Genomic DNA, 288,358 nt, shown 5'->3' with positions numbered 1-288,358 from the left:
CGTCAAATCGAGGGGACTTTCGCAGTAATCTGACAAATACAAAACGCATCTCGTAGGTTAGTTAATAATGTTTTTGATAGGACGGCACAGGAATAATGAAACATTGTAAAATTTCCAGTGTTAAACCATGCCTTTGACAAAGCAATGCAGTCTGACTTGTCCTTTGTTTTGCCAATGTTACTCATTTTATGTTGGTTTTTTTTTTTCAGAAGTAAACATACATGCAAAACAAAGAAAAGAACATGCAACTTAAAATAAAAATAATAATCTATATACAATAAAATCTATTGTTTGTGAAAAAGAACCCCATACAACTGAGCTGCTACAGAAGCTAGTGGCAGATCTATTCGAATGTCTGATAACGCACAGAAGAAAAGTATACTTTTTCCTTTCCGACATGGGTGACACAAAAATGATGACATCGACATCATAAAAGTGAAGGCCAGATATCAAAAGGACTGAAAAAAGATTTGGGATCATGGACAGAAAAATACTCAGCATACGATGTAGATTACTCTTGTGGCTGAATATGTCCTCTTGCATTTCTCACAAGCAGCATGAAATAAAGACTATATGAAACGCTAAGATTTAGGACATTTCGAATAAAATTGAATTACATAGCGGATGACGGAAGTGATCTTCGCAGGTTTTGTGGCCTCATTAAAAATCTTTGGAAACATCAAACACTTAATTTCTAATATTATCGTCTTGTGTGTACAAGCATAAAATGAATAAAGAGGCTTGATGATCACGTGCAGAGTTTGATGCAAAATGCGTTAACTCTATTGATTTGATTTGAGATATTCTTGATACATGAAGCTAAAATAACAAAGTAAATAATAAGAAAACAAAAATGTATACTGTACTTTTGATTGCTATGTAACAAGTGAGGGATCACTAAAACTTTTTTTTGTTGCTCTGATTGTGAAGTTTGTTGTAAAATATTTCAAAATGCGCTGGACCCCTTTTGCGATAAAACTCTTCACTTCCACTCTCTGCGTTGAGGTTCCTTATTATGAATAGCTTATAGTCAAACTAACCGAAATATGGCAGAACTTTTATGTAAATGGATTATAGTGTAAAAGTGCTGTTAGTCATGTCTGCATTTGAACGTCTCCCATTATAAAAGTTCCCTTGATGGAAACCCCAAACCCCAAACCTAGTGTCGATGCATTGAGTTCAGAAAAAAAAAATTATATAGCGGAACAAGTACGCCTACACTGTACTTAAGTTTGCTGGATCTCGGACAAGCCGTTCAAAAGATACGAAATTTGAAAGGTTATGAATGTTTATATATTTTCATCTACAGTGGCTGTATAGGTTCACCATTATTGTCAGTGGTCATTTTCCGTGTGAAATGGAGCGTTGAAAGTGTATCGGCCACGGGAACCTAATGCAGTAAATCGCCATATCGACATGCGAGATGGAAAGCGGAGGTATGGGGACAATGTATACATGTTTGGACAATTTGTATTGGAAGAAATCAGTAAGTGTCCATAATAATTATTGATCATTAAATCTCATCCACGTCTTGCGGAAGGCAAGGTTGTCTAACTCTTAGATTAGCTTAACTTTAAATTGAAAATTTATTATAAAGTGCTACCCCATTATGATTTCCGAAAGTTTTTCAAAAAGTCACACCAGAGGACAGTAACGTCATACATGGAGCGAGAATCTCACTGACTGAAATAATGGAGAAAATGCTATAATAATAAACTAATAATAAACTATAATAACAAACTAAAACAATTGCGTCTAAGTGGCATATTTATTCCAAGAGCTGTACGACCTTTTTCTGACGTCCTATAAAATTCGATATAACAGTCCGACTTCTTTACATGTGACGTTGTGTAAACTTACTCTAATTAACGTAATATTTCTCTTCTGCTGCTATCCTTTCCCTCACTTTTTCGTCCCCTCGCATCTTTCCAGCGTCTCAACGTTGGTACAATAATAACCGTGTCCGTCACAATAAGAAGGAATACTTCAAACAACTTCTAACGAAGCAAGTCTTTCCTTTGGTCCTCCTTCGTTCTGGTTTATGTCTAGGTTATCGTGTTGTTGTTGTGTTTTTGTCGAGGTAACAGATGCATAATATAGTATATTCAAAAGTAACAGGTACAACAAAGTAATATAGAAAAGTAAATGTCAATTCTGTGATATCAGTGACCATTGTCAGCATTGTCCACGATGAGCATGATGCCAAAACAGCATCATCACAAAAAAAAAAGAAGCGGAAATAGAAAGAAATGCACGAGATATGTCACCCATCACAGTTTGACTCAGACAATGTCGGATGAATGTGAGAATGATTATGTTCGATCGATGTTGGCTGAAAAATAAGTGTTAAAAAGAGGAAGATGTGAGCGATTGATTTTTGCATAGAGGATCTCCTTTAATTGATATCATTCTTGGATGCTTCAGGCTGCCCGACGTTAGTGATCATTAACATTAAGATGTAGGCGATTAGTATGACCAGTCATTCGTTTGTTATCACTGAATGTTATTTTTTTTTCTCCACAACTATACTATCTATTTCTCTCAAAACGCTTCTGCCGAAGATCGCCTCTCCGTAATTGTGCGTTATTGTTTGCTATCTTGTCTCTCTGGTTGACAGTCTTGTCCATTCTGTTCTTTCTCTTACAGTGTCTTACAGCCTTTCCATCAGTAGTTTTATTGTTGTCTATAGTCTCGTTCCATGTTTCAGTATTTTGGTCTTTTTAAGTGTATTTATCTGTTACCTTTTCTTTTTGCGGTGGCCTTCCAAGACTTTTTTTTTTTTTTTTGGTTAACGATATCTTTCCATTGATGTTCTCTACCAGAGTGGCCCACAACCTACAAGCTCTGCTTTTTTAGTGGGTCCCCCCACTTTTCGCACTTTGTATAATTTTATTCACTATTTCGATCACTTCTGTTTTTTTTTTTTTTTATAAATACAATGTATACCTACTTTAAGGTTCCTCTTTATTGTATAGTCTTTTCTTTCTACAATGTTCTGTTTGCCTTATTCTCTGTTATCAAAAGAAGTGAAGCGTTCATAGTCTGTCGAAAAATGAAATAAACTTTGAAATTAAAAATGGAAAAACTGAAATTGAAATAATGCACCGGTGTTTTGTACTCATGTCTCTTCTTGGAAAGCATCCACGCGCACGATACCCAATGAATAAACACTATAGTGGGGCGGTTTAGCTCGAAAATTTGAAGGAATTGTGCATTTTGTGATACAAGCACCAAATTTGGCACACATGCACATTAACATGTTGCAAACATTTTTAGATATTGGGCCACTCGGAATTCTGTCTTTATGTCCGCCATATTGGATTTCAAAATGGCCGCCATTTAAAATCTACATTTGCGACTATCTCTGGGTATAATGCTGCTATTGACTAGATTCTGGTGTCTAAATGTATGTTTGGGGGGGGGGGCAAGGAATCCAATGGTAACAATCTGCATTGTGTATTTTTACAAGTGGGCCGCCATATTGGATTTCAAAATGGCCGCCATTTGAAATCTACATTTGCGATTATCTCTGGGTCTAATGCTGCTATTGACTCGATTCTGGTGTCTAAATGTATGTTTTGGGGGGCAAGGAATCCAATGGTAACAATCTGCATTGTGTATTTTCACCATAGGGCCGCCATATTGGATTTCAAAATGGCCGCCATTTGAAATCTACGTTTGCGATTATCTCTGGGTCTAATGGTGCTATTGACTCGATTCTGGTGTCTAAATGTATGTTTTGGGGGGCAAGGAATCCAATGGTAACAATCTGCATTGCGTATTTTCACCAGTGGGCCGCCATATTGGATTTCAAAATGGCCGCCATTTGAAATGTACATTTGGGATTATCTCTGGGTCTAATGCTGCTATTGACTCGATTCTGCTGTCTAAATGTATGTTTTGGGGGGCAAGGAATCCAGTGGTAACAATTTACATTACGTATTTTCACAAAGTTGGCTGCCATATTAAATTTCAAAATGGCTGCTTTTATACATGGCTGTTTCTCGATCTACATTTGTTGTTATCTTTGGATCTAATGGCTTGATTCTGGTGGTGATGGTAGTAGTTGTAGTTGTAGTGGTAGCTGTAGTGGCATTGATGATGCCAGAAATGTTACATGGTGTCATTCCAGGTTCATCGTGATCCATGCATGCCTGTAGACTGACAGTGCTGGTTTTTGTTCAAGACAGTTCCACCATGCATGTCCAAGAGGGTCAGACTAGCTCATGCTGAGCGAACTTCACCATCAACATCACCGTACCTCACCACAACTGACTGCAGGTTGTGCCTGCAGTCGAGAAGACAAGATGGAAACATTGACCAAATCTGACCAATCAAAGAGGAAATACATTGGTAGTGGGTATAGTTCACTCGCAGAGAACTTGATCAAATTCAGTGAACTTTTGGAGCTTCGCAGGATCATTTCACTTGGAAAGACTCAATGATGGTCATGGCATTGAAGCTGCGATGGGTGCACACGATGTACAATATCACCAGACAAGCTGGCTCCAATACAACAACACAAAACTACAGAGGGCACAAAAGAGAGCACTCAAGAAAGAAGGGCAGAGCGATGAGGAACAATCGTTTTGGAAATGCACCAGGGCACATTCACGTTCATTGAGTACAGAGACGGTCCCAGAAACTTGTTGGTCTTGTGTGTCTGCTGTTTGCGGTCTACAGTATTGGTTCCCATCCTGGAATCCTTCGATCACCCCAGCAATAACCTCCATTCCCGAAATCATCCAGCGACGAAGGGCACTAGCTAGGGTTGTCAGTGAGCCCAACTGTGTGCCACTGTCTCCTTTGATGCAGGCATTATCCTGTTCATGTGCCTGTTCAATCAGGATTGAAGAGAACACGAGCTGCATTTTCTGAACTGTGAAGTTTATAGCCTTCACTGAATTTCCTGGCTACGTCTGGGTGTTTGGTAGTGAGTTCGGCCATGTCCTTTAGGTGCACTGGTATCCACCTAGCATAGGTGGGACCAGCTCTGTCAGAGCATCGAGGTACATCATCAATGTTCCCTGCCTGAGAGAACGCACATACACTAGAACCAACAGTTCTAGTTCTAGCACAGTTGCCCAGTAGCGAAACTTGGGGATGTTGTCTCGTCTCTGGCGACACCAGTCTTCAAACGTAGGAAGGTCCTCTGCGTCCCCAGTTTCTCCCAGACAGTAGTGGTTGTAGGGATGGTGTTGCAGGATGTACGGTGCTGTTGCAGTCACTTGATGTGCTCTTCTTGTGCGCAAAACATGAAATGTTCGCAGGAATGAGTCTGCTGTCCCTGCTGTCACGCTCGTAATCTCAGTTTGTACATGTGCTTGCACCCAATCACTCCCTTGCAGTCAGTCCCCCAGTGTTTTCAGTACCGCCATCTCAATGTGGAGACCACCAAACATCACCATTATGTGGTCTTCACCATAACTCTCTTGCCACTCCCACTGTATCTGCTTGACCAAAGCAAACAGTAACTGATCAAAGGTGACCACAGGTGTCTGTACAGGATTCAGGTGTCCTACAGCATTTTTCACAACATCCATTGGATGCCGGATCATGGCCACAATGTGGGCACTTTCCAGGAAGAGTGGAAGCAGCGACATGGGCCAGATGACTCAAGCATCTGGTGGCTATTGGCTGGCATGAAATGCAGCCCAAGATGACGAGAGAGAGAGATGCTCAGGCCAACGTGTGACAGTCTGTCGACCAATTCCTTCTTGCGTGTATGAGCATGCAGACACATCATCCCTATATATGTTTGAAGTGGGGTCTCCTGTGCAACACTGTGCTTGACACAGGTGGATGATGTGGTGCCACGTGTTCACCTGTGTTTGATGCTGTTGAACATCAGTATCTGGGCTGCGGTAAGTGCTGCAGGGTTAGTGTCTGCGGTATGGGCCTTGATGCTGGGTTCCTCTAGGATCATACTGACTAGAGCAAGCAGCAACGGTGGCACAGATTCTTCTTGACATCCTTCAGGGAATCCTGTGAAGGGCTTGGCATCTCCAAACATGTGATGGCGAACAATGTGTGCAGCACGGGCAAGATGGACTGCATCACTATCACTGTCCAGCTCGTAGGATTTGTCAAGAGCAGCACCAAGATCTTCTTTAAATGCCATCAGGATGTCTCTCCCCTTGGCGTGCGCCAGCATGTCAGGAAACTGAGATAGCAGTCTCTGTTTCAGTCGTGTGGAGTGGACTTTCGTGTCGAGCTACACTCCAAGCTGTTTCATTCTGGGCTGATAGAGGTGGATAAGATCGGCCAATCTGAATACTGGTGTCGTCTCCTCATCTTGTCTGATTTCTTCAATGTAGAGGACGAGTTAAGCAAACACAACTGCCGACATTGCAAGCTTTTAGTCTGAGTACTGTAGTCTTGTTGACTGGACCTTTCTGGTGCAGTTGTAAAGTCCAAGGCACTGTGGGTGATACTGGGCGTCCAACGCTACCATGTCCCCACCACTGAGACGGCTAACAGTTCTGTATCTCCAAGAAGGGTTGCACAGACACGTACCCGTCTGTCCATTTAGAATGTTGCAGCTTTCTAAAGACTGTTAGCCCCAGTAGGTTATCCACAGTAGAAACACATTTCTGGGACCTCTGTACTCGATGAACATGAATGTGCCCTGATGCGTTTGCATAAAGATTGTTCCTCATCGCTCTGCCCTTCTTTCTTGAGTACTCTCTTTTGTGCCCTCTGTAGTTTTCTGTTGTTGTATTGGAGCCTGCACGTCTGGTGATATTGTGCACCGTGTGCAACCATCGCAGCTTTAATGCCATGATAATCATTGAGACTTTCCAAGTGAAATGATCCTCGAAGCTCTCAAAGTTCACTGAATTTGCGCAAGTTCTATGCGAGTAAACTTTACCCACTACCAATGTCTTTCCTCTTTGATTGGTCAGGTTTGGTCAGTGTCGCCATCTTTTCTTCTTGACATATGAGGCATAATTTCCAGTCAGTTGTGGTGAGTTACGGTGATATTGATGGTGAAGTTCCCTCAGCATGAGCTATCCTGAACCTTTGACGAAAACAAAAAACCAGCACTGTCAGTCTACAGGCATGCATACATCACAATGAACCTGGAATGACACAGTGCACATTTCTGTTATCATTACCGCCACTACAGCTACCACTACAACAACTGCCAACACCACCACCAGAATCAAGTCATTAGATCCTAAGATAACGACAGATGTAGATCGAATAGCAGCCATTTTGAAATCCAATATGGCGGCCCATTGGGGAAAATACGCAATGCAGATTGTCACCATTGGATTCCTTGCCCCCCAAAACATACATTTAGACACCAGAATCGAGTCAATAGCAGCATTAGACCCAGAGATAATTGCAAATGTAGATTTTAAATGGCGGCCATTTTGAAATCCAATATGGCGGCCCATTGGGGAAAATACGCAATGCAGATTGTCACCATTGGATTCCTTGCCCCCCAAAACATACATTCAGACACCAGAATCAAGTCAATAGCAGCATTAGATCCAGAGATAATTGCAAATGTAGATTTTAAATGGCGGCCATTTTGAAATCCAATATGGCGGCCCATTGGTGAAAATACGCAATGCAGATTGTTACCATTGGATTCCTTCCCCCCCCCCCCCACATACATTCAGACACCAGAATCGAGTCAATAGCAGCATTAGACCCAGAGATAATTGCAAATGTAGATTTTAAACGGTGGCCATTTTGAAATCCAATATGGCGGCCCATTGGTGAAAATACGCAATGCAGATTGTTACCATTGGATTCCTTCCCCCCCCCCCCCCACATACATTCAGACACCAGAATCGAGTCAATAGCAGCATTAGACCCAGAGATAATTGCAAATGTAGATTTTAAACGGTGGCCATTTTGAAATCCAATATGGCGGCCCATTGGTGAAAATACGCAATGCAGATTGTTACCATTGGATTTCTTGCCCCCCAAAACATACATTTAGACACCAGAATCGAGTCAATAGCAGCATTAGACCCAGAGATAGTCGCAAATGTAGATTTCAAATGGCGGCCATTTTGAAATCCAATATGGCGGACATAAAGAGAGAATTCCTAGTGGCCCAATATCTGAAATTGTTTGCAATATGTTAATGTACATTTGTGCCAAATTTGGTGCTTGTATCACAAAATGCACAAAAAGTTTGCTAAGCTGCCCCACTACTACCTTGTTTAAGATCTTAAATCCTTTCAATGTCATCACCTCCTTGGTTACTTAATACCATCGTTGCATTTTCGTATGTACTGTGTATGATGACAAAATGCACAAAAGGCTACGGTCACAACCCCCAACATCAGCCCTATAGTAGGCTGCCGTGGGCGACTTTATACCCACTCGGTCGCCGCTCAAATTTTACAGTGAAGTTGAAATTCCTGTCCACTTTTCACTTGCCGCCGAAAATTTGCTCGATGTCCGGGCGCCGACTTAATCGAGCGGTCGCCGTCGAGAGATTTAGGAACGAAAAGAAATAGGATATAGAATGAAAACAAAACAACCCAGAAATAAACAACAAGGGACTAGACGGGGAAGAGGTTCTCAGCTTCTACCTGGTACTCTCAGATAAGCCACGTAGAAGAGGACTCGTTTAGAAGCGAGAGTAGCAGAAAAGACGTGAAAAACAACTTTGGGTCTGATGAGATGAAAAGTAAGTTTGACCTGGTGTATTATGTTGATTGGCTATATGGTTTCGTTATTTCTTCATTTATCTATAGAATAATAACTAATGAATAAATAACAAATACAGAAAATGAAAATGTTGACGAATTATTCAAAATACTATAGATATTCATCACAAAGTCCAATGCTTGTGAATCTCGCTGTCGTAGTTGTTGTGGTGGAATCAGCGTCATTTGCAGACCTCGTTACCCTCTCCAAGCGAGAGTTGTTTTTGAAGGCCAAGGGGAAGTCACATATATTAGTATATTAACTATATACTCAGGAAGCCCGTGAGAGCGTTCCGGCAGAAATCAGCGGTCCGCTGCCGTTACGCCTACGGGGCACCCGCAGACGTCTTGCCATCACCGGCCGGCTGCCGCCCGATTTCTTTACACGGAGGTTGTTCTGTTGCTGATGCGCCATCATTTGCCTACTGCCCTGATTGCCTGATTTTGTCCGTTTTTCCACTAGAATCGATCGCCGACCGATGGGAAATCGACAGGACATCACTCGAACATCGCTGGGGCTAACATCCCACTCGACTTCTCCCAAAATCGATGGGCGATGTCTAAATTCGAGCCGCGACCGAGCAGGCTTCAAATCGGCCTGTTGCCGCCCTGACTTGTGACCGTGCTCCGAGGGAAGTATTTCGCAAATCATGATATTTGTGCTGACACAATTCAATGGCATCCTGCTTTATAGTCGTTTTTGCTTATTTGTTCGTTTATTCATAGGCCTATAAACCTGACTTTATTGGTAAACTATTGGTTTTAATCACATAAAAGCTGTATTTGTCCTAACAGAACACAATTGATATTATTTCCGTGAATGCTCCCTATAATATCAAACACTGTTAACATTTTTTTTTTAATGACGTGGTTGCGCCTTAAGGCCCTATTTGCTTGATTCAATTGATTTTATTTGATTATTTCCACTTTGCGTTCACAAACAGAAAGAAACAAACATAACTGAGCTACTTTATTACTCATATAGACCTACTATACAATAACATTTAGCATCTTTGACGTTTAACTGTTTAAAAGAAATTGAAACGTATAATATTATGTTCTGATAACATAATATGCATTTGCAACACATGGCAGAAGTCGTAGTCACGCGAACCAAAGTGGGGAGCCTAAATCAACATCACAGCTTGTATTGATTGATTGATTGATTGATATATTTTCCGCAAAATACAATTATATACATTACTTCTTATTGAACAATACAAAGAAATTATCACAAGAGTACATGAAATTGAGGCTGGATGGCCCTACTTTCTCAGCTCCGTCCTCATGGTGGAGCTGTTCTACCGAGGGGTCCAGAAGAAAACACATTCGGTATATCGGATATTAACATACAAATTCATATTAACATCAAAATTCAACAAAATATATGGTATTATAACTTACGCTTCAAAGAAAACAAAACACATATATAAATACACCAAAGCAGAAAATTTAATACTCTCACATAAACACGATCCTCTATAACTAAAAGATTTGCGGCAATAAATATTGCGTTTTGGGTTTGGGGAGAACAAGAGTACCAACAGAACGAAAATTATATTGCGTATAAGAAAGTCAAAACATTTTTTTTTTTTTTTTAAATACGGTAGAGAAAAAAATGTTTATGTCTTTAAATGTCACGGAGTATAAGTAGCTTTGCGCCGGGTTTCTAATGTTTGAAGGCTCATCAAAGTACATGTATATGGATTTCTTGTTTTGAAACATATCAAGGGTTTATTCGAAGAATTTATTCTCAATGCCCTATTTTGGAATTTCCCTAATTTGTCTGTGTATGCTGCCGCCGATGAGCTTTAAACAATATTAGCGTAATCACATAATGGGAGTATAAAAATCGTATACAGTGTATATCTATTTCAAAATTGAACAATGCATAACTGCGTAAACGGCCCTGAAATTTCACCAGATTAACAATATTCTCACACATTTTATCTATAAAATTATGTATATCCAATATCAGTTGTTGATCAATCATAACTGCAAGGTATTTTACAACATCCTTCTGTTCTATTATATTTTCAGAAAAAAAATCTACAATTACGTTAATCTTAACGAGAACCCAATAACATACATATGTGACCATGCATCACAAAACAAACAAAAAGTCGCACCCCTTGATTTTATGTGAGGACTCAAAAAAGGTGAAATGGGTCAGCCAAGTCAATCTTAGGGTTTTCATATTTTCTGATAGAGCTATACTTCCTCTACATTATTTCTTTATTTTGGGATTATGACATGAATGGGAAAGCGTGTTTTCAGCAGTTTTTGTAAAACCCTTTTTGGGGGAAGATAGAATGATCAGGTATGTCTTAAGAGTCCCCTTTTCGTTTCTTGAAATCCTTTACACACTCTTCACTTTCAAGTCTAGTAACTTTTGATAGAATAACTCTACTGCTTTGTAAGTTAGCATTAATCATGGACAGAATGCGTTAATAGAACATGCTCAATTTCAACTTGATCTGATAATCCCTTCATTGTTGTTGCTCCGGTGGTTTACATCCTGTGTTTTGTCCCTTTCATTGCACAGCTAGCACGGCTTGGTAAAGATTAAGCGCTTGAGTAGACCCTGTACTTCAGAGCCTCTTTTCCAGAGTGTGTGCTTTCTTTCTAGTATTTAGATAGGTTAGAGGAGTCCATTTTAATTGAGTTGAGTTTCTCAGTTTACACTTTTCCAGAGTGTGTGCTTTCTTTCTAGTATTTAGATAGGTTAGGGGAGTCCATTTTAATTGAGTTATACATCATTTTTTAAGCTTAGAGTCTGCTCTTTAAGAATCTGCCCTTACCTAAAAATCTGTGTCCGGCGACTTTTTGTTGGTTTTATGATGCAGAGTCACATAAATCTTTTGTCTTTTCACAGTTAACACTTATCTTATTTAAACACATCCATTTATAAATATTCTGCAGGTCAAAATTTAATATACATTCTATTTCATTTACAGTTTTCCCGACTAATACCAACTGTGTCATCTGAATATAGATTAACTTTACATCGCTCAATATAGGTAACCAAAATCGTTAAAATGAATATTAAATAACAGATTATTAGGATTTGGAAAATTATATTGCATCACAGTGAGACAATTAAACCCCAAACAAAAATAAAATACATACCAGAATGGCACTAAGAACAACAATCTTAAACTGAAACTGAAACTACCTTTGCTGACGGAAACCTTTTCGTTGAAGTCCTGCTCTCGACTCAACTCTGTCCAGTGCTCGTGGTCTTCCGAAGCCGACAGCCCTAGCACTTGCTCTGCATCAGTTGGTGATGCCCTCCCACGGACCAGGAAAGCTCGAGGCATTGTAATGCCACTCCCGTTACCTTGCAGATGTTCTTACCGTCTGTTATGGTTATGTTTCTTCGAAAGGCATCCACACAAACACTTCACACCTACAGTCACTTAAATTGACCGCAGCTGCTGTATCACCAACAACACCAAGTAGGATGAAAAGCAGAATCATGCGGGCTATCGTTCTCTGCTGCCGCAAACCAACAACCATCATTATTGTGTTTCTTATGCCTAATCGCGTTAGATACAATCTAATTTCGGACCCCTCAAAAAGTATAGGGTCTATGGCGACCCAACGGTAACTGAATAGACCGAGAGTCATAACCGTGACCCGATTTGACCGTCATTATAAAAGCCCACTATCTGCTTACGAAAATTTGATAAAAATTGAGTACAATAAACAAAATATGCGTTTCATGAATTTCCGTTCCGCTTGACTTGGGTTTTCTGGAAAACGTTTCGCTGTTCAAAAGAAAATAAACTATGTGTGCGGTCAGGAAATGCAACGGAAATGCTTGGATTGGCTCGATGAAATGATTGAGGTAATGGTTGATAAGTTTTTTTAAGCATGTGTGTGTGTGTGTGTGTGTGTGTGTGCGAGCGCTCGCGCACGCGCGTTGTGTATCTATGTTTGTGTAGGCGTACGCGTCTGTGCGTGTCATATTGGGAGAATTCTTTACATGAAGGGAGGAGTTACACACTCCATAACAATTACCATGCTTGAGTTCTATTGGCAAAATACATGATTATTACCGTTATAAATCGGTTTTTCATCGAAAAAAAAATTAATAACATTTATTTGCGTGAGCATCACTAATTCAGCACTCAAATCACTTGACCATAGACGTTTCTAACAATAACAGATCAGAAGAAGTTATGCAGGAAGACAAATCTCACAGGGTTTCTCGCAATAATGTCATGCAGTCTTCATATTCAGTGATAATTTAGTTTTTGGATCTGATGGTGTTTCAGGTTTCCAACATTTTCTGAGATAATAACAAACCCTTTGTGACATAATAATTATGAAGAGCATACAATTTCAAGAGGGATTTTAAGATTATTTGATGGACACTGGTTTTGAAAAGGCAGTGATATCCAAAATCAAAAGGGGTCCCAATATAGGTGGGACCCATTTCTTATTAGGATCACTTTATGTTTTACGTTTCTGGATATCTCAGTCATGTCAACACCGATTTTCATCAAATAAATTTTTAATACCCCTTGACATTGTATGATCTTTGATATTCCATAAGAGCTTTTTTATTATTTTGCAAGAATTTGGACATAAATTCAAATTTAAACATAAATTGATCTCCCCTTTCTTCGAGAAATACCAGCGACATAACTTGTTAGCTTGTGAGGAATCGTACCGTGCTAAAATAATCCCATCTGACATCACAATGCATTGTAATCATTATATCTAATCTGGTTGATCCTGACATCACTGCCTGCTACAAAAAGAAAAAGAGACCCTTAACTCCTTAATTTCTTTTTAAAGTAAGATATTTGTTCTGATTTGGGCAAGTATTTATCCAACATACACCTGTGGGTATAATAAGATCGTTTCCCCATACGTTGCAGGGTCTACATCTATACTAGGACTTTATAGAGTATGGGGGCATCACTGATTAAGAATATTGGGAATAAGATCAGGCCAATGAATTGACGTGGCTAGAGACAAAGAGAGAGAGAGGGGGGGGTGGAGAGAGAGAGGTTTGCATTAAAAAGTAATAATGGGGTTTCATCTTAAGTGATTAGGTATAATCTGCTCTATTTGACAAGCATTGGCGTGAAGTGTTCGTATTTGCCTTGTTTGTATGCTTGTGCGTGTGTTTGTGTGTGTGTGTGTGTGTGTGTGTGTGTGTGTGTGTGGGTGTTCACTTTGTTTTGTCACTATAAGAATCCAGACTAAGCTTTAAACGTGCGATAATTTGAGCCAATGTATATTTTCTTACATTGTGGTCAGTGGTTTAATAATGTGTCCTGTTTTTCTCCCGCAGAGACAAGATTCAACAGATGGTAAATAGGAATCGATTTTGTATTTGTTGGTTGTAGTTTTGTAGCTTTGCAAGAAAAAAAAATGGCTGAATTTGAATAATCATGACAAACAACACTAGAGGATTTCAATTTACGTGCAAGGAAACACTTTGTTTTTGGACGCACATTATCAACAAGAAATCCGTATGAATAGTAAGCGACTTCGTTGCGTTTCTTCAGGATTAAGAGATATAATTATAACATGTTATCTGTTCTTGTATGCAAGTCCAGTTTTTGTCGGAAGACCTCAAAGTGTTTATTCGTAGCGAGTTAGGCCTAAGTATTTGCTCCTATGCGTTCTCTTCCTACTTTTACCTTAATCACAGAAATTAATTAGTAACGAGTCCCGGACAGACTTCAAACATAAATGAAAATTTACGCCATGGCATGCAGCGTCACATGTTAAAACATCTTGGTTCTCCATTTTTATTTAAGTTGGATCACAACAAATAAAACCTTTCTTCAAACAAGCACAGCGTGGATCTAATGGTAATACAGGTTTTAACGGGTGTTTGACTTTTTCTCTCTTTTTTTTTTTGGCCAATGTAGACCTTATTGTGATTCATCGCTCGCGATTTCTTGTCCAACGCTGTCATGGCTGTTCTTTTGCCATCAACGGATTCGACCGTATAGGACACTTTTGTCCATTTCTTTTTCACGGCTTTCATATAGCTCCCTGCCCGTGTATGAATTTTGATGAGCTCGTTGAACCATGACATCAATACGAAGGTTATTTTAGCGGGAATGGCTTGTACAGGTTCTGGGTTTTTTTTTTCCCCCAAACTTGTTAACTCTCTTGTTTGGTATGGGTTCAAAGGTTTCGAAAAGCCACCTCAACAGCGACCTAATTCATAAAAAAGGACTGATATGTATAATAATTATAATGCATACGTATTGCACTCAACCTTAGCACTGGCAGGTCGAAAACAAGAAAAAAAAAAGTCGGTGAAAATTATGATTTTTTTATCATGGCTACTACTAAAACACTGATCAATTCAGTGCTTATTTACGTCGATGTAGGGCAATTTGTCAATCAGTTGCAATGAAAACATCTCGACGGGAAAAAAAAAATTATATTGTTTATAAGTAATGATAGTCGTTTTCATAGTGATGATGATAAAACGATAATCATCCATATCTTGAACAATGCTTGGACACGCAAGTTTGATAAGAAAGGAAATGATATATGGTGGGGGAAAAGATTATCCAATCGGAAAAAAAGAAGAGATTATAAAATTTGGACCACATAGTGAATGTGTAGGTCTAATGTAACGTGTCATCCAGAAGCTGTTCATGTACGTCGAGAGTACACACTCTTAACCCGTTGAGGACGGTTTCATTATGCTACAACACGCATTTCCCATAGACACCTTCCCGAGTATAATCAGGACTCGTCCTCAACAGGTTAAATGAAATGCATATATATATTTATATATTTGTATATATAAAATATGTAAAGAGTTTTATTCCATAATGGGTTGACTCCATTATTTTTCATTTGAGATATTTGTGATTAAACATGTTCAAAACAAGGTAAATAGTTGGAAAATTAGGGAGCGGGTCTTGTCTAGGTCTAGTCTGACAATGAATTTGATACTTAGACATGTTTCTTAATGGAGCTTTAACGATTTTGCGATCAATGTAGAATTCATCAAAAGTATATATTACAGAGATGCTGCTAATTAAGAAGTATTTATTAATTCAATGCTGGCTTTGACCGTGCGTGTCAAGAAAATGCATTAACAAAATCAGCAATATACAACAAGCAGACATAGTTGATCGTACAGGAGATTGATCACAAAATATTGGCCAATCGCGATACATTATTCAACACAATGAAGAAAAGCCATCATTAAATCAGGAGACAGAACATTTCCGGTGATATGCCATTATTTTGTAACAAAATTATTAATTTATTATTTAAACAAAATTATTTTGTAACATAACAAAGAACATTATTCGACTTACGACTACTAACATGTTGTATTTTACTGTATCATTATATTTTCTTTTTTTAGCAGCTTTATCGCAAATATCTTAGCTTAAAAAAATTTTAACTCTTCATATGTATTAAAACATACACACAAAAACAGGAAACACGATAATGTACCTAGAAGAGAAAAGATTAGAACAATGCCAAAACAAATGAGAACAACAACGACAACAACAAAGAGAACAAGCTGTAGAGCACAGCAGAAAGAAGAGACATGCCCGGCAGAACCGCTCGCTTGCTGTCGGGCGAAAGCTCGGTGGTCTAGTGGAGATGACGCCTGTCCGGTGATCAGGAGGTCGTAGGTTCGAATCCTGCTCGAGTATGTACGCCCATGATTTTTTTATCATGGCTACTACTAAAACGCTGATCAATTCAGTGCTTATTTACGTCGATGTAGGGCAATTTGTCAATCAGTTGCAATATAAAATTTAATTGAAATGAAGTGAATTTTGATGTTGCAATTTAGTGTGCTCGGAAATATGTGCCCAAGATGATGAATCATAATTAATACATGTTATAGGCCTACTGTAGTACCAGTTGATTTGATTTCTGAATTTCTTTGTCAAACATAAATGAAATAAAAAGTCAATTGAACGAACTAATTGAGCACAATATAATTTGAATCTAACATTTAAATGAAATAAATGACTAATTCAAATATCCAGACATTTTTTTTTTTCTAACGCGATGCAAAATGAAAACACACAGGCATTACTTCTTTATATATATATGAAGAGTTTGTTTGCAAAAACCGATAAGTCCATATTTGCCAAATGGAGATATTTGCGATTAAAGTTCAAGAAAAATAAAGAGAATAATAAGAAAATTTTTGCTTCTTTTGACTATAACTTCAAAAATATCCCTTTATATGTAGTGACCAATATATCATTTAAAAGGTATTATTTTGTACTTTTTGACAGAGATCGTACTTCAAAATCTTCAAAAATGGACTTATCGGTTTTTGCAAACAAACCCTTCATATATATATATATATACATATATGTATATATATGTGTGTGTGTGCGTGTGTGTGTATGTGTGTGCATGCAAACATAGGATATTATATTATAACAACTGTATTAATAAATTCATGTCGGTGGAAATAATTAGACCATACTTAGTGTTTGTCTTGTGGAAAGCTAACTTTCACTCAGATTATGCTGCACAGATTGTGTCAAAACATGGAAAAAGTAGTATGTATATAGGTCTTATTTTTCTATGATAATCCACATGGAGTACCAGTTGATAAGAATTTGTAAGTTTGGCATCACATGCATGAACAGGAATATTTTGTTTTGCCATTCTCTCAATACGCAAGTTACGGAAGTTATATTTCATATAACATGAAAGCAGTTCATTTCAACTGATTTTATCAATGAGGGCATGTACAATGTATAAGATCATAAACTTATATCGATTCACTTCAGGGGTGGATTTCATCATTGAATGCAAGTTATCATTCCACGAATTATGTATGTATACTAGATTCAAAAAGCAGAAATCTTCATTTATCAAATACGTTATCATCGCAACGTATAGGTCCTACACATTGCAACATTATTGTGCAAGATATCAAAACATGTGAATGGAATTAGTTTTGTTATAAGAAATATTACTGAGTAAAGAACCTCTTTATGAGGTTAAAAATACATGTAGCGTAAAGTGGGACAAATTTGCGGCGGAAAATTACATTAAATGTGAATTTCCTTGCTGTATAGTCATGTAGTCCAATCTGTGCTTAGAAGCTACGATGTGGAGTACCAGTACAACGTGATCCATCCCCATGGAGTGACCCCAAGAGGGTTTGAATATCTTGTCTGCTTACTCCTTTTTGCAACTAATATCATACCTCCGGACAGTAGTAACAACGAACAACAAAACATTCTGTAACCTTTCTAGCCCACTGGAATACAGGGATCAACGGAGCAGACCATTATATATGCATAGCTTATAGTGATACAAATGAACGAAAATGCACCGGGTATTTGCGGTTGGATGGTCAGTGCACAAAGACTGCACGATAGGGAAACGAAACAAATAGAAAGGTATCGAGGTTTGAATAGAAAGCCTTTCAAAAGGCAATGAAATAGTCCTATGGGTAGATAATAGGAGGGCACACACAGTGAACCTGTGTTAAAATATTTGTTGCGAAATTCGAAGAAATAGCATCAAAGAAAACAAACAGGGAACAGATCGGATATCAAATACAGAAATCAAAAGGCAAGTTTGTTTGTACGTCCAATCTCAGTTTGGTATTACTAAAAATAGATGATGCCCATATAAACTCAAACCTCTGAAGTCACATGCCGTGGAAACATTGGTAAATAAAAGGAAAAAGAAGGACACTTATGCAGTTGCATACTGAAATATAATTATAGTTCAGTTACAGAAATGCACTTTACTTCACTTCTCGTCTACTGAAGATTTTGTCAGAAGCCACATGATGCAGATTAAAGGCATATAGCAAGGCCTACAACTGGGGCCGTGGAACGTTTCCTGACGTGTGTGTGTGTGTGTGGGGGGGGGGGGGGCACAGAGAGGTTTGGTCATTTGTCAATTTAGTGCCTCCCCCCCCCCCCTATACACATAAAAACACACACACACACACATACCTCGAAGCAAGAATCTGTGGGAGGAACCCTCAGAGTCTGACAATCATAGGATTTCTTGTAATTTTCCCCCAATTGTTTCCATCTCTTAGGCTTTTTTGTTTTGTTTTGAGTGGGTATGTCAGTCTGGTTCCGCGGGTCATTTTGCGCACTTGAATTCTTGCATAAATTTTCACTTCAAAGCTTACAGAAGAAATCTCTTGTTGCTTTTTTTTACGTCGATTAACAATCGATAAAGAGTTGAACAATCTGCTTTGAGGCCAATTTATTAATGACAAGGCTGGTGCCATAACGGAAAAATAAACCTTCGAAAATAGAATTCCATTCCTCTGTATGGCTCAATCCTCTCGTTACTTTTCTATACCATCTGAAATTTCAAATACATACATGTGCCATGATGTAGGTACCTACACCCCCTGTGTGCACGTTATTCTGACATGCCACGTAGTCATGCCTTGCGAAAACATTTTTAAAATCTATGTAACTTTTTTAGATTTTTGTCACCCTGGGCATGCAAGGAGCAAAGTTGTAGAGAAAATACTAAGCTTTACTTTGATGTAAATTGTATGACATACAAAGTGTGCACAATGTATCTATGATTGCTTTTCTTTCAAAATATCGTAGAGGCATACAATGTAACTATTGCACACAAAACAGTGACAAAAACTTCGAATTTACTCGCAAATCCAGTAGGGAACAGCCCTTGATAGTCAATCACCACATAAAATGCAAGCTACATGTAATCTAATTGTACCGAGGCATTTGGCGATTTATCGATCGGTGTGGGCGGATTTGTGGGTTTGAGCGGATTTGTGGGTTTGAGCGGAATATGCGAAGTTGGCACGCCATCGACTGAGTCAGACGTGCAAACGTGGCACGTAACAGTATAACTGTATAGATCACATTTCGAATTTACCTTTATACTCTGCCTCATCACATGTTTCATTTGTAAGGCTTGAGCCACATAGTACAGGTGTCGTGGGTGTTTAATCGTTGTTACATGTCTATTTTGCATGTACATTTAAGATGCTGTAAAAAATGCTGAACCACGAAACCACGGATATTGTTAGTTATCACGAAGGAACATCAGCTGATCATTAATCAGAAAAACACAAATTCGGCATACCTAAATAGTTGTTTTTCCTACAGTAACGCGTGGTTCGTTATCTCTTAAGGGGATAGTATAGTTTTGGTTAATATGAAGCTTCAGGTCTTTAGAATATCAACTATGTTGGAAGATAAGAAACCTCGCATGACATGTTAAATAGCATACAATTCTAAGAGGAGGAACTCGTAGTTTATACATGTATAATTATGATGAAAAATCAACTTTGATATGACAGAGATATCCAAAAACAAAGTGGTCTTGATAAAAGTCGGATCCAAAGTTTATTAGGGCCCATATCTTTAAAAAGGACTACTCTTTTCAAACTTCATTAAATTCTCTCTTATCTCAATCTGTTTTTTCAGCTAGTGGGTTTGGACGATCAAATGCAATAAAGTTGTATATCATATCAAACTTGGAGCTAACTTGCAATTACACGTATGTAGAAAGTGAAAAGTAATTCTGGTCTACTTTTATATATATTTCGTTTGAAAATATCAATCTCCTGCAAAACATTCTCTGCCCTCTGTATCTCTTCTTTCCTCTCCTTTCTCATCACATTTCAATTGTCTTATCTACATGTATTCCCATCACCTCTCTCTCTCTCTCTCTTCATGCTCTCTTTCATAAACAGAGCTTCAGCTTCAGCTTTTAAATTTAGACCGTCTTGGTATATGCTTTGTTGTGTCCAATTTTCGGGGTCATTGAAAAACAAGCCGTGCTTTTAATCCAAGCCACAACCCCCCAAATTTTGTTGTAACTCAGTGACTCCAAAGTATTTATATGTATGGATGCTAAACTTCTTAACGTCATTAAAAAAAAAACACTGTGTAATGATGATTGTAAGTCATTCAAGTTGGTTTCTGTGACTCTGGTAAGACTCTGGTAAACACCATTATTTTATATGCAAAACATTTTATTTTCCGTAACAAATGTCAAGACAAGACCTTAAGTTTTGATCAGTTTAAGAATGAGATAATTTATCTAGAAAAGGTTGAAAGAGCTATAGCTTATAGAAAAGGAAAATTAACATTTCATAGAACCAAATGGTGTTTGTTACTTGCAGTCTAAGCAATTGGGCTCAGTTACATTCCTAAATTCTAATTACAGTCAATTACACTTTTAACTCAGATTTTCAAACCTCTGCACTTGTCATGATCAGTATGATTATAGACTCTGTTTGGACTGGCTTGTTCGGCCTGTAGACAAGTGGGGATGGAAAGTTTTGCAGGGATGATTAAATCATCCCTGAAATATGACTGAGAATATGTTGGGGTTGTGGCTGAGCCCAATAAGCTGTGTGGACTCGGTTCTTTGTTTTTGGTATAAATGAGGGAGTTTTTAGCCTCCCCCTTGCATTGTATTACAATTTGTTTTTACCATTGCAAAAAAGAAAACATTATACTGTACTTATATGCAGCAATGTCAAAATTCTGTATCTGTTAATCTGTGAAGAAGCAAAATAAAGACGAAAAAAGAAAAAAAAAGTTGGTTTCTGTGAATTTACATTAGTGGAATCGAATTCAAAATAATCAACCTCTCAACAGGGGTCTCGTTATCATCTATTTCTATGTCAAATGCATGTGTCGGGAATAGGGCTTATACATAGTACTTGAAGCAAAGAAAACTTTCATAAACAAAACTGCGCACTAACATTTTCGTAAAAACATATCAAAACAATCCAACTAGAGGATGATCAAGATTATTATATTCATGCACACGTTGTTACATTACATCTTCACACGCATAAGCACGCACACACCACTACACACAGAGAGACACGTGCACCACACAAAAACTACAATGTACACTTGTAGTTCTGAAACGTCCATCGAAACCGACATACTGTAGTTCACGAACTTTTATTACGATAATACGGCAGATTATTGGTTGATGTTTGCCGAACAAAGCACGCACACCTTGTCATCACATAATTTGAAACTCTGAATCAGACCACATGGACACGCTACAGTAGGAAAATATATCTTGAAGTAACTGGCTTTTACATGTATGCAACAAAAACTGTAATATCTGGGCATGTATCTCACACCGCAATATGAAAATATGACAGTGTTAATATGGTATAAGGCTACTACGTATTGGAGCGGTGAATATACTTTCTTTTTTTTAAAGCGACAAAATATTGTATCAAAATTTTTAAGCATAACAATGTTTAATAAATCAAAAGAATGATTACTGCATCCGACTAACGGAGCAATCTCCTTAGTGCATGATCATCTTCGTATTTCAAGTAGAATTCCATGGAAAGTGGCAGGTGGTTATGACCAACACCATGAACTTCGATTTCTATATGACATACACTATAAAATGTCGACCTCGCCGGTACCACATGAATGTTTCTACCATGTAGTAGGTAAATCCTATGCAATGTACCAATTTCCCACAACAGATTTCAAATAAACGTGTTCGGCACACAATTTCGATGGCGTAAACACGAACACACATACACACACATACACATTCAAGCGTTAAAATGAGAACTATAACTTAGTAAAGCAATTTGGCCTTTGACTTAAACGCTGTGGAAGTCCTTTTAAATAGTGTACTTACACCTTGCACAAACATTATATACATAAAGAGACGAAGAGAACCATTAATAGAGACGCAAACCCGTTAAAATGACTAAATATAGCAGTAAAATACGTTTTCAGAGATCGGACATATAACCACATTGTAAAATTAGTTCTACGCAGTTGTACAATGTATCCCAATTTGAATGCATTGCAATGTGACATTATCTCAACGTACTGAGATCATGAGATTTTATACACAGAAATATCAATACATGTATAACCATTGTAAATCATTTCCATCGTTATCATAGCTTTCGTTATCATTACGACCAGTCATTTAATCGTCAAGAACACCACATGTTGTACAGTGCACTCCCGTTTTATAACGAACACGACTATAACAGAATTTCCGTTACACCCGAGCAGAAATTCAGGTCCCAAAATTGTTAATTATACATCTTTACAAATACGTGTACTTTATTCTTCTTATTTTGATAAAGTTCCGAGAAAAGAAAAAATGCCGGTCCCTAGAGTTTCGTTTTATTAAACGGGAGTCGACTATACCGGAATGCGTACTGATTAGGCACGTTCAAACTTCACTAAATCAAGGAAAGATCTAACACTCTGGATATGAGAGGAAGTGATTACAGTCCTCGAGAAATACATGTGAATTTAATCATCTGTCCATACCTCATGTCGGCGAATGATGGCAAGTGAATCATTTTTACATTTCACCATTTTAGGAAATCTTAGCTACCATTTCGCGCACATCACTGGCATAGATACAGTGCACTCCGTTATAACGAACACGGTTATAACGAAATACCGGATACAACGAAATAAAAATTCAGGCCGCAAAATTATCAGCTCTATATGTGTGTGTGTGTGTGTGTTTTAATCGTTTATTTTGTTCGGTTATAACGAAATTTCGATGTAACAAAAGAAAACTGCTGGTCCCGAGGACTTCGTTATAACGAGAGTCCAATGTATAGTACACCTACACTGTAGGTTTACGAGTTTACCATTCCAACATCAACTCCCCAATCGTAATTTTCATTGAGCTTACAAGGAATAAAATTCTGGTTGCAGTAGATCTAAGGGGTGGGGGGGGGGGTCAGGAGGTTTAACCTGGCCCCACCCCTCCCTCCTTTAGCCGTGAAGTGCTATTGTGCGGTTGACTCGACATGTGACTCGCTGGTTTACTTGGACCTCACCATGAGACTATAGGTGGGTCTCTGGGGAGTCGCATGTGAATTGAACAAGTCTGTAATCCGCCCCTCCCGCAATCCGATCAACTCTGCAATGAGACAAGTCCGTGGAATCCTTAACTCGGCTCCTACCCATCAAAGTCATTCATAAATCCTTATCCTCCTCGAATTCAATTTTGACACTCGGCTCTTCCTTCTTTCCTTCTCCTCCAACACTCTCCTCCAAATTCTCGTCATGCAATGTGCCCAACATTCATGAGTCAGGATCAGCTTTGAGTCTACAACCATGGGAGCCGGAGGCTCAATCCTCATTCTACTACACATCAGGATTTTCACAGGTGCGCCTCTTCTATTAATCAATAGCATCACATCTTTTCTCTTCAGATGAGTTTTGTATCATAAGTCTCATGAGTACAGCAGACGCAGACTTAGAATATTAGTGGTCGTTATGAAGAAGCCTCCTACATGGATAATTGGTCATGATAATAATTTTCCATTCCCACAAGATTGAGCTGCATATGAACACTAAATACTGCCTTCACTTTACATTTCTTGTCAAAAATACAAAATACAAATTATGTAGTGAAAATCCTGGCCCCTCGTTTCTGAGCAAATAAAAAACCGGATCAATTGCCATTGTGAGAGCTCCTGCGTGATGTTTACAAATATGGTGATTACCTCTGAACCTTTCGGTTGTTGACAAGAAGCAGCTTTGTGGAGACAATCATGTAGCACTTGTTTGTAGGTTAAACTCACGGTGATCAGTGGGGGGGGGGGGGAGGGGTCGTAAGAAAATCGACAAGGAAAAGAGACAGGACTTGGAGGGAACCCGTATCCACATATCTGAAAATATCTTTATTCCTACATCTGGAATGTAACTAAATGTATTTTGTGTATCACCTTGTAGCGCCTGTTCTTTCGCTACTTGCGAGCCAGTAGAATCTTGCCTCACTATTCAAAAGTTATACTAGAGCCAATACAGATGTATTTAGATTTTCTTTTCTTTTTCTCGGTGGGATTCGTTTGTCCGCCAAATTCTTCAGCATGGAAACTGAGGGACATTCCACAATGAGATTATAAGCTTGGCCCACATTTCCATCTATTTCTATCTCAGTCACTTTGGTTCTATCCTGTTTTTTTTACTGTTGCCTTGGCATCCATTGCTGTTATTGTGTGCCTTTTTAAAATGTTCATCTTTTGAAGTCAGCTTAAAAAATAATGTGCCACACCCCCCTTTTTTTTCTCTCTTTTTCCAGCGTGTGTTAGTTCATGTCGAACCAACTCCGCTAGCGTTAGAAGCATCAAAAAGGGGCTTGCTGCAAAATAAGCACCGGTGGATGCCCTCCTTAACACAAGCTCTCCGAAGGCGATGAATTTGCGTACAAGTTGCAAATGTAAAAGGAGCATATTCCACCGTAAGCTTGTAAGGTTTTTTACCCAAGAGATTTATTTTCCCAAAATCTCATCGTTACTTTCTTTGTCATGCACTGCACCAGACATTTATGTTAGAGGACCATCTTGCGCCGCTAGCTGACATTTAAGTCTCGCACATCTTATGACACATTTCCGCGGAAATCGGGCACACTTTTATTACGCTTCACAACCTTATACATCTTGTTAAACCGAAAATGGCTCAAAGACGTGATTTTGTGTACACAGTCAATGCAAATGGAGTTTCCTCACATTATTCAAAAAGAAATGATTACTTTCCCTTTCATTGGTTGAAATCAATTAATTTTAGCATAATTATCCTTGAAAATGTTGTTATGAACTTCGAAAACAAAAAGAAGGGTCGAAAAGCATAGAAATATGACAAAATATGATAAAATTTTACAACTAATTAATTTTGATATCAGATTTTTTATGCACATTGTTAGGAATTACTAAGAATATTTACACCATAAACTAGGATTCTATGAGATCCATTGTCCAACTTAGATCAAAACATAATATTCCACGCATGTAAATGTTGGGTTTTTTTTTTTCAGAATTCGAAGATTACGCCACAAGAAACGTATGTGCCAATGTCATGACGATTGCGTGATCAACGGCCGAGATATGGGGTACGGGGACTCTATCCACACGTAGCTCTTCCTCTCTCTTCCAACAGTTTCCATCTCATACTTCTCTCGACGCATTGCACGCGACATCTCCGTTTCAAGATTATTTATAAGATTGTGTCCATGGGAATCAGAACCTCTATCCCTACTGTTCTCTTCTTCAGGATGTTTTAGTCCGTCGATGGTAAGACCTAGATCATCTTTGCCTTCTCCTGGCTCCTTTGAATCATCACATGTGACTTCAACTTCGATCTCGTCAACAACATTTGTCTCAGGAACACAACATCAAAGTCATCATCGACGTTGTGTTAAAGGGGATGGCTAGTAAATGATCAGTGGGAATCAGTGGGAATGCTGGGGGATTGTTGCAATCCTTGTGGTATCCATTTAAGAGTACATTATACATCTATTGTGTGAAAATTATTTGCTTCAGAATGGTCTCATATTCAAAAGTAATGTGCAGTTTAATCGCCCCGTCACTGTACAGGCATGCTAACCTGGAAACATTAAACTGCACATTACTTGAATATGAGACCACTTGAATATGAGACCTGTGCACAATGATCGTTAACATGCAATTTCTCCTCTGATTGCCGCGTTTTGTACTTTCCAAGAAGCCATCTGGCCGAGAAGACCTCGTTACACTGTTTGCACTTCGATTTTTGTCCGATCCCTCATGCTCATACCTCAGGTGGGTTGTTGGGAAGGTGCCGGAGCAAAAGCGGCAAGATCCTCCCTGACCTTTGGGGAGTAACCATATCTCTTTCCTATAAATGTATCTACTCTTGACGTTCCTGCAGTAACAAAGCTAATACACTCCAGTTCGGATAACGCATTTGTTCCTGTATGGCGTTACTCATGCTCCTGCAGGCAGCGTTTATAAGAAAAATTGTGACCAGAAACAATGCACTGATAAGGCTTTTCTCCGGTGTGCGTTCGTTCATGGCGAACCAAGTCCGCTGGCGTCCTGAGTATTTTGGAACAAAATTTACATGGATGATGTTTCTGAATCAAACGCCTTTTGTGAAATACCAAGGAGCATATCCCACACTTCAAAAGGTATTTTCCACTGTGTGATTCATTTCACGCACCCCCTTCCCTTCTTGCTCATGATTGCCTTGGCATCCCTTGTTCTTAGCGTGCGCTATTTTGATGTGTTTGTCTCTTGAAGTCTCCCTGAAGAAACATTTTCCGCACTCCTTGCAGATAAATCGCTCTGGGTTTCGGTGCAACTCATCATGCTTTATGAGATTGGTTCTTGTACTAAACGACCTTGGACACTTGGAGCAAGAGTAAAGCTTTGTTCTTATGCGTTCTAAGTTATGCCGGTTCAGGTTGGACTTCGTGTTGAAGCTGCGACCACAAATACTGCACTGTAATAAGTTTTTCCCAATGTGCGTTGTTCGTCCATGATGCAACAAGTCCCGAAACCTCCGGAACGTTCTAGAACAAACTGTACATCGATGTTTGTGAGTCGAGCTCTTTTCCGTAAATCCTAGGGAGCATATTCCATACTTCCACAGTCTTTTACCCGTGTGATTTCTTTCAAGCGTCCCCTTCTTTTCCTTATGAACAGTCTCCTTCTCACTTTCTTTGTCATGCACTTCTTCAGATATCTCTAGTACAGGATAATCTTTAAGATGGGCACCATATGAATCAAACACTCCATACTCATCCTTTTCTAGATTTTCAAGTGGTATAAGTTTTCGTTTTGACCGACCTCATCGTCAGGTAGCTCATACATTTCCATTTTTTTTTCTTCTCCGACTGTCTTGCTCTTTTTCGGGCAAGGCATGCAGAGGTGTAGTTCATCGTTGGCATGGATGCAACGCTCCTTGCAAGTAAACCGCTCTCTGTTTTGGTGAATTTTCTCAAGGGATATTTTGTGAAGAATGACTTTGGGCTCTTTGCGTGTGTGCTGTAGATCATGCTGCTGACGGATGCATTTCTTGGAGAAACTGAGACCACAAGTACTGCACTGGAAAGGGTATCCTCTGGTGTTTGTTTTATCTTGGCACATCAACTCCCTTTGCGTTTGAAATATTTCGGGGTATACTTCACACCCATAGAATTTTATACGTAGGTGCCTTTTATTTTCGGCTTCGTAGTATCGATGTTCGAAGGTCTCATCACTTCTCCTCATTTCACCTTCCTGTAATGCATTTTGAAAGAAACAGACGCTCTTAAACTATTGTGAATTGTACTTTCAAAGACGATTCTTACAGGTAACATTTAATATAAATCATCTTGAAATCAGCACATGATTTATATTTTTCCCATCTACGGTACATCTATCTCTTTCTCGATAAAGAGACTTTCACTGTTAGCATTAAAGTCAAGATACAGAAAAAAAAAAAAGAGGAAGAAAATAGAAACATTGCTACAGTGACTGGTACGCCTCTAAAATATCGAATTATACTGTAATAGGTCAGAGAGCGTATTGTTAACGTGAAGCAACAATTTCACAATATTGGCAGATAATACATGTAATTTTCTGGTACTTGTGCATATACCTGCGTACCAACTGTCATCAATACTTCGGGCCTTTTTTTTAAAGAAAATTTGGAGATCGGTTGATATTTTTGCATTTTCACTTAACGTTAAACCCCAGGGACCACCCCCCCCCCCCCTTTCAAGATTACTGTGTGGTAAGGCATATGTGCAAAATTTTATCTTTTAAGTTCACTTGCACAGCTAACATTACACAATGAAATATTTCCAGGGAAGAGCGAGAAAACACAATTTCCCTAGACCTTTACCCTCAGTATTACCCTGACTTTAAACCGCTAATCTATGACCTCTGATCCAAAACTTCCAATGAGAATCAATATTAGTACTTCCAAATTTCATGAAGATACATTAATATTAAGCCTATCTCCGAGACGGCTATGAATGCGTCTTGATATAGATATCTCTTTACCATCGTTATATATATGTATATAATAACATGTGACCAATATTGGATATACAGTGTAATGCACTTACCTTCGCAGCAGTGTCGTCATCCTTTTGATAAACATCGGCAACTTGGAAGTCAGGAGTCTCTGAATGGGTGTCATTCATATCTTCATCTTCCTTATATTCAATTTTGACGCATGGCTCTCCCTTTCCATCTTCGCCATTAATATTCTCCTCACTCGTCTCATCATTCACTGTGGAAGACGTCTTAGTGTCACGATACTTTAAGAGATTGTCACAACCGGAGTCAGATGATCCACGCTCATTCTCCTCTATTAAAGAATCTTCAGTTGGTACGTTGGCATTTTCATCACCTCCTGTAAGAATCCAACAAGTCTCACCACACTCTTCGGAGGTGCAATCGCAGCCATCATTTGCAGAATTTTTCGGTGGAGTTCGTCTGTACACCAGATTCTGCCCAATGCATGCAGAAGAATGGTCCTCAACTAAATAATCGGCTTCAGCACAATCCCCATGGACTTCTCTATTAGTTTCTTTTATTCCGTCCTGTGCCTGATAGTTGTTTTGACATAGTACATCGCTCTTATCGTGTGCCTTTTAGGTGTGTTTGTCTCTTGAATTCTTCCTAAGGAACAATTTGCCACACTCCTTCCAGGTAAACCCCTTTCTGTTTTGGTGTATTTTCTCACTGGATATTTTGTGGAGATAGACTTTGGGTACTTTTCGTGTGTGATGCAACTAATGCTGCTGAAGGGTATATTTGTGAGAAAACTTTTCCCCACAAGCATGGCACTGGAAAGACTTTTCTCCGGTGTATGTTCGTCCATCGCATAGCATCTCCCCCTGCGTCCGGAACATTACTGGGTATGTTCCTAATGGATCAACACTCTTCTCTGTTTTCCCTTCCTGTAATGAATTTTGGAATTGGAAATATTAAATTCTTTAAAAATGTACTGTGAAATGTGCTTTCACGTCGCACTATGACAGGCAAAGACGTCAAATTCGCAATTGACGTATACATTATTCTGAAATTTGCACATGAACTACATTTTGGTTATGTCAATCTTCTTCTAGAACAGAAATCTTTTTATCTATTACTAATAAACACTGCAATAAACACAATGGAATGGATTTAAAGAACTCTCACACAAGTTAAATACATTTTGGAACGTAGGCCTATTACAAAGAACTGACAGATACCAAACATTAATAACTCCGGTCATTGATCCCACGTTGTCAATGTCAATTAGACTTACCGCATCAACATGGCCTTCTTCATTATAATGAACATTGACGAGTTGGAAGTCAGGAGTCCCTGAATTGGTGTAATTCGCATCTCCATTTCCTTCACATTCAGTTTTGACACATGGCTCCTCTTTTCCTTCTTCCCCCACAATATCCATCTCAGTCTTCTCATCATGAACTGTACCCGACATCTCTGTTTCAGCATCATCTATTCCATAGCAATCATGGGAGTCACATGATCTATCCTCATTCTCCTCCTTTACAGGATTTTCAGCAGGTACGTTGGTGTTTTGAGTGAGAGGATCGGTACTTGCCTCCTCCGCCTCCTCACCATCTCCTACAATTTCTATCTGGCCCTTCTTGTCATTACCCGACAGCTCTGTTTCAGGATCATCTATTCCAATGTAACCATGGGATTCACATGAGTTATCCTCATTCTTCTCCTTTACAGGATATTCAGCAGGCAAGTTGGTGTTTTCACTGAGAGCATCAACACTTGCCTCATTCGACTCCTTATCTTCTCCTCCAGCAAATCTGCTTCTCACACTTCTCATCATGCACTGTACCCGCCATCTCTGTTTCAGGATCATCTATTCTATTGTAACCATGGGAATCACATGATTTATCTTCATTCTCCTCCTGTACAGGATATTCAGCACGCACGTTGGTGTTTTCACTGAGAGAATCAACACTTGCCTCATTCGACTCCTTATCTTCTCCTCCTGCAATCTGTTTCTCGCTATTCTCATCATGTACTGGACCCGACATCTCCGTTCCAGGATAAGCTAGTCGATTGTCACCGTGTGGGTCACAGGTTCCATCTTCATGCTCCATCTTTACAGAATTTTTATCAAGTAGGTTTACGTTTGGACAGACCTCATCGACACTTGGCGTTTCCTCCATTTCATCTTCTTCCAAAATTTTCCTGCATTGTCTACGTAGCGACGTAAGAGCCACAGTCTCACCATACTCTTCGCAGGTGTTGTCAGAGTCCTCATTTGCAGTATTTTTTTGGTCTGGCTCATATGTGTTCCCAATTTTGGGAAGAACGGCCAACAATATGATCAGTTTCATATAAATCTTCATCTATTTCTCTATCAGATTGTATGGTTCCATTCTGCTCCTCGTTGTTGCTTGCACATGCAGTGTTGTCATCATGTATACATGTATTTTGAAAATGCATGTTTCTTACATTCTCACAGAAGAACAGCTTACCGCACTCCTCGCAGGGAAACAGTTTACCGTTTTGCTGAATGTTCTCATTGGATATTTTGTGAAGAATAACTTTAGGCAGTTTACCCGTGTGCTGTAACTCATGCTGCTGAAGCGTGTATTTATGAGAAAACTTGCGCCTACAAGCATTGCACTGAAATGACTTTTCTCCGCTGTGTATTTGTTTATGGAGCAGCAACGTCACTGTTGTTCGTAACATAACTGGGCATGTTCCCACTCGGTCAAGTCCCCTGAAATGCTTCTTCCCTTCCTGTAATGAATTTGGAATAAGAAAGGTCCTCGTCAAAGTTATGTTGTGAATAAACTATTGTGCTTTCACGTGCCACTGACAGGAAAAGACTTGAAACTCACAAGAATCGACAAAGATTATCCTGAAATTTGCACATGATCTACATTTTTTTTTTGTCTGTCAATCTTCTTCTTTTTCTTGAATACGAAACCTTCTATCCAAGAGCTAGTACTAAAAAAAAAAGGAACTAATTTAAAGAAATGTTACATCAATAATAAAAAAAAAAACAGCATCAACGTACTGAAACATGTGCAGGCCCTATTACGCGTATAAAAAAAAAAATGATACCAAACTTATTTTTGTTGCTTTCGTAGGAGTTGCATTTTGATTTTGCCGACCTATTACTAGTGTAACTTTAACAACAGTAACATGTAGTCAATGTCAGAAATACTCACAACGACATAGTCTTCATCATTCCAATGAACATCGACTGCTTGAAAACCAAGAGTGCCTGAATCCGAGTACTCGGTATCATTTTCCTCACAGTCAATTTTGACAGGTGGCTCTCCTACTTCATTTCCTTCTTTCCCCACAATCTCCTTCTCACTCTTCTCATCATGATCTGTACCCGACATCTCTGTTTCAGGATCATCTATTCCATTGTAACCATGATATTCACATGATTTATCCTCATTCTCCTCCTTTGCAGGATTTTCAGCAGGTACGTTGGTGTTTTCACTGAGAGGATCGGCACTTGCCTCCTCCGCCTCCTCACCATCTCTTACAATTTCTGTCTGGCCCTTCTTGTCATTACCCGACGTCTCTGTTTCAGGATCATCTATTCCAATGTAACCATGGGATTCACATGATTTATCCTCATTCTTCTCCTTTACAAGATTTTCAGCAGGTACGTTGGTGTTTTCACTGAGAGGATTGGCACTTGCCTCCTCCGCCTCCTTACCATCTCCTACAATTTCTGTCTGGCCCTTCTTGTCATGGACATTACCCGACATCCCCGTATCGCTTCACTTTCCTTGCTTCTCATAAGACTTACATCCCTCTGAAGGCATTTGTCCAAGGGATACACAAGACTCGGTCGTAATACACAAGTCCTCATCGATATTCTCATTTAAGTCAAGAGACTTATTATGGCGTTTGATAGGATTGTGTGTTCTTTTCTCATGTCGCGCTAGGTAGACTCGATCTTTAAACCTCTTATCACAATATGGACACTGATGATAGCGCCCCTCAGAATGAGTTAACCGGTGACGAATGACCGTGCTCCTCGTAGCAAAGGATTTCGAGCAGATCCCACACTTGAAAGGTTTTTCACCCGCGTGAGTTCTCTCTCATGAAAATGAAACTCACCACTGCGGAAAAACCTTCTGGGGCAAAACCTGCATTGGAAGGGTTTGATTTTAGTGTGGATGCGCTTGTGGATGCGAAGTGCATCGAATCTACTGTAGCCCTTCCCACACTCTTCGCACGAGAGGGGCGCCTCCCGAGTATGCGATCTAACATGAGTCTTAAACATTTGCCTCTTAGAAAATACTTTGGGACAGTGTGGACATTTCAAAGTCTCTTTCTCATGCAACTTAGAATGGAATCGCTGGCAGATGATGGTTGGAAATAAAAGCTCACAGTGGCAGCATTGGTAAGGCGCCTTGCCCAGGGTGTCTTTCAAGTGTCTTTTCAAATTCCCCGGATATGTGAAGATCTTGTTACAGTCTTGCCACCAGTAAGACGGCTTGTCACAAGTCTGCATTTTCCTTGGATTCTCCTCCTTCTCAGGTTTTTGTAATTCACTAGGCAGGACTGTATATGTTCCCACACGATCGACTATCCTCTTGTTTTTACCTCCCTGTAATGAATTAAGTGAGAGATCATCTGATAATAAACGTTGAATTGTTCTTTCAATACAGTGCCAGTCAAGTTCTAATATACATAGTCCCGAAATTTGTTCATGACGTACATTTCATTTTGTATCACACATTACATGTATCTCTAGGATATGTCTATTTTTTCCTCTTAATTCCAAAAGTGGCGGGTCTTTTGAACCTAACAGACATAGAAGTTATTTCGCCCCTTTGATTGCGGAATCCAGATGAAAAAACGAGACGATTTCTGCCATGCGAATCAAGAAACTCGAGTCAAAACATACACGGTATATCATACATATAATCATGCATTCATTGTTGTTTTTTCTTTTCATTTGCTTATACACGAGAATGAAAATACAGGCAATTCCATGAAAAATGTGCACTTTACGTGGGGGAAAATGAAGTTAATTTGAAGTTTCACTTTAACTCTCAAATACGTTGGACTCTCAAAAAGTAACATGATATTTTCATTTTGCAATACTGGGACATAATTTCATCCATGAGAAATACTGTATGTGTTTATTCTTCCTGCCTCTACACAACACCATGTATGTCCTATAGAGGTCTTATTCAGCTTCAGAATTGTAGTCCTATTTATATATCAGTGGAAATCATAACCAGCTTCTATACCATTCGTCAGTTTCTGACCCATTAATCCTTAAATTTGTTATATTTCTACAACTTTTAAAGTGTCATGTCCGTTTATATCTTTTTTATTGTAATTTTCATAGCCAATATAAAAATTTGATTGAAGTTGATGAAAATCTTTTTTTTTTTTCTATAATAGCGTTGAATCCCTTTGCATGTGTAGCAACAAGTTTTCTTATAGAACTCATAGTTTTCCGGTAAATGGCGTAACGGACATGACACCTCATAATAGACAAGTGGAAGAAATAATACTGGCCCAATGAAACAGGGTGGTGATCAGTTTCAATTGCTCAAGGATAATACATTTCTATACAGTAATGGAATAACTAAGTTTGCTCTTTTCAGCAAAGCAGAAACAAACATTTTCCCCCATTTTGCAGTGGAATTACTCTTGATTACCACCCTGTTGCACGCACCAGTTTGACCCATTCCCACCTCTTGTAATCCTAACTGATAAAAATACAGAAGATGTCCTTCTGCGGAGTATTTACCCATTGGACTCCTAAAGGCAAGACAATGGAGTTTCACTGATGGATTCCCTCTAATACTAAAAATTAGCACTTTCTACTGATACTAAAAGTGCACTGTCGACCACATTTAGCATGTATTCAGCATGGAGTCAACATAACAGCCAGGAACTCCTGCACAAAATGATCCTTGCGCATTCATGAGCATGATCGTTGATGTACAACAAAGTATCCAAATGTCTCCGAAACTATGTCTTCAATGATGATGTTGCTTCACGATTCAAAAACAAATTAATTTGTACTCTATCAATACAGGAACCTCTCTCAACTCTTCGACTATATAAATCCACACCTTCAATGAAATAACCACATGCCAAGAGGGCCGAGGACGAAATTACATATACTGTAGAAAGTGCTTTATAAGACGTGTTGTAAGTTGCGCTGTGGTTGCAATAGTCACAGTCTGAAAGGAGTTGTACACATTTGCGTACATGTATCTACACCGTATTTAAGCAATGTACCTCTACATCAAGGGATATGTACAGGTGCACATGACAGCATTCTGGCAGAAAGTACAATCTCAAGATGCCAAGAGAACATACTCAAAGGTACACTGCATGCACAATGTACCACACATCATTAATTGCAACCAGTTGGTACATAAGGATAGCATCCTGCATTACTCCTCCTCACAGGCTGGTGAGAATATGAAACCAGTACACCACTCTGGCAAGCCTCATGAAGTGCCTTTAAAGCAATCAGTATTAAGTTGGTTATAAGACAAGTTAACCAACAATAGTAGAAATTTTACACTATCCAAAATTGCAGAACAGAGAATGATTCTATTCTAAAGACTTTGCAAACATTTCTTTTCTTCATCACTTTTCTTTCAGATGATAACACTATGATAATGATACCAAACTTCCTTTTTTTTTTTCTTCTGTGTCATTGCATAAAAACAGACTTGTTATTGTATACACATTTGATTTGTTCAGTTTTCTTAGCATGTGGGACGGAGATGCGGTTTGTGTTGTATGCCATTATGGTATTCTTGGCATTGTATTCCATGTACTTGAGCTGTTAGATCACAGAAGCGTGCAAAAGGACTTTTTTATGTTTTCTCCAATAACAATATGTAGTACAGTGCACTCCCGTTATAACGAACACGGTTATAACGAAATTCCGGTTACAACGAAATAAAATTTAGGGCCGCAACATTACAGCTGTATCAACTCTATGTATTTTTATTGTTTATTCATTCGGTTATAACGAAATTTCGTTATAACGAAAGAAAATTGCCGGTCCCGAGGACTTCGTTATAACGGGAGTCCACTGTAGTATAAGTAGTAAAATGTAGTATTTAGTATAGTATAGTGTGCATTTATTTTCTTTTTTTTTTATGTGGAAACAATGTAGGAAATACACTACAAGGGTGTCATGACCGTTACGATTGTGTATAATTGCAGTTATGATGTGTGTGCTTATGTTCTAACCCCATTATGTCATCAATTAAATACACTGTATCTGCCATGCCTGTAATTCTACAAGCTTACAATAAGTGAACAAACCTGTCATGTCCATTACACTAAAAGTGTCATGTCCGTTAAGCAATACGTATCTTGAACTTAAAAAGAATCTTCAGTAGAGCTGTTGTAAAATTTGACTTTATGAATAAAATGTGGTTTAAAGGTTTAATGAAGACCAAAACCAGGTGCATTTTATCCAAAGATTTACAGGACTTTTCATATTCATCAGTAGGTACGCTCGGAAAAAGTGCATTTTCTTGACAACCACTTGATAGTTAGTGTGTGTGTGTGTGTATGTGTGTGTTAGTACACATTATACTACAGCTGACACTTAAATGCGTCTGATAAACTAAGAAATCTTTTGGAGACTGCCATTCCACAGTGATGGTTTGAATAACATAAGTATCGTACGGTATATACAATAATGTCGCATACATTATACTATATCCAACATACACTCAACCACAAAGGTAAGTTCCCCCTAGAGCATTTTTGGATATATCTCAAGAAGTATTATATCGATTTTCATAATTCAAACGGGAATGGATAGGGAAAATTATTACAGGTACTCATAACATGAATGGCATATCATTGCCACCAGATGTCATTATTGGTGTGAAAAAAAAAAATGCATTTTATGTCAAAATTTATGGGAAAAAAAGTTGCACTAAGATTATTATGAAGCATATTGTGTATATTTCTTATGCAAGTTAGCAAATGAAGTTTTCAAATTGGTAATTCTCAGGAATTTCTTCAGGTACAATGTGCTTCCCTATTAAAAAGTTGCTATGCATACTTTTTAAACAATAGGCCTTTTCAATATGAAAATGTTGGTCGAAGCCACGTGCTTTTAATTCCAATCTGGGTTGATCACATTAATGTGCTTAAGGCCATTTTGCATCATGCCTCGTCTGCAAATTTTTGAAAAAGGGAGAACTACAGTTTTCCCTGAAGCTATATAGTGTTCCGGTTAAGGCGGTGGCCAGGAAACTAGGGGTTTCGCCCAATGCCATAAGGAAACTTAAGCTGAAAACGAGCAAGAAGGTGAAAGATGGCACTTCACTCCAAGAATTTCAGCGCATCTTGCAGAGAGCATGGGTCAATATTGAGCAGCGCCAAGTACAAATTTTAGTTAACAGTAGGAGGAAGAGATGCCGGCTGGTCATTGGAGCGGATGGTGGACATATCAATTATTGAATACAGTACTTCACTGTATACTCATGAAAAGAAAGAAATAGAGAAATATGCAATAAACCATGCTTAAAAGTTCGAACTCATGAGTGATTGTTTGATTATTAATTGGGTAAAAGTCAATGCAAATCACTAAAGTGCAACTTTTTTTCATGTATTTTGACATAAAATGCATTTTTTCACACAATAATTATAATCATCTGGTGGCAATGATTTGCCATTCTTGTTACGAGTAATAAAATTTCCTATCCATTCCCGTTTGAATTATGAAAATCGGTAAAATACTTTTTGAGATATATCCAAAATGCTACGGGGGAATTATTTTGGTTGAGTGTATAATAGTACAAGTGTATATACACGTACACATTATACAAGTGTGTGTGTGTGTGTGTGTATATATGAGATATATATATATATATATATATATATATATATATATATTATATACATATATATTTTATATATATATATATATCATAAATGAATGTGATGTCCGTTACGCTGGAATTGACCATTTGTAAACTTTGTGATGTGCTGGTTTCGCACATGATTGCACATCTTTTTCATCCATTCAATTACATTACTTGTTTCCCGAACAAAAGCCCATAACAGTACATAGAATTCAGACAGTTCTCACACTGTACAAGCTTTTTTGTTCTTGATTCTCTGTTTGCTTAATTTCCATCTGAGAGATGGCTGTATAGCCCATGTTACAGCTGCATTAGCTGGTCTTCCCCGGGGTCCAGCTGTTAGGGGGACCACTACACCGGGTTAAACACCATGCTCTTTGCGATGAAAAATTGAAGCGGGATCGTGCACGAACTGTCACTCTCACACACAGAATCTCCATTGCATGTCCTATCCGAGGGACAGAGTGTTTTGTCTCTTACTATAGAGGGGACGCTATGATCACACTCAACATTGCTCGTTGGGACTCGGGAATGGAACCCGGGTCCTTTGGATCGTAAGGTAGACACGCTACCGACTGCAGAGTTAACTCACCGCCCAACGAAGCGACTGGACAATTGATCACATTAATTGTACATTGTATTCGTAAGCATAAGAACATTTTGGGGAAATGGGACGAGAATCTGCTGAACCAGGGGGGGGGGGGGGAGGAATCTTGCAATAGCAACAGAATCAAAGTCTTTTCAAGTCGCATTGAGCGACATTTTGTAACGACCTGAGGAACGGTTCGTCCGATTTATGTGTTTTTCATTGTTTCTTTTTTTTTTTTTTTTTTTTTTTTGGGGGGGGGGTTAAAATGGTCCAGGATTAACCGTCAGACACGAGAGAAAAAAAGCAAAATGAAATTAAAACATTTCACAGGAAAACAAGGAAGAAATCGATAGCTAAAAATAAGAGAAAGAATAACAAATATCCATGGCCGAACAGTCCCCCAAAATACAGAGGGAGACAGGGTCCATCAATGGCATTTCAGAATTGTATTGGGAACCTTTTAAGTACATGTATTAGTAAATTAAAGGACAATATAAATGAGTGGGGTTTGTATAACTATAAACTGTATAATAGAATATTTTTAGAAAAACACATTTGATGAATAACAAAAAAGCAATGATCTCAAACTTGAGTTTGTTCTAGTTGCATTATTCGCATTCTGAGGTTTTTGAGTCATCTGTACCTTTCAACAATCCCTTTCCCTTCGCTGTGCCGGTTGTACTTCTATAATACATTAAACGGGTCAACCCTAAGGGAAAACACATTTCTTTTGGATATTTAGGGTCCATCACCAGAAATCATTAGACATGAAACAGTTCCATTTTATTTATCAACTTCACGATTCACACTCACTGAAACAGGGTTATCTTCTGTAAACATCCTTCCATGGGCAAGTCCAAGCTATTTTTGCACCATCACAAACAAATTAAGTCCTATATTTCACAGTTAGTTATGAAATCTCAATTGTTTAGTTGGTGTTTTTTATTTACTTTGTTTCTTAAATAGTGTGGAAATACTTGTCACACTAAAAAAAAAAACAAAATCATTGAGAACATTTTGTTACAAATTTATTACTTCAGACAAAACAACATATTTCATTAATATTCATCAGTGTTTTCTCTCAAGGTCAATTTCAACTACAAATGTCACTATGGCAACTGGTTATGCCTCCGCTGTAATGCATGATTCTCCTCACAGGTCTAGTACATGTGGACAATGTGTGATGACAGTTTCACGTAACTGACAAAATATTAAAATGATAATATGTTGGTCACAAATGTGTTGAATGTTTACCTTCCTTGACTTAGGTTTAATTGGACGAATGGAAGAGCATGTATTTGGGGATTTGAGGAGTTTTACTTCATTTTGACCCTTTTATAAGTTTATGCATCTAATTTTCAAGGTATGGAAAAAAGTGCAATTTCTGTACTGAATACTAAATTGTTACCATTTTCACCTGGCCGTGGACCCTTGACCTTTGACCCTGTAACTCTAAAATGATAAGAGAATCACTGTCAGGCAGAACATGCATAAGTTTCAAGGTAACTTAATGAGCCACTTCCGAGATATGGAGGCAGAAGAAAAGTTCTACACTTTCACCTGATCTTTGACCTTTTGCCCTTTTACCTTATGGGGAAAAAAATAAAGAAATTCCCAGACAATCTCTATTGGGTAATACATTTATGCACCAAGTTTAAAAAAAAAAAAAATCATGCAGGCATTGCATAAATATGAGGGAATTAATAAAATTTTGAATGGTTGACCTTGACCTTTGACCCATGAACCCCAAATTCCAAGATAATCACTGCCAGTCAGTACATTTATATACATGTATATGTTCCATGCAAATAGCTTGAACCATTCCCAAGATATGGAAAAAAGTGAAATTTTAACATTTTTACTTGACCTTTTGACCTTTTAACTTAGGGCCTAAAACTCTCACCAAAGAATTTTAATTGGGTAGTTCATATATACGCTAAGTTTCAAGAAAATATCTTCAGGCATTGCACAGATATGGGGGAAATAGTGAAATTTTGAGCATTTGACCTTGACCTTTTGACCTTTGACCTTGAGCATGTGCACGCAATCGTTGATAGGCACAACTTCTCCCCCTCATACACATAATACTAATATGCAAAGTTCCATTAGGATACCTCAAAAGGTTTTTTCTTTTATATAGTTATGATGTCCACAATATTGATTACGGACGGACGGGAAGGACGGACAACCCGAAAACATAATGCCTCCGGCACCACTTCGTGACGGAGGCATAAAAAGGTTGGTATAGTAACGCATGGGACAAGTAACGAGTGGGACATTTTTGTCACTGTGGTAATATTCTGAAAATGGCACATCTGCTTGAGTAAACTTTAAATTTGGTATTTATTCTAAGCAGTAAGACAGAAGCAAAATATTTGACTCCATTTGCTTGAAGAAAGGCCTTATTTACCACTTCATAAATTATCATAAACAAAGCGATTCATTTTGTACATCATTTTCATAGAGGCTATGCAAATCGTCTGATGAAAATGGATACAAGTAGGCTGTTAACCATTAGTAATTCAACTGCTTGAGACTACCTGTCTTATTGCTCCCTAAAATGCCCGAAATCGCCTGTACGTTTGTTTGTTTTTTTATAGTTTTATGCTTTACCATTCTTATTGTTTTTATAAAGAATAATTATGTAATAATGTATTTTGGAAGAGGTAAATGGTCAACAAAAGTATGTCAGAATTATTTCTGTGACGCACCATTCTCTTCGTAAAGCCATAACAGGCTTTCAAATAATCATAATTTATAATAGACAAAAATAAACATGCAGTAAACTATTTTATATAATTTAGAAGGTTGTAGAAATTAGAGAAATATTGCTGTATCTTTCATGAAGTCATAGGCCATTATACACGGAATCTTCAGTTCTTAAAAAGGGTTAGGATTGTACTTACATTGAACAGAGCAATGTTATAGATTTACAAGTACAGCTGTACATGTAGGCCTATAGTCCTCCCCCTCCCCCTTGATGCAAAGTTGTTCATTTATTACTATGAGGAAAGTCTGTTGTATAACTTGTGTCATACCTATTACTGTTCAGTGACTGTGATATTTTGTTAACATTGTAAGACACAATTCTCAAAGTCGCCTTTATTAGATCAAACACAAACCCTGAACAACTTTTTATCAAGCAAGATATTGTGACAATAAATCTTGAAAGTTGAAATACAATATCAAAGTATTTGTCCCCACACAACACGTACAATACAGTCATTACATTTCGTGACTGGAAAAACAAAATTTGATTAATATCGCAAAATGAGAGGACACTTTTATTTGTTTAAAAAAATAAAAGAAAAAGACTAAGAATCTGTGGTTTTTATATTTTGAGGGAAAAATTAAGTCATCTCTTCAATGAACGTGGCAAAATATATCACAATTAAGCAAACTATATAATGCGTTCTTATAGACTATATGAAGACTTATGAAGTATACATACATAAATTTTGTCTCATTTTTTTTTTTTGCTTTGTACAAAACTTTTTAAAATTTACTTCCAGCTCAGTAAAAGAATGCCAGGAATGTACAAGGCCAAAATAACCAATACTCTGAGCCCTGTATAGAGAATTCATTGTTCTATAAGGTTTGTGGAAATTCTACTTCTCTATGGAAAAATTTCAATATAATCCTATTGTACCACACATGCTGTCCCACGTGTTACCTACAATGTCCCATGCATTACCAAATCTAACTAAAGAGTGTGCTAGTTATATTGATCAGACCAACTTTTCTTCTCCTGGATATGATGGAAACTAATGTAGATTTGGTCTTTTGAAAGTTTCAGGAAAATTCAATAACCAGCTTTTATGCAAATGAGAAATAATGACCGAAAAAAAAGTAATGCGTTGGACATGCCAATTTTGACACGTCCCTCATTTGCATATTCAATTAGCTGAGATACTGGAATTCATAGTCATGGTAGCTTCCCATTCAGATTCTGTTGTCCCACTAGTATTGGGCTACAAAGGTGGAAAACTTTTAAAATATCTTTAAAAATGCGACCATTTTTGATGTCCCAAGCGTCACCCTAATGCAAATGTATTCATTTATTACCGGTCACACACAAGCAATTGTTTGTTTTCTCATTAAAATTCATTGATGTATTTTAACATCTTGGTTTTACAATGACACCAAGTTTGTCTTATTTTAATCATTTTGAATTTTTAGCCATGAGTGATCAAATAGCTTGGACTTGCCCCATATCAAACACATCTATACCAATGCCTGATGATAACGATTGTTATGCACTGTAATCACAATAGTGAAAACAATGTCATGACTCAGTGTGACACTCTCCTAAACCATCATATGATTAGATATCGACACATGGTCTGGACATTTCAGAGAATACATTTCGTCTGGTTCCCAGGGTATGTGACTAGACTAATATGTGACTCTACCTAAATTGATACATGACGGTACAAAATTGCAACGTACTGGCTATAAACTACATGTACATATAACTGCACGTACATGACCAAAAATACAAGTCCTGCTCATAACTTAAGATAGTTTTGCCATTTGCAAAGTTGCGTAAAACTTCCCTTCCTCTTTTTCTGGTGCTTCCCACTTCACCTTTCCTTATTTTCAGGGGTAACATGTTACACACATAGATATCTATGTGAGTGGACTCCCGTTATAACAAATTCCTCGGGATAGGCAATTTTTTTTTTGTCCATTACATCAAAATTTTGGTATAACTAAACAAATAAGCAAGATACTAATACAGAGGATGATGCTGCAACCTAAATGTTTACTTCCTTTTAACTGGAATTTCGTTATAACCGTGTTCATTATAACGGGAGTGAACTGTACTTGTTCGTCATTTCAGACAAAAGTGGGAGTAACCAAACTACAATGTACCATGTATGTGGGTTTAGCAAAAATAATAATGATAATAATAAGAAATAAAACAAAAATTTAGATTTCAAATTAATGAATATATAGAAATAATGAATAAACAAAAAAGAATAAACAAAATAAATAAAAAAAAATGCACTCCACCTGTCCCTTCGTGTAAATCTGATAATGACTCTACAACTATCATACACTGTATAGAAGCTTACATGTTTATGCTGCAGCAATGTCAGCAACATGTATTAACTCCAGTCATACGTGTATAATAGTGGCAAGTAACAATAAATTAGAATGTTATTTCTTCGTTCATGAGATGATATTTCATAGATTCTGCAAAAATATGCTCGTTGATATTGTTTTCAGACTGATATCACAAGCAAATATACATTACACAAGCACAATAAATTACCTGATATTATCATAGAACTCTAATTTCAATCTTTGTGTTTTATGTTGTATCACATGTCATCGATGTCTGACATGCTTTCCTCAACAACATAGTCTTCATCATTTTTATCATCTCCTTGAAAGTCAAGAGTCCCTGAATCAGAGGTATTAATGTCTTCATCCTCCTCATATTCAGTATTAACACTTGGCTCCTTATTATCCTTTCCTTCTTCTTTCAAATTCTCCTCCTTGTGCACATCATCATCCACTGTACCCACGCCTGTCTCAGGATCATCTTTAAGAGTGTCACCATGTGAGTCAGAGGCTCCATCATTAATATTCTTCTCCTCTTCAGGACTTTGTCTGTTTCTGTTTCGACTGAGATCACCGTAGCCTTCTCCTTGCTCCTCCGCATCATCAAACGCCTCCAATTTAGATCCCGTGGACAGCATTTGTCTTAGGAATACACCTGATACAGACTTGGAATCAGCAGTCATGATGTCGAAGCCATCATCAGAGATTTCTTCGATATCAAGAAGCTCAGCGTACTCACCGTCTCCTCCACCGCTTGAGGGAGAGACAGTGCCTACTTTTGCTGGCTTTGCTCTCTCCTTGCGGTGATATTTACGTTTGTGCCTGGCAAGATATCTCTTGACATGAAACTCTGAATCACACTGGTCACACTTATAAATTTTTCCTTCTACGTTGTGGAGCTGCATGTGAACGCTGAGAGCTGTCTTGGCTTTGAATTTCTTGCCACAAATGGTGCAGGTGTAGGTGTAAGCTTCAGAGTGAACAATATTGATATGCCGGTTTAAATACCATTTGATTGTGAAAGCTCGTCCACACTGTTCACAAACATGCGGTTTCACCTCCGAATGAACCTTTTGGTGCTTAACAAGAAGCTGTCTTGTTGAGAAGACCTTGTTGCACTGTTCGCAGGTAAAACTTAAATTTGTGTGTGACGCCTCGTGTACGTGCCTCAGGTGGTCTGTTGGAAATGTGTCGGAGCAAATGCGGCAAGAAAAATGCTTCTTTACTTTTGGGGAATCCCCATCCCCATTTCTGGAAATGTATCTGTTGTGTATAGCTCTGTAATGTCTCAGTAGCGACCTTCGAGCCAGAAAAGTCTTGCCACAGTCTTCACAAGTGCTATCAGTGCCATCATTTACATTATTTTTTGATGGAGTCCGTTTGTCCACCACATTCTGAAGCATGGAACTGGAAGAACTTTCCTCGATGTCATTCTTCTCAGCATGACTATAACTTTGATCTATTTCTTTTTCAATTTCTTCAGTTCCATGTTGCTCCTCATTGGTACCTTCACATCCATTGCTCTTTCCATGAGCCTTTTTGACATGCTTGTCTCTGGAACTCTCCTTGAAGAACAATTTCCCACACTCCTTGCACAGAAACCGCTCTCGGTTTTGGTGAATCTTCTCATGCCACATAAGACTGGCTTTTCTGTAAAATGACTTTGGACATTTGGAGCAAGAAAAGGCCTTTATTCCTGTGTGCTGTAGCTCATGCTGCTTAAGGTTGGTCTTCTTGGAGAACCTGTGACCACAAACATTGCACTGGAATGGCTTTTCTCCAGTGTGCGTTCTTTCATGGTGTACCAACTCCCTTGGCGTTCGAAACATTTTGGGACAAAATTTACAATGATGAGGTTTGTGACCAAGGTGCATTTTCTCATGTGTGATTAAGTAGTCTGGATTCTTGAAAGTTTTATTGCAATATGAGCAATGGTGAGGGCGCTCCTCAGAATGAGTCCTCCGGTGGCGATTAACTTGGCTGCTAGTTGCAAATGAGCTCGGGCATATTCCACATTTGTAAGGTTTTTCTCCAGTGTGAGTTCTCTCATGCACCTGTACATCGCCAATACGGATAAACCTCTTGGGGCAAAACCGGCATTGGAGGGGTTTGTCGTTGGCATGGGTGCGCTTGTGGATGCGAAGTGCACTTCTAGTGCGGTAGACATTTCCACACTCTTGGCACATGAATGGCGCCTCCCCGGTGTGTGATCTCACATGATCCTCATACCTGCGCTTCTCATTGAATATTTTGGGACAGTATGGACATGGCATCGTCTTGTCCTCATGCAATTGAGAATGGAATCGCCGGCAGCCAATGGTTGGGAATGAGAGGTCACAGTAGCAGCATTGGTAGGGCGCCTTGCCCTGGGTGTCTTTCAAGTGTCTTTCCAACTTCCTTGGCTGTGTGTAGATAATGTTACAGTACTGGCACTGGTAATACTGCTTGTCACGAGTCTTGATGTTCCTGTGCTTTGCCTCCTTGAGGTTTTTCGGGTTAATGGGCAAGACTGGGCATGTTCCAACTCGATCAACACTCCTCTTCTTTTTACCTTCCTGTCATGAATTAAGGGAGAGAGATCGTCTAAAAGTACAGTGAATTGCTCTTCACATGCCATCATGACAGAAAAAGCGTTCAAACTCACAAGAAGCTCCATACATTATCCTGAAATTTAATGTACATTCTACAATGTGGTCTTTAGTTAGAATTTGGGTACACATAAAGCTGATAGGGAGCCCTCTCTTAACAAGATCAATTATATGGTTTATCCTGCTTGTAGTGTGGGATTTTTTTTTTTACACTTTACACATTCTTCTTCTTTTCTCCTTTCTTTTCAATAGTAAAGTTTACAGTCAACATCAATAGCTAGGATACAGAGTAAAGAGTAGAGGCACTTGATGCCATATGGGTCACTTGGGAAAGGTTCATGACATGCACAAACACATATTATGTAGTTAATGATATCAAACATCAATTTGTTCTCTCGGCGTCATAAGCATTTGGTGCTCCTTGCCTGGCCATTTGGTGCAAGAGCTTCTTTGAAATCTTCACTGATCCTGATGGGGTTTCAGCCTTCACAATTAAACAGCTGATCTATGTATTCTTGCAGTGTGTATCTGAACCCTGTTTTGTTGTTGTTGTTCTTGTCCTGGGTTAATTGAAATGTTACTGTTTACATTTTGAACTATGCACTGCTGCCTGATAGACAATTAATCACCATAATTTTATTTTACTATAAAAAAAAATGAATTTCACTAAAAGACAAGACAAAACAAGACAAAATAAAACAAAGATGAGTCATGGCTATTGTTAAGCTACACCATACACATAAGGTCCCATCCAAATATATATAGATATTATAAAAAAAAAAAGCAAAAGCCTGAGATACTTCAAACTAGTGAGAGACAAGTGAGTTGGTACTGAAGAAGTGACAACTGTTCACATGGCTCTTTTAAATATCCCAACTTTTATTCAACCTTGGTCAAATCGTACAGTATGGACAAGAGCACAAATTGTAGCATTTCACATTTCAAAAGGACAAAAAGCAGTCACTAGACCATCACACCCTAAGAGCAAATAGAATTGTTTATACATGCATGAAGGGGATGTCAAAATCAAAAGTACACAGTTAAAAAAAAATGGAAAACAACAACTAAAAACAACACCTTAAAACTGAGAGGAAAGTGCTGTCCTGTGCTTTAAAAAAAAAAAAAAAGTTAAATAGAATGGGAAGTGCCAAAATGAAAACAGTCTTTGAATTACTTCTCATTATTACAGCAAGGCAAGGTAGAGTGAATATATACACAAACCATAGAGACATAATTTGCAAGTGGAGATGTGGGCCTACGGGATTTTCTGACGTACCTGTGTCTCTAGCAGGTCCTCACTTTGCAGTTGACTGGAACCATGCTGCAGGGCCATCTTAAGCAATGAAGGTTGCGGAGGACTTTGGCGAATGCTGTCTTCACTGCTATTTCCTCTTGGCTCCTGCTACCAGGGTAAATGATGGTGTGAAAAGTTCAATAAATAACAAGCGTTAACACATGGGACAACAATTATAACAAAGTCCTTGAGACCGGCAGTTTTCTTTCATGAAATTGAAATTTCATTACAACCAAGCAGTGGAGCACACAAAGGTTAAATGTAGATAATAATTTGGGAACCTGAATATTTACTTTGATGCAACTTTTTTTTTTAATATGTTTGCTATTAAAGTAATGAGGGCACACTGCACCTGAAATGGTACCAACATGTACCTGTGTGAATTGTTTGTTTGTTTGTTTGTTTTTTTGTAGCATAAGAGAGCACATTTTTTTTAAATAGACCAATCAGGAACTATTCACTGCAGCACCATTTACTAGGTTCCAAGTTCATGTGAAGACACACCAAGCTAACTTCCTTTATTTGTTTTCCATGCCTCCATCCAAATTTTCACTGGTTAATACCATTTGGGAAGCAGGAAATAGATAATAAATTCTAAGATAACTGAAAAGAATGGAGCAAATTATGTAAAACTTACTTCAATGGTTACAAAATTTTAGCTGATAATGCCACTGACATTGCATCTTGTAAATTACAGTCATACATTTACTGTGGAGAATTGTTTAATATAGATTGGGAAATATTTCATAGTGAACAGACAGGGTTAATAGTTTATCAAAGAATGGTAAAGTTCAGCGAACTTAATCAACAGAGAATGAAGGATCATTTAAAGTGTATATGGCACACCTACAGTGTATCTTATTCTTTTTAATAATTGCATAAGGTACTGGAGGCATCTTGCTCACCTGTGCACTGCAAGAAAACTGCTCTACTACTTTGTTACTGGCAGAGTGGTTGACTTGTTTGTTTTGTTTTTTTTTTTTGGTTTGTTTTATCCATGTTTGGTACAAAGTTAAGGATATCACATGTTTTCACTCAGTGCTAGAGAAATTGTCTAAGTACCATTCGTAAGGACCATTTTTGTTGAGTAAATCTTTGCACTGCTATCAATGTCAAACTCCTTTCCATTCAGCAAACGTCTTGCAAGACATAAATTTTTGTTGACCAAGTTGAAAGCAAAGTACACATGGTTTTAGTAAACTTTGTTATACTTCACTCAGTATACAGTACTTAGCAACATTCCTTTTTTCTTTCTTGAATTCTAAGCACAAAGATTTTCATTCCGAACTTATAAGATTACTTGACAGTGGAAATGCTGAGCTACAAGCATCCAAATATGAGAAAAAAAAATCCCAAGTAAATACATGAGATATCATTTTCTGAGAACTATCATCTTGGTCATATTGGTGCCTGTAGACTTTGTATGATTGATGATGTATGTGAGAAAAACTTCAATTTGTTGTTTTTGTCAAATTTTCTCTTCTAAGATGAGAGACAGTCATGTTTCAGTTTGTGACAAGTATCAACGCACATTAAAGCATGATAGCAATGTCAGGAGGAGTAAGACTCATTTCTTTCAACTTCCTCTTCACTGACAAGATTCAGTGCACTGAAATGATCACTATATGTGGCAAGAAGGGGAAAACTTATCTGTTCATTTTCAGTTGACAACTTAAAGGGATGGTACAGTATTGGTGGAGATGAGAATTGGGCTTTTAACTTTTTGCAATTTGCAATTGCAAACTTTTTGCAATTTTTGCATTTTAAGAGGAATTCAAAGTTTATTTGATGAAAATCGGGTTTGGAATGACTGAAACATCCAAAAACAAAGTAAAACAAAGCGATTGTAATAAAGTTTGAGTCCCCCACTTTATTAGAATCACACTTTTTTTGGACATCTCAGCCATTTAAAAACCAATTTAAATCACATAAACATTGAATTCCTCATAGAATCACATGCTCTTTCATATTTCATAAGAGGTTTCTCATTATCTCACCAAAAAATGATAGAAACCTGAAATCAGGTCTCAACCCAAACTGTACGATCCCTTTAATGTAGTACAGTACATCTTATAGACTGGATGCCTGGGTCCAGCTGGCACAGACCCGTGCGCAAAGGGTACTAGCACCATCACGCTGATTTGGATCCCTACATACTCACCATATTACTTGAGTTTGATGTGCCATCATCTTTACTTGGCATTCTACTGCCATGGCTACAATTCTGGTATTGCACTGTCGAAGATCGTCCACCACTGCCACTGGCACTGCTACTACCCTTAAGTGCATATCCTCCCACACTCAGGCCTGAGGATTCTGAGGGGAGAGGCGGGTGGGAATAGTCCCATTCTCCACTGCGACTCTGCCGAAGTCTGATCTTGGGGATGGTGAGGATTGGAAGCGTTGTATTCAGTGGCCTCTGCTCTGATGGACTGGCCACACTAGGCTGATGATCCCTCTGGAAGAGGCCGTGGGATTTTTGCCACAGAGATGCGGGATTGGACGACCCTTCCTTCAGCACTGCAGAGTCACTGGATTCAGGAAAGCCGAGATCAGCCTCCAATTTTACAGGAATGGCCTCAGTTTTCTTCACCTGAATTGACTGATCATGCAAATAATCTTGAGCACTGACTTTCTCCTGAGCTCCGTCACGCTGAGAAGTCATCTCTCCTTCCAGAGGCAAATCTTTTGAATTTTCCATGGCAAAAGCCTCTTCCTTGTCTATTCTGGAGTCCACCGATCCTTGAGAATTCTGCTCAACCAACTGCTGCAAATTCCTTGGGGATGCAACTCCGGCTTCAGCCGGAGATTCCTCAGACTTGATGCCTGCGGGTTTGACGCTGAGATCCAGCACCAGCATGTCCATGGTGCTCTTTGTTGCTGATGGCACTCTCAGAGAATTAACTGCATTGCTGCAATGACGATTCATCGCCACTCAAATGGTGGCCATCAATGGCCATCAGTAGCAGATCGGACTGAGCTTGCAGGAACCAGGATCAATGAATGCCTGCTGCATGTCTGTTAATGTTGGGGAAAAGAGAAATAAAAACAAAAGTAGTAGCCATGATAAAAAATCATGGGCGTACATACTCAAAAACACTGATCAATTCAGTGCTTATTTACATCGATGCAGGGCAATTTGTCAATTAGTTGCAATGAAAGCATCTCGACGGAAGAATTTCATGAATTTGAAAAAACAAAAGTGTTCATGATTATTACATTAACGATCATGGCGACCTTTGAAGCATTTACAGTAAGGCACCATGTCACTGAACACGCTGCCACACAGAGGAAAATGACAAATAACCACAAAGTCATATCCAGGGGGTCCTTAGTCTGCCTGACTGTATCGATGCACATGACTGAAATAGATGGACTGTGGTTCAAGCATGATGAAAAAAGTAACACAGCCTTGCTCAGGTGACTCTATTGTGATCTACATTGTGTATGTCGCCAATTTAAGCCCTTGTGCGCCAAGTTACATATATCCAACTCCGTCAGTGGCATTCCAGCCTTGCAAATTTTGATCAAATGCAAAACCAGACACACACACACACACTAACACACACACACACAAATGAAACATCACACTGTGCCACAGTACATAGAAAGCATTATAACCACAGCCTTGTAATAGGTTTTCTTTACGGCCAAGCTTGCAATTTTCTGTACAACTTTGCTGTCCTGCATTTCCAGCATTTTCAATAAAAGTCACATGATCGCTTCCAAAAGCAGACTGTTTTCAAGAAGCAAAATGCATTGCTGTCTCATAATGATATGTAACTGATGGGATTTACATTGTGGCACAAAAAGAATTTTAACAATTTAGCCACTGAAGATTCTGTACATAATGGCCTATGGTTCCCTGAAGGGTAAAGCAATATTGCTCTCATCTAAATGATGTGAAATACAACAGTAGCTTGCTGCATGTTTCATTTCACAAATGTTTATTTGAAAGCCTATCATGACTTTACCATGGTAATGGCGTGTCACAGAAGTAATACCGGCATACTTTTGTCGACCTTTGACCTCTTTCCAATTACTCATTAGATATTCTGTATAAAAAATTTAAAAATAAAAAAATTCAATAAAAAAATTGTAAAGCATAAAAGCTATTAAAAACAACTGGAAGGCAGTTTCGGCTGTTCTAGGGAGGAATAGGACAGGCAGTTTCAGGTGTTTCAGTGGCTAATTAGGTAAAAAAACAAAATCATTAGTGATTCTAAAGACAAAGTATTGTAATCAAGATCATTCTCTCATCAGTACAACCACTGTTTTTATTCCATATGTTCTGTAAAGAATTAATTTTATCTTATCTGTGACACATGGAGAGTAAGTATCACTCAGCCAGTAAAGCCTAACCAACCCATTTTTATCAGGCCTTCATAGTGCAAAGGGTATTCATGCCATGGACACATTGCTCGTTTACTCACACACACACACACACACACACCACAATGAATCAGACTACAGCTGTAGTGTCTGTGGTAAATGTGTCACTCAGTACAGTACAGACAGGTACAACACGGAGCTCCGAGTCTAATCATGGACACCTTCAGGTGCCTTCTTAAAATACAAATTACAGACTTATATATTGAATACGGTCTACAAATTTGATTTCCTCGACGGAGCGTCAAGATTTATGATTCCTCCGCTTGCAAACTTCCTAGCCCTACGACTAGTTTCCTACCTGGTCGTGGAGAGTCAACTGGTTCCGATACAATAAAAATAAACCATCACAAATATCGATACATGGGACCGTACTAAACAGTTGGCGATAGACTCACTCTCCGTTCAACAAGATAAATACAGATAGAGTTCTAAATGGATGTAAAAACACATCAATATTTCATCCTGGCACTAATGCATACTTATCAGTTATTGCATGCAATTTGTTCTAGAGACATATTTTCCCGATCCTGGCGAATATGATTAATTTTTTTCTCACCATTGCCCTGTTCACAGCCTGCAGGGATTCCTTTTGTCCAAAATTTGACCTTTTCGGTTTCATCGTAGATGGCGCTATTAAAATGCACTGGTCACTGGCACTGGTAAAATGTAATCAGGTGCCCCACCCCTTAAAGCAATAAGCTAGAATAATAATTAGGATGCAATATCATTACATACAGTACCTTTGAAGTGGGCGTAACGTTATTTTTACTTGTTAGTGTTTATTCTAATCACATAATGTACGATGGACACACGTGCCAAGACTCAACTCACGCCATCACACGCATAGTATGCCTACTCATTTGTCAGACCCGTCGGGCCTTCATAGTAAATAATTATAATTACAAGCACCTAATGATTAGAGAAGAAATCCAGTCCAAATATAAATTAGTTTGAGAGAAAAAAAAGTAAAATCTTACGAGTTCAACGATAAAAATTTGACTGAAATCGGATGAAAAATAAGGAAGTTATGACATTTTAAATTTTGCTGATTTCTGCAAAACAGTTCTTGTACAGTGAATATGAATATGCAAATAAGTGACCTAACCATTGTCATACCCTCACAATTTTTCATTAATCGTGCAAAAAAAAAAAATATAATCAAAAATTATCAAAATTATACATTTGAACTCGTAATACTTTGCTCTTTCCGGGGCCGGCGGAGCGTTTTCAAAATGGAGGAGGGGGGCCACTTCCCGGTTTCATGAGCTAACAAGCAAAAAAACAAAACAAAACAAAACAAAACAAAACAAACAAACAAACAAACAAACACCCCCCCCCCCCCCAAAAAAAAAAAAAAAAAAAAAAAAAAAAAGGATGAGTCTTTTTATTGGACTGGGGCCTTTAACGATGTAAAGTAACTTTAGTAGAGCTTGTAGACTGTCTGTGAACTAGATTAATTCCTTTAAAATTCTCCCTTATTATTGCTGGAGGGCATAGCTCACATCTGGAACAATGCAGCTATACTACTCAGGTAGGCCATTTAAGCTGCCACACCCCAACAGGTCGCTGCTTTCTAGTCGAGGTATTGCAGCGCGCGGCAGCAGCTCTACCTGAAGAGGGTTGAATCTCTTTTAGGTCCAATCTATTTGACAATCCTGAGAGTTTATAGCAAATAATGCTATAATAATATTGACTGCACTATCACCTATAATGTCAAGGCACATCCCATCCCAGTTAGTTCAAGATAAATAATGCTGCTTCAGGAATTTTCCCCTTAAGGTTGAAATTCCGGGGGGGGGGGAGGAGGATTCAGAGAAGACAAATGTACAGAGAGTGGTAAGGGCAAAGAGAAGAGAGGATGATAGCTGGTGAAGAAAGGGGGAAACCTCGTACCGATGGTCAATATTGTTGATCATTGTTTCGTGCCTTGAAAGAGAGTGGTTGGTCACTGATATTGAATCACACAGCACGGCAAATAATCACATGTGTTGATTTCTTTGAATTCTTAGAAACAAAAAGCGGCCTATCACTCTACGAATAATCCTTTAAAAAAAATCAACTTGAGATGTCTAGCATTGATCTCTTGAATATTTTTCATCAATTTCGATCACGTATACTACTGTATAGAGGTCTCACCATGATTATTATTGTTAAATCAATTTGAAACTAATGGTCAGTTAATCATATCAAATTAACTTTCAGGGTCAAGCTTCGCAGTGTCAGAGGATGATATCTTTTTACTAGTTGTTTATACATCAATAAATCAGCGCATTTTTTCCATACTGATGATAAAGGCGAAATATAGAAAACGGTATAGGCACCTATACAAGAATACAATGATAATCAGATTGTCTTTAAAGTAATGATGAGCATAATCATACGAGAAAACTACGATAAGAATTAAACGAGCTCAGATCGATACTCTTTAACACTGCAGAAATGATTATTGAAAGAGCTCGAAAAATGAAATGAATTGGAAATAAAGAAATGAATTATGCAAATTGTGTTTCTGTTTGTCTTTTTACTTGCTTCCTGAAGAGTAAAGTCTACCTCTGTAAAAATGATGAATGTTCGCGTGCATTTTAATCTCGCGAATTTCGCGAGAGCCAAGATTCGCGAAATTAATGCACACGAAAATTCTTGTCTACACTATATGCATATAATGCCAGTGGCAATTCGCGAAAATTTCATGCCACGAAAAAGACCATCGGCTCCAATTCGCGAAAATTTCATGCCGAGAATATTATGTTTTACAGACTACATAACAATGCATAATGTCATGAATGGGCGTCACCAGGGGGGGGGGGGGGGTGCGTTGGGTGCGAACGCACCCCCCTTAAGCCCCTAAACAAAAAAAAAACAAAAAAAAAACAAAAAAAAAAACAGTCTGCTAGCGACCTCAACGCCGGACGCTAAATGATTAGACTTTTTTTTTTTTTTTTTTAATTTTGCACCAGGGACAACAAATTCGTGGGCAAAAACAATTCGCACCCCTGGCTCTGGCAGCACTGATTTTATCATATCTACTAGTATTCTATACAGTGTTTACTATTTATCAACCGTACTGTACATCCGTACGGTACGGAGCACGTACGAGTTTGCATTTGTACGTGTGCTACTTTCAAGTATGTCGGGTCTATGCACGTTACTTCTGACCAATCCATATTGCCAGGCCAAGTGCGAGCCTTAAAGAACAAAAAAAAAAAAAAAAAAAAAAAAATGGAGGGGTAAGTATATCATTTTGCCCACCCCCCTCCATAATTCCAGAGACGAGAAGAATTCCTTCTTACCTTATAAGAAGGTAATTATAATAATTGATAAATGAGAAGATTTTCTTGCTTTTGAAAGAAAAAAAAATGTTGCCCCCATAAAAATATTGGAAGGCAAGCGCACCATTTGCCCCACCCCACATAATCATAATTCCCGCGATGAAATGAAATTCTTGCTTTTGTGTTAGAAATCTGTCCAATTATTTCACCCAAAAGCAGTGGCGTAACTACGGAGGGGGGGGGGGATGCACGGGGGGTACCCCCCCCCCCCCCCATCCGCTGGTTTAAAAAAAAAAAAGACTTGCCAAAATGGTAAATCAAGGGTTAGTAAACTGCTTTTGAAATCGACATGAAAGGGTGATCAAGAAATAAGATATTTTTCTATGATTTCTTTTAACCATAATTCAAGAGGTATATAGTGTGAAAAATTGTTCAAAAGCCCGGAGCCGACAAAAGGTTGTGATTCAACGTGATTCCTGGTTGGCATTCTGCACATAAGCAGGGTGTGCGTAGTGTACTCAGAGCATCCGAACGGCAAAAAGAGTCGGTGCAATGTTGCGCAATGTGATGTAGAATGTACACCTTTGTACCTTACGCTTCGTTATATCAAAGCTAGATCATTGATTTTGCAGCGTTGCTTATACTAGTCTATATAAAAATGTCTTGCATTGCCAATAAAAAGACTTGACCTGGTCTAATTTCTAACTTTTCCTTGTACAACGGTGTACATAATACACACACACACAAACAAACACGCACAATAGGGGTTGCTCTAAAGTGCAGATTTTGGACATCCTTCCCCCTCTTGGGCACTTCGACGCCACCTCGCTGATCAAACCTCCCAAATCATGAACATAAACCGGGGCGCACCGGGCGTCCCCCCCCCCCCTTAATTTCCAAAGCGAAAAAATAAAGCTACAAACGGCAGTTTTTGGACTGTAAAATGTCAAAATTTCAAGCTCGCTCGCTCAGCTCGCTCGCATTTAGTCGTAATGCCATTCTCCTGAAGTTGCTGCCAGTAATTGCCAGCAGTTGCACCCGGTGCGCCCCACCCCTTAATTTCCAAAGCGAAAGAATATACTGAGCTACAAACAGCAATTTGGGGATTCTAAAATGTCAAAATTTTCAAGCTCGCTCGCTCCGCTCGCTCGCATTAAATTGTTATGCCATTCTCCTGATATTGCTGCCGGTAATTACCAGCAGTTGCGCCCGGTGCCCCCTCTTAATTTCGAAAGCAAAAAAATATAGCTACAAACGGCAGTTTTTAAACTGTAAAATGTCAAAATTTTCAAGCTCGCTCGCATTTAGTTTTATGCCATTCTCCTGATATTGCTGCCAGTAATTACCAGCAGTTGCGCCCGGTGCTACCCCCCCCCCCTTAATTTCGAAAGCAAAAAAAAAAAAAAAATATAGCTACAAACGGCAGTTTTTGGACTGTAAAATGTCAAAATTTTCAAGCTCGCTCGCTCGGCTCGCTCGCATTTAATTATGCCATTCTCCTGATATTGCTGCCAGTAATTGCCAGCATTTGCGTCCGGTGCGCCCTCTTCCTTTATTTCGAAAGGGAAATATATAGCTACAAACGGCAGTTTTTGGACTGTAATATGTCAAAATTTTCAAGCTCGCTCTCTTCGCTAGCTCGCATTTAGTCGTGATGCCATTCACCTGATGTTGCTGCCAGTAATTGCCGGCAGTTGTGACCGGTGCGCCCCACCCCTTAAATTCAAAAGCGAAAAAACATGGCTACAAACGGCAGTTTTTGGACTGTAAAATGTGTAATTTTTAAGCTCGCTCGCTCCGCTCGCACACATGTTATTGTTATGCCATTCTCCTGATATTGCTGCCAGTTATTGCAAACAGTTGTGCGCGGTGCCCCCCCCCCTTAAATTCCAAAGCGAAAAATATAGCTACAAACGGCATTTTTTTTTTTTTTTTTACTGTAAAATGTCAAAATTTTCAAGCTCGCTCGCTCCGCTCGCTTGCATTCAGTCGTGCAATTCTCCTGATGTTGCTGCCAGTAATTTTCACTTTCGTCGTTTCGGCATTCTATAATCCATTTATAGGGGAAAACTCTCTCCCACAACCTCCCCCCCCCCCCCCCTTGCTCGCTTCGCTTGCTCGGGCTCGGTCTCGTTCATGACATCAGTGTATAAGAATTAATACTAGAAGTATATCTAAATGATACCATTTATAGGCAAATTGTTAAATAACAATTTACTTCAAAATGTACTGATACCTTAAGCAAGTGGGACTTTTTCAAGTCCATGACAGAAGCAAAAAACCTGCATCAAATTACACCATTTACAACATCAAAATGCAAAAAGTGCTCACCGTGGGAGGGGGACACTCCCTCCCACATCCTCCCCCTCGCTCACTCCACTCGCTCTTGCCTGGCCGCGTTCATGATATTCAGTGTAAATATCAAAACAGGAAGTTTATTTGGATGATACTATTTTATAGGCAAACATTGTTCAATAATAATCTATACATCAAAATATATTTCTACCTTAAACAAGTGGGACTGTTTCAAGTCGATAAAACAAGCAAAAACATGCATCAAATTATTGCACCATTTACAACATCAAAATGCAATTTCAGTTCTAATCGTGCAGGGAGGTTGGCCCCCTCCCACACCCTCCCACACCCTCGCCCTCGCTCCGCTTGCTCGGGCGCGGTCGCGTTCATGACATCAGTGTAAGAATCAATATTAGAAATTTATTGAAATGATAGGCACATTGTTCAACAACAATATCCATCAAAATGTACTGCTACCTTAAACAAGTGGAACTGTTTCAAGTCGATAAAAACACACAAAAACCTGCATCAAATTGCACCATTTACAACATCAAAATGCAAAAAGTTTTCACCGTGGGAGGAGGGGGACAACAGGCACTTCCACACCCTCTCCCCCCCCCTTTGCTGGCTCCCTCGCATACTAACATTCCCCCCCCCCCCCCCAAGATGAAATCCTAGCTACGCCGGTGCCCTTTCCCCGCTTGGTTTCCCTCAAAAAACACTACATAGTCTGGGGATTGAGAGCTTCCTACAATGTCTGTACAAAAAATCTCGTTACATTTAGTGTCAAAACGCACCCCCTTGAAAAAAAGCTGGTGACGCCCCTGAATGTATTGCATTGGCCTGCCTCTTTGCTAGTCTTAATGGTTACGCTGCAAATCTGCTGGTAGTGAAGAAAAGTCCAACTCCTTCTTTCAGAGAAAAGGGCTTATCATAATATTTATAATATAAAGAGAAATCATGGAACAGAGGAGAAACTACAAGTAATAGACGGACGCGTTGCGGTTAACCCTTTGACCACGTGACATAGAGCAATCAATGTCGAAAGTCTGGAGGCTCTCTTATTAATAGATTTTAGGTAATGCAAATATAGTTATATTCAAAACTATGTGAGTGGTTTCCTGCTCCGATTGGCCCTTAAAGCACAAAGAGGGTTAGAATTAATGTCAGAGGTTAAAACCTTCCCTCTTGACGTCATACGAGGATGATGATAGAACAGAGTGACTAATTCAAGACTGTTATAAATGTGATTAAAAAAGAAAACAATCAGAGTTGTCATCTGGATCAAGATTTGCAGCGGGAAATAAATTCCAAATGTAAGTTAGTCATTTTGCTGGACTGTGAAGTAGCCTTCTGGTCGTGAATACAGCTGCCTGTCATAGGTTGCCCAATCAAAGTTCAATAATGAATTGACGAGGACGCCCTCTGTCTCTGATTTGAGCATGGAATCATGGAAACATTTTGTTAATACTTAACTTTTTTTTTCTTCAATCTACTTTCTGAAGTGACACCAAAGTAGTTTTCATACTACTAAATTTCCCCTCTTTCCCACGCATACGCACGCAGACAGACACACACGTTTATCTAAATTATAATTACATTCTTTCTTATCAAATCACTTCCAAAAGATTTTTTAAAACCCTATACGCTTACTCAAAAGGAGAGAGAGAGAGAGAGGGGGGGGGGTAGATCAAGAAAAGGAGGGAGGGGGAGGTTGAAGAGTCATTCCTGTAGAACATTCTTTAACGCTGTGGCTGGAATCCACAGTGACTTCACGCTAACAAAATAGCGGAGGCAGGTGTTCTTTCCACTTGGGGCCCACTGCTTGAAATGAAAAAGTCGTACGGACAGTGAACATTGAGGGCAGCAAACAGGATCTATGTTCAGTAAGTGAGACGGCCTTTTCAGATACGCCAAGGTTAAAGGACCTGCACGGCGGTTGGGAAATTGGGGGGGGGGGGGGGGGGGGGGGGTAACCAATGCAACCACTAGCACTAACAGCCCTCGACCTCTTCCCGACCCCCAACAAACAAAAACGGAACAACAACAGTAAATATTGTTCCGCGAGCATGAAGGTAAATGTTTTTATTGCATGTTATAATATATTAGAATAAGATGAGGGTATAAAAATATTGGTGACTTACCAGTTGATATCGGCGTGGTATCTTTTGTCCTGCACATTTGCAGTGATTACAAATAGCTGCACAGGACAAGATGATTGCTGATTAGATGAAACAGAATGTTGATGATGCTATTGTTTATAAGCAGAAGCGGTATTTCATACAACAATCGGGGGGAGGGGGCACCTGAGGCGAAATCATTCTAATTGTGATGTACCCGCAGGAAAAAAAAAAATCACCTTAATACACCAGGTGTTACAAAAAAAAAAAAAAAAATCCCACTTTTGATCCTTTATAGTTGAAAAACAAAACAAAACTATATATCAGATAACACTAACATTGATAATGAGCAATAGCTGAATAGTGTACAATTTTGTTGGCGGTGATTCGAAAATTAAAGCTTGTTTCAGTTCTATTAAATTCAACAGTAATTTTTCAGTAAGGTTTCGGATTTTGCTCTATTTTCAACCCTCTGTACAAAACTTTAACTTTGCACAGGGGTTATTGGTGTGTATAGAAGTGTGTGCTTGATACCCAGACAATGGTCCTGGACAATGGCCAGGATTGGAATGCTCTATTACATATTTATGAGGAATTCCACTATCACAGATAGTCTTTATTCATTCAGAAATGTGGTATATGCAAGCACATGGAAACATGACACGCGCTTACTTTTTCATGTGCATGCATTTCACCCTGTGTCATGAATTCAGACAAGCAGTGCTCAGGGTAATCCACATGTATAATTGATAAAGCATTCATGTGCCTTGCAGCAGAGCTCTGAACAGGTGGTAGTCATGTCATTGTTCAGGGTCATTGTAAGCACACACTCACATACACATCATTGGTTCCTGTGTAAAGTTCAAGTTTTGTACAGAGGGTTAAAATTTTATTTTGATCAAAATCTGGAACCTAACATTGAAATAAATCATGGATTTCATGAAACTGATATAGGCTTTCATATTTAAATCACCTCCAACTAAATTGTACAATATTCAGCTATTACTCATATGAATTACAGTTTTATCCAATAAATAGTTTTTGATCTATTAAGAATAAAAAGTAGGAAATGTTTTTTTTTAACACCTAGTACATATGCACTGTATACTGTACATGCAAAACCTCACAACCATAACTGAGGCAAGAATCGTGACTGTTTATCCCCTGCCAAACGAGTGAGGTTTTGTATTTTTAGATATGAAATACATCGACCTGGTGCACCCCTCTTGTAGAAAAATTTGGAATTATTCAAAAAACAACAACAGCAAACAAACAGAAAGAAATGGAGGTTGGGGACAATTTTAATGGCTGAAACATCTGTCACTTGCAGCTGCTATCAACGTGTGTGCTCTAACAATTACCATGTACTATTATCGAGGTAGACTGAAGGGAGGCGGGGGGGGGGGGGTGTCGGAAGGGGTATCCTCCTACCACACAAAGGAACTCTTGCATTATAAGAATTGAAATTCAACGATTTTCGGCACACTTTAGGCATATCGGGTATCTGGAATAATTTCAATCAAAGCTATGATTCATTTTCATCACATTAAGTAATTTTTAAACATGTTTACAGATACAAAAATCAATACTAGTAACTGCTGACACAAAATGGAAGATAAGAAAAATAAGATTTGAATGTAAAAAGAAGGATATACCCCTCCCCTTCTCTGGGATCTTCGCTTATTTTCATAGGCCTAACTATTAAATTAATAGTATATTTTCGGTTGAGATTGGGTTTCAGGTTTCCTTTTTTTTTTTTTTAGATAATGAGAAACCCCTTATGGAATACGAAAAAGTGTGTAATTCTGGGACGGATTCAAATATCATTGGGTGAAAATTGGTTTTGAAATGGGTGAGATATCCAAACCAAAGTGATCCTAATAAAATTTGGGAGTTTTACTTTGTTTTCGGATATGAATTATCAGCCCGTTCGAAACCAAATGTTGATCAAATAAATTTGGAATTCCTCCTAGGATGTATGCTGTTTAACGTTTCATGAAGTGGTTTTTTATAAAAATTAAAAGCTGAATCCTTATCTCAAACAGTGCTATACGGTCCCTTTAAGGAGTCCAATCTGGTGTAAGATTAATAGGGTAAATGCATTTTTTTTTTTAAAATCCCGCCACATACATGTTGATCCGTTTACCATAAACGAATATAAGATTTACATATTCGATAATTCATCATATTACACTTGAAAAAGTGCAAGGAACCTAAAAAAGAGATTATGCATATATTTCATGGATATTTCATGGATATGCATTCGTGTTTTCAATTACAAATTAATTAATGTACATGATGGAACTTATCATCATTATCATTATGGCAGATCTTATGCATCAATTGTAGGCCCTGTTGGTATTAAAAAAACAAACAAACACACCTTATATCTATGTCATGCTTCTCACTACATACCTGAACATTCTTTACATGATATACACCTTAGTTTGTGCAAAAATTAGGAAATGCAGAGAAAGAACACGTCAAACATTGAACACATCAGGGAGGTGAGAGGATTCCTCCCTGAACACATCAATGAGAATTGAGGAATTTTTGACAAGACCATTATAATACTCAAAGATTAAAAATTTCTACAATTCTACAACAAATTTAATTTCGCAATAGTGCAAAGACAAAACGAATTAATGAGGAGAATTCCTGAAACATTTTGATAATGAAATGTACACACCCCTTCTACTTTTTAAGAATTTTAAGGAAATAAATCATCATGATGCTGTCTAAAGAGAGCAAATCAAGTGAGTTTTGTTATGATAGAGAAATGAAAGAATAAGAAATTGTTTTAATTGTATTTTTCTTATAGTGTTCCACTATCATTCCATCTCAAGATTAATGTATGAATTATCATAGTCGTTTTGTCTGACATACTTCTATGAACGGATTTTCATAATTTTCTTCAAGTTTCACCAATCTGTTCTACTAAATCTGTTTTTCCTTATTTCTAAACTCACTCATATCGACATACACTGAGGTTAATTGGTCTTTCCATATCATAGATACACCCTAAGGTTTAGTTGTCTGTTTTTGTGGTTTTGCTTCTTTTACACCGAGTGAAGTGCGTATTGAACACTGACAATAATCTCATGCAAGCATAGACATTGTCTTAAATTTCAAATGAATGGATTTTGATAGGTCATATAGGAGTACTCGCTTATTGAGTGTTATTGACTGTAAGAGCGATCCGTGTATTTAGTGGTCAGTTGAAGCTTCTCATTATTATTATTATTATTATTATTATTATTATTTTTGCGCTCCAATTGTGTTTGGGCTTTTTCGCCATTAAATCTTTTTCTTTTGTTGTTTTGCTTTGCAGATCAGAAATTGCCTTAATGTAAGACTATATTTTCTTGCGTAATAAAGGAGTTGAAACCGTATGAAACTTTATGGCTGAGATATGTTTAAATGTTTAATATATCAAGAACTCAGAAGAATTTCCACACTTTCCGTACATTGTAGATGCGTTCAACGCACTTTTGGAAACTAATTCCAGTTAACGAAAAGGTTACACTGTTGCAGTTTATAGTAATGTTCCTAGTGCTAATTGAAATGTAGCTAAAATGTGTTTCATCTTTGCTAACATTCGTGTAAAAACAGTGTGTGATGCTTTCAGGGAAACAAGAGTCGCGGAGAGTCCCCGCGTATGAAGATGGGGAAATTTCCCTTAGAAAGGGAAGCGGGTTTTCCCCCCAACCCAACTGCGCGCTTCACCTACTTTTGTCATTCTGAGTCGCCACGTCAACCCGTGACCTCGACATGAACTGTAGGAACGCTTGGCTTTATCGAGCTAGTCTTAGCAAGAAGCCCTGTTGATGCGCCGTTACATTGTAAAATAAAACAATTTAGGTATCCTAAACATTGTGCGATCATGATTCTATTCTGATGTCACATAATACATTTTATTCTGTTGTTAGGATAAGGAACATCGTCCATTCATAATTTAGCTCAAATGAAGGAATATCTTTGATAGGACACGTGGTGGTATTGCCGAAATGTCAGACTAACGTGGTCGCTTGGTTTCGTGGTTGCTGTGCATTATGCAGAGTCACACACAAATGCACACATACTGTATACTAGTACTTAGGAACCAAGGACTGACACACACACAACACACACACACTCATGCACTGCCGCGTAGTTCAGTGCGCTTATGGTACTATCTCATACATGTATGCATGACACAGGTAAACCGGAGCAGCCTGCGGTAGCCGCTGCGCAGGAACGAACTGTGCAACGTGTTAGAGAGCGTGTGTGTATTTGTGTATCTACATCTTCGCACACTGTGTGTTGGGTGTGTGTGTCTGTGTGTTTGGTGTGTCTCCATTGGTCCCCGTTTGCGTAAAGGACACACTGTCGTTCAATAAAGGAACTCTACATGCAGTGCAGCTTTAACGAATGCATTACATCAATCAACTGGAAGAACGGGGGCTTGCGTATTCCAATATGTCGGCTCTACTCCCCGTTCAACGTTGTACATTGCGGGGGTTCCCCTAAGTTCCCGCGTACACGGCGAGTCGGCCATTCTTAACGCTGTATCCTGCGTTGCGCTCCCTGTTACTGTTACATGCGGATGTCCTCTTTTTACATCTCATTTTGCCTGATGTTACAAGGAAATCCAAGCGAAGATCTTCCTGCTGGATTAAGAAATACCAACCGTCAACTGGAGAAAAGGTATGTTGGAATTACATTGTCATTGATACGAACACGTTGATAACAAGCAAGCCCATACCGGCATCGCAAGTAAATGCCACAAGAAAAATTAGACCACGATGAAAGGTCTCGCAGACAGGTCTGTATCGCCTCCAACAAAAGTCTAACGTTGCGTTACGACGCAGGGGTGTTGATTTCGTCCTCCATGTATGCGCTGATAACCATTCACAAACCTGTCTGTTATTATCTAGATGTAATGGAAATACTCTGGAACTGTAGCCGATGGAGGCAAGTTTTAGGGGACTTTACATGTGTGCACATAATTGTCGAGACTGTCATTCTTCCCTACCCTCACTATACCGTACCCGCAGACATTTAGTAAGGTTGAATCTATACTCTTGCAGTCTAATACTAATTGCTTTAGACCTATATTCTACAACTCACACGAGTGTCTGATGATTACAAGATACCGCGTTGTGTAGTACTTTACGTACAGGAAACATGCATACTCGAATAATACAGCAACACTATAATATAGATTTCTTGGTTAGGGAGTTGTAACTGAAATGATTAAAACAAAATGCGCAAGATGTATCAGTCAATGTGTACAGAATTTCATGCAATGTCACTGAATGTGTTGCACGCACGCTGTTGCATTCCCATGCAGTTATGCAGCTGTCTGGTGCTTATTGCAGTTGTCGATTCGTTCTGATCCTTCCACCCCCCCCCCCCCCCTGACGATTATGGGAAGGTTTGATTTGATTAGATCGAGTTCGATCTACCTTGTACACATGTGTACCTTGCCACGCCACGCGTGCTGGACATGCTGTACAGCCGACAGTAGACCGATAGTACCTGTCTCTTCACGATCACGGTGGGGCTAACCATACATGTCCGAACGTCAGAAGAAGCCCACCGTGAAAAGACAGATGCCATCGGTCTAAGCCGACAATTGCTTAATGTATTTTTCTTGATTATAATTGACAGTCAAAGTTATGTACTTGTACAATATTTTTTTACATGTCAAAATTATACCTCATTAATATTCAACGTTAACCCGAGACTCTAAATTCACAAGGGCTTTGATCCCACCGGAGAACGGGGACGCGTTGTTAAACCCACTGGTAGTGATCATTTATATTATTCCTTTGACCATTAATTTTTTTTTTTCACGTACAATTTTACATGTCAAGTAAAATCCAAACCGCCACATTATGACAGTTTGAATACATACAAGTCTGTATATGTACAAAGCTATTGTAGGCCTATGCGCTGTAAAAGTAACGACTGAAGAAATTCAGACTTCCAAAACTTTTTCGATTACTCTGAAATGCATTCTAAATGCATTGTCCTATTTTCGTGACCTACGTACACATGTAAGTTGTCCGGGGGTGGGGTAGGAGTGAACTCGTACAGTATTTACACCCTCGCTTCCGATCACGGGAATAACTATTACGTTGTGCAACAATCTCATATAATACATGTACAGTACTTCATAATAATAGTTGGTGTGATGGTGTAGAATGCAGCAAGTAAAACCTCGTTTGACCACTCATTGATGTCTTTTTACACGTACTATTGTAGGCCCCTACACTTGTATAATGTTCTTGTCTATCTTTCTGTACACTGCCTTGTTTATCACTTTACCCTGTCACAACATGAAACCGAAGTTTTGACTTTAATGATGAATAGAGGCTTGATCAAAGACAATGTTAAGACGAATATTAATGAAAGTAATACAAATGTGTAATATGAATTGAACAACTTGCCCAATAACGCACATCGTTACAAGGTCATCTTTTGACCCGTTCCTGGGGGGCATTTCATGAAGAAACTTGTCGGATAAAATGTCCGACAAGTCAATTATATCTGACAAGTTCAGAGAAATCAGCCAATCAGACTAAAGAATTTCTCAAAACTTGTCGGATATAATTGACTTGTCAGATGTTTTATCCGACAAGTTCTTTCATGAAATGCCCCCTTGATCTCACTACTCAGGGTCAAGTCAAGAGTGTGTACAACGAGTAATAATATATGCGTATTAGAAGGGCAGTTGATCCATTGATTTATTGATGTTTTTGATATATTTGTACAGTTGGTACAAGGTGTACACAACGTTGTAGACCTAGCGATAAAAAGTTTTAAGTCTCTGTGGCACAGACCTTCCGACCATTACCATGACTTTGGAGCCAAACCATCCCCACTTGTATTTTTTTTTCCAGTCAGAAAGGTTGGGAGGACTGCACGTGCCATTAAAGTCGTTTGTGACCTGTAACACATTAATGCACAAGCTTTCCCTCTGGTAAATCAGTTTGATTTTGTTTGGTGTGTGTGTGTGTGTGTGTGTGTGTGTGTGTGTGTGTGTGTGTTTGTCGGCGGGGGGGGGGGGGGTTCGAGATATCTGTGCGATAAGCGTTTATATATTATAAAAAAAGAAAACGTATGGTAAAATACACCAGAGGCAACGGGAAATCATGAGAAATTAATTCCTGTTGATCGTTCTCTTTTTATTTAGAGACAACATGAAGATATAATCTTTGTTGCACTCCACCTTGTAATGATGCTGCATGTGTAACTTATCTCCAGTTGTTACAACAAGGTGACACACATGCAAGGGGTTGCAAGAGAGTGCTATAGATAACAATACCTACATATGTATGGTATGTCCTCTATATTTAGAAAATCTCTGTTTGAGAAAAGAGTGAAAAGACAAAAAAAAAAAATCACAAAACGATGCACTTGATATACTAATGGTTTTCGGTGAGTTCATTGGTACCAATCCCATCACGTACAAAACGTAGGTAAACCGATCATTTCCACGTAATTTAAACAGTATTCATCTTACATGTTTTTGTCCTTTTGTAAAATATACTCCAGAATTTTATGTGAACCTACAAGGTACCTTGAATTTCTGACTATTTTTGACGTACTTTTTTGTAATATTCCGGCACTCCCTAATTGGCAAAGTCCAAAGTCCCTCTTTAATGTGTGTGTGTGTGTGTGTGTGTGTTTTGTTCACATTGTTCTTTAGTCGAATTTAAATCATTGTTAGAATTTCCTGTTATTCACAATATGATGTTTGACACACTGAAATCCTTGCAAAATTGAACTATAGATAAGTATTATTATCATTATTACTATAAGTAGTAGATGATAACTTGATAGTCAAAGCTGAGCGCACACTGGAATGTCTTACCACTCCGTTCCCCCCCCCCCCCCCCCCCACACACACACACTATGCCGATATTTACATACGCACGCACATGACATTATTTTTATTTTGAATGTCATTGAAGTTCAAGTCTTTCTGTGTTTTTTTTTTTTTTCTCGCAAAACTCTTGCTTCCCATGAAGCCGGTGCAAGGCCTACAATGTACATTGTAAGTACATATTCGTTGCACGTGCAACTTCTGGTTCCATCACGCTATGAACGGCCGGTGGCGTTAGACGGGTCGCAATTCTTGCACCCATGACGAATAAAGACCCTTTCGCCCCCGCGCTCTGCTAGACTGTATTTCCAGACCTGTGTGTGGGTGAATTTACATACACGACGTACACATGTAGGCCTACTATTGTAGACCTGCATACCATAGAGCTACTAAACATGTATGCATAATACATGTCATACAATTGTACGTGTACCAACATACAAACTGTACATGCATAATTATATTATGCACATGCACACAATAGAAATATTGCAAATTCGTTCGCCAAATGTCATGGCTTCAATACACGCACGGCTTTCTGGGTCTGAAGCCTATTGAACATTTTTCCGTCCAGATACCTCAACACCGATTCGGATATTAGCTTGACGATATCAATAAGTCTAGGTAATAGTTTAAACTGTCCATGACCCAAGGAGATGATAGAAAACCGCGAGTAATGATGATGCTTGATATTGATAATAAGTCTGAAACGTCAGACTATACCTTTCCTTGTGTCATGCCTATCCAAAACGCGTGGTAAACGCGACAATTGTTATGCAAATACAGTCCGTATCTCTACCTACATGTATATAAAGAGTGGTTATATTTAACTGTGATGGGGAATGATGGTCAAGAGTACTATGTTTGTACAAAGCTCGTTTGATGTAAAGGGTTACAGTCATGAAACTGACGGGTTAAAGTAGATGGAAACGTACTGTTAGTTGATTTGTAGATCGATAGGCCGTATGAATTTTGTATGATCCACAAATAGCAACAAATTATAGAACTGTCAGGCAGAGGTACATGTATAACCCGTTGTCAACGAGGAACGTACGTGCCATGTATTTAATGTACAAAAGGAATTATCATATCTCGGAGGTTACTGCATGGTTTTCATTGAGTGCGAGAATGATATAGGGCCTACATTGTAATCATTCAGCGAGGCCTATACTATACAGCATTCTACTGTTTGCAGGAAATGCGGATCAATGAGAGTTATGCCCATTCCATTTACATCACGTGCTAATTTCTATTGCGACTGCAGGATAAAAGTTGGAAGTGGGGGAACTAAATAAAAACTGAAGTAGGTGCAACGTTTGGGGTGTACACACTAGACTACAATTTACAATGTTGCATTTGAACCCACTTGACTTTTGGCAAGTAAGAAAGTGAAAATGTGCATGTACCCTGAAAATTAGTTCGTGCGAATAGAAGCAGAAAAAATGAGAAAAACAGTCCATAGTATCAGTATCGGAGGCTGAACAAATTCTGATGAGAATTGAGATGGTTTTGGTTCTTTGTAGTTGTGAATAATGGAACAAAAAATGGCAATTCTACAATTATGATGTCATCACGCGCAAAACTCACCCTCGATTTGCTACGTACTGAAAGATATGAGACAATGTACATGTATACCCACCAAGTGAAGTTTCTAATCGTACACATAATGTCGATGTTCCAAAAATCATTGAAGACGTTCCTTTTCAATAACTGATTGATTAATTATATATTTTTCCTACCTCCTAAAATAAAGTTGGATATTATATTCAGTGAAGCGCTGTGATACGTGTTCACTCATTATAAGAGCGCTATGTACCCATATTGAATTGCATTGTACATGTATTGATTGTAATACTATTTCTGTACGATCTTTTGCGTAAGATTAAATAATGTTCCGTCATTAGTGATGAAAAACAAGAGAGAGAGAGAGAGAGAGAGAGGGAGATATCTTACCTTTCGTGCCCTTTGAACACTCGGACTGAGTGGTAAAGGGCATTAGACGTCTGTTATGATTAATATTATAGAATTACACGTATTTACTACTTCGATTGGAGTTGAGTTCACATCATCACGTTGCTCTCAGTTTATGCTTGATTGATTACAACTTCAAGAAGTAGAGTATACTCTCTTAGTTTTGATAAGAATTTGATAAAAATCTTCATTCGGCGTTTTTCTCAAATTGATTATCAGAGTGAACCTCCCCTTGAATTAGGTGTGTATCATACAAGGAATGAGAGGTTTGATTTACAACACCATACAGTGTGATGTATACACTGGTGTAGGTATCCCAAGTAGGAAGGCAATATACCATTCCAAGAGCTGTCATCCCCCCCCCCCCTACATGTATGTCTGGTCTACCAATTTGTCCGGTAATTTTGCTGCGAGAATAACCATCTTGTCCTTATTGAATTGACAGAGTGCTCTCTGAATTTTACTGCTCCCCCTAAAATAAATAAATAAATAAATAAATGGACGCAACTGGTGAAATCTCTTCAATCTTTAAATTCACGGACACAACACACAGATAAAAAAAAATATCAATTTGCTACAATGTGTACAAAACTCTTTTTTTTTTTTCCTGTCTCTCGATAGGATGGCTGGGCTGGGGGGGGGGGGGGTCAATATCTTATTCCGTCTTTTTTTATCTTGCCTCTCAAAATATTGACCTTTTTCATATACATGTACTAGTAAAATGTGTTACCGATTAATGGGTCAAACAGATCTAAAAGCTTTGAATAATTCTGCAACCAAAATAGGCAATACAATGTGCATGTATTAAAGCTATGTTGGTTAACATGACACCAAAAAAAAAAAAAAAAAAAAAAACATGACATGAAAAAAAGAGGAAATACATGTACTAACTTTGAACGATGAAAATGATACAGCACCACAGAAATTAAGGGCCTCAAAAAAGTGATCGGGATACAGTAGGTTGCATTTTGTTTTCTTCTTCAAACAATACACTGTATTATAGACGTCTGTTGGAAGGATCGCCCGTATTAACACGAGGTCACCAAGTTATAGACCTTGTCATTGAGCAGATAACCGGAGTTGCAGGTATATTTCAGCTTTAATCGTTGTTTTTCGTTGTTTTATTTGTATTGTTTTTTTTTGCAATTGAATTCAGCGTTAAATGCGGGTCTCTTAACATTCTTGGTGTCTGCGTTCTTTGCGCTTACCCTTTCACGTATACTTTCCTCCGTATGACTGTATAGAATTGAATCTACAGTCCGGAAAATGTTCAAGAAAGAGAGAGAGAGAGAGAAAAAAAAATGAGAACCATGGTTTGGTGTATAATGTGTAGGACTATTTCATTGTATTTGTATTTGTATAAAGTTGTTTTTATAATTTGTATTTGTTGAAAGTTATAATTTTTTGTACATGTATTTGTATTCGTATTCGTATTTATATTTTGTATAAATTATATTAGTAGAGGATATAAATATGGGATGTGTGAATTCACACAATTGTTATTAAAAAGGAGTAATGCTTAAGCACTTGTATCTCTTTATTTGCATATCGTATCAATATATTGAGTGACTCAATTAAGGAAACATCAGTGTTTGTTAAAGTTTCTACAAGAAACACCTACCAGAGAATAATGGCCGTATATAAGAAGTTGGTGTTTAGAGACAATGGATGCACAAATACAACGAGATGCATGATAATACAGATCAACCCAACAATTGATACACGATATACAATGTATGTAGGCCTACACAGGGCCGACAAGCTTTTTTTTTCAAAATCTTTTTGTTTTTATTAACGTATATACATTGTACAGTGTATAACATAGAGTGACACAAGAAGAGTAAGTAACATTTACAAAGATAGTGCACAGTTTCGAACAAAAGAATTGAAGCACAAGAGTAGTAACACATGAGAATTGTAAAATGAAACATGTGTAGTTTAGTGGCTATTATAGTGTTAACATGTGAGAACTAAACAAACTAAGGTTGAGGTCAGACTTGATTTTGTACATCGTGTATTGAGAAGGACCACTTCTTGAAGTGGGCATTTAACTTATTTCGTTTCTGTGCTATTTTGTACTCGATCTTCACTTTATATTTCATAAACACAATAAAAGCATGAAAATTTGGTTGCTTTTTCTGAAATCAACATCTACAAATGTAAAATTTCAAGTACAAAAACAAACAGTTTATCCCCTGATCATGGATCTCGTCGTCATGAATTCCAGACATCTTATTGGTCAAAGAGAGGTTGTAGTGAGAACCTGTTTTCTTTCTTATGAGGGATATCAGTTCTTGCCAGAGTGGCAGAATCTCTGGACATGTACCGAAAAAGTGAAGTAACGTCACCCGTAGAGCGCCAGGGTCATTATTAAAAGAGCGTAGAAATTCCAACTCTATTGCTTTCCAAAAACTGTTATGTTCTGGGTCAAGTATCAGCTTAACCCAAGTCATTTTTTGTGCACAGGCATAAGTCTCTGGGTGGGTCATACACAAACCACAATCCTCAAAACTGTTAAGCAGAAATTCCCGCTTAACCCTATCGTTACCGTTATTCCAGATAAATTTAAATAATATCGTATTGAGTTTCTTAAAAAAAGACTTAGGTATTGAGATACACAGGACTGAAAATAAATATATAACAGTTGAGGCAGAATCAGAGCCCTAATCACTGCTATTTTACCTAACAAAGACAAACTTCTATGACCCCAGCAGTGTAAAGTCTGTTCTAACTTTTGTAATTTCGGCACAAAATTAAGATCGTACAGGGATTTACTTTTCAAAGGGCCGACAAGCTTCACAACAAAACGTGAGCTCTATGGTTTGGAGTGTTCATCTATATACACAGTGGGTACAATCGGTCCGCTGTAGGGCAAGTCCAAGCTATTTGATCACACAAGACTGAAAATTCAAAATGGGTCAATCTACCTAAACTTGGTATCATTTGAAAGCTAAGAAGTTAAAATACATGAATTTTAAAAAGAAAAAGTCAAAATCCTTCCGCATAACCAGCAATAAATTAATGAATCTGCATAAATTAAAATTTAGAGTAACGCGTGGGACATTCAAAAATTCTGCACTTTAAAATGTATCTTTTAATTTTTACAAGTTTTTATGAAAATAAGTATGGTGACCTTAAGTCTGACTAACAAGTTATCATGACTGTGATTTTCAGTTTCTCAACTGATTAAATATGCAAATGAGGGATGGGCCAAAATTAGCATGTCCCACGCGTTACTTTTTTAGGTCATTATTTTTCATTTGCATAAAATTTAATGATTTGATTGACCTGAAACTTTCAAAAGACCAAAGTCACAATGGACCTAATCATATCCAAGAGATAAAAAGTTAGTCTGATAAATCTCATACTTGCAATTTTCAATTAAATTTAGTAACGCGTGGGACATTTTAGTAACGCGTGGGACGATTTGTGTACAAGTCAATGGAAGTGTACTAAATTTTAGTCTTCTATGGGAAATGTGTACATTATTGAGGGATTTTTTTGTAATTTTCTGAATTCTGACTTGAAATTTGGTAAAAAGTTCCACTTTGGATAAATAATTCACAAAAGATGATTACATGCTATTTTCAAGGTCACATTCAAAGTCAAATGTCAAAAAATAAAGGATAACACAAGCATTTCATATTTTTTATTATATCTATTGTTCTGGTGGGTCTAAATCATTTGAATATGCAAGAATTTATCAGAAATACATCTGTTTAGATAATAAGTACCCCATATTAAAGTTTCTCAGAGCAAATGTGCAATTCACATCACAATATTCATAGTGACAAAAATGTCCCACGCGTTACTTGTCCCACGCGTTACTATACCTATGTTTCTATAATTGACCTTGAGAGAAAACAGTTTCATGATTTTTTCTGAAATGTTTTGTTTCAGGTACAGTTATTGTTGTAGAAAAAGATGTTTGTAATGATTTTATAGTATATCAAGTATTTTCACAATAATTGAGATAAAAGTAAAAGAAGAAAAAAAAAAGACAATTTTTGTGGTCCCACGCGTTACTGGAGAATAAATTTGCATAAATTAAATACTGAACGCCTGATTCTCATTATTTCTATTGTTTTGAATGAAGATACCTACTAGCTATCAAAAGCAACCCAACATATGAAATTTCAATCTTAACAGTGCAATATAGGGCTAAATCTTCTTGTGATGTCCCACGCGTTACTGGTGCAAAATAGCTTGGACTTGCCCTATATCAGCCTGCTTATATAGCACGTAACGCCACGGAATCTAAAATCCGTACTACTACATATGTATATGAATTATACTGTACGTCAACTTGTGTGCAAGACCAATATTATTATTCCTTGGTATGTCGACGTCATGTATCCCGACGATGACGTCACAGGAAAAAAAAAATCCCCGATTTCTGAGTAGCAGCAACGAGAGTGTAGGGCTTCTATCGAGGAAATTTTCCTTCGACGAAATTCTACTCCATATCCGAGTCTTTTTTTTTCTGGTGCGATTGACTTTGGACAGTGTGTACATAAGGGCTACAGTACAAGGCCGTGCTTTATGCTGTGTCATTTCGCGCTCCAAACACACAAAGGGTTATTCTTAAATCAGATGTGACGTGCAAGATAACAGTGGAAAAAAAAAATGAGCAAAATTGCGCAACAGAAACTGTACTCTTTATACTGTTAAAGGACAAGTCCACCTTCATATTGGATTGAGTGAATGCAGCAATATTAGTAGAACACATCAGTGAAAGTTTGGGGGAAATCGGACAATCCGTTCAAAAGTTATGATAGTATCTGCACAGTTACTGCTGGATGAAAAGACTACCACAGTGTATGATGTCACATGCGGACAACGATAAAGGAACATATAAAGAGAATTTCACAAAATCTTACTTTTTGAAAAAAGTGCGCATTTCCTCGACTCGTCACTGACGTATAAGGGTAATATTATTCCCCTTGCCTCCTGAAAGAGGGAAGTCAAGTGTTCTTTTATCATGCGAGAAAAGTTAAAATATCTTGAATTTTCTTTATATTTTCTTTGTATCGTTGTACACATATGACATCACAAGCTGTAGTAGTCTTCTCATCCAGCAGTGACTAAGCAGAAACTTCAAAAATGCGTCCGATTTTCCTCAAACTCTCACTGATGTGTTCTACTAATATTGCTGCATTCACTCAATCCACATGTCCATGAAGGTGAACTTGTCACGTGGAAATATTCCTTTTCGGGCACGTGTGACGATGACATGTCATATATCCCTTGCTTTCGTATATATGCTGAGTCAACCTTTCATAGAAATTACTGTATAAGACCAGACAAGATGATTACTGCTGGAAGTAATGAATTTCTCCGATTTGTATAACAAAGTAGGAGTTCACTCAGTGCCTATAATAAGCAAGAAGACACTAATGATGTCATTAACTGGAAGATTTCGGCGGCGAAGTACAGGCGTTGTTATTGTTACTTGTCGCAAAACGTGGATTATTAAAACTTGTCTTTTTATTGAATTAAGCGTACTCGATATAATAATAACAAGGATTATAATATCGTTAGCAAGAGATCACACCAGATTGTGTATAACCCTAAATCTGAAAAAAAAAAAAATCTGGAAGCAGTATTATTATGTCTGAAAACTTATGATTCTGTTTTAGTGGTATGATTTGATAATAGAAAGGAAGGAATGGAAACGGTATGCGACAGCAGGTACTGATGCCTAATAAGAAAAAGAAAAAGTAGAAGAGCGAGGAGCTGAGAAAAGACAGTCAATGGCGATATTCATCATTTACGCAAAATATTTTCTTTTCTTTTGATTTCAGAGTATATTGCCGAGTCCCAATTATTGCTCAGGGTAGCACCTTTTATAGAGTTAGTGTCTGCATGTTCTTGCAAATCGTCCACTTCAGCTGCCATTTCAAACCCGGATGAGGCAGTTTTACATGTATGTATATTGAGGATCCTGTTTCTTGTGGTATTTTGATATAATGGGTAACGTACACATTGGAAGCATTTTCAAGCATATTTCACAAAGTTCAGTATGTTTGACACGACAATGAGACATGTATCACAACGGCCAGGCTTGATTGCGAGGTATATGTACATTGTAGGATTCTTTACAGGTTCTAAATAATGATGCGTCAGTTGATATGTATTTATTCGATGGTTTTTGTGATTGTCTTTTTTTTTCCCAAGAAAGATAGTTTCTGAGTTTGGAAACAAGACTATGGTGTTCAAATAAGTTGGAAATATACTCCTTTATATAACAGTAATATCTTACCTGAAATATTTCCCGACTCATTTCATCGTCCATTAATGAGAACCGCACATGCCCAAAGTACATTTCTTTATACCGGACCCAAATTTTTGAATAATCTAGATAATAGTTTAAAAGATTCCCCCAAATTCGTCACATTTAAATACAAATTCAGAAAACACCTATACTCTCTACTTATAATTCTACATAATTCAATTTTTTTTAAATTCATGCTTGAGCTTTCACCTGTCCTGATGTCGCAGCACTTGGCGTGTTCTGTATGCAGACCTCTCTTCTTTCTTCTCTCCTCTTCCTTTCTTGTCTTTTGTTCTTCGTATCTTGTATTGTTACCGTCTTCTCTCCTCTCGGTACTGTCTCGCGTCTTGTGTGTGGGTAATGTGTGTACGAGTGTGTTGTCCTTGTCATATTTTCCTGGTACACGTGGTTCAAACAGTGTCCGGGCATTAGCATTGATATTCTATTCTTACATTTTTTTTTCCCGACCTGCGTATCTCAATATAACTACATGTACTGTATATCTTTACAAATGACTTAGATAATCTATATCAAATATAATAGCTATCAAAAACTCTCGACCAATATATTATTTACTCATTATTTTTCTAGCGGTCCACGTCCCACAAGCTTTGCTTGTTAGTGGATCACTATTTTCCATAATCGAATCTATTTTCCGCACGCCCGTATATATGTATTGTTCCTCCAAATTATTGTGTTGTTATATAATTTATCTCCGGATACTACATGAATCTTTTGCAAATATTTGAACAATATTATTTCATGACATGTATACTTTGTACTATGTTTTGATTTTCGTTGATTGGAAATAAACTATGATTGAATTGAATTGAATTGAATTGAATTATCAGAGAAGTTTGAACTGTTAAAAAAACAGCAAACAAACACACACAGCACACACACAAACCTGACAGCAATCACGGCTCTTCATATGCACAATAGACAACGAGCATTGACGAGCAGAGAAGGATAATGGCAATATACGGTATGACTCCAGCGATGTCACCCGGATATACAAATGAATATTCTTTGTCTTATTTTGATCGCCCTTTGATATCAATATTAAGAAGGGATTTTTTTTTTTCTGTTAAAACGAAGGCTATAATTACTCAAACACTATAAACATTCATAATATGGCGCTGTCTTCGGTCGCATGGCACCTCTATACACCGTAGGTTCATTCTGTGAACTATGACTTTATAATCAATCAGTAAAAGGGATCACTCCGGATTTCCGACTCTAACTTTGCTTGACCATTCGTCTGGAATTTCCAGACTGTTGGTCAATCATTACAGTCAGCGAGATCCATGCCAGTGCATGATTATTTTATAAAGTCACTGAATAATACAAACATGCTAAAATGCCATCCGACTGATGGCAGTGTTTTAGTGATTATTTGTGTTTCCGTAATTGTTTGGCAATGTCAGTTATGACGTCGATGTTTTGTAGACATGCATGCTTCATGATATGTAATTGTACAATATGCCAATTTGATCTGCCACTGTGAGATTTCTTATCTTCACTGCATTGTATGTTTTCTTGCAGAAATCTTTGACTGAACAATGAGAACCAGGGTTCGGAAGGTGGTGATTATTCCCTTTCCAGTGGCGCGTAGCGACGTCAATGCGAGCCTTTGAGATCTGTGCTCAAGTGCGGCAGAGACAATATCCACACCTGCCTGAATACCAGCCTCATTCTTCCGTGACGTCTTTGGGTATTTCCCCAATATGAATGCTCGGTCGCCCTATTCATATCGCGCGATATGTGAGACATGTATGAAGAAACAAAGCGGCCGATACGTGGTCAGGATCTCTATGTGACTGAATATGACTGATACGGTAGTTTAGCTCGTTCATTTTTTTTTCTCTCCTGAGGGAGACAAGATTGACTTCGTGTCGAAGAGGAAATTGGCCCGTTGGTCTTATGTAAATATGGAGCAGGGTGAAGAGAACCGTTCAGGATCGCCTGCGCCGTTAGACCTTCGTGTCAAGAAGGAGGTGAAAAAGGAACCGCTTACCCCCGAAAATGCCCCGCTCAATTTGACAAAATCTCTACCGCAACTCGCACCGTCTCCAACAAAAGCGGTAAAGACGGAGACTGCTAAAACTGTGGACAGGTACACTGGTGGGAGTGACGAATCTGGAAAGGGGCATTTGAATGTGCCACCCAATACTAAAGCGGCCCTTATCAGCCACTCTGTCGTACCTATTGATCCCAGACATCATCTGCATGCGATGATACCACCACACATAGACATACCAAGTCGGTCTTCACCTGGTCCAACGTCTACCGGGTCCCCCAAACAGCGTGCGGGCCAGTCGCCAGACTCGCACGCTAGCCACCGTCAACTACTGGCTGGTCATACCGGGGAGGGAGGCAGTGGTACGCCCTCTCCTGCAAACTGCGATAGAACAATCTCCAGCCTGTTGCGAGGAACTGCCATGCCTGCGACGAGTGTGACGACCCTAACTTCAGTGCCATCGCAGACAGTGAACTCACCTTCCCCCTCGCCTGCGAAGAAGCACAAACAACACGTTGCACCGGTACAGCCCCCAGTTGCTGGTACGTTTTTACAGGTCAGACTACCCAGTCCTGGCACCAACACGAAGAAATCTGTGGGGCCCGTTGCAGACATCCGTGCCGTACCGTCGGACGCAAAGCCGCCAACAACCATGGTTTCGAAGATATCTCCAACGTCAAAGATACATGCAAAGAAGACCTCTAAAGGTTATCAAACAACGACTGCCATAGCTTCTCAGCCGGGGGTTCAACATGGTTCTGAACGTATTGCTACCCACGTGACGCAAGCAAGAAGCATGAGTGCCCCGCAGCACTCCGGACAGGCACACGCGTCACAAGTTACCTACCCTGTTCATGGACCCCTTTTACCACATGCTCTTATCCAGCAACGTCCTCCTGCTGGGTCTCACAGGGGAACAGGTACCTCCCAAGTACATGAACTCCTCGCCCTCGCCCCCAAGCCTCGCTCCGTTGTTCCACCCATAGCTCAACTTCACGCTGCGCACATCAGAGCGGCAGCGCAGTCGCACATCCCAACTCCTGCGACCGAGGCGCTACTGAAATTACGCCCACCAGCTGTAACGACATCTCCGCAGGAGACCCTTTCGCAACCAGCAAAGGCATCTTTCCCTCCTCCAGTTCTAGTCCCATCGCAGCATCCACCTCCAGTAGCTCCTCCTTCTTTGTCGCCTCAGCCAAAGCCCCAGCTGAAAATTGGACCTCCTCGCTCGTCACCCCCTCAGGTTGCACCTCCGCATCCCAGCCAGCCAAGTCAGCCTCCTGTAACGCACCCACAGCCGCCAACTCTTCCTCACCCACAGAACCTTCACGAGGTACCACCCGAAAGGGTATTGCACCAAGCAGCAGGGCAAGGCTACATCTCACCTACCAGGGAGTTCTATCCCCTGTCACCCGTAGTGAGAGGGGTGGCTCCAGCGGCTGTTCCAGCAGGACCCTTACCCACTTCAGCGCCGGAACCATCGATATCATCTGGAGCTCCTCCGATTGTGCAGACACCAGGACCTGCGCAGACTTCAGTTCCAAGTGAGTCGTCTCTTTTCGTGATTTGCTCAAAGTTCGTTCTTGTTATTATCATATTTTAAGTAATGTTATAATATCCTTTGTTGTTGTTGTTGTTGTTGTTGTTGTTGTTGACTTCACGATTATTCCGTCATTGCTGTGGCACGATTATTTATGTTTATTTCTTTTGGAAGACAATATACAGTTTTGTGCACCATTGTACAAACAGTTGTGCGGAGCAGGGCATATCTATGTCCCCATTTCACACCGAGAAAAGTCGAAAGCCGATGCAATCTAAATGCCTTATCAAACTTTGCTTTCCGCTCATACACCGCTATTTGATGGGGAAAGCTGATAAAGACTGGGAGTAAAGGAAATGTGCAAGGTGACGGGGTCGTCTCTCGTAGGTCACATTGTCAGCAATCAAATAACTTCCGATTGTGTTTGTGTCTATGATTCGCCTGACGTCACTCTAGTACCTTGCACTACGATCCACACCCCGATGCCCATAGTGATTGAAGCAGCAAAATACATATCATATCCCGATTCATCATTCATAATGTCTCCGTCGTTGTTATCAATGAGGAAACGGCGTAGCCCGAACAAACAGACCAAAGATCAACTCTGGGGGATTTAAACAGCTCCTGAAAATCTGTACAGTCGACAAACTCTCTCCCCCCCCCCCCCCCGTCTTATCTGCCTCTCGAGTAAGTGCTCACTTTGCAGTGACATGCAGTTAATGATGTCCAATAGGAGTAGTAAACTTTATGAAAAACTAAGAAAACACATATCGTTAAACGCGTGGTACACGTAGGTACATGTAGATGCGATCACGTTATTAACCATGAGGAAGATGCTACTCCTTAGTAGGTAATGTATATCAAAGTGGTGGCTACAGTTGTACAATGAAAATTATCGCGAAATTTCAAAATCATGTAGTGTCTTACGCCCTGCGTTATCCACACGTTAGCTCAAGTTTAAAATAAATGATAAATACTTGAAGATTTATCGCACGAAACCAGAATGTCATGCATGACTTTAGAGAACACGCTATACAACGCACGACAATCGGATTGCTGGGAAAATAAACATGACGGTCTCGTAGTGTTGCCAATGACGTTTCGGTGATTTATCGGTTATATGTTTTTGCCAAATTTTGAGATAGATATCGTGATTTAATGTACAGTTCTCCGAATCTTTCTTACTGAAAAAAAAAAAGAAAAGAAATGGGATGATTCGGTTCAGAAGTAGGAAAGGAGGAGCAGTCCCCATAAGGGTGTGTCGTAAAATTATCAAGAAAAATAGGAGAATCCTAAATTCAGATTCTTTCCTTCAAATTCAGAATATGTTGGGAGGTCTGTACTTTTTCATAAGGAATGAAGAAACAAATGAGGGTGACATATGTAGTGAAAAGACAGAGGTTTATGCCCTGTGATCATTTAAGCTTGTCATCCTTAACTCTCTGGGAAATTGATTATCTCTTCTCACAGTTTGCTAAAATAAATGGTTTTGTACAATAAGTTGCAGTGTGAAACAGGCTATTATTAAAGCAATGTATCAGTGTATCTAGAAGGTGACTACAAAATCATCAAACGTGACTCGAAAGGATACAAGCAAGGTATTTGTTACTATCTTAAAATTGTGTGTAAGAGATTGTATGTGCATGCACATGTGTGAGTGTATGTATGTATGATATGTGTGTGTGTGTGTGTGTGTGTGTGTGTGTGTGTGTGTGTGTGTGTTCGTTTGTGTGTGGCTGTCTTCCCCGCAAGTGTGTGTGTATCTGCTGTAATGCTGATCGCGACGTGTATAAGCGTGTGGAATCGTACAGTACGAATTGTACGCCATTTTCTTTGCGCAAGCCTCCAGAACCTGTGGGAATTCCCCGAGCTAGCACGCGTGCGCGAAAACTCTTATGACTGCATGTAATGTGTAATGACATTGTGTTCATGCCTGGAAGCTATGGACTGAGGCTAAATATTAAGTGCTTCGATCCCAATCCCTTCTCCACTGTTGTAATGTTGCATTTGTACAGATCTCTATGATTCTCGACCACCCGAGCGAAGTCTCTCACTCTCGGTTTTTGTTTTTGTTTTGTTCTTTTCCATGAGAGTTGTCACCAACTTGGTCACCCAAATTTGTCAGCTTTAAGTCAATGCCGTCAAGTATAGAAACTTTTAGTTTCTGATGCCACGTCTAAGACATTGACATTATTTTTCTTGTCTTTTCTTCACTTGTAGTAGGCCTATTTTCTTTACAAAAATAAATGAATTATAATATAAGACCACACCAAAGTGGGCAAAGTGGCATGCTTTAGTGGGAGTGGGAAAAATGCTATGGGAGTGGTCCGGATAAGCATGAATGCGTTACAGTTTCCAGTATTATTGAAAATCCACATGTGCCTTAGTCTAAGGAAAACGACGAAAATACCGGGTTGTCCCGGATGTCTCTAACGGTAGTTTACAAAGAAAGAACGTAGCTAGTGGTACCAGTGATTAATGAAGGAGCGTATTAAGTGTTTTTTCCCCTTTCTCTTTCTCTCTCTCTCTCTTTCTCTCTCTCTCTTTTGTCTATCTCCACAATATCATTTTCTTTTTTCGTAGTACGTGTGTACAGAGCTGTATATGCCTGGTTCAGGTTAGCCAAAAGAACCGCAGTGAAAATTCCATCATATAGGCGAGCCACAAAGATAGATCATCCCTAATCATTATTTACCATTCGTTTTATACATTATTGCCAAAGTGTTGATGAAATGATATGCAAATCTTACCTAATACTAAAATAAGGCCTACGCACGAGCGCAGTTAAAGTTGGATATATAGTTAATTGTTGATATTCTTGATACTGATATCAATACTGAGTCGATTACATAGTGGATCAATTTCATTTACGAAAACACGGAGACGTGTCATTAAAATACTTTTTCTTCATAGTTGATTTATTAAAAATGCTCTGCTTCTTGAATTCCACGATAAAAGCATGTACGATTCAAGGGAAGGCTTCAAACATAATTATGTTGTAATGCGAGCTGATGTACAGTACTGCCTTAACTAAAGCGATTGTTTTGTGCGACATAATTATGATGCCCATTCTTTCAGTTTCTATCAGTAACAGTGTCTGGTGGTGCGGCATGTTTGGATGGGGAATCCCCGGCCCAGTGCGCATGTGCTTTGCATAATATAATATGTATACACGAGATAGACCCTAATTGTGTTGAGCACCTTTATCGTGGTTGTTCGTATAAGTTTTCCCGGCAAGTTTCCTAAAATTGCCATTTATTTTCGGTAAATTAATGTGCATTCAAATCTGAGTGTGGAGTGGTGTGGTGTGCCATGGAGTAACGGTGCAACGGCGTGACTTTGGTCCAACGATTTCAGGTTTAATGCTTTCATATTCGTTTCTTGACACATTTATAGGCCTATATAGTTTTTTTTTCCACACACACACACACACACACACACACACAAAATCATTCACTTATCATCATTCTGGTACAAATAAGTGATATATCTAAAAGAATAATATTTGACAGGTATATAGCCGCAAACAGTCGAAATAATATAAATACGATTCCAGTTAATATTACATACAAACCTTTATTTTTTGTTCTGACATATATTCATCTACTCTTTTCGCTTGCTTGAAAAGTGACAAAATCGGCAAAAGTTTAATGATTTCTTTCTGTTTCTGGCAGAAGATACAATTGTGTAAGATAATTTGCTTACAAAAAAAAAGAAGAAAAACCCACACACACACATTTTAACTCTTGAGGTTTTCTACAGAACCAAAGTATAGAAATACTTATAGTTACAATGTAATTCAGTTTGATTGTGAGTTTGATTACTATGATTTCCTGTATTTGAGAATAAATCTTTGAGTACATGTAACATCGCATTCCCAAAACAATATAAATGTTTATTTGGAGCTCGAACAAAACGTACAGAGGTCTGTGTTAGAAATTCCCATTGCAAAAAGTAATTTATTAACGTCAATATTTCTGTGAAAAATTGTATGTTGAAAATAACCAAAATGAATTGTTGCAAGGTTCAAATTCAGATGTCAGCATTCAAGTTTCGTGTTTGGGCATGAATTTACAAAATGTCAGCATTCAAATTAGTTAGATTTTATAGGTGGGGTAAGCACTTCCAAACACTTTCACTTTCGTTTGTGAGCGATCAATTTTCACAAGTGAACATAAGTGAACATTAATTTTCGTGATATACACCTTTTTTTTTGGTAGTTATATTAAGCAAGAGTGAATGTGGCTTTTATTTTGTGCGGTATCTTAAATTTCATCATCATGAGATCATCACTTTCTTTTTCTGAGCATCTTTCGTTTCCTCAAAATTTGTATGTGATCTTTCGGATCTTCAGTATAAATCCATTTCATCGTGATGATCATATTTTTGATTTTTGTGACCTTCAATTTACATGTTTTCATCAGTAAAGTCATATTATGACTGTGTGGACAATTTAGCTTATATCTTTTTTTTTTTCTCTCTCTCTCTCTTTTCGTTTAAGATTTTTCCGGAACGTTGATCGAAATGATATTAATTTCAAGTGATTCATGTTGCAAAATTAGCACAAATAGTTGAAAAATATTATTTTGATCTCATGTGTGAATTTGAATTGATATTCTATTATTGATTCTTAAGGGTGGTGGTTCAGGAGGGGTGTGCATCATGCTCAAATTCTCGTGAAACGCCCCATCCCCAAAAGCCATCAACATGGTATACAGCATCCTCCAGAACCAGCAACATGCACAAACTAAATTGTGCATGAAAAATACGTGCAAATCTTGAGAAACATCCAACTATACTTGGAAAATTCGTTGGCAAAACATGAGACAGAATATCGAACATTTCATATATTGTAAGCAACACAACCGGCAATAAATCACGAAATACTGCGTGATGTGCCCTCTGCGCACATACAATTTTCGCAATATTCCCACATTTTAAATTAAGGCTTGTAACACGCTCAATTTCAAGATGTACACCACCCGGTACTTGATATGCAGCTGTAATATTATTTTGTTTTTTTAGGACAAATGAATTGTGTGATGATTATCTTGAAAAACTCAGAGAAGGGCAGCCGTGACGTACATTAATTTGTACATAGGCAGATTTTGTATGTTGATCATTCCACGGCTCGTTATCATTTTTTTTTTTTTAAATCATAAACTTATCTGGGGTTATTTTTTTTTTCATTCCAATATGGATCTTTCAAAGTATAGAATTAAGAATAATTGTAAGGTTATCGGAAAATTAAGTGCAATCTTTTAAAGATTCACCATTATGTACATGTACTGTGAATGAATATAAGGTACATGTACATGAATTACATAATATCTTATCAGTATGTTTAATAGGGCCTACATTGTACAGTGAGTTTTTATACTGTACGTATGTGTATGCTATCATGCCGTACATACACATGTACTGCAAACATTATCATGTACAATTGTACATCTCATTTTGTCCTTAATTGTCGAGAGAATGTACATGTACGAGTATTTAATGTCAAACTGTGTGGGAGAGATTTTCCGAGAATTATGGACAGATGTGAAACGTACATATATCACATATTGAGGTGCATGCAACTTGCTGTATAGCGGACTGTGCCTTCTAAATCAGTTGATCTATGCAAATCCACCTTGCATTTTGTCTTTTGGGTATTGCACACAGCACCAGACGTGTATTGGGAGATGGCATTTTACACTGCGAAGAATCGACGCTTGCATATTGTATGACAGTGAACTTTATACGGTTAGGGTGACTCTCAAGCTATCAAAATACAAATACAATAGCGCAAAGCTGTAATAATTTAACTTCCCTCAAACCCTATAGCCCTATAACAATATGTCAAATCGAACGTCATTCGTGTGAATGATAGATGTCCCCTTTTGTTTTCATGTCACGACAGGTCAGTCATACAGCTACCTCGTGCAGACATTGTTTATGAGTTCCCTCATGAATGGAGACTTTTATCATGAGCTCCCTCGTGGAGACATTATATTGTATTACTGTTTAATTTCCGTAAGATCTATTACGGTCTGATTTTATGTCAGCATCATATTGGGCAAATTATTTGTTTGATAGGGTCCCATTTTCTTTTCTTTTTCTTTAAAACAACAACAACAACAACAATACATCCAACATCATTTCGGGAGACATGTTATTGCTTCCAACTCCTTACTATACTGTATACTATTATACTTCGTCCTCTTCTTTTCTCTTCTTCATCTTTTTATATTGCAATTTAAGCGTTTATTTGCAATGCAAACGGGCACATTCATCCCAGACACACTGAAATCACTCGCGCAGAACAGAGATGAATCAGAGATACGAGGCGTGAGGAAATGTTTACTCTGTAACCATGGTCCAAAGTTCATCGACACTCGACGCAAGAATACACACCATGAAGTCTCTTATGCTATATAGCATTATAAAGTTGACCTTGCTCTTACACATGTACACTGTAGGTGTGCACGCGCTTTTAACAGGGACATGCTGAAAAACAATAAAGAGTACCCTTTGTTCTTTTCTGCAGTTTATGAGAAAGTATGAGAATGAGATACAATGGCCCGTGTGCTATGTTCTCACAAAGAAGACAGTATGTAGAAAATGAAACATGTTCGCTGGTATTACAGTAAGGCCTGTTCGACAAAACCTTTGCAAGATCAATGCCAGACTATCGAGTATTGTCATTATTTTCATCATTCATCTTTTCTCCGTTTTATCTCCTCCCTTTTCCTCTTCTGCCTCTTCTTTATTAATCTTCCGTCTCTTCTTCTTCTTCTTCTTTTTCTTCTTATCATTATTCTTATCATTATCATTATTATTATTATTATTATTATTATTATTATTATTATTATTATTGTTATTATTATTATTATTATTATCATTATTATCATTATTATCATTATCGCATTATCATAACCATCAATACTTGTTCGTATTATTTGTATCAATGAAGTCGTTAAAACACCTGAATATCAAAAGAACCAACACGATTATCTTCCACTGAATTCAGATCTGTAAACCCATGGGTATGAGGTACATGCATTGATGTATGATTCACACACTTAATTCACAGTAATTGTACAGTTTACACACGCAATCTTGCATTGTGTGGCACAACCTTTTTACGTCGTAGAGGGCGCACACCCTACCAGGCTCCAAACCTTGTTTCCTAGCTTCAAGAGATTATGAATCTCAATCTTCAATTCTTTTTTTTTTTTTTTTTTCTGTAGACCTTTCTGGACTCTTTGACGCTCTTGTTTTCTGTCATTGACACTAATATAGGGCCCCTAAAGACATAAAAATGAAAGCCATCAAGTAAGAATGCCAATAAAATCCGAAAAATAAACCCACAACGTTTGGATTGATAATACTTTTTACAGCTGCGGTGGATGAGGATGAATCTCCAGCAAATCTATTGTACCCAGGGACGGTAAATGCCTTTCTTCGAGTTTTATAATAATGGTGGGAGTACTTCCGTTACGCTAAACAGGTGCACAAAACATATGTTCATCTTTTGAAATGAGGGCTACTTGTCTTATGTACAGTGTACAGCCTGTTTATGTATTTATGTAGGCATACGTATGTATTTATGTATTTACTTATTTATTTATCTATTTGTTTATTCATTCGTTTATTTATTTATGTATTATTATTATTATTATTATTATTATTATTATTATTATTATTATTATTGTCATCATCATCATCATCATTATCATTATTATAATTATTAGGAATTGATTAATTCATTCATTCATTTTTTATCTTTTTTTTTTTAGGTGGGGGGGGGGTGGGGTTGAGTCTCCGTCTGCCAGATTATATTTTATGCAGTCTGGCTAAAGTGCCCGCGTTGGACGATACACTCTAGGAAGCAAGCTGATTCACATGGAAACCGGACTCGAAACACCTGACACTGTCTTTTACGTTGTATCTTGCTTTTGTACCCGTTTAAGAGGGAAATCCGGACAGGTGTTATTCTACCTCATGAGAATTTCAAGGATGTACATGAATTTTATGCGGGAATCATTGTCGTCATGCGATTTGATACAGATTGATATTCATTGCCCTTTGCCGAGTTAGTCTTGGATTTTTATTTATTTATTTATTTTTTTTAGCTCAGAGTTTTACTAATTTTTGAGTACAGTGTAGTTCACAACAACTGCAACTCACAGTAATAGCAGTAATTGATGGTTACTTTACAACAGCCTATCAGCTGCGAAAGTTTAAATGGTTATAATCACAACTAGAGTACTGCAGTGACTGTCATTCGCGGACGCCAAACCTCAGCCTAAAAGTTTAAATGGTTATCACAACTAGAGTACTGCAGTGACTGTCATTCGCAGACGCCAAACCTCAGCCTAAAAGTTTAAATGGTTAACATCACAACTATACTGCAGTGACTGTCATTCGCAGACGCCAAACCTCAGCCTACTTTCGGAGGTGGGAATGAGGAGGAGACAAATCCTCGCTTGCCTGCGCAAGAATGCGGAAATGCGGAGGATTAATTCTTGTGCACCAAGCCACAGGATTGTGTGCTTGTAACCACCTGCTCTCCCTTTCTTTGTTCCCTTTTGTTCATCTGCCTCCCCCCCCCCCCCACCCTCCCTGTTTCGCTACTCGTGTAGCGGGCCGCGAAATTATTTTTCCCGCATAAATTCCGGACCCCAAGTCTCAAAACTTCAATTTATTGACGGAATAAACGGCAATATAATGTGAGATAATATTTGTATTACATGCAATACTTTCGGTGTGTTGAAAATGGTAAAAGTTCAATAATTTGATTTAGAAATGTAGTACCCCCCCCCAAAAAAAAAGAAAGAAGAAGAAGCAAAAAGTGGGATTTGAAGCAAAATGTGTGGGACTCGAACCTGGGACCTCGAGTGTATGAGTCTGAACGTACACCATTTGCCACACGAAATATCGCTGCAATCAGACGTTCTTTTTCCATTCTTAGAGCGTCTTGTTAATGATTACGTCATACGGTCTAATGAATATTCATACATTCTCTCACGGGGTCCGGAACTTATGTGGGAAAGATAATTTAGCTAGCGGGCCTGGGTATATAGGAGGAGATATGGTTCCATAAACATCGTTTTCTGCTTCCGTTTATACATATCAACACTTTAAAAATGACGCGTTTTCAGAAGTTTCCACTCTGAGATTAGTCGTATGATACTTCTGCAGAAGAAAATGGAAAGTACCTGTCGCATTTTGTACGTGTCATTAAACTCATCGGGTGATGACATTTGCAACAGCAATCATGAACTGTGAATTGCATAGGCCTATAAAAAGGCAACGCTATTGAACCTTCAAATAATTTCCACGTGAAGCTTCTAGTCTTTCAAAAGCCACATCCACCACAAGTCCTAGTAAAATGATATTTATTCAAGAAATATTACATTCGATAAAGACGGTGCATACAATGTATAGATGTCGTTCAGTGACACTCCGCGATCTCTACATGGGAAGGTATACGAGGAACATGGACACTTCTTTTTATAGCAAATAACCACAATGGGGTGGGGGAGGGAAGAATAAAGTTGGAACGAGGAAGAGGGGGGAAGAATTTATTGTGAGGAGAAAGAGAAAACAGGAATGAGAGGAGGAATAAGGAAGAATGTGGGATTAAAGGGGCATTCCGGATGATTTTCATAATTTTACATCATGTAGTACATAAATCAACAGGTCCATGTACAGATTCGTGGAATTTATTGTGGACCTTGAGAAGAGAAACCAATAAATTGAAAATCTTGAACAAATTACACTGAACAGTGCTGATGACATCAGAGCCTCATATATTTCAGAAATGTAACAGTGTAATTGCATTACAATACCGCTTGCTCGACAAGTTCACCTGTGAAAAATCTGTGCATGCCTTCTTCTTTTGTTCTGCTTCCTTGAGCCCCAACTCATGCATTCTTATGGTGAGGCTGTCATGTCATCATCCTTGTTCGTTGCAATTTGTTATAAATTTTGAAAACATTCTCATTCCTTATCCCAATCACTATAAATTCTGCAACTCTGTACTCAGTTTGATTTATATATAGTTGTTCAAATGTAAAAGTCTGAAAATCATCCGGAGGTCCCCTTTAAGAAGACCGAATGGGAAGACATATCACGGAGGAGAGACGAGGAAGAGGAAGAAGAGAGAAAACCGAAAAGAGGAGGAAGAAGAGAAAGATGACAAAGGATGAGAGGAATGGACGACGAGAAGGAAGATTTGAGCGAAAGGGAAAAGAAAAACAAAAATATGGGTCCAGGGAAGAATTACACGTGAAAGAAAAGACTGAGAGATTTTTTTCCCCCCCAGGAACAGCGCCTCAAGGTCGTTATACAAAGTCTACGTTACTTCTCACGAAATTCATGGAATACTATGCATATGGGCAATGATCTAGCCGTGTCAGCACACACACGCGCACACACACGCACTCACACACACACACACACACACAAGAAAAAGAAAGAAAGAAAAAGGGCAAATAAGGAATTAAAAAATGCATCAGAAAACCCGTAACGATGTATGCGTTTGAGCCAAATAGGCCCAAGTGGCATATAGGAGCATTTTCTTTGCTTGTTGTGAGTATACGCGTGCCGTGTTATTCCGTTTTTCAGAAAGGAAACAGTAACCACTGTGGTTAGAGCAGCCTTCGTATTTCCCTTCCGCAAGCTCACGCCTTTGTCAACACATCACTCTAATAACACAGCGTATCGAGGGTTCGGCTGCTAAAAAGGGAAATTCCCTTTTCAGAATTTGTGTGGCAGATATTGCGCGAGATTTACACCGAGATTAATGATCGTCTAGTCTTCGGCATCGCCACGTGTCTAGTCATCTTACAACGTACATTGCCGCGTATTAAAGGGAAATGTCAATGATTTCCTCGCCATTGTTATTGGTTGTATGATTTTATTCTTAGAGATGCGCAAGCAATGTTATTTTTGAAACGTTTCGATAACGTATCTCAGTCTTCACTCTTACATCATCGTCTTTTCTGGTGGAAAAAAAAAAATCCCGCATGATGAAAAGATAGGAATTCCATTTCTATACACTGTACTATCAATTTACAGTGTATCTGTATGTAAGCATGCGCTGTCTGTATGATTATGTAAATACCCGTCAAGTCCAGGAAGACACAGAAGCACATGTAGGCTTACATTACATGCTGACATGCACAAAAATTCAATATTATTTCAACATGGTATGTGTTAAGATATAGCTATGAAATGATTGTTAGTGTATAATTACGTTTGTGTGGCTTCACCAGTCTTTTGATTTAGTTACTAGTATTATTTCGTATGACCACCACTTGTATTATGTCGTATTATGTTTTCATATGTTTTCGTTGTATTTTCCATTTGTATACCAAGTTACTCGTTATTATTTGTAATCCGTATTTGATTTTGTAACCTTTGTATTTGATGCAGGGCTCCCTTGCAAAGTAGGCCATTGGGGATCTGAACGGGACAACCCTGCTTTTAAAGAAAACATGAATAGATAAATACATAAGTAAATAAATAAATAAATAAATAAATAAATAAATAAATAAATGTGTGTGTGTATATATGTTGCTTTGAAGAATGCGTTTGATATACAGAGATGCACGTGGAAAGTACTTGGGTGTATACGCACTCGATGTGTGTGGAGTTAGCGCATCAGTCTGATGTTTTCTGCATTTTTATTTTCCTAATTCTCTCTCTCTCTCTCTCACCCTTCCCCGTCCCGCAGGATACCAGGCGGCGGCATCGTTCGCCGTTAATCCGTTCGTCAGCCTGTCGATCGCCATTGACTGCCAGCGAGCTACAGAACAAGACACCGACGGAGACACGTAAGGACTCACAACACCAATTAATTATAAGGGGGCCTAAATATTTGTTTTCCACATCATCAGCGTCGTATGAGGAACGCTGTGTGCTCACGTGACGTTGTATAGACCAATCACTGAACAGGAAATCCAGGGGCGGATCTAGCTTTTGATAAAGGAGGGGGTTGGGGCGATATGCGAGGGAGCGTAGCGACCGAGCCCGAGCGAGCTGAGCGAGAGAGGGGGGGGGGGGGGGGGGGGGATCGGGAGGGTGTGGGAGGGGGGTGTGTCCCCCCTCCCACAGTAGGGAGAATTTTTTGAAAATCTGTGTGTGAAAATGGCGTTTTCTTGCATCTAAAACACCACTATTTTTGGTATAGAGGTCATTGCCATAAATAGAAAAAGTTAAAAAAAAAAGATAAGATAAAAAAAAAAATTGCCCCCGGATTTTTTTTTTTTTTTTTTTTAGGGGGGTTGTTGCAACCCCCCCAACCCCCCCTCTAGATCCGCTTCTGAAATCATTATTCAGGGGTAAACTTTTCCCCTCTCTTTATTGATTATGTATTTTTAAATGATGCGGGTATGTTGGCTCCGTCATTCCAGAAATGTGTGACATTGTCTATAATGGGTAATTCCATTAAAAAGGGTCCCACTAGTTTGCCATTGCTTAAAAATTACAAACCCTAAATCAATTTTACTTCTGAATACTCTTATTCAGGTAAGTACCTTCCTTTTCAAAGTAAAATATAGAAATTGCTTCTTCAAAGTTCCACATGAATTTTGACAAAAAGTGCAAAATCACAACGTGTGACATAACACCAGTTAGACAGATTTACAGCTTGTTTGTGGGAAAAAATGATAAAAGACGAGCAAACTTTGAACACTATAAATATAATTCATGCATCAATTGCGCACATAAATCCCAAGAAAGACGTTTCAGGTGTAAGTTTGACACGAGAAACCTTAATTTATGAGTGTGGAATCCATATTAAGGACCAATGTTTAACTGTTGTTATTTTGGTAGCAATCACATAGTTTAAAAGATTTCAAGAGAAAATTAGGTTAAAATAAATAAATTTGAAAAAAAAAAGACCAAATTATAGTTTTCACACACGTGGCTTTGGTGTCCCCCTAAATATTACGTCGGGGCACAGTGAGAGCTAATTTTTTGTGTCTTATCACAACATGTAGCTGTGGTTTCTTTGTAACAGGTATCAAAAATTGACCACTCTATATTAATTTGAAAAAAAAATGCAAAAATAATATTTGGTGTCCCCCTTACACGAGAAACATTGAAGAATCTTTTTCCTGGCCAAAAATAGGGGTTGTGTCATTTTTTCAATAGTATAGTTAATTTCTTACTTCAAAATAATCACTTCTATTGAAACGAACATAGAACTAGTTTGAAATATGTGGTAAGATGCCAAAATGGATGGTTCACCGTGTAAAGGGGGACACCAATGGTGTCCCCTTTACATGGTGAACCAGTTTTTCCCCATACACTTCAGTTTGGTATGACTTCCTTCAATTTCAGTTTAGAATGTTAATTTTCAGTCAGTTTTCAAGGGACTTACTAAAATAAAATATGAATGTTTTTTAAAGTTATGTTGAACAAAAATCGGATTTTCTGATTGTATTGGCCAAATAGGCATGTCACAAAGTGGGTCCCTATTTTATGGAATTACCCATATACATATAGGTCTTCATATTATAGTAGGACATGTATGTAAAATAATTTGCCCCCTCTTGTTTCATCACTTTGGGATTTTGTAGGCATTGAGCAAGGAATGAATATAGTTTGTACATTATAATCGTCTCCGAAGATTCCCTTCATTCTTAGATTAGATTCACACATGACACCGCTTCCACTGTAAGTAGGCCTGGATTGATATTAGTGTAGTAAAAGCGGGGATGGGAGGGGATGGGATGGGTGGGGGCCTTCTCTTTTGACATATACAAATGTATAGTGATGTAGTGGTAGTTTATTTGAATAGTTTTTTTCCTATCTTTTCTGTAAATATTCCTGAGATTATACCCGATATTGAAAAGGTCGTTACGTAATCCCACGCATTAACAGCATATTCCTTTTTTCGCACTGCAAATGACGTACTACTACACTGAACATCGCCCAGTATGGGGGGGGGGGGGGGGGAGATACCCTATATACAGTGTATGTATACTCACATTGTGAGGTGGGCTTTAAGATCGCAAAGCGGTCACGTTCCATTCCTTTTTGGCCAGCCTACTTATTATGTAGAACAGAAAAAAAAAAGGGGGGGGGGGGGATGATCAGCCAATTTCACCTGAACGTCACAAAATCCGCCCTTGTACCCAGGAAATGAGCGAAACATAGATAGAATACAACTTCAGTTCCAGACATTACCACATTCAGCGAGCTCGATAAACAGTGATATAAAATAATTCATACCTACGACACCAAGGAGCCTACATGTAACATGGATATCGAAAATTGTGTAGCGGGAAAGTCCCGTGTACGCAGTGTATACTTCGCCCATTCCTATCACTGATGCATTCAGTGGTATTAAGAGCGGGCCACATTCTTTCTTTCTTCTTATTTTTTCCCCCTCGACACTACTGTTTGGCGCCCTTTGACCTTTCATGCGCGTGAACATGCAAACAGCCGTGTACTCAAGTACCCATGAGTTCCGGCTGTATGTGCACTGTGAAATGTGCTGACGGGGAAACCCCTATTTTCGTTCATCACATCACAGCTTTTGTCATTCGACTTAGCCCATTAATCACAATGCACACAATTCAACACATTGTTCAATGTGTAGGTAGGCACACAGGCATTCCTTTCAATGCGTTATTGTGTTCTGGTATCAATGGGTATTGTGAAATGGTCATTGTTCCTCTCTAGGGTACGTCATGTCAAAAACTCAAACAAGTTAAGAGGCAAGGTTTAAAGGGATCATGGCAATTTTCAAAATAATCTTTACAAGGTTGTGTTTTGCTCAGTGCGAATGATTGTATACTTATAATATATTTTCTCAATAATCATTATTCTACCTTTCCATTTATCTATTTGTATTTATATATGTGTTGTGTGTGTGTTCGTTCGTGTTTGCGTGTTTGTTTGTGTGCGGACATGCATTTTTTTGCCCCTTTTAATATTCGACATGCCCTTTAATGACTTAAAAGCACAAGGCATGATTATACTTCCATAATATTCTTCATTTTTGCTTCCAAGTTTGTTCAGTTCTATTCATCGACATAACAGGAAGTTGGGTGCTTGCGGTTGTACAAATACAAACAGAAATCCGTAAAGCAGCAGACGAAAAAAAAAAGAAAAGAAAAGAAAGAGAAGAGAGAGAGAGAGAGAGAGGGGGGGGGGGGGAAGGAGAGGAATCATGAGAAGGGACCACAGTCTGCTAAACGGCTCAAAAATGCACGTAACCGCGTCAATTTTCTCAAAAAAAAGATATAACAATCCAGAATTGAATCAGCGTCGTGAACTTCGACCTTTTGTTCCGTGACGCGAATCTTGGCGGTCGACTTCAGAATTTGAGTCACGTGACCCTCCCCCCCCCCCAAAGTCTTATAGTAACAAAGCAATCCAACGTCTGAAAGGAAGTACGTGTGTGGGGTGTGGTGTTTGTAGCAAATTTGAAAGAGAGAGAGAGAGAGAGAGAGAGAGAGAGAGAGAGAGAGAAAAGAGGGAGGGCGAAGAAGACATCGTTCTATGTCTCCTTTTTTTTAGATCAACATGAGTAAAAGCTCGTTCTTAAAAGTAAAATACCGTTAAGAATCAAAGTCTCCTGACGCAACTTTTATATTGTGTAGAACAGGTAATGATCGACAATTAATTCATTCAAAGTCAGGCATAGGATGGGATAGTTCTGATTTAACATGCAGTCCCACGTGCTTACATGAATGAAGCAGTGATGTTGTATATAGTCACGTGTGCCGGTCCTATGGATATAATTCCACACAGTTCTGATATTGGTTTGCAAAAGGGGAGACGGTGAATCTATGCGACAAGTAATAGTAACTGTACCTCCGTCCATGTTCAGGGTACGAATTGTGTTATATGCTAAGTATGATTATATTTTTGTTTTTAGGCCTATATAAAGTATGTGCAAGAGTGGAGATTTGTGTGCATGTCAATAGGAAACTTTTTACATAATCATGCCATTATCATTTAAGTTTTATACACTGTTATTGTGAGTAACTTTACTTTTTTTAAAATCATGTTGTGTTCTGCGTCTTCACGAAATATTTGCTGCTCTATACTAGTCATTATTATTATTAGTATTATTTACGTTTGCCTTGAGGAGATTCCAGGAAACTTGATGGTTCCACCATGTGTAGTCCTAAGAAGGAGTGCTTATTGTAACCTTCCTAAAGTAGATATAGTGATCAGAAGATATATATTTCTATCTGTGTTTATATTAACAACACGGCGACTGTGGTGTTTGTATAACAGGATTTCGATTGTAAAAGTATGTCGTGTGGCACTCATGTGCCATAATATATTGGAGGCTTTAGAGTAATTAACTCTATCCTTGCCATGGAGTCCTACTGTGGAGCTTACGATGACTGTAGTATTTTAAAACAATATGGTCCTCTGGGGGTTCAAAAAAATACATATTACACCGAGTATATCAAAGGCTGAGAATTTTCGCAAATACACGCTGACATGATGTGCGATATTCCGAAGACTAGGAAGGCTGGGAAATCCTGCTGTTAACGGGAAACAGACCCGTGATTCAGAGGGCGCTGTCATACATGGACCTTCGTCTAAGCATTCGCCATTTTTCGAACGTCCGAATAAAACCAATTTGTGGGTATATAACGAAAATGGTTAAAAAATATTACTCTCCGTTCGTTTATTGATTTGGCCGTTGTTAACTCTAGCTAGTTCAGCATAGTGACTGTACTGATTCTTAGCTTGCTTGCTGGCTGTAGCCGCGGAAACTTACGTGCCCGTGAGGCTTTATGATCAACAGTTGCCTAGCTTTACGATCTTCGTAATAGAGATGGCGGCGATTTTCACTACATGCAACAGCGCCCTCTTGAATCCTGGGTCCGTGTCCCTTTAACAGGGTATGCATAATGTCAGAGGTGTGGAATTGTCGTCGGACTTAAATTTTATCGCACTCTTGTTACGATCGCTTTTAAGGTCTATACTTGTAACCCATGAAACGATCACCGCACAAAATCAGTTCTATAATGCTTTCCCAAATATTTAGGACTTAAAGTATAACACATTTATTATTACACTCAGTACTGACTGACGTTGGTAATTTGTTTGTTTGCTGCAGTCGTATTTCCTGTTTCCATTGTTCCCATGGCGTTTTGGTCCGAAGAGTATAATGGACTTGGGCGAAATGAAAGCTATAATACTAACTATGTAACACTGGTTTGAATTGCAATAGGGCACTTTTGTTCAGGTGTTTGCTTTGATTCATACATTGTACGTTTTATAGGCTGTTTATTACAGCAAAGGAAAAAGTAAATATGAAATAGGCCTACGTGAATACATGTACTCTTTTATACGTGTAGAATTGATAAAATGATTTTTAAAAAATGGCGTACGAGACAAACGAAAGTGTAATTGCCTATCTGTGATTGTGTATTAGCAAGAGGGCATAGCATTTCTCACGTAATCCAGATAACATCATTAATCCAGGGATGTACTTCCACCTCCCTGGTTAATCGAACACCCACCCTCGATTGCGTAAACGCGACAACGTCAAGGAACTTCCCACTGAAATGTCAATATTCATAATGGTCCCTTATTCCTTAATATCTCATTCACTTCCGGACTAAAAACGGTCCTGTAAAGTGACATCATTTTGATAATCCCGCACTTTGCTCTTGTTTGATGATGATATATTAATCTAATATTGACATGCCCATTGTAATTGATTGCAATGGTCCTGTGGAACTTATTCATTGTGCACTCGTCGTCGCCATGTCGGGCGGGCCTGGGCTGGCTTTCGGACTGCCAAGAGTTATTTTGTCCTATTTTCGTAATGGAATTGAATAATTATGATAATGAATAATATTCTTCTCTGTATTTCGGAGGAGGGCTGTCATAATCAGCTGTTTTGGAGGTCCCTGCCAAACCATTTTTTGGTTGGGTATATACAGTCATGTTTGCATTAATGGGTATCCTCGCATGTACGACCCTTTATAGTATGTTTGTTAGTAAGGAGTTATTTAAATATTTGAAGAAAAAAAAACATGAACAACACAGATAAGTGTTTAAATTGTTTGTACCAAAGAAATGGCTTTGTGTTGAAGTAATAATTTTGTATTTCATCCATCCTCTGTATAATTATGTTGCTTCGAGAAATCAATAAATTCTATTATTTGAGAAAACAAAAATGCCCATTGTTTCGTGTCCCAGTGTTATCATCTCCTATTGTTGTTGTATGTTTTTGTTGCAGGGCACTCCATATCGCCATCGTTCAGGACCAACCTGATATGGGTCTGATACGGAGGTTGATTGAGCTCGTCAGACTAGCAGGAAAGTCCGTGGATATATTCAATTACATGCAGCAGGTAAGAACGTAGTCTACGTCGCGCTGACGTTATTTCTCTCCTTTTATGGTTCAATCCTACCCTTAATACGAAGATAAACATCATTTATAACCGGATCTGCGAGTATACGTGACATGATTAATTTCTTCGCTTTTGCTTATTGATGTGGTATATATACACAGTCGTGTATTTATAGCTCACCCTGCCTAGTATTTAATGTGTGTATACTGTCTGTCCATAATATTATGGGTTTTTGTGTATTAGTCACGTTGTAAATTTTATGTATTTTTTGTTTTCTTAAAGCATCGCATCATATTTCATTTTTATGCCTCCGCCAGGAAGTGTCGCCGGAGGCATTATGTTCTTTTTCTAAGTCATAAGCTTCTGCACTCTGTGTATAATATCACACACACACATACACAACTATTGATTAGAGAAGGGACATGTATACTTTGGGAACTGTTCAATGATGTTATTTACCTAAATTCATTTTAAACTCGTGTAACTTTTTTTGCACATAATATTTTGTTTCCATCGCTATTACTCATTTTCATGGTTTCACAGGCAGGCACAACGCGCTATAATTATGATCTGGGTTTATTCCCCAGATACTATTTTCCTGTTGTTTTTCTTTTTGTTTCTGTATGTGTAATATTCTTGTGATAATGTGTCAGAGATAATGCAACAGGAGGAAAACAAATGGAAGGTAGAGCGGAAGGAAGGAAGGAAAAGTGAAAGAGGGGAGAGCGATAGAGAATGAGGCATGAAGTGAACAACGGATCAAATTAGACATGGCTTCATTTAATATTGCTCAACTGACTTTGGTGGCCTTGTAACAGATTTCACTAAGGTTCACTGATCATTATACTGAGTATGATATCAGAGGTTAAAGGGATGGTATCGTATTGGTGGAAATGTGGATTGAGCTATTAACTTTTTGCGAGATACCAAGAAACCGCTTGTGAAATGATACAGAACATATTCTTAGAGAAATTTAGTTTATTAGATGAAAATCGGTTTTGAAATGGCTGAGACATCCAAAAAAAAGTAAAATAAAGCGATCCTAATAATACGTGTGTCCCACCCTTTATTACTATTGCTCTATTTTTGATATCTCAGCCATTTTACAACTAATTTTCATCAAGTAAACGTTGAATCCCTCTTGGAATTACATGATCTTTCATATTTCATAAGAGGTTTCTCATCATCTCAAAAATAACAAAAAACAACAACAACAACAACAACAACATCAACAGCAACAGCAGCAACAACAACAACAACAACAACAACAACAACAACAACAACAACAACAACAACAACAACCTGAAAACCAGAACTGTAATGATCCCGTAAAGAGTGGAAGCCGTGATCTTTCACATGACACGGGTATTACATGTAGATCTGTTGGGAGGGGGGGGGGGGAGGGTATTATAGATAGATGGGGGTACAAATTGGTGGGAGACGAAAAGGGCGAGGGGAGCGTACAGGGAGGATGCAAGGGAAGAGGACCAGTAAGATGTGAAATGCTATAGGGAAGAGGGAGGGGAGTGGAGGGAGAGGGGTGCGAGGAGGGAGGTGTGCGGAAAAGAGAAGGGATGGTGGGGGGGGGGGGGACATGTTTCGGAAGAGGGGAGGATGTAAGGGGGTGGGGTGGTTGGGAGGAGAGACCAGAGTGGAAACAGAAATTAACATTGATATTAGTGCCTTGCACTAGGAATTGTGTCCATTTTTATGACAATCTTCTGGCAAATTCATAATGGCCATCATACAAATAAAGAGTTACTTTTGACCATGTCACACAAGGGTGACTTCCAGAAGAATACTGCCTGGTCTGTTCTAGGAAGAATAATTCCTGATCGCACCTACAGCGGCAAATGGAGAAATTACGCTATGATAAAATAATATAAATACTGTTATGGTATATTGACGAGGATGACATACAATCTTTTTTAGGAATAGTGTACGTCATTATGTCACTCACAAACGTAAACGCATAAAAATCAATGTATCGTGTCCCTCATGAATACGGCCTAGTTATACAATATGTATGTGTAGGTGTATGTGCGCATTTGTGCTTGTGTTTATCTTTCACTAAATGCCTTTTCAAGTGGAAGGGGTAGGGTTGTACCTGTGAACATGTCACGTGGATATTATTTGCAGTGCAGCGTGTATATATGCCGAACTTTTTGTTTTGATTGCTAGTTAACAGTGGCAGAAGGCTTAACACTTGTGATGTGCAGCCATGAATGCCATACTATTCAGAAACAACCTGGGACATGCACATTTGGGACGTCTCCACACGCACACTCCCTCACGGCTGAGTGCAAGGAATGCAAATTAGAACTTAACATAATCTCGTATCGTACCTCCTTGCTTAAACCAACATTGAGTACGTGCTCAATGATTGACTCCTGTTTTAGTACTATGCGGGGATGTCACCTGATATTATTTGGTGTGGCATGTGATCAACAATAAGGCAACTTCTCTGTAAATACCTACAGAGCTTTGCACCTAACGTTGATTTGATTGTCAGTGTAAGGAAACTGGGAGGCGGAAACGTGTTTGTTGCGATTTGTAGGGGGAAAACATAACCTTGCAGTAAACCAGATTCTAATGTGTCCAAGGCGCACTTTGGCACAATCAAAATATCTATATACTAACCTTATTACAGGTCCATACGAACTTTCGTTGTTGAGCAAGGTGTGTTAAAACGCATGCGCAGACGAAGTATAGATTAGCGCTAACTTCTCTATTGTTCTCTAATTCAAACCGGACCAAAGTTACAGATTATAAGGCTAAACTAAGGTAAACATCATTTCAACTTAACTAATAATTAGCCTTAAGTAGCCTAAACTCTACTTGAATTACTGTTGATATGACTAAAATGAACTAAAATGGATAACACTAATTAGGTCAAACTGAACTAACACTAAATTAAACTAAACTATACACAAGTATTAATGTACCCTAAGTTTTATGCTTTCAATCTAACCTTTACTAAGCCATCCCAGTCTTAACTGCACTAAACTATACTAAGCAAAACCAGTATATTGCAACCGTACAAGCAAGCCTACTGTATGTATAAACTAAGCTGATATAAAGCAGACAGTGTCAACATTTACTAAGCCATACACAGACACATTAAAACGAAATGAATGAATACATGTAGATAAACGATGGCATTATCTTCACGGAAACGATGACTGAAGTGGAAACGTCGATTGGGAGAAACGCTGACCGTGTTGGCCTATGGTGATCGACAACTATTGTCAGTTTCGTGATTGAACGTGACCACGAAGTGACGATGTGAAGTACTATAGGTAGAGAAATGCTATATTAAAGGAGAATATTAACATCCACCCGTCCTTCTCATCTTTAATATGTTTATTTATTGATCTCTATCTATCTATCTATCTATCTATCTATATCTATCTATCTCTCTTTCTATCTATCTATCTATCTATCTATCTATCTATCTATCTATCTATCTATCTATCTAATATGTCTATCCATCTGTTTGTTTATCTGTGTATCTATCTATTTATTTATCTATCTATCTATCTATCTATCTATCTATCTATTCATCTATGTAATTATATCCCTATCAATCATTGTCAATCAATCAATCAATCTATCTATTTGTACATCTTTCTATCTGTATATCTATCTACATGTATATATCTCTCTTTCTCTCACTGTTCCTCAGACTCCTCTCCATCTGGCGTGCATCATGCAGAACTCGGACATCATTCGGCTCCTCGTCGAGGCGGGGGCGAACCCGAACGAGGCCGATCGAAACGGACAGACGGCTGCCCACCACGCCTGCAAGAACGGCAACGCTGGCTGTCTGGGCGCCATTCTCCGTTATTCGCAGGTCGACGTGAATCTCAACATTCGGAACTACGAAGGTGAGAGCTTATAGTAGATACCTTGTTGGAAAACAACATAAAAAATATAGTATTTCCGTGGCTATAGAAACAGTGTTTATTTCTGACACTGGGCATCCACTGGGTGCAACGAGTTATAATAAATGCACACAAAACAGGTCATGATCTAGGGGTAACGGCCTTCACAAACGTACTGTTCATTTGGGTTTCATGTCAAAGACATAATTGTTTCCTACAACCTACTCATCCAAGCCTTTTTTTTGAACTCCACTTCCAAGAAAAAGTTCTAACTCCACCTTGCCTTGGATATTCTCATGGCATCGGGGGGAAAATGCAGTGTGTGAGTCTAAAAAGCATCGTGCAGATGTGAAAGTGATATTAAGTTAATGTAATGTACCGAAATAGCCAACAAATTTCAGCTCAAGGGACTCGTAAATCGTGTACTAGTATCCTTTTCATGGGTTTCGCCCTGTTTGCTTTTGACATTAGTCAAATCACCCCTTCTTCGGCGTCAGGTACACTATACATAGGCTAACAGTTCGGTCTAACCAACTGTTTTCCCTTTTCCGCACAATGATATCCATTGACAAAGCAAACCAAAGGACATAAATTATCAGTCCATTCCGAGGAGAAAATTTGGAAATGGAACTGAAGACAATGAACACAATCTCACGTGCATGACTGCCCGCCTCACTACTAACAGTTTGCTACCGTTCGATTCCAGCCTTCAGTTTGTGATTATTTTGACTGGGTAGGGACTGCGAGAGATAATGTCAACGGGAGGAAACGGAAATGGGTGAGATGATAATACGAGGAATTGAACTATGAGCTGTGCCCGGCTGAAAGTGCACGGTTGGTACTTGTCCCGACTTGTAAACGTTAATGGACACGGCTTATAACCCTTTGCGACTTCGCTTTGTTTTGTTTTGTTTTGTTTTATTTTCATTTTAATCAAATTATTGTCTGGATGGTTCATTGAAAGTTTCCTTCAAACTGTATTGTCGGCTTTTGCTGTGTGTGTGTGTGTGTGTGTGTGTGTGTGTGTGTGTGTGTGTGTTTAATTGTAGAATAGAGAGACTTGCAGACATACGGAAGAAAAAAATGAAAAAGAGAGAGATAGAATGAGCGCACAATGCAAATGCAAAGATGCTGAGCCTTCCAAGGCAGATCATATAATTCTCGGTTGTAATCTATATACTGTAACTAAAAGAGAAAGCATATTTCGCAGCATTGAAAAGGCATTCACTGCATGCGTTTGTACACGTAGAAGCTACATATATTTAATTCGACAGTTCGAATAGATCCCTCATTTTCTTGGAAGCACTTTTTGATATCGCTCAGGGTGGTTGTTATACCCTACGTCTCTGACGTCTACAAGAGTCGGTGGTGTATATGAGTGAGTTTATGTTCTCGTTTGTTACTCTTTCCTTAGAACGGAAAGCACCGTAACACTCTTGCACCTGTTGCTTCTCTCTGCAGCCATGGGTGCCTTGAAGTGGTGCCAAGTTTACCTGGCTCTCGGCACATTACCCCAAGTTGCCAGATTACAAAAGATCTCTCTTCCACCTCCCTGTGTAAACGGAGCCCAATTCGAAAGTGAAATACCACACAAAGGCACAGCATTTTCGTGGTATCCCAGCTGGTTGGATACTTGTGGTTTTCCTCCTGCATTGCTCGTCACATAGTTCGCGACAAATCGAATTTATTTCGACTCTGTTCCATGTGAAAACACTGACCAGCAGATCGCTTTAAATTTATAATGTTTCACAGTAACTGCACTTACCAGACGAGCGAATTAAAAGTACGAATGATCGTAGGATATTACCATGTCACCATGCTGTAAAACAGATACCAGTTTCATATTGCGAATTCTGTGACGTTTTCGTGGAAATCAAATCTGACGTGATGTTGTAGCGTGATTTGAGTCTACGCGCAGAGGTGTTAGATATTTCAGACAGTTTAAACGAGAAAGGTAAACCTGAATACCGGAACCACACAGTGCTATAACATCTTTGTCAGTCACTCCGTCTGTCTGTCTGTCCGTTTGTTTCTCCTTTCCTCTCCATCTCTCTCTGTACGTTTCTTTTTATTTGTATCACATCTTTTGTGGGCTCCCTGAGTCCCGCTTCCTTCCCATTTCTGTCTCCAAAATATTCCTCCCATACCTCGGTGCTGTAGTTACACACGTAGGGTTACACACGTCTGTATACAAACAATAGACAGTTTCCAGTCAGTGATTTTCTTTCGTTACAGGTCATTGCGTGCTTTCGTATGTCTTTGATTGTTATATACTAGAGACGTAAAAAAAAAAAAACGCGATTTTTTTTTTCGCACACAAAAGCATACATACCAAGGTTTGTTTACCCTTTTTTACTCGATTTCTCACTGGATTTTTTTCATTTTTATCTCCCTTGTTTTCACATCAACAGGGTACACACCACTTCACCTAGCTGCCATGATAGGTAACCCAACGCTGGTCACCATGCTATTAGAGAAGGGCGCCGACCTAAACTCAAAGGTATGTCCCCGCCAGTGGGTTAAAATTCGACCCCTTGGGTTGTGTCCAAGGCTCGACCCCTCGTGGTGGTGTGTTTCCATGTAGTGTGTTGCTGGGGAATCCCCGGTATTTCCTAAATTCAAAGCTGCCAAGTCTTTCTGTTCCTGAACGAAGCTCTCTGCAAACGAAATATATTTCTTCACGTCTTGACAAGAGATTATTAAAAAACTTTCCATATGTTAAAATTATCAAGTGTTCTGTGATATCGGTGTGTAAATGTTACATCCCCGTCTCATTGCTACACGCTTAAAATAAGAATGAAAGCAAATTATGCGTCAGCAATTTCATCCATGTGTATGATTTGCCATTACAGCAGATGTAGGGTTTTTAGTAGGAAACCAGCCTTTTCAGGAATGATCATCCATCTGACTCTTTTAAGAATACAGTATATAATGTGTAATCATTTTCAGGAAATACTTCAGCCTTCCGATTTCTTTCTATCTGCCTTGCATATTTTGTCTGGTTATTCAACATTTTCTCCATTCCATCACAACGCAACAATTTGATAAGTTTCAAAATCCAAGAAAAATTAATGAAGGGGTCACCAAATTCTCTCAGAACAATAACAGTTGTAATTGCCGGCAAGTGGTGAAAGGCAACACAGACATTTCTATTCGCGAAAGTGAAAGAATCGTATAGTGTAGGTAAATGCCATTAATTGATGGCTGTCTTTCTTTTATCAATCTAGGATTCAAAGAATGGATGGACGCCTCTCTTCCACGCTGTCACCAACCAGGACACCAAACTGGTCCACAAGATGCTGAGCTCCGGGGCGGAGGTCAACGTCCAGTCCTACTCCGGCAACACCGTCCTCCACGTGGCCACGGGGCGTGGCTACACCGACATCGTCAAGATCCTGGTCCACTACGGGGCCGACATGAGTCTGAAGAATACGCAGTGGGACACTCCGGCCACCATCACCACTGATAAGACAGTACGTGGCTCTCTTACAACGCGCCTTTCTTTTCTGTTTGTCTGTATGTCTGTCTTTCTGTATATTTGTGTGTCCCTTCAGACTTTGTTGTCCGGAATTCCTGCTGTTTCTATTGTGAATGACGTAAGGTTTTGGTAGAAACGTGCTTAAAGTACCTTATATTGATTTCATATTTCCTCTTCCGGTGACATTAGCTCATCATTTATCATTGAAAGAGTCAAAGGCCGTTTCGTGTTATACATGTGAAACGAAGTTTGTTGCATTCAATTTTTCTCCAATTCATAAGTAATGGAATAAGAAGGATAATGTTGACATGTATGATATAAGATCGTCTCTTCTTTTTGTGTGCAAATAAGAACCCTTGTTTTCCCGCGGTTTTTTTTTTTTTTTTCTCAATGCAACCACAAAACATTCCATTTCGTCTGGATGCCGTAAATGCATGTGGGTAGAGAACAGCGGTATAGACCAAAATTCTTGCTCGAAGTATAGTGTCGGTAGGCCCTCTTACCGTAGGATGGTAGTCGGTCCAATAGACCACCAGACTGTGAATGACTCCCTCTCGGTATCTTTGCAGATGTCGACTCTCCTCCGAGGCCTGGGAGCTGGCAGCCCGCAACCAAACGATACATCGTCACCCTCCGCTGCTACTCCGGCCCCAAACCTACCCATACCAATCAACGATGCTTACCTGATCAGACCAGCCTCAGTAGCAACAACTAGTGCACCGTCCACTGCTTCTAAGCCCTCAACGGTCACCACTTTGACCACGGAGCGGCTAAAAGGGCCCGCCAACGAAGTCTATACGGTGACTCGTTCAGTGACACGACAGGATTCCGTCAACGCCGGGGCGAGATGCCGGTCGCCCGACGGTCAGCGCGCGATACACAAGCAGACACAAGAGCGGCTCCGAAACTCGATACAATTTCGTAAAGTCGTCAACGAGCTCCGAAGCGAGTCCCAGCAGCGAAGATCAGACGGTGGACCGCCGACTACGAACAGCGAAAAGGTGGTCGTGCTCATTCCATCGAGGGTCGACAGGGAAGGAAGGATATCGGTAATCGAGAAGGAGGCGGAAGCGGGAAGTGCTTCCAGCGAACGGAATGCTTTCTTCACTCAACTAGAGGAGAAGGTGAATGCGTCCACCACGGCATCCGTCGTGAAGTCGAAAGACGTGAGCAAAGTCCCGAATCACGCCACGTCTCATCCTGCACCACATTCGGTCATGGTCAACATCCAGCCCAGGCAGACTCCAGACGTAGTGCCCTCTAGCGAGAGAGGGGTGTCTCGTGTCTCTCCACCCACGGGAGGGAGCCCGAGCAACGTGAAGATGGAGGACAGGAGGGTAAAGACGGAGTATGCCTATCTTATCCACAAGGACGCACCGGTGGTTCCCAGTGTCAACGGTCATATCGGCGCATTGCTGCTTAATACCAGTGGTGACAGTGAGAAGAAAGTAAACAACATCAGCAATCTTCCACTGCCGAGGGATCCCAAACCGGAACCGAAGTCTGCCGAGGATTCTCCGAGGAGAAACGAATCTGCGCCGAGCTTCCAATGCCCGGAGGCAGCGATAAAACCAGCCACGCCCACAGTACTGTCCACAGTGGAGAGTGAAAACGAACTCCGCAAGAGCATGCTGTCGCTGCAATTCAAAAACAGCGGCGCTTTCCTCGGGATTCGCCATGAGAAGAAGGCCGAGCAGGTCACCAGCGACCAGGAACGTGAAGAGGCAGCTTCTGCTATTCTCGCCATCGGCTCGGCCTGCATCAAACAATCAGCCGCGCACCGACAAGCATCGCAGACTTGCGACGCAGATTCCACAGTCAAATCGGAACCCATTAGCCCAACCCCGGTTCTGAGCAGTACTAGCGACACCACCCCCTCTTCCCACTCTCGCCCCTTATCACCGCCGGTCCTTGAACGGGAAGGCGATAAACCACCCCCGCCCCTCCGACACGCAGACTACGAGGACGACGAACCTAGTCTCGTCATCGACGAAAGCTTCAAGATGAAATCGAGAAAGAAAACAAGGACGCCGACGAAGTCGGTGCCGAACCTGTCGCCAATGACGCCTGAGTTTACGGGAACGTCGAGCGATTCGGTGAAGCTCGGCAAAGTGAAAGTGACTGATCCCAAGAAACTGTGGAAGAAGAAAGCACTCGCTACGATGGCCGAGTCGGAACCTAAGAGGAAGCGAAAGAAGAGCGAAAAATCCAGCAAGGAGTTGTTATAAATGACTCTTTAACTATCGTTGGCTGCCATTGGGCTTACTATTGTTTGTTCATATACCTCAGTGTGTTGTAACCTTCCTTCGTATTACGTTCTTTTTCTACCAGAGAGTGTACTGTAAGACAACAATGTATTACCTGATCAGACTCCCCCCCCCCCCCAATTTCTCTTGAATACTAGTATGCGCATAACTTCAACAGAAATCATAATCAATCTGCATTCCATATCTCAAGAGATATCTGGATTATCAAGCTCAGAATTACACAGTGATAGGAAGTCTCTGCTTCCACTTTGCTTGATCCCCCGCATTCAAAATTCCAATTGACTCTTTTTTTTCTGTCTTTATTTAAGTTCGATTCGCTTTTTTTGATTGCCGTATGTTTACTAGTATTATATCCCCGACTTTAAGAGAAAAAAAATTCTTGCTTTTCGTGTTCCGTCAGGGAAAAAACAAAACAAAACAGCTTAATAAGAACATGTCTCTATGAAGTGGATATGGCAGACAAACAATGTACTTATTTCTCGCAGTTTATGTCACGATGGTGTATGCGAGTGTGTGTAGGCGTTTGTGTGCAAAATACTTTTTATTAGTAATTCATTTAACATGTTAGGGATGGCTCAGCTTATATGAGATAAAACAAAGGACTTCGCAGTCCTTTTCTATGTACACGTTATACTTTGTGCCGACCCTCTGCCACTTGTTTCCCCTGCACACTATTTCAGAGTAGCCATTCACGTTGTGGGGATTTCATAGAAGGACAATATTACATGCGACTCCTGTTATAACAAATTCCTCGGGACCGGCATTTTTCTTTCACTTTATCAAAATTTTGCTATGGCTGAATGATGAAGTATAATAAAGATAATAATAGATAACGATTTTTGGACCTGAATTTGTACCTCGTTGTATCTCGAGTTTCGTTATGAACGTTTTCGTTATAACGGAAGTACAGTGTTTACATGACGTTTTGATCGTCAATATAAAAATTTAATGAAGAAGATCGAAGGAGTTCAGATATATAAAGTACCTCGTATCTCCACTCAGTGAAAAATTCCTACGTTATTTGGTATGCCTGTGGGTAATTGTCCTCTCACAAAATTGTGCTACAGAGAGAAGAAAGGAATGCAGTGTATCAAAATCGTGGTATTGTTTGATGTCTTTGTTTTAACGTCTTGTGCCTACTTCTTTACAGAAATGCAATAGAAATGATACACTGAACGGCCAATTGAACGTACTTACGAGTATTGCTATTGCCACTTTTTTGTATAAAAATCATTATGAAGGAATGTTGTATGGATATTGGTTACCTTAGTGACGAGAGAAATCACTCAAGAAGGATTTTGCTCGTCATCCCGATTCTCTCCCCTTTGATGACAACTGTTAAGTGATGATGATTGCTTTAATGGGTTATATTTTTTTCATCGTCTTTATGCGCAATGTAGCATTGAGTGCTAGGATTTTTTTTTTTCAAGTTTAAAACGCACCGTCAAGTCTTTTTGCTCCCTTTATACACGCACAACCCTTAATAGGTGCTTTAAATGTTTACCCACAAGTCCAGTGTATCATGCAGCTAGAGGCAAGATTATTACACTGCATTACCTATGAATGATCGGATTATCGTACACGTGTAGGCCCAATGTAGAAGTTTGTGGTGTTTACTATATACGATGAAATTGACAAGGCCTATGAATAATAGGACCATGAAATACATGTAAAACATGTAAAATAAACATGCTTGTTTCTTTTAATTATTGTTTACATTTCTGCAGGCTTACTCACATTCTTTCGACATATGCCAATGCCTTGTAAGCTTTCGCGGAAATTCCTCAATTCCTGGTATTCAAACATCGCGACATGTGATTATCACTATCAGAAAAGATGTTTAGTCTTCGCAAGACATGATTATTATGCCAAATGACATTGCAACATATTCACATGATTTCAATGCGGATCTTGACGGACAGGTTTCTATGTAACGACGTCGCTGCCTGGCAAAAGATCTCAGACTGATTTAGGTAAATATTATCGTTGTGTTAATTTGGATTGCATTATTATTAATTGGTTGTTGTTTGTACTGTATTTTGCTGTGATTTTTTTCCTAATCTATGGCATATCATGCAAAACAGGTGTGTTTTGATTGGATTTCTGTTTATTTTATTTTTTCCCAAAATCGCATTGAAATTGATTTAAGTGGCGTTTCGCAACCACCAAATCGGGAGAAAATCTCCTTAACTGTAAATGAATGGCAGGACACATACGTCCTATCACCTTCACATAAGAACGTGCATTCACTTTATTAAAGCGATGCATTGCGTTGATGCGTGTTTCAGTCGATAGTCTTGGGAGGGAGCAGCGTGTATTCTGAAGAAGTTCTTGAGGTTTTCTGGTTGTTTTGTTTGGTTTTTTTGGTTTGTTTTTGTTTGTTTGTTTTTTTTTTTTACACGCAAAAACAGGAAGCCTGATCGAAATATCGCAAGCCAAATGTATGTGGTTTTAGCGTATTTGGGTGTTACAGTTGTTGCTGGTAACACGTAAAGAAACACTGCCTTTAGATAGCACCGCCTGCTGTTCCATTCTAGGAGTACATCAAAACAGTGATAACTCATTAATCGTGCGCACGTAGGGCGGTGAAGCATAAGTCGGCAATGATGGAATAGACAAAAACAATTTATGCAGAGACGTACCAAAACTCCCTAGTTGCAGCATTTTGATTTGCACTTGGCAGTGAGCTTAACGATGAATAGGGTAGCAATGTGTCGGACTGTGTAGCTAGCCAAATCTTGAGTTGGCTGTGGAAACTGAACGAGGCCACATTCAACCACGCCCACCCAACCAAGCCTTATCCTTTGCGTCGGCTGTTGGCTAGACATGCATGTTATTTCAACATAGTTTCGCAAGGGTATTGTATTTTGTAACACATTGCAAAACCCGTTTGCATATTGCGCAACTAATCGGGCCTATATACATATAGTTTTGTACAGCAGTCATTTCGTTTGAGCAACTACTTGACAAAGTTGCTGTTGTTGTTGGTAGGATTACACAGTACACTACAGTCCTTGGTAGTCTGTTTGATCTACACGATGGGCATTCGAAGCGCCGAGTTTTGTTGTCTTTTTTTTTTGTACAATTAGTGTGTATGTTGCTATGTTTACTTTTTCTTTTCTTTTCGCGTGTCTCATTAGTGTAGAGCAAAATCAGAACAGTTGTATATACATTGAAATATTCTTCTTGGTATTCATTGCATACCAAAAAAGAAAAAGAACGAAAGAAAAGGGCATTACTTTTGTATACATGTATTAAAAAGTGTAGAAAATGTAAAAGCCGAGAGTCGGCAGCTTTTTGCTCTAAGCACGATGTCTTGGTGTAAATTGCACAATAATTACATGAACTTCAGAATGTTATGAAATGTTTTAAAGTTATCGCACGTAGTACTACAGTCGGAAGACGCGTTGATAACTTACACATTCTTCCTTTATAAGGACCTCGAATTGTAAGCAAAATCAGTGTACACTGTACATATGGAATTTTGATTCGCAAATAAATTTAAAGGTTAAACGGACACATGTATTTGACATTTGTATATATTGCATGTTTAGTCTCGTATCCACTGACGCGTGTGTGTGTATGTGTGTGTGTGCAGGGGCGGATACCCCCTCTGGATCCGCCACTGGTGTGTGTGCGTGTGTGTGTATGTGTGTGTGTCAATTTATTGCTTTGATGAAACGTGTATTATTCAATGTATTTATAGATTCTCCCCCTGTCGGTAGTTAAGAGGGAGATTGATGGTGGCCCAGAATGTGAACAGTGAGAGGAAAACAAACTAACAAAAGAAAGGTAATACAATTTGTAGTATAGCTACGATATCATGATATAAAGACATGATGACTGGCGGGGAGGGAACATACCGAATGTTCCACCCGAAGGGTTTGAAATGCTATTGAGGGAGGTTATAAGTCCCGAGACGAAGTCGAGGGACTTATAACCTCCCAAAATAGCATATCAAAGCCTGAGGGTGGAACGTTTGGTACATGTTCCCAACAACAGAGACTCCAACCCAAAGCACCTTCTGATCTGGAGATTATCCCGCCTGAAACCCCTAGCAAACGGGAGACTCCATTTTGATGTGTACGAAGTGCGAAGTTCCTAGGTTTCTAGATGCTCTCTGGTGCTATCTAAGGCTTATTTTTTCAACACACGATAGCAATAAGTAAGAAATCCTTTCCAACGGGAGACACAGAGCCAGGGCGGGAGAAATTAAATCTCAAGCGGGAGAACGGGAGATTTTGCAAAAATGGGTTTTCGGCGGGAGATCTCCCGTCGAAAACGGGAGAGTTGGAGTCTCTGCAACAAGAAAAGTCATCATCTGTTCTATCATATGGGTTAGTCAAATTATCACACTTTCGTACGCATTACAACAATCAGTCATCTGCTTTTTCACATTGTATGGAATAGGCAAATTTATCATATCGATTGCGTGAAAAATATGATCGTTCAATCGTTTGTCATTGTTTGTTACGTGAAAATTTTTTCCCATGGGAGAACATTACAAAAATGTTCTGCCCATGGGCGAACATAACCAATGTGCCTCCATCACGCGACTGTGTTTAGCCAATCACTAACCGGTATTTGACTAACCCATTTAATATAACACTGAGCATTTCGGCAGAATACGAGTAACACATATCCATGTACATGTAGGCTACTGCAAATAAAGTGTACCAATCGTATGCATGTCTACTTGAAGTTGGAGTAATAGCAGCGTGTTCGCCCAGCCCTTTAATGATGGGAGTTTACTACGTCATAAGTGTTTCATTGGTGCATGGCAATGTAATTCAGGGCTGCCAACTCTCACTAATTGAGAGTGAGACTCACTCATTTTGGTCCTTTCTCACTCTAAAACTTTATTTCATTTGCATGCATTTCTATAGATCTCACTCATTTTGACTCCTAAATTATAACATTGGCCTATGGGAGTCTCACTCTCAACCAGTTTCCAATGTTGGCAGCGCTGTAATTTAACATAATTAAATCAAAACCAACCAAATTGATGATGAAATTATGTACAAACATCATCGCGGTGGCAATGGTCTATAATCCACATAATTTTTATGTGTTATCTCTCTATCCTTCTATGTATACTTATTACTGTACATTGTATATCCTTAGCTCTCCGTGATCCCCCCCCCCCCTCTCCATCTCTGTTCACACAGATAAAAGGAGAGCGAGGCTACGACAGGTACTGTATTCGTGCACACAGGAGTCTTTTTGATGATTCCCACAAGCCATACATAAGTACAGTGGACACCCGTTATAACGAAGTCCTCGTGACAGACACTTTTCTTTCGTCATATCGTAATTTCGTTATAACCGAACAAATCAACAATAAAAATGCATACCGTACAGTATGTTGCGACCTGAAATTTTACTTCGTTGTAACCGGAAATTCGTTATAACAGTGTTTGTCATAACGGGAGTGCACTGTATAATACCTGGTACAGTGTGGGGGCATCAGCTTAAATACGTGTACACGTCTAAACCATCAGGGCGCCAACTTCTGGTGTAATCATGGTAAAGATTTCACTTTATTTCATATTTCAAGGCAAAGACACTTCCGATAAGTTTTTATGCTTAATGTAACAAGTATAAGTACATGTAGTCATACACACGGATGTGACATTTCTTTATTTTTTCCTCGACTGAATCTATATATCACCCATACAGATAAATTAACAAGTCTTTGAATTTCTTGATCATACAAGATAAACAGTGTAGAAAGTCTGCTCAACGTGCTGCTCATCTCCGAAGAATTGAATACACGTGTGCAGAACTTAACGTCTTTCTTGTGGACTAGCTTTCACACTGCGGGTGTTTTCCCTAGGTCTGATGCGACATGTTAACCGGAACAAATACGTTTGTCCTTGAAGTGAGATGTATCACTGAATTACCCAACTCAAGGCGCATTATGTAATCACGGCAACACAAGTATCCTACATGTACATGTACCAAATAATGTATGAATCAAATTTTAAGTGAAGTTGGTTCTTGGTTGAAAGTGTGGTAGAAAGATAATCAGAAAGTCATTCACAATACAGTGGACTCCCGTTATAACAAAGTCCTCGGGACCGACAGACATCTTTTGCTATATCAAAATTTCGTTACAATCAATCAAATAGACAGTTAAAAAAATAGACCCGATCGGGCCCCATTTCATAAAACTTGTCATCAGTGACAAGTTGTCATAGTTGTGATAAGCTACTGAAATCCTTGTATCTGATTGGCTGAGAGCAAATTTGTCATAGAAATGTGACAGTTGTCACTGATAACAAGTTTTATGAAACGGGCCTCTTTGTTATAACCGTGTTCGTTATAACGGGAGTGCACTGTACACGTACAATGTACTGCTATCTCACGGTAGGGTACCAGCATACAACACCATATATCTGTGATTGAGTTAGCAAACATTTTGGTAAATAGACATCTACTGTATATACAATGTACATGTAATCATACTTTGGTCCATCTACTGCAGGTAGAGAAATATTGATAACAGGAGCTACAAATTTGTAATACCATACCAAACCCAGTCACATTATTAGCAGACAGCACATGAAGCATTGTTGTCAGGAGTAGAATTTGACTGCTGCTCTCAAATGACAAATGGTGACAAGCAAAATGCCATTCTAGCCTCAAGTTTACTTTGATAGATCATATTATATTTTCTTCATACATTGTAGTTGTCATTGTCTGGGGAAAACACATGGAGCATTAAAGTAACATACATGGACATGTAAGTTTCTTATGGTAAATCCAATGTGCATGAGACCTCTGCTATTCTGCTGTAGTAATTGCAGGTAAAGTTTGAACACCGAGTCGTATCTAATCCCATCTCTTGTATCTCTGTCAAATCAAGTCAATTCAATTTCTGTTCACGCAGATAATTGAAGGCTTCTGGCATAGACATACTATGATGTACATGTACAGTATTCTGTGTTCCTACAAATTTGCAGGAATCACGGCTAAGGATAAGAGACTCCATTTCTGCAAAACATGGAAATTAAATGTACATTGTACAACCAATTCGCCTGTTCACACAATGTTGAGAATGAACAGGTGGATTTTCTCAGCATTCAAATGCCATCAAAACATACTACATGTAGTGTATGTATTTAGCATTCAAGATTGAGTGAAATCTGAGCAGGGGAGAGCTATTATGATATCCACTTCTTCTCCTCTTACAGTGACAGTACTACAATTATGTATACCCCCCCCCCCACACTTTATTATTCTATCTTTCTTTCAAAGGTTAGCTCAGTTAATCTCATATACAGTGCAATCCCGAACACGGTTATAATGAAAATCCGGTTACAGGGGACTAAAACTGCCGGTCCCGAGGACTTCGTTATCACGGGAGTCCACTGTACGTGCTAAATCACAGACTAACGCCTAAATCATCCAAAAACAATGCCTTCAAAAGGACTGATTAATTTCTGTAGGAAAACTACAAACACACAGTACATATTGTATAAGCAGAAATAACATACAACGGTGTAGACACAATTCATTTCGATGTATTTAACATGACACTGGCAATTATCTTACAATCATACATATACTGTATAGCACAGAAGAACAGAAGGAAAACAAAACAGAACAAAAAATCATAAGGCGTATTTCCTGTTATTTTTTTTGTGTATTTGATTTAAACAAAATTGAACTCTACAATACATGAACAATCAAACAGAAATTCCATAGACATGTACTGAATTCTGAAGAAAGTTGTAAAGTTACACTCAAGGCATGAAATATCAAATGTAAAAGTGGATCACATGAAATGTACATCGTAACTATAAAATTCCTGCTCATGTCTGGAGGCTAGTGTCAGATCCTGGCTGTGACGTCACAAGACTCATTTGAGCCAGGATCGTCATTAGGGTAGGGCAAAAGAAGAGATTTGGTCCTTAAATCGAGGAATGTGAAAACCACGCCCTTGTAGCACGGAAGAGGATGTGGAATGTGTACACAACTGCCTGTCATGCAAATAATGCATGCACTATTTGAGTAGAGCAGGGTGATAAAATGCATCGGAGAGGATCATGGGGATTCCAATCTTCAGAATTACATCCTGCACACATACACACCACCTTGATATATGACTAGCTTACTTGCAATCAAGATAAAAATTGGCAATTTCCACGTAGAAAGTTTACGTATTGTAAATTGTTGATGTCAGACACCATTTCAAGAGGTCTCACAAAAGTCCAAATCTCTCCTTTGTAATCCTACCACCAACTGACATGAAACAGCCGTCTATTTTTGCAGTGGGTGTTTTGCAGGTCATCCTGACACATTAATTTCCTTGGATTTCATTGATGCATCCTCTATCACTAAATCTGACTCTACGTATAATGTTATACTGTGAAGTGTCAAAACAATATTTTGCAGTGTGCGCTATCACCTTTCAGAAGACCATCTTGCTTACTGGGTACTGCATGAACACGGAGAAGAAGACTTAATATTATGACAACTTTTGCAATCTACTGTACCAGAGCACACACATTTCCTGCACATGAAATATTGTAGTCTATCTTTATCCCAGCTGTGCTGGGGAAGCCTGCATTTAACACCATAAGCTGAGATGCACACAGACTTTTCAAAAATTGCAAAGGCATCACATTACAAGAATAAAGTTTTCAGTCTTAAAAAGAAATTATTTCAGGGCAGCATGTCAGGATTTATTTTTTTTTTCTCTCTCTCTAAATCACTTATAAAATCCAAAATAGAATTTCTCCTTGCAACAGACTCTTCAGCTAATTCTGTATGAGTGCTGCATACAATTTAGTAATGTACACGTAAATATTTATGCACACAAATGCTGTTCTTGCTTTTGCTAACTTTATAGAAGCATTGGCAAGTGGACAAAATACTCCTTTTTGGGATCAATGAAAGGTAAAATGTTCAGGTAAAAAGCACACAATGATCGTATCTGACAAACGATGTATGTAGACACCCACTGCAGAAATAGAACACATAAAAAGAGACATACACAAGCAAGATGTCACGAGATGTCCATTCAAACTACACAGTGTAACTACACAGTGTAACTACATGGTGTATGTCATAAGGATCTGTTTCCTCACGTCAGGTGATCAGCCCATTGTGACACATTAGTTTAGTGATGTTACCCATGATTAATAAGCTACCGGCCTGGGACATTGACTACCCATAACTGTAGTAGTACTTCAAATCAGAAATTTATGTGTGAATGAAACTTTTGCAAATTTCTCTTGACGGGCCAAGTTTTGTGAAAGTATTACTTTCAAAAAACTTGGCCCCTCAAGCTTAAAAATGCACACAAAGTTTTTGTCTACACAAAGCTTTGAATGTCAGTCACCAATTCACAAAAGTTTTATGCCGCGAAAAGGCTGTCCCTTTTAATTTGTGAAAGTTTAATGTTGTGAATGTTTCTGGTTTAACCACATTTTATAGACTAGTTGATCACTATTTATAAATTCTTTCCTCAATATGCCTAATATCCATTGGGAACAAATTTAGAGAGGCGATTTCCATGAGGATTGATGTTTGTTTGCATGGGACACCTGGTCAGAAGATTACTACCATCCAGAATTAACACGGGAACATAAGCATGAAGACCACTGTACACTCTAATTATATTCTTTCTGAATTTTGAATTATTGTTTGCAGACAAGGAATTATTGGGTTTGTTGGATTGCAGGTACCATGTGGCGTTACGCCATGGCATTGATTGCACAGGACTGATCTACAATAAATAACAATATCAACAAAAACAAGAAACAGATATAAGGACATCACGTGACGATCTGGTGGCTTGTGTACGACCTTTAACCTCATCCACCTCCGCTGAAGCCACGGCGGGCTGGACGAAAGCCTGACCCCTGACCTCCCCAGAGAGGATTGTAATCTGTGTAACAGAGAGAGAGAGAGAAAAGGGAGCCAGAGAAAATGGGCATAAGGTCATTGGAGAGTGTATACGACATTATAAATGATGTAATGCAATTGAAAGCTTTGAAACTTTTCTGTTCGGTGAAGGGTTTGGCTGATAAGTTGAGAACTCCGTGTGAATCTATCCAACCAATTGTAATGTCATGTGTTCATTCTTCAGGGCGTACAGACTGAAGTGATAAACATTGCATTTCGGTTGCATTATCATCATCACTATTTTGAATTACGATGGAGAACTGTCATAATTATCAGAAGCGTGGAAAGCCATGCTTTGTTGAATTTTATGGAAATGTAGCCATTGCCATGAAAGAGAGCGACAGGACTTCATCGTTCAGGAGGTCCTCATGACTAAAGCGATATAAAGCAACAGTGAAATGTTAGAAGCTACAATACAACCTGACATTTTAATTACATGAAAGACATTGCCATTTTAACTGTTATAACTATGACATCTCACAGGGTGCGCAATGGCCATGAAAAGAGGGACTCTGATGATTATCTGTATAAAAATATAGAACTGCAAAACTGATGACGACTTTGTTTTTAATATTAACACTGCATTATCAAGAGGAATGTTAAAGAGATCATAAAATTACTTGAGCAAGTTGTTTGTGTATTAGAAAACATATTAGGGCTGATCTGTGTAACAGAAATAGTTTACTTCATATCAAATTTTTTCATTCCTGTGAGTCATAAAGACAATATGGAATATCAACAGATGGCCAAATATCCAATCTTATGCAGTAATTCCAATTTAAAAAAAAAAACACAACCACAACAACAACACAAAGTCCACAGCATTTTAAATGCTGGTAAACGAACGGAACAAACTTTCATATAAGTTACAAATCATGAGTTTTCAATGAGAATTTGTTGTCTTTTTCAGGACATTCCTGTCATCTCAGAAAATACCACTTGTAATACAGTATGTTCCTGACAGTAACTTTCTGCCTCAATGGGCCTAACAGCCTTGGCAGGTATGATAATCATGAGGCATAATTTTGGCTGAAATGGTAAGGCAGATAATTAAGTACGTACTGTAAAACATGATATATTCGCAGCATGAAATTTTGGAGAATTGGGGCAGACAGCCTTTTTTGCTGCATGAAATTTTCGCAAATTGCTACTGGCATTCAATGCATACAGTGTAGACAAGAACTTTCATGTGCATTTAAATTTCGTGAATCTTGGCACTCGCGAAATCAAAATTCAGGCGAACATTCCTCGTTTTACAGTATGGATTTTCTCACCATCCCTTATCCTCTTTTTAGGTTTGTCTTGTTTCACTCTCTGTGCAGCGGTTCCTTCATCCTGTCACAAAGAAATGAGAATGAATAGTGCATTCATCATGCGTTACTGCTTGAAACAGCAATAGTTCCTTTCATTACAGCGCAGTCATACAACATACAAAATGACACTACAGTTGCTTGAATTCTCTCACGGGAGTGGGGAAACAACGTTACAACTGTTCTCTCATTGCCTGTCATTGTGGGTTCAAATGACATTGCTTTAATTGTTTACAATTTAAACAAGTACAGATAGAGAAATTTTTCAATGATCTTCTTAACCCATTCCTTGCGGGAACCTGGTACACAACGTTCCCAAGATGAAGACAAGAGTGCCTGCTTTAGTGACCTAAATTCATGTTTCTTTGTGTTACAATGTCCAGAAAAAATGGGTTTGATAAAAAGACAAGAGTTTATTAAATCACCATATGTTCTCTTTCTGTTGGAAAAATGCATATATGCATATCATTTACCTTTTTTTCTGATTTAGTTTGCACTTGTTCTGCTATAAAACTCATATGAACATGTACATAGCGATCAAAGCTGAGCTCAATAGATTTCTGTGTTCGCTGACACCAGTCATCCCACTGAGGTGCCTGGTTTTGTGTAGAACAAACGAGTCTGTGAGCCCGTCAGCGCACGCTCTATTCATACCTCGCATCCGATCAATATTTTCATTGTTCGATGGCACATGTACGTGTAGTTGACCATGGAAAGGGGATACATGTACTGCTTGACTGCTTTCGCACAGGAGGATTACCAACCTGTGCGTTCTCTGTAGACGGGCAAAAAGAATCTCGTTGGGGGGGGGGGGGATTTAAGGCACTCAGAGAATTGCAGAAGGAACGGGTTAAATCAACAAGTTCTTTCATGCAACATACAAAACTATTTACAATTTAAATACACATAAGGGCCCTTTTAATATGAAACTACTCACTGTGACACAGCATAAATACGAATGGCTGGAATGCCATGCACATAATGTGATATAATGCACATGGCATCATACATGGTTTATGTAACATTCAGGGGAGGGAAAGGGGAGAAAGAGAAAGAAAGAGGAAAATGGAACTGGTGAAGCAAGTATTGAGATGCAAGGTTGGAGGTAGGTTTAAAGGGTGTGTATAGTTCTGGTCAAGGCGAGGATTTAGCTTTTAACGTTTTGCGAGATATTCAGAAACCACTCTATGAGATGTCAAAGAACACGGAATTCTAAGGGGTATCAAAAGTTTATTTGATGAAAATCGGTTTTGAAATGGCTGAGATATCCAAAAACAAGACGAAACAAAGAGATCCTAATAAAAGGCGTGGCCTGTCGCCTTTTATTATTATCACTTTTTTGGATATCTCAGCCATTTGAAAACCAATTTTCATCAAATAAACGTTGACTCCTTCTTAAAATTACATGCTCTTTCATATTTCATGAGAGATTTCTCATTATCTCACTTAGGAATGTTCAAAACATGAATTCCCACCTCAACCAGTACTGTACAGTCCCTTTAACTGAGTTACCTCTGTAACTTTTTTCTTGGACTTGTAGCCTAATCCTTTCTGATGCCTCTCCCAGTCTTCAATCTCCTCCTTGGATTTCTGTTCAGCTTTCTGTGTCAAAAGATTCCATAAGAATCATACGTCACATTGCATCAATTGCATATCTCGGCAAACAGCAAATAAAATATGTTTGTACAGCATCATTTCCACAGAAAGTACTTTGTCATGGCAGAACTATATATGACAAAACTAGGTTTGACAAAATTATAAGATGTGCAGAACAGTAGGCATGATGGCTTCTAAACCAAAGATGTAATACATTTACTATCTATCGATTAATTTCACCTTTTAGGAAAAGCAATATCACTGGTGTCTCATGGCAAATTACAGAACTCCAGCGAAAAAGGAAATAAAGATGTAGAAGGACAAATGGCATTCATTGATGTACATACATTCAACTACTATCTGTGATTTACACATAAAAAAATATTCTTTCATTTTCTCTTCTTCTCTCTCTCATGACACTAAAAATGAGCTCTCCTTCAAAATTTATTATCCAAAATATCTCAGAAAAAAAAAGGCTTTATTATGCCTAAAACTTATATCTGCTCAATTTGTTTTTATCATTTTTCTTTCATTGTTACATTAATGTAAGATATCAGTTTTGAGTTGACACGTATGTGCATTGCATACGTGCAATAACTACAGCATGCCTCTTTGCACAGGCATAGCACTAGATAGCTGTATTTCAGTGATAATCTACTTCACCAACTTTACCTCTTTTTGTTTCTTTGCATACTCTTCAGCCTGTGCATCATACTGTGCTTGCAATCTTTCTCTTGCCCTCTCCATAGCCTCCTGCCGCTTCAGCACTTCATTGGCGTCTGGAGAGAAATCATTTCATGAATACAACAATATCATTCCTAACATTATTATCATCATCCATATTTCCCACTTCATATTTATACATTTAAAGGAGGTAGGATGTTTTATTTGTCCTTTTCTTTTATTAAAAGCTTTTTCTGGGTTCTAAGTTTGTGGTACCCACTTGGGTTAGCTGCGAGATCGCAATTACGATGTATGTGAAGTGTTTCACTCTTGATTTCGCAAGGTGTTGATCCACATTGACAAAGCATTTAGTCTTTTGTAGCCAAATGGTGGTTTTCACAGGTCCTGCCCCATGCATGACCACACCATCTCAGGCTCTTGTATCAGCCCTTATCTCTTCCATTTTGAAATAATAAGCTGTAGGTGCTTGAGTGTGAAAGGTCTCCAGGTCCATCACCATCCTAAAATGAAGACTCTGTAACCCAGGAAGATTGGGAAAGAGGTTTGCTTGCATTTGCTTTTAGAATTTCACAGAAAGTGAGACTTACCGTATCTTGAGTATTCATCCTCCTGTTTCCGTTGCTTTCTCCATCCTTGCAGCCTGGTATCCAGCCAGCTGTTGAGGTACACCAGACCGATTACTCCAAACAGAATGTACCAGCCATAGCTGGCTACAAAATCTGAGGCTGTGGGAAGAGATACATGTACATTTTTAAACAGTCACACATTGTGTATGATTCATTCAAGTATAGCCATATTAAATTTCATTAAAACTTTACACAGCCCTTTTTTTTTTTTGCCACTCCACTAAATATATGTACTGTTCACCACTAAGTTTGGAAAGGGTATGAAACAGCGTTCAATACAATTCTAGACCTGATACAACACTTGTATAGAGCTTCTCTAGCCACTATCGCCAGAATCAGGCCATTCAGTTGAAAATATCAATAAATTTTCAATGAACATTTACTGACTATCATGTTATTATTTGTACACAGATGACAGTCCAGCGTTACCTTAACTATACACAGCCCAGTCGCTGCAGGTACTTGTAGCTGTATTAGCACAGCGTACTAACAGCGTCTGGTCGGGCTAGCGTTATTTATGGTGATGTGGTATAATCGTGATATAGTCCCCACCGCTCCCCCACCGCAGTCCGCGTGCACCCGTGCGTTAGGGTTAGGGTATAGGGTTAGGTAGGGTTTTATTTAGTACGGACACGCAGCGGTGGGGTGCCGGTGATGTTCGCCCCAAAATGTTCATGTTGGCACAGACTTTAAATTTGTCAAATTCTAGTGATTCATAAAGTTCTTCCATCAAGATGTTTTCATTGCAACTGATTGCAACCAACATTTACCAATGGCCTAGATCTAGGCTATGTATTGTTACCATCACCAATGTCTGATCTGAGCATCTACACTCGACACGATTGTTAGAGCTATTTTGTTACAATGTTTTAGTAAATTACAAGTGCATGCAGTGGCACACATGTAACTGCGACCAGCCCGTTTGGGATCCCACAGACACAGTACACCTGTACAACTGTGTGATACGGAGTGCCCCGGCCGGGTTAGTACGTACAGTGCCAGTGCAGCCAGCCCCATCCAGGCAGTGGCAGTTCAGTGATGATACAGCCAGCCGGACCTAACACTTACAACAGTTGTTGTAGTTATATTAATAGACTCTACATGTGCAGCTTACTTTTATCAGGAAGTGGTGTACAAGCTCCATTGTACACAATTGTTAGCCAACGCAAGCAAGCTATCAATCATTAGAGCAGGGCCCCATTTCATAAAAGATGTTTAATATGGCATAATCATTATAGCCGGATGCCAACTCTTGCTGGAATGGCAACTTCACGACTTCCAATAAAATAGCAACAACCACTCAGCAGTTGATGAGGAAGTTGGATTCTTTTCGTTACCATGGCGATTGCCATTCTAGCAAGAGTAGCTATCATATCAACTTTTTATGAAATGGGGCCCAGATACTGTATTACCATGATTACATGTGAGACGATTCACTAATTTTGGCCTAGCTGTAGCGGGTTACTCAGTCAGCTCAGCTGCTGCTATTAAACGCTAAACCGTTACCTGCTGCAAAGCCGTAGGACACACTCTCTGGAGTTGTGTTTCCTTCCTCCTCATTCAGCTCTCGATGCTCAAAGATTCCCGACATTTTGCGATGAAAGTTCAGATCTGACTCGCTAGAACTGCATCTTAATCTTAGACTGTAAATCTGTCACATAGGACCGTCGGGATCGGATAAGTGTGACCTCTAAATTGCTTTTCTGACGAGTTGTTGTCACAGGCCGCATGCACTTAATTGTACGTAGCGTAGACAGCTGCAGGACCCTACTGCAAACAATACGTGTAGAATGTTCCTTATGATGTTTACAAACGGTTCGTTGAACGCGGCTCATTCGCTCCGCGAGAAAAGCTTGCTGACCCCGTTCGTTTCTGTGCAAAGTCCCAAGCATGACGTGTTGTTGATAAGTATAGTGGCAACCTCATTTCCAGAAACAATATCGGTCCTCATTGGGGATTACAGTCATCTACATTACACTGTACCACCATTATTCCCCAGGTAAATTCCAATAGTCTACCCAGGCCTCCTCCTCCTCCTTCTCCTCCTCCTCCTCCTCCTCCTCCTCCTCCTCCTCCTCCTCCTCCTCCTCCTCCTCCTCCTCCTCTTCTTTCTTCTTCTCCTTCTCCTCCTCCTCCTCCTTCTTCTTCTTCTTCCTCTTCGTCTTCTTCTCTTCAACACAGTATTATTATGCAAGTTTACTGCAAGTGAGAGTCAATAAGTAATACTTATTTTTTTGTTTATTTTACTTTTTTAGATTCCAGACAGCATGTCCTTGTTGGTTGATTGGCACTTGAATAGCTAGATCATATGTACTCTTAAATGTATTGTAAATTCTACTACTCTTCCTATTTTCAAAGTCAAATCTGTATTTAGTTGATCAAGAAGGCCCATTGGTTGCCTTTGTACAATTTAATGTATTAAAGGACGACTCCACTCTCTCGTGTGGATTGAGAAAATGCAGCATTATTATTCGAACAAATCCGAAGTTTGAGGAATTTTCGTTCAAAGGTTATGAATTTCTGTAAAATAATCATCCCTGCGCAGTCCCTGCTGGGTGTGAGAAGACTATGTCCCATGCGTATAGAACGACAAAAGTAAATTAGAGAGAATTTCACAAAATCTATTTTTTTTTTTAAACAAAAGGTGCACATTTCCTCGACTTGTCACAGGCGTGTGAGATTACTATTATCCCCCCTGCTTTCTGAAAGAGACATGTATAAATTTTTATTCCATTGTGGGAGAAAAGTGAAAATATATTGAATCTTCTTTATATTTCTTGAAAATGTATCGTTCTTCAGATGTGTCATTGACTTATTTAGGCGAGACTGCATGACTGTGTCGTTCTAGGCCTACATGTGACATTATAAGCTGTATAGTATTATCTTCTCATCCATCAGCTGTAACTGAGCAGAAAGTCCAATAATAATATTCATAACTTTTGACGGCGGATTGTCCGATTTTCCTGGAAACTTTCACTGATGCATTCTACTATTATTGCTGCACTTACTCAATCCACAAGTCTATGAAGGTGAACTTCTCCTTATAAAAGTGATATTCAGCTTCAACAGTCATGTTTTGTATAATTGTTATTCTTTACTTTCATGTGCACATATAGGAATATTTGGTATGGTGCTTTTTTTTTTTTTTTTTCTTGACTTTAGAAATATTTTCCTGCCAGCTTGTAGGGCCGTTCAAGTGTTATATCGTTATTGCATTCGCTATTATCCCAGGATAGTGACTGCACTAGATATCATGAGCAAGTATACTGCATGGACTATAAATTTTGGATTTCGGGAATTGGTCAGTGAATGAATTCGCGGCTTTGGCGCAAAACGAACTGTATTCTTGTTACGCATGATAATAATTTGCGATTGATTGTGATATGCCAAACAAACAAACAAACAAACAAACAAACAAACAAAACAAATATAAGAAAATGCAGGATTTATGTAATCATAACTTCAGGAATATTCCTTGTTATGTTTCAAGTGAGGATCACTGTCAGGTTTTATTCCAGTTTCTTCCAATACAGGTCCTATACTCTAACTTGTAATGGAGTCACTTTAAAAATCGGTTCCAAAATGGCACTATAGATGGCGCTAGCCCATCTAATTGCGATGAATCTCTATTCATACTTGACTCTAATCAAGAGTTATGTTACGCCAAGCACATAATATTGTCATTACATCTATTTTAGACAAAAACACCCTCTGACTGCGTCAGTATGTTGTTCCACGACTGTTTACGGTGTATTGATACAGGAAAAAATGATGAAAGTATAATGAAAAATAGTAGATAGCAAAATGGGTAAAGATTTTTTAGCTTCTATCCCTATGCGCTGATAAATAAGCAAATGGATATATGGTATCACTTTACTTTGAGATAAATTATTCTGCGAAAAGAAAAAAATATATACATTTAGAAATTTCGGAACATTCTTTATCATAATTATCTATTATGTTGAGATTAAATCAAATTCATGAGGTATCACTGAAAAGGATTTATTTTCCTTTGTTATTGTGATGATGGACTGGATTAAAAAAAAAAAAAAATTAAAGATGACGCTTAACCCATGTATAGAGTTGACATCCAACTTCATATTTACATACCATTCTCATTAACTTGAATTGTGTAATACTGACTGCGTCAGTATAAATGTTCCACTGTTTATAGTGTATTGATATACAGGAAAAAAAAAACATAATGAAAGTAATGAAAAAAACAGTAGAATAGAAAAATGGGTAAAGATTTTATAGCTTCTATCCCATTATGCGCTGATTAATAAGCAAATGGATATAACGATATCACTTTATTTTGAGATTAATTATTCTTCGAAAAGAAAAAAAAAGAATATATTGATTTAGAAATTTCGGAACATTCTTTATCAAATCTATCAGTTTGAGATTAAATCTGCCAACAAAATATAAAACAAATTTTGGGATATCTCTTTTTTTTATAATAGCTTTTAGAATAGTCCTTGTTAGACCTTTGCATCAACTTCATGAGGTATCACTGAAAAGGATTTATTTTGCTTTATTATTGTGATGATGGACTGGATTTTCTAAAATGTTTAAAAAATGGCGTTTAACTCGTGTTGCGATCCAACTTCATATATTTACATACCATTCTCATTAACTGGAATTGTGTGATTGTGTGTGTGTGTATTACCGTGTGTGTGTTTTGTTTGCGTGTCTGCGTGGAACGGCATGCCTTTTTGTGTGTGATGTGCAACTTGTGTTATATACACCTCACTGATGAGTCGCCGACGTGTTTTCGTTGGGCTTTTATAAAACGCAACGACACTCCTTAAATGGACGAATGCGAGTGCTTTTTCGCACCTTAATACGAATATTAAAGGGACATTCCAGACGATTTTCATAATTTCACATCATGTAGTACATAAATCGACAACTTCATGTATAGATTTGTGGAATTTATTGTGGTTCTTGAGCAGAGATACAATACTTTGAAAAAACTTAAACAAATTACACTGAACTAGGATGATGACATAAGAGGTTCACATAATATTATTTCAGAAATGTAGCAGTGTAATTCCATTACAATACCGCTTGCTTGCGAGTTCACCTGTGTATAATCTATGCATGCCTTCTTCTTTTGTTCTGCTTCCTTGAGCCCAAACTCATGCATTCCTATAGCGACTCTGCCATGTCATCATCCTTGTTCATTTGCAATTTGCTCTAAATGTTGAAAATATTCTTATTCTTCATGCCAATTATCATAAATTCTGAAACTCTGTCCTCAGTATTAACTACTCTATAGTTGTTCAAATGTAACAATCTGAAAGTCATCCGGAGGTTTCCTTTGTTGTTCTCTTTGCCAGCTATAGGATGCCTACACATATGACTATGTGGTAGTCCATGATAGCATTTCTATACTGATCTCTCTCTCTCCCTATACACCGTTGAACTGCCTTGTAGGACACTTTTCTCCAAATACCATTATTCACCTTCTTTCAATAAAAAAAAAAAAATCAATTTTGTATAACTGCACATCGTAGCAAAACATTTTATAAGCTATTTTGGTACATAACATCGATTCTGCATTTTTGGAAAAGAAAATTTAAAAGGGGCAATAAATGAAACATGCATTATAATGAAATCAATATAGCACAGCAAAATTACCGGTAAGAAATGAAATGGAAGTAGACGTATGTGCATCATAGGGTCCTATCCAACATAAAACTCATCTCTCACCTAAACAGTTTTCCCCAACTGTCTTTCTGAACAACATTATGTATCTTTACAACCATCCCCAACAAATGTGATTAAACTCTCTGAACGCTATATTTCAGGGTCTGAAACGTAACATCTTACCAGTCCTATTAGAAACGAGTTCACAGTGTATTTTGAAGAACACCGCATTCAATCTCGATTAAGTGGTCACACAGAAATGCGGATCGTTGTGAAAAACCTAATGTCATCATGTATTACATACACACTGTAGGTCTGTTTCTCCCAGGAGTTCCTCTCACCTCCCTGGTTTCTCCCAAGTTTAGAACTTCGATGCTTGTGTGTGTGTGTGTGTGTGTGTGTGTGTGTGTGTGACAGGGCTGAACACAATCTAATGACAGAACTTGGAGGGGATTGAGGACCGGTCTGACATGAAAGACCCTCATTCTCTTCGACCACTGAAGCAAAACGGATTGTGTTTTTTCTGTACGTGAGTAATAAGCTGTAGTTTCATACCCTTAAATATTGTGTTTGGATTGATTCACTAGTTTTATAGTTATCCTTGTGGGGGTCCCAATGTTAATTTTTGGGATATACAGTATGCCTTCTCGTCGAGGTATAGTTTCTAATTTATGGCCATTGCCTGCAACATGGGAATTAAAGACACTGCGTTCGTCCCATCATTGTTGCTTGCTAATACATGTACAAACATTAAAGTGTCTGCAACTGATATGTTTTATCAGTTATACAGCATCATCATCAAACGAATCAATGTCACTCAATTCTAATTCAGTCTTGTGCACTGAGATGCATTGAAATCTTAACAGTCATTGAAACACGAATTAAACCAAATGAAACACGCAATGTCAAGTTCCTTCCACCGAAGAAAGTTAATTCAAACAAACGTTTTATTTTCACTACAATATGATGAAAAGTTAGCGAAGTTTCACTGCTTCAGAAGAAGAGTGATAGCAATTATTGTTCACAAACACTCTAATGTAAATCAAGTGAGACAATCACTTCACTGATTCAAAACTAGACCTGTCCACTGGGTTCTATATACATTAGTGACTATGGTTGATTATTCTATCATTCAGATGTACATGTCCTTTAGAAAAATGTTTAATCAGTTTTTTTTTTTTTTCTCAACACGGTCACTACCAATAAAAAATCCGCTCAAATCTTTTGGAAAATATACTGAAGAATGCAGACTTTACATAGTACAGATTCTCAAAATTGTTCTTTGAAAATGAACCTGTTGGATATCATAACCCTATGTTATTCACAATAATGAATTATAATTCTGAACATTATGAATTACAATTGTATAAGTTTGAAACTGCGCGGTAGAAGTTACTTTGTAAGTTATAAATTGGCAAATGAAAAAAAAATGCTGATCAATTTGATACAGTACAATGACTGACGGTATAATGCCAACAAGCCATGTATATTATAAAACATGGGCCCCATTGTATCTTAACTGATTGAAAAGATGTGTAATCTCCACGTAAGTATGACAGGCAAAGTTGGACCATTTACCGACAACATTGACCCCGATTTCTGTAGCTATCATATAAAATAATCATATTTGGGTAAATTTTACAAGTTGATACTCATGATTTAGCAGGTTAATGCTCTTGTCAGCGAGAAGAAAATAACCGGAAGAGACACATTACTGTCTTGATATAGAGCTTAGATTATTTGCATAATCTTAAATGGAAAGATGCATAGAATTTCTCCTATATTATGACGAACTATTTCAGTGAAAGATGTATAACTCTGTTGGTCTTGGTTGTAACTGTCTTGGCCATGGCTGTAACTTCTCAGCATACCATCTTTAACCTACATGTAAACCAGTGCAAGAAGAGATGCAGCTAAGATGGCAAACACTGTGTGAGCTGCCAGGTATAGGCTTGTGCCCTTGTTGACAAAGAAGGAATAGCAGGAGATTCGGACGATCTCTTGGTTCGAGCAGTTGCCTCTACCCCAATCGTCGTGCTCGCACGCCGAGAGATCCGTCCCGTAGCTCCAGGGGCAGTCCACGTTGGTGAGGTGGATGGGCCCAGTGTCGAGTCCCGCCACGCTGATCGGCTCCGAAGCGTTGACGCCGGCGAAGTCGAGCTGCCTGCAGACCGTGCTCATCTCGTAGTAATGCCACTCGTCGTCATAGCAGATCGAGCCCCACTCGTTGTCATGCAAGATTTCGACGCGGCCTTCGTAGATCGTTTGGCCGCCCACAAGACGCAGTGATCCTTTGCAATTAAAGTAACGAGAAAGGCCGAGATATTCAACAGTACTACACCTTCTGATTTCATTTATTTCCATTATATATTGCATAATAGTCATGTGATTTTGTTAATTTAATACTTTCCTGATATTTCTCGAGGTGACATAATATTGAAAGTGTGGGTTTACATGATGGCCTGTACACTGTTGTTAATAATGCTGCAGATTATTACAGTATAAAGTCACTGACAAATTTCTTGTCACCGCCGCCCCGATGCCTATAAATTTAATACATGTTTGAATCACGTTGTATTTTTGACAAGTTATTTTTGTTAACCCATTCCATACGGGAACTTGGTAACCCGTGCATTACGTCTGTAGGGATTTTAGAATTCAGTATTGAACGGGTTAAGTGATTAATTATGGCATAGATCTATCGCACTGAGAATGTCATTTTTTTTTGTTTGCTTTGTTTGCTAAAAACAGTGTGTCTTGTGATAATAATAATAATAATAATAATAATAATAATAATAATAATAATAATACTAATAATAATAATAATAATAATAATAATAATAAGAAGAAGAAGAAGAAGAAGAAGAAGAACACACAACAAATGTATAATATGCCAAAGTTTTATAATCATTGTAACGTGTTTAGGTGGAACAAACATGCAAGAAACCTTTTCTCGGCTGTCAGCTTATAGCAATTAGCATAAGACAGTTATAGACATTCAAACTTCATCTTATTAAATATCATTCAAAGAATATCATTCAGTCTTAGTTCTGTTTTAGCTAGAGCTTTTATATATAATTATTTCTTTTTCTTTTTAATGGGAAAGTAAATGAAGTTTTTTGATTTTGCACAAAACGAAATCAGAAAAAAAAAGTAGAACATTGACCGATTATTGGTCCGTCCGGAGTGTGAAGTTTCTATTAACGTCCGACATATTATATATGTATATATTCTAAAGAATTGATATAAATGTTATAATGATTGTTAGTGTTAAATATTATTGTTGATACTGGCGCATTAATCCCATGGATGTTATATGTGTTGTATGTTCAATGTGTACCTGCAATTATTTAAAGAGATAATTGACCTGGTTATGTATAAACATTTTCTTGAATAAGAAATGACTCAATCAAAAAACTGAAGTAATTATTTTGGGAAATGCAACAATTACCTTTAAAACACTTAAAAAAAAGAAAAAGAAAAGAAGAACACTCTGAAAACTTTCAAAAAATACCGGTACTCAGATAATGATTTCGAACCCAGATTTTCTTTAAAGTGTGTGTGTGTGTGGGGGGGGGGGGGACGACAATGAGAAAGAAAAATAGAATACCTTCGTGATAGCACTCGACAGCTGCAGGCCCCTCCCACTCGCATTCATACCCCTCTTCTTCATGACGGCACTCAGACAGCTCTGTTTCAAAACCAAAGCACTGCACCCGCGAGTAGTGGACAGGACTGCCCAACTCATTCAGGTGGTCGTACTCCCACCAGCGAGCCACCCGATAGGCGCCAGCTGAGTACCCCAACTGTTGGCAGACCACCGAAGCATCAACCTCGTCCCACAAATAGTCTGCGCACACAGTGCCCCACGTGGAGTTCAAGAAAATTTGCACTATTCCTTCGTAGTCATTCTTAGATTCGACAAGGCGAACTGAACCTTTTTAGGGGAAATATGCAAACGAATGGAAAGAAACAGACAAATTATAGTGAATGAACAAAACAATAAAGTCACGTGTTAGAATAATAAGGACTGAATTATTATCGCAATATAGGTTTTATTATAGCATTCATAAGCATAAATTAAGAAGGTAAATGAATGAAAAGAATAGAACAGAAAAAAAAAGAAAAGAAAAGAAAGGAGAAGAATAGAATAGAATAGAATAGAATAGAATAGAATAGAATAGAATAGAATAGAATAGAATAGAGTAGAGGAAAGTAGACTATAGCAGACCAGTATAAGAATACACTGGACTATAGAATACAAAACAGAAGAATAGAATAGAATATAGAATAGAATAGAATATAGAACAGAATAGCTAACATTCAACGGAAATACCAAAAAAAAAAATGATCACGAACTATGATTAATAGAATGCATTAATATTGCATGATATAAGAATGATACACATCGATAAAAGTTTACAACTATAGCCATAAAATTATCATGAAGATACATTTATGCGTTCTGACACTCTGACACAGCACGCGAGTACATTCTTTAGATAGGTGTGTGTGTATGTGTATGTGTGCATATTATACAAATTTGTGTGTCGAGATCGAGAGAAAGAGAGAGAGAGAGGAGAATGTGTTTATCAAAATAGCTTTAAAAGAGACTAAATTAGCAGCGAAGACAGATAAGGTGACACTACCACTGGAAATCTATAATTCGCATACTACTGCAGTTAGTATGCAATATGTGCTCAAAAGAAAACAAACAAACAAACAAACAAACCAGAAAAGGAAGCTCATGGAATGTCAAAGTTAGCGCACCAGCTCTGTATTTTTCCAGACCAGCCCACCCCACCCAACACCTTTGATAATAATGTCACCAAATGTGCATAGCTGTATACAGGTATTATGGGGCTATAAATAGGGGATGATGTAATGGTATCACGAGACTCCAATTCGCTTGCACGCATATTTAAATTTCGTTTATTCTGTTGCAAACACAAACAGGAAATATTAATATCATAAACTGCAGCAATTTCTTCTTGATTTTCAACAATAATAGTAACAAAAAAAAAAAAAATCATTTCAAGATGTTACGGGGGAATATAGTTGATAATGTATTTACGTATAATATCCTAGCTCGAATTATGACAATACAGGGGACGTTTGTATCTATATAGGCGATGACACATCATGCCGGCCTTTTGCGTGCTTCTCTCACTACCTTATATAGTGTCTTAAAATTTGCGACACTTCTGAATCTGAATATCTTTATGTTTATCATTTTTACGAGTAGATACAGACTATTTTTATCTATATAATTTATTGATTTAAAAAATTGGAGAAACTTAATCATTTATAATTATTCTTTAAATGAATAACTCAAGTAAGAAAAGCAAAATTTGAGAGAAAACAAAGAAATGATACAAAACGTTCATTCAGATATTAAATTCACTTGTCATTTATGTCAAATCTTTAACAATTATCTTACTCAATATGGCAGAAATTGGAGGTGGTTCAGAAAATTCACAAACATACACAAAATACAGAACGTCGGACATCTACTTCAAACTGAGCGCTTGAAACTTTATTCCTACCTGATAGAACATCCTCAGGTACTGTGCGTGTAGTGTTGTCTGCCTTGGCGTTTTCGAAAAGGACGACGACCACCAGGACGACAATCGCCTTCGACATCGTTCCTGCCATCCTGTTAGAAAAGGTTCTGAATCGCTCTTTCAGTTACAGTGTGTGTAATCTGTTCGAGTCCAGGCAAGTGCAATGATGAATTTCGGCTACTCTACATCAAGAGTGCTCGGTATTGTTTGATTACAGAGGGGAAAAAGATGAAAAGAAAATAATAGATGATGACGTACTAACTTGAACAAAGGAGGGACGGAATCGCTAGTCATGGTCTTTTCTTTTCTTCAGCATATTGATAATGTACGTGATGTATATAGGTCTGAGCAAACACTGAGAGCAATTTCACATATTGAATGAAGCAAAGTTAGGGGCAAACATTAACAACAGATTTGATTTAATGTGAAAAAGTTTGATAATGCAATATCGAAAGGAGAAGTTTTTTTTTATTTTTTTTTCATGCAAAGCCTTATTAACAGCATCAATAGCCTTGCTGTCATAACAAATTATGCTATAAAGAGAAGATTATTACAATTATATAGTTTTTGTGATAGAAATTATAATGATAATAGCAAATACAAAAAATGAAATGAAAATAGGGACATTTTTAAATCAATTCTTGTCTTTCAGCGTGTAAATGGAAAAATAATCAAAGTGTAATAAAACTTGTAGAATTGATATTTCATATTGACATCAAGGATATGCGTTGTTTAGCTGCATCATGGTATTTGCTCATGGAAATTGAAATTTTACGAAACAAAATTAGGTCCCGCCTACACAGCAAAGAAAAGAAAAGAAAAGATAAAAAAAAAAGATAACATGGTTCTGGTACAGAAACACAGCAAGAAAGATCAAAGACTCATAAAAATGACCAAGGCACTATATACGTACCACTTTATTGCTTGCCAGCAAATTGACGAAATGCAGACCACGTATGGTGGTCAAACGATAGGTAGTAACTGTGACTACAGCTCATTATACCAGTCTACAGTTCAGCATTTGACCTTGTACGAAGTTTGACAAAAGGGTGGAATAACAAAAAGTAAACTTTGCCTTTTTGCAAGTTCAATAACGATGTTGAAATACGTTCGGTGTCAATAATAGGCTATTTTACGTGCACTTCTCTATTCTCATTCAATTTCTTTCTCCCTCCGTTGCCCTTTCTCTATTGGCAGTATGTCCCCCCCCCCCCTCTCTCTCTATATATAATATAATATATATATGAAGAGTTTGTTTGCAAAAACCGATAAGTCCATATTTGCCAAATGGAGATATTTGCGATTAAAGTTCAAGAAAAATAAAGAGAATAATAAGAAAATTTTTGCTTCTTTTGACCATAACTTCAAAAATGTACCTTTATATGTAGTGACCAATATATCATTTAAAAGGGATTATTTTGTACTTTATGACAAAGAGCGTACTTCAAAATCTTCAAAAATGGACTTATCGGTTTTTGCAAACAAACTCTTCACATATATATATATATATATATATATATATATATATATAATGTATACGTGACATACATAATAATATTATATTGTATGTGTGCCGTGTATACTTAATGAAGAGTTTTATTGCAAAGTGCATGAGCTAAATATAAAAGCGTCATTTTTAAACATTTCAAAGTAAGTCCATCATCAAATAGAGCAAACTTAACTCTTACCAGATACAGCAATACCTCGCTTGTGACATGACAAGCACAGTGACAAGAAATATTCTTGAAGTTATGAGTAAAAATCCTGTTATTTTCTTTGTTTCTTAGCAGCTTATCTCAACTTATCAAGAATGGAGTTAGCTCGTTTTGCGATGAAACTCATACTTTCATTATAATTATCTTATGAGTAGAATAAACTCATTCTTTATTGGCAAAAATGAATTACCAGTTTATTTCTGGATTATTTTCTTCGTGGAGCCAATGCGTGAATTTTCAACATTATATACGCGTATATTTATGTTCATGTATATAATTATGTGTATGTGTGTGTGTGTGTGTGTGTGTGTGTGCGTGTGCGTGCGTGTGTTTATATATATATATATATATATATATATATATATATATACATATATATATATATATATATATATATATATATATATATATATATATATATATATATATATATATAATCATATGAATGAAGATCTTGCCTCCAAAAGGCGCTGAATCCATTGAAAATGATGGATTTATCGCCTTTTAAAAGCAAGCTCTAAGCAGTATGAAATACTTATGGCATGAATTACTTTGCTATTATACCACAGTCATTATGTAAAGACACTCCTATATGTGCTTATATCTTCTGTATTGAAATCTGTGGTGTGTTTCTCTCCCCCCCCCTCTCTACACCCCCTCATATACACACACACACTACACACACACACACACACACACACACACACACACACACACATGTTTCTCAATTTGGTTGTTAGAGTGTTGATTACACATTTTCAAATTTAGATTCTGGTTTAAAAAAACCAACAACATATTTTTAAGATATACTGGTACGACTCTTTCTCATACATTTTCTCATCAGGTGGACAAATTTTACTTTACAAAAAGGTGAAGATATCTAAGTAATATCACCTCCAACATGAAGACATATTCTTATATTTCATGTAGTATCTAGTCAACATACTGGCTGTAGTAGGCCCTGCGTATATACATACCTTTTTTTAATGAATCTTCGATTCCGATTATTGAGACGTGCATTCACTATAATTCTTGCTATGCTGCCCCGGCAGTTAGTTAGTTAGTTTGTTTTTAAGATGCTCGTGTGTTGCCCTCGTATATGGATCTTGGCGCATTGTGAAATTCTGCTTTATATCGATATACCTCAGTTCTGTTGCCCGACAGCTAAATATCTGTAATTAGGTAGGACGCGTTAAAAATAATCCTCTTGCTCTTTTCATTAACTATCTGCCCTCGGTGATTTCTTTGAACTTCAGAAGCGGATCTAGAGGGGGATGGGGGGGGGGGTTGCAACCCCCCCCCCCCCAAAAAAAAAAAAAAAACAAAAAAAAAAAAACAAAAAAAAAACAAAAAACTGGGGACCATTTTTTTTTAATCCTATCTTTTTTTTTTAAAATAGTGTTGTTTTAGATGCAAGAAAACGCCATTAATTTCACACACAGATTTTCAAAAATTCTCCCTACTGTGGGAGGGAGGACACCCCCTCCCACACCCTCCCCCCCCCCCCCCCCTTTATAAAAAGCTAGATCCGCCCCTGAACTTCTATACACCGAAATGAAGTCGAGAGGCGAAACACCTGTGAGAAATCATCCCTGGCCCGGAAAATACACTGTAGATCATAAAGATTAAATATTTTTCGACAAAGTTCCTTCTGTTTCTATTTTTCAATCTGAAGCATTTTATGTAACCGTGCACTGATATACGTTATTAAAATGTCCCTGACGCACGTTTGACATTGACTCTTAGTTATAAGCCGTAATAAACTAAGTTGCTGGTGTCTTTCCTTATAGCATAAAACGATAACTACAAAAATAAACCTCAATGTAAATTAGGAATCATAAAGAAATTCTTTTTGATTTCTGTCATTTTTTTTCGGATGATGTTTTCTGATGATTTCGTGGATAAGTTTGCTTCACAGTCAGGCAGTGTTATCATCCAGTGACTGAAAAGCGGGTATGTCCACCCTGACATCTCATAAAGGACCTGCAGACGTCGTGGTGTACCGTATTAAATAGAGTGTTGACACAGTCAATGGCATGATCAGCATCCTATTCTTCCATCCGACTTAAGTGTCGGTTCACTGATACAAAGTTTATAAGGATTTATCTTGTTGATATGGCTCGACAATGGTCACCCTATAATCCTGCCAAAATGATAGTAGGCCCATTAATACCCTCATTATACTAATGTGTATTATAAGCATGAGCTTTCCTTTCATATTATCTAAACAACGAACATTGTTCTTCTGAATTTCAAAGGGAAGCACATTATCATTTAAAAAGAAAATTAGATAACGTTAGGTTGAAATAAATGAGCACACAATTATCAATAACAACCAAGAACAAACCAAAAGTGTATGAGCGAGGTCAAAGACAATAGTGGTTAGGCATAGCTACCTTTGATTCAATTTACATTGTTAAAAGTTGTACATTATACAGATGGGATATATGAAACATTTTGACAAGAAAAGATCCTCTGAGTAGTCGCTATGTGCCTGTAAAGGCTTCGATGTCCATGGACATAATTAGGTGATCCGAGTATCCTTCGGATCACCTTCTGTATCTGTACTGATTCTTTCTTTATTTCTCCTCAAAAGTTGTGTAGAGGTTAGCACAGAAAGTGCATTGCCTATCAATGTCAAACTTATACCATATATGTATCGTGTCGCAAAGACGACAGCGCAAGTAAAATCATTGTGATCAGTCGACCGTGACGTCACTATGACGTCATTATATGAAAACACATTTTCATGCATATCTCATTAATGGAATAGAATATTTCAATGAAATTTACGTCACATATATTTCAAGTCAAGTGGATTCTACTCATATTCTCAAAATTCATTTTTATTTCAAAATGCGCGCGTATGCGCGCGTTAAAATATTTGTATGCTCAAATCGAGCTCAAATTTTTTTTGCACACGTTTCAGATCATTTGGAGCATTTTTTGAAAAATTGAAAAAATTGGACGGACGCGTACGCGCGCGCACATATTCGCACGCACAGCTAATATGAAATGGAAATTTTCAATTTTTTCACACGGATCGGATGTCCGAAATGTCAAGGAATATTTCTACCAAGTTTCAAGTCAATCCGACACAATATGACGTCATACGGGGCCGTCAAAGTTGAAATTCCGCGCGCGCGTCAATGGCGATATACAGTGCAACTATGCCAAAAAACCGCTAATTTTAAATCCGATTTTACTCGTCAGGATGGACGGTGACCCCCCATTTTCTTTACATATTCTCAAAGCTGATGAGTTGTACATGTCATTTAATGGGCTGACTATGCTGACAAAATGATTACAAGATATCAAATTTCTTAATAAAGTAAAAAAAGTAAATTTTCAAAATGACGTCATCAATTTTCAAGTTTACTCGAGCGTATCTCACTTATCCTTTGCCAATTTTCACCTAAATTTCAATATGTTGTAGCTTATGAAATACTCTTTCATAAATATAATTACACATTTTTAATTAGATGACGACATCACCTCGAAAAAATGGATTGAAGGTAACCTTGTCAAATTTGACCAGTTTACGTGTAATCTCTATGGGAGTGCAATTTTTATGGAAATGGAAATTGACATAACTATCTTTATCGAGCACTAGCTCACTTATGCTTTTGTGAATTTCTCTAAGATTTTAATATGTTGTAGCTGAGACGTAGGGCTATCGCAAGTGTGCCCTTCGTTTTTTCATACGTTGTCGGGATCACGTAAAGAAACTTGGTTAAAATTAAAGCTTATCTTCGATGTATTGAAATGTTTGTTTCTTTCTGCAATTTTCTGTGCAATAACTCAAGAAAAATATACCTTATCACCACCATATTTTGCATATGTTTAGTTCATGTCACGAACATTATTTCACAAAATAGCAACTACTTGATCAGACGCCATCTTGGGTATGTAAATTAGGGTCAAAGGTCATAAATGTTTGATCCTGTATCTTGGTAAATATATGTCCTATCTTTTTCATATTTTGCACGCGTAAAGACCATGTTACAAGGATCATTTCACAAAATAACCACTAATTGCTCAGATGCCATCTTGGGTGTGCAAAGTGGGGTCAAAGGTCATATGTACTTCTTTCTCAACCTTCGCTATTACGTGTTATCTCTATGGGAGGGAGTTTTTCTAGATGTGAAAATTGACATGACTATCTTTATCAAGCACTTTCTCACTTATGCTTCAGTGAATTTCTCCTAGATTTTAATATGTTGTAGCTGAGACTTTGTGCTATCATGTAAGTGCCCTTTGTTCTTTCACATGTTGTCGATATCACGTCAAAATACTTGGTTGAAATTAAAGCTCATCAACGATGTTTTGAAATATTTCTTTCTTTGCGCAACTTTCTTAGCAAAAACTCAAGAAAGACATACCCTATCACCACCAAATTTTGCACATGTTTAGTTCATGTCACGAACATTATTTCATAAAATAACAACTACTTGATCAGACGCCATCTTGGGTATGTAAATTAGGGTCAAAGGTCATAAATGTTTCATTTTGTATCTTGGTAAATACATGTCTTTTCTTTCCCATATTTTGCACACACAAAGACCATATAACAAGGATCATTTCACAAAATAATCACTTTTTGCTCAGATGCCATCTTGTCTGTGCAAAGTGGGGTCAAAGGTCATATGTACTTCTTTCTTTATCTTCGTTATGACGTGTTATCTCTATGGGAGGGGATTTTTCTAGATGTGAAAATCGACATGTTTGCCTATATCGAGCACTAGCTCACTTACCCTTCGGTGAATTTCTCCCAGATTGTATTATGTTGTAGCTGAGACTTTGCGCTATCGTAAGTGTGCCCTTCGTTTTTTCATACAACGTCGAAATCACATCGAAAATCTTGGTTGAAAGTAAAGCTTATCTTCGATGTATTCAGATATTTCTTTCTTTCTGCAACTTTGTTTGCAATAAATCAAGAAAAACAGCTCCTATCACCCCCATACTTAGCACATGTTTAGTTCATGTCACGTACATTATTTCACAAAATAACAACTGCTTGATCAGACAACATCTTGGGTATGTAAATTAGGGTCAAAGGTCATAAATGTTTCATCTTGTATCTTGGCGAATACCTATCCTATCTTTCCCATATTTTGCACACGTATGGACGATGTCGCAAGAATCATTTCACAAAATAACCACTTTTTCCTCAGATGCCATCTTGGGAGTGTAAAGGTGGGTCAAAGGTCATATGTATTTGTTGCTGTATCTTTGTTATCTAGTGTATACAGAATTTGGTACCAAAGATGGCAGATATGACTCCCTTTTCTAAATGAGACTCCAAACATCACACGGCCAACGTCTGTAAACAGAGTTGAAACCTGTATGGTCATGCTTATTGCGATCAGGACTCGAATCATTGATTAAAAAAAATCGGATCACCTTAATTTGTCAGTAATGACAAATTACAATCTCTAGTTAACTGTCTCTCATTGTAGAGGAAAAACTCGGAAAGAAAGGAAAATAAAACAAGAAAAACTCTGCAAGGAGGAAAGTGTACTCGCTTATTGATATCAAGAATTATCTTGCCAGCCTCGAAAGAAGTTTATGTTCTTCCACACAAAGTACTAGTACCCATTGCAATGAAGATAAAACTGGTGGTGAATTTCACTACCTTTTTCAGTGTAACCTCTTTAATGAACAACGAAAGAAAAAAAAACACATATTACTGGAAATACCCAAATACTATGAAGATGGATCAATTATTAATTGTCAAAAGAGAAAAGTTCTTTCCAATTTAACCAAGTTTTGTAGTTATATAATGACACATGTTTAGATTGCTGGTATTTTTTGTCCTTTTCGTAAATACTATACATATAAGCCTTTTTACAGGCTGTACCTTCATTACAATTAATTTATAAATTATTTGTCTTCTCACTCTCCCCTTCCTTTTTTTTTCTTCTCGTTCTCGTCTCCATTATTATTTCCTTCATTCTTTGTTTACTTAGCGTATGAATATATATTTCTTTATATATCTTTGCGTTTTTTTCTATTCTCTATTTTTTTTTATGTTTTTTTCCGAACTATTTGCCACTCGTGTTTCTTTTGTTTATTTGTATAGGTACTTTGAATTGTCACCAGTTTTGTGTCCTACTCACTCTTCCCTCTTCACCTCCATTTCCCTTCTCTCTCCTCTCTCTCCCCCTCCCTCTCGTCATATTTCCCTTTCTTTGCTTTTTTTATCATATTGTATCGTGTATATATGTTATATTTCTGTACATTTTTTATTTTCGTTTCATCAATCGTATTTCATTCTTATCTACTTTGTTATATATAGTTGTTTTGTACACTTTTTAAAGTCATTTGCAATTCGGTATTATTGAATTAATAATGTGATGCATGTTTTTACATTGGATTCCGATAGTACCCAGGGTATGGGTTGTTGAGCAAAATAAACTTTCAACTTTCAACTTTCAGCTTTCAAGTATAGTAGGTTCAAATAATCAGTATTTTTTTTTTTTTAATGTGAATGACGCGCCTCAAACACAGCAACAAAAAATATGGACGAATCAGAATGAACGAATGAATGGAATGAGCGGAATGTCCTGTTATTCCGCATTGCTCGTTGCGCTGCATGCCAATTTAATTGCTGCATGCTAACAACAAGATTACGTGGCAAGCACAGCACCACGGCCACCTGTACCGCGCGATATCTGCACAAACGAGTGAGGTATCTAGACGAAACAAGTAGAGCCTACACTTGTACTGTAAGCTTACGTGTTTTGTGACTTACGCTGTTTTACGCTAGGAAGATTTCCTTGCTAGATTATGCAAAAGGAACATAACAAGAGAAGTTGTAACCCCAATTATTGAATTTCCAGAGGGTTACGACAGGACCGACGGACAAAGACACACGAGTAGTGTTTCTGCAGAGTATGCAAGATCGACAGGTGTGTATGCCCATCATACGCTCCCGCTGCACAACCCTGCTGCTGCTGTTCATAGCAGCCGAGGCTTCCGGCCAGCTAATTGGCCTGTGTTGTGGCTGTGTGGTGGTGCTCCCTGATTCTAGCCTGGCCTGGCCTGGCTACTCAAACTGAAATGGCTATAGCTAGAACCAATCCATCACAACTAACATTAGGGCCCTTGCGGTTCACAAAGTCGTGAAAGTCTTACTTAATTTCATTATTGACGTGAGAAAAGCTAGATGGAATCTATGTGTATGTTTGTTTGAGAGAGGGGAAAGAGTGATGATGCCAGCCATAGACTAGATCTAGATCTTTTTGTTAGTAAATTTATAACCGTTAGGCTGAATGGCCAGTGCAATGCAATGCCAATGGCCAATGCCTTGGTGGTTGTGAAATGTGATAAGCTTTAGATGGTATTTACTATTAACGTTACTGTTGTTAGATTTATGGAGATAGTTCAGCTGTCTATCACAGCTCAGTATCAGGTTTTAAAGATGTAATCACAGTTTATAATTTGGCTTTACACTGTTTGTAATCTACTGAAGTTATTTAAGTGGATTGTTTTGTTGGTATACACACAATATCATACATACCATACAGTGTAGGACTGCTCTTATGATATATGCAGTAATTGTATTATATTGTAAGGTATTTAATTTCTGAGTCGAGTTGACCTTTCTGTGTCTTTTGAGTCTTACACACCCTTGGCCTTAATTGTCACTAAACTGTCCATTGGTAAATGTTGATATTATGAAAGCTGTGTCCTGCTCAATAATATTTTAGGTTTTCAATCACCCAACCTGTACATCCTCGCTGCGATTCATGTTGGAGATTGAAATACGTATGCTGTAAGACTACGATTAAATATGAATAATAATGGTAATGTAATTGTCTATTGGCTGTGAGCCATTTCACACTTGTTAACAAATTTATGAGGCATGGAGCAGTCCTACTGCGACCAGCCCAACTGCTTCGCAGTCGGGCTGCATAGTTGCAGCAGGATCCCTCCCCCCCCCCCCCCACCCGGGGTTTAATAGGAGTAGGAGCCTACCGGTAGTCCCTGCCCTGTTTGATAACTGTGAAAGCATGAGGTTTGAACTGAACTATCAGGGCCGGCGCAGTGTTTTCAAAAACAAGCAAAAAAAAAAAAAAAAAAGAAGGGTCCTCGGCTCATCTCTCCCAGTCCACTTCCGGGTTTCTTCAGCTGACATTGACAAGCAAAAAAAAAAAAAAAAAGAAAAAGGTCCACAGCTCATCTCTCCCAGTTCACTTCCGGGTTTCTTCAGCTGACAAGCAAAAAAAAAAAAAAAGTCCTCAGCTCATTCTCTCCCCTCCCATTTCCGGGTGTTATACAAAAAAAAAAGGTCTTCACCCTTCAGAGAAAACACATAACCTTACCGCCGCCATACTTCATGATCTCTATCTATTTCTATTTTAGTGCCACTTACGTACGTACTTCCGGGTTGAAAAAAGTGTGGGGGCCCAAAGAGATGACACCTTTGTATGGTGCACAAAAAGTGTGGGGGCCCGAGCCCCCACGGCCCCCACGGCTGCGCCGGCCCTGACTATTATTGACTTGTATAAATAGTGCATACAGACGCAAGATGCATAAAAGTATTAAGATCGAGAAATCAAACTGATGCTGAAGGCAAGCCTGTTTTGTTTTTGTTTTTTAATATATTTTCCTTACTGTTGTACCTGCATTTAATACAGAAAAGACTGGAAGCAAAAATGGACTTTGACGATGCTCTGAAGAAAGTTGGAGAGTTTGGTCGTGCACAAGTCGTTCATCAGGTGGGTTGGGAATTGATGGAGAAGAATGAGTGGAAACTGATTTCTTGATGCTTTACAAACTGTTCACGCAGCTCTGCTGCATTGAACATTATGTACAGTACAATCTGTGCTGCTACACAGGCTAATGTGAATGTGTTTCCAACCATGCAGATCGTATGAGTTGCAGGAAATAATTGAAAAACCCTCGGGTATACACTTTACATGCTATCTATAATCTTGTTTCCTGGATGATACTATGTCACTCTACAATATGTATTATTGCCAGGTCCTTCCGAATAATTTTTGATGACCTTAATTGTGAAGTCAACCCTTGAAGATATCCTGTAATTCGGATAGCAGTTTGTCCATGAAGCTAGTAAAACTCTGATGGTTGCGCCGTGTAACTGTCCAGTAGAAGGCAGTGTTGAAAATAAAAGAAATGATAAGAAAATACAGTTGTACAGTACAAGTATGTACAGTAAAAAGATGAGTTTACAAGTGAAATCTTGGGCTGGATATAGAGTAGACTGGAGATGAGTCTACAGCAAGCTGCATCCCTCTGAAGACAGGATGGGGCAGCCTTCTCGATACAGTAGCAGCAGTTGATAGTGCTATGACATGATCCCGAGAAAGAGAGATACCCAGTAGGTACACTGTACGTACAATCAATGTAGTTCCAGGGGCCCGTTGCGTAAAAGTTACATTTATGGTAACTTTTTCATCCAATAGTAACTACCATGGCAACAATACTCAACAGCCAATCAAAATCAAGAATTCCATGGAAGTTACGATTGGATGGCAAAGTTACCATGATAATAACTTTTATGCAACGGACCCCAGATTGTGATTGTCTGGGGACAAAAAGAGTACCAAAAAAACAAAAACAAACAAGCATAAAGATCCGTCTGTCTAGAGGAGTCTTTTATTTTTTGACGTTATCGATCAGAGGGGATTCCCTGAAGCCAGACACAGTCTCTGTGGAACATACAATGTATCCCTGACGACCAGGAACAGATCAATCTTTCAGTCAAATTCAAACCTGTCTACAGTATAGTGGCCACCCAAGGGAGACAAAATAAAGTGGCCATTATTATTATAGACACTTGGCCACTAGACAGGGTCTTAAACATAATTTTTCTCTGGAAGGGAATTGTTTACAGTGGTCTATATGGCAGTTTGCCACTATACACTGTAGACAGGTGGCCCCTAAGACAGGTTTGACTGTAGATTATATGTCACTGATGCTAGATGAATGTCATACTTCAGTAGGTGATCATGCCTTCGCAAATATTTAGTTGGAGTTATAAATAAAGAATGGAAGTGGGATATTGTCATGACCTCTGATATTGACATGACCTTTGCTCTTTGCCCCTTCCCCTCCAGGTCATTCTTTGCACCCTGCAGTTCTTCTCCGCCTTTCAGATGCTGTCCCTGGCGTTTGTTGGCAAGGCACCCACGGTGTACTGTGAAGGCAAGCCGCCGGTGTATGATGATGTCTGTGACATGGATCCTCCTTGCCAAGAGTACAGATATGGAACAGAATTCACTTCAATTGTTTCTGAGGTACCATGTTTTCATAGTTTTTGTCTTGCTCAGACTATTGGAAGCTTGACATTTTGGATTAAGCTTATTCCTGGTACCACAATATTGCCTACTATTGTACAATATAAAAAAACATTAAACTTTGTTTCTTGATGCTGTGATCTTTGCAATGTCGATTGTAGAAATTAAGATTGTAAGATACCGCGGTACATAACACGTAATATATGTCTCCGCTGTAATGTGCTCAGTGTTAGAGATAATTGAAAAGATGGGGCTGTCATGCTTTTTGCTGTATAAATCACAGTATTTTTTTTTTCTTTACTGAGTATTTCACTTTTTTTTAATGGACAGCAAAGCGAAGTACTGTACACTATCAAGTGTTTTAGAATGGTATGTCTATCTGTTGGAGTGCAAGCTCGACAAATATTTCCTTTTTCACTCTTTGCTTTATGTCTTTTATTTCTTCAGTGGCATGATATTCATTCATTGTATTGTGCAGCTCTTATATCTAATGTTTTAAGTACAGTCTACACTTTCAATCTGATCAACGGATCTTGTTTTCAATATCATTTACTGAATTATTGTTTTAAAAACATTTACCATCTTTCCAGTCTGGATAGAGACACTACTCATTATGGCGTACGTGTATGTGTTGGAAAAAATGTTACTTTTTCTACAGTCTTTTCTACGGAATATTGTCAAAATTACTGCAGGTTTTGTGGACAATACTGTATTTCCCAGACTTTATGGCTACACATGTCAGTAAAGGTGAAAATACTCTTTTCTGCCAGAATAAACCTTTTCAGCCCTCAGAATACAGCAATCATGTTTACAAGGTTGCCGTCACTTGTGCACCACAAGTCTTTGGTGAACCATACTCTCTCAGAATGGAAATTATCAGGTATACCTCTGGAGCCAACAACCACTGTATGAATTTTTGTAAAAATCCAAGAATTCTTCTCATCTTTTACTCTGTCTGTCTTTCTGTCCATCTGTCTGTCTACCTGACTGTTTATTTGACTATGATCTGCCTTTATCAATTTTCCCCACAGTGGGATTTGGTCTGTGACAAGAGCCACTACGTTGGTTATGCCCAGAGCATGTACATGGCCGGAGTGTTGGTGGGCAATCTCCACTTTGGCACGCTCTCTGACCGCTACGGCCGTCTGAGGATGACCCTCATCTCACTCTTCCTGCTGACCACACTGGGCACGCTCAGCTCTGTCCTCTGGTCCTTCAAACTCTTCTTTGTATTTAGGTGGGTCCAAAAATTGACCATATACTTTACTATTGTCTGTGGAAGTGAACAGTAAACCTTGGTAACATTTTTTTTTTCTTTTTTGCTGTACTATTTTCATTCATTTGTCTATTTCTTAAACCTCTTTTTCTCATGACAAGCCAGCAGATATTTGAAGTTGAATTTCATCTAAGTTGTACCTTGTACAGCTGCTAGATTTGTGCTGACCACAGTGGAGAAAACTGTTATAACATACAACAATGCCGTATCCGTTGCTTTTTGATTTTATAGTTCGTGTACATACTCAGGGAAATTGATAAGCCAAATTACATGTGTGCTGTTACTTTAAAAAAAAAAAAAAAATTGTTGTCTGCAAAGCAATTTTCATTGCACGGATACAGTGGACTCCCCTTATAACGAAGTCCTCCGGACTGGCAATTTTCTTTCATTATATCAGAATATCGTTCTAATGGAACAAGTAGAAAAACAAAACAAAAACAAAAACAAAAACAAAAAACATATTAAAAGAGGATAATGTTGCGGCCTGAATTGTTATTTCGTTGTAACCGTAATTTTGTTATAACTGTGTTCGTGAGAACAGGAGTGCACTGTGTAGTCACAATCACAATCTCCATCCATGCTTTTTTTGTCCTAATTATGATATGACATTAATCAGTATTATTCCTCACACCTCATAGAAGATTATCAAGCTCAGTGTGTTCTCACTGTTTGCTTCTGTCAGAACTTTTAATCAGTATAACCTTCCAAAAAGTGTCTATAAGGCTACAGAAAACATTGGCAGTATGTGTATTGGTCGTGGGGATTGTCCAGCTGCTTGTATTTTTCCACGAAGTAGTATACACTGTAGATGCTGCAAATTACTGGCAACTGAGTAACTGGTAGTTGATTGATGGCTTTTGACTGAGGACCATAATTATTATGTAATGTCCTTTAAAAAACAATGTTAACCCTAACTAGGCCGGGGGGGGGGGGGGGGGGGGCCTCGGAGCCCCCCCCCCTCGACGTTCCGCGCGATGTATCGCAATCGCAAAATGCTATCGCCGCGACGTTTCATGACTTTTTTCTTTCGAGTCTCCCGCATCTTTTGACACCAAATTTGCGACGCCCGTGCGCGCGGTTCCGAAGTTACGCATACATGCATGTCAGACCAAAAATTGCTCAAAAACCTTAATTCGTGTACAATTTCAATGCAAACTGTGCTTACAGGCAAATTTCATAAAAGCATGATTAGCATGAATAACATATTTTCTTGTTCGGAGCGATGTCGCGGACAAATTTCATCGAAAAAACAATGAAAAACATAAAGTCAAAAAAACAAGGAAATACATAAGTAATTCCAAAAAACAATAAAATATTTAACAGTTTTTTCGGATATCACAATTTTTTTTCATTACATTTGCTAAGGACACTAAAAAGAATATTTACACACAAAAAAGGCCTGTTTTGAGCTTTATTTTGTGATTTATACCAAATAGTCTGATTTTATGCATCATCATGCATAAATTAGCATAATTTAGCATAAATGATAATTTTTTGAAAAAATAACTTCATGGTATTTTAGACTACATCATAGGCAATGTGTGTGCCAATTTTCGTCGCGATCGCGCGGTCGACGGCCGAGATCTGGAGGGGGGGCCTGGGAGGCCCCCCAGCTCTATCAACTACCTATTACATATAGCCTGGCCTAGTTAGGGTTAAACTGGATATTACTCCTTTAGAACTTCTGCAACTTGACATTAGCTTTAGGAACTTGTTATGTTCCTGAGACTCAGTTTTGACTGCCTCTCATATACAATTGTATAGGAAGTGTGAGCAACATACAACTAAGAATTCAGTTCTTAGTGAGCTTTGGTACAGTGTGATAACCCCTAACCCTGTCCCTTTCTTCTGACTTATAACACCTTAAACAGTGTGTCATTTATTTGTTTGAAGTTCAGACCTTTTAAGGAAATTAAACAAATGAATTATAATATTTTATGTCAGTTGTCCAATTTCACTCTCTAGGAATGGCCATGACTTTCCCCATAGTTTTCTCTGGTGAATAAGGTTGAACATTTGGAAAAGTAATTCCACTTTGATATTGCTAAAGAATACAGTATTTACAGGCAATTATAGGTAGAAAGAGCCCACAAGCCTTGAACCATATTGGATTATCACATGGAGCATGGAGGTTTTTGTTGTAAGGATTTGACTGCTTCTTATTGGAGGTAAATTCAGTTTTTAATCATTCCTCTCCCATATTAATCTACCTTTCAGAAAGACTAAAAACTAACCCTCATTAACAGCACTCAAATGCCAAATAATATCATTGATTGAGTTGATTTGTGTGAAGGTAACACAATTAGCCCATCATTAGCCAATCATCTTGCTAGACAGATGTATACTGCCTTTCTCGCAGATTTTTAGTTGGCTATGGGGCAGGAGGGGTCATTCTGACATCCTTTGTCCTGCAGACGGAGAACCTGACGTCCAGCTACCGCACCAAGGTAGCGTCGTGCATTCCTGCATGCTTTGCCGGCGGAGTGATGGTATGTTGGGTGTGGTTTCTCGGGTGTGGCTTCTGTAATGTGGTACCGGTGGTGTGAGCGCCTCATGTTGTCCTAACCCGTGGTCACATTAACGCATGTGTTTCATATGAGAGCTCATTTAAGCCAGTTTGGAGTTCCATTTTGCACATGAGCAAAAAATAGGAACAAAACAAAAACAAAGCATAAAAAAGAAACAAAACAATGTCACTTATACCTTGTACATTGTACCAAGAGGGCATGTTGGTCTTTAAATTCACTGAGATAAGCATCTGAGATGTAATTATTATTCAAGTAGTGCTGATAGGTGGCACTTAGTAGTGCTGAAGGGTGGCACTTAGTAGTGCTGAAGAGTGGCACTTAGTAGTGCTGAAGGGTGGCACTTGCCAATGCATCCATCTGATCACAACATAGAAAAAAGATTCTTACAACATTGAACATTGAGTGATGCAAAATAATTAAATACAATGTAAATGCTTTGCCAAGTGTAAATTGATGGACCGTTTGGTCACTTGGTCATCACAAGTTCATCATTTGTTTTTAACATGGCTGATAATTCCATGAATTGTTAGTCATCCATGCTGATACATTTTGTCACTTTGAAATGAATGAAGGGCCTTCAAGACCAGATGAGAAAAATAAAAAAATCATTTGCACTCATGTGGACATGAACTAAACTCCAAACTGGCTTATTGTACAGTAGTCCCTCCACCACCTGTCTCTATTATTTCCCATTTCTCCCAGTCCTTCTCCTCCTGATTCTTCTTAGCAACCACATCAAACACCACATTTTGCTTGGACCTCCTGGGATATCATGGAAAGTCAAAGCACTTTAATGCTGTATTTTTGCACAGTCATCACGAGAGCAGTGTGTGATCCATGGGAATTGCATAACCCTGCATAAAAGGAATGGACAATGAAGCAAAAACATTTTGAAACTTGCAAGCAATTAATCTAACACCCTCAAATACACAATAACATCAGTGAAAGAACTGGAAAAACAGCAATAAAGAAACTGCACTACAGCTGTAACTGTTTTGAAGTCATAAGATGTAAAGATAACAGTCATAGCAGAACCAAGGTATTCACTGTCTTTCTTTAATTTCAGAATTGGTTTTTCTCATTTGCCCGCATTGCTGCAGAATAAGAATAGTATATAGGGATTATAAGGTGGAAAGAGGGAGATGGAAAGAAAGAGAATTGGCTCCAATTGTGCAGTGAAGCGAGATGCATGGGGGAAATGCCTTGATATAGAATCTATTGTCACAATGGCATGCTCCAATGTACAATGTATTGTGCTTCCTGGTTGAAGTCCCCTCTCTGTAGGCCCAACATCCTCGTAGCCACATCATGTTACCCAGCAAGCATCATACATGTATCTACATGTCTTTCCAGAGTCTATTACATTGATGAAATTTCATTTCTTGGCAATCAAAGTCATGATTTTCAGCATTCTATTGCAGAAGCAAACATAATCTTCTCTAGGACAGGGATTGTGGGTTTGTGTATTCACTCGAATAAGACATTATAGATTGTTACTCAAGTAGGCCTACACTAGCTTAATAGGTTATTGCATGGTAAATATTTGTATAAATCATTTCAGAACTTTGCTTTCCTTGAAGTACAGGGTACATTTAGCCATACAGCCCGTGATGTACAGTAGCTCCGTGTTACAATGAGGCCAATGGATAATACAGGCCTCTGATTTATAGTGATCAAATCAGACATTCCTGAACAAGTTAAAGAGAAAATGAATTACTCACTTTGAATTGTTAGCAAATTATTTTGCACTGAATGTATATAAGATTTATGATTTGACAAAGAATTTAGTGACTTGAAATTACCCTTGTGCCATGGGTCAGCATGTGTACAGGTGTAGCTGTGGTCTGTTAGACCTCCAAGTTGATTACATGAAATGTTTGACTGAACTTCCATGCACACTATTGTGAGCAATTAACAAGGCCCTAAAACATAGAAAGTGAATAAAACTTAAGAAAAAGAAAGCAAGAGGGGGGAAATGTAGATGATACAGTGGTCAGACCACAGGCTCTTAGTCTTGAAGTCTCTGGTTCAAGTACACCTGCAACAACACTTGTACCCTAAGGCAAGGCAGGCCCTACTTCATTCTCAGTATACAGTTCGTTGCAGAGACTGCCTTGGTGTCTATATGGAATAAATCCCAGCTTGACTTTTTCAGAGAGTTATACAGCAAAAAAGCAAATTATGGGGAAAAAAAGAAAATAACAAGAAATCTGTAGATGTATAGTGTATCAGCACAAAGTCCGTCTGAATTTTATACTTTTTATAGCACAGAAATGTGGACAATGCAGTGAAGGTTGCATGCCTGCCTATCAATGAAATAGATATCCCACCTCTTTGTTATTGTTCTTGTTGCAGTGTTTTATCCCATATAATGTGTTTCTTCACATTCCTTGTACTTGATGTATAGCATATCATGTCTGCACTTGAAACACAAATACTGTACCTGTAACTGAATTTCATTATTGGACTTATATTTCTGACAGTTGGAGTGCATGCTTAAGAGCAGTTGAAATTCACACTAGAACATCCACTTGTGTGATATTGACACTGTTGCTGGTACCATCTGCCATCTGCCAGCCTTGGCTGGCATTATGATACATTATTGCCACCAACCATGCTTAAATATTCAAATATGTACAAATGGCGTTAAAACCATGATATTTGTTTGTGTTTTCTTACTTTATTGCATTGGCATTTGCATTTGCATGTTTGGTGTTCAATGACGTCAGACATATTTGCATATTTTATTTTTATTAAATGAAGTAGTTGAAAGATGCCAAGAAAAAAGAAAGAAAGAGAAAAGATACAGTGTACTTACAGTGTATGAATTTGTGCAAATGAAAGAGATAGTGTGCTTTCCGACTATTTTTTGAGACATTCCAAGGCTTTAGCTAAATGTAAAGCAGTTTGATTTTCACAGTGTTACAGTAGTTCATAATTATTTCTTGTCATTTACAAACACATGGATCCCAACCACTAAGATAGGTATAATTTGACCATGAGATGTAACATGCCAGCATTGATAATTCTCTCTTAGGAATGATGTGAAGAAACAACATTGGGTAGTGAATCAAGAGTTTCTAAAGAGACAAACAATCAAACAGATAAACAAACAAACAAGCAAACAAGCAAAGAATTCCAACTATAGATCACAGAAAGTCACCTGCAGTGGTTTAATTGATTTAATTGCTCTTTAAAGGGGACATCATACTATAGATGAGGATAGACACATTTAACTCTTTGTATGACCAGACACTCAAAAGATTAGCTAGCCAAGCTGTCTTTCTTTAGTATTCAATAACCCACCAAAACTGTCGCATGTAGTTATAAGGTTAGCAAACCCACTCAAGTGTAATGATGGCATGTGCCTCAGTCCATCAGGAAGGCCATGATGATACAATAGAGATTAGGGAGATTAGGTAATCTCTATTCATTAGCAATTAGTTTTCTGACATCATGCCAGTTCAGGGGGAGGGTGGTGGTGGACAGACCACATTAACGGACAAGTTCACCTTCATAAACATAAGGATTGAGAGAATGCAGCAATATGCTGTAGAACACATCAGTGAAAGTTTGAGGAAAATTGGACAATCGATGCAAAACTTATGAATTTTTAAAATTTTTGTGTTGGAACCGCTGGATGAGGAGACCACTACAGTTTGTGATGTCATATGAGTACAACAGTATAATGAAAATGTAAAGAAAATTCAACATATTTTTACTTTTTTCGCATAATAAAAGAGCACTTGACTTGCCTCTTTCTAAAGGCAGGAGTAATGATATTACCCATAACATATGTCGGTAACGAGTCATGGGAATATGTACTTTTTTTCAAAAAATGAAATTTTGTAAAAATCTCTTTATTTTTCATTATATTGTTGTACGCATGTGACATCAACTGCAGTAGTCTTCTCATCCAGTGGTTACTGCACAAAAACTTAAAAAATTCATAACTTTTGAACAGATTGTCCGATTTTCCTCAAACTTTCAATGATGTGTTCTAATATTGCTACATTCTCTCAATCCTAATGTTTATGAAGGTGAACTTGTCCTTTAATAAGGATTAGTGGGGAATGAAAACAGTCATTAAAAAAGCAAGCAAACACTAAAGAAACAAGACAGAGTGAGAAGAAAGTGGGGTGGTCTGTTAATCATAGTGAAAAGAAAGAAAACCTGTACATACAAATGTAGAAGGGGCTTGTATGGCAGCATGTACCCTCCAGAAGAACCCCAGGAATGATAGTACTGAGTAATCTAGTAGTGTATGATACTACATGTAACACAGTATGCAACACCTCACCTTTAAGATAATTGCACATTACCATACAACCCTAGGAAATTATGAATATAGTGTACATGGTTTGTATAATATGTATGAAAGACAATCTGATTTTTGAAAGGTTACTGTTGTGATGATCGAAGAAAATCCTTTCTTCACAAAGGTCTACCTATGGTGTACAATGTAACTTCGATTTCAGTCAGAATTGGGGAGAAATACGTACAAATTGAATACATTTTTTTCTGGCACTTAAGTGTAGAGAAAAATTTTCTGTGTTACCTGAGCAGATGTCTCTGTGCATGAAATACATTGTATGACTAATTAGAGACAATTTAGAGGCAGGTGGTTGCTGTACATAGTACTGTAAAAGTGGATATTTTTGTGCGACTAATTTTTCGCGCTTGGCCCGGTAAGAAGAGTTTCGCATGTTTTTAATTCCGCGGAATCAAGATAGCAAGTACGGGAACGTATGGCAAGCAAAAATGTTCGCGTGCTTTTATTTTCGTGCTAGTTTCAGGTTGCGCGAAATGCATGAAAATTTCCACTTTGACAGTAATTAGAGACAATTTATTTAGAGGCAGGTGGTTGCTATAGTAGTGTGCTATTAAAGCTTGACCCTCACCTGGTAGCTCACATCCATTCCTCTTCCTCTCCTTCCTGCATGTCTTCTCGTGTATGCACCGTAGATTGTTTATGGGCTATACGTGTGGCGGGATGGTAACCACGTTTATCTTGCAAACGGAGAACCTGACGGGCAGACGACGCATTCTCATCGCCTGCCTCAGCCAAGTCTCCTTCTCAGTTGGAGTCATGGTAATGCAAGGCTGCCAGCCAGTATGACTTTCTCTTTAAAGGGGATGGCTAGTAACTGATCAGTGGGAATCAGGGGGAATGCTGGAGGATGATTGTTCCAATCCTTGTGGGATTCATTTAAGAGTACATTATATATCTACTGTTGTGTGAAAATTATTTGCTTCAGAATGGTCTCATATTCAAGTGATGTGCAGTTTAATGTTCCAGGTTCGCGTCCCTGGTCAGTGACGGGGCATTAATCTGCACATTACCTGAATATGAGACCGTTCTGAAGCAAATAATTTTCACACAACAGTAGATATATAATGTACTCTTAAATAAATCCCACAAGGATTGGAACAATTATCCCTCAGCATTCCCAGTGATTCCCACTGATCGGTTACGAGCCATCCCCTTTAACTATTTAACCCATTGAGGACGGGCTGATTTTGCTACAACATTTCCCGTAGACCCCTGGACGAGTATACTTAGAACTTTTCCTCAACGGATTAAAGGGCTGGTATAGTTTTGGTTGAGATTGGGCTTGAGCTTTCCAATGTTTTGTGATTATTATTTTTTGAGGTAATGAGAAACCTCTAATGAAATATGAACGAACATATAATTCCAAGAGAAATTCAAAGAGTATTTGATGAATATTGGTATTGAAATGGCTGAGATATCCAAAACAATGTGATCCTGATACAAAAATGAGACCCATCTTTTCCTAGGGTCACTTTGTTTTACTTTATTTTGGGATATTTCAGCCATTTATAAATGGATTCTCATGAGATAAACATTGAATTCCAAGTAGAATTGTTTGCTTTGTAACATTTCAGAAATGGGTTTCTAAAGTATCTTGCAAAAAGTTAAACACTGAATTCCCATCACAACCAATGCTATATCATCCCTTTAAGAATTATTCAGAAAATATGTTTGCGAAAGATGAAAAATATGTTTTACATGTATTTTGAAATTATAGCAGCATGTGTAATTCAATTGTTTCATAATTTTCATTTTTTTTTTTATTATCATAATCTAAAAAACATATGAACCAAGATTTGAATTTTGAATTTAGAAATTTTTATCACTTTGCATCAGTCTGAAGATGTTTAGTTGATGTGTTAAGGTTGGCAGCCATGATAATTCCTGACATCTCCCCCATGTAGCTTTGACACATGCACCATATTAACCTGTACATAGCCCTCCACTATGGAAATGGCCTGGGAAGGGGATGGAATAAAACTAGGGAGAATGATGTATAATTCTGTTTTGTATTTTCATGGGTTCCATAATTTTTGTCAGTGTTTTCTGGTCTTGTGCCATTTAAAATTGGAATCTGCTGCCTATTCATTCCCAGATTCCATATGGAATAGCCAACCACAAAGCTTGAATCCAAAACTCTGAATCGCAGACCTCAGATTTGCTACAAATGTGGTTAAAACAATGAAAAAAAAAATCAATGTTGTGGCTCAAAATGCATGTTTCTCATCAACCTGCTACCATACCAAATGAAGTATAGTGTTCCATTTTATTTTCAAAATTTATCATCAACTAGGAAGCACAGTGAGGAACAGAGCTTCTGCTTCATACCCTACTAAAACTTGCCATACAAATGACATGTTCCTTCACTGACAAACCAGTGAATGGCAAAACTTTTTCTTTCATCTTGGCACATTTTGTCAGATCCTTGCTTCACTTGCCATTTTCCACTCAGGCTGTTACTGTATGAATTCATCAAACAAACTTTGTGAAAAATTGTAATGTTTCTTTCAAATGTTGTCACATTCCCACATTGCAAAGTGTGAAAAGAGCATTTAGTATGAAGAAGTGGAAAAAAAAAAACATTCTAATAGTATGAAGAATAAAAAATGCACCACTGAATATTGCAATACCTCAAAAAAACACAAACAAACATGTGGTACCATCCGCTACATTTTGTCCTGAAACTGTCATTTTCCTGCACAATTCCTTTACTTTCATCTGTGCATTAATGTATAATCAATATTTTACTGTCTTGCTCACTTAGTATTATTCCCGTTACTATGTATGCAAGCTGTTAACTGGCAGATCATATACTAATGTAACAGAAGACTATTTGGCTAAACCACAGGTGACGGAACACTAGAAATTCCAGTGTATTATTCATATAAATGTTCAAATTATGATTTGCTAGTGGAGATATCTGAGATGCATACTAACACATGGATACATGTTTTATCAATATTTTGTACATCTCTATTCAGTAGGTTAATGTGTATATTGAGAGGTTTTTCCTGTTAAACTTGATTTTCTGTATTTATTTTGTCCACATCTCGTTCAAAGTATACATCAAAGGTTGTAGTGCATGTCACTGAAAAAAAGCAATAAAAGCACACACAGATAACCCCTGTATGTAATAGTCAAGTCACTTGACTCATAATCTATTGAAAAAAGGACAATTTTATTGAATAAATGAGGAGACCAGTATATGCATAGCTGATTTTTCTTCCCTTATGACAGTTGTAGCATGCAGAATCTTTTCCCTCATTGTTGGGTTTTCATGTCTCGATTCTCTACAAAGATCTTTGCTGCTATGGCATACTTCATACGCCACTGGCGAAATCTACTTGTGGCAGCCGCTCTTCCTGTGTCAGCGTATCTACTGATGTATTTGTGAGTATCAAAGTTTTCTATTTTTCTGATTTTGTTCTAAAGAGTCCCGGATCAGTCAGTTTTGTTACAGGATTTTCTACTTTTCTCAACACAAAGAAGGTGGTGGCGAAGAAGAAAGACCAATGTTGAATCCATTTCCATGATTTGAGTAGCTAACAAACAAAGTCAAATAGTGCCTTATAATTGTGAAGTTCTGCCAAGGCTTGCCTGGTATAGCAATGACTAATACATGCATAGTTGAGTCTCAGATATGAAAAGTGTGGACCCTGGATTGTTCTTTTATTCTTTTAATTCCTTTATGGTTTACTGATTACTGATTGGTCGTGCGTAGACCGCTGGTGCTAAGCTTGAATGAGCATCGCGGAGATCGCTAGGAGCATACCTCTATTGTTAAGCGGTGAAAAATGTCTCGCCAACCCTTGATCACGATAGCGTCGGAAGGAAAACTTTGAAGGCGTTTTTCTCGAAACTCTAATTTCAAAACCACTTAACATGCGCTAATAAAACCATCGATATCTCCGCAACCGAGTACTCTTATGAGTTGTGTTATATATGAAATTAAAGTAGAAGAGTAAGGGAATAATGTCATGCCGTTTTCAGAAAATTTTCCTCCCCCGACTTATGGATCCTTTTGTTGTAGCGGGTCACATATGGTTGCAGCTTACAGACAAATTGCCCTACATTTGTCAATCACTTGCAATTAAAACAACTTGATGCAAGAATTTCATCAATTCAAATCATATGCCTGCATATGTTATCAGAAAACCTTGTTTAACCTGATGTACTTTGCTTAACAGTGCTCCATACAAAAGTTCTACTGAATATACATTGTACTTGTCATGTGTCCCATTTTTTCTTTACATAGCGTCATCCCTGAGTCTCCACGATGGCTAATGACCCGCGGTCGAGTCTCTGAGGCGGAGGACGTGCTGTACAAGCTGGGCCTCCAGAACGGGAGATCTGTCCCCCGATCAGCCATCAAACTCTCCGACACGAAGAAGGAGAAGGCGGAGCCAAGCAGCCAGAATGCCAGTCTCCTCGACTGCTTCCGGACACCGGTCCTTAGGATGCGGATGCTCATCCTCATTTGCTCCTGGTGAATACATTATTTTTAAAGGGACTGTACAGTACTGGTTGAGGTAGGGATTCATGTTTTGAACATTCCTAAGTGAGATAATGAAAAGCCTCTTATGAAATATGAAAGAGCATGTAATTTCAAGAAGGATTCAACGTTTATTTGATGAAAATTGGTTTTCAAATGGCTGAGATATCCAAAAAAGTGATAATAATAAAAGGCGACATGCCCCAACTTTATTAGTTTCTCTTTGTTTCACTTTGTTTTTGGATATCTCAGCCATTTCAAAACTGATTTTCATTGAATAAACTTTTGATACCCCTTAGAACTGCATGCTCCTTGACAGCTCGTAGAGTGGTTTCTGAATATCTCACAAAACGTTAAAAGCTAAATCTTCACCTCGACCAGAACTGTACACACCCTTTAACCCTTCAAGGATGAGCTGATTTTGCTGTAACAAACATTTCTTGTCAACTGCCCAAGTACATTGGGGACTGCCATGGCCTGTTTCATAAAGCTGTTTGTAAAATTACTCATGACTTTATGAACGACTGTTATATGAAGTACCAATATGTGTGCCCATTTTTTTTTTAATTTTTACATTTTAGCAAAGCACGACTGTATGCCAATATTTCATTCACATTGGGGCAAAAAATACACTTTCAACTAAAAACATGTAAGAATAAATATTAGGATGTACAAATGTAAGACCCCGTTTACACCGCCTGACCACTTTTAGGCCGGCCCAAATTGCGGTACTTGGTGTACGTTTACACCGAGAATTTGGGCTGGCCTATATATAAATATTCTAACGGTAGCGGCGCTCTGCATGTGAACAATGATTTCATTGGAGCGCGCTCGCGGGAAATGTGTATTGTGTACGTATGCAATTCTGTGAACGTGTTCGAACCTCTATTGTTTCCTATGCACACATTTTCTGGAGTGAGGAAAAAAAAATTACAGAGATGAAACATTGTGAGACATTGCAGGACAGAATTCTCCGCTCCTTCAAGACAAGACTAGACAAGACAGCATGCACGATATAAGCACTCATAACATTACGCAATTACGTCACGATTGCTGCAGAAAGGAAGCGGGACTCGCATTTGGTACCGCATTTGGGCCAGCGTGCGTTTACACCGAGAATAGGTCGGCCCAGGGCCGGCCTGAGACAACCTCCGGAGCTTGTCCAAATGCGGGTCCAAATTTGGTACCGCATTTGGGCCAGCGTGCGTTTACACTGACTTTTAGGCCGGCCCAAAAGTCGGTGTAAACAGGCTCTTAGTTATTAAAATTAACAATGGTTTCGAAACCCACTTGGCTTGCCATAGTTAAGTTGTTCGTAAAGTCGTGCATAACTTTGCGGACAGCTTTAAAGGGGCCGTGAAGCCCAAATCAACCTATTTTTCAGGTTTAGGCCAACTTTATGTAATGTTTTGTGCTGATTTCGCATTTACAACTACTTTTTGATGATTCTGATGAATAAAAGAGTTATTTTGAGAGAAGATACAGCCCTGGGAACGCCCCCTGAAAAAATGTCAAAAACACGCCCACGGCGCGCGTAAGTCCTCATACGTCATCTCAAGAACGATGCGAGTTCGAGCGCTAGCCGAGCAGACGCTACTCAGCTATATTATAGCACGTAGTTCTGCTAGCGGATAGCAACACAACTAGTGAGACCTCTAACTTGTTTAGCTATTCTTCTTATGAATAACCCTTGAGGCTTTAAATCGACAGTAGTATGGAAGAGAGCGCAAGTCACTCTTCCAGTTCAGATTCCGAACATGACAGTCTTGCTGAATTTTATGACCAAATTCCAGTTATTCTGGCTACTCAACGTGCAGAAATAAGGCTCTATACGGCTACAGTTTGAGCCCGAGCTCGAAAATGAAGTGGAAGATGAAGGTGCAGTCGGAGGTGAAGACGAGAATGAGCCAGAAGACATTGAGAGGAGGCTGGGCAACAGAGATTGGTAAGTCAAACTGTTGATTTTCATTTAATTGAAATTCTACTGTTTTTTCTGTAGTTCCCTAGTTACCAATTTGCCCCTTACCCGTACTTTTGCGGCTTCGACGTGCATTACCCAATCGGCCTGGGGAGCTGTGCGCGCTTGCCATAGCCGTGCACAGTCACTGTCAGCCGAGCCTGGCCGCTCGGCAAGCTGGCCGCGCCATGCATGGCCGTACTATCGATGTATTCGGGGTACCGGGTTTAGCGTTGGCGTAGATTTATCGTTGATGTTTTTTTTTTTCATGAGCTGGCCTAGGAACTCGTAACTGAATGAGCAGAATTGAGATTTGTTTCGCTCAGCAATCACATTTGCATAAGCTATGATGTTGATTTATGGTAATGGGCTGGACTCTGTATAAAAAATAAACAACAACAACAAAACATTTTTATTGTGGACTAATCATTATAGCCAATAGGGAATTATGTATTGATCGGGCTCCCACCAGCTCAGCCCCGGCGGTTTCCCGATGCTGATGCATGTACAGTGTACAAACAACAGCTGCGCCTAATCTTGCAACGTGCAAGACGTGAATGCAGTGACTGCACAGTGACTGCACTGGGCTCATGCTGATGAATGATGATGTTTCATTTCATTAATTATCCCTGCTCTTTATCTGATCATAAAACCTAAATCTGAAATTTATGTGCATTCTTACAATGAACAGAATTTTAATCAGGCATTTTTAGGGCTGCCAACTTTCATGCAATGAGCGCGCGCCGTTTGATAGACTCACTCATTTTGGTCCCTTCTCACTCTTATTTCATTTGCATGCATTTCTATTGATCTCACTCATTTTGACTCCTGAATTATAGCATGGGCCTATGGGAGTCTCACTCTCAACTAGATAAGTTTCCAGTGTTGGCAACCCTGCATTTTATTGCTTGTCCTGAAAATCTTACAGCAGAATATATAGGCCCTACATGTAGCTGCATGTAGGCTACCTAGGTTCTAACATTGTTATAATGTTAGATCTATCTATAACGTTATTAGAGTTTAGACCTCACATAGGGCTAGGCCCCCCTATGTGGAAATTCTTTTCTTTTTCTTCAGCCCTACATTTCACACAAGAGGGATACTCAGTAGCTATACACACTTTTTTCAACCTTGCATAATAGCAGATGGGAACTCAGGAAAGAGGTCATATGTAATATGATACTGGAAGTGTTCCTAAAAATGGTTATTTTGAATCAAAAAAGTTATTTTTTTCACACATTTTTTATTTCAGAAAGCAAGCAATAATCCTCATTTCCTTGATCCCCCATTTCTGTCTTTTGTTCAGGTGCTCATGCAGTGGAGGATGTGTTGCCATGCCGACGGTCAAGGAGTCTGTGTGCTGCAAAGAAATCGCACGAATGGTGGAAAAGATGGACTCTTTTGCTGGCGACGACTTGGATTGCATCACCATGCACCTAGAGTTCAAGACCATTTTTGCCTGGATGAATATGACCTATTACACTTAGAGACTGCGTACTATCAGTATACGAACTATGATGAAGATGCCAGAGGTGATGCCACAGACAACAAGTAAGTGTTTTTATGTTTTTTTAATTATTTTTTGTGTGTTTTATAAGAATTTTAGTTATACTGTAGTTTAGATTTGAAATATGCTTGCATATACCCAAGTTTGTTTGTGTGTGTGTGTGTGTTTTTTTGTGCCAAAATTTTAGGCCAAAAAAGTGAAAACCCATTCACAAGAAATAGTGTATATAGGCCCTATGTTACATATGCAGCCTTTGACTGATATTTTCATGGATACACTGTACACAGATCTAGCATTGGTGTCTTGCTTAACATGTGAACAATTCAAAAATTATTGAATTAAGGGGAAGTTGTTAGGCCATTATCTAGCGTACGTTCACTACTGAGTATACATGTGTGGATTAAATGTATGCACGAGTACACATATGAGTAATTTGCACTGGCATAGCTGGGGTCACAGGACCGTGCCCCCTCCCCCCTTGATCGGGGAGAAAAAAAAAAAAAAAAAAAAAAAAAAAACCTCTAATATGGACTTTCAGTGCGTGCCATTTCATGAACTGATATTCAAAACTCTCCCTACCATAGGGGGTGTACCCCCTCTCACACCCTCTCCCACTCGGTCGCCTTGGCCCCCAACCCCCCCCCCCCCCCCACCCCAGTTGAAAATTCACCACAGTGGCAATATGAAAGCCTGGTGTACATGTAATATGTTCATGCACTATATATCTCTACAGTCATCTAGAATCACATAAAGGCATATTTCACACTATTGCTAATCAATATCTTATGCATATTAAGGAAACATTGGGAAAGAAAAGGAAGCCATTTATCAAAGAAAATTTAACTTCTTTGATTTTTTAATTCTCTCCATTCTAAATTTCAAATTAAGTACATGTACTTTTTCTTTCCTTTCTGTACAGGAGAAACCGCCATGTTGCCTACCGACAGCTAGCGAGATGGCGTTGGAGATTCCTTGGAAGATCTGTGCGGGTACCACTGCCTTCATCTGCAGTTAACTTGATCAGCAAAACATTTCCATCTAAGGAGTACAAGGGATTCCAGCTGTAAAACCCATAAAAAGACTGACATTTACAGATTTTGACCTTGACCTTTGACTGCTGACTTTTGACCACTGACCCCCAAAGTTTCTGTAATCACTGCCAGTCAGTATACATTCACATATACTAACTTCAATGAAGATACCTTAATTGAAGCATTTGCAAGAAATAGAGAAAAACTAGAAATTTCTACATTTCAACTTGATCTTTGACTTTTAATCTCATGACCCATGTTGTCTGTTGAGAATCTTTATTTGGTAGTACATGCATACACTAAGTTTCAAGAAAATACCTCCAGGCATTGCATAGATATGAGGGGGGGGGGGGGGATAGAGAAATTTTGAACATTTGACCTTGACCGTTTGACCTTGAGCATGTGCACCTGAATTTTGATAGGCAAAACTTTGCCCATGCACTCAGTTATACATTCCAAGTTTCATTAGGATTTATACCTTAAACTGTTAGTTACGCTGTCCACAAAATTCATTACAGACGGACGGACACGTGAACTGACGAACGGACAACTTGAAAACACACAATGCTTCCGCACTACTTCCTGGCAGAGGCATAAACATCAATCAATCAAGATAAATAAAATGTGTGATTACCCCAAGCACACAATCCTATCCCCAACTGAAGCCCTCTGTTTGATTTTTATATATGTTTCTGTGTTGAAAAAAAAAAAAATCCATAGCACCATAATAGAACATAGTTTCTAAACATAACAAGTGAAAATGTTCACTTTTGAAGGAATGAATATGAGAAAAGAGTGAATTCTGAGTGAAATTAGAGTCAAATCGGAGTTATCTCTGAGGTCACTCCACAAAAATGGAAATACAAATTGCACTCAAATTTCACTGTAAAATCATTTTTTTTTATTCAATCCTCCAAGAGTGCATATTTCTTGCTTGTTATTTTTTTAGAGAGTACATGTTCCATGAAACAAAATCATGCACAACCAATAGACACACACACACACACACACACATATTACACAACAACAACAAAGTTTCATTTTGTGCATTCAACAGTGGGAAAAAAAATCAACACAGCTTCATAGTTTGGCAAGAGCTTCTCCATTATTCAAAAAGCTGCATGATCAAAGAACAGTTGGTACTCATCATATAACACGTCAAAAGGAAATTTATGTGAAAAATAATCCAAAAAGAAAAAAGCTACATTATGTAATTAAAGAAATCATATCATACAAATATAGTATCTGAAAAGGACAAAAACAAACTCATGGTCAAGGAAACTTCCATAACACAAACTGTGCTTGGTATTCTTTCATGTACACTGTACATGTTTTATCTAAAGTGCTCAACTAGATGCCATTATCTTAATGCAACATTCTCTGACATGATCTCTTTGCAATGAAGCTTTCATAAAATGTTGAGAAATTAGTGCCCAATACTAACAAGAACTTTGTGCACAATTTACATGAAAGTAAAAATAGAAATAGATGTGAATGTACAGGAGCGGATCCATGAATTCCATAAAGGGGAGGCGCCATTCTAAATTAACCCCCTCCCCTTTTTGTTATATTTCTTTTGTTAAAAAAAAAAAAGAATATAGAGGGGTGTTGCGCCCCCTCTGGATTCGCAACTGATGAAGTTTGACAGTATGCTTCTCTGTGACTTTGATTTACAGTATCGCAGTTGACCTTGCCTAAATATAACTCCCATTTACATGTTATTGGCATTAACTGCATTATTGTCTTTGTTAAATTTCTTCATACAGCTTGTATGCGGAGTACTCCTTGTTTTATTGTACCGCTATTCTTTTTGGTGACCACAAAAAGTGCAAGGTTGTAAAAGTTGAAGGTGATTAGATATCTGCACAGTACTTCAATATACATCATCTCTTGACTGTGTGGTAATTGGCTCAACTGAAATAAAATATAAAAAAGAAAACTATATGGCTAATGCTTGGTCAGGTACAAACACAAAGGGTGTCTTGCACAAATAGCTACAGACCATCACAAACACCAACTTTGACCTTAACTACTAAAATGCTGTGGAAGTTATTGCTGTACAACGTTTTGATAAAACTTTGGTTAACATGGCATCACTTTGTCTGAAAAACACACAAAAAATAAGTCTTGCACACCTGCACCTTCATTTCATCACAAACACCAGTTTTCATGTCAATTGTCAATCACCTGCCCGACTAACGTCACACTGATACCTATCACATACCCCTTCACACTATGTTTGGCGGGTGTATGATAATCTGCCAGAGGAAGGAACTGAGTACACCTAGGAGTACTTTATGATAATAATGTAAGACTATGCAATCCAAGCCACAAGTTAACCTCTTTCATGCTTGAATGACTGTATAGTGGACTCCCATTATATCAAAGTCCTTGGGACCCGCAGTTTTCTTTCGTTATATTGAAATTTTGTTATAACCGAACAAATAAACAATAAAAACACATAAAGTGGATAACGTTACGGCCCAAATTTTTACTTGGTTATAACTGGAATTTCGTTATAACCGTGTTTGTTCTAACGGGAGTGCATTTTACATCATATGACATATACTGTATATAATCTTGACATCCATATGATATATATATATAGATGATAATATGTGTGTCATGAGCTAAGTTATTGCTAGAACAGCCTCCCAAAGCATACAACATGATTATGAACATGATACCGTAAATGTACATGTATCACAGAAAACAGGGTCCAGAGTGAAACCATGAAAAAGTGTTCATGTTTTCATGATACCTTCGTCTATAACTATGTGTCTAGCATACTTCTTGCATATGGATGAAAGGACTAGGAAGAAAGCCTATAGGATGGATAATCAGGTATCCAGACAGAAGTGGCTAGTATGCTGGCGAATGAGCTCATCCTTGGCCTGGTATGTGTACTGGCTGCTAAGGAATGGTGGGGCATCTTTCTTTTCCAGTTCACTTGCGCTGTAGTTGACACTCCGACGGGATACCTCTTCCATGAGGTCATGAACATAGGCTGCCATAAGAAAAGAAAATATCATAAAAAAATGTGTTTATATTTGTTTTAGAAATACATATCAACAAGCATGGCTCTATTAAAAAAGGAAAAAAAATACATATACACACACACATATGATATATATATATATATATATACACTAGGTGTTACAAAAAAGCATTTCCTACTTTGGATCCTTAAAAGTATGTATCAGATAACACTGACATTGATATGTGCAATAGCTGATTAATGTACAATTTTTTTAGAGGTGCTTTAGAAATGATAACATAAATCAGATTCAGTAAATTCAAGATTCATTTTGAAGTTAGATTTCAGATTCTGCTCTGTTTTCAACCCTCTGTACAAAATTTAAATTTTGCACAGGGGTCAGATGTGTATGGGAGTGTGTGGTTAACACCCTGACAATGGTCCTGAACAATGGTCAGGATTGGAATGGTCTATTACATATTCATGAGAAATTCCACTTTCACATCTAGTCTTTATTCATCCTGAAATGTAGTGTATGCAAGCACATGAAAACATGTGCTGATTTTGTTCATCCGTGCATGCATGTTACTCTTTACCATGAATTCAGACTAACAGTAACAGTGCCTAGGGCAATCCATCATGAATTATTAATAAAGCATTCATGTGCCTTGGAGCAATAGTCGGGAAGCCTAGTGAGCAGAGCTCTGAAAAGGTGGTATTCGTGGTATTCATGTCTATTGTTCAGGGTCATTGAAAGCACACACTCACATACACATGGCTCTTGTGTATAAAGTTCAATTTTGTACAAAGGGTTAAAATTGACCAAAGCCTGGATATTTACTTTAAAACTAATCTCTGATTTAACGAAAATGATTCATGCTCTCATACTCAAATCACCTCCAACTAAATTGTAGACTATTCAGCTATTACTTATATCAATAAAAGTGGATTTGTTTTTCTTTTTCAACTAGTATATGGTTGGGGGTAGGGCTGGTGGAGGGACATGGTGTGATTCTTTCAGCATAGCAGAAGAAACAATAACATTAAAGTGAGAGGTAAGGGAAGGTGATAACCAACAAGTGATCCCACTGAAGTTGACAAGCTAGATATGAAATATTACGTATTTCTTTTTTTTTTTTTGGGGGGGGGGGGAGGGAAGGGTGACTCAGAACCCCAAAGAACCATGCCTGCATATTAAAACACATAAATAGACAAAAAGCAGGCCATTGAAGGACAAAGAACTTTCAGATTTTGAAGAAATGTGTTGAATTTGTATTGCAACAAATGAACAAAAAGATACATCACAACATGGCAGAGTTATAATTTCAAGTAATCTAAATTTAATTTCCATACTTTCTTTATCCGTGTACATTATTATTTCTGGTCTGTGATCATTTTATTCCTGTAGAGAGAGTAATGACAAAATTATATTCACTTACAGAATGAGACCTTTCCTTTGCATACCTTAACTGATGCTTTCTCAGGCTTATACTTGGGCTTGATGACTTTGTACCGCTTTTTCCCACTCTTGGTAGTTGCCTGCGGACAGTTGCTATTGGCATTGTAGTGGAGTGCAGCTAGTTGGAGTCTGAAGTAGAATTTGAAATCAATAAATCAATTTTAAAAGTCTCTGGTTTGAACAAATCCTTATAGTATTGAATTCCTGAGGCTGGAGAGATTCCTGAGGGGGATCATGCTCATGGCTAGCAAGAAGCTCATCCAGCATCTGTAATGTGAAACAAGAAAAGTTCATGATTGTGCCTTTGATTTGGTCAATGGCATGTGCCATGAATGCTCAAAATTGACAAATACTAGTAAATAAGAAACACAAATGTAATAAGAAAGCATATTTATAGAATATATGGTCAACTTCATTAAAAAAAAAATCCATAGGATACATGCCAAATCAGTTCCTTACAAAATGTTTGTAATTCTCACAACCTGCAGTTTTACAGCGTGGATGAGCAATGATCTATAATCATAATAAGAAATTCTCATTTGTCAAGCTGACTGACAAGCACCTGATAATATATTCAGATGAATAAACTTAAACAGCCAAGAAACTATGGAATGAAATTTATGGGTTTTAACTCTCTCAAGCACTAAATCTGCACCTTTAAGCATTCAATCACAGGTTCACATTTTCCACACTATCGTACAGTGGTACCGTATATATCCTGACAAAATATTATGCAGCTAAATTTTTTTTAGCTCAATAAAATGTCAGATTATGCATTTAACAAAATAGCTATGCCTCATCTAACACTCTCATGCAATCTTGATCGTGGGTAGAAGCATTCACAACTGTACCGTACCTATGGGGGGGGGGGGGGCATTGTGCACTTCTGCCCCCTACGATTTTACAAGGAATTTTTTTTTTTCTGCTTCTCAGCTGATATTCGATATGGGAGGGAGAACATGTACTATGCAAAGCTACCCACCCAATTTCATCCTCCAAAATTTTGTGTCATGCACTATGTAGCTCCCCCCTCCCCCCTCCCCCATAAGCTCCCTGGACTTGTACGACGTGAAACCCAGCAGTGGATCACTGACAAAATTGTCAGTAACATCAGTTACTGATGCATTTTTTTTTTCTTGCAGTTCTTTAGAAATGCAGATTTGGTGCAAAATTTATCATTCTAATTCCTTTACTTAGCCAAAGTAAGGCTACAATGTACCTTGTATACCGGTACCTATAAACTATAGCTATATCAATTACAATTCAAAGGTATTTTATTTGCATTTTACCGGTACTACAGACAACAGAATGTTGTAAAAGCACTGTATGTATAGTAACATCAGTTACAGTACCGGTACTGTGGAATTGCCCATATGGATAAATTGCAAATGAAGTCTGCATCTGAATTATATATAAAAAATTACACGTAGACACAAACCTACTGATATTGACCCATGGATGTGTCTGCATTTATGGTCCTGGCCCTTCTGCCTTGATGCGACCGAGTTGCGACTACAGTTTATGTCACTGCCTTTCTTCACAATTAGGACGAGCAAGTTCTTTGTCCATACAACTTTGACTTTGAATTTGAACTTTGTCTTGCCTTTAGAACATAGGTGACCTATATGGCTTTCTTTGACTTGAGTTACAGCTATACAGGTAGGTACCCCAAACCAGTATGCTCTTATTTTTTTGGAAAAAAAAAAAAAACTGAGCCTGTCATTATGTACTAACCACCCTGTTATTTGTATATCTACATCATTGTCATTGCTATTGAGTACCCATGGTACCGGTATTTCATTTGTCACTGCAACTAGTGTAGTGTATTGATTTATGACTGCAGTCACATCACACTCACACTCACACTCACACAGTCACAGAGCATAGCCAGCTACCGTGACATATTCGATTCACGAAAGAAAACACAAAGACAGACCTCACATTTTTACCGAATTTCTAATTTTGTAAGTAAATGCCGAACCTACAAAAACGCAATATCGGTCCCCTGACTTGTTCTGCGTGTGCGTCTTCACTAGATCTAGACGTGGTCTACTGGTATGTGCAAAGTCTATGGAGGTTGAAAGCAGTCACCGGCTATGACGAAATGAATGGCGGTGAATGGATCAGTGCACAGTGCAGTGGTGGACTACAGTATTTCACGGTAATGCCGAACGAACGTAGTCGTAACCGTTAGTCATTATGGTACTCACTCTCATTTTCCTCCTCTTCTCAGCGGCTGGTTGTTGTTGCCACTCTCCTCTTCAACTCGGACGATTCGCCATGCTGCAGTGGCAGTTTAATTACAGGCAAAGCATCGGGCTTCAGCCTTCTGAAATTGGTTATGCAGCCCCTCTTCGAATGCATCCTCGGACCGGGGAAGTGGGCGCTGCACACGTACACCAAACTTGAGCTGCTGGGCCCGTCCCAATCGGCCCTTGTCAGTTTTACTCGTGTGGTCCAGATTCTTCGTAGATTTTGATCGTTGGGAAAGGTGTGAATGCTTCGTTTACAGGGTGTAGCTAAGATCTCTTCAAACTATATTTTTGCAATCAAACGTTTAACAACCCGACGTCTTGCGAATAATCAACACAACAGCGGGGTACACATACGCGATACGTGGGTAGGTATGGGCCGTGTGCGTATTAACGTGTAGCAGTGTCGTCTGCTACGAAAGCTTCGGTTCTTGAGATGACGTATTCGGTCACGTGACTCACATTTGTCGAAATTTCACTTTTTTAAGGGGCGGAGCTTAGGAACTTGGACATATACAAAATCAGGGCAGCAAAATTGGATTTTCTCTCTTACAGGTGCTTTTTACAAACAACTGGTGAAAGATTATCAAAGAATTAACACATCTTAGCCCTCTCAGAGCTCAAATTCGTGGATTTCACAGCCCCTTTAAGGAACAGTGCCGGTAGTTTCCAATGGGTTAATTGTCACATTTACAACTGTAAGCCTCCCTTGAATATTCTGTGAAATTTTAAGGTTTCTATAACTAGTTAGTGACAGGGAGTACTCTTAAATGGGGCATGTTGACCCTTTATGTGCTCAAAAACTTAATTACTTTTTAGCTTTCCAGATTTTTTCATCATTTTTTTTTTTCTGTATTTATTATTTTTGATAATTTCTCTGAACTTGCTCATTTATTAAAGGTTAGAATGCCTACTCAGTTGTAGCAATGCACCTTTTTTTAATAGTCCAGCTGACAAGCATTATTAAAACACAATAGTGTTCAGTGGGTCCTATTCATTGGCAATTTCCTAATGTCTGAACCAATACTGACAAAGAAAGCGCCCCAGCATCCTTGCCAATGGGTGAACATAATGGCACTAATTCAATGTCTGCAAAACTTTGCTGCAAACATTGATTAGATGACATAATTTTAGATTTGACTGGGTCCAGGGGACCGTTTGATAAAACTTGTCATCAGTGACAAGTTGTCATAGTTGTGACAAGCTACTGAAATCCTTGCATCTGATTGGCTGAGGGCAAATTTGTCATAGAAATGTGGCAGTTGTCACTGATGACAAGTTTTATAAAACGGGCCCCTGGTATCACTAACATTCTTGTGTTAATAGGATGCGTCTCTTGTACGCTGAAGAAAGCCGCTTGATATGATTATTCATTTTAATCCCACGCTCCCTTCAGGTTTACGAGCAGTTTAGTGTACTACGGCCTTACAATGAATGCAAGCAACCTTGGGAGCAACATGTACGTCAGTTTTGCCTTGTCCGGTTTGGTGGAAATCCCTGCATACGTTTTCGGCTTCTTCCTATTAAACAGGTAAGCTTTATGTTGTCATCAAACATGATGATTAGTCTCAGATGGTTCTTTTATTTGTACACTGCCAATCTCTTCTGCAGCTTTGAATCACCTGTACATTCCACTCTCACAGAAATCTTGCAGTGAAGAGAAAGTTGTTCTAGGGAGAGCAGTGAATTAGAGATGACAGTTTGTTGATGTCCCTGCAGGATACAAATGTATGTAGAAAAGAAATCTGTTACCATAGAATGCCAGTCCTGTAATCATGATGGTAAATGACACTTTGTATGAAAGTGATATCATGGCCTTGTCGTGGATGCTCACAATTAGCACATTTTGTGTGCATTATTAACCCGTTGAGGACGAGTCCCGAGTATACTCGGGCAGGTGTCTACGGGAAATGGGTGTTGTAGCAAAATCAGTCCGTCATCAACGGGTTAAAGAGGAGTCATAGATTTTCTGACCTCTCAAATCAAATCTCACTGAATATACAGGAAGACCTGATAGGACACAGTGTCTTTGCATAATTATCTTCCTGGCAAAGACTTCAATATCTTTTGGTAATTTTGGTGTAATCTTTGGTAATTGTGTCTTGGTGGAAAGAGTCAGTACCTTCAATTTAACCCCTATAAAGTACAGTCAACCTTCCCTATGCAAGTTGACCTCACACAAGTTGAAGAAAATGGTTTAAGCTGAAGAAAAATATTTATATTATATATAAACATGTTAAATCAATGATAAATCACTGTAAGTTGAAATTGATGTAAGTTGAAAGATTGTCTCCGATCCCTTTGGCTTTGACTTTGATATTAAAGCATCTTTGACTGCATTTGAGGACTGTTGCACACAAGATTATCCGGTCATAAAAATAAATATGATTATACAAAGTGAAATATCAAAGTTCCATGAGTCACACTAGCATACTAGCCAGTATCTTTTCCTCACTCAGTAAGGGGCATGGCTAAAAAACAACAACAAACAAACAACAAACAAACAACAACAACAAAAAAACAAGAAAAAACCAAAATTGGCTTTAGCTGCACTAATATAGAATATTTAGTGAAACATATTCTCAGTTGCTAGTGTAGTAAAACAGCTAGCCCTTTATTCTCTTGCCGAGTAGCCATCGAAATCCATCGACTGCAAAGCTTTGGATTCTGTTTGTACTAAATCCAACTGACAAAGCATACATTGTACTTTGTGTATATTCTCACTTTTTTTCATCCTCTCTTGGTTCTGTAGGACTGGTCGAAAGAAGGCGATGTGTGCTTCCATGTTCATCGGTGGTGCAGCCTGTCTTAGTATGCTCATTATTCCTGCCACTGGTAAGTTGTATACAAATGTATAGAGATACTGTATTACTTCATGGATGTATGTCTCCATGTGTGTAGGAATGTATGTATGCATGTGTGTATAAATGCATGTGTGTATGCATCAGACCCACCAAGTCTTATGTGTGTATACATCAGACCCACCAAGTGCCATGCCTTATGCATGAGACTCACACTTTAAAGGGCATTTCATAAGCTCATATATGTATGCCTGACTCTCATGCCTGATGCGTGAGACTCGCGCTTTAAAAGGCGTTTCACAGGCTCATATGCCTGACAAAAATTTTCTCATGCCCAACAAAACAAAACAAACAAAGAGAACGCACAAACAAACAAACAAACAAACAAGCAAACAAACAATCAATCAAACAAACGGAAACTGCATTAAAACATGTACAGTATTTCCAACCAGTAAAAGGTCACATTTTCATGTAATTCATTGTACAGTTGTACGTTGTATATATGTGACCCTGCATCACAAAACCAACAAAAAGTCACCATGTATGGATTTTTAGTTAGGAGCAGATCCTGAAAGATGTATCACTCAATTCGAATGGACTCTCCCAACCTAATCCTGATATTGGAAAGAAAGCACATACTCTGGAAAATGTGAACTGAGAAAAGAGGCTCTGAAGTACAGGGTCTATTCAAGCGCTTAATCTTTACCAAGCTGTGCTAGCTGTGTGATGAATGGAACAAAAAACAGGATGTCAACCACCACAGCAACAACAATGAAGGGATTACCAGCTTTACCAGTAAGCTGAAATTAGGCATGCTTTATTAACACATTCTGTAGGTGATTAATGCCAACTTTCAATGCAGTAGCATTATTCTTTCCAAAGTTATTGGAGGTGATAGTGAATAGTATGGATAGGGTTTTTAAGAAATGAAAAGAGGACTCTATGAGAAACACCTAATCACACTATTTCACAAAAAAGTGTTTAAGAAAAACTGCTAAAAACACCAGTTCCTGTTCGGTTTATGATCCCAAACTTTAGTATAATGTAGAAGAAGAGTTGCTCTTTCAGAAAATATGAAAATCTCAAGATTGGTTGGGTTGACCCATTTCAGCTTTTTTTAGTCCTATTACAAAATCAGTGAGTGTGACTTTTTGTTTGTTTTGTGATGCACGGTCACATATAGAAATATTTTTTCTTCATTAGTATTGATACATCAGATTGCACCATTTTGAGTGTAAAATATTCAAGCTTCTAAATGTTTGTGATTCTAATTCGGGACACTCCCTTCCATGTCCTTCTACCCCCTCTCCCCATATTGCAAAATTGCATAAAGTATAACATGGTGGAAGCTCTGTATTTTCATGCTTAAGCTAAAGTCATTTTGTGAATGCTAGCCACGCTGGACTTAACTGATGGGGAAGTGAAAAAAAAGAGAGAATTTATGTTTTCTTTTCTAGAATTCATGATTAATATAATTGTTAATCTAGATTTTATACTACTATGTGTTTCACTTTCTGTAATTATACTTCACTTAGTAGATATTTGTGATATGATAACCATTTTTATCTGTTCAATTTTAGGGTAGCGCTGAATATAGAACGAAAAAAAAAAGTATGTTTACATGATATACATTTAAGCGTGTTCAGCAAACAAATTATCTCTTTGTCTGTGTGTTGGGCAGTTGCTTCATGTGTAGGTGACAGAAGAATTTCTTTGTACCTTCTATGATGTAGCATTATGTATATTGTATCCCCTTTCTTCTGCCAGTACGCAAAGAAAAAAAAAATATCAATAGGAAAAATGTCTTAGAGCAGTTCAATTCTCAGTCTTTTTGGTTTATTCAAAGATCACCAAGATCCCGCAGAACTTTTTATGCCTTTACTTTTTGACAAGATGTTAAAGGGATAGTACAGTATTGGTGGAGATGAGAATTGGGCTTTTAAATTTTTGCGAGATAGCAAGAAAACAATTATGATATAGCACAGAGCATACCATTTTAAAAGGAATTCAAAGTTTATTTGATGAAAATCGGGTTTGGAATAACTGAAACATCCAAAAACAAAGTAAAACAAAGCGATCGTTACAAAGTGTGGGTCCCACACTTTATTAGAATCGCTCTTTTTTGGATATCTCAGCCATTTCATAACCAATTTTTATCAAATAAACGTTGAATTCCTCATAGAATTACATGCTCTTTCATATTTCATAAGAGATTTCTCATTATCTCATCTAAAAATGTTAGAAACCTGAAATTAGGTCTCAACCAGAACTGTAGATCCCTTTAAAATGTTTGTCTTTGTGCATATAGATGAAACAATGGTAAATATAAGAACTGGTATGGCTCTTGTCGGTAAGATGGGAATTTCGTCTGCATTCAACATCGTTTACATCTACGCAGCGGAGTTGCTTCCCACAGTATTGAGGTAAGTTTTATGTGAACACAAACAACTAACTATGAAACATCTTTACATCCATCTGTATGTATCATAATGATCGTGTGCAGTTTGATGCATGGGTTCAACAAATGACATATGAGGCTTGTTTTCCATAGGGAAAGCAAGCAAATGAATCTTTTTTCTTAAAGTACCGGTAGATGATTTACTGTTCTTATGATAAAATCTACAGTTTCCATATGAGACATTATCGGACAACATTCTTATATGTTAGCAGAGTTGGTTCTGATTAAAAAAGTTCTTAATTGAGGGTATTTCATTTTCTGTTTGAAATTTTTATAAGATATTTTGCCTTTTAAAGGGGATGGCTAGTAACTGATCAGTGGGGACTAGTGAGAATGCTGGTTGATGATTGTTCTAATTCTTGTGGGATTCATTTAAGAGTACATTATATATCTCTTGTTGTGTGAAAATTATTTGCTTCAGATCGGTCTCATATTTAAGTAATGTGCAGTTTAATGCCCCGTCAGTGTACAGGCATGCTAACCTGGAAACATGAAACTGCACATTACTTGAAAATGAGACCATTCTGAAGCAAATAATTTTCACAGAATAATAGATGATGTACTCTTAAATGAATCCCACAAGGATGGGAACAATCATCCCCCAGCATTCCCACTGATTCCCACTGATCAGGTACTAGCCATCCCCTTTAAAGGGGAAGGCTAGTAACTGATCAGTGGGAATCAGTGGAAATGCTGGGAGATGATTGTTCCAATCCTTATGGGATTCATTAAAGAGTTCATTGTATATCTATTGTTGTGTGAAAATGATTTGCTTCAGAACGGTCTCATATTCAAGTAATGTGCAGATTAATGCTCCGTCACTGACCAGGGACGCTAACCTGGAAGCATTAAATTGCACATTACTTGAATATGAGACCATTCTGAAGCAAATAATTTTCACACAACAATAGATATACAATGAACTCTTTAATGAATCCCATAAGGATGGGAACAATCATCCCCCAGCATTCCCACTGATTCCCACTGATCAGGTACTAGCCATCCCCTTTAAGGAAGGAAGGGTATATTTTTGGGATCATAATTTCATCTTCATTATCAGAGAAAACAGTTTTGTAGTGCGAACACTGCATATACTGGAAATAAGTTACACTGAAACTTCATCTTTAGGTATACCTCATGGTGCTTTGTAATGTAGGATTATTAGTTTACATTTGAGAATGTGGTTTCTTCTCTCTCACTCTACAGGAATAGTGGTATGGGAATTTGCTCCATGGCCTCCAGAATAGGGGGAATAGTTGCACCCCAGGTACTCCCCATGGTAAGTGGGAATCAATAATATGCATCCTCTCTTCCTACATTTTTATTATTTATAATCATTTGAAAGTTATAAGATATTCAGAGATGCAATACAAGTTTCGGGAAGGTTTATCTTTAAAGGTCCTGATTACCTTTGGGAACACGGTAAAAAAAAAAAAGATACAACATTTAATGCATATGTGTAGGTCTGTTGTACCACAAAACATCCTGTCATATAAAATTTTCATGATAATGCCTATATTATAAGGAGATATCTTCATTTTTCTCAATAAACTGTAACTGTATAAATATGGTTTAGTCTGGCCACATTGTTGTTATAACTATTGTTCACATTTTGTATATTTAACAATACTTAACCTGTTCCATACGGGAACCTGGTGGCCTGTATATTGAGTCTATGGGGATTTCAGAATTCAGTATGGAATGGGTTAACATCATTCTACTGATTCAAGTATTTACAGTGGTCGTTTCTATCCCTAACTCACATTTTCGAAGTATTTTAAAGCACAAAAGCTGAGTTTTTGTTTCATCTACAAATGGTAAATTATGGCTGTCATGTTTATTTTCATTGATGCAATAACATATCTCTTAATATGTCAGAAATAAGTGGAAGGGGATGGGTATGAGTGAAGGATTTGGGTGATCAAGCTCCTTGAGAGAATGTCGAAAATGACTCAGGGTTTTGTACAAGGGCCAGGCAGTGTCTGGAATTACAGTGATTTAAACACTTACAATGTACATGTACCTCCTCCATGTCATTAACCACCAGGGGAAATTCTTTATTTGTTATTTTTTTATTTTTTCACATCACATCATATTGGCAGAGGTAGACAGTTGGAGAAGAGTATACTATCTCAGATGGGTTTTAAAATAAGTACTACTGACAGGTATAGTCATCTTGCCATGTGATATGAATGAGAAACAAAACAGCTTCAAGAACTATCCAATAGTATTTATGTCACAGTTGTCACTGATTGATTCATTGAGGTTTAATTGTTGTAAATTAAAAAAAAATTGCTTTGTCTTTGTTCTGTTCTGTTTAGTCATCAGATTAGCAAAGCTCTGTGTAATTATTTTGCAGGGAGAAGCAACAACATATCTTGTCTTTGGAACCACCGGTCTGATCTGCTCTGTGCTAGACCTGAAGCTGCCGGAGACCTTGAACAAAGCTCTCCCTGAGACCATCGCAGATGTAGAGGGCTCGGTAAAGGTACCAACACCAGAGGAAGAGGAACTCATGAATTACAGAAAAAGTGATGAGGACTAGCCGGGCATGGGCCAGTAATCACAGACATTGGTTCATTATCATTGACTCTTTGCAATGTCAACGTAAGAAAAGATAAAACAAGCCAACCACCTGGTATTGTAGGCATATTAACTCGGTGATGATGAGTCACAAGTATACACAGGCAAGTGTCTATGGGAAATGCGTGTTGTAGCAAAATCAGTCTGTCCTCAGTGGGTTAGAAAACAATGATGAACATCTCATACATGTATAGTAGAATACTTTTCAATTACAAGGACTGCAAAATGATGTGGGATGCACACCATACTTACTTCGTTTTTGACATGACAGAGTATTTTAATTCTGTGTAAGTCAAATTCAAGTTAAACATAATACAGTGTCTTAAAAACAACAAAGTGTGCTGATAGATCCACCTTGGAAACTATTATGGTTGTATTTCATCTCTAACTACAAGCAATATTTCAGTGTTGCATGTTGGCTGAAAACCTGTATGTCTGCGTGTCTTGTAGAGAGATGAAAGCTTATGTTTTACAAGATGCAGTAAACCTTGTGTGAGAGGGCATAAAAAGGACCAAAGAAGAGCCATCTACTTACGCACATGGCATTGGATGCTTACATGTGTACACAAAGTTATAGGACCATCTTCCTTCACCTTGAGTTGAAGAGTTTGATCGCAAAAGGAGCTAACTCCATTCTTTTTAATGAAGTTGAGATATTTGCAATGAAATTTGTTAGAAAAGCAACTTATAAGAAGATATGGAATATCTTCGATGAAACCTTCAAGATTATGCCTTGAAATTTTACAAGTGCAGTATCACTTAAAAAGGTTTTATTTTGGTCTATGCGATGATGGAGCTACTTTGAAATACGTACGGTACGTCGGGAGTTCACGTGATCGGAGCTGCACTTAAGTGCAGCTCCGATCTAATGAACTCCCGATTATTCAAAATGGTTGTCAGTGAAAGACGATATACCATTCACACCCGCTACATAATCTTCATTTTCAGTAAGTTGTAAATTGTGTACATGTCATTATTGATAACATAGACATGAAGTATGATTAATGAAGATTGTCTTTAATGAGTTTGAGGTGACAAAAATGATGTTAATTACCAAAACTCAAAGCAATCGGCATGTTTGCTTTGTGTTTGCTTTGTTGTTGTTCACCATCTTGGTACAGCCCTGTCGCGTTTTTATAGCGACTGGGCTGTGTATAGTTAGGTTGTGGGATGATATCTGTTTGACTGGTGATGCTGTTAACTCTTTATGTGCCATGGTGGAAACCCCCTGTGTGCCACGTTATTCTGAGACACGAAGGTAGTCATGCTTTGAGAAAGAATTCTGCTTTTCCAATTTGTATAACTTCTACAAATTTCTGTTAAGATGGACATAATAGTAAGCAAAGTTAAAGAGGATGCCAAACTTTGCTTCGATATAATTTGTATGACAAATCTATTTTCAATTTGTCTTCTGAATGACCAGTTGCTACATTTCGATACTGGAAAGGCATGACTTTTGCACATAAAACCGTGACAGAAACTTACAATATACACGCAAATCTAGTCGGGAACACCGCTTGATAGTCAATCACCAAATAGAATGCAAGCCTTATGTGAGAGGAACAAAAGCGCGAGAAACGCTTTCATTGTACCGCGGGATTAGCGATTTATCGATCGGTTTTGGCGGCTTTGTGTGTTGAGCAGAATATGCGAAGTTGGCACGCCGTCGACTGAGTTGGATGTGCGAACATGGCACATAAAGAGTTAACGCCTGGAAGTTAATGACCTTTGAACTTTATACCATTTATAATATCCTGTGATAGAAACCTTTGAAATGAACTCCATGGCAAGCTCAGCCATGAGTCTTGTCATTTCACATAGACACAAGCCCAGAAGTAAATTCAGCTTTAATGTTACAATCCTTTCCCAACAACCTGATCGTCTGAACACGCATTCACTGTCAAATCACATCAACCACAAACTCCCTCTTTGTCAAAAATTGCTTGATGGAATGATTTGTGGGAATTTACCCCACAGTAGAGTTTTACTGAATGCCTTTGAATGGTGAGTAACAGGTGACCGTGCACCTGTCACAGACTATTAGACACTCACACACACACACTTTTTTGTTTTATATTTTTTATTTGAATTTCATTCAATAACAGACCAATGTCTACAGTGAAATTAATCAATATCTGCTTCAATACATACACATATAAACTGTGCCCTTGAGAATACAGCATACACACACATACGCATCTATGGTGAAAAGCGAGGACCTGTTTTACCCATAAGAATTTTACCACATAACCGAGGATATGTGTGTCAGTAGGACTCTTGTCAACCGATGACTTATTCATGTACGTGTATTACCATCCAACTGAGTACTTATAATAATAATAATAATCAAGGACCTACAAACGTGTACCCAGCTACATGCAAAAGCATGCAAAAGCAGACTGCTTGGAATGGTCTATGTGCTGAGGACGTCCTCGGTTCTCTGTGTGTCCTCAGTTTAAATGTAATGTTCGTATGTGTGTCCTCGTTTTACACCATGGGTATTAGTGAACACACACACACATACTGTATGCAAGCATTTCACACCATCACCACATACTTACAGCATACCACCTGCATGCAACATTTGGATACATGGGGATCAAGTCAGTATCACAGAGAATTTGCCTATGATGTAGCATGCTATTTGTCGTATTGTTGCTTTTTTATCAGTCCTAATTCAATACCTGTTGACTTTAATGCACTTGACAATATTTCCTATACACAGACTTTCCCCATTTAGGACCAAAAAAGAACTACAGTCAAAGCTGTCTTCAAACAGGCAACCACCTGTCTATAGTGGCCACCTGTATATAATGGCCACTTTTTTCATCTTCTTTGGGTGGCCACTATAGACAGGTTTGACTGTATCAGTGGTTGGTTATATTTTGTCTCTTCATTGATATTCACTCAGACTTCCACTGTGTGGATATTGTTTTGCAATTTGTCAATTTCTGCAATGTGTACTGTTATAAAGTGTCCAATCAGAAATCAAGAAATGCATTATATTCATGTGTTTTGTGGCTTGAAAAAGGAGGGCTCATTTGGTCTTTGCAATGTACAGATAATATTATTAAGGATATCTCTTCTGACCATGGCAATATGCAGGAAATATTACTCAGAATGGCTATTGTACCTTAAAGAGAGCCTTTTTTGAACATTTCGATATATGGGTGTGGTAGCAACAAAGTCAAATATAGCATGAATGGAGTATTATAATGTTGTAGTGCTACTAAACAAGTGTTCTTGTGCCTTTGCCAACAATGCACAAAGTAGTGCTTGAAGGAACAATTTGTAGGAATTTACCCCACAGTGGAGTATTACTGAAGGCCTTGGAACGGTCAGTGTTTATTTAATGAGTCATATTATGATGATGATGATCCACATCATTTGTTTAGCACCATATATCTGTTGTAAAACATGTAAAGGTGCAGACTCCTCCAAGGGAGTTAGCAATTGAATGCCTGGTGAAAAATGTGAGTCTTGAGTGAGGCTTGTTCATCTGAGCAGCATCTCATTATCATAGTAACTAGAGAAATATGAGAAGTACATGTATGTCAAAGAAAGAAAGAGTTTTGTAGAAGTTAGTGTTATGAATGTAGGTGGGATATTATTCGTCTATAGGCTTATCAAAAGTGTGGGCTCAGTCCTTCGATTTGACATTGCCATTATGACAGTATTATGTGTGCATAACCAGGTGACCATCTCTATAAACCATGGTCAGAGAAAGCAGTGTGCTGATAAACACTTTGCACAAAGATGTCTTCACTGGAGAGGAATCAAACTCGGCGTTTGCTGCTCACAAGTACATAGGAACCTAGTTATAAACTGGTCTGATATAATCAAATCTTCTTATAACAAGGTGATTTAGAAGAACCAACTCCCAGAAATGCCTACTGTTACCTTTTTTTTTTCTTGGGGGGGGGGGGGGGCGGTATTTTGAACATTTTTTTTTTCTTGCCTAGAATATCAAAGGTTTCATGGAAAATGCTTTTCCCCAAAAAACTGTTATACATGTATTACACATCTATTGCAGGAAAGATAGAAATACAGTGCACTCCCTTTGTAACGAACACGGTTATGATGCAATGCCGGTAACAACAAAGAGTAAAGATTCAGGTCACAATAACGATCCGTTCTATGTATTTTTTGTTTTGTTGTTGTTTGTTTCTTTGGTTATAGCAAAATTTTGATATAAGGAAAGAAAAGGACTTCATTATAACGGGAGTCCACTTTAATGTTGTTCACCAAAAATTACACCTCTTCAGCCCTTGGAATACTTCATTGCTGTTTACAAGGCTAGCATCCCTGCATGTCTCTATTTAATTGCTTTTGTATCCTTATCAGGGCCGGCGCAGTGTTTTCAAAAGTGTGGGGGCCCACTTCCGGGTTTCAAGAGCTAACAAGCCAAAAAAAAAAAAAAAAAAGGGTCCTCAGCTCATCTCTCTCCGTCCACTTCTGGGTTTCTTCAGCTGACAAGCAAAAAAAAACCCCCCAAAATCAAGACAAAACAAAAAAAGAGCCTCAGCTCATTCTCTCCCCTCCCATTTCCCGGTGTTATAAAAAAAAAAAAGGTCTTCAGAGACTACACATAGCGTTACCGCCGCCATACTTCAAGATCTCTATCTATTTCTATTGTAGTGCCACTTCACGTACTTCCGGGTTGAAACAAGTGTGGGGGCCCAAAGTGATGACACCTTTGTATTCCTTTGTATGGTGCACAGAAAGTGTGGGGGCCCGAGCCCTCACGGCCCCCACGGCTGCACCGGCCCTGCTTATATAGCGAGAAACCAGATATAACACAGTAAATGTTATGGTGTGTATATCTTTGTCATAACAAGGTTCCTCTGTACATGAGTTCACTGCTGTATTATCTTCTTTATCATAATATTGTGCATCGACAGGTTTCAGGTTAACAGGGTCGTTTGTCAGAGGAAACTAGTATTCATGTTTGAAGCTAAGACTTCATTATTATTTGCACTGGATGGACTTCAGTAAATCTTAAAACCAAGAAAGCTTATCATTTTGTATTAAACAACTCACTGTATTGACTTTTATATAAGATTGACTGACCGTCTTTCTGCAAAAGAGTATTAAGTGCTTGGAATTCAGTCAAATGCGATGCTGGTTCGCACTGAGAGACCATGCAATGATGTCTATTTAAAATCAGTCGAACATATTTTTATTTTTATTTTTTTTTTACATTGCTTTCCTCTGCAATCAGTGTTTGAAATGTGATATGGCACAGCTTATTGATAATGCAATTTATTATGATATGATTACTGCTGTGACAAAACTTTGTGGTAAACGACCATGATATTGCTATTTATCTGAAATATTATATGTTCTCATTACTAGTATTTTAGTTCCTCTTAGGGTTTCCAAGCGTTCTCAATTTTGGCTTGTCTCTTAAGTTGTTTGTCCCTAATGTAACAGACAGTGCATTTGATATCACATGTAGTCAATCTCACTCGAGTTCATTTTCTTAAAGGGATTGTACAGTTATGGTTGAGACCTAATTTCAGGTTTCTAACATTTGTTGGTGAGATAATGAGAAACCTCTTACAAAATGTGAAAGAGCATGTAATTCTATGAGAAATTCAACATTTATTTGATGAAAATTGGTTTTGAAATGGCTGAGATATCAAAAAAGAGCGATTCTAATAAAGTGTGGGACCCACACTTTATTACGATCGCTTTGTTTTACTTTGTTTTTTGATGTTTCAGTCATTCCAAACCCGATCTTCGTCAAATAAACTTTGAATTCCTCTTAAAATGGTATGTTCTGTACTATATCATAAGTGTTTTCTTGGTATCTCGCAAAAAGTTAAAAACCCAATTCTCATCTCCACCAAAACTGTACTATCCCTTTTAATGTAGATATAATGTTTGTTTGTTTGTTGTTGTTTTTTTTTCTTTATGAAGAACTCACTGCCAATATGACAGACAATAGCAATGTCTATTTTTGTGTAGTTGTGATCAGTGACAATTAAGTATGTTCTACGTGATCATAGGCGAATGTACTTATTTCTGTCTTCTGTCGTAGTTGTGATGTCAAAATGTTAACCGAGTGAAGTAAAGTTACATTGTTTCAGTGTAAAGAGGGGCCAATGATGGAAGCTTATTGACCTTGGGAACATATTATAAATATTATTTTCTTCATGTAAAAACATCTACCTGTAATGGCAATTTTAATGTCTTCCAAGTTTTCTGTAGCCATCCAAGCAGGTACAGAAAAAAAAAATCCTGCATACTGTTAACAACAGAATGTAAAGTGGATTTCATGTGGTGAATTGTATATATAATAAAGTAACTTGTACATGTGACATGATGTGCTTGAAATGCTCAATCATTTAACGGTATGTTGTCTTTTGCCTGGGTATGTTTTGATATTTGGTTCATGCCCCTTAAAGGGGAACTCCAAACCACTTAAAATAATAGTCTGAAAATTGAGAGTAGATCATTGCAAGTACAACAGTGAAAGTGTGATAGAAATGGGATAAAGATTAGGGCATTTTTGAAATTGTGAAGTTTTGCTCCTTTTTGGGAAAACAGTTAATATGATATGCAAATAGTGAGTTGATGATGTTACTGCCTCACAACTTGCCGTGTACATTGTAGGTTGTACATAAAATCAGTCATTTTGTTCATATGGTATTATGCCACGATCTCAAATAATGATAATTGCTGCTTGCTCATTATTTTGAAGATATTCGGCCAGGAAGAGCAAGGATTTGCACCCTTTTGACAGAAGTATTCAATTGCCGTTATATGATATGTATTAAGTACGGTGTATTTATTTATTTATTTATTTATTCATTTATTTATCTATTTATCTATCATTCCTTTTTTTTTTGGTACACGATAAGTGGAAGATTGTGAGATAATAACACCATCCTGACAATAGGCATAGATTATCTATTCATATATTTTTAGAACTGTTTAGTTAAAATTAATAAATGAATAAAAATGATAGCGAATCCTTACCAAAATTTAATAACTTCTTTACTTTTCATCTGATTTTGATCAAATTTTCACTGTTGTGCTTGTATCATTTGACTCTTTCTTTTCAGACCAACGCATTGCTTGGCTGGAATTCCCCTTTACGTGTGGGAATGCAGTCACCCAAGACCTTTGTTGTTGTTTGGGAGGGGGCTGGGATGTATTCTTCTATTTTTCTCTTTTGCGTGCATGTTAAGTTTAAGTGGACACAAATCACAACTTTGTGAAAAGATTGGACCAAAGAACATTACACGTCCCAATGAAAACGGCTGAACAAAACAATATGATGTTTTAATAATTCGAGATAACTACATTAACAGTAGACATATAGCATGAGAAGATGTCAATGTACTTTGATATTTTAGTTTCACTTAGAGTCACATGTTCAAGTGAATATCACAAAAAGGTATTTTATTACATTTGTTGCACATGGATACTTTTAATAACTGATCATTCGAATCAAAACTTAATTGGAAATAACGTAAGTGTGAATATTACACATTGCGAGGCGTATTCACTCCTCCGATTCACAGGGTACTCAAGGGTCAATACACATGAAATTTGTGTTCAAATGATTTTGCCGTTCTTCCAAATCATGCTCCTAACATTAGTACAAAAAAAAATTTACTTCATTAAATACAAAACAAATAAGTGGATGCTTTTCCAAAGTGTTTATTGACGGACGACAGTTAACTGGTCACTGATAGATCAGCGCAAGTTAATTCTTTGTTTGAACAGGACTTCCTTTAATTGGAATATTGTTCGAGCTGATGCATTATAATGTTGCTCTCGGAAAAGGAGTGAAATATAATGACTAATTGAGAAAAAGAAAATGTCATTTGTACCAATTCGTACATATTGTGCTTAGTAGTACAATATAAAACTTACTGACTTGAACTGATAAAAAACACATTACCACATTATCTTGAAGTTCCTCATTTGTACGTAAACGTAAATGCAATCTGAATTTTGATTATAATCTTCATTTCTGCTGCGTAGTAAAATGAGTTATCCAAAACCCATTCCAACTATTTGTTTTCATGACAGTAAAATCAGCTGCCGTTCATTCTTTATAATGAAATATAATATGAAGTCGTCTCCTGGAATAAAGTGTTTCGTTATTATGGTTTCAAGCAGAGCAGACACAAAATTTAACAACTCCCCTCCCCCCCCCAAAAAAAAAAAAAAAAAAAAAAAATGATATATATATATTGTCCAGTGCAGATTAATGCCAATTTATCATGCTTTGAGTTGTGCAGGAATGAAATTATCCACTATTATCCCTTATTATATTTTGGATCAAAAATTTGTCTTCCATTGATTGGTTAAAAGAGCTTCACGTGATTATAGGTATTTTGAACTATTTTAGAGTGTTGGTGGGTTTGACACTCTATGAAGTACTATTTGCAAAATGACGTCACTTTTATGACGACATTTTGCAAATAGTATATACTATTTGCAAAATGATGTCACAATCACCCCTCTTTACAATCAAGTGTACGTGGTCCGTCCACGTCCAGTCCCGAATTCTAGTGTTCAGGTTTGCAGCGGCCATACGAGCGCTTGCATACATGCGACGGGCAACTCTGTCGGTGCCACGGCTGCTACGTTTTTCAATTTCCGGTCTCTCGCACTGTTACGTATTGCAGGCGCTGCGCTGCCGCCGCGGTGCGGCTAAGCCTAACTGCGACCAACCCCAACACGCAGTGTTGCAGTGTAACTGTGTACACGGAGCGTCCCGGGGTTAGGCTAAGCCTATAATGATTTTCACTTTTTATTCAAATTTTTGATCCAAAATATAAAACAAATATACTTTGCCTAGTTTCGAGTTTCTTGTTAAAACTATGGGCCTCGGTGACTCCAAACTGGTACTATTCACTTCGGGGCTGCGCCCCTCAGTGAATAGTACTAGTTTGGAGTCACCTCTGCCCATAGTTTTAACAAGAAACTCTCAAGGCCAAGTATATTTGTATACTATTCACCTTTATGACGAAAATTTGCAATTAAAATGCGTTATCATTCAGAGACTCCAAACTGGTGTATCCAATCCCTGTCGAAGCTTTCTTTGATATTAAAGGGATGGCGTACGTGTGTCATTATGTTACAATCGTAAATTCTGCTAACGCATTTTTGTTAAAAGAAAATGTTGCTTATGAGGATAGTGAAAATTAATATTTGAAAAAATGAAATAATGCTCTTAAAAACATAACATAACAAACAAAACACACAAGCATTGTAATCAGTGGCATATAATGAAATAATGCAAATGCATAAATGAAGAAATTTAAAATGTACCAAGAAAATCACCTTCATTAAGCAAATTAATTGCAAATCAGTTTGCAGAAGCTCAAGCTGGAAGTAAAATGGAAACATTATGCATATGAAAGTAAAATGATAATGAAAAGAGAAAATACTACCTAAGAAGACGGCTCACATATCTTAACTTTCGCTTCTTTTTTTTTTTGATAAAATAATCCATTATTCTTCTAAACTACCTGTGTTGTTCTATCTTGTTTACGATTAGCAGTAATTATTATGCATGACTATCATTCCTATTTTGCGGAATGAAATCAGAGTGAATAATAGCGAAATGTAAATGAAAATTAGCCCCAACACCCAATATTTCAGTGTCATAGAGACCTGAATGAACCATCATCTGTTTATTGACACGTCATCAGCTCTTCGTTTTACCTAACAATTTTTCATTCGTGATGATAAGTGAAATAATTATTTGTCTTGTGTCCGGTAATGACGATCACACAGAAAATAGACGTAATATCCATATTCAACATTGTTTCATGAAGTTCTCCTCCTTGTGAAGGATCAACGTGGCTAAAATTTTGTTGCTGAATACCTTTGGCAGTTTGACAGTGATTACATTGTATTATCGATTTTCGAAACCAGCATTTTCAAAAAGAATACCAACATATCATACACATAATTTCTATATGAAACTTACACAAAATTACATTCTTCATTGAATACTCTTCCACGATATTGCAAGTTTCTCTATATCTTAAATTTGAAAGGCAGTTTACTGCAGTAGTCAATGTAGAAAATTGAATTGTAATGGATATGATAAATCAGTTTTACAACCTAGCTATAACTACACGTTGATGTTAATGGCAGGTGTTGGGTGTTGGTGTAAGGTGTTGGTGCTGGTGCTAGTGGGGTCAAGGATACGAGGTGTATGTACGAAATCGTAAGCTAACACCAGGCATTACAGGTCCTCGGTCGTATTCTCTGCTAACTTATAACATTACTTGCCAAAATACAGTACTGTGAATCGTTTGCCATAGTGTTAAACGACCTTCAGAAAAATGTGAAATATAGGCCTATATCTGATATATGCGTAACAAAATAAGTACATTTTCCATATTGTTATAAACATACAATTTCAGTACTAAAAGTCGGAAGCTTGGTTATCCCTTTCACTTCTTTGCCACACGTCGCTTAAATTTCTGCAACAACGAATTTGACGTCTTCAGGAGCATGATCTGGTTTTCCAGCAGCATCATTTCTCGCGCCACCTCGGAATAGTTCCCGCCAACAAGGCTGTTGTTGACCTCGATCCTACCAGCGATGTCGAAGTCTTTGCCCGGCTTGAGGCCAGGTAGCCACCGTTTGATCCAGGCGAGGCTGGCCTTGGCCATCTGGTCACTTCCCTCCCCCTTGGTGTCTTCAGCCGGAAGAAGCTTGAGGACGACGTGCCGCTGGTACTCCATTTCTTCCGGTGTGAACTCTCCAGCAGCGCCCCCACCGGTGGAAGATTGGCCCTTTCCTGGTGTTTGTAGGGGGCATTGCAGGGGAGGGTGGTGAAGACAAAATAACAAAGTACTTCAGTGTTCTTGATATCTTGATAATTATCTTCATGTTTCTCCCATAGCTTGTTGCAATTTCACTTCGTTTCTCGAAGCTGTTGGCTAATTTTCTTTCTCCTATCTTTCAATGTTTTAAGAGGACATTGATTTATTGCTTTGTACAAGAAATATATTTTTTCTTTTGCCTCTTCGCAGTTTGAAAAATGAGTTTCAATTAGTAAACCCTCTTCGTGCCACTTTATTTTTTAAGAATATGTGAACGCGTAAAAATTTGTGCACGTTAGACTCATTGGCAGAGAAAGGGTTAAAATTATACCTCTTTCACAAGATATAGATAACTTTTATCCTATAATGACAGGGTTACAACTGCACTTAAATCACTATTCGCTATGATGGACTTTCATTGTTATGTGTGTCTGTGCGTGTTTTGATACCTGACGTTTCCGTGTCGCTTGCCTCCACTCCCACGATCTGCAGAGCTCTGACGAGCGCCGCGCGGTAGTTGTAGGGCGTGGGGCGAACAGCATTCTTCCACAGGCTCATCAGTCGCAGCTTGTCTATGGTTCCCGTGTCATCTCGACAAGCTGTGACGTCATCTTCTCTCAGATGCAGTAGCTTTCCAAGAGAACTTAGCTCATCGTCTTTAAATTCCATGACGGCGGAGCCAAGCTCACTTAGACTGGGCTCACAATCTAACGAAGACAGTCAAATATATCCATTCCGTCAGTAAGATTATAGCATTAAAAATAATATTGAATTAAACATTTGCTTTTATCCTATTGAAATTCCATCCCCCCTACACTTGCGAAATGTTGAATAATGAATGGAAATCTGTGTACATGGACATTAAACTCATACTGTCCCACACAAGGTATTTATTTCAATGAGCATTAAAGTAACTGCATGAATTGATTTACTTTTCTTATGCAACTACATATAAACAGAAAGTCATTGGTTACGGTTTATTTTATAAATTCATTTTATGTTTCTTTTTCGTCATCCATAAAATGCGCTGGCCTTATTAAGCTTTATTGTTTATTCGGCTCAGGGTGATGGTATACATGCTTTTCAGTATATCTATATTGTTAGAGTGATTTACAGCCTACCAAAACGCGGTTGCTTTCCGAGTTCCAGGTAAGGGATCAGTGCCATTGATAACTTACCAATGAAGAATGCGAGTTCTGTATTTGAGGCCTGTCTACGCTGGTTATCTTCTTATCCAGTGATGAGAATATTATGCTCTTTTTGAGAACTTTGCTGTTTATTCAGTGATTTCAGCCCAGGATGGCTCTGCCATTGCATCATAATGTAATTTACTTCCGTTAGATGTTAAGAGTACACCAATATTTCACTCACCCAAATTGAGAGATTTTGCAATGTCACTGTATCCGGCGTTTTGCAAGGCGATGCTAAACATGTTTCTGGACTTCAAACTCTGAAACAACGCCATTGTGAGACGGACTGAACCTTTCTCTACGTCGGGCGGCATTCGGTAGTCTGCGAGTTGACCTTCATGCATCCCGAGAGCCTTTGCGAGCGGATGTACGTCATTCATCAGAAGCTTCATAGCAACGTCCAACAATTGTGCGTGATACATTTGTGCCTCCCCAAGAGGGAGGGACGAGCAACCTGCCAATCAAAATTAAGGAAAATATTCATGAATGACACGTGCGAGTTTCGTCCTGTTCAAAAAAGGAAAATTGACTCCAAAATTGTAATGAGATTCAATAGTTCTAGGCGAGTTTGACTTTATGGAGAAAGGCAAGAATTTTGTGCAATTAAACTTGAGACAAACTTCTTCATTAAATGCTTGCACACCGTAGACCTATCGTTATCATTTTTTCCATCATATATGTATTGTATTAATGATTAAAAAAATGTGATTGCTCTTGCATGATTTACGAAATATCCTTCAATAAGCATTCCTTATAACCGGGGGGCCAAAAGCTAAAAGCAGAGGTCGAGTTGCACTCTCTCTACAAACTAAGTAGACCATGCTTATTTTCAAGTTTTTATTGTAACAAACAACATTCCACTGGTCTACCTCAAAAAATTTGTTGCGAAAGCCTCCAAATCCAAGATGGCGTCCAAGATGGCCGCCATATTTACTGAATTTGTTATTTGAAAGATAGAATTTGATTGAAAGATCAGATTTCAACAAATGTGATGTCACATGAAAGAGAATAAAATTTTCTACAAGTTGATACCATTTTTGTGGGTTATTGTGATAAGTGGATTGAGATTTTAAGGAAAAAACACTCATTTTTTGATATTTTTCTGAAAAAAGGAAAATCATGAAAATGCTTGATTCAACATAAATCAGAGAAAGACTAAAGGATTATCTTGAAACGTTTCAAGAATTTTGTTTGACATATAATTAATATTTGGAGAAAATTAGGGGTCAGTACCGTTTTTGGTTCAGGAGTTATAATGTCTCAAACTTGAAAACTCACTATGTAAAAATGGCCACTTTAGTTGTGACAATACCTTGTTGGTCGTAAAAAGAGCCTGCGCGCGCCAAGACTACTACACGCACCACTGACACTGGCGCTTGTAGCAGTGCCAGTGGTGCGTGTAGTAGTCTTGGCAAACGCAGACATTTTCTTTGACAAACAAGGGTTTGTGCCTGCAAACTAACTTTTCATACCAAATGGTAGCTGAGGTGACGCTGATTGCTATTATTTCAAAGTAGATTGTTCTGAAGCAGATGAGATGAAGCAAAAATATCTTTCAAATAGAGGTAGAAGCTTGAAACAACCTTGCTATAGAAAGTTTAAAACAAAATCTGGATCAATCACTCAAAAAATTCAAGATTGCAGGCCATCAATGCTGACATAGTGTATAAAATTGCGCCAAAGTAAATGTATTATTTCGTTTTTGATACAATTTTGTCTGTTGTGCTATCTTTAACCGTCTTAGGTTTTTATGGACACATTTTTAGAACCAGTGATATTCTACTCTCCGAAAAAGAAAAAAAAAAACCAAATCGAGTGGAAGTTTTTGCTTTTGATGTGAGGAGTGAATAAAAAGAAAACGGTGAATTTAGAGTGAAATTGGAGTGACTTTTGAGTGAAAATGTTCATTTTCACTCATTTTAGAGTGACCTTAATAGGCAGGGTTCCACACTATCTTTTATTTTTGGTGGCCCAAAGGCAAATACCTGATCTTTTTTGCTGGCCCGATCAGGCCACCTATGTTCTTCATTTCTGACATTTTGGTGGCCCGACGTGCGTTTTTGGTGGCCCCGGGCCACCAGACCACCGTTAGTGTCGAGCCCTGCCTTAGGGATCACTTGTCACTCTTCGAGTGATCCCCGAGGTCACTCTAAAATGAATGAAAATGAACATTTTCACTCTCGAGTGATCCTGATATCTAATATGGGAAAGCATCTACCAATGACATAAGCTGAGATCAATTGTGACACTATAACCCAAATGAAATCAGCCTAAAAACAATGTAAGAAAAATCTGGTAACAGAAAATACAGTTTCAGCATGCTTATTTGTAAATGTGAATATACAGCACGAATTATCAATTTGGACAATTTTATTCGAACAATATACTGAAAAGTAATTTCGCACAACACATTTCGCACAACAAAGTTGAGAAATTGCCGCCATGTCGGATTTTTTTTTTTTTTTTGGGGGGGGGGGGGTTCGGATCAGAAGGGCTTTCAAGAACATCTACGGATCAGACATTATTACACATATACCATCATCATTCAGGCGTTTCTACAACAGCAGAGTAACATACAAGTAAAAAAGCATTGATACAGAAGCATTTCTTTTTTATCAAAGATTGGGCCTTACCCTAACACTGGAATGAGCTCCAACCCCCCCCCCCCAAAAAAAAAAAAAGAAAAAAGAAAAAGAAAGACCCTCAATATGGTTTACACTAGCACAATATCGTTCGGATGTATAGGAACATGTAATAGACAGCAATATAAGAAGATTAAAAAAATATATCAAATTATAAGTTATAAGTTGAGATTTAACTTTGACGCAACACACTAAAGGTATTCTACCATTGGGAGAGATATCACATTCGATTTGTATGTGCAGGTTAGTTGTATTACAAAACATTCTGCCATGTAAAAACATTATAATAAAGCCTAAAACTATACGGAGATATCACCATTGCTTTTCAAGAAACCATAGCCATAACTGTTGACAATTTAGTATATAAAAACATTCTTATCAGATCTATTTAGTATATCTAACAATATTTAGCATTAATTATACTGATTTCAGTTTGTACATTAGTTGTTCTATCCCTAACTCACAGTTTAGAACTAGTTTGAGGAATTAAGTAAAGGTGGGTTTTTGTTTTACGTGCACTTATGGTAAATAATGCCTTGAACGACAACCTCGATTAATCACCGCCATCTTGAATTTTGTGTGGATACTATTTTTATCGCTAAATATTACACATTGGCAACATTTGTGCCAAATTCCCAGCTCCTATCTCTTTTTGGAAAATACTTTCTGTTCAATTTTATCTGCCTCAGAACAATCTACTATGATGAAATGCTACAGTAATAGCGATCAGCGTCACCTACCACTTGGCATGAAAAGTTAGTTTGCAGGTACTTGCAAGTCACTAGACCGTTACAGTATTACATGTGACCATGTAAACACATTGTATGCAAAATTTATAATGCATAGATGTAATTTTTTCAAGTTTTAGACGTTCACTTGTCAATAGTGTATGATATTGCCTGTAATTCCAGAAATATGAATTATGTCTCAATCTCAGTAAATCTCAATCTCAATCGCAGGTTTCAAAATAATTCTTTAGTTCTTTTTTGATAAATACTAAATCATGCATTTTCACATTTCTTCCTTTTTTCAAAACAATATAAAAATATGGATTCCCCCCCCCCCAAAAAAAAAAAAAAAAAAAAAATTATCACAATACACAGCTACAGTGGTATCAACTTTTAGGAAGTTTTACTCTCCTTCATATGACATCAAATGTGTTGCAATCCAATGTCTCTATCAAATTTTGTTTGAAATATTAACTTCAATAAAAATGGCGGCCCTATTGGACCGCATCTGTACTTTGGAGGTTTTTGCAACAAATCTATTGAGGTGTACTTACGGAACATTGCTTAGTATGCTTAATATTATGTATGGTCTTGTTTATAGAGAGAGTGGAACTCGAAAAGTAAGCACGATCTTGGATTTGACCCTCTGTGACGTCTTTGGGAACAGATGCGTGTAAATGCATATTATGTAAAATGGGATTTCAAGTTTGAGACATTATAACTCCTGAACCAAATACAATACTGACCTCTAATTTTCTCCAAATATTGATTATAATAATTATGGGAAAGATGTTGATTTCTGCATGGTTTTCATAAACATTTTTAATTTAATTTTTTTCAACTTTTTAGAGAAATATTCATGGTGCATTCTGAAAAAAAAATGTCTCCGTGAAAACCTAAGATGGTTTGAAATAGCATTAAAATGTTCAGAATATATAAAAACCATATAAATAGACAGCAAAACAGACAAAATTGTATCAAAATCGAAATGATACATTTACTTTGGCGCAATCACTATGTCAGCTTTGATGGCCTGCAATCTTGAATTTTTTGAGTGATTGATCCAGATTTTGTTTTAAACTTTCTATAGCAAGGTTGTTTCAAGCTTCTACATCTATTTGAAAGATATTTTTGCTTCATCTCATCTGCTTCAGAACAATCTACTTTGAAATAATAGCAATCAGCGTCACCTGAGCTACCACTTTGTATGAAAAGTTAGTTTGCAGGCACAAACCCTTGTTTGTCAAAGAAAATGTCTGCGTTTGCCAAGACTACTACACGCACCACTGGCACTGCTACAAGCGCCAGTGTCAGTGGTGCGTGTAGTAGTCTTGGCGCGCGCAGGCTCTTTTTACGATCAACAAGGTATTGTCACAACTAAAGTGGCCATTTTTACATAGTGAGTTTTCAAGTTTGAGACATTATAACTCCTGAACCAAAAACGGTACTGACCCCTAAGTTTCTCCAAATATTAATTATATGTCAAACAAAATTCTTGAAACGTTTCAAGATAATCCTTCAGTCTTTCTCTGACTTATGCTGAATCAAGCATTTTCATGATTTTCCTTTTTTCAGAAAAATATCAAAAAATGAGTGTTTTTTCCTTAAAATCTCAATCCACTTATCACAATAACCCACAAAAATGGTATCAACTTGTAGAAAATTTTATTCTCTTTCATATGACATCATATTTGTTGAAATCTGATCTTTCAATCAAATTCTATCTTTCAAATAACAAATTCAGTAAATATGGCGGCCATCTTGGACGCCATCTTGGATTTGGAGGCTTTCGCAACAAATTTTTTGAGGTAGACCAGTGGAATGTTGTTTGTTACAATAAAAACTTGAAAATAAGCATGGTCTACTTAGTTTGTAGAGAGAGTGCAACTCACTCGTTAAGTAAGCGACTTTTTGGGGTTTGGCCCTCCGGTTATTATGTATTAGTCCGTACACGTTGTAGACCTACTTCCTTTTCCCACCTCGACTCACAAAGAAGTCTTAATTCACTAATTGAGTACATATTTTCCAAAGGTTTTATTTATTTATACTCACATCACTGCAACCCGTCCAAAAAAGTCTCACGAAATATTTAGGCCCAACCAATGTGAATAAAAACTATTCTGGAGTTGGTCACCTCAATGTTTAGCGAGGCCTATTATGCGTGGACACATATCTATTTACCTACTTACAAGTATATATTGCAGTAATGAAAATGTATTCCGAAAAAGTAGAAAATTCCAAATTTTTACAAAGTAGAGTGCATGATTCGGTGTTTTTTTTTAATTGGCTGAGGAAAAATTCTAAGATGTGATCTGTCATATACTTTATCTGTTGCCATAGAAACATGGCTGGAAACTTATTGTCTTGATACATACGCCATAAAGAAGGAAGTTAGTCCTAATGAAAACAGTCGAATCACCTGAAAAGTCCTCGGATGAGCGATCGTCGGTGGACGGAGATACCTTGACACTTGGAGACATGATTTGTTCGCCGCTCGACAGGATGGCATCTGTGTTATAATCAGTAAAAGATGAAAAAATTCAAATAAGAGTGGTATAGAGGATGGTTTACATCTGTAGTGTGAATGAAATCCGACAGAGGACAAGTCGTCGTCATATTATATCATTATCGCAACAATATATAAGGAAAACACGGCAACAACAAAGAAACAAGAAAACCAGTTCGATTGTTTGTGTATAAATATGTGTGTACGTGTGTGTTAGATATGTCTAAAAGTCCGTATTCATCTTGCGTTTTCAATGTTTACATTTTTGACATAATTGACAAAGTTTCGACAGAAAAAAAGTAAGCGTCATACAGCAAAACACTGTGGAGCTTAACATTATGTGCAAACAATCAAGTAGTACGAAGCAGCTGTGGTAGATTACTAGTTTTAAATTGTTCGTTCTTGTATAACAATGTAAGGAACTCCGTTCGGTACGGTGTAAAGTACTTCTGCAAAACCGAACAAGGTGCTGAAGGTAGCATTTTTCCGATGCAGCACTCTTGAGAAAACAGCTCTAAAGCCTTTCTGTATAGCTCTATATTCTGCCTACGTCAGCAAAACTTCGTTATCTTACATAACCCCATTTATAGTAACCTTGTAACTCCTGTAAGCTCGTAAAATGCAATTTAATGTTTACACTTAAGCTAGTCTGCAAATAATATTAAGAGGAAAAAAACAGGTCGTAAAGACACTGGCAAGCAATTGCAAACTTTACGGTGCAGTTTTTGTAAACGGAGAAGCCGTTGTGCGTTTAATGGTCATGTGCGGTCATCACCTGCAATATCACCCCGTCCGATTTGCCTCGCCGCCAACCACAGTCGCTTCCTCTTCTCATGGTGGCTGCATCCCTGTTTCGCTAGCCAATCACGGATCATCTGAGACACGTTGAATAGAGATTCGTCGTTCTCTTTGCATATGACCTCTGCCGATTTTGATTCTTTCGCTGCGCCACTGGACAGAGCGGCCATCAGCTTGGAGATGTGGACCTCTGTAAGCTGTGCTGCTAGTGTGTCGGCGTCTACGGGAGACTTGGCAGCTTTCTCGACTGCCACAAAATAGAGTAATGTCAAAAATACAGGATAGATCATTTAGGGCAGCTATTCCGTGTCATGTTCAATTGTTTAAATCAACGTTCTTTAAGACAAAGGAAGAATAGTCGCACAGACTGATAACATGGTTTATTAAGAAAAAAATGATGTAAAAAAACTATAAAAACGAAAATTTATTCTCTTTTTATGAATAAGAGTGATATTGGCTTTAACTTTGTCTTATGCAATGAGGCACCGTTTCGTGAAAGTTATTAGGCCTGACAAGTTGTCAGTCTGTGACAATTCCAGTAATATCCTATTGGTTTTAATTGGCAGAGAAGTTCTGGCTGCTGCCTGTTACTATTGTAGTTGTCAGAGACTGACAACTTGTCAGGGTTGACAATGCACTTTGATGAAACGTTGCCCAGGTGATGATATCAGCAACTGACTTGTTTCCGGTTTGCATATGCATAGACATAAACATATATGGTGGGAAATATTTCAAGTACTCCCGTCGTCTAAAAAGGATGTGATTACAAGATTGATGCTGCAAAAAAAAAAAAAAACAAACAAACACACAACAACAACAAGGGCACAAGGGTGCAAACCCTGCTTTAATGGATAATCGGTTTCAAGTGCGTACTTTTCCACAGATATACATGGTCAGCAATAACTTGACATCTCTTTGAGCAGCATTTCTGTACCTTGGAAGAAGTTTCGGTCGATGGGACTTGAACCAGACTCCTCCAGTGCAAGGTCCAACTGCACTACCCTGCTGATCTCATTGGGAGTGTACTTCCTATGCAGCCATCGATGAAGATTCAGTGTTCCCTTCTGAACAGCGCCCTCCTTTCCAGCATTCTCGCCGCCTTGTCTGTCTCGCTCAATTGATTTCAGGTTTACGAACAGGTTTGATATGTCGTCTGTGTACCAGAGGATGTGTTCCAGTTCTAAGTCGCTAAGTACGTTATTCTGGCTAGATCTGTAGGCTGAAACAAGAAGTAAAATCTATGATAAAGCGGCCTCTTATATTATAATGTTATCTAAACGGATAAACGGGACATTAAACATGCCCAGGAGACCTGTTACAGGTAAAGATATAGATAAAATGGAATGTAACGTTTTCGAAGGATGGTCAGAAAAAGAAGAAATAAGAAACAAAGCTAAGAAATTTCAATGAAGTTATATAAAAAACCAAACCAACAGACGAACAAAATGGAATGGGAAAGCAATTCCCATAGTCCCTCCTGATTCCGTTACACTATAGGTTTACCTTCAATATGCGACAATGCTGTTTCTAATCCCTCTTTTATCAAGGCAGCAGTTAGCACGTCTCTTTGGTAGTTCTTGGAGCAGGCCCTTTTCCAGTCGCACAGTTGTTGGTAAAGCTCTTGCCTTGCCTGAGGGCTGTCGGGTTTGGATGTCACTTCTTTGGCGTCCCCATTGAGCATTTGCACAACAGCTACAACCTGGCCGAAGTAGCTCTCGCCAAAGTCAGCATTGGCGAGTTCCCACAGCTCGATAAAGGATATCGGCCCACCTGTAATCAAATAATTTAATAACAATTGTTTTTGTATGAACCTCCATCTTTATGAACTTTGCTTCCAGATATATTTTTTTTTGAAGAAATAGCCTTGAATATCAAGATCAATTTCTCAGGAACCAAAACTTTAGATACGATGAATCCTTAATAGGAGAAATGTATTTAGTGTAACATATTGGCCAGTTTTGTGCCCTAGATAAAACTATGAAGTTTTCATTAAAAATTCGGATACTCAGAAAAATATAAACATAAATATTACATAAATGTATTTATTCGGCATCCAAATATTTCAGCAAGATTCATAAACAGAGTGTTATTCAAGTGAACGTATTGACTGCAATGGAATGTCACCATTCTTGATTTACACGTATTCATGAATACATTCAAACAGGCAAATATTATTGTACATCTCTTTGCTGTCTTACGTCGTTTGTGCATTTGAATTCATTTCTAGATTTTGTTTCTTTTGCAATGTTAGAATTGATTTTTTTTGTTGTATAAAGAGATTTATTGGTGACAGCTTCGAAACGTCATAGCTGGTATAACTCGTTGCGTAACAAAATAAGTAGTACGTCGTCACCTTTGAGAAAGTTACACTCATTTGGAGAACATCCGGCGTTTTCCAAGGCAAGACTGAAAAGCACCAAGGGGTTTTCTGTGAAGGGTTGCTCCGTCCAGCTCCGGAGGTGTTCAACAGCAGCAAGCGAAATATCTTTGCCTTCCACGGTCTCTGTCAAACTCACTCCTAGTTGGTCGAGGAATGAGCGCAGACGAGCGTCGTTCTTCAGAGTCCACACAATGCAGTTAATGACATTGTCATCAATTGTAGTTTCCAATGGCTTCCTGTAGTCTTTGAGAAAGATTGCGGGCAGCAGAACACAGTAGGTCAAATGAAATACCGCAGAAACGTATACTGTACAGAAACATGATAGACGATGAAACTGTGCTTATAGACTTTAACTTTGAGATTTCCAGAGGAGATCAGGACAATGAGTGTGATGATGATGAAAACATCAATATTGTTAATTTCCACCAAATTACATTATTTGGAGTTTCTTAGGCATAAAACTTGATCTGCTTATTTCTCTAATCTAGCGCAGTACGTCTGAAGAAGAGCCAAGAATGTCCTGCATTATTAAAGCAGCTTTGTTTGTTTGTTTTGGGGATGACAATCGGTATCAACAGATTCAGAAGCCTGCTCCAGCGTAGCATGTAAAGATGACCGTACCTCGTAGCTGTTCGGCAGCCTCGGCCAGTCCATTCATTTTCAGAGCTACATGAAGCATACCCCTCTGGTAGGGCTTGCTGCATGTTTTCTTCCACTCGCAGAGTTTTGAGTAGGCATAGTCGACTGAAGATCCCTCGGCTGATGCCGTATGTGTGCTGTGGTCGTCTGTCAGGCTGTCAACTATGCTGATAATGCGAGCTACGTGGTCTGGTCGGTCGTCAACTCGTACGAATTCCCACAATTCAAGGTATGAAAGAGGTCCTCCTGTATCAAACAATAGGAGGACACAAATTTGTCGTCTCTTTTTGTTATCGAACTGGCTTCGAGAAATTTAGAGACATGAAGATATCGCACTGTTCCACAATGTCATATCTAAAGAATGCGTTAAAAATGACACAGTAGATATTTGTTCTCTGAAAACAAAATTATAGCATGAAGTGAGAAGTAAAGCAATTCTTTGTACCATCAATAATTATGATTTACTATATTATGTGCATTATGACTTTGCACTGCGGTTGCAAAAGTATCGAGATACATAACTCTTTCCTCTCTACAACGGAATGATACATTTTAAAGGAAGTGTGAAATATAAATGAATCACAAACCAGCGAGAAACTCCTGGTCAATCGGCGTGCAGTCCGCCCGCTCAAGCCCTAAACTCAGCGAGACGAGTCGATTCATCGTAACCTCCTCGTTTCCCCACGCTTCAAGGCGATTGGTCGCTGCCGTCCAAATGTCTTCTTCGCCCGAGTTGTTCTGGAAGTAATCACTGAATTCGAGCTCTTCCAGAACACGTCGTATACTTTCTTCCTGTTCCATCGCTGATATCAGACATTTTGCCATTTTCCGGTCAATGATAGCTGTGACATTCATGCGGAATTCTGCATCGAAATTCATAAGGAACACACACATATCAAAATGCATTGTAACTTTTATTCGGCACGTGCAGACATCACGACTAGGCTTGATTATTTTTGTGTTGTCAGTCTTCCTTTATCAATCCTCGTTCAATCACTCAAACAAACTACATGATAAAATAAGAATCATGGATAACTGTACAGAAAATACCTTTAGATGAGAGCACTTTGGAATATCACATGAAAATGAAACCATACAACAATGCTTTATTTCGCATCATCCTGAAGGAAATTACCAATATACGTGAGAAAAAAACTAACCACGAATATAAAGGATTACGTTAACATTTCATTTAAACAGATTTATAGCAGTGCATCAAGTTTACCCTCTATTTTGACGTTCTGTCAACTAATGTTCATGCTATCATAATAATAAACACAGAGGTTCTGTCTGTAATGCAGAGCGTTAGGCACCTTTAACATGGGAACAAGCATCCGTTAAGCCGTTTCTCTCCAGCGCTGCTAGCAGCAAATCTTTCTGGTGATCGTTGTTACACGAACTCTTCCATCCGCACAGCTGCTCGTAGGCGACATCCACCGAGATGCGGCCGAGGGGTGGTTGCTTTGATGTCTCGTCAGCAGTGAGATGATAGGCGAGATCAGCGACCTGACTCCAGTAAGTTTCCCCCTGGCCGTGCTGCGCGATTTCCCAAAGCTCAACATAAGATATTGGTCCTTCGTCTTGCAAGAAGCATCAACGCAAAGAATTGAGTATATGAATATAAGAACGATCCAAGTCCATGGAAGACCATTTCGAGTAAACTAAACAAAAAAGAAACTTCATATCTTTGTTATTAATTTTGTCCAATAATATTCTATTTAACTGTGATGGGAAGGCAACATTGTATATACAAATTAGAACATATATTATTATGACAATCATTAACATTTACATTAATTGTGGAGAGGCTATTTTGTGTGGTGGACTTGGGTCGTTCTTTGATTCATTTGGACTTGGGTCGTTCTATTATTTATATAAATGATATTCTGCTATAGAGATGAGAGAAGGATGAGAGAGGGCACTATAATATGAATGTAAGAATGACCCAAGTCCTTCATTCTTACATTAATATAAGATTTAGCTCATTCATTTCAGGCACTTCCGGGGGTAATTAGGATTTATCATTTATACACAAGATGAGACCATGCATAAGCTACAATTTCCCATGTCAAACTGAATTTGGCCAAAAATTTGACTTGGGTCGTTCTCATATTCAGGTCTTCAATTGCAGGAGGAAAGTAAGCATCAGCGGTTTTACGAGCTTGCTTTAATCATCTTGTGTCAAAGAAAAATGACAAAAATTAATGTTCTAAACTTGGCTCCTAACTTTTCAAAAATACATAGACAACACGATGAAAAGATAGGAACAACTTAAGTAAACATAACATTTGAATTCTTTCTAATGCTTGTAAATATACACGGCACAAATTATGTCCCCGACGACATTCCTTAAACCGAAGAGGAAAAGTAAAGACGGGAAGGAAACCATGTAGAAAGTCATAGACTACCCTAAGGTAGATGTAATTCTCATGATTATTACTACTGATATTCTTTTCACAGAAGTTGATAATTACATGCGTTCATGTTTTCATTCACAAAATGAAATAGTTTATCTGTGATCATTATTGAACCTACCAGAGAATACCCGCTGTGAATATCTAAGCCTTTACCTATGAAAAATGTCCTGTCGATCGGGGTACAGTCGTTACTCTCTAGAGCCATGGCCAACAGCACTCGTGGATTCATCTCGAAAGGTTGATGGCTCCACTTTATCACTTCCTCTATGGCCGTAGCCATAAAGAGTTTGTTATCACCACGTCGCTTGGTCTGGTGCCCGACGTTCCGAAGGTTTTCAACGTCCGCAAATGCATCCTCCACCCTTTTGAGTGGTTGCAGGGGAATTTTCAGAGTGGAGAAGACGGCTTTTATCTTGTCCCTGTTGTCAATGGCCCATATTATGCGTTTAATCATGTTCGGGCTGATTGGGAAGGGTTTCTTCCTGTATTCTATAATCGGGGAAACAAAGTGCACGTAAAACGATCATAAGTGTAGTATACATCATAGAGAAAAGTGTGCGTGATCAGTCATCTGAGAGAAGATTATAGTGAGAAATAATCACATATGTCCTTCGGGGTAAGTTTTACAGTTAGGGTAAGGATAGGGTTTACTGTTAGGATTAGGATGAGGGTTAGGGTTAGGGCTAGGGTTAGGGCTAGGGTTAAGGTTAGTGTTAGCTTGTGGGATCAACATTATACTTTACTTGAAGTATAGGGTCTTTTGACTTGGTTTGCCCCCAAACCCAATTTCTGTGCATTATTTTGCATTTTTGTTTTTTATTTTTCGCTGTTTGTCGTTGTTTTCTTGTTGTAAATAGAGAGAAAGTATAATATATATATATATGTATATATATATATATATATATATATATATACTATATTATATATGTATATGGGATTCATATACTATATATATATATATATATATATATACATATATATGTTTATATCTTTATGTATACAGTATATATAATATATATGAAGAGTTTGTTCGCAAAAACCGATAAGTCCAATTTTGAAGATTTTGAAGTACGGTCTCTGTCATAAAGTACAAAATAAGACATTTTAAATGATATAATGGTCACTACATATTTGAAGTTATGGTCAAAAGAAGCAAAAATTTTCTTATTATTCTCTTTATTTTTCTTGACCTTTAATTGCAAATATCTCCATTTGGCAAATATGGACTTCTCGGGGTTTTTTTTCGAACAAACTCTTCATATATATAAATATTCATTTGCAAGAGGACGAAGTTGTCTCCCTCATGATTACAAGGATTCATGGAACACTATGGTTGTTATTACATTTGGTGACAAGTACAAGTTCCGAGGAGCACTATAGACTGTTCTGAACAAAAAAAAAAAAAAAGAATTACACGCATTATTTTTTATTTTACTGTATTTATAAACTTTGTTTAAATTTTAGCATTTTGCTCTTTCATTAATCACTTCACGCTTTGCTGTAGCTAAGGTAAAACAATTCCTAAAAATCTGAAAGTACTTTATGTCTGAAATAAAAGAAGGGTGCTTATTCCTTTTACACAAAATGTATGAAGTCAGAAATTGTGATGATGGATAGTACAATCTTTCATTTTCATGGTTATTGTAAGCTTAAATGTGTTTGTGTCAAGCTTTCATGTCGTTACAATAGAAATTTAGTAATTTCCACAGTGAAGGTCTTTTTCTATACATTTCTCACTTCTTTTCAGACTTCTCTCACTAAGTTCGTCAGTAACTTATAACCATGCTAGAGCTATATCTATGTCACTGATAAGAAGATGCTGTTGTTGTCACCTTTGCTAAACCAACATAGATATGCATAGTTTGTGATATACCTTGCATCACACCGACCTCGTCAGTCAAATCATACTTTGCGCACGATTCCAACAGGTCTTTCATCTGATTCCTTCCTCTGTAGTCTTCCTTCCAGACGAAAAGCTCAGACATGATGTCCTGCTGAGACATGTCTGAACGCAGTAGCTCCTCCCCTCTGGAAACGCCATTAGTTCGAAGTCCGCTGACCAGACTACGTACTGGCTTGAGAAAGTCTTCATCTTCTCTAGAGCTGACGAAGTACCACAGCTCAAGAAAAGTGACTGAACCTGCAAACAACAGATATCATTCCAGATATAGCTACAGGTGTTTGACATAATTTGTCTGTGCACATGAGACTATCTATTTCTTACTTTATCTCTGTTCATTCCATATGGATTGGAGGATTATGCCATCGACATTTGTTACCGCTTTATCATTGACAGGCACACGTATTGGATCAAGAAAGAATGCAAAATACGGTGATTATAATGTCTGTCACAAAATTATTATTTTTTTTTTAAATGCCTCCGCCACGAAGTGGTGCCGGAGGCATTATGTTTTCGGGTTGTCCGTTCGTCCGATCACCAAACTTGGTCCAAGTATAAAGTATGATGAGGCAGTTACTTAATTAGATTTTGGATGAAATCGGCCAAAGGTCAAATGTCAAATGTCAAGGTCAAATCATAAAATTGTATCCGTTTATGCGATAACTCAAGACTGGATCAAGCAAATTTCACCAAACTTTGTGAGAGGATGATGTATGATGGGATAATTACTTGATTAGTTTTTGATTGAAATTGGACAGAGGTCAAAGGTCAAAGATCAAGGTCAAATCTTAAAATCTAACTGTTTACGTGATAACTCAAAACTGGATGAAGCAGCTTTCACCAATTTGGTCCAATTATGATGTATGGTCGGGCAATTAGTTGAGTAGATTTTAGTGACATTGGCAAGAGGTAAAAGGTCAAAAGGTCAAGGTCAAATGCTAAAAATGTTGCTATTTCCCCCATATCCATGCAATATCCGAAGGTATTTTCTTGAAACTTAGTGTAGACATGTACTACTGCGTGAAGATTCTCCAGAGAGTTTCATGTCATAAGGTCAAAGGTTAGGTTAGAATGTTTTACAATTTCACTTTCTTGCGAATGGTTCAATGTATCTTATAAAAGGGTCGGTCAGAAGTCAAGTAAAAATCCTCACTTCCCCAAATACGTGTACCTGCACTCTTAGACAATTATAGCAAACCTAATTCAAGGAATGTGAACATTCAAGATATTTCTGACAAACCTGTCATTTCAATATATTGTCAGTCATCACACATTGTGAAGACATTGTATCATACACCTATTGGGAGAATCATGCATTATTGCGGAGGCATCAGTTGCCGTAGCGACATTTCTAGTTTAAAGATGAAAACATTTTAATCATGCCAATTAGTTTCCAATATCTAACACTGCATGACTGACTTCAAAGATGAACATAAGAGCTATGTTTCTCCGAAATGATTAAACGTGTTTGACAGTATCCTTAATGTTTAATACCGAGATATTAAAAATGACGATGAGACTGAAAGGGATATCACTTAAGCTCAATGAGACTACAAGGTCAAGAAATCGATATCATTCTGTATGGATTGTGATGCTATCATTGGACCAGGTAAGATTAAGCTGTTTACACTCACGCTCTTGACTTCCTTTAGACAAACCGACGTAGCCATGACTTTCTGCTCGGTGATCTGGTTGAGAGATAGATAGATAGATAGATAGATAGATGGATAGATAGATAGATATAAAACAAAGTGAGAGAGATAAAGAAGCGAGACAGCGAATTGGATCTGTTTGTCCGCCACACACAAACGCATTTTAATCGTAAAAGCGGCTGTGACAATGATCGACAAGGGCGGAAAATAACAAAACTTCACTCGATGCAGTTTTGTACTCATGGAAGTAAACACACAATATACTGAAGATTCCGGATACACGCACACACGCACACACACACACATTATTGGATGTTAAAAAGACTTTGATTGTTCCATTGTAAGAACTATATCATGAGGGCTTAATGTTCATATCAGAATGAATTTTGTAATGTAATGACTGATCATGAAACGTGAAGATAACCACAGCAAGTGATAAAGAATATGTACCGATAACCCCCCCCCCCCACATTTTGTTACAATTCAAAATTATATATCTTCCTTATATCATTATTGAGACACCCCCTATAACGATAAATGGGTATGACTACTAGTGTTAAAACTTCTTGGTACAATCGCTGTCCAAGTTTTTTGCTGTTGTTTTTTCTCGAAATAATACCCGTGCAAATTCAAAAATGTTATATGTGTATACATAATGAAGTTATGTAACTATAACTCACATGGTAAAGTGCATCCCCTCCGGCGAAGACAGAAGTAGATGGCTACACAGACAAGCAGCACTACGATAACAGCTACAACTGCTGCTATTGCGGCTACAAGGCAATAAAACCGATCGACATTAAACGGAACTACACTTACGCAATGTCATTCGTTATCTTTTTAAGCGATAATAAATGACTATATAGCTCATGTAGAGTTTTATTAATCTAAAGTTGCACATGTACTAATTACACATTTGCGTTATAAAACGGTTTATGATAAGAAAATACATTTCCAATTTGTTATAGTGATTGCTTGTCTAGAAAAATAATATAATATATAAATATACATATATATACATATATATATAAGTATATATATCAATATATATATATCTAACATTAATAGCAATGAACTGAAACATGACCATTCATTAGTTAATTCTTTTAATCAACAATAAATGACTGATAGATCCTGTCGAGTTTTATTTCATTCGAATTGCATATGTACTAATTACGCGTTTGGAGTATAAAACTTTATACATAAAGAGCAAGAAAAGGAATTACAATTTGTAGTAGTAAAAATACGTTTCTAAGATTAATTTACGCTCAATTATATGGAAGAATAAAGAAGTGCAACTAACTATAATAGCGAGGTATCTGAATTAAGCGTGTTACCTATTTGACAAAATGACAAATTGTATTGCATACAGTATTTACTTCATAAACTGTAATGTGTTTGTGTGTGTCTGTCCCTGCGTGTTTTGACATTGTGTATTGCACTATGTTATTATTAGATTTTGTTCTATATCACCAGTGATATTTTTATTACGTTCGTTATACGTTTGATTATTTTAATTGGCCTATTTGATATTCAATTTCAAATGATATTCCCGCTTAAGTGTATACTGCCACTTAATTTTGTTGGGTCGTCGGTTTGGTGTTGCAATGCATGTACATACGTTTGCAATTTGAGTAATCATCCATCATTAAACTAGTTAAAAAAGACTTACCAATGTGTCCGCCTCCTCCAGACGGTTCCTCCGTACCATTTTCGTCAGTGTAACCAGTTGGGGATGTTGTGGTTGAAATGACTGACGTTTTAAATGCCAAGAAATTAATGTTATGTGCAGTGAAGATGCGGTTTCAGAATACATTGTATAAAGCAACAAATTGCAAAAGGATCTACTTTTAGTACTAATGCCAGCATTAAAGCCTAATTTTCAGTTCTTAATGGGCACAAGTGCAACATGATTTTTGTTACGTACTACAAGCTGACCTTAATGCATTGAGTAAAAAAAAAGAAAGAATAGAAAGTGTCCTGTATCGGAATGAACTGGACGTTTCAACGTAAATCAAATAATCTACCATTTACCCTCTCACTGTTATCATCCATAACATTTGCTTATGGGTTTTGATTTGGGAAAAATTATGATCGAAGGAACTGACATATATAGACCCGTTTTTCACAATTTTGTGACGCAGATCTCAAATCCCCCAAGAAGATATCATAATGGGTATCATGTATGTCTTTTGCATACAATATCTATTTTAGAGTAGACCAGAGGGTGACGGAGTACTTCTTCTGGGCAAAGTCCTAAGTAGCAATGCAGTAAAACAATATAATATTTTATGGAATGATCTGCGAATCAGGTGTGATGGTGTCATTGGTTTTACGATTGGTCACGAGGTTTACATTGTATCGGCAAATAGTCCAATTTAGATATTTGGACAACATCATGCACGCATTTGCAGTAATATAAAAGATGTCCCTTAGGGTGTTTCAGGGTTTGAATAAAATAGATCCCATGACGTAATTGTGAGGATTCCTAATTAGGGTTTACATTCGAAAAAAAAATTATATGTTGTATCGGAAATTGCATCCACAAAATGCATGCTTTTTATTGTTTCTTTCTAAATAATTGTCATTTCTTATCGTACAATGGAATGGCTATCTCCTTGAGGTATAAGTTTGAAAGTCGGAAGATTTCAGTGGCTTCCACATTGTACAGCATCATGGACGAATGTATATCATCTACATGTATTTAATAATTGTATATTTTCTATGTGTAAGAAAGTCTAGCTTTATAAACATATGTCGTATATTTTCAACCTTCATTCAACATACTCATTGACAGAAGCTATAGTACCGAATATAATAATAATTTTATAGATATCGGAAAATGTGCTGGAAATACACGCTTGAGGTAGTGGATCAAATTCACACCATAGAAATGATTTGGGTGGTTGATTTAATCATTTTTAATTGACAGGTTGCTGAACAGAAACCGCTGTGGTTGTAATCAAAGAACCCGTTAACGCGATATATATATATTTTTTTTGAAATGTGTTAGGAATCATATCAAATGGAAAGTACTTATGTAAAAGTATCCGAATCATGGTACAGGTTTAAGGTGTCATATTTTGTGATGATCGGAAGCAGTGACCGTAAGAGTATTATGTCCTAAGCATTTTAACTCATTCGACTGACATTAAAGCCCAGTATAACATTCGTAGCATTGTCCAAATCTTAGCATGACTAACTGCTATGTCATAGCACAAAGATACCAGTGCAGGCGGATTTTCTCGCAGGGTAGTTTGCAGTGGGGAACTCCTTGAATGGAATATAATCGTTACACGCGACATGGAATGCTTGATCTTTGCCCCATGCAAATTCAATGCACTATACTTCAACGCGGGTACATTTGCATACTACAAGGGTCGAGTAGCACAACACTGTGAAAAGCTCTGAATAGCGTGAGACCTTACACCCCTTGTTATTCCAACCGAACATGATTCACTGAGAAAACGAACTTTGTACCTGTCTGGAAAAAGCTGAAGAGCACACTGGCAGTCGACGATGCTTTGCACAAAGCCCGGCACATAGTGATTGCTGAGCTCCTTACCACCTCCCAGCAGGCATGTGGCATAGATGTGAAGCAGTAAACAGTGTACGCCTCTAAATTAAACCATGCCAAGAGTGTACGAGATTACCCATAAGAAGATTGGCTGGAAGTATACTTCAGTACGAAAATACAAGCGGAGTGATTTAACAAGGCTTCCCGAGCTTTTCACATACGACGTATGGTGTGCGAACAGTGAGACAGTTGGGGCTTGTGACTTCCAGACATGTACAAATTCCAGTGGCAAATATCCACAAGGATTTTACTGCCACGTTGTTCCTCATTGCCAGCAAGCAGACAATAAAAGCGACTAAATAATCACTGCTCTTTGGCGGCAGTGGTTCAGGGCAAGGTCCATTGCTTCACGCAGAACGAGTTCTGTTCAAAACTTACAACTACTTCATTTTATTTTCTTTATGAAGCAGCACATGCTGCTCACAATTAGCCACCGGATATAAACAGTTCTTAGTCCCCTATCTTATATCTGTTCACGTTTATTATAATGCCACGACTTGCTAAGAATCTCAATAATCGACTTTTCAGTATTTATGTCGATTGAAATCATACAGAAACGCAAAACATCAATGTTTTGCCTCAGATATTGTAGAGTTGTATTGGCCTACCATTGAGAAGTTTGTGTGCTTGTGTCGGTGTGTGTCTGTGTGTATGTATATGCGTGTTTTCGAAAAACAAACATTTGCTAAATTGTCAATCGACAATTATGTCTCGACATAATTAAAGTATACTCATAATAGTAACGAAAAAAAAAAATAATATGCCCATTAGAAGTTTAATGGACCACTGAATAGCAATTAGCTAATAATATTCTCAATATTTTAGTGCTGGTAATTGACAATAATTTTTCATTTTTAATGGTGAAGTCTAGTTGACTGTTATATACCACGTAAGACCCATGAAAAAAAAAATGCAAAAACAGGTCAAAAGGTAAAACAGGTAAAAGTATTTGACAGTTTGCCAGGTTGTTGAAGGGAAATCTTAAAGTCTTAACCTTGGCCATGAGACAATCATGTAAGTAAATCCCCCTAGACTATATAATAAAAAAAAAGAAGAAGGAATTGTGCAGGTTTCTTATGACCTTTTGTTGATTTTTTTTTTTTTTTGGGGGGGGGGGGTCAGGGAATTTTCAAACTGCATAAATCTAGATTATGTCCCAAGTTATTTGGGTTCTACATTGTTCTACATGACTTGTCTCTTGACTGTATACCACGTTACGAGTACGGCAATCTACGCAATCACATATAAATGAATGCATGAATCAATAAATATATAATTATGTATAATACATATGTATATAATGTGCATATATAAATATGGATACAAATTTATATATATATATATATACATATATTATGAACAGTTCTTTGCAAAAATGTGCTAAATGCACTTTTGATTGTTAGTAGAAAAACCCTTTTTTCTAATATTTCACATGCTTCTGAGAGTTTTCATGCAATGCTAAATGTCCCTTGATAGTACCCCATCGTAGAATGAAGACAATGTGTCTTTGAAAAATCTACCTGTTTACATTGATTTTTAATGAACCAATATTTTGTGGGTTTTGAATATTTAGAACATGAAGAACTTGCTTCCGAAGGACACTAAATACATCATTTTCAATGAACATAGCGCCACTTAAATTGGGAGCAAGCTCTTCATACATATAACGAGAGTAAAGAAGAGGCGGTTGACGTAGCATTTGAATCCTCACAATTTGATTGTACTTCTCGAGCTTTCGGGCCCTGCTCTTTATCAAGAGATGTGAGGTGCATAGTTCTCATTTTGCCTGCTTGCAAACCGGCAATAAATTGGCAACCGGTTGCGGGAAACCGAGACATTTGCGATGAGGCGAGGTGTGTGTGCTTGGCTAACCTCAACACGCTTACCTCCACCTGTCATCGCAAATGTCTCAGTTTCCCGCAACCGGTTGCCAATTTATTGCCGGCTTGCAAGCAGGCCAATGTGAACTGTGCACCTCACATCTCTTGATAAAGGGCAGGGCCCGAAAGTAAAATCAAATTGTGAGGATTCAAAAGCTACGTCTACCGCCTCTTCTTTACTCTCGCTATACACACTACTAAGATGCGACCACCCAGGGGTTTAGCAGCTGTGTGTCCATACATCTGTGCGTGTTTGAGCGTTTGTTTGTTTGTTTGTTTTTTGGACCGTTGAAGTTTTTTTTCCATTGACATGCATACTGCTCTCTCTTCTCTGCTTTGTTTTCTCTTTCCCTCCGACATTTTCGTTTTCTTAAGATTTTGTTGTTGTTCAGCACAGAAATAAATCAGCTTGAATCCCTTAAGCTGAAATATAGCTTTTTAAACTCATACATAAGGGCTTTATACGTTTTGTTTTTTACTTTTCCTTTGTTGTTTGTGGAATTATTTACACTTTTACTGTAAGGTCACTGCTAATCTTTTAAAAGGGACATAGTCTATGTGTTTTAAACTTTGTATTTTGGAAAACCCATTCTTTGGGTAAACGCACTCACATTAATTGCATATATACAAATAACTTACAGTGAAAATAGTTTTGTTATGATTTTTTTTTTCATTAACAATACGACTTTTATTCCAAACGTGAACTAAACTAGTATACACAAAAATGCTGAATGAAATAATAATCAATCATAATAATGACTTCATATTGCGCCAAATTATCTGTGGTAGAGGCTCAAGACGCATACATACTGATATTACCCCGGTCACTGAATACATTACTAGTATTTCAGACAGTGCTCACTCTCCACTCTCTGGAGAGCATCCCAGTAAGTCGCTATTTTACACACGCTGATTAACCCACATAAACATTGTCATTCTACGAAGTAACCATTTCATAGGGCAGAGAGCAGCAGTATATAATAAAGTGCCTTGCTGAGGGGCGAAACCGAATCATGATCATCATGATCATGTAAGTAGGAGACGTTCGCTTTTATCCTCTCGGCCATGACACCTCCACAAACTGCTCATTTAACTACAATTTCCAAAATATTTTGCATAAAAGGCTGTACATGTGAGTGAATAGGTTGCAAGTAACAAAATAGTGTGCTATTTTCATCTGCTTTACAAAGAATGTGAATTCAATGTATTAAAGATGGTAGACTGCGGAGATGCGAGATCGCCAAGTTGTATATTTTCTGCTTGTACCTTTTCTATCTTCTCTCCTAGTAGAACTTAGTTAAATGAATAAACACATAGAATTACAGTATTTCAGTTGATTAACAAAAGCAATTGAACGTATAAACCTGCAATTATTTAACTCTCCACATTCTCCAATCCAACATTTCCTGTTTTCTATATTTTCTTTATGTTGTCTTCCCTTTTTTTCGCTTTCGTCTATAAAATAAGTATTCTCGGCAAATACTTTCCAAATCACAATTTTTTAACATTTTGACATTGATTGCCTTCACACTATTGAATACTGAAATGACTTTGAATACTCGTGGAATTCTCTTGAATATGTTATACAGTTGCAATACTGAAATATACCAATTCTTAAAGTCAACGCTCCCATCTTGTCTCGCTTGTCAAAAGTCTTGAATGCTCTCTTGTTTGAAAAGACTATGTGTTTTCCACTGCGAAATATAATGTAATTACGAAAATAACAGAGTGAAGAGCCAGGTGAGCACGTGTACGGACAGAAGAAGTTACACACGCCGTCCTTCTTTATATACTTATGTTGAATATTCCACCGCAATATCATATTGAATAGCACATTCCAGACTGTAGAGGATACATAGATAATCAAAATTGGAATGAGGCCATACTATGATGTGGGCCTACCTCAGTCTGGTATACACAACAAAATAATTGACTGGCGTATCCATATGTACACATCACATATTATCAATATCCAATAAAATTGCAAACATTTCAAACTCCTTCACTGAGAACTGGATGGATTACCTAAAACATAAAGTGCAAAATAGTATTACAAATCTTTATCATTTATGTATACTCATAATGTTCTTTGAACTGAGTGATAAAATCAGTCCACCTAATTTCCAATTTCATTCTTAAACTGATGACATTGAGGCTTCAAATAAATTTTGTTAACGGTAATGAGCACAAACAACAGTACTTCTGCATATAACCAAAAATAAAAATAGAAGCGGATGTCTCCAGTTGTAAATGTATATAGAGGAAAATCCAATCACACACACACACACACACACACACACATAAACACACTCACATATACACGCACACACAAAAAGCCATCGGTCCTTCCCATCGTATTACCTCACCAAAAAAAAAAAAAAAAAAAATGTCTATCCATTTAACTCCTCATTTGCCACATTCGCACGCCTGACTCAGTCGACGGCGAGCCAAGTTCGCATATTCTGCTCAAACGCACAAACCCACCCAAACCGATAGTACAGTACAGTGGAAGCGTTTTTCATGATTCCATTCCGTCACATATAGCTTGTGTTTAATGTGGTGATTGACTACCAAAAGGACTGGTGCCCCCTTCTGGATTTTATTTATTTTAACATAGGTTTACGGGAAATTGCAGGATGAAAAATAATTTTTAGATATGGCTATGTTCCCTAAATGCAACGCTCCACGCGACTCACAAATCAAACTGCCACATTTGTAGATAACGTAATTACAAATGACACTTCATTCGGGAGCACTTTTTAGAGAAATTTCTGATCATTGACCTGTGTTTTGTCTCTCTGATAGTAACATAGAATCACAAATTAAGAGAACTTATGAAAAACGTGATATAAATGAGACCGATATTATAGTCTTTGGGTAAGTCCTCCGTATTGTGCGATGAAGAATTTGGAATTATCACATGGCGCAATAATGTTAATAGTATGTATGATGAACTTATCTTCAAATAAAATTTCATCAATGTTACATGAAAACATGTCAAATGCTTGAAAATGATTTTGTCGTCTCTGAAATGGAATCGAATCATAAAAAACGAACAAATATGCTTGTCATGTACAGCCATTGCAAGTGTGACAATGAAACATTACCATTCATACACAAAACCCTAATTTCAATTTCCAAAATACCAATATAAAAAGTGACAACACAACAAAGATTTCAGGAACACTTCTGACGTTATCTGTCTTTCTTTGATTAAAGCTGCCTTACATGAATTGGGAAGAGGGATTAAGGTTTTCCAATTGCTCAATCGTACAGAGTTGAGTGTAGTCCGGCGGATTGCCATCGTAGGCGTGATTAGGAGAGGGATTCGATACCTGATTTCAATTTTGTTTTTACTGGTTTTACAACCAATGATCTATACATGAAAATATCAAACGAATAAGATAGACGTGATAAACACGTTATGCTGCTTTTTTTTCGTAAAGTCAGAGCAGCTAAAAAGTATTTCTTTGACAGCTTTCATTTCATTATTTTACTCTTGCAAAGTAAAAATGATCATTTCAGAAGCGGGAAGAAAAAAATCATGAAATTAGAACTGCGAATTAGACTAATGATTGACGTAAAGACTTAGCGGCAATCTCTATTCCATCGAAGAAAATAGTTGATTAAAAGCAAGGCGAGGTTTGAAAAAAAAGTAGTGGCAAGACACTGACAACTGGATAGAGAACTGGATGTAAGACAAACCGAAAAAAAATGTACCACTTTGGATCATGTTCCTTTTTTTTTCTTTTTTGATGATGGAAATAAATAAACTATTGAATTGAACTGAATTGAGATGACAAGCATACCAACTGTAAGGAAAGGGGCAAGACTCAGATCGTGGAGTTAACTCCATGATCTACATGTACTACCGGCAAACAATGGAGCGGGAAGTCTGGGGATTAGAGTATGGCTCTTCGTGTAAAGTGCAACCTGGTAAACTGGTATTTCTCTTGCAGACATAACGCACGTTTAGTACCTACTAATTAAGCGACTAACATGGGTCTATTTCAAAATCTTTTGAATACAAGATTGACAATGGCATGCCAGGACTAAAGGCTTGTAGAAAAGATATAGTGCCCTCTTTGGCCGATGAGATTACTTCTTGGTTTCCCCTTTCAGTACCATCTTGGGCTTTCTCCAAAATGCTCTCCGTGATCTGAACGATTTTGCCGCCATCAAATAATATTCAATAGCCATCATTTCACGTGCTACTTCAACAAAACCACGTTCGAGGATTTTGTCATTTTCAAGTACTCTCTGAGCAAGTTCAGCGTTACGGGGTTTCTTTTGATTGGAAAGCCACGTTTTGATTAGATAACGGCCTTCATTCTTTCGTTGCTCATCGTTGGAACCACGGACGTCGTGAAGGAGAAGTTTGTAAAGGACATGGTCCTCTTCAGGCTCCGTGTTCTCGGTTGATGGCGACGTCCCGTCTTTTTCAGGGCTGGCCAAGGACGTATTCAAAGCTGATACAGAATCAAATCAAACAATACTAGTGAAGCAAAAAGAATCAAAACAACAAGGTGTCCGCACATTGTAATTAGGATAAAATGTTGACATACAACTGACCCACAAATAATCAACTGCAATTCAATCTAATAATTGCAATTTATCTGTGTCCATGCGTGTGTGTATCTTCCTGTCTGTCCATTGAACTACAAAAGGCATTATGTTTGTCTCTCTGTCTGCGTGTTTGCGTGTGTAGGTCCTATAATGTGCGTAAGTGTTATTCAGGAGTGTGTTTGTAAGGGCATATGTTGGACTGAAACTAATATAATAGTTGGGCGTTAATGTCAGAATTATGCATTGGGTATGTCTATATTCTATCAAGGTCTATTGCGCTTGACCTGTGTATTGTCTTAATGGGTGAAGGGGCATTGATTTCGGCAAAAACGTTTACCTATGCTCATTGTTGGTTGCATTCTTCTAAGGGGTTTTGCGGTAGGGAATTGAAGATTTTTTTAACCGTAAAATGGATAAATTACCATTTAAAAGTAAACTAGTCATCGCAGAGAACAAAATGTACCCTACACTTTTTTTTTCTAACTGCTACCTCACTTTATGTGTGTTCCATAAAGATCAGTGTACTTTTTGAAGTTTTTCTATGTCTCCTTATAATCTTTTATTTTAAGCAGATTTAATCGCAGTATCATCAAATATTAGCAAGAATGAAGTTTCATCGTGTTTACAATTTAACTTTTCATTTCATTGGTAAAAAATATCAAATGTGCTTTAATTTCGCGTTATTCGCGTTATTCGCACATTTTCGCATTATTCGCACATTGTTCTCTCTCCAATACCTCCTTAGCAAACTAGTTTGCTAGGGAGGTACTGCAGAGAGAGAACAACATGTGTATAGTAATATACCGTGCAGATGCATCGTGTTACAATGAACAATGTCAAACTTGGAAACTTTTCTTGGCAGAAGGGTGTATCTGTACGAAACTCACTCTAGATAATCCTTATGACACATGTCATTTTTTGTTGCACATATTATGTATTGTTAAAAATGGCAAAAATTTTGGTAATGTTGTTATACTATCTTTGAAATATATTACAAACCCTGGGAAACATTCCAACATCAAATTTTTAGTCATATGGCTTCTCATAGAGCAAAATTGAAATGCGCAAAATTGAAACGATTTTCCTGAATTATTTCTCCCAGTTCAGTGTTCAGACACATGATATTGTGTGATAAAGAAAAAAGGCATGAATTGTGACTTGGAAGCTGTGGATATGCAAATCCAACGCACTCGTGATATGATTATCTCAAGTTTATATAATACACAGTCAGTATAATATGCCAAAAATGAAAGGACCATTCCATTAACATCATAACTATCAGAAACAAGGGTTGTTGTTGCTTTTTTTCTCTGACTCCTGATCCTCTACGTTGGAGTTGGGACGGTTCTAAACTATAGCTGGTCATTTCAAGACCGAATTATTGATATCTGCACTGGGAAATGGCAGGGCACTAGGATCAAATTCCCGGGTGATATAAAAGGCATATTGGGAAAGCTGCAAACCTTTTCGACGCCAACGTCACTGGGCATTTTTTTAAAAACAAATTGTGTCTCCCCTGACACAGTTGAGTTGACTGTTACTCGGCAATACCGCGATATAGCCGATTCCATTGTTCTCTTCTAAATTAATGAGATCACGGTAAAATTCTACACTGAAAAATTGTATCATGCATGGACAAACAAAAAATAAAAGAATATTGGGCCTTGACTGAGGTTCTTCGCAGAACTTCACAGGTAACCAACCTGCGGTCTCAAGCGCCTCAGCTTGTTTGAATCCCAGTGAGAATAGAGCCTTATCCAGTGTAGCTTGGTAATTGTAGGGCACGGAGTGGACCATTCTCTTCCAAAGTCTGAACATTTCGAGTCTACTAAAGCTCCCCTTCTCATCTCGACAGGATGTTACGTCAGTGTCCCTCATTCCCAGATGCTGCGGAAGCTCCGTCTTCATTTCCTCGTCCGTCAGTTCAGAGGTCATGGCAAGCATGTCAGTGTAACTCAGTTCGTAATCTGATAAATATAATCAACATATACCTAAATATATAAGTATTAATCTTCCTATTCTCTTCAGCCTAACAACAACGTGAAGATGAGGAAAGTTTAGAGTTCATATAACCAGAATGTGAATGACGCAATAGTAATTACAATAAATACGACTTTATTGTTAGCACAGTACTAGAGTAATTTATCGTATAAATATGTAACTGTCATGATATGACATGTTTTGTATTTGTCACGTAATAATTTGTCTCATTGTACTACTGTTTATTATGTAGCTCATGTAAGAAATTGATGTTATCGCAATGGTTACAAAAGGAGTGCAGCTTTAAAGACAAAAGCGTGCATCAAAATAACCACATAAGGAGATTTTGCGATGCACAATCAAAGTAAAAGAGAGTTATTTGGAATTAAATGTTTTTGGGATGAGTAAACCCTACATGACGTCAAAATACGAGGAAAGGGTATCCCTGGTAGTATGCCTCATACTATCTGGTATGTGGACGTCATTCACGACGTCAAACACAAGTTTCTAGCTAGGTCAAAACAGGACCACTTCAAAGAATTTTGGTTTCCGTGGACAGGAAGTGATGACGTCAAGCAGAGGCTTGACCAATGCAAAATGAGATACTCAAGAAAGTTTTGACAGACAGAAAACGCCAACCAATAGGAAAAGGGGGGCAGGACTTCCGTAAAAAACTTTCTAGGAAGTCACTTCATTTAATCTATTTTACATGGAGACCTATGGTCTAACAAATGTATAAATATGCAATGTTTGGGCACAAAATTCAGATGCCACATGATTTGCGGAACACTCAGGACCAGGCTACGGCACTTCGAGATTGCGAAGTTAGAGAGTAGCAGAGTGCTATTTGGAATCAGTGTAATTCAGGGATTGTTACATTTCGGCTTGGACAGCCTGACCGTCCAGAAGAGAATCTAGGAGGATTCGAGTTTAAACACCACAAACTGTTGTAAGTACACGATCATTTAATTGGTAGTAGTTTGTGCCTTGTAAGTTTGTATGTAACTCCCGATATGGCATGTATGTGTGATGTTTGTATGCCAAACCAAATTTTAATTGCATTGTGAAAGAAATAGACACCTAGAACAACGCTTGGATTTTAATGGGCTGATTAATCACCCCTACTCAACATTGAAAGATAATGATCCATGGTGAAACATTATTATGGAAATTATGTGGGGCTAATCAATGTTAGTATGATGGAATATATGATTATATGTTTTGTTGAAGTTATACGAATAGAATCAGGAATAACCAAAGACCACAAATTATAAGGGAGGTATCGTGTCATGTTATTAAATTAACAGGGTGTTTAGGGTTCCAGAGAGGACCACAGTTCAGGGTTCTGACAAGGACCAAAGTTGGGAAGCCAACGACCCGAAAGGGGAGACGACCCGCTACTTCAAGCAGGGCATCGTCGACAGCCTAGAGCAACCAAGCACGGGAGCTTCTAGAATAAACCACCGAGCAGAGAAACCAAGCTGAAGATCATGTGGAATTGGATATCTGTATTCAAGTTTGTACTATGTTATCATTGTAAACTAACACAACTTCGAACCAGTATAATAAATCTTATTGATTATTATATTGTAAGAATACTGTGTGATTGGCTACTTATTTCGAGGCACATTAGTTGCGCAAGTCGAAAGAGTTGATTGAATGAATGGTCTGATAACAATCTGCTGCATTTTGAGAGAGTCAACCTTTGACTATAAAAAAGATCCCAGTCGCAGGGAGGACTTTCGTTTCCCACATTCAGAGGAAAGTCCCCTTGTGACAGTAACCATAGTTACCAAGTAGACAATTCTAGTATAAAACAGTATTGATAATCATCAATGTCTGTGTAAAATGGACAAAATAGGTGCCAGAGGACTACTCACTGGAGTCTTTCATCCAAAAAGTTGTCTGATTTTTTTTTCAGAGCTTGTTGTTTTCCTTAAACATAATATAATTATGTATATGTCATATCATACCATAATATTATTACGACAAATGGTGTAATTGCTCTATACCTAAGGACAGATATTTAGCTACATCAAGGTAGAATTCCTTCCACAGAGCTTCAGCAAATGCCTTTCGTGTCTTCAAGGCGATAAATAGTTCTCCCACAAGAAAAAGCGTGCCGCTGTTAAAGTCGTGAGGACGCCTGTATTTAGCAAGCTCGCTGCGGTGGATTCCAAGTGCCTCTGCCATGGGGTATACGTCCTGCATGAGGAGGTGGAAGGCAACATCCACCAGCTCGACTTTGTACACGTGAGTTTTGGCCACCGGCAGTGGAACGAATGCTGTGTGAACACAAGACATATTAACAAAACAACCTAACAAGACGCATATAGAAAAAACAAACAAACAAACAAACAAACAAACAAACAAACAGATAATCTATGCAAGATGAAGAGAGATACTAGTACAAGACATTCAAAATATTGGCTTTGCTGTTCGTAATTATCGTGTGTTTATTGTATGTTTTTTATTTCATAGGGCAAATTTACAAATGTAAACAGATAACTTCATACAAGTGAGAACTAGCCACACGTTGTGAAGTTGTTCTAATAGAACAACACATATTTCCCCCGAGAATACTTCAGCGGCATAATCGATGCTGCTACCAAGTCCAGCAAAGACACAGAGATATGACATTGGTTTTTGGAACAATATAAACTACGTTCGGGAGCTATTTATCACAACTGCTTCATATTAAGACATTTCAAGTGAATATTTGCCCAGGATTTCGGCATTATGCCATGATGATGTACGATACCGGCCAGGGAACATGAAGTTCAGTTATTTATCAATATTCCTAATACATGGTAAAGAATGTTTGTGATAACCCACGAATTTGCTTTGTTTGGCAAGATGGTTTGAGCGCAATCGTATAAAGTATTTGAAGACTAAAGGTTAAAGATAGCTGGTTCAATAATTTTGAAACGTAAAATGACAACAGGAATCTGTACCAGTTGGTGCTCCGACGGACTCCAATGCGTTATGAAGGTTTGTGCGACACTCCTTGAATGTTTTTCCCTTCTTCAAATGACCATCACGCCAACCGGTGAGGACGGACAGAAAATCGGTGCTATGATCCCGTTTTCCCGAGTTCAGTTTGTTGACAATACGGCTATGGAATTCACGGGGCACATTGTCGTGAAGTTTTTTGAGCTCGACGTCAGTCAGGACTGAAGACCAACAACAGAAACGGTTATTTTGACAATTATTATTCTCACATGATGATATAGGTATCCGTAGAGTTGCTGCTTGACACAAATACTGACTATACTGAAATCGCACGAGTCGTTATTGTACATTTCCAGAAAAAGACTATACTACCACCACTGTTGATGATCAAAGGTTCTGAGAATTGACGATTCTAGTAAAGAACAATTCATTATATTAATTTTCTTGTATTACCCTGTCTAGGTCATATGACGATGCTTCACACGCACAGACACACACACGCACACACACACACATATCGTGATTAAATACATACATACATAATAGTTACGAGGACTCCGCCCACTTCCCATGTAATAATACTTATTTTAGGCTCAAGCTACCCATGCTTAATGTTGAGCCCAGTGCCAGTTTCATTTTCAGTCAGATTGTGTTGTAAATAGCCACTTGCATGAATCTTTTGTTTGCTTGCTGGAGTGCACCAGATTGATATAACTGCATAAGAGCTTGATGTGGTTGCAGAAAATCCATTGGCCGAAAAAGCCTAACGAGCTGAATCGGTCAATACAGCAACGTTTGGAATTGATTCCAATATCAATGATAGGACGGTTAGATTTGGTTAGATTTGGTTGAATTTGATATTTTATACAGCATAGTATTGGAAATGTCTTTCCTATGCTCTAAAAGTGCATTGGCGTCATTGAGCTAAAAGTTTAAGTGTGTGGGTGATGTAAATAATTTTCGCCTCTTCTTCCTTTAAATTTTCGAACTACGTAAACTCTTTAGAAATAAAGAAAATCTGCAAAGACGGAATAAAAGTCAATTTTTCCAGATGATTTTAGTCGAATTATGTATAAATCATTTTCATTCAAAAAATTATCAGGGTGTGTATGTTAAAGATTTGAATTTTTAATCAACTCTTTTTACATTATCTTGATATGAAAATAATGTGAAGTGACTTGACTCTAAATGACACAACGTAATGTTTCACCTGAAAGCCCTCCTGTCTATGAAACTGGTCTTACCGTTGAGGTCGATCTCATTCAATGTATTTGACAGCGTGTCTCGGAGCTTGGATGGATGGTCCTTTTCACTTGCTCGGCTTCTCCAATCCGAAAGAATCTCTAGCATCCTATTGGTATGTTTTTCTTCGTAGTTAACATTCAGCTTAATGCACAGCTTGCGTGCTGATTGGGTATTGAGATACGTGGTCAGTTGTTCTAAGGCAACAGTGGACACCAAGTTGGCCACAGCGCTCTCTGAAAGTATTGTTGGAGAATCAGCATAGCGACTATTTATGGTATTGTCAAGTATTTGGAATGCACGGACAATGATAATCATATAGTAGACACAAAAAATTAATTCTAAATTAATTTTGATACATTAGACCTACTATTCATATGTAAAGTAGCAAAAGTATCTTCGTCACTTCATCACTTTATCTCTTCCCCTAAATTATTTGTTTATACGTGTACATAAGCAAGGCATATCTATGGAAATCAAGACACGTTTATATCATAATTATTATATTAATTGAAAATTTTCTGTTTCATTCCGTTTTTGGCTACTCATTTTATGCTTACATATGTCCCTGTGCACTTGCTTATATGTACGATATTATGTAGCTCTTACTTTATTCCCAGTTTGCAACTCTGTTAGAATTAAAAATCATTACCTCCTATCTCCAGTCGATAATCTTCCGAACATTCAATTTGTCCTTATTCATGTGAGATGATTGTATTGGAATAAAAATGAGAAATTCAACGACATGAAAATATTGAAAAAAAGTAAATGATATCATTGTTCCCAGGAAATGTTTATTGCACCCACCTTCTCGACTCTTTGTAGACTTGTCCTTCTTTTTTGTAAGGCTGTCACCTGAAACCATGCGGCAACGTAGATTTTCTGCAGAGGAACGGTGGTAATACGACAAATTGTTCTTCAGGGAAAACTCGATGTAACAAATTAATTTGAACGACATATCAGACATTACGAGAAATTATTATTGATCCCACTTTCTTCCAATCAAGCAACCGTTTAACGTTAATTTCTTATGAACTCGGCTGCAGCGATATAGAATGATTTGTAAGCTGAACCTAGTAAATTCTCATCAATACAGCTATAAGCCTCAAGTCGTCCTCATGACAAACATTGACTTTACAGAAACCGACAAAGAAAACACACTATGCATTTTTCGTCTTTTTCATTAGAAAATAGATGCAAATAAATGAATTTCTATTAAGAGATAACAAAAAATAGACTTCGGCAATGCAAATAACCATTAAAACTAAAGTTTATTGAAAGTACTAAAATAAGTTCAAGTTATAAACATCTACCTAATTATTAACGTTTAGCAAAACAAAAAAAAAATGAAATATTTTTCTTTATAATGTGAGGAATAACATTAACTCTTTATGTGCCATGGTGGAAACCCCCTGTGTGCCACGTTATTCTGAGACACGAAGATAGTCCTGCTCTGAGAAAGAATTCTGTTTTTCCAATCTGTATAACTTCTACAAATTTCTGTTAAGCTGGACATAATAGTACGCAAAGTTAAAGAGGAATGCCAAACTTTGCTTCCATTTACAATGTATAACACATCTATTTTCAATTTTTCTTTTGAATTACCAGTTGCTACATTACTGTAAAGGAATGACTTTTGCACATGAAATAGTGACAGAAACTTAAAGTGTACATGCAAAATCTAGTTGGGAACACTACTTGATAGTCATTCACCACATAGAATGCAAGCCGTATGTGAGAGGAACAAAAGTGCGAGAAACGCTTTGATTGTACCGCGGGATTAGCGATTTATCGATCGGTTTTGGCGGCTTTGTTTGTTGAGTAGAATATGCGAAGTTGGTACGCCGTCGACTGAGTCGGAGGTGCGAACGTGGCACATAAAGAGTTAATGATAACGCAAAAAGGAAGTACAATGATATTGACAATAATACAAACACTTCAACACAAGGACCAGTAATGTTTATGTCACATAATTTTCTGATTCTTAATGTTTCCTGAAAACAAATCATAATTATTAGAATATCAAAGTGTTCATACAACTTCGCCATCTGTGTATTTAAAACTAAACAAAACAATCGCAATTTAAGTAATACATGCATAGCCTTAAATCGTCGTCAGCGATTTGTGAAACGACGGAGGGGATAAATTCATTTATGGTATACTTTGACGAGTTATACTTCGCTTCAAAACTTAAGAAATATCTTCTTTCGAATGCATCACTCATTTGAAGACCTGAATATAAGAACGACCCAAGTCCAATTTTTGGCCAAATTCAGTTTGACATGGGAAATTGTAGCTTATGCATGGACTCATCTTGTGTATAAATGATAAACCCTAATTACCCCCGGAAGTGCCGTAAATGAATGAGTTAAATCTGATATGAATGTAAGAATGAAGGACTTGGGTCATTGTTACATTCATATTATAGCGCCCTCTCTCATCCTGTCATCTCTATAGCAGAATATCATGTACAATGTATATGGATTAAACAACGACCACAGTCCATATGATTCAAAGAACGACCCAAGTCCATCACACAAAATGGCCTCTCCACACCATTAATGTAAATGTTAATTGTCATAATAATATTTGTTCTAATTTGTATACACAATGCTGCCTTCCCATCACAATTAAATAGAATATTATTGGACAAATAAAAAAGATATGAAGTTTTTTTTTTTTTATTTGGTCGAAATGGTCTTCCATGGACTTGGGTCGTTCTTATATTCAGATACACATTTGATAAGAGTATCTTTCGAGTTTCAGTTGATTTTGTGATGACAGATCTCAAAATAAGTACCGGCAATGTCGCTCCGTTCTACGCCCAGGGCCGCATTGGTCAATTTACACCTCTTTTCGTAGTAACTACATCTTTGGCTGTCATTCCAGTCCTGGAACATCAACGTCACATCGAAAAGGGTAGCCTGGTGTTCCTTAGCAGAATGACAAGTTTTGTTGCTAGCTGTCTGAATCATTCTTGATAGCTTATCTCGATGCACTGCAGTTAGAAGGCGTGATAGGTCGATCATGTCCACAGGTAATTTCTGTGGTCGGTCAACTGTACGTGTAAGAAAAATTTTGGTTTGTATTAGTTATATACCAAATACAGCACGTGTTTATCGATATTGCTTAAATAAATAATTAACATTGCTTTGATACTTTTTTTTATTTCACTCTTTAAAGAGACCTCGCAGTACTGGTTTAGGTGAGGATTCATGTCTTGAACATTTGCAAGTGAGATACTGAAAACCTCTTATGAAATATGAAAGAACATGTAATTCAAAGAAGGATTCTACGTTTATTTGAAGAAAAGTGGTTTTCAAATAGCTGAGATAGCAAAAAAAGTGATAATTGAAGACTACAGGCCACGCCTTTTATTAGGATCTCTTTGTTTCACTGTGTTTTTGGATATCTCAGCCATTTCAAAACCGATTTTCATAAAGTAAACCCTTGATACCCCTTGCAGAATTGCACACTCTTTGACATCTCATAGAGTGGTTTCTGAATATCTCGCAAAACGTTAAAAGCTAACTCCTCACCTCAACCAGAACTGTACACACCCTTAAAATTAATTGTTGTTTGTAAGATAAAGCTACTACGATGCAGGAATTAAGAAAAAAAAAATCATTAGAATCAAGAAACAAGAAGTACACATAAAAAAATCAAATAAAAGGAAAACAGTAGACCATATACCTACCAATTTGTTGAAATAACTACACATACAACAATTTTCCCTCCATGAAAGACTATAGACTAAACTTAGATAATTATTATCCTTTAGACGTGGATCATAGCATCATGAAGCATGAGGCTCTACATTTAGACCAACGAACATGATCTCTGAATAGATAAAACGCTCACGGATGAAAAAATCTTTGTCTATCGGAGAAAATCCAGCGTCTTCAAGTGAGAGTGCCAACAGTACGACACAATTCGTCACTTCCCTGCCATTTCTCATCCACTCTGACAAATACGATGTTGCCTTGATTACAGTCTTGCCCATTTCATCGCTCTCTTTGATTTGTGTAGATTCGTATCGGAGTCCAAGTTTGACAAGGAGAGTTTGCACGTTACGGACAAGGTAACTCTTATTATTGTCTCTGGTGAAATCACGGAGATTCCACAGAATGTGTTCGAGTTCCTCGTCTGCCAAAGGTTTCTGTTCGTGTCGATATTCTGTCCGGAGGTGGAAGAAAAATGATGGAATTTAAATGAGTCGTGTATCTCACATGATTCCCCTTCAGGCCGCCATAGACAGCCAAAACACTACCCAAGAAACACACATATCTGCCAACAATTTTTAGTCAAATAATTATTATGTTTTTTTTTCTATTTATGTTAGTCATTTTCGGTCGTATGATATGTCCATTTAATAATGGTGTACATATGCCAATCAAAATAAATATATTCATATTGATTAACATGAACTATCTTTCTACCATTTTATGTCTTATAATTGCCAAATATGTTCTGAAGACGCTCGTAAAATTCTGAAATCACAATCAATTCTGTTTGATCGTTACTTCATAATGTTGTTTTATGTTCACGATTTTTGGAGGCAGACAATGTTTCGTAGCATCAGATGAATCAAATGAATATAACAAAAACAGAAACTGACGCGAAGACTGGTAGGAGTCTTGACTTTATTGACACCAAACAATACCACTTAGTCATTAATAAATAAATGAAATATTGTACAACTACTTATAGCACAAAATGAAATCTAAATGTGACCCTGCACCTCAAAACAAACAAAAAGTCGCCAGACATGAATTTTTAGTTAAGACCATATTCTGAAAGAGCACATTTTAAGCTTTAAAATGATGTATAACTCAAATCAAATGGACTCTCCTAACCTATCTGAATATTGGAAAGAAAGCACAAACTCAGGAAAAGTGTGAACTGAGAAAAGAGGCTCTGAAGTACAGTGTCTTTTGAAGCGCTTAATCTCTACCAAACCGTGCTGGCTGTACGATGAATGGGACAAGAAACAGGAAGTAAACCACCAGAGTAACAACAATGAAGGGATTATCAATTTAAATTGAAATTAAGCATGCCTCATTAACACATTCTGTCCATAATCAATGCCAACTTTCAAAGCAGTAGCACTATCCTTTCAAAAGTTATTAGAGTTGAAAGTGAAGAGTGTAGACAAGGTTTTTCAGAAATGAAAAAGGGATTCTAAAGACACACCTAATCACACTATTCTACCAAAAATGTTCGAGATAAACTGGTAAAAAAAACCACACTTTTCCGCTCGTTTTATGATACCAAATTTTAGCATAATGTAAAAGAAGACCCGCTCTTTCAGAAAATATGAAAAAGTCAAGTTCGGCTAGGTTGACCTATTTCAATTATTTTCAGTCGTCACGCAAAATCAGTGTGTGCGACTTTATGTTCGTTTTGAGGTGCACGGTCACAAAATAGTGTGTGCCTTTCATTATAAGACTAGCTTACTTTTCATACATTCAGCGTGGAATTTCAGACCGTTCATTTCCAGGGCCATCGTTAAAACTCGCCACTGGTAGTCTCTGCTGCAGGAAGCTTTCCATTTGCACAACTTCTCGTACACCCCGCCGGCTGTTACTGTACTAGATCCCTTGCTTTCGAGCAGCATGTCTGCAATACTGTTCAGATCACTTGAACTCCCTTTGAAGGTGTCATTATGCACTAACTGCCACAATTCAAGGAAAGTTAACGGACCACCTGAATGAAATGATAAGTGAGGAACACAAGGTTTAAATGTTCAATGTATCATAACAGGCCCAAGAATGTTGCAATCATAATCACTAATAGCATATTTATGTGGTGAGATTTAACTGTTAGTAGAATAATGGGTGTGAAAGAATGTGACAAGTAAACACAATGTCAACCGGTCAAACCAGAACAAAGTAAAAAACAAATGTAACAACAACAAAAAAAATGTAAGTCCTAAATTCTGATGCATACGCCTTTTAACTACGCCTGATGACGGAAAATAAACATTTGTTATCTAGGATATACTCTCTCTTTCACTTTGCAAAGATTGAGTTTCATTCCGCAACCGCATATTTAACACAACTTACCAGTGCAAAAATCCTCCGCTAGGTTTTCAAGACCGGCGTTTTCCATTCCAATGCTTAAGAGTACGAGGGGGTTTGTCGTAAACGTTTGTTTGCTCCACCGCTGCAACTCAACAATGGCAGCTTTTCTGGTGTCTCGCTTTCCTCCAATAAGAGACTCCTTGCCTGCTGTAAGAAATTCTCTGAGGAATGTTTTCACTTCTTTGTCGTTCAGACTCCAGATGATGCACTTTAAAATGTTGACATCAAGTTCTTTAGAATGGTCCAACCGATTCAGCCGAAAATCTTCGTAGAAATTACATAAGACATATCAAAATGCATACGAGATGTGATTCTTTTTACTGAAAATCGACATATAGTAAAGGGGATTTTATCGAGTTCTCCACCTTCCGCTTAATTATATCTATGCATTTTCTTTTTGGTAAGGCCGGGAAAAACTGAAGTTCTAATGATTTAAAACAGATTCTTGGAATATTTTGATGTTTGTGACAGCAAGACATGTCATGCTCTGCCATGAAATGAACGCGCCTGTCTGATAACATGAAATCAATGTTTGGTGACAAGGAAAGGTTTCATGTGCATTTTCCACACTCCAGTGACTTCGATTTCATGGTAAAATAAGAATGGATATGCTTCACAAGATATGCGCCGCTATAGGTCCTATCGTTTTGTCTATACAGCAAAACCAAGGAAAAGATATCGCAGTAAATATTTATATATCTATATTTGTGACCGTGCATCACAAAACAAACAAAAAGTTGCACCCCTCAATTTTACGTGAGGACTCAAGAAATGTTAAACTGGTCAACCAAGTAAATTTTGAGTTTTCCTTATTTTCTGAAAGAGCTATTCTTGTACATTTTTCTTCAGTTTGGGATCATAATTTGAATGGGAAAGTGGGTTTTTATCAGCTTTTCCAACAACCCTCATTTTTGGTAGAGTAGTGTGATCAGATTTTTCGAAGTGAACCCTTTTCATTTCTTGAAAATCCTTTGCACACTCTTCACTTTCAACTGTAATAACTTTTGAAAAGATGGCCCTACTGCATTGAAAGTTGACATTTATCATGAACAGAATGTGTTAATAGAACATGCTTAATTTCAGCTTAATACGCTAATCCCTTCATTGTTGTTGCTACAATGGTTTACATCTTGTTTTTTTGTCCAGTTCATGGCACAGGTATCGCACGGCTTAGTAAAGATTAAGCGCTTGAATTGACCCTGTACTTGAGAGCCTGTGGAGCCGGGAAATGTGCAAACGCCGGGAAATGTGCAAACGCCGGGAATTGTGCAAACGTCTCGCCGGGAAATGTGCAAACGCCGGGAAATGTGCAAACGTCTTGCCAGGAAATGTGCAAACGCCGGAAAATGTGCAAACTTCTCGCCGGGAAATGTGCAAATTTCATCAACGGGAAATGTGCAAACATGACGCCGGGAAATGTGCAAAAGTTCAATTTTGCCGGGAAATGTGCAAAACGTCGCCGGGAAATGTGCAAATCATTTACTTTAGTGATATTGTGTATAAAGATAGTAGATAAACTCCATATCAAAACTGCCCATGAACTTCCACCATTTAGATTTTCTTAATGAAATCCTTGACAGATTTTCAACAAAATTGGCAGGTAGCACGATTATGGCAATGGGATCTCAATTTGTTTATATAGTAGCCACCCCCCCCCCCCCGAAAAAGGGGAGGGGGGCTCAATTAAGTCCCAGAACTACGGTATTATCGAAATTCTTCTTGTATTATATAACCAAATAAGAATGAGCTAGGATGGTTCTTTAACCCTAAAGGGGCCGGGCTTTTTTGGCTATGCTGAGACCGTGGGGGGGGGGGGGGAATGGATTCCGCCCCCCCCCCCCCCAGATCTCGGCCATTGGTGGTGCGATCGCGATGAAATTTTGCATGCTTGAGACCCACGTCATAATCTACAAGATTCTGCCATAAGATTTTTTGAAACAATCAATTTCTAATTTTAATTAATTGATTATGCAAATTTGGGGTGGGGGAGGGGAAGTGATGGAGAGGAGGGGGATTGTCCACATTTACTGCATTTTCTTGATAAATCCCAAGAATGATTTTCACCAAACTTGGCAGATATCATCTTTACGGTGATATGGTCTTATATGGTAAAATGAGCTCCACCCCCTCCCACCGCCAAGGGGGGGGGGGGGGGGGGGGAGCAGGAGTTGAGGTTTAAGGTCCCTAAACTCTGGAATCTGTAATCTTCTTCTGTTGAACCGAAGAATATGGAACTACGTTATATGAAGACACTACAGTTACTAAAATTTCAGGTTTTATTATGTCGGGTCCAGGAGTGCGCTGATAAGGGGTGTGAGGGGGATTTTCCACATTTTCTGCATAGTCTTGTAAAATATATGACGGATTTTTACCAAACTTGGCAGATAGTATATTTATGGTGATTCGATCTTAATTTTTTACATTGAATCCCCCTCCCTCCCCCCCCCCCCCCGCCGACGTGGAGGGGGGGGGGGGGGTTGAACCCTCAGAGTCCCTATTCTCTTGATTTTTTTTTTTTTACTTCTGTCGAACCGAAAAAGTTAGTGCTGTAAAGACATTAATGACCGAAATCTCATGTTTGATTATGGCGGGTCTAGGCGTGCTCTGATCGGGGGTAGGTGAGGGTGAGGGGGTGCTGTTCGTTATTCCGAAGGTTCACTGTTCCGAAGGTACGTTATTCCAAAGGGTCGTTAATCCGAAATACGCAAAGTCCCTGTAGAGGTTCGTTAATCCGAAAATGAAAAAGGGTTCGTTAATCCGAAAATTTGTGGCGTTATTCCGAAGGTTCGTTATTCCGAAGACTGATGGTTGATCCGTAAATGAAATTCGGAACAATGAACCTTCGGAATAACGAATCTTAGGAATAAAGAGCCTTAGGAATAACGATCCTTCGGAATAACGAGCTGTAACCAGGGGGGGAGGGGAATTTTCAAAATTTTCTCCATCTTCTTGAAAAATCTATGACGAATTTTCACCAAACTTGCCCATAGCATCTTTATGGTGATAGCACTGTAAATACAGTTAATGCATGATGTAGGCTCAAGTTTACAATGACAGATGAAGGGATGCCCAAAAAGGTGAGTGGGTAGGAAGGAGGCTTAATTTTTACATTTTTTGTCTTTTTCCTGAAAACTCAAGACGCATCCCTCGGATAATAAGATTATATATCAGCTTTAAAAAAAATAAAGAAATAAAAAAACCTTCTACAAAAAATGATGGAGCTAATAGAGTGCCGGTGCCTGTTATGGTATAAAAACAATAAGTTAATCCATGAATATTAATGTTAAGTGCGGCGGAGGCGGATTTGTCATATATTCAGCTTCTTCTTGAAACCCTTATATAATAGATATTTGCCAAGCTTGAAACGTAGCGTAGCGTATTTATCTGGTGATATGACCTCAATTTGTCGAAATGAGCACTGCCCCAACCCCTAAAATGGGAGGAGATGGAGACCCCCCCCCCCTACCTCATCTGCGCCCCTTGAACTTGAAAGGGACCAACACGAGGGGGTGGGGTCGTTCGGGTGGAATTCAGAATTATTGAAAACCCTATACATATGAAAAAAAAACCGGAGTACATACTTTTTAAAGAAATTTTCTATACAACCAAGAGTAATAGAACACAATCTTATCACATTTTTAGAAGGTAGATCTATACTTTGATGAAATTTCACTTCTGCTTACTAAATGACGTGAGGGCTACCCTGGTCTTATCCCTAGCTTTGGGGAAGGAGAGCAACTTGGACGTGTTGCCCCTTCGAACAAAGTGGGATTCTATTACCCTAGAGATGCTACCTCCCACGTTCGGTGGAAATCCGTCAAAGATTTCTCAACAGGATGCAGAATATGTGAAAATCTCCCTCCTCCCCCTCAACCCCCCCCCGATTAAGACACCATTCGATCCGCCACAATCAAACGTGAAATAAAATTTCAGCCATTAATCTCTTCATAGCACTAACTAAAGCTCTCTTTTCCGGTTTGACAGAAGAAGATAAAAATTGAGTTTAGCGACGCCGAGGCTTCAACCCCCCCCCCCCCCCTTAAGCAGTGTGTGTGTGTGGGGGGGGGGGGGGGGAGGGGGGCTCATTTTAACAAATTAACCCGTTGAGGACGGACTGATTTTGCTACAACACGCATTTCCCATAGACCCCTGCCCGAGTATACTCGGGACTCACCCCCGCGATCTGGAGACCCCTTGATCCGCGCCATAACCAAACATGAAATGTCATTCGTTAACGCTGTGTCTTCATAGCACTAACTTAGCTCTATCTTTATCGGTTTAACAGAAGAAGATTACATTCCAGAGTTTAGGGACGTTGAAGCTTCAACCCCCCGCAGTCCCCCCCCCCCCCCCTTCGGCGGTGGGGGAAGGGGGGTGGGGGCCTCATCTGAACAAATTATAAGATCATAATTATTACCATAATCTTGCTATCTGTCAAGTTTGTGGAAAATCCCTCATAGATATTTCAAGAAGATGCTAAAAATGTGGAATATCCCCCGCCACCCATCAACCCCCCCCCCCCCCCCCCCGGACTGGGCACCCCTTGATCCGCCATAATCAATCATGAAATTTCATTCATTAATCACGTTAATGTCTTCATAGCACTAACTTAGCTCTATCTTTTTCGATTTGACAGAAGAAGATTAAAATTTAAAAATCCAGATTTTTGGGATGTTAAAAGTGAAGCTTTAATCCCCCCCCCCTCCTTCGGCGATGGAGGGGGGGGGGGGGTCGCATTTTAACAGATCAAGATTATATTACGTTATATAGGACTGTATTTCACAAGTTGGGTGAAAATCCAACATTGAACCATTTGCGAGAAAAGTGATATTGCAACATTTTCACCTAACCTTTGACCTTTTGACCTTTGACCTTATGACATGAAACTCTCTTTGGAGAATCTGTACGCAGTAGTGCATGTCTACACTAAGTTTCAAGAAAATACCTTTTGGCATTGCATAGATATGGGGGAAATAGCAACATTTATACCATTTGACCTTGACCTTTTGACCTTTGACCTCTTGCCAATGTCACTAAAATCTACTCAACTAATTGTCCCTTCATACATCATCCTTGGACCAAGTTTGGTGAAAGCTGCTTCATCCAGTTTTGAGTTATCACGTAAACAGATAAATTTTAGGATTTGACCTTGATCTTTGACCTTTGACCTCTGTCCGATTTCACTAGAAAACCTATCAAGTAACTGTACCATCATACATCATCCTCCGACAAAGTTTGGTGAAATTTGCTTGATCCAGTCTTGACTTATCGCGTAAACGGATACAATTTCATGATTTGACCTTGACCTTTGACCTCTGACCTTCGGCAGATTTCACCCAAAATCTTATCAAATAATTGCCCCATCATGCTTTATACTTGGACCAAGTTTGGTAAAATTCCAGTCAATATTACTCAAGTTATCGCGTAAACGAAAGCGGACGGACGTACGTACGTACGGACGGACAACCCGAAAACATAATGCCTCCGGCACTACTTCGTGGCCGAGGCATAAAAAGACAGATGGTGGTAAAGATGGTAATGGTTCGTGCGCAGCTTTGATTGAGAGTTTCTCTTCCATCTCTACATAATATAGGTGAAATGAATGGTTTGCACATTTCCCGGCGACGTTTTGCACATTTCCCGGCAAAATTGAACATTTGCACATTTCCCGGCGTCACGTTTGCACATTTCCCGTTGATGAAATTTAGAGATTTGCACATTTCCCGGCAAGACGTTTGCACATTTCCCGGCGTTTGCACATTTCCCGGAGAGACGTTTGCACATTTCCAGGCGTTTGCACATTTCCCGGCGTTTGCACATTTCCCGGCTCCACAGAGCCTCTTTTCTCAATTGAAAGTTTTCCAGAGTGTGGCCTTTCTTTTCAGTATTTATATAGGTTAGGAGAATATATTTGAATCGAGTTATTCATCATTTGAAAGCTTAGAGTCCGCTCTTTTAGAATCTGCCTTTAACCAAATAAAAAACATGTCTCTCTTTTTGTTGGTTTTGTGGTGAGGGTAACACACACACACACACGCGCGCAATACATACAATAAGTATATTTTGCCTTATTCTTTAAAATCATTATTTTTCGTTATACTCTGTTGGCGTAGAAAGCGAATGGTGTAGACTCTGCAGCTCATATGTGGATGTTGTTTACCTATGTAACAGAAGGTTTAATTTTTAGAAATCCACACAAAGAGAACATTATGAAATGTTGTACTTTTCAATGTGTTGTTCGGCAAAACCCGATAAGTCCACTTCTCGTTTTGCTGCAAATGGCGATAGATCCACCCGACGCGGTGTAAAATCGATGCGTTGCAAGTCCTCTTAAGTTTTTAGCAATGCTCTTAGAGTTTACCACACACACATAGCTTTTGGGATAGAGGTGTGCAAGACCTTTTTTTTTCTTTGAATGTATTGAAAAATTCGTTACCATGGTGACGGCATATTACGACCAAAAATCAATGAATATTTTTTATTCTTTTTTTTTAACGAGGTAGCTCCTACTTCCGCATCCGAGCAATCGAAATTTGGCGCGCATATTGGTCTTTAGTAAAAGTGCAAGTCATATTTGTTCATGGCGGAAAAATACGTTTAAAAAATAACAGCATAATAGCATTAAGACGATTGATCAGGAAAATGTTAGAAATCGAAAGAGTTCCTCATTTTTCAAGAAAAAAAAAATGGTTACGAAGCGTGGCACACCAATACCAGCGTCCGGATGAAGATGTCCATGGCAATTTTCGAATGTGTTGTAAACCGCATATTATGGCAAAAATCGGGAAAATATTGTGGTCGCAGAATTTCCTCATTTTTTTTTTCAAGCAAAGTGCTCACGGACATTGGTACACAACCGTTGATGTGATGGTGAAGATACTTTTTTTTTTTTAATGTGTTGGAATCTTCTTTGCTATGGTAACAAAATATCATCAAGATAAACCAGGACAAAATATTTGCATCAAACTACTTCCTCATGGTTTGTAGCAATGATCATGCAATTCGGCACACAAGCTGTTCTTTGGAACATGGAAAGCAGGACACTATGTTTCGAAATTGTGGGAACTGCGTTGCCCTAGTAACGGAATATTCTAATTCTTGCTCTCCCGTTTTCGTCCCGGGCTGGACGAAAGCTGGCTAGCTCCTATAAGCTTCTGTCACATAGCCGCGACGCTGGCGCTGCAGACTGCATGCTTATAGGGAAGTCCGTGTCGTGCGTGTTTCGATGGAGTCCTACATAGTTGCTATACAATGTGTGTCACTCAGTGTAATCAATGAAATCATGCTGATTGGTTAACATGGCCACAAAACGAGGAGTGGACTTATCGATTTTTGTCGCAAAACATTTAAGACCGAAATAATCCGAGTTATATTGCACTTTGTTATAAACTAATTATATCTTCAGACTGATCCCACAATTCCTTATATCACAGTACATGTCGATTGAATTTCGTGAAAAAAATGGACTTTATGTATATATATATATATATATATATATATACAACAATAAACAAAGGGTGACGATTAGAAGCAAATAAACTAAATATTACTGTATCAAACCTTCTAGAAATTTAGCTGCCGACCTCAACTCCTTCTCCCTCAAGACTGCTTTTAGTACGCTATTCTGGAAACAGCTCGAAGAACCCCTTTTCCATTCGCACAGCTTCTTGTACATGTCCATAATGGTAAGAGGTGCACCCTCAGAATTACGATGGCGCTTGTTTAATGAATCCACAACGCACTCGACTTTTTGCAGCTGTCCTTCACGCTCGACAAATCGAAGAACACTCCAAAGCTCCACAAAAGTCACTGTGAATCGGAAATCTAGATAAAAAGCAGATATACTTAAGTGGAAAATAAAACATATCGTATGAAACAGAACAGACATGGACATGTACACTTATTGTAAGTATACGTGACCGTGCACCTCAAAACGAACACACTGATTTTGCGTGAGGACTGAAAATAAGTGAAATGGGTCAACCTAGCCGAACTTGACTTTTTCATATTTTCTGAAAGAGTGGGTCTTCTTTTACATTATGCTAAAATTTGGTATCATAAAACGGGCAGGAAAGTGTGTTTTCTTAGCAGTTTATCTCGAACATTTTTGGTAGAATAGTGTGACTAGGTGTGTCTTTAGAATCCCTTTTTCATTTCTGAAAAAAAACCCTTGTCCACACTCTTCACTTTCATCTCTAATAACTTTTGAAAGGATAGTGCTACTGCTTTGAAATTTGGCATTGGTTATGGACAGAATGTGTTAATGAGGCATGTTTAATTTCAGTTTAATCTGATAATCTCTTCATTGTTGTTACTCTGGTGGTTTACTTCCTGTTTTTTGATTGTCTCATTCATCGCACAGCCAGCACGGTTTGGTAAAGATTAAGCGCTTGAATAGACACTGTACTTCAGAGCCTCTTTTTTCAGTTCACACTTTTCCTGAGTTTGTGCTTTCTTTCCAATATTTAGATAGGTTAGGAGAGTCCATTTGATTTGAGTTATACATCATTTTAAAGCTTAGAGTCTGCTCTTTCAGAATATGGTCTTAACTAAAAATTCATGTCTGGCGACTTTTTGTTTGTTTTGAGGTGCAGGGTCACATACATACTAACGAATGGACACACAGGCACATACTGATAATTGAGTATATGAATATAAGAACGACCCAAGTCCATGGAAGACCATTTCGAGTAAACTAAAAAAAAATTCATATCTTTTTTATTTGTCCAATAATATTCTATTCAACTGTAATGGGAAGGCAACATTGTATATACAAAATTAGAACATATATTATTATGGCAAATAACATTTACATTAATTGTGGAGAGGCCATTTTGTGTGGTGGACTTGGGTCGTTCTTTGATTCATATACATGATATTCTGCTCTAGAGATGAGAGAAGGACGAGATAGGGCGCTATTATATGAATGTAAGAATGACCCAAGTCCTTCATTCTTACATTAATATAAGATTTAAGTCATTCATTACAGGCACTTCCAGGTGTTATCAGGATTTATCATTTATACACAAGATGAGTCCATGCATAAGCTACAATTTCCCATGTCAAACTGAATTTGGCCAAAAATTGGACTTGGGTCGTTCTTATATTCAGGTCTTCAATTGTGTGGAATTTTTTGTACGAATATTCTTACAGTTTACTTTGGTAAAATATACGTAAAATGATAACATTTTACACACACATAAAATATAATTAAAGCATGCAGTATTATGTACTGTAACAGATGAGTGTTATGAATTACGGCGGGAAATGATTGGCTCTACACAATATTTCCTTTCTTTTAAACACGATTACATTTATAAGAATATGTCCATCAATATGAAGAAGATATTTGTTGACATAAGTATTGACTTTAGGCTGTTAGACGGCATCCAAATTAACTGATTCACGGACTACCGGGCGTTTACATTGGCCTGAAGACTGTTTGCGCAACTACATGACAGTTTTTGCAAGGCGTCCTACGACGTCTAGAAATTGGAGTGAATATCGGAAAATCAATCACAGCTCTAATGTCATTTCGTTTATTTATTTGTTTGTTTATTTGTATGTTTGCTTTTTAGATTACCTGTCACAAAATTGATGGCAAGCGTGTTGCATCCAGCTTTCTCAAGGGCAAGATCAATCGCTATGAGCGGATTTATCTGGAACGGCCGCTGGCTCCAATTAACCATAGATATGTCGGCGTCTTCCATAGAGATCTGTTTTCCTTCTGCATGTTCGTGTCCAAGAAGCTCTCTAAGAAACCCGTTCAATGCTTCGCCGTCGAGGCTCTCTACCAAGCCTTTGATCATGTCGGGTTCCAGGTTGATTCGTACGTTTGCGCGGCACTCTGATGAAATGCACATATAACAGGCAAAGCGTTCATTAAACGTAAACACTTAATATTATTGCTGAATGTGATGTGAATGCATGGGAGTGTAATTAAACAGTCATTCCTCATGCAGAGAAGTAATAGAAAAATAATCACCAACAGTTCATGAAACACCGTATTAAATTCACCCATTATATGCAAATTTAGGTACGAAGTTAATACGCTCGTATATGTGGCAGATGTGGTTTGTTTTTTGAGGCACGGCCCAAAAACAAGGGGTGGACTGGTCACGTGAAAACGTTTTAGTTTCCTCGATCACACTGGCAAAGGATCGAGAACTTTGGTGGAAAGTTTAAGGTCACTCTGGAAAACTACATGATCTTAAAGATCGAGATCTTAAACGTCTCTATCTTTTGCCTGTATTACTGCGCGCAATGTTAGATACACACTAGACAATATGCTACTTACAGAAGTAGGTTGTTTTACTTCTAGGGTGGTTTTCTGAAATCCTTCCTATAGGAATAAGTTTCTTTCGGCTAAGTCGGGATTTTTTTTTCTAAAATCTTCTTACTTTCTTCATGAGTGACTTCATTTTCCCCTATCTTTCAACTTATGAAGAAACTTCGGAAGATATGCAAATGTAGATGACATATGCACATATCTAACTTTATAGGCAGAAGTTCTGGAAACCAGTCGATCCTATAAATGGCATGCACGCACCATACCCTTGTGTACAAGGAACAGGAGCTTGTGGCGCATTTGTTTCCACATCTTAAATCGCGTTTTCATTGTGTGTTTTTTTTTCGAAGACAGAACAATTGTTACAGTTGTTTTTTCCCCCCACAGCGGCTTTTTTCCCCCACTTTGGAACTGAACACCGCTACATTGAATTCACTTTCTGTTTCACTTTTGTTGTCGAACATAGCGGTGGAAATGCTCGGATCGAACGCCAAACGCAGAGCATAGACTACAGGGCGAGCGAATCTACTGTAGCAAAAACAATGGAGAACACACGCGTGGAAAAAACACTCCCGAAACGTTAGGCTACGTGTCCCCGAAAGCCGACATATGTAAATGTGTGCGACGCACTAGCCAATCACATGCGAGACGCTGCGCCCGTAGCAACAGTGGGCATATTGACGCGGCGTTCGAAAGAAGCTCGAAACGGCCGATTGCGATCCAATATAGGATGTTTACAATTCCATTTTTAATATTAAAAATTGTACTTTGCCAGAAATTTAGGGTAAAAGTAGGACACATAATCATAGTCATAGATTCTATTCCTGGAAAAAAAAAAGACGAAAATAATGGTCAAAATCTTAGTGCCCGCCTAAGAGGGAATTTGCTATGGCGACGTTTGCCTAAAACCGTTGTTCCGGGTCACAGAATACCAATTCTGTTTTTTCCTAGGCACTTAACTTCTGACGTAGGAAGGTACTTAGGAAGATTTTCAGAATACCACCCTTTTTGTTTAAACAAGATTGAGTTCTCACCGTTAATATACTTGACGACCGACGGAAGATCATATGCTTTCAGTGCAGCCATCAGCAAGGCTTTTTGGTGAACGCCACTTGAACTGTTCTGCTTCCATTTACAGAGTGCGACATACAAAGACCTTTCTGTCGTGACTCCGCCCGTTTGTTTTCCTGATACAAAGTCATCAGACACTTTTGCTTTCAGCCTGAGTTCACCTGAGTCTATGGCTGATGCATCGTTCTCAATGCAGTTCCCTTTTATCAGGGCTTCGGCTTCGTCTGTTTCTTCCATCTCCTCTCCTGTTGTCGGGCTTTCGGTTGTGTCGTTTCCCGATGTCTCGCCCCCTTTCCCCATTCCTGTTATCGAGTCATCTCCTGTGTCATTTTGGGGGGTTTGGCCCTCCATGTACTTTCCTGTTGACGGGATTTTGGCAGCGTCGTTTCTCGAGTTGTGATCCTCCATTTTTCTAATTGTCATCGAAGCTTTAGACACGTCTGGTATTGATGTCCAATCCGTGTCTTGTTCGGCTGAAGAGGCTTCAGTTGTGTTTTGTCCTGGTGTTTGGATCTCCGTCCCAATTCCTGGCGTCCGGGATTCCTCGCTGTTTTCTTCTGGTGTCTCCATTTCTGTTGTGGGGGATTCATGTGTGACATTTTTTGGTGCCTGGTCCTCTATATAATTTTCTGTTGTCGAAATTTTGGCACTGTCATTTCTTGAAGGGTGACTCTTCATTTCCATAACTGTTGTCGAGGTTTTGAACACGTCTGTTTTTGGTGTGTGGTCCATGTCCTCTCCGGCAGCTGCGGCTGAAGAGGCTGCTGTTGTGTTGTTTCTTGATGTTTGGATCTCTGTTGTGAGGGATTCATCTGTGTCTTTTTCTGGTATCTGGCCTTCCATATTCTTTCCGGTTGTTGAGACTTTGACACCGTCATTTCTGGATGTGTGATCCTCCATTCCACCAACTGTTATCGAAGCTTCGGACGCGTCTGTTATTGGTGTCCTGTGAATGTCCTGTCTTGCTGAAGAGGCTCCGGTTGTATTTGTTCCTGATGTCTGGATCTCCGTCTCAATTTCCAGCGTCCGGGGCTCCTCGGTGTTTTTTTCTTGTGTCTGGGCCTCAACATCATTTCCTGTTGAAGAGGCATTGGTTGTGTCCTTTGCGGGTGTGTTACCCTCTATGTCGATCCCTGTCGCTTGTTTTTCTCCTGTTTGTTCCTCTGTCTCTTGTACAGCCGTCGAAGCTTCGGCTTTGATTTTTTCTGATGTTTCAATCACCATTTCCTTTTCTCTTGACGATGTTCCTTTTGCATCTTTTTCCGATGAGTGCCCTTTTATCTCCATTTCTGTTGAAGAGTCTTCAAGAAAGTGTTTGTCTAACAAGTCGTTTTCTAATAAATCTTCCAATATTCCGGAAATCTGTTCCAAATAGGTTTGTCCACCAGGGTAGTGCACGAGCTCCCAGAGTTCGAGGTAGGATATCAATCCACTTTCTGCAGAAGAGTCATAATATTTACTGTTATTATTTTGACACAAATGGCAAATATTAGCACTTGACATTATAAGCGAGATTTTTTGCTGGAAATATACAATATCCCACAGTGCCTTTACAATGTGTTCACAATTTTAAAATGCTGGAAGTGAACAAGGTAAAGAGATTTCACGCTGTGCTCGCAATGTGTTCACACTTTGCCTTACATTGTGTTTTATCAAAGTTTGTTTCTTTTTCATAACGTAATATAAGGGGTTATTTGTACAGTTAACGTATTGGAATATTGCGTTTGTGTACGAATAAACTTAGAGAGAAGATAAACAGTTTCGTAACTCATATAACCAACAAATCTGATTTCCATGTGATTGTCACATTATTGGTCATTGTTATAGGTAACTAGCATTAGCGGGCGAGACATTGACATTGTTTTAAGCTTCGAAATCTCACCGAAGAAACATTTACCAAAGGATATGAAATGCTCCCAGTTCTTGATCTGGCCAAGTTCCTTTGTCGATTGTCGATACCCCACTTCTTGTATCCACGTCAGTTTGAGAAGGTGGCTGTATGTGTTACAACAGCCACAGCAAACTGCAGATTAGAACACACACACACACACACACACACACACACACAAACTTATATTTACCTTTGAAAAACTCCTGCTCTGTGTGGGTGCACTTGGCACGTTCAGCGGCGAGGGAGAGGAGGACTAAAGGAGGGTTGCTTTGCGGTTTCTGCCTCCATTGATGCAACGATTCTATTACAGCTCTGAAATATCTGACATTGTATGTCGTCTTTCCAGGTCCACAATGAAACGAAGGAGGACGCACAAGAATGCCGAGCTCAGTCAGTAGGTTCTCAACTTTCTCTACGTTGTTGATGTCCCATATTAATATCGCCAAAGTACTGAGGCAGATTTTCAAGCCAGCGTTATCGCTTGTTCCTAAAATATGTACAGATGATTATAGAGAGTCCTTTAGAAAGTCTCATTTTAAAAGTGTACTCTATTACATGTAAATTTTCTACAGAAAGAAAGATTTGTGGTGATTAAACAAGATAAAAACCAGTACAACATTCTGTGGTGTAGCACAGGTTGTCCCCATAAAGGAACTTCAGGAGAATTCCACTTAGATATCTTGGGTTTAAATTACAAATATCTGCACTTATTAATGACATGTCGTAGGGATAACGTGCTCGGCCTGGTCATCAGACTTTCCTGAACCATCGACCATTAGAATTATGTGCTGGTTGCAACTCTTTCATCTGAACTTTTAAGATGAAAACACCAAAGAATAAGAAAATCATACCATTTAGATCGGGTTTCGTGCATGGACATATTATCCTAATAAAGTAAAAACGGTTTTGCTCTATCTGTAATTGTTCATGCTCTGTAGAATATTGTACTCATCGCTGCAGCGGTCGTTTTTTAATTCTTTTTTCCTCCCTGTCTTTCTGCTGTCACAATGCTTTCATCAGTAATAACCCTCACCCTCCTCGATAGAGATAGATAGAGCGAGAGAGAGAGAGAGAAAGAGAGAGAGAGAGAAAGAAAGAGAGAGAGAGAGAAAGAAAGAGAGAGAGAAAGAGAAGAAAATCATAGCAAATAGAATATTAGCGTCGATAGAAAAACAGTGAGATTTGTGATAAACAATCTAAGGTAGCTGCCACACATCTCATGAAATGTTCGCATTTAAATGGCAGATAACATCCATATATCGTCGGTTGAGAATGATAAGGCGTTCAGTTGCCACTAAACCCATAGTATTCGAGACAACTTAACGCCCTTCTCATTCTCAACAGACGATGTGGTTTTGCCCCTTTTCATTAGAGAGCGAATCTGATTCTTATCTTAGCATGGGAATTCGGATATGGGATTGTAGGTATTTATGAATACTGCTTTATCACCATGCAATTATTATTACAATGCCAAAACGGGCTTGCTTGTTTGTAATTTAGTTTTTGAACAATGTCATGGTGTCGCATTGTTCATTGGACACACACACACACACACGCACACGCACACACACACAAGAAATAGGAATGTAAAGAAGGAAGAGAAAGTATATTTGACTGACGTCGGATATGATGAACAGTGTTCTCTAGCCCATTTGCTTTCAACACCGCCAGTAGTAGATCCTTCTGATGCTCGCACGAGCTCTCACTCTGCTTCCGCTTCCAATGACAAAGTTCAGCATACACGTCGTCCTCTGAAAGAGGTTTAGCTTTGCCTTTTTGTCTTACACGGCCGGGCTGCAAAATGCTGCATACTTCAAATATTTTCGAGTAGTAATCAGTTCCAGATTGATAGTGTGACAGCTTCCATAGTTCCACGTACGAAACGGCGCCTTCGTCTGAAATATAGGCAAAATACGCATTATGTATTTCTTTCTAATTTGACAAGACCAAGACACCCCCCCCCCTAAAAAAAATAAGTACACACACACCAAGTAGATAAACGGTATTTATTATCTCACAAGCAAGCTCATCATCAAATGAGAAGAATAAAAACAAATCTTCTCAACATTAATACGTTTAACATTATATTTCAAGATATAATAATTATTACAAGTTTAGAGCATTAGTTTCTTCAGTTTTAATGGTTTTAATCTGCATTCACAACTTGGTTATTTCGTTTTTAGGAGACACGTTGCCTTTCTCCTATCTACTTATGTCTTTTGATTATCGAACAGAACCTTGCCTGCTATATAGTGTGGCAAGAACTGCCCATAGTTATAGTGGGACAGCTGTAACAGTTCTGAGAACCCCAGGCCTTAGTAGGATGTTTCACCTGAAAAAAAAAAGGAAAATCAACAACACATTTCCAAAGCTATTCGTTCCTCGACAAACAAGTGCATTTGAATTTCAGCATTGATATAAACTCTTATACCAAGAAAATGTCGCCGTCCATGTTTTGAACAGTACCTCTAAAAAATGTCCTGTCAATGGGCTTACAGTCGGCGTTTTCCACTGCGAAATTTAGTAAGACCCAAGGATTTTTTTTGGGATATCCATTCTGCCATCTGTTCAGAGAGTTTATTGCAAAAACGTAGAAGTTTGTGTTTCCCACTTCGTGGATACCGGACTGATCATCGTACGCCTGTGGTATCTCAAGACTCTCTAGAATGATTTCTATTTTCTGCCTGTCGTCAATCTCCCATATCAGTCGCTTGATGACATTCTCCGGAATCTTCTTGGTAGCATCTTTTCGAAACTCTTGAGTAATGTAACATGAAACAAAGAAAGCAATGAGGACGAAAACACCCAACTTGTAGACCTTAGGCATGTACAAATAAACCCTTATATTACGTTGTCTGTTGAAATTAGTTTTATTATATCAGCAAACTGATTAAATAATCGGTAATTGCAATCGATTCTCCATTTTAACGAAATAAAGGCACGAATCGGTATTTTTTTTCTATTGATGTACTGCCGCTCGTTAAATGAAGTCATAAAGGTACTTTAGATGTACAGTATAGAGTCTTGAGGGAGATTACCAAAAATGTAGTGTAGGACCTATCTTGTAAATTAATATCTTAAATATATATACCTTAATGCTAGACGCTTGAAATGACTCAAAAAATGCCAAAAACATAACAGGAAATGAAGGTGGTGGCAAGTTCGTATAGTTGATCTTTGAAATGAATCTGGTATCAAACACTTATAGATTAGCAACTAGACAAAAAAAAAATAACCGTTTACAATTACTTGCGAGTGCTTCTATACAAAAAAAGTAAAAGAATACATTTTGCGTTTCAAGTATTAAGTTCAGATGTCAGTGTCGCTCCGGAGCCCTATGAGATTTACATCATACACAAGAGTTATTCACACATTTGAATGATATCAATGCATGACGAAGTCTGTTCACCTGGATTACATAATTATTGTCCTTTATCGACAATATCAAATATGAATTAGGCAACATTCATTTTGTTGTTGTTGTTGTTGTAAATAACCATGATCAATTTTATGCGACACACATACTTAAAAGCGATTTGAACACACGACCTCTTCATTGCAAGACAGGCGTCATATCCTATGAACTATCAAGGTCTCTACAGATGGACCGGAGTTAATATGGTTCCCTACGACATCGCGTGCTGCATCACGTTCAAATCAATGATCCTATGCAAAAGTTAGTTCTTATTCAAGTGGACGAAGGGTTAATTGCCAACCAATTGCAATAAAACAACCCGAGGTTAGCATCGAAAAACTAGATGAATGCGCAACATCCCTCTGCTTAAATGGACCAGAAAATATCATCAACTATCAGGAGGTCGTGAGTTCGGACTAAACTCGAGTATGAATACCCTCCATTATCATTATTGTTTTTAGTTTAATTCTTATTCTTATAATTACTATTATCATTAATATTACTATTTATTGGTATTGTTGTAATCATTATTATCATTATTATTTTACCATGGGTCCTACTAAACCTTGTCCATAAAAGGAAATTTATAAATCGGTGGATATTTTTCATTTTCTTAAATATTTGGGCACAGTTAGTATTTATTCTCTGATGGGGACATGATAAAGAAACATAACATTGCTCTTTTTGTATGTTGTAAACTTGCCTGAAGACGTTTTTCCAAAAGGAAAATGAACATATTAATGAAGCTATATGGCTGTTTTTCTTAGAAATCTAAACTAATATCGTGAGAGCTGAATGTCACAAGTAAAAAAAAAAATCATAACACTAATTTTAGATTTACATGACCTCTTTGTTGGAAGCACCTAGTCATTTTGAAAAGCAGTTAGAAATTCAAGTAAACTGCAGTTGGGTAAAAAGAATGTTATTGCAAAATTCAGTAGGTGGGCTCCACAGATTCAATTGACAGAAGTATGTTGTAACTATAGAAGTACTATTATCATTTTCCCAAATAAACCATTGAAAATAATGCAATGAGCAATTTACAATAAAAGGTAGAATATGATTTCTTAACGTTTGTAGGCCTGTAAACTTTCTTCAGCTTTAAGTAAGTAATTTTACCTGTTAATCTTTCCACTTCATCCTCCAAATCGCATTCCCTTAGACAATCGAATACCTCCTCCAGCTGAATCGGTCCGTTTGATCCGTCATTCAAACTACATAACTCATCGAATATTTGCTCAGGTGTCATAGATGAATTTAACAATGGCTCTGCGTCGTCGGGAACACTTTTTCCTTTAATTAGTTGGGCTGCGATGGCAATGGAGCTGATTTGTTCTTCTGTCGGTCGTTCTCTTGCAAAAAGCATGAACCAAAGTTCTACAAAAGACACCAGGTTGCCTACAAATTGACAACGACAGCAACAAATATATAAACTCGAAAAAATAAGTTTGTACGTGTTTTTACATCTAATATATGTTTTATTGTATATTTGAAATGATTAATCTTCCTTACGGGATTTACAGGAAAATGTATTTTTTTTTAACGCATGTAAACGTGTAACCATGTAGAAAGCTACACTGCATTCACGATAATGTTTGTACAGTATTTTACAATCTGATTCGAGGAGAATGGATGTACATGTATTTGGATATGTTCCGTTCCAACTTTCATAATCTAAAAACCGTGTTCTGGAATAATCGTTAACAGTCAATGATTGATCCCTTTCTCTATCAAAGTTGAGTTTCTAAAACATGTCTTTTCAACAGCAGCTCTTCAATGATGAACTTTCAATAGGGAGGTGGCAAAACAGAATGACGATTTATTTGTAACAACTAACTGCCCGGAAGTGACAGGGGCATGGTCCCATTTTGGTTTTCCCATCACGAAAATGCATTTCAGGTTGTATTATCGATTTTAAAGATGCCATACCCCAAGTTACCTAATTCCGTATGTTAAACTTTTACCTATCGCATTTATGACTCATCCAGGCAGACAGAGCTGACCGAATCAAAGCTGTACCGTATAAAAACTTAAATGATAAAGGTATCGGAAGAAAAATCAGGGAAGCTGATTGAATTGCTCGTTTACCTTTCTCCTCCATAAGAAGGGTGTTGTAAGTCGGTACAAGTACTTCTGTAACTACGGAATAAGAAAACATGCAGAACCTTAGTCATTTAGATAATAGATTTAGTTCAGTTCATTTTTTTTTCATATTTCCACTTTCTCGATGATTAAATTACAAAATGATTGGCAGCAGAACAAAAAGCAAGAATACAAAAATACATACAACCATGACTTTTGGTTTAACATGAAAAAAAAAAAGAGAGACAAACTGAACACAAATGTATTCGGTCATATAACAATATGAGGTTGTCACAAGGAAATAACAGGAATATGATGGGGCCTACATAAAAGCTAACGCCTATAAAATTGTTGGTTCCCGATTTCATAGGCGTGGAATTATATGGATAAGGTATGTGTTTATCTTTACCAACTAATATCACACCAGTACAAAAAAAAAACCCAATATATAGAAAGAACTAGTAAAACACATACATTTTTGGCAAACCAGACTGTATGGATCTCACCGGGTTTAAATTAAAAAAAATCGGAGGTAACATTAAACATTACTAAGTTGTCACAAGTAAATCAGAACTGCCTGTTTTTTATGGTAATCTAAAGACATTCACATTTATTTACAATATTTTTCTATAGTATCCTTAATATACATGACAGGAAGTTGGGCTTACCATTTTGCATATGGTAATTCTATTTAAATGTTTCCTCAACACCATAACATACTCAATATAAGTACGTCTATAACGACATGCTGAAACTGAAAATTGCGATTGGTGTGGTGGCAGCATGAATGGAAATACCGCAGGCACTTCCCATATCACAACCTGAGTAGTTCAATGTTACATTTTTGGTATTTAGTTCGTTGTGGCAAGTTGTAACTAGTGTCTTAAAAAAAGCAACAACACGAACATCAAAACAATGCAGACAAAAACTAGAAATGTCGCTATGGCGACTGATGCCTCCGCCATAATGCATGATTCTTCCAATAGTTGTATAGTACAATGTCTTCACAATGTGTGATGACAGTTTCACATAAATTGGCAAAATATTGATATGACAGGTTTGTCAAAAATGTCTTGAATGTTCACTTTCCTCAAACTGGGTTTGCTGTAATTGTCTAAGGGTGCAGGAACACATATTTGGGAAATTGAGGATTTTTGCTTGACTTCTGACCGACCCTGCTATAAGCTTATGCATTAAGTAATTTTCAAGGTATGAAGAAAGAGTGTAATTAAAGCACAAAATATTTTTTTTCTGTTTAAACCTGACCTTTGACCCTTAACCTTTGACCTTTGACCTTCTGGCTGGAAATTTCCCAGAAAATCTCCATTCGTTAATATGTATATATTAAGTTTTAAAACAAGCATTGCATATACTAGTATATGAGGGAGACAGTAACATTTTGAGGAGTTGACCTTGACCTTTGACACCTGACTATTGACCCATGACCCTTAAATTCCCTACATAATCCCTGCCAGTCAGTACATGCATAATGTACCATGTTCATTGAACATACATTGAACCATTTGCGAGAAAAGTGAAATTGCAACATTTTCACCTCACCTTTGACCTTTTGACCTTTGACCTTATGCCATGAAACTCTCTCTGGAGAATCTTTATGTATTAGTATATGTCTACACTAAGTTTCAATAAAATACCTTCGGGCATTGCATAGATTTGGGGAAAATAGCAACATTTTTAGCATTTGACCTTGACCTTTTGACCTTTGACCTCTTCCCAATGTCACTAAAATCTCCTCAACTAATTGCCCCATCATACATCATCCTTGGACCAAGTTTGGTGAAAGCTGCTTCATCCAGTTTTGAGTTATCACGTAAACAGATGAATTTTAGGATTTGACCTTGATCTTTGACCTTTACCCTCTGTCAGATTTCACTAAAAAACTAGTTATGTAATTGTCCCATCATACATCATCCTCAGACAGAGTTTGATGAAATTTGCTCGATCCAGTCTTGAGTTATCGCGTAAATGGATACAATTTCATGATTTGACCTTGACCTTTGACCTTTGGCCGATTTCACCCAAAATCTTATCAAGTAATTGCCCCATCATACTTTATACTTGGACCAAGTTTGGTAAAATGCCAGCCAATATTTCTCAAGTTATCGCGTAAACGAATACGGACGGACGTACGTACGGACGTACGTATACGGACGGACGGACAACCCTAAAACATAATGGCTCCAGCACCACTTCGTGGCGGAGGCATAAAAAACCCCCCGATAACAACAAACATGCGTTCTTCATGAATCAATTTTGCCCTCTTGAACATTGAACTCTGTCAATATTATACTCTTCATGGAGTTTCAAACATGGGACAGAAAACTGCCGACATTGCCTAAGCAAGTTTTTTTTTTTTTAATATTAAGTACAATCTCGAATCGTTTTAATATATATCAGGAAAATGTGACAGCGAGGGAGAGAGAGAGAGAGAGAGGGAGAGAGAAATAAAGAGGGAAACACAATGTATAGAGATTATTGTGTATGTTTTAGATACCTTTGACGTTTTGCGATTTACGTCGGTAAAAAACATATCCTGCGATCCCAAATACAATTCCGAGCAATATCAAAGTAACACAAATTGCAGCGACTGTGAAATAAAGAAAAAACATGATTATAAGTTAGAAACATGAAAAACACAAAGAAACTTAAGTCAATGTCTCCTTTAATAGCACTCACAAACATTTTGTTTAAGACAAATGCATATCTTCTTGCTTTGATTTCATTTTAGTTCCACTGAAAATATAAATACGTCTGAACATTTTTTATTCACCGAGAAATACATTTTGATTTAGCTCATTACATGATTACATTACAGTAAATTACCGTCTGGAGTAGTCGCGCAATCGACAAATGATGAAGAAAAGATCTACCTTTAGTTAGAAACGAGCGTATTTCTGGAAAATGTATAAACGTGCCCAATTATGAAAAAGAAATATGGCCGATTTTACAATGTTTCTTCTTGTTGCTACTAAGCTGTAAATGAAGAGTTTATTCGCAAAAAATCTATAAGTCCATATTTGCCAAATGGAGATATTTACAATTAAAGGTCAAGAAAAATAAAAAGAATAATTGATGTTTTGCTTCTTTTGACCATAACTTCAAAAATGTACCTTCATATGTAGTGACCCATATATCATTTAAAAGGTATTATTTTGTACTTTATGACAGAGACCGTATACTTCAAAATCTTCAAAAATGGACTTATCGGTTTTTGCGAACAAACTCTTCAAATATTAAAGGAAATAATTTTTAAATAAAGCATGTTCAATTTCGGCTTAATCTTATAATCCTTTCATTGTTGTTGCTACGGTGGTTTACACCCTGTTTCGCCCCATTCATAGTTAAGCTGGCATGGCTTGGTCAAGAGTAGGAAAGGGAATAGACCCCGTACTTCAGAGTCTCTTTTCTCAGTTCACACTTTTCCGGAGTGTGTGTGTGTGTGTTTTTTTTCAACATGTCGATAGGTTAGGAGAGTTCATATGCGTTGAGTTATGTACCATTTTAAAGCTTAGAGTTGGCCCTTTCGGGACCTATCCTTAACCTAAAATCCATGTCTAGCAACTATTTGATGGTTTTGTGGTGCAACGTCACATATTATAATGGTAATAAGTTATCAATCATTTGCGCATTAAATTTCATTCCTATAGCCGCGAAGTGTACGTGTACGTTCAAAGACTGCTGTAGATTCTGTGATTAAAAAAACCTTCACCTGAGCACCCCTTACTATAATCTTTTCTTCCGAAAACAAGAAAAAGGAGAGAATTAAAATGCTAAAAGAAGAATGAGAAGGAGAGAACATCAGCTACTTATCAACTAGCGATTTCCTCTTGTCTCTCAAATTCATATTACCTTCCTTTGAGAAAGGTTAAAAGGGGGCATACAAGCAACTTTATTTGCGTTTTTAGTTAGCAGGGTGGGAGGGGGGGGGAGTGGACGGGGTGGCGAAACTGGCTCTGTCGTTTCTCGTTTCTAAATTGGAAGAACATTGCTAAACTGGAAGAGGATACGGTGGTATGGTGACTTAATCTATGAAGAAATATGCATCCTAATGCTCCCCATAGGATCCTTTCTGCTAAGTTGGTGAAGAATCGTCGTGGGGTTTTAAAGAAGAAAATTAAAACAACGGACGGATGGTTATTAATGTCAATAACTCACTTGAAATGTGAGACATATTATGAATCATCTCATGTAATATGCATCAATATGCCCGTCGATTAAAATAAACCCTTTTGCATCGTTGAAACTTCATTAAAAATTGATTTTCCTATCATCATTAATTCATGCATTGCTTGCTTGACCATGATTTCAATTTCAGAGATACCATAAATATACCATAAATGAGACTTGAACTATACTTGTAAGTAAAATTAATGGTACTGAGACGCAGCACAGGAATTAATTGGTACAGGCTCAACACGTCGCTCTTTCCAGTGATTACACACGAGACAGCCTAATGGTCCTTTCTTTTTATTTTAATTTTACAATGGTAAATTGAGAACTGGCTGAATGAAGCCACCTTGTTGCTAAAACGGGGACACTAATATCTTACGATCAAATGCTAGACCCCCAGTATACTCACTGTCGCCGTTGCCCTGAGCAGGTAATGTAATAACGTCGTTTTTATCCGTCTGGTTTCCTGCTGTCGTAGTGGGTGTAAAAACGCCTTGTGTTGTTCTTGTTGTTTCGAATGGTAGTCCGCTAGCTGTGCACGTAACTGGATCGGTTCCTACCAACAGGACTATCGTAACCACCTGGGTCAGTAGCCCTTCCGTATCATTAGAAATACTTACTTGAACTGTGCTTGCCATATCTGAGGTATCGCTAAATGACAGGTTGATGTTGGGATAGTACCGTTTCACGGTGCATGTGAGCGATACCGTTGTATTGCTGTCCTCCGTGATTTCGCAAGTTTGCACAGATTCGTACGTACTGATTGGTACACATGTATCAATTTCCGGAAATGGCTCTTGTGGTGTGGCTGTAAATAGAACATAATTATAAGAATAAGCATCTCAGTTTGTGGCAAGTCTTTTTTATCATTTAAAGCAATAGCAGAAAGAAATAGTAATTATGTAAATATCCTAGTTCCAAAAGAAATGATGAAGATTTAACTTTAGAAGCCTTCTCACGTTGGGGAATTTCTCCGCGAAATGTGGGGGGGGGGAGGGTCCCGTACCCCGGCCCTTCCTTTGTTAATAAGAAACTTCAACGACACTTCAATGTTTTATTTAATATTTCCACAAGAACATAATAGAAATCACTTTCTTGTAACGGAAAATAAGGTGCGTACAACTATGTACATTTAAGATGAAAAGAATGTAAAATGATTGTAGCACCTTTCAATAATTATACATTATCATAAAACTTCAGTGATTAGAAGTAAACAATATGCAAAATTCGAAAGAGATCAAGAGTGAAACCAGACTTAACATATTAATGTGGACAGAATAGATGTAATTGACGTATGACGCTCAGCAGGTATTCGAGCCGAATATTATGGCGATTGCTATTCATTGCTATACAGGCGTCATTTACACCACACTTTCAGGCTACGACCTGGCAGCCAGTGGTGCTACTGATCCCTGTAGCAGTAGCATTATTATTCAAATGAAAGATTTTCGTGTCGACAAGCAATAGTCATTACAATGTATAATTGGGACATTTTATCTATTCTTCGTTTGATCTACTTAACTGTTTCCATAATAAAACGCATTTGGAATGTCATTAAACCTCGAGCTTGGTATCTCTGCAGACACACAGAGGCTCTCATTCCAAGGTCGATGTGTTGTGTGAAGGTCTTGCTAGTAAATGAAAATCTATGTCAAATTCTTACAGTACCATTCATCCTGGTATATTAATTCAAAGACTAAACCCCGCACTTTAGTTATCCTAGTCAAATAAATGAATGAAAGAATATTGGAATACATAAGTACATCAATACCTTAAGTGGTAATTGATAAATACATAAATATACATTCATGTATACATACATACATGCATACATTTCAAATCATAGATGGGATGGATAAAATATAGTGAATAAGGCTCCTAAATAGGAAAGTTTGGGCAAAAAATAACAAAAAGCGTTTCAATCTATTGACCAACTACTTAGTATATCTCCTTTAGCCATTGTGTAGAGGTAGTATCATAATAATTCCTGGGCAATTATTGTCATAACTTCAAGTGCATCATTATAATCTGAAGAATTTATCATATGTTCTTAACTAATGTAGAAATAAGGACATACCGAAGACGTCGACGTACGTTGTGTTCGTGAGAAGTCTGCCTGTTGCCAGATCTGACACAGCACAAAAGTACCTTCCTCTGTCTCCTATTTTTGTAGAATTAATGACAAGAGAGAAGTCTCCGGATATGTTGTATCCTCTCTGGTCGTACCCAGGACCTTTTCGCTCTCCTATCTCATAGAAAAGATCGAGTACAACCAACTGCTTTGCATCGGCGTAGGTATCTCCCTTCAGCCAGTAGATTCCATAAACCGGCTCTTCATACTGACACCTCAGGATCGCCGGGTCACCATACTGAAGAACGCGTTTAACATCGGTGATGACTGGCGGATCTGGGTATAGGTATAAAGTATTCAATTGTGCTGGTGGTATGTATATCGGTGAATCGACAGGTACCATGATCAAATATGATTTTCGCCTAATATGAAGAGTTCGGTTTCAAAAGGTACAGTACTACATCCATTATTTCAAGTCCTGAGATTAATAAGAAAACAAAAATGATTTCTTGATTGTCATATTCGGCAACCTCAGATTGAAATGATACTTCCCCTTTTATACTGCTATATGATACAACACTAAAACCACTCTCTAAGGAAATCCAGGTCCATACATTTATTTTTAATTAATGAAATTTTCTTTTAATATTATTGTGGATCTAGCACCTTTTGAAACCGAAAAGTGGATGTATAGTACTTTTTTAAACAAAAAATTCACATACCTGAAATAGATTTCGTTTGATTGCAGTAGATATTTCCCGGATTTATTATCTTTTTTTCCAGCAATGGTGTTGACTGGGATTGGATGCGAAAAATGCCCCGCCCTATTTAGAAGCCAGAATAACATACCAATGTGCACAGCAGCTAACGCATCACTTTTCCCTTGCTGACCAACATTTTGAATAAATGATTGTCATTTGTCATAAGCATTGAAATAATTTTCGCATGCTCAATGTTCTGGATCCATCGAACATGGGGGGGGGGGATCCATTATGCATGAAAGGTGATAGTAGGGGGAGGGGTCACAAAAGCACAGATTGGTCATTTCCGGATAATGTTATTGGAATGGATGTAGTACCTTTTGAAACCGAACTGATTTCTAAATGTTTTTTTTTTCTGGTTGGAAATTCAGCTCTTTTTTTATAGTATATTCCAGAGGTCCTAAAAATGAGTACATAAAGACAAAGAAAAAAAATGTAATTTGACAAAAAGTGGATGTAGCATCTTTTGCAACTGAGCTCTTCATATGAATTATAATGCATACTCACACACACACGCGCGCTCACAAATTACAACATATAACGTAATCATTTATGAATGAACGTAATAGTATTCAGCTATGTAAAGCATTCATAATACCTTAACTTCACCATTATTATTTGACTGCAATGCAGGAAAAGAAAGAAATGATTGATGTACGACTTCATATTGTAATTATTATAGTAATCATGATGCTAGTGATGTTGTAAATGCTTGATGAACGTTCTAACACTTTGTCATGTCATGAGAACGCCAATGTTCGTAATTCATTCTCTACAGAACAGTACCATTGGAGGGAGTCAACACAAAATCTTTAGTGCTAATTTTGTGAGAGGATAACTGTGATGATGTTTTATTGGTATCAAATCATTTGTGACCCTGCACCTTAAAACAAACAAAAAAGTCGCCAGACATGAATTTTTAGTTAAGACCATATGTGACCCTGCACCTCAAAACAAACAAAAAGTCGCCAGACATGAATTTTTAGTTAAGACCATATTCTGAAAGAGTAGACTTTAAGCTTTAAAATGATGTATAACTCAAATCAAATGGACTCTCCTAACCTATCTAAATATTGGAAAGAAAGCACAAACTCAGGAAAAGTGTGAACTGAGAAAAGAGGCTCTGAAGTACAGTGTCTATTCAAGCGCTTTATCTTTACCAAACCGTGCTGCCTGTGCCATGAATGGGACAAAAAACAGGAAGTAAACCACCAGAGTAAAAACAATTAAGGGATTATCAGATTAAACTGAAATTAAGCATGCCTCATTAACACATTCTGTCCATAATAAATGCCAACTTTCAAAGCAGTAGCACTATCCTTTCAAAAGTTATTAGAGTTGAAAGTGAAGAGTGTGGACAAGGTTTTTCAGAAATGAAAAAGGGATTCTAAAGACACACCTAATCACACTATTCTACAAAAAATGTTTAAGATAAACTGCTAAAAAAGACACTTTCCTGCCTGTTTTATGATACCAAATTTTAGCATGATGTAAAAGAAGACCCGCTTTTTCAGAAAATATGAAAAAGTCAAGTTCGCCTAGGTTGACACATTTCACTTATTTTCAGTCCTCATGCAAAATCAGTGTGTGCAACGTTATGTTCGTTTTGAGGTGCACGGTCACATATTCTGAAAAAGCAGACTTTAAGCTTTAAAATGATGTATAATTCAAATCGAATGGACTCTCCTAACCTATCTAAATATTGGAAAGAAAGCAGAAACTCAGGAAAAGTGTGAACTGAGAAAAGAGGCTCTGAAGTACAGTGTCTATTCAAGCGCTTAATCTTTACCAAACCGTGCTGGCTGTGCGATGAATGGGACAAAAAACAGGAAGTGAACCACCAGAGTAACAACTATGAAAGGATTATCAGATTAAACTAAAATTAAGCATGCCTCATTAACACATCATGTCCATAGTTAATGCCAACTTTCAAAGCAATAGCGCTATCCTTTCAAAAGTTATTAGAGTTGAAAGTGAAGAGTGTGGACAAGGTTTTTCAGAAATGAAAAAGGGATTCTAAAGACACACTTAATCACACTATTCTACCAAAATTGTTCGGGATAAACTGCTTAAAAAACACACTTTCCTGCCCGTTTTATGATACCAAATGTTATCATAATGTAAAAGAAGACCCGCTCTTTCAGAAAATATGAAAAATTCAAGTCCGGCTAGGTTGACCCATTTCACTTATTTTCAGTCCTCACGCAAAATCAGTGTGTGCGACTTTATGTCCGTTTTGAGGTGCACGGTCACATTTTTCTGAAAAAAAAAAAAATCTATCGGCTGTTGATATCACGGTATGTACGCTCTGACTCAAATTTAAGTCCACCGGCCCTAACAAGAATATGAAAGGCGAAACAGGTAATCAAAATGATAGCTATACATTCTTTGCATGCACTTTGAACTACAAAACTAATGTTGATGATAACGGTGCGCTATTCCCCCTGTTGTATATGCTGTAACTAGAAGCATTAAGCAAAATAATTACTGTGCTCCATGCAATCAATATGTGCTAGTTATTCACTGGTATCAACACATATTTTATTCTGTAAATGTGTGCATATAATGTTAACAGAAATAACATGCCTACGTCTACAAAGCATAAATAATGATAAAGAAAATAACTAGTCCCATTTTCATTTCTTTACAAGCAACCTGTATAATGCTTGTGAAAAAAAAAGGACAGCATGATGATGTCGTGTGCATCTACACTCTAAAAAAATCCGAGTCAGAACTGACCCGGAACTGAATCCGTTGGGGTCACACATCGTTCCGGGTCAAAAATGACTTGGAATTTGGTCATGAAGACCCCGAATGGGGTCATCCTGACCCAATTCATGATTCTGAATGGGTCATATCTGACGCCATTCCTTGTTATTTCTGATCCGGAACGGTGTGTGACCCCAACGGACCCATTTCCGTGTCAGTTCTGACTCGGATGTTAAGAGTGTAAGATATTTATAAAACTGCATGTTTTGTATGAAATGAAAAAGGGAAAAAAGTAACAAATTCTATTAAGTATTCCTTATTTAGTGTGCTTGATTTATATCATGTCCCAATGCCAGACAAAATTAACGTTAAATGAGTAATTACCGAATACCGTCACGTCTGAGTAACTCCTATACAGGGATCCAGATTCGTAATCAGACACTTCGCAGAAGTATCTGCCAGAGTCCGTAGACCGGGCGTTAGTAAAGATGAGGGAATAATTTGAGGCAACTGTGAACTCCCCATCATCAAACCCTGGCCCGCTGATTTCTCCATTGTTGTAAAAGGTATCCAATATCACGACGGGGGTGGCAGTTTCGATTGTTTCTCCTTTCTTCCAGTAGACTGCAAATAGCTTCCGGGTCACGGTACATGACACCGATCCGGGTAAACCTTGTCGTAGTCTTACCTCTGGTTCAGTGGTTACCACAGCACCTTGGGCCAGAACTGTCAACAGATAAAATTGGTGAATCCAATTTTAGTTCATGTAACAGGAACAGGCTAACAACGCGGCCTGCTGATAAACACACAATGCAAGATAGGCTTATTGAAAGAGAAACATTCACCTTTACGAATCAGAGAAAAACAAGAGGAAGAAACAAAAAAGGCACAACTTTTTGTAATGTAAATTTCGTCTATACATTCTTGACCCACGAACATCTGATAGTGGAAGCACTATTTACTTACAGGGTTTGCAAGTCATGTAGTATTCCAAATAGATAAAAAGAAGAATATAGGAATGAGATACCAGGGCATTCCCTTCTTTTGCTGTTTTTTTTTTTGTCTGATGGACGGTCTATTAACAATTTTCCTTATTACCAATACCCCAATCACATTTCATAATGTTTGGAGAAAAGTTGTTGATGTGAGGTACATTAAGGCATTTATCGATTTTTCCCCCAGCAAATCGTCTGATATTTGTATCTGTATCTACATTATTTCCTTTCAATGACAATTTAAAAATGCGATAAAACAAGTACATTTTGAAATTGTAAGGAAAATGTTAATTCTATACATATAACGAAAGAAGTATAGCATAAAGTATGCAGGAAATAACAAAATACGCGAAATCCCCCTCGCACCTTCGCTACACTATTAGGGCAAGTCCAAGCTATTTTGCACCAGTAACGCGTGGGCATCACAAATAAATTAAACCCTATATTTCACAGTTAGTTCTGAAGGTTCAAATGTTTGGTTGTTTCTCCTAGATAGTAGGTACATGTATCTATGCACAAAACAACAGAAATAATGAGGATTATTCATTCCGTAATCAATTAATGCTAAAGAATTTATTTTTCAGTAAAGCGTGAGACCAGAAAGATGATCCTGTTTTTTTTTCTTTACTTTGTTTCTCAAATATTGTGAAAATACTTGTCACACTAGAGAGTAATTGTGAAGAACTTGTTACACATGTTTTTAAGATAGTAAGACAGATGCATAATATCTGACTTCATTTGCTTTAAAAAAAGGCTTTATTCACCACTTCCTACACTAATTAATTGGCATAAACAAACTGATTCATTTATTGCAACATTTTTTTTTTTATGGAGGCTATGCAAATTGTCTGATGAAAATGGATACAAGTAGGCTGTTAATCATTAGTAAATCAACTGCTTGAAACTACCTGTCCTATTGCTCCTGAAATGCCCGAACCGCCTGAACGTTTTTTTTTGTTGTTGTTGTTGTTGGTAGTTTTATGCTTTACCATTTTTATTGTTTTCATATAGAATATGTAATTACATATTTTGGAAGAGGTAAAAGGTCACAAAAGTATGTCAGAATTATTACTGTGACACACCATTCTCTTCGTAAAGTCATCATATAGGCTTTCAAATAAACATAACTTATAATAGATAAAAATAATCATGCATTTTTAGTGTAGGACACAACACTATAGTCGCATATTAAGATCAACATAAACCCTAAACAACTTTTCATCAAGCAAGATATTGTGACAATAAATATTGAGTAGTTAATCAATATCAAAGTATTATTGTACATACACAAGACGTACAATACACTGTACATTCATTTCATTTTGTGACTGGAAAAAAATGGGTTAATATGGCATTATAAGCGGACACTTTATTTGTTTAATAAAAAAGAAAGAGAAAAAGACTGTGAATTTAATTCATTGAATGAAAAATTAAGTCATCTCTTCAAAAAATGTGGCAAAGTATATCGCAATTAAGCAAAGTATAGTGAGTTCTCATATACAATATGAAGACCTATGAAGTAGAATATATATTTTGTTTGCTTCATATTATTTTGCTTTGTTTGTTTGTTTTTTTGCTTTGCACAATCTTTTTTTTCAAAATTTATTCCGCTCAGTAAAAGGATGCCAGGAATGTACAAGTATAGAGAATTCCTTGTTTTATAAGGTTTGGGGAAATTCTACTTCGTTGTGGAAAAAATTCAGTAGACTCCCAATTTACCATTGTACTTGCGCTGTAAAACGGAAAGATACAGGAAAAGTGCTCTTCCATACATTATAAGGCTACTCAATACTAACGGTGTGTGAAGCTATACACCAGGCAAGATATAGAAGGTTGAATTACATCCTTTTGTTTTTCACTGTTTCTAAGAGTACCCATAATTATATGATCTAATTTACTGATGGTGTTGCTTTTTATATGAATGTTTGTAATGGTGCAATATTAAGAAATTTCACAGTAATTCATTGGTGTGACAATAATTACATTTTAAGTTGAATTCATTTTTACTCCATACAAGTTAAAACTTTTTGTCATACAGTATACTCAAGGCAGTTTCAATACATGTAGTAGCAAGTGATTATTTGCAAATCGATTGTTATCCCGGGGAACTAGTATACTTTTCACTGGTATAACTTTATGGTGCAGATGTCAATCGTTTGTCTCGTTATTGAGCCTATACTGTCTCAGCTCTTAGGCAGCAATTTCATTCATACATAAACACAACACACACACACACATACACACACAACGCATGCATGCACACACATACACACACACACTCACGCACACACAGACACACAGACACACAATCATACGTGTACAAGTATCCCATGCTTTTGCACCCACTTCAACAGAGCGTTTGTAACAACACCGAGAGGTAATTTCCTCGTGGTAAGAAATAGATCAATTTTCTGGCAATTCCATTTTATACTTCCAAAGAATTGTTGTTGTTGTTGTTGTTGTTGTTGAACATTTTCGTTTTTACTGTTTCCAATCACACCCACACCACATGATTCAATCTAATGACCATGTTGCTTTTTTATATGAATATTTGTAGGTGCAATATTAAGATATTTCACAGTGATTGTATTTTTAAAAGCAACGAGTGATTATGTATTATTAGTGCATCGATTGCTATCTCGGGAACTCGTACATTTTCACTGATATAATTTCATGGAGTATGATTATAGAGGTCAAATTTTTGTCTCGTTATTGAACCTTCTGCGTCAGCTCTCATAGCAGCAATTTTATTCATATAAGAACACAACACACACAACACACACACAACTTACGCACACACAAACATACTCACACACATACACACACATATACACACGCCCACAAGCACATGATCGTTGTATACGTGTATAAGTATTCTACGCCTTTGCAAGCACATTAACAGAACGCTCGTAATACACTTACATGTAACTTTTTCGTTGTAAGAATTTGAATTTTGTATATTTTCTGACAATTTCGTTTTATATGTGCAATGAACTGTTGCTGTTTTCAGGTGATATATTCGTGGTGGAATAATGGACGATTTTGTTATGTTTTTATGACTGCATGTCCGTCATGTATAATTAGAAAAGTTGCAGCGATTTTATCACTGTTAAACATGTAGTACCATACATTCGAATACACACACACTTATGCACATTACACATAATTATATAGAGTACATTATACACATACACATTATACACACACCCGCATCAATGCACATCATACACACACATGTTTACAGACACTCCCCTCAAGCGCATGTTTGATATACAGCAAGAGGTTATTTCCTTGTGGTAAGAATCTGAATTTTATATATGTAAGGTTGTGTTTTTTTTTTTGTGATAGCATTTGTTGTATAGTAAAAGACGGTTTTATTATGTTCTGTGTAGGTCTATGCATGTTCGTCGAGTACAAATGGAGCAATTCAGTACTGAGCAAACAAATCGTAATACAATTGTACCCTGTACGCTTGAATACACGCACGCTAAATGCACACACACATAACCGTATACACTTTAGTATTATGTGATGTTTAAAGACACATCCTTTAGGCACCTCAGCAGCTGTTCGAAATGCACCAAGAGGCATTTTACTCGTAGCAAATTATCGGAATTACATTTTATGCATTTTACCGTGTATGTATATAAAGAATTGCAATTCCATGTTTATATCTGTAGTACAAACAGGTTTGTTATATTCATATGTATACATCATGTCTTTTATGTACAATTGTGAGCAATTCAGCAATCCATATTGCTGCGAGTCACGATTTCAATAAACCATGAATAATTGTAATACACATGCTGTCCCACGCGTTACCTACAATGTCCCAAGCGTTACCAAATCTGATTAAAGATTGTTGTAATCATATAGATCAGAATAACTTTTCTTCTCCTGGATATAATGGAAACTAATGTAGACTTGGTCTTTTGAAAGTTTCAGGAAAATTCAATTACCATCTTTTATGCAGATGAGAAATAATAACCTAAAGAGTAACGCGTGGGACATGCTAATTTTGTAAACGTCACTCATTTGCATATTTTATGACTTGAGAAACTGGAATTCATAGTCATGATATCATCCCATTCAGACTTTGCAACCGCACTGGTATTGGGTTTCAAAAGTGGAAACTTTACAAATATCTTTAAAAATGCAACAATTTTTTTTTTGCGTCCCACACGTTACTCTTATTTTCAATTTATGCAAATGTATTCATTTACTATTGGCAACACACAAGCCATTTTCTGTTTTCTCATCAAGATTCACGTAATTTAACATCTTGGGTTTACAATGACACCAAGTTTGTCTTATTTGTATCATTTTTAATTTTCAGCCATGAGTGATCAAATAGCTTGGACTTGCCCATTAACAATTAAACCATGATGCCAACGTTGAAATATAACTGTGGAGTCTCACTGAACCACGTTTCAGATGAATGAAGGTTGATTTGTTTCTACGCGGTATACACAATATAAACTAAAATGATCAGTTTCCATGACTCTACGAGCATTCACATAAATTATCATTTATCGTTTTTCTTTTCGTTAGACATTGGTTACGCTTATAAAAATGAATATACGCTGGAAATGATTACATTTATGGCTTATTGTCAATTTTATGACATATTATATATATATATATATATATATATATATATGTATATATATTCATATGCATATATCAAAATCATTCGGATAAAACAAATGCTACATTACTTTCATACCTATTACATTTATGATGCAAATATTCATTAGATTATATTTTGAAGAAAACTGCAGGTAAGAAAGGAAGTCAGAATCATCTACACCTGAAGATTGGAAAGCATTCATGCTTTCCAAAAAAAAAAAAAACATGTTTTAGAAATTGAGTTATATAGACGTGACAGTATAAGGAAAAGTATAAATCAACAAAATTGGGTCGCAACTGGAGAATTTTGAACTACAAATCAATTTACGTATAATGTCACGGACATTTTTTAAGTTGTAAACACTTTAATTGGTCAATAGTAGGGCCCTACATACGCTAAGAAAGACATTACAAATATCTATCTATCATCATATAGTCCTTCTGCCTAATTTGGTCACCGATGGAATAAAAAAAAAGAAAGTGATACAGATTGAGGAACAAACTAATGAGTTATCAAAAGAATAACCTTTAGAGTAACAACTGCAACAGACTTAATCATTCGTTTTACTGTATCATAACTTCATTCTAAAAGATGAGAAGCAAAAGATGGAAAACAGAGAAAGAAGAGGCACTATAACTGGTGACAGGTGCTGGACATTTCAAAAGCACGCAAACGTCTTAACCCTATTAAGCCCAAGCTATTTTGACCCCTCGCAGGCCAAGGGAGGGGGGGGGGGGGGCACATTGTGCGCCCTATAAAACTTTATTTTTTCATTTGATGTATCATTGTCATATTTGGCACATGGGTAGAGTAACTCATACTCTACATGACCATACATGTGAATTTTCACAAGGTCACCCATGGAGGGCGCTATTTACCAAAATATAAACAAATACATAGGAAATATACTAAAAATATGATTTTCTGTTTAATTTCGTTATTCCCATTATATATGTCTTATAGGCCAGTCATTTTCATATTTGCAACAAATGATAAGCAAGTGGAATTTCATTATTTGTTATGGTTGAAATTTCTCAAGGTCACCACATGGGAGCGTTATTCATATCAACATACTGATACATTATGAGACCTAAGATGAAATGTTTGGGATGGGTACATATATAGCTATGACATTTCATATTTGCATAATACTGGAAATTTTAGATTGCAAATTGATAATATGATGAACTAATGATATTAGAAGCAAACCTTGGGTGAAGGACTCAAAATGACTCAAAATTGTTTTCAATTATCTCTATCATACACATGCCTTTGTCACATTAAAGCAAAGTAAATAATAAGAAAGACTTTCAAGGACCATAATTACTTCAAATTTTGCTCCTTCTAAAGATTTCAGCCAAGAAACACCCATTTCATACACTGTAATGCTGTTAAATGAAATGGGAACAGAAGAAAGATGCAAAATCTGACTGACATGGTTGTCATTTTATGGTTGCCATGGCAACCAGCAACATCAAAGATAGGTAAATTATATATCAAAATGTTTGCAATAAGATTTTAGGAAAAGTCACCAAATTTGGTTGCAGTCGGATTAAGGGCGAAGGAGTGGCAAAAGAAAATCTGGTGGGGGGGGGGGCTTTTAGGGCGTTTAGGGCTTTTAGGGTTAATGGAAAATGACTACTGTCATACATCTCAAATAGAGAGAGTGTGTGTGTGTTTATGTGAGTGTGTGTGTGTGTATGTGTGTGTGTGTAGAATCGTCACAAAGGATCTCACGTCATGCCACCAAGCCACATACCCATGAAAAAATAATGGTTCAGATGCGACCAATGTTTATACCATGTTTTCCGATGTTGATACTTTCAGTTTTATAACATTTATTTTCGGGTTCTCTTCCTATCTCAGACACAGAATAATGAGTAACACTGGATTTTAACATATCCTCAACTCCAAAGACCCTTTCCCCACTGTAAAAACATCGGTGTTAGATTTAACACCACGGGTGTTAAATCTAACACCGGTCAAAATTCAATAAAGGACCACACCCACAGGTGTTAAAAATGCACTGTGATGGTGTTGAAAAGTGTTCACCCGACACTTCGTGGTGTTAATTTGACACTGTACCTGGTGTTATTTTGACACTGTACTGGTGTTAATTCAAAAATGACACCACATGGTGTTGATTTGATATTTGTTGGTGTTAATATCAATGGTTTAACACCCGTCCAGCTTCAATAAGAGACCACACCAGCTGGTGTTACTTTGGTGTAAATTTATTTTCACATTTTTTCAAAAATCGAATATTTTAATGTAAAATTCTTGATCGTCTTGTTTGAATAAAAAATCAACAAGAAGTGCAGATACTAAGAAACTCTTCAAAGAACAGTTTAAAATTTGGAAATGACACCCGCAGGTGTTAATTTAACACCATAAATGAGCACCGAAAATTTAACACCAGCTCGGTGTTCACTATAACACCGGACTTTTTGCAGTGCTGTGGAAGATCCAGGGGGAGTGCTTAGGGTGTGTTCTCCTATTATTATTTTGTTCAAAGAAAAGAAATAGGGCCTACAAAGGAAAAATATTTGACGGAGGGGTGTATCCCCTTCACGGAATTCCTGGATCCGTCCCAACTTTCGAATGCAAAGTCCGATATTTTTCTAGCGTCATATTCTTGAAGATAATATCGCCGCAGACGCTATGTATGGTACAATACTAGACTTGACGCCTGACATTCCATTCCTGGGTCATGAAATAGTTTTGCCCCATCCCTCCTCCCCGAACCCCCAGAACAGAACCCTGTGAGATCTTTCCTCTTTTTCTTCTTTTTTTTTTGTATTTTGGTTTCTAATGTTTCTCCTCTTTTGATATTGTTTTTGTTGTTTTGCTTCACCTACAGTTCTAAGTATATAGGGGAGCTGCACCCCCCCCCCCCCCTTCTTCTCCTGTTTCCAGACCCCCGCCCCGGGTCAAACTGACGTTGTGATAAGGAGACAAAGAGACATGGGAGAGAGAAAGAGGGAAAGCGAGGGGGTCGTGAGGGGAGAGGAGGGGTGGGGTTGGGATAAATGAATGCAAACATTCTTGGTGTTGTTCTCACTTGGGTCAAAGGACGACTGAACCAACATTCCTCTTTCGCTTTGCCATTCTTCATAAGTTGGAATTCCCCACTGGAATTCCCCGTTTAAAGCACCTACAACCTTCTAAACGTACTTCATTAATCGGATCGGACTCTTTTTAGCTTTATGTAAATAAAAAAAAAAAAAAACGAATACGAAAGCAAGAGTCGTTGACAGCTAAAGTGCACGCTGGTACACACCACATTCTCTCCCCCCCCCCCCCTCTCTCTCTCTCATCTAATAAGGCACTTTACTTTTTTTATTTTACTTTAAAAGCAAATTTATGGAATTCATGGTTAAAGAAAATGCGCATTAATATGAACTGATAGGAATGATTCGTCAATGAACACTCAAGGAAACATCTGTTTTTCATAAAATCAATAAACAAAATCCTCACATCAATATTGTCAAACACCAGGATTGCTGTCAACTTAAGGAGATTTAGTGGCCAGCTAAAACTACTGCATGCACAGTGCAACTACTGTACATTGCTTTACATTAGAGAAATACTTGATTTTAGAAGAATGGATTTACCAAATAGAGAGTGATAACTACATTTTGAATTTGTCTAGCTAGTTTCAGTATCAGAGTATCAGAGACACGAGATATAGTAGAAATGGAAAAATAAAGACAAACAAATTGTTGCTCATTCGAAAGGCGCGTTTACCCAAATGATAAATCAAAAAAATTGACACACCACGCTCTTATTAACAGCAAGCAGATAGGATCATAGGACCTTCATGAGTATGTATAGTAATGAAGTTTGAGATGACGTTGTGCGCTTACCTGAGGATAGGGAGACCGCCACTAGAAGGGCTGCAAACACTCCGGTCCAGAGAATTCGCGGCATGCTGATTGAAGTACAAATGTAATACGTAGTCCTATATTGTTCTCCCTGTTATGAAAGAGTTCATTACAGAGATACATTCCAAACACTTATTCATTCATTTGTACACATTTGTAATTTATTTCGATCTTCGACTGTGCTTACATCAAGCAGATTGTTAAAGAAAAAGCAAGGCTCGCCAAACACCTCTCTCTGTATTAAAAACCGTTAGTCGCCTCACATCCGTTTGTTTAAGTGCAACCTAATGCGTAAGCCCACCATTACCCTACACTGAGACAGGCAAAATACCACGAACTACCAACAAACGGAGATGAAAATGCTAGATCTAAAACATGGCATGCATTGCCTCACAGTTATGTTTGGTTTCATGTCAACGTACCTGTCTTAAGTTCATAGAGGATTTGCCTGGTAGGTTTTCGTGACAGTTGGTCTGTTAATTCCGAAGGAAGCCATCAAATCTTCAGATAAATTCGGACAAGGAACGGAACAGTCCCGAATTTCTAACTTGCACATGAATAGGTACCAGTTCAAAGTACAAGGCATCCAGTAATATCTTGACCTATTCAGGTGCGAAGTGAGCACGCATTCATTTGATCATTTTGTTCAACTGTGCAGGGACGGCGTTGCATTTTTTAAAAAGAGGGGACCGACTTTATAGAAACAGGGGCGTTGATTCATTTTCAAGGTGGGGGGGGGGGGGCATTTTGCTGCCACTTCTTCACCAAAATCCAGTGGCAAATACATGTGTATAAACAAACAGACAAAAAAAAAGAAATCATAAAAAAATCCCAGTTTTGTCTCCCACTCCTCTAACAAAATCGGCCGCAAGCAAAAAATAAGCCAAACAGACAAACAGAACAAAATGATTTAAAACACGCATACACACACACGCACATACACAGACGAAACAAAGTCAGATCTTACATTTTCTGCCAAAAAAAAAAGAAAAAAAAAGATAAAGAATGGGGCTCGGGTCCTCCGGCATATCTCCCCACCCCCCATTGCCTCTCCCCTTCTGTGTATGCATACATGACGTTTATATTAAGAGGGTCCATTGCCAATGAATTTTTACATTGTTTCATTACTTTTCTTATTGGTCTTCTAATTTTTTTTTTTTATCATCATTGCTGTTAACTTATCCTCACGGTGAGACGCAATGTTTTGCTCTACAAACAATAATGAAGTTCTATAGTTCATTTATCTCTTGGTAGCAACACCAATACGATGAATTCAGGTTTCCACTAGCTTTAATGAGAACAAAAGATTCAGGACTGAGAATGCACCAACGAAATAGAATTTGTAGCCTATTGGACATCAAATATGACTTTCATGATTTTATGGGGCAAAACTTTAAGTTTTGGAAGCTTGGATTTCATAAAGGAAATACTAACCTCAGTAAATGTGTGAAAAGTTGCTGTTTGTTTATTTGTTTGTGTGTTTTGGTTTGTTTATTTGTTGGTTTTCAGCTGCTCTGTCTTCAGTGGTCTTAATCTACGAAGGATTTTTTAAGACAAAAAGAAATTCGTGCCCTCTTCATGATTTATTTCAAGATCCATTGACAGGGGCGGATCCAGGAATTTTGTAAAGGGGGGGGGGGGGGCGTGACTAATATTTCTGGTGCCACTTCCGGGTTTCATTTCATTTTTTCGTTTTATTTCTTTTGTTTTTAACGACAAATAAAGGGGGGGGGGCATGCGGCGGTTGCAACCCCCTCTGGATCCGCCACTGATTGAGGTTCTCGGCTTCATTTCTGCCTCGACTTTGGTTCTTACATGAGTTGGCATCCTCTGCCATTGCAACATTAGTGTAAAGGCACATACAATAATTGAAGAAAAAAAAATGTCAAACGATCCCTCAATGATGCATTTGCCAAAAAAAAAAAAAATGATACGCTGAACTCCACTCGATCCACCCATAAAGAACCTCTGGGTTTATCAACGTAATTATGCAGATAGCAAAGAGAAAAGAAAACGCTATCTTTTGGCGTTTGTATTGTAATTATTCATAACCGTTGGTGGATTTGGCTTCCAATCTTTTTGCCCCTTTTGATATATGCATTGTGTTGTGCATGCGACTGTACTTTGACCTTTGCATTCATTTCACGTAAGTGCTGTACCTACATCGGCATGTTGATCATGCCTTCTGACTTTGCTCTCTGTTTCTTTGTACAAAAGAGGTACATACAGTGCAGTCATTGAATCATCGTTATTATTAAAGTCATCAATACTCTGGGAACCTTTGCCCTGGTGTAGGCCTACGGAAAACCAGTTCAGTAACGTGTGTGTGTGTGCACAATGCATATCTGCTATACTTTACACACATATCAATTTGTGTGGTTGTGTGGTTGTGTAGTTGATATCATTATTATAATAACTATACTGTTCTACCACAGCGAAGCCAACGTAGACTTGTGAAAATGGTGGTGGCAAAGTGTTATGCATATATATATGAGGGACGGTATAAGAGATCAGCCACCATGTATAATTCCAATATGACGACCATGACTAAGCATTGCAGATCACTCTTTTCACTTCTAGATATAGTTCTAATGTGGCACTAATATTTATTTCACAAGGGCTATATGACATGCTAAGCTCAAGGAAGGAAATTCCTTGAATGTCTGGCAAGGATCAAATGGTCGCCACTTTTTATTTCAACATGACAGCGATGAGGAGATGTTAAGAAACCCTAGCTTGAGCTCTTAATAACGAATGGCTTAGAAATTTGATGGTCACAGATGTTTTCACATGCTGATTGAAATAGAATGATAATTTGACGTGTCGGCAAACGTTATACGGTGGCCAGTATGAATTCCACCATGACTACTAGAATAATAATAATAATGATAAAAAAAACAACTAGCATGTACTGGCATTCGCAAAATGCAGCAAAAATAATGTATAATGCGTTTTCAATGAGATCATAATGTACATACAAGGTGTAACAAAAATATATCCCATTATGCCCTGTTGATCCTTAACAGTCCCAAAACTGCGTATTAGATAGCATTGATTTTGACTTGAGCAATAGCTGAATAGTGTGCAATTTCGTTGGAGGTAAAACAAAAATCAAAAGATAAATGAGTTTCAAGATTTATTTCTTAAGTTAAGTTTCAGATTTTGGTCTATTTTCTACCCTCTTTACAAAACTTTAACTTTGCACAGGGTCATTGATGTGTATGGCAGTGTGTGGTTAACACTCTGGCAATGGTCCTGAACAATGACCAGACTTTGAATGCTCTATTACATGTTCACGAGAAATTCCACTCTCACAGCCTGTCTCTGTATTCACCCTGAAATGAAGTGTGTTATAAAACCAAATAAAAACATATGCTTACCTTTTTTCATGTGAATGCATTTTACCCTTTAGCATGATTTTCAGACTAGCAGTGCCCAGAGCAATCCATCATGAATTGCTAATAAAGCATTCATGTGCTTTGGAGCAAGAGGCCAGAAGCCTAGTCAGCAGAGCTCTGAAAAGGTGGTATTTGTGGTATTTGTGACTATTGTTCAGGGTCTGTAAGCACACACTCACATACACGTCACTGTTTCCTGTATGAACTGAAATTTTGTACAGAGGGTTCAAATTTGACGAAAATATGGGACTTAGATTTAAGATTAATAATGGATTATTCTTAATGAAACTGATTCATGCTTTCATAATCAAACCACCTCCCAACTCAATTGCAACTTTTCAGTTATTACTCATATCAATGACAGTGTTATCTGGAACACAATTTTCTAACTATCACGGTTTTTTTCTGTAACACCTAGAACATCAGAAGCGCGCACTCAATCATTTGCAAACGTGCTCTTAATCGGGTAGTCCTATACTTACGAACCTAAACCAGAGGTTTTCAACAATTCAACAGGAAAGCCACGAAGGGAGTTTTAAAATGCCGGCCATGCAACTTGCCAGATATTCTATATTGATCCATTTACATCTAGCATATTAGCATACTTTGATATACACAATTTAAATGCCCTATGTCATTCAAAACTCCACATTGGGAGTTTCAATTTTCGTCATGGCGGCCATTTTGAAATTCAAGATATTGGTCTTCCAGTGAGTGGTCAGATCTCTTGGATCCGGTAATCGGTGACCAAAATACGTCTATATCCAAAATTTTACATTCTTGGCCGGAAGAGGCCATCTTTTTCCCGATATCTGCCTGACTATCCCGTGTCAGTGCACCCACGTGTTAGTGAGAATAAACTTATACTGTTGGCCATGTGATATAAAGCAGAAAAATAACAATAAATTACACTTTATGCGATAGAGTCATTATATTCATATCAAGTAATGAGGTCACTAAAGGTCTATCCAGACAAAATATGCATAAAATATGATAAAACAACTTTTATTCTCCAAATATCTATCAGCTGAAAGTACGGATAAAGATTTAATAAATTCAGTGGGGCTTGTATTTGAGGTCTGTATATTTCACCGACAACAATACTTTTTCTATTTGGAAACCTAATTTCAATGAAAATACTCTCAATAACTTCAGACATTAAACTGAATTCGTCTAAGAGTTCATAATTCAAATCCTGAGTGACGTAAAGCCCAACTCCGCCGCCTTTTTTACCTGCCCTGTTTTTTGTCAAAGGTGTGAAGCCATCAATGGTAAATAGCGAAGAAGGTGATGTTTCATTTAACCAGGTTTCACTGATTCCGATAACCTGACTATCAAATTCAACTTGATTCACGAACATATTGAATCGATCAAAGTTTTTGTTTATACTCCTTATGTTAAAGTGCGAAATAAAAAAAATTGGTTTGGATTAGAATGAGATAATGAAATTATGTCGTCTTCAATGTGGTATTCTGTGGGTGGTATTTGAGGACTGGTGTCGTTTGCATCAGAATCAAGTATCAGTTCGTGAGCTTGTGAGTTCAAAAAACTAATCATATCAGGGTTATTACCATCTTCGCTATTTGTGGCATGTACGGGTACATCCTCTTTGTCTTGTGCATAAGCAGACATAACAACAATTCCATTATTCATATCATTCACACTATTTGATTCAGCCATTGCGAAAAAGTTTCAGAACAGTGGGTATTACATAAACTTGTTGACACAAAACTCTGCTTTTGAACTTGTTTGCTGCTTGCTGTTTAGAGAGAAGACGACATTCACCTGGCTGAGTTATATAAGATGCTTGAGTGGCTGGCAAAGGAATGTCTGTAAACAAAACATGAGCAAGCATTATGCGTAAACCAAGCTTGAAGTACGAGTACAATTTTTGTCTTGAGGTAGGGATTTCACGGGATGATTTACAAAAAAAAAAAAAATACCTGTGTTTGTCAGTACAAGCAGCAAGAAAACTGTATAAAAAGCAGGGAGAGACACTGGAATGACTATTTTCCCCTTTGAAGAAATGTGACACATTTGAGTAGCTACGTACGTACAGACATTGACAGCAAAAATGTCGGTTGTACGGTTACAACCAGAAAATAAGAAACACTTGAAACATGTTAACAGCTTGTGTTCACTGGGTGTGGAATAGTGACAGGGGGTGTGAATTTGGCTACTGGAGTATCTGCATACCAGAAAAAGAAGGGACAAGTTCATGTGGTCACAAATAAGAATTGTGTCGATACATTTTGTGCTATTATCATAGGCATTTAAAAGTGCACGCTTGGCACACATATAAAAGAAATTAAAAATCTTTGTGGAGCTTGCGTTTGGCTTTTCAACAGGGTCTAGGGCAATTACCCCCTGGGCAATTACTTAGTACCCCGCACCCTTCCCCTGGCCCTAATCCTAATCCTAATCCTGAGCCTAACCCTAACCCTAACCCAAACTCCTAACCCGAAACCTAACCCTAACCCTAATCTTTACTCTAACCTTACCACTAACCAGTATTTGGCCGGGGGGTAATTGCCCTCTGGGGGTAATTGCCCGGATACGTTTTCAACATATATATATACCTTCTATAAAAAACAGAAGGAATAAATGACGTTGAACATAATGTGCATAGATCAAAACTTACCATATCAAACAAGGTAAACGCAACTGTCTCAACCTCTGAGAACAGAAGCAGGAATACCATTAACACGAGAACGGAATTATACATTTCTTTAACCGATTCCATTAGAGACAATTTGTGGTCACCCCTCCCTCCTATACATGTGAGCAGAATGACGAGCAGAGGTGACATTTTCTTTTTTCCTCTTGTCAACCCTTTTCTATTGTAAACAAGGAAAAAGTATCATTATGATACAGATTGTGAATTACATATTCAATTCAATTCAATTCAAAGGTTTTATTTTCACTTCTTTCAACAGAATGTACAAAAAATATAGATTCGACATATGTTTGAAGGAATGACACATAGATAGCAAAGGACAACATTTGTCAATAATCATTACAAAATTAGGCATTTTTCATACAGACATATTTATACATTCTGCCAAAAAAAGTGGAGGTACCCACTCAAAAGACTATGCTTGTACAACGTGGGCACCTCACAGGAAAAAAAAAAGTGAAAACTTAACTACAAGTGTGCGTACAATGTAGTGGTACAATGTACCCAGTGTCATTACTTGTTGGTTGCGGATGAGGAGTAGAGGGACATCGTACATATTTGGATCGTGTAGTCATTGAGTTCTGATGTGATTGGGCCCAGGTGGGTTCAGGTTGTATCAAACGTTTGCCAGAAAACCAAACACAAGTTAGTAAATACCAAATTCTGAGAGGCGGCTATACTTGACTTTAAAATATTTGATGTTCTGACTTTATGTTTGGTGACATTTTTAACATCTGGTAACATGCAAAAGGGCGCAAATGTACGAATTGCAAGGATTTTACGCTGGACCGTTTATACACACTTTGAAAGAACTGCACTCTGTAATAAAACGTACACGCTAACATGACCATCATGAAATCCTGCCATTGTGTCGTTTCGTTGACTCATCACTGCCAATTTGAGCGATTGTCTGATTTATGTTTACAGAAGGGCTTCTGGTATGGAATGTCTATTTCAGAAATTGGGTGTAGGCAGATACAAAAACCCATTGCACAGTCTGTTGGAGACAATGACATTATGTTATTATGAAGAATGAAGTAGAGATGAATTCGGCGTAGTGTGTGATATCAAAATCTATTTGAATGGTTCTGGTAAGTGAGCTCTGAGAATAAACCTATGGCCAGTTTCACAGTCATCATTCTCTCATAGCTCATGTTGCAAATAAATTGTCGTTATGTGTAATTGCATCTTGCAATGTTGAGTCCATCCTTTCGTTGCGTTCTCTTTCAATTACTTATGTCTGTTTTTAATGGATTTGCAGATGCATGCGTTCCCTTCTTAATACACGCAATGTACACATTTCTAATACTGTCTGAGCGGTATCATTGTTATTATAACTATATTAAGTCATATTGTATTGCCAGAACGACAATGGTTCATCCGCCTATATACAGCATTTGGCTTTTCCGACCCCTAACCTGCACTAGAAAATAATTTGCTATATAACTGTATATTCGTACTTTTTTATTTTGTTTTTCTCTTATGTTCCGGTCATTGTTGTACCCGTGTTCCCCTTCTCAATCTCAAACTCGTTTTTAACCGGGACCTACGCTCAACAAGCTCGCTTTTAAGTAGGTTCCTTCATATTTCTTTAGCATTCATTCACAGGTTCCAAACTGAACAGATCGACCACTATTATGTTTTACATATTTGCAATATTCTATGTATGTCATGTATTTCATTTAATTTTGTTATATTTGATGTAATTTTTCATCGAGAAATATGAAAATAAATTGAAATTGAAATTGAAATTGAAATTACTTATGTGGCTTCTCTTGTCATTGTAACCATATCTATCATCAGAGCTCATTTCCGATGCCTGGATGCCATTAATTCACGAATAGTATGCAATGTAGTATGGGAGGTAAGTAAATTGGTTTCTGTTTGAACAAAGAAAAAACAAGCATTAAGATGACACAAAAAAGTCTTGGAAGGATAAATCTACTCTTTCAAAAATCCACTCATTTAGGGTTTTTTTTTCTAGGTGATGTCATATTATGATCACAAAGATCTTTGTTAAAGAAGATATAAGATGATGGTCATATTGTGTGTTCAATCTTGTGAAGGTGTGTGTGTGTGTATGTGTGTGTGTGTGTGTGTGTGTGTGTGTGTAATGAATTGGCTTGATTAAGTTGATCAAGATAGCTTTTTCTGAGAGTCTGAGAATTTTATGTCATTTCTCTCATACATGGTATAATTAAACACACACACACACACATAATGTATTGTACTGTATGTTAGGAAAAAGAAAGAAGGATACAGCTGCTTATTTCTGTTCATATTGATTTCATTGTTAACATCGACATGATATTGAATGGATTCAAATAAAGAATATCATTAAAAAATGATTGGAGTTCAACTAGTGAGCGTATTCAGAAACATCCTTGCGTTACATCATATAACTTTAAAACAGATGACTTGGCCCTGTTATATGAAAGTTGAGGTGGCGTAATAGTCAGATTAACAAACATAAAGTCAGTCATATTAGTCATTCACATAAATAATAACACCTTGAAATAGATGGTGTATTCATAAAGTTATGCTCTTAATTCTGACTTTATGTTTGTTCTCATCTTTTATGCCATTACAGGGCCCAAATCTACGAATAACCAGAATTTGAGTATGTAACATGTAACGTATAGGACTCCCTTCGATGAATTGCCGTTCTCTTTTGAATGAAGAGAGAGAGAGAGAGAGAGAGAGAGAGAGAGAGAGAGAAAGAGAGAGAGAGAGAGAGAGAGAGAGAGAGAGACATCCTAAGCTGTCAGGCTACGCTGATCACTTTGAATAATGCCATTATGTCCACATGTTGATGTTATCTTTATTTTCATTTTGAACTTTTGGTCTCATTTATTTTTCAAGAAGGGCTTCTGATCTTTGCACCGTAGTTAGGAATGACGAATTCAGGAATTCAGTAAAGGGACGTAAAAAGCTAATGTATTTTTTCGGAAACTATGTCTCTCTGATTGATAAAGAATGAAACAGAGTTGAGTAAAATTAGACACTGGGGACTGCAAGCGATGTGAGTAAACGGGTGGAAATCATGAAAGCGAAATTCACAAGACATGCGGCTCGTACGGCCACGTGTTACAGCCCACGAGTTAGACACTAGGCAAATATGGTCCACGACTTCGACGTCATGTAAGATAGGCCCATAAGTTCGACACAAGGAAATTTTGGTCCAAGAAGCGGACACTACATGCAAATAAGGCCCATGGATTCGACACCTCACAAAGCCTGAGAGTTTGACGCTAGGCAAACAGGGCCCAGAAATCCGACACTGCGAAAAAAAGGCTAACCATTAAACAGACCTAAAGCAAAATAGGCCGAAGAGTTCAAGAAGGATAAACTGTGTCATTTAGAAATGCGTGATTGTATAGGGAGTTCCAATAATAGCATAAGGAAGTAAAATGGGAAAGGGGAGCTCCATTGCTATAACGGACTCCTACCCCCTTCCCCATTTTCCCCGAAAAACACACAAACAAACAAACAAACAAAATGATGATAATCTGCGTACATTTACGGTTAGTACAATCTGGTATATGATCTTCGAAAAAAAAATGATTGCTATGGGCAACAGAAAATAACAGTTTGATACCGCACATTCCTCTTGGCATAATTTAAGTAAACTGATTTAAGATCACAAGTAATTTTTTTTTCTTGGTAGGGCAGCCCATTTAATTTGCATAAACAATAATTTATTTTTTGTACTCGTTTAGGCCATACCGAACTGACCAATTAACATTGAAGCCTTTATCTTTCTTTTTTTTGAGGGGGGGGGGGGGGTGGCTGACAGTCTTAGCGTGACAGAACTGCTTTTTTTCTTTTTGCATTTCTGTACAGAAGCATACTTAGCGTGATTTTGACGGTGATGTTCAAAAAATAAGTTACATATCTGTTGCTCAATAGTGTCACAAAGGTACCCCTGCAAACCCCCTGTCAATCATGCAACATCAAGTATGAATACCAATTTTTATCAGTAAGATAATTTGCATACCTTAGTTCCAGTTTCGCTCTCGACACCCTAAACAAAATGCTACATACTTTTAATTGGCATATAGATGGCGTTATTCATTCTCTCAAACTCGCGGAAATTGTATTTTGCCTGGTGTAGGTTAGTGAGTATCGTTTGCTCTAATAATGTCACTCTCGTGAGCCTCTTTTTCTGAAGGTTGAAACTCGTTGGCTTTGTTTGCCTAGTGTCGAACACTAGATCTGATCTTACTGGCTTAGGGTTGAACTCATAATGGGTAGTATGACTCTTGAGTTGTATAATTCATGGGATGTAAGTCTCATGGATCTATTTCCGATGTCAAACTCGTGTACCGTATGACACATGGGTTTCCGTCTCTTGGGATGACCCCAAGTAAATAGATATCTGTTTGAACAAAAAGAAAGCAAACAACAAACAAACAAAACAAAAACAGCATGGAGGGATCCATACAACCCCCCCCCCCAAAAAAAAAAGACTGCCTTTCATCTTGTTTGGAAGGATGTTGATGCTCATCGGGAGTGGCTTTCTGGGAAGATAAAAGAAGAAGGGCGGTCATTTGTCATTTGTTTGTTTTGTTTGAAGTCTATGCGTAAAAAAATCTACAATGCATTATAACTTTTAAAAAATATGAGCATGTTGTGAAAAAGTTGAAATTACACATACAATTCAGAATTAATCAAACATAAGTCAGGTATTTACTAATGAAAATTGAGTATCGACATACATACACCGTTTGATATCATGCAACAACCCTAACCCCTAGTTCGAACCTGTATTGTCTATGCGCATATCTTTAAAGAAATGTAGGTCTTCTTTAAACAGAAAAAAACGAGAAACGAAAAAGAAAAAGGAGAACATTCGTGACATTCGAATGCTCATTTTTTTATTCTGCCGTTGAGGGGATATATGAGTTGATTATCATCATGTTGAAAGTCTGTACTAGAATTTCATTTTTTTAGAAGGCTTGACTTCTAATCTTTGTTATACTGTGGTGTGCAATGACAACTTCCGAAATGTAGTCAAGGAAGATCCAAGAGCCCGTTGTTTATACCTTTTTTTTCCGATAATGTCGAGATAATAGTTTAGTAGGACAAGGCAATGGCAACAAAGAGACTTATATGGTAAAATATTTGAGTTGAATATATATTATTTATAAATGCCCCTTCCCCATCTACTCCTGTTACTAATTTTATCTTTACTACCATCTTCATCATCGAATGTGGTTCCCCTTGTCAATATATTCAGGTTTTAGATACAAGTATCCACCAATGAGTCTCTATCTATTGTTGTTGGTCTCGGTCTTGTTGAACCAGGGATTATTGGAAGATCTGTCATGCCCTTGTTCAACCAGGTTGTGTAAATCACCTGAGAGACGGTGAAATCATGACCAACAACAACACCACCACCACCAGCAACAACAACAACCTCTCCCCCCCCAAAAAAAAAACAACAAACAAACAAAAACAAAAACAGAAACAAACAAACAAACAAACAAACAAACAAAAAGCAGAAAAAACAACAACAACCCAGCAGCAACGAAGGCATTAAGGGAGTCATAACACTTGTGGTGGTATGACTCTTGGCCTGTATAATTCATGGGATGTATGTCTAATGGATCTATTTTCGATGTCGAACTCGTGTACCGTATGGCACGTGGGTCTCCATCTCTTGGGAGGACCCCGAGTAAATTGATATCTGTTTGAAAAAGAAATGAGCATGGAGGGATCTAAAAAAAAAAGACTGGCTTTTATTTTGTTTAAAGGGTGTCAATGCTCATCGGGAGTGGCTTTTTTTGGGAAGATAAAAGACAGAAGGGCGGTAATTTGTTTGTTTTGTTGGAAGTCTATGCGTTAAAAAAAAAATCAGAATTCTTTATAACTTGAAAAAAAAAAACCGGGTAAGCCCAGTTGTGAACAAGTTGAAATAACACGTATAAGTCAGAATTTATCAAACATAAATCAGGTATTAACCAATCAAAACTGAGTATCGAGATACATATATAACGTTTGGTATTATGCAACAGCGGGCCCTGACCCATAGTTCAAACTTGTATTGTTTATGCGTAATACCTTTAATGAAGTGTAAGTCTTCTTCAAACAGAAAAAAAAAGAAAAAAAAAAAGGAAAAATTCATAACATTCGAATGATCTTTTTTTTTTATCCTGCTCATCCTGTTCATTCTATCATCATCGTCATGTTGAAAGTCTGTCCGATAATTACATTTGTTTTTTGTTTTTCAGAAGGCTGGACTTGTAATCTTTGTTATACTGTGGTGTGCAATGTCAACTTGAGAAATGTAGTCAGGGAAGATACAAAAGCTCGTTGTATATACTTTGCTTTTCCGATAATGTCAAGTTAATAGTTGAATAGAACAAGGCAGTGGCAATAAAGAGGTGGATATAGCAAAATATTTGAGTTAAAGATATTATCTTTTAATATCCCTTCCCCCATCCACACCTGTTACTAATTTAATCTTTACTACCATCTTCATCATCGAATGTGGTTTCCCTTGTCATTATACTCAGGTTCTAGATACAAGTGTCCAAAAATGAGTCTCTATCTATTGTTGTTGGTCTCGGTCTTGTTGAACCAGGGATTATTGAAAGGTCTTTTACGCCCTTGTTCAACCAGGTGGTGTAAATCACCTGAGAGACGGTGGAATCATGACCACCATCACCAACAACAACAACAAAAACACCCCCCCCCCCAAAAAAAAAAAAAAATGGAAATAACAACAACAACAACGACATTAAGTTAGTCACACAATTTCGGTTGCGTTTCAACTTGTGTGGAAATAATGTACTGGAACTATGAGGATTACATATTTGAAGAAATACACACACACACACACACACACACACTCACAAACAGATGTGTTTCCAAAATTTATGTACTTTTGTGTGCCAATTGCACTCATATCACTACTAGTATATTGCCAGTAAGAGGTCTGTCTTTGTGTAACTTTTTTTTCTATTGCGAGACCCCCCCCCCCTCCCCCACTTTTTGCTGTAGTTATTGCAATCGGATCGTAGCTCGTGAAAACATGATGCTAAAAGAGAGGCTTGATTCTCTGACTATTCCTGGTCCATGGGTGGCCCCGACACGCGTACACAACATGTATTGAAAACGAGATTGCGATTCTGAAAGGGATCATTATTTACGCCAAAAGCATTCACAAGCACCGCGTGTCTACAATGCCGCCGTGTAGCAAAATAAAGAGAGTAAGCAGTGCTAGTTGGTTGCGTAGAGCAGTCTGCTGATCGGCCGATTTTTAATAAATCGGCAGCAAGTCTTTGTTTGTTTGTTTGTTTGTTTGTTTGTTTCTTCTTTGTTGTTGGAGGACGGGTCAAGCTTATATCTTTGCCAAAGAGTGCCTAAGCCACAGCAGCTTCAGGAGTAGATACGGAGTCAGCCCCTAAAAGAGAAGAAAGTCCACGGGAGAGGTGAGTGCCACCATCATCGTACAGAAAATTTCGATAGACAGTTTTCAACGGTTAGATTGAATATTACATAGGATACCTGTGGCAGATCCAGGGAGGACTGCATAGGGCACCTCCCCCTTATGTTTACTATTATTTTTTTGTTGTGGGGAGGGGGAGGGAAACAAAAATATGTAAAGAAAAAAATGGGGAGGGGTGCGTGCGCCTCCCTTTAATTCTGTAAAGGCGGCGACTCTTTACATAATTCCTAGATCTGGCGCTGGATACTTTATGTAGATGTAAAGCAGTAATTATGAAGTTTTAGGCATTATTTACCTCAGCCTAGATCTCGAATTAGGTATAGATATAATATGGATGACTCTAGTAACAAGCATGTTATTGCAAACGCTCCTCATTACAGCATCTCTATCAAATATTCCCCCTTTTAGACTCTCTGTGTGCCACATAAATTACCTTTCCATAGGTCTGTGTGTGACGTTTCTGCACATTTTACTCATTGGCACAAAATAATATGGGTGAAACAAACATTCAAGGAAAATATGACGCAAGACCACAAGATCATGTCGCTCGTGGGTGTGCCTTGTCTTCCTTCTTCCTTAATACCAATGCTACCTGGTTTCGCTTTAAAAGCCTATAAGGACGTTGCTACGAGAATACCGTCGTTTTTGGCCTCTTGCTACCATTTTAAGATAGACGGTGACGAGTTAGGAAAAACAAACAAAGAATTAAAAAACAGACAACGCCACGTTCTGTGACAAATAGCAAGTAATAGTTAGACATGCCACAGACAGTAAAAATTGAATCTCTGATATCTGGAGGTTGTCTTCATACTGCCTAGTCATTCAACCAACATTGGTATACAAGAAGAATTATAGACATAGACACAGAACACAAACATAGGAACTCTTATCAAGATCGCGCTTGAGAATATAGCTATATTGAAATAAAATACAAATAGATTATATGAAACAGTGAATTATACATTCTGTTTTGGCGAAACTCTTTGTATGCTTGACAGTTTCGTCTAAAAACCATAAGAAGGAAAGAAAGTTATAAAAATTTACATGAACACTTTGTATCTAACGTTTTACATTGAAAGCCTTTTCCTAAATCAATTTCCCCCAAACCAGAAAATATTCCTTATGCTATTAATGATTGCAGGCACATTTACAGTAGAAGAGTGAAGAGTAACATTTGTTTTTTTATTACATTTCAGGATTCTGCAACAAACAACACCTATACAGATATAGAGAGAGAGGGAAAGAGAGACAGACAGACAGACAGACAGGCAAACACCGAGGAAGACACCAAGACATCATGGAAGAAACAAAGCCAACCGTGACTGACAAAGACAGCGAAGTCGACATTGAAAGCGTCAAGTGGGCGGAGTCTACCGTCAAACATCTTCTTGGATTAAAACAGGATGAGGCGGAGTTAGCATACGATGATATTGCAAATAGTTATGAACAAGTAAATACATGTATTGGTTATTGACGTCATTGTATAAATATGATTTAATTTGTTTCAGTGTTATGTGGATATCATGAAATTTAGAATAAAACAATGTGGCTTATTTTTATTGCTTTGTTGAGAAGGCTATATTCTGTCCTGCGGTGGATGTTCTTTTGAGTTGGATGTGTACTATTGTTTGGGATCGGCAATACATTTCTTTTCTTTTTGCATCAATTAAGAAAAGATGAGCCACAATCTGAATGACAAATGTCAGCATTGCATTTAATTCAACAAGTTTTACAATTGTCGAGTAAAACTATGGTGTATGTGTGTGTGTGTGTGCGTGTGTTAGGGAGATTTGTACTGCTGAAAGCGGAAAAAATACAAACAATCTGACATACAAACATTAACCTCCAAATTTTAAAACAAAAAGACAAAATCTAAAGGGGATTACGGAAAAAAGAAATTTGAAAAGGGAGAGGGAGGCGAAATCATAGTATAAATTTGTGCTAATACGGTGCAGTATTGTGATAGAACAAACCAGTGTCTTATAGCCTACACATGTTAATCTATTCGTAGCAGTCATTATGAGTTCAAATTACACTTTCCGATTTGATTTTAAAAGGCCTTGATTACTGAATGTGATTGTTCTTCTTTCTACTTCCCAGATTTTAAAGTGTTTATCTTATAAAGCCGACGAGGAGACGACCAACGTGATCCTCCAGATCGTACCGGACAGAAATAGAATGATTCTGGAAGTCGGGTGCGGTACTGGAGTAGTTGGAGAAATGGTATTTCCGTCATTTGTGTCATAAACTAGATAAATAAAAGAAATAGTGTTTTAGTATACACATAGAATCCGATTGCTTCAATCTATCAAACGTTAAAGATAACTCGATCAATTTGTGATCACTGGTCACAAATTTTGTCACAATTCTGTTAGCATTGTTGGGTACATTGCCATATAATTTTGTATGTCTTTGTTTACATATTTCAACAAGCAAGTAAGCAGACAAGCAAGCAAGCAAAGAAAAAACAAAACACCCTCAACACCATGTCACCATAATCATAAATAAAAATGGTACGGAGGCAATCTAAGGGGAGAAAGACACTCTTCTGTATGGCTAATTGCTTTTCTCATTTGCATTCTTAGTTTGCTTTGCTTTTTGTTTGCTATCGGGTCTTCAATATCAGTGGTTTATTACAACAACTTCTAAATACTCATTGCTCAATCATTAGGGCAATGTTAAGTATTTCTAATTATGCAAAATGTGAACAATAGTTATAGTAAAATTGCTTCTAGACTAAACCGTGTTCAAAATAATGATTTAATTGATAATTATGGTTTATTGAAAATAGTCTTCTAGAATAGTTTTATATTTTCGGCTTTTTTTTTTACAAAATGTTTATATCGTAGGTGTTTTGTGATACAACTGACCAACACAATCAATGACAATACACAGTCTATGCATCAGATGCGTTAACTTAAAACATTTTTTTTTTACATCTTTGCTTTCAGTTACAAACGATACCTTTAACAGAATATAGGGTGTACTACATTTTACAAACGGACTTCTAAAGGGGGGGGGGGTTACAACATTAACAATATAACGAGTGTGAGAACTTGCTAATAATTATGACTGAGCCATACGCAAATTGGTATATCAGTAAATACATTATACGAAATCCTTATGTACATGTTACATAGTTTTCATTCTGTGTATCATTACCTTTTCTTTCATTCCTGTAGATGTACACCAAAGGATATCGCAACGTTTATGGTCTGGATATATCGGCGGAATGCTTAAAGCTTGCATCAAAGAAAGGAGTCTATCGTGAAACGATCAAGGCAAATTTTGATGGCACTTGCCATCTCGACTTCACAGACGGTAAGGTTAAATAAACGCCCTCTTTGGGGGAGCATCTCAGTGAAATATGGCTTTCACCTAGATATTGATATCTGTTATACTTTACTAAATACAAGTTGTGTGTATCACGGAATTGGTATTTACGCGGCGCATCGCATGACCCACCCATAGGTAGCCTTTTGCAAAGGCAGCTCGCTCTAATTTCAGCACATGCATACAAAGAGCAATGACTATTGTACATTTAGTCATTGATATAAGGATGCTGATACTATAAACAATACTTACTATGATTTTAGAATGCAAACACATTTATAAACTATATAACATGTCACATTTATGGCACAGACACTATAAGGCTAGGTATGTGCCAGGGATATTGACCAGAAAAAAAAAAAAAAAAAGATATACACGCGGCCACACAAAATATAACGAAAACAACAACAACAACAACAACAATAACAACACAAAACACAGAAATGGAGAAAATGCACTCACACAGCTACTGGACAACGAGGAACGAGGAAAGATGAGCAGGGAAGAATGGAAAAGGAAAAGGAAAAGGAAAAGGAAAGGAATGGAAAAGGTCTGTGGACACGCTACAGAATCTCAAGGACAAGTGAAACAGTGGATTTTTTCATTAACCGGAATTATCTGGTATATATGGAAAGCAAATATTTTGTAAAGTTTATCCTTAAATGTCTTTTAAATCGTTATCTAAGCTATTCCAAAATCTGGGTCCGCTACAAACAAATCTATTTTGAGTGTGTACAGTTCTCACTAAGGGAAGATGAAATTCTTTAGATTGTTCGGTGGGATAGTTATGTACGTGGAATTTACAGTGAAATAAAGAATGAAATATTTTTTTGTAGGTAGTTGCATTTGTAACTAAACATAAATTGACCAAGTTAAAATAAATACACCTCTTTTATTTTCAGGATTTTGTGTTTAGGAAACAGCTTATTAGTATGTGCTCGGATATGAAGGTTTAAAACAATTATGAGCGCCATCGTATGCAAAAGAACAAGTTTGTCTAGCAATGTCAAATATGTCCATTGTATCGATTCCCTCAAGCGAGAATTTCGTAATTCAAATACGGCAATACCAAACTTGAATAAAGCGTCATCAAAACAGAAGAAGGGAGGTAATATTTCATTCTATTGATTATACCTATGTTACGTTACAAATTATATTACAAATATAATTGATATGACACTTCCATAATATCTTATTATCAACACAAACACCTAGAAATTTAATAGACGAAACCTCTTCTCGGGGAGTAGTGTCAAATTTAACATAACCTGGTAATCTATGGAATTACTGAAAAACGTATACTTTGTCTTTTCAATATTCAGTGACAATCTGTTTGCATATATCCATTGTGCGACATTCTTTAATTCTTAATTCACTGTACTAATTTAAATATTAGGGTCAGGGTGGGAATAAAAAAGATTGGAATCATCCGCAAATAATATAACAGACAGTTTACCTGAAGATCTAAAGAAATCATTAATGTAAACTATGAATAACAGTGGGCCTACCAAACTTCCTTGTGGAACACCACATTCGATTTTCTTCATAGAAGAATCAAGACCGTTCACATGAACATATTGAAATCTGTCAGATGAATAACTCGTGAACCATTGCAAGGCTTTTCCACGGATACCATAATGTGATAACTTAGAGAGAAGTATATCGTGATTAATCGTATCAAAAGCCTTGGAAAAGACCAGGAAGATGCCTATTGTATGCGACCTTACGATATCGACCAATGAAATTGGCAGATCAGTAGGGAAGAGTATGAGATTGTTCCATTCATACTAGAGGGGGGTAGCTTTCAAATCATATGTAATGAGTTTCAATCAATCACCATGCACCATGTTTCATATTTGTAAGAATAAGTTCTATATTATTCTGCTTGGAAAAGTATGATACATTTTGATTATGACTGATTTGATAGCATATTATATTCTTTCAGATTCACACAAATAACCCCCAGTCTGATAGACTTATTGCAGCCCAACAGTGCCAGATCTTCTATACTTAGACTAATGTGACAGTCGATCCTATCTGGTGGTATCTCACAAATATTACTACGTACGCCTTCTATTCTAATGAACGATACATGCTCGAAATTGCCTTACACATTTTGCATAGATATTACAACTATCATCAGAAACAGCAGCTGAAATCTTTCGGCTATAAAACCCAAACAGTCAAGGTAACGGTACGTAGCGTATTCTAGTGAAATGATTTTTTTTTTTTTTTTTATAACAAATCTCTGTTGATGTTTCCCGGGGATATCCCCGACCAGGAGATGTGTTGATGAGGTCAAATGGAGCAGAGTGCCTAATTAGCAAACGAGCGTACGAGTGGACCGAATACATATTAATCATGATGTCTCTGAGAAGACTGCTAATATCTAAATATATTGTGGTACCATGAAGACAACAATCAACAAAACTAATGAAGAAAGGTGAAGGATAGCCTAAAACTACCAGTTGATAGTGGGAATCAAGGATCAAACGAATGAGCACTGATACATCTACGACACGGAGAGCCTCTCCACATCATTAAGGCAGGGGGAAAAAAAGAAAAGAAAAGAAAAGAATCTAGCGTGAAAGCACCTCCGAGTTCGAAAAGTATCAGATATGGTGGAACAAACTTAGCACATACAAAAGCCCGGTCATGAGAAAACAACTGAATTTTTTAGCACTAACCGTACAGGAGGTGAGCTTGATGTTTACAGCAGTAGCCAACAGGGGTACATGCTAATACAGGCCTAACTAAAATACACTGCCCTCTCGCTGGACAGTACTTAATCATATACAGAATATGCTCAATTTCAGCTTAATCTGATAATCCCTTCATTGCTGTTGCTCCGGTGGTTTATATCCGGTGTTTTGTCCCTTTCATTGCACAGTTGCCACAATCTAAAAGATTTAGCGCTTGGAAAGAACTCTTTTTCTCAGTTCACGCTTTCCAGAATGTGTTATTTCTTTCCAGTATTTAGGTAGGTTAGGAGAATCCATTATTTTGGATTGAGTTTTACATCATTTTAAAGCTTATAGTCTGCTCTTTCAGAATTTGCCCTTAACTAAATATCCATGTCTGGCGACTTTGTGTTGGTTTTGTAATGCAGGGTCATATACATACACACACACACACACACACACACACATATATATATATATATATGTGTGTGTGTGTGTCTGTGTGTGTGTGTGTGTGTTTGTCTGTGTGTGTATGTACGTACTTATATATATATATATACATGCCTATTATATTATATATATATATATATATATATATATAATGATGAAAATAATAGTAAAATGATTATATACTTATAGGCCTAAATAAAAGTAAAATGCGATATGCATATAAATACATCACCATTTCTCTCCGTGTGCCATAATGAATGATACAGGTTACTTCGACGCTCTTTACAGCGTTGGCTGTTTTAACCCCGGACACTTAAAAGGCGACAGCCTTCCTGAGATGATTCGCCTTACGAAGTCAGGCAAGTGGAGATTGGCACCAGCTGCTTAACCCAAACTATTTTGACCCTTAGTATAGACCCAAGGGGGGCATCATGCCCCCATGTAACCTTTTCTTTTATCGTTTGACATATCATCGTCATATTCGTACTTGGGCAGGGGGACTCATATTCTACATGACTGTTCATTTGAATTTTCTCAAGCTTACCCATGGAGGGCGCTATTCAGTGAAATATTACGAGATACATAGGAATATGGATACATAATATGCTGAAAACATCATTTTTCTATATAATTCCTTGAGCCCCCCAAAATATCTTATTATGGACCAATCATTTTCATATTTGCCACAAATGATAAGCAAGTGGTATCTCATCATTTCTTATTGTTGAAATTTCTCAAAATCACCACATGGGGGCGCTATTGATAACAACAAAAAGAAATACATTATGAGACTTGTGATGAAATGTTTTGGATAGGTACATGTATAATCATTACATTTCATATTTGCATGATACTGTAATTTTGAGTGTGCAGTTTGATAACATGATAATCTAATGATATTACAGGCATAACTTTTGAGAAGGAATCAAAATGACACAAATAAGAAGGACAATTTTGAGAAAATCTTGTTGTTTTCAATCATCTCTATCATATCTTCTGTTTTATGTCTTTGTACCATAAAACGAAGGAAATAATAAGAAGCACATTTCAGGACCATAATTCCTTCACATTTTGCGTCTCATCAATTTCAGTCAAGAGACGCCCATTTCATACAGCGGAATATTGTTAATTGAAATTGGAACAGAAAAAAAAAGATGGCAAAATCTGACTGACATGGTTGTCAGTTTATGGTTGCCATGGCAACTAGCGATATCAAATATAGCAGAAATATTAAAATGTTTTAATAAGATTTTAAGAAAATTCATCAAATTTGGTTGAAATTGGACCAAGGTTAAGAAGTGGTAAATGCAATTCTGGTGGTGGTGGTGGTGGTGGTGGGGGGGGGGGGTGGGTTAATGTGCTGGGATAGTATAATGGTATCATAAAACCCACGACGGTGAGATTTATTATAATCTTTTCTTTTTTTCATGACAGTTTTTGTGCGAAGTTGCAAATAAAGCTTTACGAATTGTAGTTGTAACGTCATAAGAGTAAAACAATCTGTCGAATATAAGTTTTCCTCAAATACGACAGTCATCGAACAATGCATCATTGTGTCTATTCTTTGTTTTTAATGTGTCCGCTCTTTTGTAGTTTTTTCTGGTATATGTACCCAATCCTTATATTCACAATATCATTCAAGGGTGCGTCTTATTACTCCTATACATCCTGGAAATCTGTTTGATTGTGTCCACGATGGCGTGTGTTGCAGTTTCATTTTCTTTTGTTTCCCTTTTTCTCTTTTTTTTTGTTCTTTCCTGTTATTTCATTTCATGTCAGTTGACATTGGTTTCTTTGATTTTGTTTCATATATTTGTTTGTAGTTTAATGAAGCCATTATTTGCTTTTTATGTATTTCTGAGGGTCCCATATTGTACAAGCTTGGCTTTTTAGTGGGACCCTCCATTTCCATTCCCATCCGTGTAATATGCATATGCGTCTGTGCACCTCAAAACGAACATAAAGTCGCACACACTGATTTTGCGTGAGGACTGAAAATAAGTGAAATGGGTCAACCTAGCCGAACTTGACTTTTTCATATTTTCTGAAAGAACGGGTCTTCTTTTACATCATGATAAAATTTGGTATCATAAAACGGGCAGGAAAGTGTGTTTTTTAGCAGTTTATCTCGAATATTGTTGGTAGAATACTGTGATGAGGTGTGTCTTTAGAATCCCTTTTTCATTTCTGAAAAACCTTGTCCACACTCTTCACTTTCAACTCTAATAACTTTTGACAGAATAGTGCTACTGCTTTGAAAGTTGGCATTAATTATTGACAGAATGTGTTAATGAGGCATGCTTAATTTCAGTTTAAGATGATAATACCTTCATTGTTGTTACTCTGGTGGTTTACTTCCTGTTTTTTTGTCCCATTCATCGCACAGCCAGCACGGTTTGGTAAAGATTAAGCGCTTGAAGAGACACTCTAATTCAGAGCCTCTTTTCTCAGTTCACACTTTTCCTGAATTTGTGCTTTCTTTCCAATATATAGATAGGTTAAGAGAGTCCATTTGATTTGAGTTATACATCATTTTAAAGCTTAAAGTCTGCTCTTTCAGAATATGGTCTTCACTAAAAATTCATGTCTGGCGACTTTTTGTTTGTTTTGAGTTGCAGTGTCACATATGTATATACCTTGTAAATGCAATTATGTCGTTACTCATCATCACATGTATCTTGTTGATGTACGTTTTACATATCGAAATTACTACAAATTTGTTTTGTTTATGCAATGAATATAATTTCTCCTGTTTATTTAATGGAAATGAAATTAAAGTTGAACTTGAACTTGTCATACATATTCTATAACATTTTCAACATAAAATAATTAATGGACAAACATGTTATCACGCCATGTCACATTATTTGAGTGGGTCGTCATAAATGTGGACTATGACGTAATGCTAATATCTTTCTTATTGTTTTTAACTCCATTTCATGTTTACCAGTCGTTCATTTGGCAGTCTGTTCAATCAGAAGATTTGAAAATATTCTTCTTGTCAGTTGTTCTTTGTACAGTCTGTTAGTCAGTTATTTTGCAGGCAGCCGCATTAACGACATTGGTAAAGATATTTGATCCTGAGGTACGACCTTGATGACTCTTACATAATATGATAAAATAGATGTGTTCTATCAGATTGAATGGAGAAAAAAAAAACAGAAAATATTTGCATGGACCGAATTTCAAATCACAATTTTTCTATACGTTTTCTTACTATAGGTGGACACATCATCATTACATTAAGAGAGGACGTGTTTGAACAAGAGATAGGTGGAATGGACTTAAAGAGCGCCCTCTTCAAGTCAGTAAACAGTGGAATGATCGTGAGAAAATGTCACCAGAAAGTTTTGTACATCAAAGAGGAAAACGAGAAAGTGCAAGGATTGGCCTTGGTCTACCATGTCGTGTAATCATTCGGTCACGCCAGGACATACACATCCCTGCACATGCGCATACATAATTATAATTATGGTGATTACACCAAAGTTAATACACTCGAAAGATGGCATTTTAATCATCATTAGATACGTTTATTGGTAATGATAAATGACATTCTTTTACCAGACTTACTAATAATAAATGAACTATTATTTTAATCCTCAGCGCCAACCAGAACCAGAAACCCGTCACTTTCAAGCTCGAAAGTTCCATTGGGTTTATTCATTTCAATTAAGCCAAATTTACGTCATATTTTGAATAACCATATTTTAGCGCATTTACAACCAGAGTAATCTTCTGGTTTGATAGCTAATTGTCTAACATGCACCGTACAAGGTAATGAGGTCGCTTCAAACCAGAACCAACAATAGCTAACAACCTCTTACGTCATCCCCGCAACTATCGGTTAAAGGCCTACGGGACTTTATGCTAAGTACATTATGTGTGTCTTTATCTGAATGCAGAAATAATGGAAGACATCAGTAGCGCTTGAGAAAAATTAGGCAGTCTGTCATGTCTGTGTTAAATCAATGTACCGCCATTGTTAGATAAGGAGGCTACAATATATATTTCGTTGTGTTGAATTTTTGAATAAAAAAAATGAAATTAGATTTGGACAATATCAGATGCTATCACCTTTTCAGCCATTAACTCACCTCCTTCAGACAACATGGAAATAGATATAAACAAATGATTATAAAACCAGATACAATGGGATAAATGCGTGCTGTCAACATCAAAAAAGAAGAAGAAAAAAAAAATGATTCTCGTTCTATCTTTCCACTACTGTGACCTTACGGATGTTGAAGACGTTCCATCCTGTAATGACGGCCTGTCAACACCCAGACTTTGAAAATGTGGTAACTTTTGAATTGATTGTCGGTCTTATTCAGACTCCTATGGTCCTTACATGGTAGCATTTTACTGAAATTATACTTAATCCCCCTGAAATAAATTTGAAGATTTTTACTGCAAAACGAGCTAAGCGCCATATTTCAACATTTCAAATAAGTCCATCATCAGAACAAAATGAAATCTCCAAAGTAATAGCTCACTTGTGCATAACAAGAAATATTCTAGAATTTATGATTAAAATATTCTGTTTTTCTTATCATTTTCTTTGTTTCTTAAGTAGATTTGATAACAAATATCTCCACTTAAGAAGAATGGAGTTAGCTGGTTGTTTTGATAAAACTCTTCATTTGTAATTTGCCGTAAGATTACACGTTCATTCGTCAACTCAGGCGCAGCAGTTTCCGACTCTTTTCCTTCTTGTTTCTGTCTCTTGTTTCCTGACAATAACTGAACTTTCTATCTCTTAATGTTGTGTTGCATCATACTAAATATCAGAAATAATGCCACCTTAACTGGTATACTTTCCACTGCTCGGTAATGTTACTTTTTGATGAATTGTGACTATGCACCAAAAAATAAAAAATAAAAACAAGCAAAAAAAAAAACCAACAGAAAGTCACACACCCTG

The 288,358-nt window shown here is 37.8% G+C and overlaps 7 protein-coding genes and 1 pseudogene across 7 annotated transcripts; 4 read left to right on the top strand and 4 right to left on the bottom strand.

Annotated features, from left to right (window-relative positions):
• Positions 1-43,067: 43,067 nt before the first annotated feature.
• On the bottom strand, positions 43,068-49,827 carry LOC140229827 (uncharacterized). Its single transcript, XM_072310057.1, has 3 exons — positions 48,980-49,827; positions 46,801-46,926; positions 43,068-45,491 (listed from the first exon to the last, which is right to left on the bottom strand). Exons 1-3 carry the CDS (start codon positions 49,745-49,747, stop codon positions 43,194-43,196), a joined length of 3,192 nt encoding a protein of 1,063 aa, XP_072166158.1. The 5' UTR covers positions 49,748-49,827; the 3' UTR covers positions 43,068-43,193.
• Positions 49,828-76,165: 26,338 nt separating this feature from the next.
• LOC140229762 (uncharacterized) lies at positions 76,166-106,552 on the top strand. Its single transcript, XM_072309997.1, has 8 exons — positions 76,166-76,183; positions 76,887-78,576; positions 90,301-90,400; positions 96,793-96,907; positions 100,593-100,794; positions 103,203-103,291; positions 104,019-104,264; positions 104,839-106,552. Exons 1-8 carry the CDS (start codon positions 76,166-76,168, stop codon positions 106,495-106,497), a joined length of 4,119 nt encoding a protein of 1,372 aa, XP_072166098.1. The 3' UTR covers positions 106,498-106,552.
• Positions 106,553-111,660: 5,108 nt separating this feature from the next.
• Positions 111,661-122,419, bottom strand: LOC140229826 (selenoprotein S-like). The gene is made up of 6 exons (XM_072310056.1): positions 122,174-122,419; positions 120,629-120,766; positions 120,030-120,136; positions 119,274-119,363; positions 117,726-117,786; positions 111,661-116,434 (listed from the first exon to the last, which is right to left on the bottom strand). Exons 1-6 carry the CDS (start codon positions 122,256-122,258, stop codon positions 116,361-116,363), a joined length of 555 nt encoding a protein of 184 aa, XP_072166157.1. The 5' UTR covers positions 122,259-122,419; the 3' UTR covers positions 111,661-116,360.
• Positions 122,420-128,200: 5,781 nt separating this feature from the next.
• On the bottom strand, positions 128,201-131,974 carry LOC140229429 (neurotrypsin-like). Its single transcript, XM_072309677.1, has 3 exons — positions 131,866-131,974; positions 129,930-130,256; positions 128,201-128,610 (listed from the first exon to the last, which is right to left on the bottom strand). Exons 1-3 carry the CDS (start codon positions 131,972-131,974, stop codon positions 128,201-128,203), a joined length of 846 nt encoding a protein of 281 aa, XP_072165778.1.
• Positions 131,975-142,246: 10,272 nt separating this feature from the next.
• LOC140230160 (solute carrier family 22 member 15-like) lies at positions 142,247-175,556 on the top strand. The gene is made up of 11 exons (XM_072310348.1): positions 142,247-142,321; positions 143,684-143,863; positions 144,895-145,100; positions 147,499-147,628; positions 155,299-155,390; positions 156,256-156,486; positions 169,072-169,206; positions 170,428-170,510; positions 172,785-172,899; positions 174,141-174,213; positions 175,294-175,556. The coding sequence occupies exons 1-11, from the start codon at positions 142,259-142,261 to the stop codon at positions 175,477-175,479; spliced, it is 1,494 nt and encodes a 497-aa protein (XP_072166449.1). The 5' UTR covers positions 142,247-142,258; the 3' UTR covers positions 175,480-175,556.
• Positions 158,338-161,232, top strand: LOC140230159 (uncharacterized; annotated as a pseudogene).
• Positions 175,557-185,668: 10,112 nt separating the features above from the next.
• Positions 185,669-193,362, bottom strand: LOC140229472 (uncharacterized). The gene is made up of 4 exons (XM_072309724.1): positions 193,302-193,362; positions 187,694-187,966; positions 186,772-187,029; positions 185,669-186,297 (listed from the first exon to the last, which is right to left on the bottom strand). The coding sequence occupies exons 1-4, from the start codon at positions 193,360-193,362 to the stop codon at positions 185,948-185,950; spliced, it is 942 nt and encodes a 313-aa protein (XP_072165825.1). The 3' UTR covers positions 185,669-185,947.
• An 84,905-nt stretch (positions 193,363-278,267) lies between these two features.
• On the top strand, positions 278,268-286,847 carry LOC140229761 (uncharacterized). Its single transcript, XM_072309996.1, has 4 exons — positions 278,268-278,420; positions 279,071-279,193; positions 280,153-280,291; positions 286,657-286,847. Exons 1-4 carry the CDS (start codon positions 278,268-278,270, stop codon positions 286,845-286,847), a joined length of 606 nt encoding a protein of 201 aa, XP_072166097.1.
• The last annotated feature ends 1,511 nt before the right edge of the window (positions 286,848-288,358 follow it).

The sequence above is a fragment of the Diadema setosum genome, chromosome 6 (genome assembly GCF_964275005.1).
Source record: "Diadema setosum chromosome 6, eeDiaSeto1, whole genome shotgun sequence".
NCBI classification, from domain to species: Eukaryota; Metazoa; Echinodermata; class Echinoidea; order Diadematoida; family Diadematidae; genus Diadema; species Diadema setosum.
Note: the sequence above shows the minus strand (reverse complement) of the source record. Positions and strands in the feature narration are given on the sequence as shown.

Coding starts and splice junctions, on each gene's coding strand:
- LOC140229429 (XM_072309677.1), bottom strand. CDS start 131,974: ATGGCAGGAACGATGTCGAAGGCGATTGTCGTCCTGGTGGTCGTCGTC. Junction 130,257..131,865: donor ACCTGAGGATGTTCTATCAG/GTAGGAATAAAG, acceptor TCCCCTAAAAAG/GTTCAGTTCGCCTTGTCGAA. Junction 128,611..129,929: donor TGTCGAGTGCTATCACGAAG/GTATTCTATTTT, acceptor TTAATTGCAAAG/GATCACTGCGTCTTGTGGGC.
- LOC140229762 (XM_072309997.1), top strand. Junction 100,795..103,202: donor CAACATTCGGAACTACGAAG/GTGAGAGCTTAT, acceptor TCACATCAACAG/GGTACACACCACTTCACCTA. Junction 104,265..104,838: donor CCATCACCACTGATAAGACA/GTACGTGGCTCT, acceptor GTATCTTTGCAG/ATGTCGACTCTCCTCCGAGG.
- LOC140229827 (XM_072310057.1), bottom strand. CDS start 49,747: ATGAATCGTCATTGCAGCAATGCAGTTAATTCTCTGAGAGTGCCATCA. Junction 46,927..48,979: donor CATCAAACTCAAGTAATATG/GTGAGTATGTAG, acceptor TTACCCTGGTAG/CAGGAGCCAAGAGGAAATAG. Junction 45,492..46,800: donor AGGACCTGCTAGAGACACAG/GTACGTCAGAAA, acceptor AATTCATGACAG/GAAGGTAAAAAGAAGAGGAG.
- LOC140229826 (XM_072310056.1), bottom strand. CDS start 122,258: ATGTCGGGAATCTTTGAGCATCGAGAGCTGAATGAGGAGGAAGGAAAC. Junction 119,364..120,029: donor ATGCAAAGAAACAAAAAGAG/GTAAAGTTGGTG, acceptor CTTTTGACACAG/AAAGCTGAACAGAAATCCAA. Junction 117,787..119,273: donor CCAAGAAAAAAGTTACAGAG/GTAACTCAGTTA, acceptor TCTTTGTGACAG/GATGAAGGAACCGCTGCACA.
- LOC140229472 (XM_072309724.1), bottom strand. CDS start 193,362: ATGTCTCCAAGTGTCAAGGTATCTCCGTCCACCGACGATCGCTCATCC. Junction 187,030..187,693: donor TGCAAAATCTCTCAATTTGG/GTGAGTGAAATA, acceptor TGTCTTCGTTAG/ATTGTGAGCCCAGTCTAAGT. Junction 186,298..186,771: donor AAGCGACACGGAAACGTCAG/GTATCAAAACAC, acceptor TACAAACACCAG/GAAAGGGCCAATCTTCCACC.
- LOC140230160 (XM_072310348.1), top strand. CDS start 142,259: ATGGACTTTGACGATGCTCTGAAGAAAGTTGGAGAGTTTGGTCGTGCA. Junction 145,101..147,498: donor AAACTCTTCTTTGTATTTAG/GTGGGTCCAAAA, acceptor CCTTTCTCGCAG/ATTTTTAGTTGGCTATGGGG. Junction 172,900..174,140: donor TTGCTTCCCACAGTATTGAG/GTAAGTTTTATG, acceptor CTCACTCTACAG/GAATAGTGGTATGGGAATTT.
- LOC140229761 (XM_072309996.1), top strand. CDS start 278,268: ATGGAAGAAACAAAGCCAACCGTGACTGACAAAGACAGCGAAGTCGAC. Junction 278,421..279,070: donor TTGCAAATAGTTATGAACAA/GTAAATACATGT, acceptor TCTACTTCCCAG/ATTTTAAAGTGTTTATCTTA. Junction 279,194..280,152: donor CTGGAGTAGTTGGAGAAATG/GTATTTCCGTCA, acceptor TCATTCCTGTAG/ATGTACACCAAAGGATATCG.